Source organism: Narcine bancroftii, unplaced genomic scaffold, assembly GCF_036971445.1.
Source record: "Narcine bancroftii isolate sNarBan1 unplaced genomic scaffold, sNarBan1.hap1 Scaffold_258, whole genome shotgun sequence".
Taxonomy (NCBI): Eukaryota; Metazoa; Chordata; class Chondrichthyes; order Torpediniformes; family Narcinidae; genus Narcine; species Narcine bancroftii.
This window is the reverse complement of record NW_027211993.1, coordinates 177,828-466,185: the sequence shown is the minus strand read 5'-3', so window position 1 is coordinate 466,185 and position 288,358 is coordinate 177,828. Positions and strand designations below refer to the sequence as shown.

Sequence of the window (288,358 nt, the reverse complement as noted above, 5' to 3'; positions counted from 1 at the left end):
TATGTAGTATGTGTTGAGTGAGGACTGGCTGGCTTTCTTTGCTTTGGCAACATTTTATGGGGTAATAAACCCACTTGGGTTGTAGACATGTAAGTATTTTTCTTTGTATTAAATTAATTGAGCTATTAAATTTTTACTAGAAGAACACTGAGAATAATACATACATTTCTCTCTCTCGGTAATAATGGTTCAAATTAACAGAATTATGTATGGTTTGGAATTGCTGAATATATTTACATCAATAAAAATAGAGCTAAATGTAACATGTCCAGCAGGAAGATTGTTTGAGTGGAAAATGTTTGTTTTGAAGAGCTTGCTGTTGGCATCTTCTGCATCTGTCTGGCTTTGGTGTTGGAGGGAGGGAGTGGAAGGATGGGCGGTTGTTTTCTCGTGGTTGTTGTTGCTTTAGCTTTAATATGGTTTATATTTAATTCATTAATAGTTTCAAATTTTTGCCTCAAGGCTAACACCTAGTGTTTGGATATTAATTGTACTAATCAATTTACATTATTAATTTTTTAAATGGGTAATTGCATTAATTTGGTGAGTTGAAACATAAAAGGTTTGAAGCATATGGTAAAGAGAAGGAAAGTGTTTTCACATATTAAATCATTTAAAGCCACAATTATATTTTTGCAAGAAACGCATATTCATATTGTGATAATTCTTTCTTCGTGACAAGGTGGAGGGGGCAGGAATTTCATTCGGAAGATAAAGCCAGGAGGGTCTCAATTCTTATTGATCAAAATATTCCTTTGTTCATCAAAAATGATCATTATATTATTGTTTTAGAGAAATTGTATAATAAAATGATAGGATATAAATAAGGTAGAGAGGGTGCAAAGAAGGTTTTCAAAAATGTTGCCTGGATTGCAGTATCTTGAATACGGAGAAAGATTGAGTAGACTGGGAGCATAGAAGATTGAGAGGGGATTTGATTGAGGTATTTAAAATTATGAAGGGAATAGATAGAGTTTTTATTTTAAATTTTTTTAAATTTTTTATTTTTCACACCATAAATCACATTAACCATGATACACACTTTTTCCTTTTCACACATATACAGTGCCATTTTTCTCCCCCCCCTCCCTCCTCCCATCCCACCCTCCCTACCTCCCCCCCCCTCCCGTCCATTTAAGGTACAAAATCTAGGATACCTTAAACCAGTCAGACAATGTTGTCATTCAATAAAAATACACCAGAAATTCCACTGAGTCCATTCTTTTCATTTCCTTTTCCTTCCGTTGACTTAGGTAGTGATTGTCCCCGGTAGGTTTTCGCTATTGTGTTTCATGTAAGGCTCCCAAATTTGTTTGAATATTTCAATATTATTTCTTAAACTATATGTTATTTTTTTCTAATGGAATACATTTATTCATTTCTATATACCATTGTTGTATTTTCAAATTATCTTCCGATTTCCAGGTTGACATAATACATTTTTTTGCTACGGCTAGAGCTATCTTAACAAATCTTTTTTGTGCATCCTCCAAATCAATTCCAAATTCTTTGTTTTTTATGTTACTTAGGATTCTTTGGTATATTGTTTTCTGTTATTTTATTTAATATCTGATTTAGATCTTCCCAAAATTTTTCTACTTTCTCACATGTCCAGATTGCATGAATTGTTGTTCCCATTTCTTTTTTACATCGAAAACATCTATCAGATACTGTTGGGTCCCATTTATTTAACTTTTGAGGTGTAATGTATAGCCTGTGTATCCAGTTATTTTGTATCATACGTAATCTCGTATTTATTGTATTTCTCATCGTTCCAGAGCATAACTTCTCCCATGTTTCCTTTTTTATCTTTATATTTAGATCTTGTTCCCATTTTTGTTTAGTTTTACCATTTGTTTCCTCATTCTCCTTTTCTTGCAGTTTAATATACATATTTGTTATAAATCTTTTGATTATCATTGTATCTGTAATCACATATTCAAAGTTACTTCCCTCTGGCAAACTCAAACTGCTTCCTAATTTATCCTTCAAGTAGGATCTCAATTGGTAATATGCCAGCACTGTATCTTGAGTTATATTGTACTTATCTTTCATTTGTTCAAAGGATAATAATCTATTTCCTGAAAAACAATTTTCTATTCTTTTAATCCCTTTTTTCTCCCATTCTCTAAAGGAAAGGTTATCTGGGAATAGATAGAGTTGATGTGAATAGGCTCTTTCCCCTGAGGGTAGGGGAGATTGGAACAAAGGGTCATAAGTTAAGGGTTACAGACCAAAACTTTAGGAGTAATATAAGGGGAAGCTTCTTCACTCAGTGAGTGGTGGCTGAGTGGAATGATCTTTTGGAAGAGTTCGTTGGGGCAGGGTCAGTTCTGTCATTTAAGAGGAGGTTTCATCCCTAACGTCGAAGTACTCAAGATGGCAGAGGTCGACAGCATCGAGTCCACGCTGCTGAAGATCCAGCTGCGCTGGGTGGGTCACGTCTCCAGAATAGAGGACCATCGCCTTCCCAAGATCGTGTTATATGGTGAGCTCTCCACTGGCCACCGTGACAGAGGTGCACCAAAGAAAAGGTACAAGGACTGCCTAAAGAAAGCTCTTGGTGCCTGCCACATTGACCACCGCCAGTGGGCTGATATCGCCTCAAACCGTGCATCTTGGCGCCTCACAGTTCGGCGGGCAGCAACCTCCTTTGAAGAAGACCGCAGAGCCCACCTCACTGACAAAAGGCAAAGGAGGAAAAACCCAACACCCAACCCCAACCAACCAATTTTCTCCTGCAACCGCTGCAACCGTGTCTGCCTGTCCCGCATCGGACTTGTCAGCCACAAACGAGTCTGCAGCTGACGTGGACATTTACCCCCCTCCATAAATCTTCGTCCGCGAAGCCAAGCCAAAGAAGAAGAAGAAAAAGAGATGAGTACATGGATGTGAGGGGGTTGGAGGGTTATGGGCAAGGAAATGGGTAGGTGGAACTAGTAGAGTTTCACATAAATCAGTGTGGACTAGAAGGGCCGATATGGCCTGTTTCCATACTGTAAATTATTATATGGTTATATGGTTTTGCTAATGTTTATGCCCATAATGTAAATGATGTGGTGGGTTTTTTTGAACTTTTTTCCTTCCTTACCAGACTTGATTTTTCACTCTCTGGTGCTTGGTGGGGATTTTAATTGTTGGTTAGACTCTGCTTTGGATCGCTCATCTCTTAACCCTACCACAATGTGTACATCAGTCTCATTAATTCATTTTTAAAAATCAAATTATGACATTTCTGATGTCTGGCATTTTCTTTATCCAAACAGGAGAGTATTCTTTCTTTTCACATGTTCATCAAACTTTTTGTGAATTGATTATTTTCTTATTGATAATCATCTGATCCCACTGACCTTCTCTTGTGATTATCAGAGTATAATAATATCTGATAGTGCCCCTGTTGTATTATCTATGATCTTTTCTGGCCTCCCTCAAATAAAAAGACAATCAGATAATGACTTTGTGAAATTTATGGAGGAGCAGATATCTTTTTTCTTTAATACAAATATTTCATTACAAACTTCTAGTTTGATTGTTTGGGATGCTTTGAAATATTTTTTATCAGGGGGAAAATTATTCCTTAGACTGTGAAAATAAAAATGAAGACCAATAAAGAAAGATTAGAATTAGTTTATCAAATTAAACAAATAGATCAACAATACACCCAAATCAAAAATCCTGAATTATATAAAAAGTGAGTTGAATTTCAAACTAAATTTGATCTCCTTTCAACATATCCGATTGAATGCCAACTGTTGAAAGAGTAAGAGTCAGTTTTATATTCATGGTGATAAATCTGGTAAGCTTTTAGCTAATCAGTTGAGAGGTTTTGAAGCCAAGCGGCAAATTACAAAGATTTGAATGGATGATGGTAATATTATTACAGTTCATTTGGAGATAAATGATACATTCAGGAAATTTTATACCTGACTTTATACTTCTGAATTCACAAATCATAGCAGTTCGATGAAAACTTTCCTGGATTGCTTAAATATTCCCATGCTTCCTTTGGATAATCAGATGAGACTGGATGAACCTATATTTCAAGAGGAAATAGCTGCTGCTATTTCTTCATTGCATTCTGGAAGAGCTCCAAGACCAATGGGTTTCCTGTGGAGTTTTTCAAATCATTTTCTCAAATCCCCCAATTAAGTTCTATATTATCTGATTCACTTCGGAAAGGCAATGTCCCAGCAACATTTAATGAAGCATGTACATTTCTCTTAGTAAAGAAAGGTAAAGATCCAACTGAGTGCTCCTCCTACAGGCCAATTTCTTTTTTAAATGATGATGTTAAAATTTTGGCTAATGTTTCAGCCTGTAGATTGGAGAATATTTTACCACGTATCATTTCTGAAGATCAGACTGTTTTTATTAAAAACAGTTACCCTTATTTTAATATATATTGTTTATTGAATATTTTGTATGAATCTTCAAGTGCGGCCCCTGAATGTGTTCTTTCCCTTGATGCAGAGAAAGCATTTGATCGAGTTGAATGGATGTACTTACTTATGATCTTACTATTCTGAAATGTATTTTTGTGAATTAGGGCAAATCCATCCGTTAATCCAGCTGTTTGCCACCACGTCCCCATGTCTCTCTCATCCAGATATAATTTAATCTCATTTGGAACAGACCTTATAATTTCCTCAATTAATATCAATTCTCTCAATCTGTCAAAATCATTATTTATTCCTTTTGAGGTGCACCAATGGTGAAAACATACAGATTTTCCAAGAGCAAAATCCATATAAGTTTTTATCAAACTCCTAAATTTTTGTCTATATGCTTCTGGAACCAACTCTTAAACTTTCAATACTGCTTGTTTAACAGTATCATAATTTGCCACTTTGCAGTCAAACTAGAGTATGCAATTTATGCTTTTCCTTTAAATACACTTTGGACATAAGAGGCCATTTTTCTTTTGGCCACCTTGAGGTCTCAGAAACCTTTTCAAAAAGCTGAAAATATGTATCTATATCTCCCTCAACAAAAGGAGGAACTCGGTTTACCTCTCTACTAGCCAAAAACCTCTCCTCAGGAGTTACTGCCTCAATTCTCTTACTTCTCTCCATCTCAATTTTTAACTTGTCTAATTGGAACTGTCTGTCCTATTCAATCTTTTCCAAGTCAAATTTTATTTGTTTTTCATTTTCCTCTATCTCATATTTCCTCAATTTTTCAGCCTCTTCTCTTTGTTTTTCAGCCTCATGTTGTTGTCTCTGCAACTCAAAAATTCTGTTTCTCTTTCCTCTTCCACCCTCCATTTTTCTCTTTCTTTTTCCACCCTCAATTTCTCCAATTCCAACTCAAAAGATCTATCCTTTGGAAAATGATCTAAGTCATTCTCAACAAATTTTCCATCACCTATATAATATTTCACTATAATCCTCTGTATTTGTGTTTTCCTCATTCATTGCTTGACTTCAGTCAGCTTTAATGCCTTAGAAATAACCTCAGTTCCTCTTTTCTCTTGTTCTGCAGGCGAAGGTTGTGACAAAAATGTATCAACATCCATTGCTGCTGTTTTTCCACACACAAGTTTTAAATTAGCTTGAAAAAAAACTCAATTAAGTAATAAATCACAAAAACTCCAATTTTCAATCCAAAAGGACAACCCCCATAAAGTGTTACAAGCCCAGAGGACCCCAAAACCCAGCAGCAATAGATATTCACTGAGACAAATTGTTACTTAAACAGAAGTTGCTTTTAATTATCTTTAAATATGAAAACAGAATAACACTTTAACTTATCATTGTTGACATAACTAACCTAAATTAACCCCCTTCTAATTCTCAGCGCACATGTATGCAATGTGTTTGTCAGTTCAGAAAAATTCTTTGGTTCACACTCCAATCTCACTTCTCATTCCTCCAAGTTCACTGGTTGCAGGCAATTCTTTCTTTCTTTTTTTTCCAGTGTTGTGTTTTTACTTTGGTACAGCCGTGTTTTTTTTTGCTCTAGATTTGTGCATCAGCCGTCTATCGTGTGTCTAAAGTAGCACTTTGCTTGGTTTAAAAATGGGGGAAATGTACTTCACAAGTAGGAAGCTGTCACCACACCAGCACTGTTCACAGAGGGTTTCCAGTTTAAGTGGAAAGGCAGGAGGAATGCAACTTGATGTGAAAGAGTCAACCAGAATTGTGTTGGGGTTGGGGTGGTGGGGTCATCCCAGGTTTCTCCAATGTCATTTCCATTGGAGGTGATGGATGTTCTTTTCCACACAGGAGACTGAAGCATTCCTCTTCTGGCTACAGCGAGGTGTGGACGGGCTGCACCTGGGAGGGATTGAGCAAGTTCTCACTTCTGTAAGTACTCTTCCTGCTGGTTCAGAGGGTCAGCTCGGTGGTTGTTGCTGGATCTACTCCCCGAGGACGGCACCATTGCCCTCACTCCATCCACCAATGCCTCGGTTGCAGGCAATTCTTATGCTCTGCACAGAATTTAACATTTATCAAGTTCACCAGGCTTTAGTGCTTGAAAGGTAAAAATAGTTACCACTCAGAAAGGTTCTTGTCAGTTTTCAGAGAGAGATTTATTGTATGATGAACACCCAGCCACCTCAGTGTCTTGCCAAAAAAAACTTTCCCCCTCAAGGTTTTCCAGATGATAACCTCTTTCTTTCAGGTCACCACAGACTTTCTTCTTGTTTATCTTATTTCAAGTGAAATGTTAGACAGCCAGTCCTCTTCTCTTGCATGAACTACAAGGGCTTTGACCAGGCTGAACTAAGAACTCACAACCTGTCTTCCAAAAGGGGGTTTCCACAAGCTTACCAGCTTGTCCTGTTCCAGTCCCAGCTGCTGCTGCTGTACTGTAGAACTGATCTCGATCTCTCTCTCTCACACACACACACACACACACACAGAAAGCCTGTTTTACTCTCTCTGCTTGCAAAACCACATGACCCTCTTAGAACACAATGAATTCCAGACAGAATGCAGCCCCAACAAACTCTTTCATCTGTTCCCTTTTTGTAAACAATGATCCATTAGTGAAGTCTCTTGGGCACTCTCCAAATTTTTTGCAAAGGCTCTAAGGCCTCAACATGTCTAGCATGAGCAGAGATCCAATATCTTAAATAAGATCTGTTTTAAAATGTTTGTATGTGACCGACACTAAAACCCTTCCCCAATTTATCTCCCAAAAACATATCTATATTCTGTCACACGGCAAAGATAATATGACCAAAATTATTAATGTAAGATATAAGTTGGTACAACATTATTTCTTACATTAATTATATTTAACTCCTCAAAATTGAAAAGATTTAATTTCACATTGTCAGATTTATGTTTTAGATGTGGTTGAGAAATAAGTTTTTAAAAAAATATTTTATTTATAATTTTTCATCCAGGCTTGTAGTCATATACCACGACCTGCCAACGGTGGCAGTTCACAATTCCTTTTCTCTGACTATATATACAAGCCCGTGTCATTGCCCACACCCCTCCCCCCACCTATAAAACTAAACAATTCGTTCATGCTACAATGTCGATAACAATTACAAACACTAACATTAAGGAAATGAATAAGAATACAAATGACAAAAAGAAACTGGGACTATCACGGCTCCACGGACGGGTTCTGGGTCAGTGCTCATTCTTGACTTGCCTTGATCGGGATCAGTGCGGGAGAGAGGGAGCCACAGCAGGGGACGCTAGAACAATCACTTCCATGCACATATGTAGTGCATGTACGGCTGCCAAATCTTCCGAAAGGTGCTGTACTTGTTTCTCAGATTGTAAGTTATTTTCTCCAGGGGAACTCAACTTTGCATTTCCTTGTTCCATCGTTCGATACTAAGGATAGAGTCGGACTTCCAGGTCACCGCAATGGACTTCCTGGCCACTGCCAATACGATGAACACAAATTGGATTTAAAATTTGGACAGCTTCATTGTAAGCCTTACGTCCATTATATTCCCCAGCAGGAACACCTATGGGTTCTGAGGGAACTGTTTACCTATAATTTTTTTCCAGGACTTGGCCTAGATCCACCCAAAAGGGCCTCACCTTTGCACGCGACCAGGTTGCATGTACAAACGTCCTGAATGCAACACCACACCTGAAGCATTTGTCCAGGAGTTCTGGCTTTGATCTATGGATTTTCTGTGGCGTTATGTACAACTGGTGCAAAATGTTACACTGGACCAGCCTGTACCTTGCCTTAATGACCGTGGTCATACTTTCCTGGCGCAGGTTGGACCAGCACCTCTCATGAATTGTAATACCCAAGTCCGACTCCCATCTTTCTCTCGACGTATGAAGGCCTGGTTTGGGTCCCTCTGACTGGAACAGGTAATACATTGGTGAAATAAATTTCTTGCCAATCCCCCTTCGAGTTAGGGCCTCTATGCTACTGCAACGAGGTAGGACCATACCTGGACCTAATACGTCCCATAGAAAAGACCTTATTTGAAGATAGCAGTGGAATGTTTTATTTGGTCAATCATATTTGTTTTTAAGCTATTCAAACGACACTAATTGTCCTTGCTCATAACAGTCCTCTATACATCTGACTCCATTACGGAGCCAGCTGTCCAGAATTAATACCACTGTCAGTGGTATTAATTTATTTGGAGTCCAGGGTACTTTTGGTGACAGCCCCATCTTCATATCCAAATACTGGTTAATTTTTGCCCAGATACTAATCACTTGTTTTTAAATGGGGCTTCATTCACTTCTTCCCTCAATTTAAAGTCCTATTTATAAATAAAATCCTTTGCTATCTTCTCGCCCGTCAGGTGCAGATCAATTTGTGCCCAGGATGGTACATCTTCTCCCTGAAAAAGGGAGGCGATGTATCTCGACTGAGGCGCCCAATAATATTTTTTGAAGTCCGGCAGTCTCAATCTGCCTAGACTATTGTCCCATGTTAATTTTTCCATAGAGACCCTTGGTACCTTACCATTCCAAAGAAACCTCTTAACCATATGTGATAACTGTTTGAAGAAACCCTGGGGCAACGGCACAGGCAATGTTTGCAAAAGATGTTGGAATCTTGGCAACACATGCATTTTGATGCCATTGACCCTGCCCACCAGTGTGATAGGCAGGGGCATCCACCTCTTTAAGGTCTCCTCGACTCTTCCCAGCAAGGGGGCATAATTTAACATATAAATTATTCAAGTCACTATCAATATTAGGTATTTGATCTCCTTCTGTGGCCACTTTAAATTACTAATTCCTTTAAATTGATTATAATTACCCTCAGTGAGTAGCAACACCTCGCTCTTATCTCAACTGATCTTATATCCAGAAAGTTCTCCATAGTCCTCCAGTACCTCGTGCAGCCTAGGCAAGGAAGTTGCAGGGTCTGTCAAATATATCAGTACGTCGTCAGTGAACAAGTTAATTTTGTGTTCCTCCTGGCCCACTCTAAAACCTTTGATGGCTGGATCCTGCCGAATGGCTTCTGGCAATGGTTCAATTGCCAGTACAAAGAGAAATGGTGAGAGTGGGCATCCTTGCCTACTAGATCTGGTAAGTGGGAAGGCTGAAGAGACCTGTCCATTGGTTACAATTTTAGCCTTGGGTGCGTGGTATAGCGCCCTAATTCAGTTTTGAAAAATTAGTCCCAGCCCTGCCTCTCCAGCACCTTGAATAAAAATTCCCACTCCAGTCTATCGAAGGCCTTTTCTGCATCCAAGGAGATGGCCAGACCCTTCTCATTTCTAGATTGAGCCAGATGCATAACACTCAGCAATCTGCCAATATTATCTACTTCCTGCCTTCCCTGCACAAAGCCTGTCTGATCCTTATTTATCAATTTCGGCAAAAATGCCAATCTATTTGCCAGGGCTTTGGCTGAGATCTTATAATCGGTATTCAGCAGAGAAATTGGCCTATAGGAAGAGGGCATAAGCGGATCCTTACCCTTCTTCAAGATCGTCGTAACAATCGTTACTGCAAAATATTCCGGCATAAATATATATATATAATCCTTCTCTAATTGGGTAATGTCCTTTTCCAATTCCTCCACTTCCCTCATATAATTTTTCTTGGCCAATTATCTGACCCCTCAAGTACGCCTTGTTTCTTAGAAGAAATTTATCTGGAGTAGAGGGGCAGTTGTCCTCACAAAACTGAGTTATTTGAGTTCTTATAAAGCTACAAAACTCTGGCTTTTTCAATAGCAAAGTGTTAAGACGTCACCTATATGCCATGTCCTGCTTTTCTGGTATGTCTATAGTCAAGATCAGTGGGGAGAGAAGTCTCGATCTGTACTTGGCTTCCATGATCCTACCCTCTAAATGGGCTGAAGCCAATAAGAAATCTATTCTCGTGTAGGAATCATGTTGTTTTGAGTAGAATGAGTACATTCTACAGCACACATCTATTAAATTCAACTCCTTCAGACAGTCAATGGTGGCTTTCACCGCTCTAGTCCTAGTTATATGTTTTGTGGACTTGTCCAATACAGGATCCAGGCATAAGTCACCCCCTATCAAAATATTTTCACTTCCTTCTGCCAAACATAGGGAAATATCCTTTATAATTTTTCATCATCAAAATTAGGAGCGAACACATAGACTAGGGTCCAGGACTCTGAGTATATTTGACAGTGCACCATTACGAATTTTCTCAATTTGTCTGCAGTCACCCTCTGTGTGATAGTACAGACCTATCACCAATGTACATAGTGTATATAGTTACTGTATCTAGACTGTGCTTACAGCGATTGGCTGAGAGCTAAGCCACACCTACTGTCTGGGCCTTAAAGGGTTGTGTCCCTAGCCAGGTCGGATCATTCCGGACTGGTCGGCCACCTGTGAAGAGCTCCTGTCTTTTGCTAATAAAAGCCTTGGTTTGGATCAACAAGTCTTTGGTTCTTTCGACGAGCTCTACAATTTTATTAGCAAAAAGAATTTTTTAAAAAAGGGATGGAGCATCTGACTTGGCCAGAAAAACTTGACATCGACCCATAGTCAGCTACAGCCTTCAAAGCCTTTAAGTTCTGGCTGCTGAACTTTGAAAACTTCCTAAGGCTCATTGAGGTGGAGGAGGATTGTAGAGCTCGTTGAAAGAACCAAAGACTTGTTGATCCAAACCAAGACTTTTATTAGCAAAACACAGGAGCTCTTCACAGGTGGCCGACCAGTCCAGAATGATCCGACCTGGCTAGGGACACAACCCTTTAAGGCCCAGACAGTAGGCGTGGCTAAGCTCTCAGCCAATCGCTGTAAGCACACTCATTACACTCTAGATACTGTAACTATATACATTGGTGATAGGTCTGTACTATCACACTCTGCACCTGTACTGGAATACTTTTCCTGACTAAAAGTGCCACTCCCCTTGCTTTTGAGCCAAACAAGGAGGATATAACCTGGCCCACCTACTCTCTTTTTAATTTTTGATGTTCCCACTCAGTTAAGTGTGTCTCTTGAAGAAAGGCCAAATTCACTCCCATTTTTTTAATGTGTGCCAAAACCCTTTTCCGTTTCACTGGACTGTTTAAGCTATTAACATTAAAAGAGACTACTTTTATGTTCTTAGTCATTATCCCCAGGTTCTTCCCAAGGTACCCTCTCCTTCAGTACGACCCCCCCATGCACCCTCAATCTCTTACTGTCCGACCTTTGGTCCGTTCCATCCGAGCCACGAGAGTAAGGAAATAAAAAAACAAGGAGGAGACAAAGACAATAATTCAAATAACTAAGCAAAACAACATGAAACCAAATGCAAAAGACATTCACAGTCATACTTCTCCTTAATCCTCCCCCCCTCTATTCTGTTGATAACCTTCACTGATTACCAACAAACCCCTCGTACAACAGGTTCTGCCACCGGCACCCATCAACTCCTTTCCCCGACTCCTGAGCTCACCAGGTAATCTACTATTACAACTTTTCATTTGTTCGGTCTAACCTCTTTCTCAACTTCTGTATTTATACAATTTAGATAACATAACAAAACGCCATGTTAATATAGTCCAAGGCATGTTTATATCCCCCTACCGGTCAAATTTGTTACTCATTAAAACTACCGCAGGTGGTCTCTTGACCAGAATTTACATTCCCGTCGAGCTCCCCAACGAGGGTAAGCCTGCGGCATATTCCTGGGCTTTTTCTGGATCTGTAAAAAATTTCTTTTCTCCTTCTGGCAATTATATTTTCAGGGTGGCTGGGTACCTCAACACACATTCATATTTCTTCTGCTTGAGCAGTCTCTTAGCCAGTTCAAATGCCTTCCTGACCTTCAGGAGTGCCGAGCTAATATCTGGGTAGAAAAAGATTTTGATCCCCTCTAACTCTAGAGAGGATCCCCTTCTCTTTGCCCCGATCGCTGCCGCTCCTAATATTTTCTCCCTGTCCTGGTACCGCAACAGCCTCACCAGAACCAGGACCAGGTTTGGGGAAGAGGGACCTGTGTGCTCTCTCCACCTCTGTTCTTTCGCCCAGTATCTCCTGACCCAACACCTCAGGGATCCAGGTTTGAAAGAAGCGTACTGGGTTCTGACCTTCCACCCCCTCCCTTAGCCCCACTATTTTAATATTGTTCCTCCTGCTATAATTCTCGAGGGCATCCAGCTTCTTCCAGATGCTCTCCCTTTCATTTATTAACTTTTCCATTTTATTAGACATAATATGGATATCATCTTCATTCTTATTTATTCTTTCTTCTGCCTCGGTCACCTTGCCCATTAGCCCAGTTAGGGTGCTCTGAAGCCTGTCCAGCTTTCCCTCTATGTCCTGGGCACTTTTGTCTACAGCTAGGAAGAGCCTGCCCTCCATCTGCCCTAGCTTGTTAATTACATCCTGCAGCGAGGGCTCTGGGCCTCCCTGCTTACTTTTCCTTAACAGTCCTTTTCCCCTTGGTCTCCTAGCTTCACAGGGTCTCCCCTGGGCATTGGACTCTTCCTCCTCTGGACTGCTGGACCCCTCTTCACTGCTCCTGGTGCTTCCTGCCTCCTCTGATCCAGTGCTGGACTCACAGGCTGCTCTGCTTCCTCTAATGTCGCCTGCTGTTGGGACTCCCGCTGAGACTTGCAGTTTCCCTCCTGTCCCAGAGGTAAGTTTCACTCTCTCCCTTAGTGCCGGCAGCAACGCCGGTTTCTTGCAGCTTCCTCCTTTGTCAGGCAGGTCCGTTCCCCATGGGGGTTGCCGCTGCTGCCCTGCACCCAGTGCCAACGCCAACTTCACCTCGGGCCTTGCACTCACTGTGAGCGTGCCCGACTTTGTGATCCTACTATGGGAGGGGGACCCAGCCCTTTCCTTCTCTCCAGGGGCTTCCAGAGGGAATTCCCTCCTTACCTACCGGCATTGACGCTGGATTTGTCCAGGACCTCTTCTCCCCGTCTAGCGAGTTCCTCCTTGGAGCTGCAGTTCCCATTTCGGGCCCTGGGGCGGCCCCGCCATTTTCCTCACCACGAGGCATTCCAGGCTTGGCCTCTCCCCTCAGCGGTGATTCTTTTGCACTCTTGCTTGCAGACTTGCTTTTTTTTTGTCATGTTGCGTTAAAAAATTCTTCTCACGTCCTTTTTTGGCATTTTTGAGTGGTCAGTTGAGGTTTTGACCTTGTTTGTAATCAAAAATCACGGGAGCTCTCAGAATCCAGCTCCTCTTGCTCTCCCTGCATCACGTGACCTCTGAAAAATAAGTTGTTCATTCTACATGGCAAAGTAGTAAAGTGAAACCTTTTTGGATATGTTAATTGGATCCGATGTTATTTTTTTGAGGGAATATTAAAATGGTTAGTCTTAAATTAAGATTAACTATGTACCAAATTAAATTTCTTCGATCAGCTTTAGCTGTCTCTAGGAAGTGTGTAGCCATCACTTGGAAATAAGATGTGGATTTAGGAATCTCGTACTCCTATTGAAAAAAATAACATAGTTGAGGTGATAACTATCATTATTTTGAAAATCTGGCAGCTGAACGGAGTCGGTGGGCTTAGTTGTTTTGTTGAAACTTCCTGCCCTGTGTCTTATGAGGCTACGGGTAAGTCCTGCCCTCATGCCAGAAACAACGTCATAACATTATCCCACATACAAGTGGACCCCACTCGGCTGGCGGAAAAGATGACCACGGCAGCGCCATCTTGATGCAGCTGCTCTGCTGCCGCGACCGTAACATGCGGAGCCAGTTCGCCTGCCGTCAGGGATGTGTACCGCCATAAGCCCTTATCTTCCGTACGTTGGCTTAAAGATTTAATAATGCGACCTGGAAGTGATTTTTGGCTTCAGTTGTTGATTTGAAGTTGCGTAGTATTTTTGACAATCTCCTTTCTCTTTCCTTTCTTCCCTCTTAGGGGTTAGGGATAGCATGGGAGGGGGGAGGGTGGTGGGGAGGGAGGGGTTTAGGGTCATATACACCATGCATTGGTTTTATATATATATATATAATTCATTATTAACTGATAAATGTAATTGCGGTTTAAAAAACAGACTGGTGCAAAATGCTCGTAAGTTCCTCTGGCATCTCCTTGTCTCCCATCATTATTTCTCCAGTGTCATTTTCTAGTGGGTCTTAGATCTCCTTTCTCCTCTTCAAGGAGCTCTCTGAATCCTTGTTAATATATATCAGTTCATCTTATCACTCGTTATGAGTTTTTAGTCAACTTCCGTAAGTTTTAAAACATTTTTCAATCTTTCCACTCATTTTTGCTTTCTCGTTGGCTTTGACTCCATCATTAGCCGCAAGTTGTGACATTTTTCCATTTGAATACTTCCCCTTTTTTTTGGTATGTTTTATCCTGAACCTTCCTCATTTCTTGCGGAAACTCCATCCCTTTGCCGCCCTGCTGCCTCCCCTCCCAGTGCACCCCTTCGAATCTACATTGGCCAGTTCCTCTCTCATGGCACTCCAGTTCCCTTTACTCCACTAACCAGTCTAACCAGACCTGCAGACAGGTCTGACATACTGTTTTCTGCTCCTGTATCTACTGGTCAGACTCTTTGAGGGAAGCCTCACAGATTCCCTGTTAACCACATCAACGTTTTGGGCCACCCCAGAGAACCTACGGTCTGTTTTTAAAAAACTGTGATCGCTCATACAGGCCATTCAGCCCAACGTGTCCATGCTGACCATGTTGGCATTCTGGGTTTGTACCATTTGCCTGCATTTGGCCCATATCCTTTCCTCCTATCCGTACATCTGCTTAAACACCTTCTGAACATTGAAACTTTACTTATTTCTGGTTTAGTTCACCATGGGCACCACGATTGGTGTAGCAGTTAGTGCAACGCGGTTACAGTGCCAGCGATTGGCACTGGAATCTGAATCCCGCATCGCCTGAAGAAATTCTCCCCGTGTCTGTGTGGGTTTTCCCTGGGGGGGGGGGGCTACAGTTTCCTCTCACTGTTCGAAACAAACTAGCGGTGTAGGCTAATTGGGTGCAAATTGGGCAGTACGGGCATATGTGCCGAAATGGTCTATTACCGTGGTGTATGTCTAAATTTAAATAAAAAAATTTAAACACTATATCAGAGCCTGTGATCTGGGTTTGAATCTGGCACCATCTGCAAGGAGTTTGTACGCTCTCCTGTGTCTGTGTGGGTTTTCCCCTGGTGCTCCAGTTTCCTCCCACCAACAGGGTTGAAGGTCAATTTGGCTGTGATTGGCTGGCACCAGTGCTGGATTAACCATTAGGCTGAGTAGGCTTAAGCCTAAGGGCCTGGAAGGGAGGGGGCCTAGGCAGGAGTGGGGACGTGGGGCTCCCGGGCAGGATCAGGGACCTCGGTCTCCCAGCAGGAGTTGGGACCTCAGGATCCCGAAGAGGGGCAGGGACCTTGGGCTCCAGGCAGGAGCGAGGACCTCAGGCTCTACAATTCCTTTGACTCCAAAAGTTCCATTGATCCTCTGGCATTTTGTGACCCTTTGGATAGTCCCATTGACCCCCAGGGCTCAATATCAACCACTTTAGAGACCCTCTAATACAAGTTATTTAACATAACAATGTCACTTTATTCTATTCAATGAAGGATGGAGTGCGGGGTGGGGGAGGGCAAGGTCAGGGGGAGCCTGAATAAAGCTCAGTCGATGGTCCCAGGCAGTAGTGAATCTGCCACTGCAGAGTAAAACATGAATGTCTGCAGATACCATGACAGGATAAAAACACAATGCTGGACAAACTGAATAAATAAATATAAATAAAATTTAAAATGCTACAACTTCCTCTGGCAGCTCCTTCCCAGTCGATATTGATAACCCTCTGAGTGAAATATAACCATACAACCATATAACAATTACAGTATGGAAACAGGCCATCTCAGCCCCTCTACTTCACACCAATTTAAGTGAGCTCACTAGTCCCACCTACCTGCTCCCTGCCCATAACCCTCCAACCCCTTCACATCCATGTACTCATCCAACCTCCTCTTAAATGACAAAATTAACCCTGTTGCAACCACTTCTTCTAGGTCATTCCACAGCCACCACTCTCTGAGTGAAGAAGCTCCCTCTCATGTTACTTCTAAACTTTTGCCCCTTAACCCTTAACTTATGACCCCTCATTCCAATCTCTCCTACCCTCAAGGGGAAGAGCCTATTCACATCTACTCTGTCTATCCCCCTCATAATTTTAAATACCTCTATCAAATCACCCCTCAACCTTCTAAGCTCCAATGAATAAAGACCCAGTCTACTCAATCTTTCTCCATATTCTAGATACTCATCCGCCTCCTATGTACTCCTCAGATCTCTCCTCCTCTCACCTTAAACCTTTACCTTCTAATCATCTACGCTGGCAAAAAGTGAGCTTTCACCTTATCCAGGCCCCTCCCAATTTTACACATCTCTGTAGGTTCACCCCTCAGTCTCCCTCACTCCATGGAGAAAGGTCCCAGACTATCCTACCCCTGCTCCAGTCCCAGTCATGACCCCGTGAATCTCCCCTTCCAACTTATTGACAATCTTCTGATAGCTGGGTGGACAGAACTCCAAATATTTGAGATTTGCGGGCAGCAAGCACATGATCACAGCAGGATTAATGTGTTTTGTCATGTAGTTGAGGATCTGTGCAGGTTCTTTGAATTTCACCCTCCTTGTTCATCTGAGGGAGTAGGCAGCCTCAGTTTCAATGCCATACACGAAGGAAGGTATGTCCAACAGTGTTACAACAGTAAAACAGGAATATGCAGAAACACTTAGCAGGTCAGGCACCATCTGCACATAGATTTACGGTCAGAGTTCATACATGAGATCACATCCAACCCTGAGATTCTTTTCCCTGTGGGTTTTATCCGGAGGTTCATCCAACAAGTTAGACAGAAAGCTGCTCCGAACAAAGGAATTTCCATGAGGTTGCTCCTGGAGGGTCATCTGACCAGGCAGGCCTAAAGTTATTTCCCTATGTCAATCAAGGTTAGCCTGCCCACAGGTGAGGGCACACCTTTCAGTTGAACACCTTACCTGTTTTGGGCATACCTGAGGCAGCCCCTCCAGCTGGCTGCAGTTTAAAGCCTACCACGTGGACTAGCTCTCTCTCTTTCCCCTGAGATCAAACCCTAGCTCCAATCTAGGTTGCAAACCATGGGCGACACTGGAGAGTCAATTGTAAGGTGTACAGGGTGGGGAGGCCATTGTGGTGCACACTTAATGTAATGGAATATTTGGGAGATAATTTGGTAAAATTAGAGTAGGTTACATACATACACACATTTTAAAACAGATCTTATTTGAAATACTGAAGAATTCATATTCAGTGACTTTACAGAAACTATGGAGAATGCGATGCACATTTCACAAGTAGGTGCCAATTGAAATGATGTCATCAAATGAATTGACTGGAGACAGGTTGTCTGTGTTGAACATTTTTACAAGGCTTTCTGCAAAGTGCACAAAAAGGTCACTCCTGAGAAGTTTGTTTACCTAAGACAACAGATAGGAGGAAAAGACTAACTCCTATTGTTTGCTGGAGAAGGTGGGGGGGGGGGGGTTTAGAATAAGTGAAACAGAATGGAACTCTGTAGTAGCCTGAAAGAAAGAGGTTATCATCTGGAGAACCCTGATGGGCAGAGTTTCATCAGCGAGATATTGAGGTGATTAATGGTGATACCACAGTTGTGGAAATCCTGGAACAACAAATCTCTCTCTGCAAACCCTATGAGAACCTTCTTGAGTGGTAAACATTTACCTTTTGAGAACCAAATCCAAATGAACTTTATATATGTTAAATTCTGTGTACAGTATAAGAATTGCCTGCAACTCATGTGAACTTGGAAGAATCTGTGAACCAAAGAACTTTTCTTAAATTTACACACACATCATACACGTGCGCTTAGAATTAGAAGGGGGTTAATTTGGGTTAGTTAGCCTGAGGCTCCTCCCACTGACCCTGAATCAAGGTGAATGTGACACAGCACCCTCCTCAGTCCAGGACAGACGACCAGCATGGATGAACCTCCATTCTGTTGTGAATAAAAGCCTATTAGTTTCTCTACAACTTCTAGTCTTTGAAGTTATTGATAGTGCATCAATTGTATTCACTACAGTTTTTTGGATAATGGAGCAGTTTCTGAAGCCAGAAAAGCTGGACCTCGACCCACAATCAAACTCTGGCTGCGCTGCTTGGAGCGTTCCTGCCGGCCTCCTCCGATCAGAGGACGACAAGCTGTAGGTTCTGTATTTCCAGGTCAGGCCCCTGATGGACTCGATGATCAGGGACACCACGTAATGCCCAGCAGCATTCGGCATATTGAAAAGCCAGTATCGGAGGAAGGTAAACGAGGCCTACACTAGGCACCTCCTGGCTATCCGAAAACAGCAACCTATGGAATCGAGCGTCGTTCCTTCGGGCCCTTTGAGCTCTTAGATGGGCCTGTGACTGCAAGGCTGTGACTGCCGCGGTGAAAATGGAGCACCTGATTAGAGGCACCTGCATCACAGGCATCAGATCCATCTACAACCGGCAGAGACTGTTGGAGCAGGGTGAGCTCAATCTACAGGAGACAGTCGAGCTAGCGGACATCCCAGTGACCCGACCACAGCCACTGTACTCCGCGTGCACCCAAAGTGCTACTTCTGTGACCTGCTCAGACACCCGAGAAAATGCTGCTGGGCGAAAGATTCGGTTTGCACCAACTGTGGGAAGAAAGGACATTATGCTAAGGTGTGTAAATCCATGTTGCCCTTTAAACCCAGCAGTGCCAGGTGGGCCATGGGGCACAATCTTGGAACCAAACGCCCGAACACTCAATGTATCTACGGACCCCGACAGCAACTCAACACTGGCCTCCATCACACTAGATCAAGGAAGCCCTCACTGACTCGCCAGATCGATGATGGACATTGGGGTAAATGGTCATGTGAGGAGCTGCCTGAGTGGGTGCATGGAGATTTTCATCCACCCCAACACAGTGCAGTGCTACTCCCTTGCAATAAGGCCAGTGACCACAGAGTATCTTTGGCTTCAAAGTCCCAGACAGCAGATGTCCGTGGCTACTGTGGAGAATCTCTGACCATGCGGGGCACAGACTGCAAAGACTTTAAGCTCCTCGTGATGCCACAGCTTTGTGCTGCTGGGGCTGGACTTTCAATGCCACCTTAAGAGTGTGACAATGGAATACGATAGACCCCATCCTCCCCTCGCTGTCTGTAACCGTTTTTAAACCACCTGTTGCACTCCACTCACGGAACCCGCTGGCCTCTCCTCCCATAGTTTCCAGCTAACAACCCACAGGTTGCCCTCCGCGCACAACCTGCGGCCTTTCAACCCCCAAGATCATTTCTCCACTGCTGTTTGCTAACCTCACCCGACTGTAAACCCGTTTTCTCCAAAACCAGGCAATACAGTGCCAGGGTCAAGGTGGGGGCGGGGTACTGAACTTTAAGATCAGCCATGATCTCGTTGAATGGCGGAGCAGGCTCGAAGGGTCGAATGACCTACTCCTGCTCCTATCTTCTATGTTTCTATGTTTATTAGGTCAGAGGTGTGGCGGCTACTCAATGAGGGGATCATTGAAGCTAGAACCAGCCCCTGGAGAGCCCAAGTGGTGGTAGTAAAGAATGGGGCAAAATAAAAAATGGTCGTTGACTACAGTCAGACCATTAATAGGTAAATGCAGCTGGATGCTTACCCTCTTCCCTTCATATTTGGCATGGTATATCAAATCACTCACTATCGGGTATTCTCCACTATCGATTTAAAGTCGGCATACCAGCAGCTTCCTATTGCCCGGAGGACCGCTAATACAGTCTTTGAAGCAGATGGCCGCCTGAACCATTTCTGAGGGTTCCTTTTGGAGTCACTAACAGTGCCTCGGTGTTCCAGTGGGAGATGGACCACATGGTAGACCAGTACGAGCTGCAAGCCACATTCCTTTATCTGGACAACATCATTTGCGGCCATGACCTACAGGATCTTGATGCAAATCTCCAAAAATTTCTCCAGACCACCAAACTCCTTAAGGATTGGAGTGTGTTTCGCACAACTCGCCTCACTATCCTTGGCTGCATCATAGAGAATTGAGTAATTGGCCCTGATCCCAACCGCATGTGCCCTCAAGGCTCTGGAAAGGTTCCTGGGCTTTTTCTCCTACTCTGCCAAGTGGATCCCCAATTATGCAGACAAGGCCCGCCCCCTTGTCAAATCCACTTCTTTTCCCCTAACATCAGAGGCCCGTACAGCCTTCAGCCGCATCAAGGCAGACATTGCCAATGCCGTGATGCACCTGGTGGCCGAATCAGTGTGGGGGCCGACATGGAGCTGTGGGGAGAGCAGGGCAGTAGAATCAGTGTGGGGACTGATATAGAGCTGTGGGGAGAGCAGGGCAGTAGAATCAGTGTGGGGACTGAAAGAGGGCTGTGGGGAGAGTGAGGGGCAGTGGGATTAGTTGGGACTGATACAAAGTTGTGGGTAGACAGCAATGAGTCAGATCAGTTTCGGTCTACGGTTGACCACGGGTAACTGAAACCGTGGATATTGGGGGACCACTGTAGTAGCTTTGGAGACTGTCTGGTGAGATTCTCCAAACTAATTCCTGGGTCTGTCGCAGTTGCGTACGTACCTTTGTCGGGAGAAGAGTGAGAGTCAGGATTACCAGTGTGGTAGTGAGGCGATGAGGTTAGAGGAGTTTGGCTGGTGGTGTTTGGGGAGTTGAAGGAAGCAACATTGTGTCCATTGAATAATAAAGAATGTCGACTTCATGGTGGGCAGAAAAAAAACAAGAGAGTGTCTTTATTTGTTTGTAAGCTGTGGTAAATCAGTGCCGTTACAGGTCATTGCACGGAGACAGAGAGATGGGGCTGTATTTTTTAATGTTTAGAAAAATGAGGGGTATTCTTAGTAAAAGATACACAAGATGGGAGGGGGGTCGTGGGAGAGTTATGGTTACATGGTTACAAGATTAGATGTCTCTCTTCCCTCGGAGGCTGGTGATTGCCTGCGCAGAGGGTGGTGGAGGTCGGATCATTTGGGATTTTGAAAGTGGTGTTGAAGTGTGCTTGAAAGAGCTGAGGGTGGTGGGAATCAAGGATAGATCAGCTGAGAGCACGGTCAATGGCAGGGCAAGCTCGAAGGCTGTGGCCTTCTCCTGCTTCAATTTTCCTGCGTTATGTTTTATTTTTGAATTACAGAAAATCTCATAAAAAAGTGAGCTTAGCAAAGAAAAGGCAGACTGGACATTATTTTTTTATTTCAGAAATATACATTTGCACATTTCCACATATTTGCATATCTGTGCTGTGCAACTCTATGACTGGATGGTTTCAGACCTGATTACCTGGGAAGGTCCACCTTGGGTTCAGGAGACTGCAGTATCTGGAAGGGAAGGCTTTGCCTCCTCAAATCCCGAGCAAGGATACTCTGCAGCCTGACAACTTGCATTTGCTCATCCCTCCCCACGCACGCTCCAGATGGCGTGGCTGCCAAATATAAACACAAAGTTCTTTCATTTTAAAACTTGTCCCTGATGACTCCTGGGGTAGGTGCGAAGGTGATGAAACACTCTCGCAGGCAACATCTGCCCCCTCAACACTTCAGGTCCCCCTGACAGCGAACACCAATGGGTACATGCAACACTACATCCCATGATTTTATGTCGATCTATGGAATCCTATTCCCTCTATCACACTTATAACCCTTTATTTTCCTTACATTCACTGGCCTATCAGAGTCTTTTGAATGTCCCTATTGTTTCAGTCTCTACCAACACCCTTGGAAATGCATTCTAAGCACCCACCCCTCTGTGTAAAAACATACTGTATATCTGACATGTCTCCTAACCTTTCCTCTACGCACTTTGATCCGATGTCCACTGGTATCTGTTGTGTTTGCCCCAGGAAGATGATGCTGGCTCAGTTAAGTCAACCTCACATTGTCACTCCAAAGAGAAAACCCCTTGCCCTGTCAATCTTGCTTCATGAGCCATGTTCTCCAATCCAGGCAATATCCTGGTTAAAAACACACTAAAATGATAGAGGAACTCAGCTGGTTTTTTCAGCATCTAGAGGAGACAAAGATATACTCTCAACAACCTAATCCTCCCTCTCTCACACCCATACCCCTCTATTTCCTTACATCTCTGTACTTGTCAGTCTTTCGAATGTCCCTATTGAACCAGTCTCTACCACCACCCTCAGCAAGAGATGGTAGGCGCTGTTTATTTAACCCTGGTGTCACAATCAGTTATTGCGATTATCAGTGATTAACCTGCATCTGATGTGCATGAATTGGGTATCGTTTATTTACCTTTGTGTGCGTGTGATCCCTGTTGTGACTTCCCCCATGTTTAAATAAAGATACTTGTTATTGAACTGTGTTCAGACTCCTGAACTTGTGGTCCACATCACAGGGGCCAGGCAGAATATCAGTAGTGTGAACTGTATTCAAGAATAGATATGAATGTAAGAGAGAAATGTAAAGAAGGAGGAAGTGCAAACAAACTGGAACGCAGAATATTCAGTAATAAATAATGTGTAAAGTAAGAGACCTTAACTGAGTCTCTGTTTGAGTTTGTTGTTGAGGGGGTCTAATGGTGGAGGGGTAGCAGCTGTTCCTGAATCAGGTGGTGCACAGTTTTGCATCACTGATACCTCTTCCCTGACGGCAACAGTGAGAACAGATCGTGTGCTGAGTGCTGTGAATCCAACGGCAGCGTTTCATGTAGTTTTGTTTTTAGACATACAGCACGGTTACAGGCCTTTCAGCCCATGAGCCCATGCCGCCCAATTACACCCAATTGACCGACAACCCTGGTACATTTTGGAGGGTGGGTGGAAACCAGAGAACCTGGACAAAATCTATTCAGGCTCTGGGAGAACGTACAAACTCATTGCAGACAGGGCCAGATTTGAACCCTACTGCTGATGTAACATTGTTGCACTAACCGTTTCGCTGACCGTGCGGTTAAATTCTGTGCACAGTATAAGAATTGCCTGATACGGGTGAACTTGGAGGAATGAGAAGTGAGATTGGACTGTGAATCAAATAACTTTTCTGAACTTACACACACATTAAATACACGTGCACTTAGAATTAGAAGGGGGTTAAGTTAATCGTAATAAGTTAAAGTTTGATCCTGTTTTCATGTTTAAAGAAAATTAACCATATAAACCATATAACATTACAGCACAGAAATAGCCCTCTAGTCCGCACTGATCAAAGTACCCTCCTCTAATCCCACTTACCAGCACTCTGCCCATATCCCTCCATTCTCCTCCCATCAATCTACTCATCAACTCTTTCTTAAATGACAACATTGACCCTTCCTCCTCCACCTTTCCCGGAAGCCCATTCCACACAGTAACCACTCTTTGAGTAAAGAAGTTCCCCCTCATGTTACTCCTAAACCTTTGCCCGTCAACTCTCAACCTCTTGTATCTCTCTCTCCTACTCTCAATGGGAAAAATTAAAAATAACTTTGGTTTAAGTGACCATTTGTCTTGGTGAATTTCTATTACTGCTGGTTTTTGGGGTCCTCTGGGCCCGTCACAGTGTGTATTTACTGCAGTCACAGCGTCTGCAGATATTCGTGTTTCATTCAACATCCTGGTGAATCTCTTCTTAGCTCCCTCCAAAGCATCCATGCCCTTTTTGTAATGAGGCGTCCAGAACTGACTGCAATACTCAAAGTGTGGTCTAACCAGAGTTTTATAGAGCTGCAACATTACCTCACTGCTCTTGAACTCAATCCCCCTGACTGATGAAGGCCAATACACCCTACCCCTTAACCATCCTTTAAACTTGTATGGTAACCTTGAGGGAACTTCATTGATGATGCAATTGGTGATGGCAGTAGAAAAATAAATTCTGAGCTGTGTAGAAACATCGTATCTGTTCATATTTGAGAAAATGCTTCCAAACCCATTGGATGGTACTTCATTCTACATTCTGATCCTAAACACACTGCGAAAGCAATCAAGGAGTCTTTCCAACATTAAAAACTGGAAAATTCGTGAATGGCCAAGTCAATCACCTGAACTAAATCCAACTGAGCATGCCTTCTAATAAGGCGACAAGCCCCTGAAGCAGGAGCTGAAGATGGCCTGGGAGAGCATCAGCAGAGAGGATACTGAGCACCTGGTGATGTCTGCGATCACAGACTTCAAGCAGTCATTACATGCAAGGGATGTGTAACACAGTTAGAAACATGACTAAGTCCCACATATTAGGGCACCCTGAAATGAGGGGACTATGTATAAAAAGTGCTGTAATTTCTACATGGACAAACCAAAACGTATACAAATAACCTTGAATAAAAATCTGGAATGTGCCCTTTAATCACGTGAATTATTTGATTATAAATTTATAACTGTGGAGCACAAGGACAAATAAGTCTTTGTCCCAAACATGAGGGCACTGTATATTACCAACATTTCGTACCCGGCTTGTACGGAGAGCATTTCCTTGGGACGGGTCTCTGCCATATGACAGATTAATAATGGTCAGACAGAATGGGCCAGCGTTAGTCTTCCATGGTCAGACTGAACGGTGGGGCAGCGTTAATCTTCCATGGTCAGACTGAACGGTGGGGCAGCGTTAATCTTCCATGGTCAGACTGAGTGGTGGGGCAGCGTTAATCTTCCATGGTCAGACTGAGTGGTGGGGCAGCGTTAGTCTTCCATGGTCAGACTGAGTGGTGGGGCAGCGTTAGTCTTCCATGGTCAGACTGAGTGGTGGGGCAGCGTTAGTCTTCCATGGTCAGACTGAGTGGTGGGGCAGCGTTAGTCTTCCATGGTCAAACTGAGTGGTGGGGCAGCGTTAGTCTTCCATGGTCAGACTGAACGGTGGGGCAGCGTTAGTCTTCCATGGTCAGACTGAGTGGTGGGGCAGCGTTAATCTTCCATGGTCAGACTGAGTGGTGGGGCAGCGTTAATCTTCCATGGTCAGACTGAGTGGTGGGGCAGCGTTAATCTTCCATGGTCAGACTGAGTGGTGGGGCAGCGTTAATCTTCCATGGTCAGACTGAGTGGTGGGGCAGCGTTAATCTTCCATGGTCAGACTGAGTGGTGGGGCAGCGTTAATCTTCCATGGTCATACTGAGTGGTGGGGCAGCGTTAATCTTCCATGGTCAGACTGAATGGTGGGGCAGCGTTAATCTTCCATGGTCAGACTGAGTGGTGGGGCAGCGTTAGTCTTCCATGGTCAGACTGAGTGGTGGGGCAGCGTTAGTCTTCCATGGTCAGACTGAGTGGTGGGGCAGCGTTAGTCTTCCATGGTCAGACTGAGTGGTGGGGCAGCGTTAGTCTTCCATGGTCAGACTGAACGGTGGGGCAGCGTTAATCTTCCATGGTCAGACTGAGTGGTGGGGCAGCGTTAATCTTCCATGGTCAGACTGAGTGGTGGGGCAGCGTTAGTCTTCCATGGTCAGACTGAGTGGTGGGGCAGCGTAAATCTTCCATGGTCAGACTGAGTGGTGGGGCAGCGTTAACCTTCCATGGTCAGACTGAGTGGTGGGGCAGCGTTAATCTTCCATGGTCAGACTGAGTGGTGGGGCAGCGTTAATCTTCCATGGTCAGACTGAGTGGTGGGGCAGCGTTAATCTTCCATGGTCAGACTGAGTGGTGGGGCAGCGTTAATCTTCCATGGTCAGACTGAGTGGTGGGGCAGCGTTAATCTTCCATGGTCAGACTGAGTGGTGGGGCAGCGTTAATCTTCCATGGTCAGACTGAGTGGTGGGGCAGCGTTAATCTTCCATGGTCAGACTGAGTGGTGGGGCAGCGTTAATCTTCCATGGTCAGACTGAATGGTGGGGCAGCGTTAATCTTCCATGGTCAGAATGAGTGGTGGGGCAGCGTTAATCTTCCATGGTCAGACTGAGTGGTGGGGCAGCGTTAATCTTCCATGGTCAGACTGAGTGGTGGGGCAGCGTTAATCTTCCATGGTCAGACTGAGTGGTGGGGCAGAGTTAATCTTCCATGGTCAGACTGAGTGGTGGGGCAGCGTTAATCTTCCATGGTCAGACTGAGTGGTGGGGCAGCGTTAATCTTCCATGGTCAGACTGAGTGGTGGGGCAGCGTTAATCTTCCATGGTCAGACTGAGTGGTGGGGCAGCGTTAATCTTCCATGGTCAGACTGAACGGTGGGGCAGCGTTAGTCTTCCATGGTCAGACTGAGTGGTGGGGCAGCGTTAGTCTTCCATGGTCAGACTGAACGGTGGGGCAGCGTTAATCTTCCATGGTCAGACTGAGTGGTGGGGCAGCGTTAATCTTCCATGGTCAGACTGAGTGGTGGGGCAGCGTTAATCTTCCATGGTCAGACTGAGTGGTGGGGCAGCGTTAATCTTCCATGGTCAGACTGAGTGGTGGGGCAGCGTTAATCTTCCATGGTCAGACTGAGTGGTGGGGCTGCGTTAGTCTTCCATGGTCAGACTGAGTGGTGGGGCAGCGTTAGTCTTCCATGGTCAGACTGAACGGTGGGGCAGCGTTAGTCTTCCATGGTCAGACTGAGTAGTGGGGCAGCGTTAATCTTCCATGGTCAGACTGTGTGGTGGGGCAGCGTTAATCTTCCATGGTCAGACTGAGTGGTGTGGCAGCGTTAGTCTTCCATGGTCAGACTGAGTGGTGGGGCAGCGTTAGTCTTCCATGGTCAGACTGAGTGGTGGGGCAGCGTTAGTCTTCCATGGTCAGACTGAGTGGTGGGGCAGCGTTAATCTTCCATGGTCAGACTGAGTGGTGGGGCAGCGTTAATCTTCCATGGTCAGACTGAGTGGTGGGGCAGCGTTAGTCTTCCATGGTCAGACTGAGTGGTGGGGCAGCGTTAATCTTCCATGGTCAGACTGAGTGGTGGGGCAGCGTTAGTCTTCCATGGTCAGACTGAGTGGTGGGGCAGCGTTAATCTTCCATGGTCAGACTGAGTGGTGGGGCAGCGTTAGTCTTCCATGGTCAGACTGAGTGGTGGGGCAGCGTTTATCTTCCATGGTCAGACTGAGTGGTGGGGCAGCGTTAGTCTTCCATGGTCAGACTGAGTGGTGGGGCAGCGTTAATCTTCCATGGTCAGACTGAGTGGTGGGGCAGCGTTAATCTTCCATGGTCAGACTGAGTGGTGGGGCAGCGTTAATCTTCCATGGTCAGACTGAGTGGTGGGGCAGCGTTAATCTTCCATGGTCAGACTGAGTGGTGGGGCAGCGTTAGTCTTCCATGGTCAGACTGAGTGGTGGGGCAGCGTTAGTCTTCCATGGTCAGACTGAGTGGTGGGGCAGCATTAGTCTTCCATGGTCAGACTGAGTGGTGGGGCAGCGTTAATCTTCCATGGTCAGACTGAGTGGTGGGGCAGCGTTAATCTTCCATGGTCAGACTGAGTGGTGGGGCAGCGTTAATCTTCCATGGTCAGACTGAGTGGTGGGGCAGCGTTAATCTTCCATGGTCAGACTGAGTGGTGGGGCAGTGTTAATCTTCCATGGTCAGACTGAGTGGTGGGGCAGCGTTAGTCTTCCATGGTCAGACTGAGTGGTGGGGCAGCGTTAATCTTCCATGGTCAGACTGAGTGGTGGGGCAGCGTTAATCTTCCATGGTCAGACTGAGTGGTGGGGCAGCGTTAATCTTCCATGGTCAGACTGAGTGGTGGGGCAGTGTTAATCTTCCATGGTCAGACTGAGTGGTGGGGCAGCGTTAATCTTCCATGGTCAGACTGAGTGGTGGGGCAGCGTTAATCTTCCATGGTTAGACTGAGTGGTGGGGCAGCGTTAATCTTCCATGGTCAGACTGAGTGGTGGGGCAGCGTTAGTCTTCCATGGTCAGACTGAGTGGTGGGGCAGCGTTAATCTTCCATGGTCAGACTGAGTGGTGGGGCAGCGTTAATCTTCCATGGTCAGACTCTGTGGTGGGGAGGCGTTAGTCTTCCATGGTCAGACTGAGTGGTGGGGCAGCGTTAATCTTCCATGGTCAGACTGAGTGGTGGGGCAGCGTTAGTCTTCCATGGTCAGACTGAGTGGTGGGGCAGCGTTAGTCTTCCATGGTCAGACTGAGTGGTGGGGCAGCGTTAATCTTCCATGGTCAGACTGAGTGGTGGGGCAGCGTTAATCTTCCATGGTCAGACTGAGTGGTGGGGCAGCGTTAGTCTTCCATGGTCAGACTGAGTGGTGGGGCAGCGTTAATCTTCCATGGTCAGACTGAGTGGTGGGGCAGCGTTAATCTTCCATGGTCAGACTGAGTGGTCGGGCAGCGTTAATCTTCCATGGTCAGACTGAGTGGTGGGGCAGCGTTAGTCTTCCATGGTCAGACTGAGTGGTGGGGCAGCGTTAATCTTCCATGGTCAGACTGAGTGGTGGGGCAGCGTTAATCTTCCATGGTCAGACTGAGTGGTGGGGCAGCGTTAATCTTCCATGGTCAGACTGAGTGGTGGGGCAGCGTTAATCTTCCATGGTCAGACTGAGTGGTGGGGCAGCGTTAATCTTCCATGGTCAGACTGAGTGGTGGGGCTGCGTTAGTCTTCCATGGTCAGACTGAGTGGTGGGGCAGCGTTAGTCTTCCATGGTCAGACTGAACGGTGGGGCAGCGTTAGTCTTCCATGGTCAGACTGAGTGGTGGGGCAGCGTTAATCTTCCATGGTCAGACTGTGTGGTGGGGCAGTGTTAATCTTCCATGGTCAGACTGAGTGGTGTGGCAGCGTTAGTCTTCCATGGTCAGACTGAGTGGTGGGGCAGCGTTAGTCTTCCATGGTCAGACTGAGTGGTGGGGCAGCGTTAGTCTTCCATGGTCAGACTGAGTGGTGGGGCAGCGTTAATCTTCCATGGTCAGACTGAGTGGTGTGGCAGCGTTAATCTTCCATGGTCAGACTGAGTGGTGGGGCAGCGTTAGTCTTCCATGGTCAGACTGAGTGGTGGGGCAGCGTTAATCTTCCATGGTCAGACTGAGTGGTGGGGCAGCGTTAGTCTTCCATGGTCAGACTGAGTGGTGGGGCAGCGTTAATCTTCCATGGTCAGACTGAGTGGTGGGGCAGCGTTAGTCTTCCATGGTCAGACTGAGTGGTGGGGCAGCGTTTATCTTCCATGGTCAGACTGAGTGGTGGGGCAGCGTTAGTCTTCCATGGTCAGACTGAGTGGTGGGGCAGCGTTAATCTTCCATGGTCAGACTGAGTGGTGGGGCAGCGTTAATCTTCCATGGTCAGACTGAGTGGTGGGGCAGCGTTAATCTTCCATGGTCAGACTGAGTGGTGGGGCAGCGTTAATCTTCCATGGTCAGACTGAGTGGTGGGGCAGCGTTAGTCTTCCATGGTCAGACTGAGTGGTGGGGCAGCGTTAGTCTTCCATGGTCAGACTGAGTGGTGGGGCAGCATTAGTCTTCCATGGTCAGACTGAGTGGTGGGGCAGCGTTAATCTTCCATGGTCAGACTGAGTGGTGGGGCAGCGTTAATCTTCCATGGTCAGACTGAGTGGTGGGGCAGCGTTAATCTTCCATGGTCAGACTGAGTGGTGGGGCAGCGTTAATCTTCCATGGTCAGACTGAGTGGTGGGGCAGTGTTAATCTTCCATGGTCAGACTGAGTGGTGGGGCAGCGTTAGTCTTCCATGGTCAGACTGAGTGGTGGGGCAGCGTTAATCTTCCATGGTCAGACTGAGTGGTGGGGCAGCGTTAATCTTCCATGGTCAGACTGAGTGGTGGGGCAGCGTTAATCTTCCATGGTCAGACTGAGTGGTGGGGCAGTGTTAATCTTCCATGGTCAGACTGAGTGGTGGGGCAGCGTTAATCTTCCATGGTCAGACTGAGTGGTGGGGCAGCGTTAATCTTCCATGGTTAGACTGAGTGGTGGGGCAGCGTTAATCTTCCATGGTCAGACTGAGTGGTGGGGCAGCGTTAGTCTTCCATGGTCAGACTGAGTGGTGGGGCAGCGTTAATCTTCCATGGTCAGACTGAGTGGTGGGGCAGCGTTAGTCTTCCATGGTCAGACTGAGTGGTGGGGCAGCGTTAATCTTCCATGGTCAGACTCTGTGGTGGGGAGGCGTTAGTCTTCCATGGTCAGACTGAGTGGTGGGGCAGCGTTAATCTTCCATGGTCAGACTGAGTTGTGGGGCAGCGTTAGTCTTCCATGGTCAGACTGAGTGGTGGGGCAGCGTTAGTCTTCCATGGTCAGACTGAGTGGTGGGGCAGCGTTAATCTTCCATGGTCAGACTGAGTGGTGGGGCAGCGTTAATCTTCCATGGTCAGACTGAGTGGTGGGGCAGCGTTAGTCTTCCATGGTCAGACTGAGTGGTGGGGCAGCGTTAATCTTCCATGGTCAGACTGAGTGGTGGGGCAGCGTTAATCTTCCATGGTCAGACTGAGTGGTCGGGCAGCGTTAATCTTCCATGGTCAGACTGAGTGGTGGGGCAGCGTTAGTCTTCCATGGTCAGACTGAGTGGTGGGGCAGCGTTAATCTTCCATGGTCAGACTGAGTGGTGGGGCAGCGTTAATCTTCCATGGTCAGACTGAGTGGTGGGGCAGCGTTAATCTTCCATGGTCAGACTGAGTGGTGGGGCAGCGTTAATCTTCCATGGTCAGACTGAGTGGTGGGGCAGCGTTAATCTTCCATGGTCAGACTGAGTGGTGGGTCAGTGTTAATCTTCCATGGTCAGACTGAGTGGTGGGGCAGTGTTAATCTTCCATGGTCAGACTGAGTGGTGGGGCAGCGTTAGTCTTCCATGGTCAGACTGAGTGGTGGGGCAACGTTAATCTTCCATGGTCAGACTGAGTGGTGGGGCAGCGTTAATCTTCCATGGTCAGACTGAGTGGTGGGGCAGCGTTAATCTTCCATGGTCAGACTGAGTGGTGGGGCAGCGTTAATCTTCCATGGTCAGACTGAGTGGTGGGGCAGCGTTAATCTTCCATGGTCAGACTGAGTGGTGGGGCAGCGTTAGTCTTCCATGGTCAGACTGAGTGGTGGGGCAGCGTTAATCTTCCATGGTCAGACTGAGTGGTGGGGCAGCGTTAATCTTCCATGGTCAGACTGAATGGTGGGGCAGTGTTAATCTTCCATGGTCAGACTGAGTGGTGGGGCAGCGTTAGTCTTCCATGGTCAGACTGAGTGGTGGGGCAGCGTTAATCTTCCATGGTCAGACTGAGTGGTGGGGCAGCGTAAATCTTCCATGGTCAGACTGAGTGGTGGGGCAGCGTTAATCTTCCATGCTCAGACTGAGTGGTGGGGCAGCGTTAATCTTCCATGGTCAGACTGAGTGGTGGGGCAGCGTTAATCCTCCATGGTCAGACTGAGTGGTGGGGCAGCGTTAATCTTCCATGGTCAGACTGAGTGGTGGGGCAGCGTTAGTCTTCCATGGTCAGACTGAGTGGTGGGGCAGCGTTAATCTTCCATGGTCAGACTGAGTGGTGGGGCAGCGTTAGTCTTCCATGGTCAGACTGAGTGGTGGGGCAGCGTTAATCTTCCATGGTCAGACTGAGTGGTGGGGCAGCGTTAGTCTTCCATGGTCAGAATGAGTTGTGGGGCAGCGTTAATCTTCCATGGTCAGACTGAGTGGTGGGGCAGCGTTAGTCTTTCATGGTCAGACTGAGTGGTGGGGCAGCGTTAATCTTCCATGGTCAGACTGAGTGGTGGGGCAGCGTTAGTCTTCCATGGTCAGACTGAGTGGTGGGGCAGCGTTAGTCTTCCATGGTCAGACTGAGTGGTGGGGCAGCGTTAATCTTCCATGGTCAGACTGCATGGTGGGGCAGTGTTAATCTTCCATGGTCAGACTGAGTGGTGGGGCAGCGTTAGTTTCCATGGTCAGACTGAGTGGTGGGGCAGCGTTAATCTTCCATGGTCAGACTGAGTGGTGGGGCAGCGTTAATCTTCCATGGTCAGACTGAGTGGTGGGGCAGCGTTAATCTTCCATGGTCAGACTGAGTGGTGGGGCAGCGTTAATCTTCCATGGTCAGACTGAGTGGTGGGGCAGCGTTAGTCTTCCATGGTCAGACTGAGTGGTGGGGCAGCGTTAATCTTCCATGGTCAGACTGAGTGGTGGGGCAGCGTTAATCTTCCATGGTCAGACTGAGTGGTGGGGCAGCGTTAGTCTTCCATGGTCAGACTGAGTGGTGGGGCAGCGTTAATCTTCCATGGTCAGACTGAGTGGTGGGGCAGCGTTAATCTTCCATGGTCAGACTGAGTGGTGGGGCAGCGTTAATCTTCCATGGTCAGACTGAGTGGTGGGGCAGCGTTAGTCTTCCATGGTCAGACTGAGTGGTGGGGCAGCGTTAATCTTCCATGGTCAGACTGAGTGGTGGGGCAGCGTTAGTCTTCCATGGTCAGACTGAGTGGTGGGGCAGCGTTAATCTTCCATGGTCAGACTGAGTGGTGGGGCAGCGTTAGTCTTCCATGGTCAGACTGAGTGGTGGGGCAGCGTTAATCTTACATGGTCAGACTGAGTGGTGGGGCAGCGTTAATCTTCCATGGTCAGACTGAGTGGTGGGGCAGCGTTAGTCTTCCATGGTCAGACTGAGTGGTGGGGCAGCGTTAATCTTCCATGGTCAGACTGAGTGGTGGGGCAGCGTTAGTCTTCCATGGTCAGACTGAGTGGTGGGGCAGCGTTAATCTTCCATGGTCAGACTGAGTGGTGGGGCAGCGTTAGTCTTCCATGGTCAGACTGAGTGGTGGGGCAGCGTTAATCTTCCATGGTCAGACTCTGTGGTGGGGAGGCGTTAGTCTTCCATGGTCAGACTGAGTGGTGGGGCAGCGTTAATCTTCCATGGTCAGACTGAGTGGTGGGGCAGCGTTAGTCTTCCATGGTCAGACTGAGTGGTGGGGCAGCGTTAGTCTTCCATGGTCAGACTGAGTGGTGGGGCAGCGTTAATCTTCCATGGTCAGACTGAGTGGTGGGGCAGCGTTAATCTTCCATGGTCAGACTGAGTGGTGGGGCAGCGTTAGTCTTCCATGGTCAGACTGAGTGGTGGGGCAGCGTTAATCTTCCATGGTCAGACTGAGTGGTGGGGCAGCGTTAATCTTCCATGGTCAGACTGAGTGGTCGGGCAGCGTTAATCTTCCATGGTCAGACTGAGTGGTGGGGCAGCGTTAGTCTTCCATGGTCAGACTGAGTGGTGGGGCAGCGTTAATCTTCCATGGTCAGACTGAGTGGTGGGGCAGCGTTAATCTTCCATGGTCAGACTGAGTGGTGGGGCAGCGTTAATCCTCCATGGTCAGACTGAGTGGTGGGGCAGCGTTAATCTTCCATGGTCAGACTGAGTGGTGGGGCAGCGTTAGTCTTCCATGGTCAGACTGAGTGGTGGGGCAGCGTTAATCTTCCATGGTCAGACTGAGTGGTGGGGCAGCATTAATCTTCCATGGTCAGACTGAGTGGTGGGGCAGCGTTAGTCTTCCATGGTCAGACTGAGTGGTGGGGCAGCGTTAGTCTTCCATGGTCAGACTGAGTGGTGGGGCAGCGTTAGTCTTCCATGGTCAGACTGAGTGGTGGGGCAGCGTTAGTCTTCCATGGTCAGACTGAGTGGTGGGGCAGCGTTAGTCTTCCATGGTCAGACTGAACGGTGGGGCAGCGTTAGTCTTCCATGGTCAGACTGAGTGGTGGGGCAGCGTTAATCTTCCATGGTCAGACTGAGTGGTGGGGCAGCGTTAATCTTCCATGGTCAGACTGAGTGGTGGGGCAGCGTTAATCTTCCATGGTCAGACTGAGTGGTGGGGCAGCGTTAATCTTCCATGGTCAGACTGAGTGGTGGGGCAGCGTTAATCTTCGATGGTCAGACTGAGTGGTGGGGCAGCATTAATCTTCCATGGTCAGACTGAATGGTGGGGCAGCGTTAATCTTCCATGGTCAGACTGAGTGGTGGGGCAGCGTTAGTCTTCCATGGTCAGACTGAGTGGTGGGGCAGCGTTAGTCTTCCATGGTCAGACTGAGTGGTGGGGCAGCGTTAGTCTTCCATGGTCAGACTGAGTGGTGGGGCAGCGTTAGTCTTCCATGGTCAGACTGAACGGTGGGGCAGCGTTAATCTTCCATGGTCAGACTGAGTGGTGGGGCAGCGTTAATCTTCCATGGTCAGACTGAGTGGTGGGGCAGCGTTAGTCTTCCATGGTCAGACTGAGTGGTGGGGCAGCGTAAATCTTCCATGGTCAGACTGAGTGGTGGGGCAGCGTTAACCTTCCATGGTCAGACTGAGTGGTGGGGCAGCGTTAATCTTCCATGGTCAGACTGAGTGGTGGGGCAGCGTTAATCTTCCATGGTCAGACTGAGTGGTGGGGCAGCGTTAATCTTCCATGGTCAGACTGAGTGGTGGGGCAGCGTTAATCTTCCATGGTCAGACTGAGTGGTGGGGCAGCGTTAATCTTCCATGGTCAGACTGAGTGGTGGGGCAGCGTTAATCTTCCATGGTCAGACTGAGTGGTGGGGCAGCGTTAATCTTCCATGGTCAGACTGAGTGGTGGGGCAGCGTTAATCTTCCATGGTCAGACTGAATGGTGGGGCAGCGTTAATCTTCCATGGTCAGAATGAGTGGTGGGGCAGCGTTAATCTTCCATGGTCAGACTGAGTGGTGGGGCAGCGTTAATCTTCCATGGTCAGACTGAGTGGTGGGGCAGCGTTAATCTTCCATGGTCAGACTGAGTGGTGGGGCAGAGTTAATCTTCCATGGTCAGACTGAGTGGTGGGGCAGCGTTAATCTTCCATGGTCAGACTGAGTGGTGGGGCAGCGTTAATCTTCCATGGTCAGACTGAGTGGTGGGGCAGCGTTAATCTTCCATGGTCAGACTGAGTGGTGGGGCAGCGTTAATCTTCCATGGTCAGACTGAACGGTGGGGCAGCGTTAGTCTTCCATGGTCAGACTGAGTGGTGGGGCAGCGTTAGTCTTCCATGGTCAGACTGAACGGTGGGGCAGCGTTAATCTTCCATGGTCAGACTGAGTGGTGGGGCAGCGTTAATCTTCCATGGTCAGACTGAGTGGTGGGGCAGCGTTAATCTTCCATGGTCAGACTGAGTGGTGGGGCAGCGTTAATCTTCCATGGTCAGACTGAGTGGTGGGGCAGCGTTAATCTTCCATGGTCAGACTGAGTGGTGGGGCTGCGTTAGTCTTCCATGGTCAGACTGAGTGGTGGGGCAGCGTTAGTCTTCCATGGTCAGACTGAACGGTGGGGCAGCGTTAGTCTTCCATGGTCAGACTGAGTGGTGGGGCAGCGTTAATCTTCCATGGTCAGACTGTGTGGTGGGGCAGCGTTAATCTTCCATGGTCAGACTGAGTGGTGTGGCAGCGTTAGTCTTCCATGGTCAGACTGAGTGGTGGGGCAGCGTTAGTCTTCCATGGTCAGACTGAGTGGTGGGGCAGCGTTAGTCTTCCATGGTCAGACTGAGTGGTGGGGCAGCGTTAATCTTCCATGGTCAGACTGAGTGGTGGGGCAGCGTTAATCTTCCATGGTCAGACTGAGTGGTGGGGCAGCGTTAGTCTTCCATGGTCAGACTGAGTGGTGGGGCAGCGTTAATCTTCCATGGTCAGACTGAGTGGTGGGGCAGCGTTAGTCTTCCATGGTCAGACTGAGTGGTGGGGCAGCGTTAATCTTCCATGGTCAGACTGAGTGGTGGGGCAGCGTTAGTCTTCCATGGTCAGACTGAGTGGTGGGGCAGCGTTTATCTTCCATGGTCAGACTGAGTGGTGGGGCAGCGTTAGTCTTCCATGGTCAGACTGAGTGGTGGGGCAGCGTTAATCTTCCATGGTCAGACTGAGTGGTGGGGCAGCGTTAATCTTCCATGGTCAGACTGAGTGGTGGGGCAGCGTTAATCTTCCATGGTCAGACTGAGTGGTGGGGCAGCGTTAATCTTCCATGGTCAGACTGAGTGGTGGGGCAGCGTTAGTCTTCCATGGTCAGACTGAGTGGTGGGGCAGCGTTAGTCTTCCATGGTCAGACTGAGTGGTGGGGCAGCATTAGTCTTCCATGGTCAGACTGAGTGGTGGGGCAGCGTTAATCTTCCATGGTCAGACTGAGTGGTGGGGCAGCGTTAATCTTCCATGGTCAGACTGAGTGGTGGGGCAGCGTTAATCTTCCATGGTCAGACTGAGTGGTGGGGCAGCGTTAATCTTCCATGGTCAGACTGAGTGGTGGGGCAGTGTTAATCTTCCATGGTCAGACTGAGTGGTGGGGCAGCGTTAGTCTTCCATGGTCAGACTGAGTGGTGGGGCAGCGTTAATCTTCCATGGTCAGACTGAGTGGTGGGGCAGCGTTAATCTTCCATGGTCAGACTGAGTGGTGGGGCAGCGTTAATCTTCCATGGTCAGACTGAGTGGTGGGGCAGTGTTAATCTTCCATGGTCAGACTGAGTGGTGGGGCAGCGTTAATCTTCCATGGTCAGACTGAGTGGTGGGGCAGCGTTAATCTTCCATGGTTAGACTGAGTGGTGGGGCAGCGTTAATCTTCCATGGTCAGACTGAGTGGTGGGGCAGCGTTAGTCTTCCATGGTCAGACTGAGTGGTGGGGCAGCGTTAATCTTCCATGGTCAGACTGAGTGGTGGGGCAGCGTTAGTCTTTCATGGTCAGACTGAGTGGTGGGGCAGCGTTAATCTTCCATGGTCAGACTGAGTGGTGGGGCAGCGTTAGTCTTCCATGGTCAGACTGAGTGGTGGGGCAGCGTTAGTCTTCCATGGTCAGACTGAGTGGTGGGGCAGCGTTAATCTTCCATGGTCAGACTGCATGGTGGGGCAGTGTTAATCTTCCATGGTCAGACTGAGTGGTGGGGCAGCGTTAGTTTCCATGGTCAGACTGAGTGGTGGGGCAGCGTTAATCTTCCATGGTCAGACTGAGTGGTGGGGCAGCGTTAATCTTCCATGGTCAGACTGAGTGGTGGGACAGTGTTAATCTTCCATGGTCACACTGAGTGGTGGGGCAGCGTTATTCTTCCATGGTCAGACTGAATGGTGGGGCAGCGTTAATCTTCCATGGTCAGACTGAGTGGTGGGGCAGCGTTAATCTTCCATGGTCAGACTGAGTGGTGGGGCAGCGTTAATCTTCCATGGTCAGACTGAGTGGTGGGGCAGCGTTAGTCTTCCATGGTCAGACTGAGTGGTGGGGCAGCGTTAATCTTCCATGGTCAGACTGAGTGGTGGGGCAGCGTTAATCTTCCATGGTCAGACTGAGTGGTGGAGCAGCGTTAATCTTCCATGGTCAGACTGAGTGGTGGGGCAGCGTTAATCTTCCATGGTCAGACTGAGTGGTGGGGCAGCGTTAGTCTTCCATGGTCAGACTGAGTGGTGGGGCAGCGTTAATCTTCCATGGTCAGACTGAGTGGTGGGGCAGCGTTAGTCTTCCATGGTCAGACTGAGTGGTGGGGCAGCGTTAATCTTCCATGGTCAGACTGAGTGGTGGGGCAGCTTTAGTCTTCCATGGTCAGACTGAGTGGTGGGGCAGCGTTAATCTTCCATGGTCAGACTGAGTGGTGGGGCAGCGTTAAACTTCCATGTTCAGACTGAGTGGTGGGGCAGCGTTAATCTTCCATGGTCAGACTGAGTGGTGGGGCAGCGTTAATCTTCCATGGTCAGACTGAGTGGTGGGGCAGCGTTAATCTTCCATGGTCAGACTGAGTGGTGGGGCAGCGTTAGTCTTCCATGGTCAGACTGAGTGGTGGGGCAGCGTTAATCTTCCATGGTCAGACTGAGTGGTGGGGCAGCGTTAATCTTCCATGGTCAGACTGAGTGGTGGGGCAGCGTTAGTCTTCCATGGTCAGACTGAGTGGTGGGGCAGCGTTAATCTTCCATGGTCAGACTGAGTGGTGGGGCAGCGTTAGTCTTCCATGGTCAGACTGAGTGGTGGGGCAGCGTTAATCTTCCATGGTCAGACTGAGTGGTGGGGCAGCGTTAATCTTCCATGGTCAGACTGAGTGGTGGGGCAGCGTTAGTCTTCCATGGTCAGACTGAGTGGTGGGGCAGCGTTAATCTTCCATGGTCAGACTGAGTGGTGGGGCAGCGTTAGTCTTCCATGGTCAGACTGAGTGGTGGGGCAGCGTTAATCTTCCATGGTCAGACTGAGTGGTGGGGCAGCGTTAATCTTCCATGGTCAGACTGAGTGGTGGGGCAGCGTTAGTCTTCCATGGTCAGACTGAGTGGTGGGGCAGCGTTAATCTTCCATGGTCAGACTGAGTGGTGGGGCAGCGTTAATCTTCCATGGTCAGACTGAGTGGTGGGGCAGCGTTAATCTTCCATGGTCAGACTGAGTGGTGGGGCAGCGTTAGTCTTCCATGGTCAGACTGAGTGGTGGGGCAGCGTTAATCTTCCATGGTCAGACTGAGTGGTGGGGCAGCGTTAGTCTTCCATGGTCAGACTGAGTGGTGGGGCAGCGTTAATCTTCCATGGTCAGACTGAGTGGTGGGGCAGCGTTAATCTTCCATGGTCAGACTGAGTGGTGGGGCAGCGTTAGTCTTCCATGGTCAGACTGAGTGGTGGGGCAGCGTTAATCTTCCATGGTCAGACTGAGTGGTGGGGCAGCGTTAGTCTTCCATGGTCAGACTGAGTGGTGGGGCAGCGTTAGTCTTCCATGGTCAGACTGAGTGGTGGGGCAGCGTTAATCTTCCATGGTCAGACTGAGTGGTGGGGCAGCGTTAATCTTCCATGGTCAGACTGAGTGGTGGGGCAGCGTTAGTCTTCCATGGTCAGACTGAGTGGTGGGGCAGCGTTAGTCTTCCATGGTCAGACTGAGTGGTGGGGCAGCGTTAGTCTTCCATGGTCAGACTGAGTGGTGGGGCAGCGTTAGTCTTCCATGGTCAGACTGAGTGGTGGGGCAGCGTTAGTCTTCCATGGTCAGACTGAACGGTGGGGCAGCGTTAGTCTTCCATGGTCAGACTGAGTGGTGGGGCAGCGTTAATCTTCCATGGTCAGACTGAGTGGTGGGGCAGCGTTAATCTTCCATGGTCAGACTGAGTGGTGGGGCAGCGTTAATCTTCCATGGTCAGACTGAGTGGTGGGGCAGCGTTAATCTTCCATGGTCAGACTGAGTGGTGGGGCAGCGTTAATCTTCCATGGTCAGACTGAGTGGTGGGGCAGCGTTAATCTTCGATGGTCAGACTGAGTGGTGGGGCAGCATTAATCTTCCATGGTCAGACTGAATGGTGGGGCAGCGTTAATCTTCCATGGTCAGACTGAGTGGTGGGGCAGCGTTAGTCTTCCATGGTCAGACTGAGTGGTGGGGCAGCGTTAGTCTTCCATGGTCAGACTGAGTGGTGGGGCAGCGTTAGTCTTCCATGGTCAGACTGAGTGGTGGGGCAGCGTTAGTCTTCCATGGTCAGACTGAACGGTGGGGCAGCGTTAATCTTCCATGGTCAGACTGAGTGGTGGGGCAGCGTTAATCTTCCATGGTCAGACTGAGTGGTGGGGCAGCGTTAGTCTTCCATGGTCAGACTGAGTGGTGGGGCAGCGTAAATCTTCCATGGTCAGACTGAGTGGTGGGGCAGCGTTAACCTTCCATGGTCAGACTGAGTGGTGGGGCAGCGTTAATCTTCCATGGTCAGACTGAGTGGTGGGGCAGCGTTAATCTTCCATGGTCAGACTGAGTGGTGGGGCAGCGTTAATCTTCCATGGTCAGACTGAGTGGTGGGGCAGCGTTAATCTTCCATGGTCAGACTGAGTGGTGGGGCAGCGTTAATCTTCCATGGTCAGACTGAGTGGTGGGGCAGCGTTAATCTTCCATGGTCAGACTGAGTGGTGGGGCAGCGTTAATCTTCCATGGTCAGACTGAGTGGTGGGGCAGCGTTAATCTTCCATGGTCAGACTGAATGGTGGGGCAGCGTTAATCTTCCATGGTCAGAATGAGTGGTGGGGCAGCGTTAATCTTCCATGGTCAGACTGAGTGGTGGGGCAGCGTTAATCTTCCATGGTCAGACTGAGTGGTGGGGCAGCGTTAATCTTCCATGGTCAGACTGAGTGGTGGGGCAGAGTTAATCTTCCATGGTCAGACTGAGTGGTGGGGCAGCGTTAATCTTCCATGGTCAGACTGAGTGGTGGGGCAGCGTTAATCTTCCATGGTCAGACTGAGTGGTGGGGCAGCGTTAATCTTCCATGGTCAGACTGAGTGGTGGGGCAGCGTTAATCTTCCATGGTCAGACTGAACGGTGGGGCAGCGTTAGTCTTCCATGGTCAGACTGAGTGGTGGGGCAGCGTTAGTCTTCCATGGTCAGACTGAACGGTGGGGCAGCGTTAATCTTCCATGGTCAGACTGAGTGGTGGGGCAGCGTTAATCTTCCATGGTCAGACTGAGTGGTGGGGCAGCGTTAATCTTCCATGGTCAGACTGAGTGGTGGGGCAGCGTTAATCTTCCATGGTCAGACTGAGTGGTGGGGCAGCGTTAATCTTCCATGGTCAGACTGAGTGGTGGGGCTGCGTTAGTCTTCCATGGTCAGACTGAGTGGTGGGGCAGCGTTAGTCTTCCATGGTCAGACTGAACGGTGGGGCAGCGTTAGTCTTCCATGGTCAGACTGAGTGGTGGGGCAGCGTTAATCTTCCATGGTCAGACTGTGTGGTGGGGCAGCGTTAATCTTCCATGGTCAGACTGAGTGGTGTGGCAGCGTTAGTCTTCCATGGTCAGACTGAGTGGTGGGGCAGCGTTAGTCTTCCATGGTCAGACTGAGTGGTGGGGCAGCGTTAGTCTTCCATGGTCAGACTGAGTGGTGGGGCAGCGTTAATCTTCCATGGTCAGACTGAGTGGTGGGGCAGCGTTAATCTTCCATGGTCAGACTGAGTGGTGGGGCAGCGTTAGTCTTCCATGGTCAGACTGAGTGGTGGGGCAGCGTTAATCTTCCATGGTCAGACTGAGTGGTGGGGCAGCGTTAGTCTTCCATGGTCAGACTGAGTGGTGGGGCAGCGTTAATCTTCCATGGTCAGACTGAGTGGTGGGGCAGCGTTAGTCTTCCATGGTCAGACTGAGTGGTGGGGCAGCGTTTATCTTCCATGGTCAGACTGAGTGGTGGGGCAGCGTTAGTCTTCCATGGTCAGACTGAGTGGTGGGGCAGCGTTAATCTTCCATGGTCAGACTGAGTGGTGGGGCAGCGTTAATCTTCCATGGTCAGACTGAGTGGTGGGGCAGCGTTAATCTTCCATGGTCAGACTGAGTGGTGGGGCAGCGTTAATCTTCCATGGTCAGACTGAGTGGTGGGGCAGCGTTAGTCTTCCATGGTCAGACTGAGTGGTGGGGCAGCGTTAGTCTTCCATGGTCAGACTGAGTGGTGGGGCAGCATTAGTCTTCCATGGTCAGACTGAGTGGTGGGGCAGCGTTAATCTTCCATGGTCAGACTGAGTGGTGGGGCAGCGTTAATCTTCCATGGTCAGACTGAGTGGTGGGGCAGCGTTAATCTTCCATGGTCAGACTGAGTGGTGGGGCAGCGTTAATCTTCCATGGTCAGACTGAGTGGTGGGGCAGTGTTAATCTTCCATGGTCAGACTGAGTGGTGGGGCAGCGTTAGTCTTCCATGGTCAGACTGAGTGGTGGGGCAGCGTTAATCTTCCATGGTCAGACTGAGTGGTGGGGCAGCGTTAATCTTCCATGGTCAGACTGAGTGGTGGGGCAGCGTTAATCTTCCATGGTCAGACTGAGTGGTGGGGCAGTGTTAATCTTCCATGGTCAGACTGAGTGGTGGGGCAGCGTTAATCTTCCATGGTCAGACTGAGTGGTGGGGCAGCGTTAATCTTCCATGGTTAGACTGAGTGGTGGGGCAGCGTTAATCTTCCATGGTCAGACTGAGTGGTGGGGCAGCGTTAGTCTTCCATGGTCAGACTGAGTGGTGGGGCAGCGTTAATCTTCCATGGTCAGACTGAGTGGTGGGGCAGCGTTAGTCTTCCATGGTCAGACTGAGTGGTGGGGCAGCGTTAATCTTCCATGGTCAGACTCTGTGGTGGGGAGGCGTTAGTCTTCCATGGTCAGACTGAGTGGTGGGGCAGCGTTAATCTTCCATGGTCAGACTGAGTGGTGGGGCAGCGTTAGTCTTCCATGGTCAGACTGAGTGGTGGGGCAGCGTTAGTCTTCCATGGTCAGACTGAGTGGTGGGGCAGCGTTAATCTTCCATGGTCAGACTGAGTGGTGGGGCAGCGTTAATCTTCCATGGTCAGACTGAGTGGTGGGGCAGCGTTAGTCTTCCATGGTCAGACTGAGTGGTGGGGCAGCGTTAATCTTCCATGGTCAGACTGAGTGGTGGGGCAGCGTTAATCTTCCATGGTCAGACTGAGTGGTCGGGCAGCGTTAATCTTCCATGGTCAGACTGAGTGGTGGGGCAGCGTTAGTCTTCCATGGTCAGACTGAGTGGTGGGGCAGCGTTAATCTTCCATGGTCAGACTGAGTGGTGGGGCAGCGTTAATCTTCCATGGTCAGACTGAGTGGTGGGGCAGCGTTAATCTTCCATGGTCAGACTGAGTGGTGGGGCAGCGTTAATCTTCCATGGTCAGACTGAGTGGTGGGGCAGCGTTAATCTTCCATGGTCAGACTGAGTGGTGGGTCAGTGTTAATCTTCCATGGTCAGACTGAGTGGTGGGGCAGTGTTAATCTTCCATCGTCAGACTGAGTGGTGGGGCAGCGTTAGTCTTCCATGGTCAGACTGAGTGGTGGGGCAACGTTAATCTTCCATGGTCAGACTGAGTGGTGGGGCAGCGTTAATCTTCCATGGTCAGACTGAGTGGTGGGGCAGCGTTAATCTTCCATGGTCAGACTGAGTGGTGGGGCAGCGTTAATCTTCCATGGTCAGACTGAGTGGTGGGGCAGCGTTAATCTTCCATGGTCAGACTGAGTGGTGGGGCAGCGTTAGTCTTCCATGGTCAGACTGAGTGGTGGGGCAGCGTTAATCTTCCATGGTCAGACTGAGTGGTGGGGCAGCGTTAATCTTCCATGGTCAGACTGAATGGTGGGGCAGTGTTAATCTTCCATGGTCAGACTGAGTGGTGGGGCAGCGTTAGTCTTCCATGGTCAGACTGAGTGGTGGGGCAGCGTTAATCTTCCATGGTCAGACTGAGTGGTGGGGCAGCGTAAATCTTCCATGGTCAGACTGAGTGGTGGGGCAGCGTTAATCTTCCATGCTCAGACTGAGTGGTGGGGCAGCGTTAATCTTCCATGGTCAGACTGAGTGGTGGGGCAGCGTTAATCCTCCATGGTCAGACTGAGTGGTGGGGCAGCGTTAATCTTCCATGGTCAGACTGAGTGGTGGGGCAGCGTTAGTCTTCCATGGTCAGACTGAGTGGTGGGGCAGCGTTAATCTTCCATGGTCAGACTGAGTGGTGGGGCAGCGTTAGTCTTCCATGGTCAGACTGAGTGGTGGGGCAGCGTTAATCTTCCATGGTCAGACTGAGTGGTGGGGCAGCGTTAGTCTTCCATGGTCAGAATGAGTTGTGGGGCAGCGTTAATCTTCCATGGTCAGACTGAGTGGTGGGGCAGCGTTAGTCTTTCATGGTCAGACTGAGTGGTGGGGCAGCGTTAATCTTCCATGGTCAGACTGAGTGGTGGGGCAGCGTTAGTCTTCCATGGTCAGACTGAGTGGTGGGGCAGCGTTAGTCTTCCATGGTCAGACTGAGTGGTGGGGCAGCGTTAATCTTCCATGGTCAGACTGCATGGTGGGGCAGTGTTAATCTTCCATGGTCAGACTGAGTGGTGGGGCAGCGTTAGTTTCCATGGTCAGACTGAGTGGTGGGGCAGCGTTAATCTTCCATGGTCAGACTGAGTGGTGGGGCAGCGTTAATCTTCCATGGTCAGACTGAGTGGTGGGACAGTGTTAATCTTCCATGGTCAGACTGAGTGGTGGGGCAGCGTTATTCTTCCATGGTCAGACTGAATGGTGGGGCAGCGTTAATCTTCCATGGTCAGACTGAGTGGTGGGGCAGCGTTAATCTTCCATGGTCAGACTGAGTGGTGGGGCAGCGTTAATCTTCCATGGTCAGACTGAGTGGTGGGGCAGCGTTAGTCTTCCATGGTCAGACTGAGTGGTGGGGCAGCGTTAATCTTCCATGGTCAGACTGAGTGGTGGGGCAGCGTTAATCTTCCATGGTCAGACTGAGTGGTGGAGCAGCGTTAATCTTCCATGGTCAGACTGAGTGGTGGGGCAGCGTTAACTTCCATGGTCAGACTGAGTGGTGGGGCAGCGTTAGTCTTCCATGGTCAGACTGAGTGGTGGGGCAGCGTTAATCTTCCATGGTCAGACTGAGTGGTGGGGCAGCGTTAGTCTTCCATGGTCAGACTGAGTGGTGGGGCAGCGTTAATCTTCCATGGTCAGACTGAGTGGTGGGGCAGCTTTAGTCTTCCATGGTCAGACTGAGTGGTGGGGCAGCGTTAATCTTCCATGGTCAGACTGAGTGGTGGGGCAGCGTTAAACTTCCATGTTCAGACTGAGTGGTGGGGCAGCGTTAATCTTCCATGGTCAGACTGAGTGGTGGGGCAGCGTTAATCTTCCATGGTCAGACTGAGTGGTGGGGCAGCGTTAATCTTCCATGGTCAGACTGAGTGGTGGGGCAGCGTTAGTCTTCCATGGTCAGACTGAGTGGTGGGGCAGCGTTAATCTTCCATGGTCAGACTGAGTGGTGGGGCAGCGTTAATCTTCCATGGTCAGACTGAGTGGTGGGGCAGCGTTAGTCTTCCATGGTCAGACTGAGTGGTGGGGCAGCGTTAATCTTCCATGGTCAGACTGAGTGGTGGGGCAGCGTTAGTCTTCCATGGTCAGACTGAGTGGTGGGGCAGCGTTAATCTTCCATGGTCAGACTGAGTGGTGGGGCAGCGTTAATCTTCCATGGTCAGACTGAGTGGTGGGGCAGCGTTAGTCTTCCATGGTCAGACTGAGTGGTGGGGCAGCGTTAATCTTCCATGGTCAGACTGAGTGGTGGGGCAGCGTTAATCTTCCATGGTCAGACTGAGTGGTGGGGCAGCGTTCATCTTCCATGGTCAGACTGAGTGGTGGGGCAGCGTTAATCTTCCATGGTCAGACTGAGTGGTGGGGCAGCGTTAGTCTTCCATGGTCAGACTGAGTGGTGGGGCAGCGTTAATCTTCCATGGTCAGACTGAGTGGTGGGGCAGCGTTAATCTTCCATGGTCAGACTGAGTGGTGGGGCAGCGTTAATCTTCCATGGTCAGACTGAGTGGTGGGGCAGCGTTAGTCTTCCATGGTCAGACTGAGTGGTGGGGCAGCGTTAATCTTCCATGGTCAGACTGAGTGGTGGGGCAGCGTTAGTCTTCCATGGTCAGACTGAGTGGTGGGGCAGCGTTAATCTTACATGGTCAGACTGAGTGGTGGGGCAGCGTTAATCTTCCATGGTCAGACTGAGTGGTGGGGCAGCGTTAGTCTTCCATGGTCAGACTGAGTGGTGGGGCAGCGTTAATCTTCCATGGTCAGACTGAGTGGTGGGGCAGCGTTAGTCTTCCATGGTCAGACTGAGTGGTGGGGCAGCGTTAATCTTCCATGGTCAGACTGAGTGGTGGGGCAGCGTTAGTCTTCCATGGTCAGACTGAGTGGTGGGGCAGCGTTAATCTTCCATGGTCAGACTCTGTGGTGGGGAGGCGTTAGTCTTCCATGGTCAGACTGAGTGGTGGGGCAGCGTTAATCTTCCATGGTCAGACTGAGTGGTGGGGCAGCGTTAGTCTTCCATGGTCAGACTGAGTGGTGGGGCAGCGTTAGTCTTCCATGGTCAGACTGAGTGGTGGGGCAGCGTTAATCTTCCATGGTCAGAATGAGTGGTGGGGCAGCGTTAATCTTCCATGGTCAGACTGAGTGGTGGGGCAGCGTTAGTCTTCCATGGTCAGACTGAGTGGTGGGGCAGCGTTAATCTTCCATGGTCAGACTGAGTGGTGGGGCAGCGTTAATCTTCCATGGTCAGACTGAGTGGTCGGGGCAGCGTTAATCTTCCATGGTCAGACTGAGTGGTGGGGCAGCGTTAGTCTTCCATGGTCAGACTGAGTGGTGGGGCAGCGTTAATCTTCCATGGTCAGACTGAGTGGTGGGGCAGCGTTAATCTTCCATGGTCAGACTGAGTGGTGGGGCAGCGTTAATCTTCCATGGTCAGACTGAGTGGTGGGGCAGCGTTAATCTTCCATGGTCAGACTGAGTGGTGGGGCAGCGTTAATCTTCCATGGTCAGACTGAGTGGTGGGTCAGTGTTAATCTTCCATGGTCAGACTGAGTGGTGGGGCAGTGTTAATCTTCCATGGTCAGACTGAGTGGTGGGGCAGCGTTAGTCTTCCATGGTCAGACTGAGTGGTGGGGCAACGTTAATCTTCCATGGTCAGACTGAGTGGTGGGGCAGCGTTAATCTTCCATGGTCAGACTGAGTGGTGGGGCAGCGTTAATCTTCCATGGTCAGACTGAGTGGTGGGGCAGCGTTAATCTTCCATGGTCAGACTGAGTGGTGGGGCAGCGTTAATCTTCCATGGTCAGACTGAGTGGTGGGGCAGCGTTAGTCTTCCATGGTCAGACTGAGTGGTGGGGCAGCGTTAATCTTCCATGGTCAGACTGAGTGGTGGGGCAGCGTTAATCTTCCATGGTCAGACTGAATGGTGGGGCAGTGTTAATCTTCCATGGTCAGACTGAGTGGTGGGGCAGCGTTAGTCTTCCATGGTCAGACTGAGTGGTGGGGCAGCGTTAATCTTCCATGGTCAGACTGAGTGGTGGGGCAGCGTAAATCTTCCATGGTCAGACTGAGTGGTGGTGCAGCGTTAATCTTCCATGCTCAGACTGAGTGGTGGGGCAGCGTTAATCTTCCATGGTCAGACTGAGTGGTGGGGCAGCGTTAATCCTCCATGGTCAGACTGAGTGGTGGGGCAGCGTTAATCTTCCATGGTCAGACTGAGTGGTGGGGCAGCGTTAGTCTTCCATGGTCAGACTGAGTGGTGGGGCAGCGTTAATCTTCCATGGTCAGACTGAGTGGTGGGGCAGCGTTAGTCTTCCATGGTCAGACTGAGTGGTGGGGCAGCGTTAATCTTCCATGGTCAGACTGAGTGGTGGGGCAGCGTTAGTCTTCCATGGTCAGAATGAGTTGTGGGGCAGCGTTAATCTTCCATGGTCAGACTGAGTGGTGGGGCAGCGTTAGTCTTTCATGGTCAGACTGAGTGGTGGGGCAGCGTTAATCTTCCATGGTCAGACTGAGTGGTGGGGCAGCGTTAGTCTTCCATGGTCAGACTGAGTGGTGGGGCAGCGTTAGTCTTCCATGGTCAGACTGAGTGGTGGGGCAGCGTTAATCTTCCATGGTCAGACTGCATGGTGGGGCAGTGTTAATCTTCCATGGTCAGACTGAGTGGTGGGGCAGCGTTAGTCTTCCATGGTCAGACTGAGTGGTGGGGCAGCGTTAATCTTCCATGGTCAGACTGAGTGGTGGGGCAGCGTTAATCTTCCATGGTCAGACTGAGTGGTGGGACAGTGTTAATCTTCCATGGTCACACTGAGTGGTGGGGCAGCGTTATTCTTCCATGGTCAGACTGAATGGTGGGGCAGCGTTAATCTTCCATGGTCAGACTGAGTGGTGGGGCAGCGTTAATCTTCCATGGTCAGACTGAGTGGTGGGGCAGCGTTAATCTTCCATGGTCAGACTGAGTGGTGGGGCAGCGTTAGTCTTCCATGGTCAGACTGAGTGGTGGGGCAGCGTTAATCTTCCATGGTCAGACTGAGTGGTGGGGCAGCGTTAATCTTCCATGGTCAGACTGAGTGGTGGAGCAGCGTTAATCTTCCATGGTCAGACTGAGTGGTGGGGCAGCGTTAATCTTCCATGGTCAGACTGAGTGGTGGGGCAGCGTTAGTCTTCCATGGTCAGACTGAGTGGTGGGGCAGCGTTAATCTTCCATGGTCAGACTGAGTGGTGGGGCAGCGTTAGTCTTCCATGGTCAGACTGAGTGGTGGGGCAGCGTTAATCTTCCATGGTCAGACTGAGTGGTGGGGCAGCGTTAGTCTTCCATGGTCAGACTGAGTGGTGGGGCAGCGTTAATCTTCCATGGTCAGACTGAGTGGTGGGGCAGCGTTAAACTTCCATGTTCAGACTGAGTGGTGGGGCAGCGTTAATCTTCCATGGTCAGACTGAGTGGTGGGGCAGCGTTAATCTTCCATGGTCAGACTGAGTGGTGGGGCAGCGTTAATCTTCCATGGTCAGACTGAGTGGTGGGGCAGCGTTAGTCTTCCATGGTCAGACTGAGTGGTGGGGCAGCGTTAATCTTCCATGGTCAGACTGAGTGGTGGGGCAGCGTTAATCTTCCATGGTCAGACTGAGTGGTGGGGCAGCGTTAGTCTTCCATGGTCAGACTGAGTGGTGGGGCAGCGTTAATCTTCCATGGTCAGACTGAGTGGTGGGGCAGCGTTAGTCTTCCATGGTCAGACTGAGTGGTGGGGCAGCGTTAATCTTCCATGGTCAGACTGAGTGGTGGGGCAGCGTTAATCTTCCATGGTCAGACTGAGTGGTGGGGCAGCGTTAGTCTTCCATGGTCAGACTGAGTGGTGGGGCAGCGTTAATCTTCCATGGTCAGACTGAGTGGTGGGGCAGCGTTAGTCTTCCATGGTCAGACTGAGTGGTGGGGCAGCGTTAATCTTCCATGGTCAGACTGAGTGGTGGGGCAGCGTTAATCTTCCATGGTCAGACTGAGTGGTGGGGCAGCGTTAGTCTTCCATGGTCAGACTGAGTGGTGGGGCAGCGTTAATCTTCCATGGTCAGACTGAGTGGTGGGGCAGCGTTAATCTTCCATGGTCAGACTGAGTGGTGGGGCAGCGTTAATCTTCCATGGTCAGACTGAGTGGTGGGCAGCGTTAGTCTTCCATGGTCAGACTGAGTGGTGGGGCAGCGTTAATCTTCCATGGTCAGACTGAGTGGTGGGGCAGCGTTAGTCTTCCATGGTCAGACTGAGTGGTGGGGCAGCGTTAATCTTCCATGGTCAGACTGAGTGGTGGGGCAGCGTTAATCTTCCATGGTCAGACTGAGTGGTGGGGCAGCGTTAGTCTTCCATGGTCAGACTGAGTGGTGGGGCAGCGTTAATCTTCCATGGTCAGACTGAGTGGTGGGGCAGCGTTAGTCTTCCATGGTCAGACTGAGTGGTGGGGCAGCGTTAGTCTTCCATGGTCAGACTGAGTGGTGGGGCAGCGTTAATCTTCCATGGTCAGACTGAGTGGTGGGGCAGCGTTAATCTTCCATGGTCAGACTGAGTGGTGGGGCAGCGTTAATCCTCCATGGTCAGAACTGAGTGGTGGGGCAGCGTTAATCTTCCATGGTCAGACTGAGTGGTGGGGCAGCGTTAGTCTTCCATGGTCAGACTGAGTGGTGGGGCAGCGTTAATCTTCCATGGTCAGACTGAGTGGTGGGGCAGCGTTAATCTTCCATGGTCAGACTGAGTGGTGGGGCAGCGTTAGTCTTCCATGGTCAGACTGAGTGGTGGGGCAGCGTTAATCTTCCATGATCAGACTGAGTGGTGGGGCAGCGTTAATCTTCCATGGTCAGACTGAGTGGTGGGGCAGCGTTAATCTTCCATGGTCAGACTGAGTGGTGGGGCAGCGTTAATCTTCCATGGTCAGAATAACAATTCCAAACAAATATGTTGAGATCATTTCAAAATATACCGTTTAATTTTGTTTTTGAAATCTACCCTTTTAATAAACAGGGTTGAAGACAAAATGAAGGGAGACCAGGTAGAATTATGAAAATTTACTATCTTTTTCCCTTTAAACTGTGATGGAATAATGCAGTTAAGTACAGTATGTAAATGTAAAGGTTATTGCTTACATACAAAACTGCAGGTACAAATTAGAAGAGCCGCAGAGCTTAAATCATAACCTTTGCCCTAAAAAACTCCAGGAAAGTCAAAGCAGCTCCTTCATCTCTCTCCCCCCCCCCCCCCCCCCCCCCCCACTTCGCACTCACTGCAGTGTTAATACCAGGTTCTGCTTCATGGCAGACATGTAAAGGAATCAGTCACCAATAAATAGTTCCCAATTTGTGCAGGAAAAGGAGGACGAGAGCTGGAGGTCCATCCATCAGCTATACCTGCTGCTCTCGCTGTGGCTCCGATGGCGAGAGTAACTCCGGTCGCTTCTACTGTACGAGCGGTATGATCTGTAGCTTCTGTCCGAGCAAGAGCATCAACATTGGGAAGGGGATAAGAGAGAGGATATAGTTAACAGTCTTTTGGTACAACGGAGGAGGCAAGAATCTTTCTTGTGAAGGGTTTCTGGCATTAGATTGTCAGAAGCTGCATTACACAAAACGTGCTATAAAACTCAGCAGTTCACACAGCGTCCATTGGAGGCAAAAGGCAATTGACGTTTTGTCAGGAATGTAGAAAATCAGCCAGACACCGTAATAAAAGGGGGGGGGGGGGGGGGCAGGGCAGAGGAAGGAGGAAGATGAAGCCTTTGAGTGAATGGTCTCGTGACTGAACTGGACTGGGAGGAAGGAGGAGAAGATTAAGCCTTTGGTGTGAATGGTTTATGATCAAACTGGGTGATCTTATCCCACCATTTTCAATGGGTGCTTGTTAGCAAACTCGCTCACAGTGCTGAAGAATAAAAAGAATGGTCAAGGAAGTTCGGCTCAGAGTTGATGAGCTCGAGTTTGAGCTCTGAACACTGAACCACATCAAGGATGGTGACTTATCCAGATGCCACTTTTTAGGAGATTAATCACCGTTAAACTGATGAATGGTCAGGGAAAAGATAGATCCAGAGGAACATCTGCCCTTAGCCTCATATGTATGAGGTTCCTGTTCAGAATAGGGTCTGCAGGGTGGAAGCTGTCCAAGGCACAATGGGGGGGGTGGGGGGGGGGGGGTGATGAGAAGTGGGGAAGCAAAGAGGAACGTTGTCATATAAGAGAGCATGAAACTGTTCTCTGCAGCAAGGGCATAGATTCCCAAAGGCTCCCTGGTTAAGGACATCCCTTCTGGATTGGAGAAGAACTTGGGTTAGGAGGGTGAGGATCCAGTAAAGGTAAAAGCTCCATTATTGTCACCTAATACTACATTTAGAATTCTTCAACTTTTGTCTACCGTAAGGCAGTCAGAGAGTTGCCACTTTGTCCAGTGCCCCTAGCAGAAACCCACAGCACCTGGTGTTCCTGGGCGGTCTCCCCTCCAAGTACTCCGACAATCTCGGGTGTATTCAGGCTAAATAGGACTCTCAGAATAAATATGTCTCTAAATAGGAACTAATGCCATAGCTAAGACAAGGAGGGAGGATTACGAGTTCTGTGCAAAACCACAAGGGTGATGATATCTGGATCATTACCTGAGCCATGTGCAAAATTGGCAATAAGATGAGAGAGGTAGATAGGCAGCTCAAAGCTTGGTGTAGGAGAAATGGGTTATGATTCATGGGACACTGGCATCAGTACTGGGGAAGGAGAAAGCTGTTCCTGGCAGTTGCATAACCAGGGTTGTACATCGGGCGTTAAACTAAGACTTCAGGAACTTAAGGAGGAAATGGAAGAGTAGTCGCAAAGGATAGTGAGGAGCCCAGTCATAAGGTGCTTTCACACTGAGATCCCAGAAAATTGGCGTGTCAACAACCCATGTTTAAAGCTGGGTCAGGTTGGATCGGAGCATTCACAACGAACCAAGAAAAGCCAGTTCAGTGCGACCTTTATACAGGAGCCAATGCTTTTTACATTGGCTCCTGATACTACCTACCTTGGTGGGTAAGTACCCGGATGAAAATGACCCCCCATACCCTGTTGGTCGTGATCACACAGGTAAGTGAAATGGTAAAAAGGAAATTAAATACCGGCTTTCAGGGGTGCTGTGGAAGCCCCTATCTTTTGCAGAAGGTGAAAACGAAATATGCCGAGCAAAACCGAGGTCCATAGGTCTGAAATACCTTTCTCAAGTTCCTGCATCAACATGAAGACCTACCCCAACTATGAATACCTTGCTATCAGTTTGTGCTTATATGTGCCCTTGTGAAGTGTTTGGGATTATTTTAAAAAAACTGCTGCTGTGGTTGCATCTAGGAAACCCTTAACACCTCCTGGCAAGATTGGTGGTTGTGAGCAGGGGTGGAGTGACGTGGGGAGAACATAAACAGCGTGGCTCTCAGCTTCCAATGTTGGTGATGCAAACGCCATGACATTGGGTGAGAAGCTGATTGTACATCTCCCTGACACCGTTGACACTTGTACCTGAAGAGGTGGGTGAGGTGTCAGGCAATACTTGTCAGAGGTACACGGCACAGGTCTTTCGGCCCAACATCCATGCTGACCAAGTTGCCTGTTGGCCAATGCTTGTCTCATCGCTGTCTAAACCTGTCCTACCCATGTACCTGACAATGTCATTAAACCGATACAAATGTACCCGCCTTTACCATTTCCTCTGGCATCTCGTTCCACATACAAATCAATCGTGTCTAAAAGATGCTCTTCAAGTCCATTTCAAAGGCTCAATGCATTAAGGCACAATGAGTAGAGATGCTGTGTGAATTTTTTCTGCACATTTTCCAGCTTCATGATGACAGATAGAAGGCACATAACGTCTCATCAAAAAGGCGGAGTCTTTGGACTACCAGGAGAGCAGGAAGACCTCTTACCTGGACCGCCGAGACTTGTGGTAGCTCCGGCTCCGACTCCTGCTCCGACTTTCGTAACTATTGTACGAATCAGACCTAGAATTCAGAGAAAAATCACAGCAATATCCACAACGCGTTTATTGTCTTTAAAATGTACTGTGACAGCACTTTGTGCAAGAGAATTTCAGCTGATGCTCTTAACCACCTCAGGGGAGCGCTTGCACCCATCTCACCATCAACTATACCTGAGCACTGACAGTAGGAGTGGCCAAACCTTTTTAGTTGTGGGCCACATGCAGAAATATATCAGGAGTCACAGGCCAAACAATATTGAGGCTGCCAGTTTTCAACCGGTTACACAGCAAGAAAAAGTATTTTTAGACCAGGAAACCTCTGTGCCATCAAAAAATGATTTTCTATCAAAATAATTATACTGAGCAGTTTAACTGTTGACATTACGATAATTTATTGATGTGTTCACATATGTCACTAGGCATATCTATCTACTGTTCTGAAATTTAATTTAAATGAATACAATAAAACTCTTCAAACTCTCATTCAAAAAGCAGGGCAAAATAAAAATCTGGGTGCAAAATAAGAACAGCAGAAAAGATCAAGAAAAGGACAAGACAGTTTCCAACATTCCTCCACAACTCTCAAGTGTCCACCATGATTATAATGCAAAATGTAAATCTGTAGATAGGCTATTAAAGTTTACAGATTCCTTGCAAATCAAACAAACACCAGTGACTTCCGTGAAAAGGTACTAATTTTTCCACCAAATCTGAAATTTTCAACACTCCCTTCCTATGTTCCATCTTTTCGGTTCTGCCATGTTTAATCAACTGAGATAAACTTTTTTTTAATGGAGGTAAAAGTTTTCATTGATGAACAACATTGCAATGCTTGGACTCAAAATGGCAGTGACATCTAGTGTTGAAACTAAGAGGTACAGTGTACATAATGTATTGTTAGAGATGATATTCTAACGGGCATATTCCATTTTGTTTTTAAGATTCACCCAGGGTCACTTAAAAATGGGCAAAGAGCTGCAGTTTGGACACCCCTTCGTAATCTCTACTACACTGAATGCCACCGTGAATCAAATTGCAGTGTGATCTGCTGCGACAGTTTCATTGCAGCGAACACAAGAGGCTGCTCACATATGCAACCACAAGTGTGGGATAGAGTCAGTACACCAGACGGATTCTGACACTGGGAAAAAGAGTTTACTTTGGTCGAAAGTCCTTAATCACAACTAGAGTCACATGCAGCGAGATACAGTGAAAAGCTCTGTTTTGAGTGTTGTTCAGCCAAGTCAACCCAACCTTCAATACAATTGGTCGTACAAAATACGAATAGGTACAGAGTACGGAAAAATGCTCAATTAGATCAGTCCAGGGGCAGCATCGTTTTACTAAGGTAATTCAATAGTGGAGAAGAAACTGTCCTTGAATCTGGAGCCTTGTATTTTTAAACTCGTGTATGTTCCACCCAACAGGAGGAGGGAGAATAGAAACTTGTTCTTCAATATGTTGGCTGCTTTCCTGAGACAGCAGTAAGTACAGTCAGAGTTGATGGAGAGGAGGTCGGTTTTTGTGATGGCCTGAAGCATACACAGCTCGGCCATTTTTGGTGGCCTTGGGCTGAGCAGATCCCGGACCAAACTCTGAAGCATTTAGAGCAAGGTATCTTCCATGGGCTTGAAATATTGGAGCAGCATGGTTAGCGCAACACCTTTACAGTGTCAATGACTGGGACCAGGGTTCGAATCCCGTGCTGTCTGTAAGGAGTTTGTACGCTCTCCCCGTGTCTGCGTGGGTTTTCCCCAGGGAGCTCCGCTTTCATCCAGCCCTTCAAAATGTACTGGGGGTAGAGGTTAATTGGGTGGCACAGACTCATGGGCCGAAAAGGCCTGTTATGTTTACTGTGATGTAAATTTATAATGGAAGCATGCCCAAATATTTTAGGCTTCTAAGGAAGTAATTGGTTGGAAAACAGGCTAGTTTTAAGCTTGTTTGTTGGCTTTTCTCTCACTCATTAAGTGATTGACTAGTCTTTACCTCACCCTATTTGAGAGATTCCCTTTGACCTGCACTTGTTTTCTCACTTCTGATGAAGGATCTTCAACCTGACATGTTAACTCTACTCTCACCAATCTGCCTGAGCTGTTGGCTGTTTGCATTTTCTGGTTTTATTTCCGATTTCCATCACCTTTTTGAGATTTTTTTTCACATGGGTACTGTTTTCCAACCACAGAAAGAGCCAGCAAAGACCTTAGGAGGTCTTTGAAGACAAGAAGCTCCTGAACCAACAACACTCTCCAGCCCAGCTGAGACCTGCATGGTTGGCAGCCAGTTACCACTCATCTACCTCTTCAGATGGTGGGCTGGGTATTGCTGCCTCTCACTGTCCTGCACAGTTCCAGCAGGCCCCACACAGTCCACTCGCCCACCTGTCTCAAATTTCTATAACATACAGATGAAAATCTCTGGCAGACTGGGTAAGGCTGTGTGGGAGAGCTGCCCTGGACATCCCTGATCGACATTATGGTCAGTGTAGATACAGTGGGCCAAAAAGCCACTTTCCATGCTGTATGTTCTATGATCGACAGCCAAAAGGTAGTTTTAGTCACCTTTTCCACCTACCCCTACTCATTCCCCCTCCCTCTGGTTCCTTCCTCTTCCACCTACATTTTTTCAATTGGATTCTGCCCCCCCCCCCCCCCCCACCCACCCCCATTCAGTTCCATCTGGCCTCTCATTATTGGCACCTTCTCCTCATCAGATCCCAGTACTGGGAGCCTTTGTTCCACCCCAACCCTCACCCCTGTGCCTCCTCCCCCCATCCCAACTCCTGCACCTGCCAGTCACCTGCTTCTGCTCATCATCCCTCACCTTTCCCTGGTTCCTTGATCCCTCACTGGGCCCTGGTTTGACCCTGTCCTCATGACACCTCATGGCTTTCTCCTCCACACCTCTCAGTTTCAATCCAAAATGTTGACGGCGATTTTCCTCCCACTGTTGCGGACTTCCTCCAACAGATAGTGTGTGGCTCTGGAGTCCAACATCTGCAATGCTCTTATGTGCCCCCAGATGTCACTGCTGTTGCTCAGCCCATTACACTCCACAGGCTTTTCATTGCGAACCACCGCTGGCTGACCCAATAGTTAATGCAAGCAAGGTACTTGGCTCCATAAACTTCACCTCATTCTGGGGACATTTTGGCTTTAAGCATTAAATGACTCAGAAACGTATTCCAAGCAATGACATTGGAACCTAGGTGATTATTACAATGCTGTGGAACCCACTGATAATCAAAGCTTTTATTTTGGAGGGACACAAGAGGCTTCTTTACCGAGAAGGGGCCATGGAGCACCTGCTGCACTGTACCACCTGCAGAATTGATGGTCCTTGCTGTAAGGGCATACAATGGGGTCTCTGTAATCAGAGAATCACAGCCATTTCCAGTGGTGCAGCTACACTAAGGTGTGGATAAGGCAGGAATATTCAGTGTCTAGATTCAAGGTTCTTTTTATTGTCATGTAAAAATAATAGGAATGTACTATTACACCTTACTCTTCCAAAAAGTAGACAAGGATTCGCCATCAACAGAAATTGCCAGTCAAAGAAAGAGAAGCAAACGAGAGGACCCCCCACCCCACCCAGAATCCATGGATTCACTTTTAGCGCTCTTGCAGCCACACAGTCCAAACCACTCCCGAGCTCCAGTCCCAAGCCTCAGTGCCCTTAGCACATTCTTGCATCTCGGTTCCAATGCCTGGTATCCCTGCAGCCACTCTTGAACCCATCTCCAGTAGTCCGCAACCTGGTGCGAATGCCTTGACCGCGGTCTGCGTGGATTCTATGCTATGAGTTGACATGAGCCCGCCTCCTGTGCGTTCTTATGCCTCGGAGCCCCTTGCTGGTCCACTGCTGTGGTCATGGTCCTGTGGATCGTACCCCTCTGCTTCTCCTTCTCAAACAGGGGGTGCCCTCCCCGTTTTCTGGTGTCCTGCACTGCTTCTCCGGAGTCTGCAAAACTGCAAACCCTCGAGGTCTCTGCCGAATGTAGGCCAACCATCTCAGTTGCAGGATTTTAAAATAAACCTCCGTCGGCTCCTTTAACAGAGCATTTAAAGGCTGAATGGGAGCCATCAGCAGTTGGACTGGACGGTTGGACTTGGCAAGGAGGTGCTGTCTCTGCGCTCTGTGGGTCTGCACCAGCGGCAGCTCCGGAAATATAGTGTTGGAAATGTACGTCATGCTCTTTGGTAGAAAAAATAAATGAGCAGACTATTTTTAAAATGGGCAGAAATTCGAAAATATTCAGATGCAAAGATACTTGGGAGTCCTCGTTCAGGATGCCCTGAAGGTAATCAATGCAATGCCGGCATTCATTTCAATAGGATAGAATGTAAGAGAAGGGATGTGGTGAGGCCACTCAATAATACAGTAGTGCCGTCTTTTATTTTGCTTACAGGCACAGCTTACACTGAATATGTAGACTATTGCAGCACAGGACAGCCCCTGTGGTGCCAAACTCTGTAAACCAATCTCACTCTTCCTTATCTCACCCCCATTATCCTCCATTTTCCTTACATTCATGTGCCTGCCTGCCCAGGAGCCTTTTGAATGTCCCCACTGTCTCCATTCCCATCCCCACCAATGCATTCCAGGCTCTACTCTCTGTGTTTAAAAAAAAAACTTACCTCCGACATCTTCCCTAAACTTTCCTCCATCCCCACAAACAGGTGGTCTCTGGTATTTCCTGTTGTCATCCCAGGAAAAAGGTGCTGACTGTTCACCAGATCAAAGCCCTTCATAATCTCATAGACCTCTATTAAGTCACGTCTCATCCTTCGTCACTCCAAAGATTCCCAGCCATGTTTACCTTGCCCTCATCAGACTCATTTTGGTAAATTTCTTCTGCACCCTCTCCAAAGTATTAACATCCTTCCTGTAAATGAGGTGACCAGAAAGGAACGCAATCCTCCAAGTGTGGTCCATTCAGTTTTATAGAGCTGCAATATTGCCGTAAAGATCTTGAACTCACTCTCCCAAGATACATACCGAGATCTCCGGTGATGGCTGGAAGATGGGCTTCGGGAACGGCTGTGACTGTACATTCTGCTGTTGAAGAGACAGATATGCATGTGAGCTATTGTGCAAAATTTTACAATCACAAAACACTGTTTCCAACTTGTGCCCATTCATACTTGTATCCAAGCCTGGGCCCACAGAGACACTCTCTGCTTAGAGTTCAACAGACAATGGTATCTAGTGCAATGCACAAATGTGCTCGAGAAACTCTGCAGGTCATGCAGTATCTAGTGGGAATGAAGACCATGAGACATAGGAGCAGAAGTAGGCAATTCAGCCCATCAAATCTGCCCTGCCATTACATCATGAGCTGATCCATTTTCCCACTCAGCCCTACTCCCCGGCCTTCTCCCCCTAATCTTTGATGCCCTGGCTGATCAGGATCCAACCAATCTCTTAAATACACTCAATTGCCCGGACTCTACAACTGCCTGTGGCAACAAATTCCACAGATTTACCACCCTCTGGTTGAAGAAATTCCTCTGTTCTAAGCGGATGCCCTCTTGTCCTAGACTCTCCCACTGTGGGAAACAACATAATAACATGAACATAATAACATGACAATTACAGCACGGAAACAGGTCATTAGGCCCTTCTAGTCCGCACCGAACCAAACACCCCTTTCTAGTCCCACCTCCCTGCACAATGCCCATAACCCTCCATCTTCTTCTCATCCATATACCAGTCCAACCTTTTCTTAAATAATACAATTGACTCCGCCGCCACTATTTCTCCCGGAAGATCATTCCACACGGCTACCACTCTCTGAGTAAAGAAGTTCCCCCTCATGTTACCTCTAAACTTCTGCCCCTTAATTCTTAACTCATGTCCTCTTGTTTTAATCTTTCCTCCTCTTAACGGAAATAGTCTATCCACATCCATTCTGTCTATCCCTTTCATAATCTTAAATACTTCTATCAAATCCCCTCTCAACCTTCTACGCTCCAAAGAATAAAGACCCAATCTGTCCAATCTCTCCCCATACTCCAGATGCTTAAACCCAGGTAACATTCTGGTAAACCTCTGCACTCTCTCCACTCTGTTTATATCCTTCCTATAATTAGGCGACCAGAACTGCACACAGAACTCCAAATTAGGCCGCACCAACGTCTTATACAATCTCAACATCACCTCCCAACTCCTATATTCCATGCAATGATTGATAAAGGCCAGCATACTAAAAGCCTTCTTCACCACCCTATTCACGTGAGTTTCTACCTTCAGGGAACGATGTACCGTTACTCCTAAATCTTTCTGCTCTTCTGTATTCCTCAATGCTCTCCCATTTACCACATATGTCCTATTCTGATTCTTCTTACCAAAATGAAGCACCTCACACTTATCAGCATTAAATTCCATCTGCCATTTTTCAGCCCACTTTTCTAAGCAGCCCAAATCCCTCTGCAATCCTTGAAAACCTTCTTCATTATCCACTATTCCACCTATCTTAGTATCGTCTGCATATTTACTAATCCAATTCACCACCCCATCATCTAGATCATTAATGTATATAACAAACAACAATGGGCCCAATACAGATCCTTGAGGCACACCACTGGTCACCGGCCTCCAACCTGACAGACAATTATCCACTACCACTCTCTGGCCTCTCCCTTTCAGCCAATGTTCAATCCATTTGACTATCTTAAAATTTATACCTAAAGACTGCACCTTCCTAACTAACCTTCCATGTGGTACCTTATCGAAGGCCTTACTGAAGTCCATATAGACAACATCCATTGCGCTACCCTCATCCACATTCCTAGTCACCTCTTCAAAAAATTCAATCAGATTGGTCAAACATGACCTTCCTCCCACAAATCCATGTTGAGTGCTCCTGATCAGACCCTGTCTATCCAGATGTTTATAAGTACTATCTCTAAGAATTTTCTCCATTAATTTACCTACCACAGACGTCAAACTTACAGGCCGATAGTTGCCAGGCTTCCTCCTTGAACCCTTTTTAAATAACGGAACCACATGCGCAATGCGCCAATCCTCCGGCACTATTCCCATATCTAATGACATTTGGAAAATTACCACCAGAGCCTCTGCTATTTCCTCCCTCACTTCTCTCAATGTCCTGGGGAAGATCCCGCCTGGTCCCGGAGACTTATCCACCTTTATATTCTTCAAAAGCCTTAAAACTACACCTTTTGTAATCTCTATATTCCCCATATTTACCCAATTTGCTTTTTTTTATCTCACATCTCCCAATATCCTTCTCATTAGTGAATACCGAAGAAAAGAAACTGTTCAATATCTCCCCCATTTCTCTAGGCTCCACACACAGTTTTCCGCTCTGATTTTCTAAGGGACCAATTTTGTCTCTAGCTTTCCTCTTACCATTAACATATTTGTAGAACTCTTTTGGATTAGTTTTCACCCTGCTTGCCATAGTTTTCTCGTACCTTCTTTTAGCTTTCCTAATTCCTCTCTTAAGATTCCTCTTACATTCAATGTATCTTTCAAACATCTCCTTTCTACATCTTCTCTGTCCATGCCTTTCAACATTTGAAGTGTTTCAATGAGATCCCCTCTCATTCTCTTAAATTCCAACAAATACAGGCTAAGAGCTAACAAAGGCTTTTCATATGAGAACCCTTTCATTCCCACAATCATTCTTGTGAACATCCTCTGAACCCCGTCCAATGTCAGCTCAAAGCTTCTTAAATTAGATGTCTAAAACTGGTCACAATACTCCAAGTGAGGTTTCACCAGTGCTTTGGAAAGCCTCACCACATCCCTTCTCTTACATTCTTTCCTATTGAAATGAATGCCAGCATTGCATTGTTTACCTTCAGGGCATCCTGAACGAGGACTCCCAGGTATCTTTGCATCTGGGTATTTTCGAATTTCTGCCCATTTAACAAATAGTCTACTCATTTATTTTTTCTACCCAAGAGCATGACGCAGATTTCCAACACTATATTTCATTTGCTACTTCTCCGCCAATTCTCCTAATCTGTCCCTAAGTCCTTCTGCAGCCTCGCTGTTTCCTCAATACTACTTGCTCCTCCATCTATCTTTGTATCATCTGCAAACTTGGCCAAAGCCATTCATTTCATAATCTAAATCATTAATACCACAACATAAAAAGAAGCGACCCTGACTCCAACCCCTGTAAAGGGAGTGTTGTTTACCCTTTACTTTCTGTAGAAGCTGCATGACCTGCTGAGTTTCTCCAGCACATTTGGGTGTTGAACTCTGCATCAACCAGCTGGTAGCCCATCAGGTGTATAGACACATCCCAAAGTGATTTTCTATCGCACTTCAACAGAAGGTGCTGGAGAGGTGCCAGGTTGGCTTCTCGCAAATCCATTTGGTAGGTGGGAAGGTGTGGATAATGACTTGAGGAAGCTCCTTCTATCCAAAGACAACTGCTTGGAGCATTTTTAATGCCTGGCAATGATGATAGCTCCAAAGCAGAGCACTGTTTACTGGCGACAGCAGTCAACAATTCACCGGCTGCTATCACCTTTGTATTCAGAGCAACTGCGGGGGAACTGGCCTACAATCTTCAGTTGGGGCGTTTCTTCTGCTTAACATTTATGCTTAACAAATATATGTATTTATTTTTCAGTATCTACCGCAACATATGTTTTGGCACCAAATTCAGCTGCACCAACTCTCCCAGAGGTAGTAAGTACTACTGGCCATCATTTTAATGGGTACAGTAACATTCTGACATGGTTATTCGAATCGGGAGTGCATCACGACTACATCCGACCCTCTCTGCCAACTCCATAGATCAGGGGACAGTTCCCCTGGCCAGATCAGGGGACTCTGAAAAATTCCCGTCATCTTGCATGGAATCAACTGATTTGACAGCTTCACAGAGATGGGATTTTCTTGGATTCAGGGGTCGCTGAATGGCCTGCTCAGTCATCACGCCAAATGAAAAGTTGGCTCGATTGATAATATACTCATTGAAGATCTTAGTCAGTCCATAGGGAGGGGGCTGGGTTGGCCAACAACGTCACATAAAGAATGTCTTCTCAGTGATTGCCAAGGGTAGGACTGGTGTTGAAGGCTGTTCTCAGGCCTAAAGAGTGACCTTTTGAACAATGGCAAAAATATAAACAGACAAAAGGAGAAAAAGAAATCATAGAGGCCAAATTATGCTTTTATCTACTTTAGACATAAAATCAATGTCAAAACCTGAGCATTTGTGAAGTCATCACCTTGAAATAAAAAATGCAATGCTGGAGAAACTCAGCTGGTCAAACGGTGTACTTAATGTAGCAAAGATAAAGGTACGTAACCAATATTTTGGGCTTGAGACCTTCATCAAGGTACGACCAAAATGTAGGCAGACGCCTGAAAAAAATGGTTTTACTCCCTTGAAATGTTAAGTCTTTTCTTCTCCACAGATGCTGTTTGACCTGCTAAGTATTTCCAACATTTTGTTATAATTTCCAAATATGATTTATAATAATAAAAAAGAATGTTGTAATGCTTCTCCTGTGAGGGCTATTCTTTTAATGAGTACAATTCCTGCAGTTCCAGGGACCTGTTACTTGTGCCTGCTGATTCTGACCGAATCTGTCAGTAGCATCAAATTTGACTGGTAGCTCTTCGTGATCCAATAGTAAATCATTCCTCTGCAAGCTGGAGCTGAGCAGGTACAGAAAACATTCACTCGCATGTTGTCTGGATTAGAGTGTATTAGCTACAATGAAAGGCTGGACAGAGTTGGATTGGTATGTCTGGAGTGTCAGAGACACTCTGATCAGGGGTGGCCTGATCTTTGGCTTGGCTTCGCGGACGAAGATTTATGGAGGGGGTAAAAGTCCACGTCAGCTGCAGGCTCGTTTGTGGCTGACAAGTCCGATGCGGGACAGGCAGACACGGTTGCAGCGGCTGCAGGGGAAAATTGGTGGGTTGGGGTTGGGTGTTGGGTTTTTCCTCCTTTGCCTTTTGTCAGTGAGGTGGGCTCTGCGGTCTTCTTCAAAGGAGGTTGCTGCCCGCCAAACTGTGAGGCGCCAAGATGCGCGGTTTGAGGCGTTATCAGCCCACTGGCGGTGGTCAATGGGGCAGGCACCAAGAGATTTCTTTAGGCAGTCCTTGTACCTTTTCTTTGGTGCACCTCTGTCACGGTGGCCAGTGGAGAGCTCGCCATATAACACGATCTTGGGAAGGCGATGGTCCTCCATTCTGGAGACGTGACCCACCCAGCGCAGCTGGATCTTCAGCAGCGTGGACTCGATGCTGTCGACCTCTGCCATCTCGAGTACTTCGACGTTAGGGATGAAAGCGCTCCAATGGATGTTGAGGATGGAGCGGAGACAACGCTGGTGGAAGCGTTCTAGGAGCCGTAGGTGATGCCGGTAGAGGACCCATGATTCGGAGCCAAACAGTAGTTCATGAACAGTAGTTCATAAAATAATGATTTCTGGATGAAGTAGATAATAGCCTTTTTCCCAGCATGGAAATGTCTAGAGAGGATAGGTTTAACCCTGAAAGGGATAGATGCCTGGAACATGCTGCCAGGGGAGGCGGAGGAAGCAAATACAACAGCAATGTTGATAGGGTACTTTGACATATGAACAGGCAGGGGATGGAAGGATATAAAGCATATGCAAGTAGATGGAATTAGTTCAAGTTGGCATCATGTTCGCCACACCAAACCAGGTAGACTAAAGGTCCTGTCCGATATTCTAAATGCACCAATTTAAACTGACAAGGCCCTTATTGAAGGGAATTTCCCACTACGCCATAATGGTCAGGTCTCTAGAAGAGTCTGATCCTTTGGCTCAGAAGGGAAGTGGGGGAGAAGAGGAGAGCCATAGTGAGTGGGGATTCGATACTTAGGTGAACAGACAGGAGGTTCTGTCTGGTATGGAGGTGCCAATGCCCAGGTCAAGGAAAAAGCAAAAGTTGTGAACTCGGTCAGAGCCATCACAGGCATCAGCAAGGACATCTACAAAAAAGCAGACTCTATACTCAAGGACCCTCACCACTCAGACCATGCCCTCTTCACACTGGTAGCATCGGGAAGGAGGCACAGGAGCCTGAAGGCAAACATCCAGTAGCACAAGGATAGTTGCTATGGTTCTGCCATCAGATTTCTGAATGGACAATGAACCACAGACATGACCTTACTTTCTCTTAATTTTCAACTTATATTCTATTTTAAATGTAATTTATAGGAATATTTGCACCTGGAAATACTGCCACAAATAAATAAATTTCATGACATGTTCATGACAATAAATTCTGATGCTTCAGAAAAAAAACCCCAAGTTTGTCCAACCTCTTATATGTAATACACTCCAATCCAGACAACGTCCCAAAGAACAACTTCTTCACCCTTTCCAAAGCCTTTACATTGGGCGGCCCAGTTAGCACAACGCTGTTACAGCACCAGTAATCGTGAAGGGGATTCGAATCCCACGGTGCCTTTAAGGAGTTTGTACCTTCTCCCAGAGTCTGCGTGGGATTCCCTGGGGGCTCCAGTTTCCTCCCACCGTTCAAAACATACTGCGGGGTTTTAGGTTAGTTGGGTGTAATTGGGTGGCATGGGGTCATGGGCCAAAAGGGCCTGTTACCCTGCTGTATATCTAAATTTAAAATTTAAATTAAATTAAAAAAAATTCTTCTTGCAATGTGGTGATGAGAACTACACACGTTACTCCAAATGTGGCCGAAACAAGATTTTATACAACTGTGACTTTTATACTCAGAACCCAAACTGATGCAGCATGTCTTCTTTACTCCCTATCCACTTGTGCTTCTACTTTCAGGGAGCTATGGACATGCCACCCAAGATCCCTCTGTAATCCATTCCCAGTATGGATCATTATGAAGCTTTATCCTTAAAATATCCTTTATCCTGACAAAGGGTTTTTATGGATGTAGTCCATACTGCAGAGGTCTCCCAATCCTTTGATTGTTACTTTAAATAAGATCCTTGTTTTAAAAATCTGGTCAAGGTTTTACGTCTATTGCAATTAAAAATTCCTGCCATTTATAAATGCGGTTTGAAATGAGGTTACCTATGGCTTCTGTAGGAACTGCTATGACTTGAGTGATCTCTGCTGTACCTTCTTCGGCTTCTACTTCTGCAGTACCTCCGTGACCTAGAATTCATCATAACATTGAGTGCAGAGTTTGAAATTATTAGAGGGTATCATTTTAACCACTTTACACATATCTCAACTTCCCAGCAAAATCCCTTTATTTTAAACACAGAACATTACATTCAGCCCGCAATGTTGTGACGACCAACAGCAATCTTGTTCTTCTTTATCTCACACCCAAAAGCAACCATATGCCTACCTAAGAGCCTTTTGAATGTTCCACATTTAACCAGCCTCCTCCAGCACCCCCAGAAATATAGAACACTTACCTCTGATGTCCCCCTCAAATTTTCCTCCACTCACCTCAAACCAATGTCCCCTGGAATTTGTTAATGCTGTCCCAGGGAAAAGGTGCTGATGGTCCCTTATAATCTTGTATACCTCTTTTAAGTCACCTCCATTGCTCCAAGAGATAAGGAAGAGGAACTTAAAAGGGTCTGATGAAGGTCGAGGGAAAATGGAAGCAAGGCAGAGAAAGTACAAACTTACATGCCACTTCTCATATTCTCAGGATGCTCTAAGGCACTTTCCATGGGAGAATCATGAAGCTATACAGCATGGAACAGGCCCTTCAGCCCAGCTCACCCATGCCAACCAAGTTAGCATTCTGGGCTAGTCAAATGCCTGCATTTGGTTCATATTCTATCAAACCCTTCTTACTCCAAATTTGTTCTGAATGTCGAAATTATACTTGCTTCTACATTTTCATCTGGCAACTCATTCCAGATTTGGACTACCCTTGGAGTGAAAAAAAATTGCCCCTCAGGCCCTGTTAAATTTCTTCCCTCTCACCTTAAACCTATGCCCTTTTGTTCTAGAATAATCTACCCTGGGAAAGAGTGTGTGAGTATCACTTTATTTGGGAGTATTTACTGTATAGAGCAGGTGGCTATTTGACCTTCAAGTAAATCGCATTTCTATATCAAGGAGGCATGGTTAGATTAGCAGTTAGTGCAGCATTATTACAGCACCAGGAACCCAGGTTCGAATCTGGCGCTGTCTGTAAGGAGTTTATATCTTCTCCTTCTGTCTGCATGGGTTTCCGAAAGATAGAGGAGCAGAAATAGGCTATTCAGCCCATTGAGTCTGCCCCAACATGCAATCACGTAGCAGTAGAAATAAAGTAGATGATCTTTTTGTACAGCTGCAGATTAAAAAGATATGACTTTTTGGCCATCAATGAGACATGGCTTAATGATAGATGTGATTAGGAGCTGAATGTCCAAGGGTACACAGTGTATAGAAAAGATAGGCAGATAGGTAGATGGAGCGGCGTGGCCCTGATGGTAAGCAATGATATTAAATCACTAGAAAGAAGAGACATAGGGTCAGAAGTGGAAGAATCCTTATGGGTTGAGTTAAGAAAGGGCAAGGGTAAAAGGACCCTAATAGCAGTCATATACAGGCCTCCAAACAGCAGCAGGGAGATGGACTACAAGTTACAGCTGGAAATAGGTTGGTTCTGCAGTAAAGAAAGCGAATGCTATGTGGGCGTCCATTTCAAGAGGAATAGTGTATAAGAGCAAAGAGGTGTTGATGAGGCTCTATGGGGCATTAGTGAGTCCTCATTTGGAGAACTGTGTCCAATCGTGGGTCCCTTATCTTAGAAGGGATGTAATAATGTTGGAGAGAGTACAGAGAAGATTTACCAGGATGGTTCCTGGAATACAAAGGCTAACATATGAGGGACGCTTAGCGGCTCTTGTACTCTTCATTGAAGAAAGAGAGGGGATCTCATGGAAACATTTTGAATGCTGAAAGGATTGGACAGAGTAGATGTGAATAAGATGTTTCCCTTGGTGGGTGAATCCAGGACAAAAGGCACAGTTTTAGAATTAGAAGGTACCCATTTAAAGCAGAGATGATGAGAATTTTCTTTACCCAGAGGGTCGTGGATTTGTGGAATTCGTTGCCACATACAGCTGTAGAGGCCGGATCAGTGGGGGAGTTTAAGGAGGAGATTGATAGATATCTAATTAGTCAGGGTATCAAGGGATGTGGGAAAAAGGCCAGAAAATGGAGAGGTGGGGCAGACGTGATGGGCCAAATGGCTTTCTTCTGTTCCTTTATCTTGTGGTCTTGTAATGAGCAGATCAATTTTCCCACTCAGCTCCAATGCCCGGCCTTCTCATAACCTTTGATGTCCTGACTAATTAAGAACCTATCAATCTCATCCCATCAAGTTCCTCCCACTTTCAAAACATGCAGGGGTTGTATGCTAATTGGGGTTTTTCAACGGCATGGGCTGGAATAGCCTGTTACCAGAATGTATGTCCAAATCTTTGACCCACTACCATCAGGAAGGAAGTACAGGAGCATTAAAATCAGGACTACCAGGCTGCGAATAGCTTCTTCCCGCAGACTGTGAGATTGATGAACAGTATCCTGTAACCTTGCGTCTTTTGTGTTATGTAGGACTACATGTTAATATCCCTTATTGCACTCATGAGACTTGCTGCCTTGACTCTGTGGGGTGGCCAAGTGAGTGGTGGCTTCTTCTGGGTTATCAAGAGGGCTCCCTCCTTCCTCAGTCTTTTGCTGATAAACCCACGACACTTTCTGAGGGCTCAGTATTGAATCTCGGCGCCCTGGACTCACCCCTAGATATTCTTCACTCACTTAGGTGCCCAGTGGAATCCTTTCTCCTCATCTAGAGCCACTGACTACCCTTTCCAGCAGCTTTGGAGAGATCTTTAACAGCTTGTTGGTTTATCTTTCCTCGCACTCCCAACTCCTGGAGCAGGCTCAGGCATATGAGTGAGAGAGGAAAAAAGCTGATCATTTGCGTGAGGCGTACAGTAGGAGTCTAGTGGAGGGGGGGGGGGCACAGTGCTTCTTGTGGGGGGGGGAAGCACCCCCCATTTGGAAAATTTACACACAAAATTATCAGTTTCAAGCCTCTTTTATTGCATTTCAAAGTAAAAATGGACATTATAAAATAATGTGAATATGTCACCGAAAACTAATAATATATTATTTGACTTTGAACATGTGTATCCTTTCAGTGATTTGCCAATTTATTCTTTTCCTTCTCCATGCCTTTTTGTTAACTTCATGGTATGTTTTGCTACTTTATTCCACCTTGACCTTGACTTTCAAAACAATGCTGGATGCCACCAATCACTGACACCTCCCCACTGAGGCCATGCTCCTGTTGGGAGGTTGTGGTTCCCGCTGCCCAGGAGCCCGAGGTCCGCTGCACTCTGCTTGAGGGTAGCAGGGAGAAAATCGATGGGCCCAATCTGAGCTCCTGAATGCAGAAACCATTCAAAAACGCAGAAAATGGATTTAAAAAATGCGTGAATCTGTGGAACCGCGGAAAATGCCTGTTGCCTTGATGTCGATGTGGCTACAAATCCTCTGCAGCCTACTTCAACCAGTCGGACCCTTGCCTTCCAGCCATGTTGCTGCACATCAGTTTGTGCGCTCAATTATATAAACGAGATGAAGTGAGGTTGACCACAGCACGAGGTCTGGTCTGAAGGCAATTTTATTTGGGAAGGAGAGCCTCTGGCCTAAGCCTGCCACCATCTTCCAATCACGTGCCCCACTTAGCCGGTCAGAATCCAATCTTGATGTGGTGATTCTAGTTTGATCCTCACCTTCCTGGACAAATGTTGTTAACGGCCAGCAGGATGAAGGGGGAGTTAGACCGTTAATATTCGTCCACCAATTTTCCAGCATTGCTGGAAGACACCGTACCACCTGGTTGTGACGCTGGGTGTATTGGCCTTGAACAAGGCTGGTCTTGCAGCCCACCAGAATATTTTTTAGCATTGCTGAGAAACTGAAACTGAGAAAATATGTATTTATTTTATATTATTATTTTTATGTATGTATGCGATTATTAAGTGTTGTGTGAGAAATGTACTACGAGTGTATGCAAGTGTACTATGGTCTGGAGAACGTAATATAGAGACAGATGATAATAAACTTGAACTTATTGAGATTGGGTTTGCTGTGAAAGTTTAAGATAGGATCATGCATCTCATCATTAAACAAATTTTGGAGAAAAAGTATACAGGCGGCTGAGTTTGTTTGGAGGTGTTCCGCAGCCTCTCTCAGCTGACGGAGCCAAAGATTTTAGTGAAGCTGCAAAAGAATCGTTGGCGCCTCTCCATTTTATTTTTCCTTGATCATATTCTGTGCACCTCAAGTCTGACAGAATCCAATTGTGAGTTGGGGGGAGGCTCTTCAGCCAGTGAGATGAAGCAGTCAAGGGAGGACCTTCCCTGTGACCTTTCCTGTGGCACAGAGCTATTTTGATCATTACTGTGGCACAGAGTTATTTTGATCCTCACTGGTGGACCATAGAATTTCAGGAAGGAGGAGACTACAGGCTGCTGAGAATAACAAGTGACTGATTGAGCCTGGGAGGACTGATCCAGGCAAATAGTTATTAAAGAAAGCAACCCAAACACCAGGAATTAATTCTAAATGAACTACACCGAGAAGCAGTGAAATTACATGACCTAATCGTGGGATACAGTGAAGAGTTCTCACCTTCATGTTAAAAAAAGGAAATGGCAAAAGAGAAATAAAAACTGACAAGAATGATAGATCACAGATTTAAAGTGAAAGGGGACCAGAGGAGAAACCTTCACACAGAGATTGGTGGGTATGTGGAATGAGCTGCCAAAGGAAGTGGTAGAGGTGGGGAAAACTGTAGTGTTTGAAAGATACTGAGACAACTACATGGATAAGAATGGTTTGGAGCGATGTGGGCTCAACACAGGCACTAGCTTGGATGGCATGGACAAGTTCGGCTGAAGGGCTTGTTTCCATGTTGTCGAAATGTATGACTCTATGATGTTGGAACACAGAGCTTATATCGTATATACTCGTGCAATAGTCAACCCCCCCACCCCCACCCCTCCCAATTTTTGACCCAAAAATTGTATGTTTTGGGTATGACCCATGTAAAAGTCAATTCCCCTATTTTTGGACCTGGCCGGCCATCATCTGAGCTCTTGACACCCAGCCTGCGAATCCTTGTCTTGGCCGCCCGCCCATCCGAGCTCCTGAAGTCCAAATGTCTGCCCACCCGAGTTCCTGATGCTCCTGCTGTCTGCCCACTAGAGCTCCTGATGCACAACCGCAGATCCTCGCCCTGCCCGCCCGAGTTCCTGATGCCTCGACAGCAGATCCTCATCTTGGTCGATCGTCCACCAGAGTTCCCTACCACAGATGCTGCTCTGGCCGTCCAAGCACCAGAGATCCCAATGCCTCAGCCGCCCACCCATCCGAGCTCCTGATTCTCCTAACATGGACTTGCCGCCTGGTCCCAGCCATCCGAGCTCCTGATGCCTTGAATGACCAGGTACATACTGCGGTCAGAAGACCCCCGCCACTGGACCCAAAAAATTGGGCTAAAAAACTCAACTATTATGTGGTAATGATCGGCAACAGATAAGCGAACTGCAGCTGTTTTTCCCAACTTAGATAAACTGATAGATGCAATTAAAATCATGAAGTAGCTTTCCCGGGTTGAGAAATTTCCATTTGTAAAGAGTTCAGAACTCAAGTTCAGAAATAAATATTAGAACATTTGTCGGTGAATCATTAGAAATGTCTAAAGAAAAAGAATTGTTGTTGATAGGGTTAGATGGAGCATAACTTGGGTCAAATACCTGTTTCCTGTGCTGTTCATTTCTGGTATCCTGTGTACCTAGTTCTGTAATATACCCAAAGTGCAACTGGTTCTACATTATATACACATTGTATTAAGCCTTACGCATTGACAATTCAGCACCAACAATAGTTTAAAAAATTATAACTTAAGTGGAGAGAGAACATCTTGGAGGTCACTTAACAAGTGACCTATCTCCTCACTTGTCTGGAAGACAGAGCAACGTTGCACTTCCTGAGAAGACTGAAGCAAGGCAAGGCTACTGGCCACCAATATGTCAACCTTCTACAGGAGCTCCACTGAGAACATCCTAGCTGACTGCAACACAGGGTTGTGAAAGAGCATCAGATCAGAGGTCAATCTACAGGACCATAAGAGCGGTAGACAGGATCACTGGGGCCTCCATCGACATGATCTACCAGGATCGTTGTCTGAAGAAGGTTCACAAAATTATCGAGGACCCCTACCACCCTGCTTACTGCATCTTTCAGCTGCTCCCGTCAGGAAAAAGATACAGGAGGATCAGAGCCAGCACCACCAGGCTGAGAAACAGCTTCTTCCCACGGGCAATGAAAATGCTGAACGACTGAATGAAATGCTCATACTAACCCTCTGAGACTCAACTATTTATTAAACAATATTTATTTATGTTTATGCACCACATATGTATCACTTGTCTGCATGTGTGCTATGTCTGGTTGTGTGTTTGCGTGCTTTTACACTGAGGTCCTGAGAACACTGATTAGCCAAGTTGTATAAAGAAGGTGGTCAGCTCATTGGCTTGATAGCCTGAATACGCCTGAGATTGTCTGATCTCAGAAGCGAAGCAGGCTCAGGCCTGGTCAGTACTTGGAGGGGAGACTGCCCAGGAACACCAGGTGCTGTACGTTTCTGTGAAGTGTGCTGGACAAGTGGCGACTCTCTGACTGTCTTACATGAGACAAAATTTAAAGAATTTCATGTATGTTACATTCTAAAATGTAGTATTATTATTCCAAGAATGGAACCTTTACGTTTACTTGTACAATTGGATGAAAATAAACGTGAACTGAATTTGAATGCAGATGTTTTAACTCAATTGGGGATCTTACAAGTTTCCAATTCCTTGACCACTTAATAATGAAAAAGGGCAATGTACATTTGTGGAGGAGAAGTTGAGAGAGCTGAATCCAAGACAGCTGAAGAAGGGAAGAAGGGAACAAGGGAAAATATATCCTCATCCCATAACAACTCCAAAGATATTCCACCGTCTTAGAAATGCTGATGTAATTCTAACCTTTGCCTGTTCTCATAATTTATGGAGAAGATGGAGAGTCTGATGAAACTTTATGACGATACTCTTTTCAGTTTGTACATGAGATTAAGCTTCCCCTCAAATGATAAAGATCGGCAATCTACTGCCGCAGAACCATCTAGGTCTCCAAAATTGGAGTTATCATTAAGAGTGGGATGTTTAAACCTCCCTTCATTGAATTACGAGACTAAATATCTTTTGAATATCACAATTGACTCCCACCTTCCATTTCCTCTGGCAGACTATTATTGAAAATGAACTAAAGAATCCGTTTACTGAAAATTAAAAACATTTTTTAAAAGATTACAACGCACAAAGTGCTGGAGAAACTCAGCAGCTCAGGCTGAGTGATGGGTACTCAATGTTTCAGAGCTGAGCCCTTTGTCGTTATGAGCAAAATGCCTGAAAAATTCCAGAATGTCCTCCTTCATAAAACGTGCCATTCCCTCTACTGCCATCAACACAGTGTCTACCCGCATCTCCTCTATTTCCCTTGCATCTGTTCCTCCGCCACAAGACATAATAAGGACAGGAATCCCCTTCTCCTCATGTACCAGCCTCCATATTCAATATTTTAGCCTGTGCAATTTCTGCAACCTACAATGTGATCCCACTATCTGATATCTTCTCTTCTCCTTGCTATACTGCAAGGACAGATCCCTCCAGGACTCCCTCATCCACTAATCTTTTCCCACTAATCACCCCTCGAAACCTACCCTGTGACGACAAGAAATGCTACACCTGTGCCTACACCTCCTTCCCCATCACCATTTGGAGGCCCCAAACAGTCCTTCCAAGTGAAGCAACACTTCATGTGAATCTGCAGGGGCCATCATGGCATCAAGTACTCCTGATGTGGCCTCCTTTATATCGGAGACTGGATACAGACTGAGAGATTGCTTCGTTGAGCACCTTTGCTCTGTTTGCTGCAATAACAGGAACATCCCAGTGGCCAACCATTGTAATTCTACATACCATTGCCACACCGACATGTTTGTCCATGGCCTCGTGCGCTGCCAAACTGAGACTATCGGCAAATTGGAGGAACACCACCATGAGGGCACTCTCCAACCATATGGCATCAACTGACCACCAGTTTTCGTTAAACCCCCTCCCCCCCGACCCTCTCTTTCCCTATCTCTTTGTCTCCTCTCCTCCAGTGCCCTGTCCCCTCTCTTCATTCAGAGAGTGACCCCCTCCCCATCACCTCAGCTTTTTTCTCTTCTGCCCTCTTACCTGTATTCCTTCCCCAGCCCTTCTTCCCTTCCCTCTTTTATTCCGAAGCCTGCCTGCTTTTTGCTTGTATCTTGACGAAGGCTGAAATGTTGGTTACCCTTTACTTCCCATGGATGTTGCGTGACCTGCTGAGTTTTTCCAGCACTTTTCTGCATTGCACTACAATCCCAGCATCTGCAGACTCTCCTGTTTGACTTAAAAAGATTACAACTCAACATGGAAGTACAATCCAGAATCAAAATGCAATACACGTACCTGTAAGAAGAACTATAGCTTCTTGAGCGCCTCCTGGACCGACTGCTTGACCGAGATCTTGTTCGGGAATGTGTTCTGTCCCTCGAGCTGGATCTGTAGTGACCACGTGAAGTACTTCGACTATGAGACCTGCTGTTGCTGTCCCTCGACAGAGATTCATCCTCGCTTGAAGTTTCTTGGTTTCTCTGCCTCTGGTTCAATCGGGCTGTTCGCCGAACTTCATCAAAGAGAGAGCCTGGTTTAACTTTATTTTTACTTTTGATTTCTATTTTCAGTCCCTGTGGTTTATTGTCGGATTCAGTAGCCTCCACCTTAACCTCTGTGTTTACTGCGGGGCTAACAGTTGGTACATTTGGTAATACTTTTAATGGTTTCCATTTGTTACTGTCTGTTAATTCGTTTTCTGTTTTTAAACTGCTTTCTGTTGCATTCCCATTAACGTCAGGTGGCTGGGTGGATTCAGCACCATTCTTTTCGTTCTTATTTTGCTCCCCTTTCTCCACTGACGTTGATCGTTCAGATTTGACTCCAGTGCCCTTGGCTGCTCTGCAGTCACCAGCATTACTTGGGAGTGACGTTTCCTCAAAGCCTTTCTGTGCTACAGAGGTGGAGGTGCGCTTCTCTGGCGTGGTGGCCCTCACATTCGGATGTGGGGTCTTGGCTTTCTCTGCTGCTTCTCCTGGCAATTTTGCTCCTGCGGCTTCAGTCTTCGATGAATCGCCCTTCTGCTTTGGCTGTGATTCTGCTTCTCTCCTGTTGCCCGAGATAGCAGGGGCCGATTCGCGAGGTTCTGCACTCTCTTTGTCCGGGTGGCTGACCTTTAAAGAGGCAGAGCAACTTACAATGCTGGGTGCAGTGTGTTGGTCTTCCACTTTGGGCGGCGTATTCTTGACTTTAGATTTACCATCAAAAGAGCCAGGGCCATCAGTCTTTGTCTCCTCTTCTTCCTCTTCCCCAAACTCCAGAGGAGGTTGCCAGTGGAACTTTTCCTTCATTTTTTGCACCTTTTTGACCTTTTTCTTTTTGAACTTGGAACTTTTGGACTTTGACTTTTTCTTACTTTTCAGCTTGTGCTTCTCTTTCTTCTTTCGCCTCTTCTCGTTCTCGCTTGCAGATCTTGAGGAGCTGCTGGAAACAGAGGCCCTTCTGCCCTCCGCCTGTCTGCCTCCTACTTCGGAGCCAGATGACCCGGAAGACTTGACACTGCAAACCTCAGACCTCGGAACAACCCCTCTTCCGGATGGCTTCCCTTCAGTCTCCCCCACATCGGATTTCTGAACCACTTCTCCCTCTTCCGAAGCGGACCTGGACTGGACTTTACTGGCCCAACTCTGTTCTGTTTCGGATTCCGTTTCAGATTTCAGCTTGTGTACCCTTTTTGTACTTTTCTCAGCTTTACCGCGAGAGCCCGAGATGGATTTCCTCTCAGTGGATTTGCTCTGTCCCGATGTCCTCCTTGTCTTCTCGACTTGATCACTGGACAAGCTTCCCTTCACGTTTACATAGTCCTTGGCAGAACCTTTGCTGGAACAGTCATACTTCCCTTCGGAATTTTTTCTACTGTGACTTTTTGTGGGAAATTCTGCCTTTGAGTTCGACACGCTCCTACTCTTTGATTCAGATTTTACCCTTTTCCTCTTGTAACCATCTGAATCACTCTCACTGGAACAATGAGAGGAGGACCCACTGCATTCAATTCTTTCATGTTTCTTTCCAGACTTGTGCTCCTTCCTTGTGTTGCTGGCTACAGCACTTTCATGCTGCTCCTTGGCTGGCTTATCAGAGACAGAATTTTTCTTTCTCACTTTTTCATATTTCTCCTCACTGCTAGCCACACAACCTTCTTCAGACTCGTAGGAACGACTGGATGATTTGGAGTAAGAGGATTCGTGGTATGGGGATTTAGTTACAGAGCGTGACCTGGAACTAGACCCACTTCTGGACCCAGAAGATGACCGAGTCCTTGACCTCGAACTAAACCCTCTGCTCCTTGAACTGTGCTGATAGCCTGAGGTTGAACTTCCATTGCTTTCATGGTCGGAACTGTAATGCCTTCTGGTTTCCGAAGTCCAATGCTGTTTCTGTAAAGATGGCGATAGGTCGTCTTCTCTGGAACACTTAGAATCTCTGCTGCTCAACGTAGGCGTGGTTTCACTTAACTTTGCTTGAGCTTCCTGGATTCGGACATAAGATGGCTTCCAAGGCTTCTGCCCTGGACGCCACCGTGAAGGTGGTGGACTCTCACTTAATGGAACAGCAGGAACAGCTTCCACTGGAGCAGTATGTGTTACAATTTTTTCACTTTCTTTTAACCCTACTCTTGACGTATCAAGTTTCTTCTGGTTCAGGTTTTCAAAATGTGTCCTGGAACTTCTCTGATGGTGCTTGGATTTGGAACTTGATCTCGATGTGGATCTACTTCTCGAAGAAGCAGAGCTTGAACTGGATCTAGTCCTAGATCTGGTCCTGGTCCTAGATCTAGACCTTGATCTAGATCTGGACATTGATCGAGTCCTTGTTCTTGAATGAGACCGTGACCTTGATTTTGATCGCGAATAGGACCGAGATGCTGTACTGGCTGAAGAAGATAGACGAGTTGAGGATCCAGACCATACTCTTTCTGAAGAATGCCTTGAAGAAGTTGTCAATGGAGATTTCTTTTCATGCTCTAATGAAGACTTTGTCTTGAAACTTGATGAGCGAACAGATTCTGAAGGAGCAGAGATCTCCTTTGTTTTATGCTTGTGGCCTCTTTGCCGTCTGGAATGCTTCTGCTTCTTGGATTTTTTCTTAACTTTGATTTTCCGCCTCTCCTTTTTAGATCTCTTGTTGTGGCTGGACTTTCTCCTCCTGCGGTCATCTGAATAATATCCATCGTGTGACCAGGATCGGGACCACGGTGAAGCAGACCTGTCACTCCACTGTCGTGACTCTGACTTCAATCTATGGATCAGATAAGGCTCAATTTATGTCTGAAGAAGCAATCCAAAGTCAACAATGAATCCCCAAACTGTGAGACCTAGGTTCCTCCCTCGACAACTGGGTCCTTGACTTCCTCACCTCCTAACTGCAGTCAGTGAGGATTGGTGACAACCCCACCTCCATTGTAATACTTAAGACTAGTGCCCTGCAAAGACTTCAGGATCAGCCCTGACTAAATTCCCTTCATTCTCACGTGTCCATCTCTGTCTGCACATGACACCACCATTGTATACCAGATCTCAATGAGATGGAATATATGAAGGAGATAAGTCAAGTGACGTGGTGTGAGGCTACCAACCTCTACATTGGAGAGACCAGTCGAAGACTGGAAGATCGCTTCGCTGAGCACCTCTCTCCTCCTTTTGCAGCAACAACAATCTCCTAGTAGCCAATCGTTTCAATTCTGAGTCAAACTCCTGGACTCGCATGTCTGACCATGGCCCTTATGTACTATCCCACCCTGACCACCCGCAAAGTGGAGAAACAACCTTATTTTCCGTCTGGGCACTCTCCAGCAAGATGGCCTTAACAGTGACTTCTCTGCTTTCTGCTAAACTTGCTCGCCTTTTCTTTCCCCTCCCCTTTTCCTGTCTTTCCAGTTCTCCCCTCCCAGCCACCCCCCCCTCTAATTCCTGCTGTCCCCTCCATCTTTTCTCCACCTATCATCTCCTGCCTTTGCCACTCCCCTTCCCCCAACCTTTTTGTTTGGATGCCTGCTAGCATTCTCTCATACTTTGATGAGGGGCTCAAGTCCGAACTGTTGGTTATATATTTTTACCTTCGCTACATAAAGGACACTGTTTGACCTGCTAAGCTTCTCCATTATTTTGTGTTTTTAACCTCTTTCTCAATGTCAGCAAAACGAATGAGATGGTCATTGATTTCAGGAAACAGAGAGGAGTATCCCTCTGTAGATGTCAATGCTGCTTAGGGGAGGGTGTTGAAGGAGGGAGAGAATTAAATGAAACGCTTCGAATGTTGAAAGTCATGGACAGAGTGGATGTAGAAAGGTTGTTTCCCATGGTGGGAGAGTCTAGGACAAGTGGACACCACTTCAGGATTGAAGGGCATCTGCTTAAAACAGAGAGAAGAGGAATTTTTTCAGTCAGAGGATGGTGAATCTGTGAAATTTGTTGTCACAGATGATTGCGGAGGCCAAATCATTGACCAGGGCATCAACAGTTAAGGGGAGAAGGCCGGGCAGTGGGGTTGCGTGGGAAAATAGACAGCTTATGATTAAATGGCAGGGCAGATTTGATGGGCTGAATGGCCTATTTCTACTCCAATGTCTTATGGTCCTAAGTTAGGGATATAACAACTAAACGCCAATGGATCTACAATCTCCAATGGGTGGAGTTGTTCAAGTGAACCGGTACGGACTTGAAGGGCCGACATGGCCTGTTTCCGTGCTGTAAACGGTTATATGGTTAACTGTCTTACACTAAACGAGTTGATTTTATAATCCAGAAAGTGCCCACCTAAACTTTGCAGAAGCCTGAAGAACCCTGACATGTCCCCAAGGTCTCTAACCAGCTTTTACAGATACACCATAGGAAGTATTCTGGCTCGACGCATCACAGCTTGGTAGAGGAACTGCTCCACCCAAAATCCGCAAGAAACCGTAGAATTGTGAATGCTGCTCAGGCCATCACGCACACTCGTTCCTTCCACAGACTCCGTATATAGCTCTTGCTGTCTTGGGAAAGCTGCTAATATATCAAAGGAAACATCCTGTCCTGGTCAGACTCTCTTCTCCCCCTTGTGTAGGGTAGAACGTATATGCATCTGATAACACAAATCTCCAGATTCAAGGACAGTTTCTTTCCTTGAATCTGTCGTTCCTTGACTTTTAAATGGATTGCTCACTGACAATTATATTTTCTTTTAAACCGTACTTTTCTCAATAGACTACACTAAGACCGTAATATATAGGAACAGAAATAAGCCATTCAGCCCTTCGGTCTGCCCTGCCTTTTAATCATGAGCTGATCCATTTTCCCACCCAACCCCACTGCCCAGCAGTTGGCGAAACCAATATTTCAGGCCTTTTCCCTTCATCAGGAGTCAGGCTCAGGCCTGAAATGTTAGTTGCCTTTTACTTCCGATGGATGTTGGGTGACCTGCTGAATTTCTCCAGCACTTCTGCGTATTAGAATAATCCTAATTCACAAAAATGTTAAAAGTTCACACCATCATTTGATATTTTATGGTTTCCAGCTCTACTAAATTAGAATAACTCCAATTCAGGAACATAACTGGGATTAATAGAGGCAGGATGAAACACATGGGCCTCATGAGCCTGACGTGATGAGAGCTTACTGTCCTACTGTTATATACATGTGCATTGTTCAGATGAACAACTTGCTGGTACAGAATTTGTTAGTTCTCCCGGTGTCTGCGTGGGTTTTCTCCAGATGCTCTGCCTCCCACCCTCCAAAGTAAACGGGGGTATAGGGTAGATTGGGTGTAATTGGGCAGCACGATAATGGCAACTAAATGGCCAGAATCAGTTTCTACTGTGCTGTAAATAAAAGTTTAAACTGAAATTCTTGTCACTGCAGTCAAACAGATTAATAAAATACACTTTCAAACAAATGGTACAAATTCAATTACAAGCATAAAAGTAACTCCTTTTTCCCATCTTAACCCCAATTACTCCCTTTCGCTTACTTGGTATCTTTCCTGAATAGATTTAATGAAGTTAGATTACAGGTACAAAAGATTATATTGTAGCGGCACGGTTCTTTGGCGGGCGCGTGGAGCCATAAGACAGGCAGCTGGGCACTCACCCATTTAATGGACCGGACACGTGCGGTACTGTGTGCCGACGGCACGTTGGTTTGCAGAGTCTCTTGCCTGAAGCCGTGGGACTCCCTCAGGGCTTAATTTAAACCTGCCAGTCCAGTGGATCAGTAGCAAACTTATAATGATGTCCCACCCCGTCCCGTGGAGCCCGGGATGTGAAAGTATATAAAGGAAACCTGTAAAGTCTAAAGTCTTGTGTTGACTAACCTGGTGTGTGTGTATTGCTTTAATAGCTCTACCGAAGTAGCTGCTATAACGTGTCAGAAATATGAAGCAAAGCTGGAAACCATAAAATATCGGAAATTTCAACGTTATTTTGTGAATGTTAATCTTACTCACGTCCTTGGAAAATGAATGCATTCTACCTGCAAAAAAGGTTGGTTTTTTTCTTTGAAGCAACAAAAGATGAGAGGTGGCTTAACAGAGGTCCATAAAATTATAAGGTGCTTAGAGTGGGTGGACAGCCAGTACCTTTTTCCTGGTCGACAATATTAAATACCAGAGGACATCTGTTTAAGGTGAGTGAAGGAAAGTTTAGGGGAGAACAGTGGGTGTCTGGTATGCATTGCAAATGGTAGTGGAGGCTGGTATCATAAGACAGTTAGATAGGCACATGTATGCAAGAAAAATAGATGTTATGGATGTGAGGTGGGGAAAAACTAGATCATCGTGGAGTAGGTTTACATGGGTTGGGACAACGTTGTGGGCTGATGGGCCTACGCAGTGCTGTAATGTTTTACGTTCTAAAAACAGATGATGATAAAATACTGTAGATATTGGCAGATAGGGAAAAGAGTAATGTTTCTGTCACCACTTGACCTGGGTGTTTCTAAGACTACTGGCTTTCGAGTGCATGACACATTGGACAAGCCTGCTCGTTCTCAGCCCAATTTTGTAGAATTCCTACTTGTCTCCTTTCGTCCATTTTTCCAAGCTGGCAGCTCGGTACGTTCGAACCCGCTGCATTTCCTCTTTCCAGTGAGGTGGAGTTTCACTAGTTTCCTCATCCTGCTCAGACTCCGAACGTGATCTAGATTTGGAAGGAGTGCGATAGCGCTGACCCAGAAAGAGGAAAATAGGAACAACAAAAAGTTAGCGACTCAATCTTTTGTAGTGAATCACAAAAGTCTGCAAACACTTATAGTCAAAACACAGAAATGCTGAAGGAACTCCAGCACTGAGTTCCTCCCCATTGTCGAGTTCCTCCTCAGCATTTGTTTTCACCCCAATCGTTTATCATTTAGAAGGATAACTCCACACGTTATTGTTTGAAGGTCTCCCCTTTATTGGGTTCTTCTTTCTGTCATTCTGCAGCACTTATTCATTCGGAACTGTGGAAGACAGAAACACTAACGCAATGCGATTGTGACACCAGTGACCCAGGTACCTATACGGCACTGTCTGTAAGGAGTTTACATGCTCTCCCAGTCTCCGCGTGGGTTTCCTTTAGGTGCCCAGTTTCCTCCCACTTTTCAAGACGTACTGGGGTTGTAGATTAATTGGGTTATTTGCGTGGCATGAGCTCATGGGCTGGAACGACCTGTTTCTGGCTATATGTCTAAATTCTATTAACCATATAACCATATAGCATTTGCAGCACAGAAACAGGCCAGTTTGGCCCTTCTAGTCCGTGCCAAACACCTTCTCCCACTTAGTCTCATTGACCCACACCCAGCCCATAGCCCTCCACTCCTCTCTCATCCATACAACTATCCAACATTTCCTTAAATGTTAAAATCAAACCCACATCTACCACTTCGGTCAGAAGCTTATTCCACGCTCCCACCACCCTATGAGTGAAGAAATACCCCCTCATGTTTCCCCTAAACATTTCCCCCTTCAATCTCAATCCATGTCCTCTTGCTTGAATCTCCCCCATACACCTAACACCACCAACATAAGCTACCTTGGCTGTGAGACCCATTTACGTATAGACATTGTTGCTTTGCATAGATGTGGGAGAAATGGTTGATTTTGCTCTTTTCCAAAGTTCCTTCTCCACAGGGATAATATAAAATACAAGTTGGTGGATACTGAGAACCTTTTGTGGATTCATCCTGTACCTCAAGGTCTTCTCTACTGTTATCAAAATGGTCTATGAACAAAAGCCTAAAGATTGAAAGAGTGCAGGGAAGATTTACAAGGATGTTGCCAGGAGTTGAAGAACCGAATTACAGGGACGATTAGAATTTTATTCCCTGGAGCGTCAGAAAATGAGGGAAGATTTTCGCTCATTTTGTGAGAATTTTATTCCCTGGAGCGTCAGAAAATGAGGGAAGATTTTCGCTCATTTTGTGAAGCAGCCTTATGTCTGGCACCTCGTCAAAGGCCTTTTGAAAGTTCAAATGGAGGGTTATAGTTTAGTTTGTTGAGTGGGTTTACAGCATATAGGTCTGCACAACATCAAGGGCCGAAGGCTCTGTACTGGGCTGTAATGTTCTGTGTTCTCAGATAAAATGCTACCCATCTACATAGCATTAACTATCAGAGTTATCGGGTGCTAAAGGAGAAGCAGATGAATAGTGGGACAAATTCAGGGGGTTCCACCAAAAAGAGGTAATCCATCAGCAGCAAATACTTTGAGACCCCCCCCCCCCCCCCTTGAACTGCCCTGATTACTGGCCAAAAGGCTGAATTTTTTTCAAACTATTCGTAGGGCTCCAAACCGAGGTAAAGGCCTCAAGGTCCATCAGTTATCCATGAGTGGAACCCAAGGGTACAATAGAAATTACTAATGGCTCAGGTCCCACACAATTCATAGATATCAATCCTATCAACAGATTTTGAAAGCAATACAAAAGTTTCATTTTGGGATCCTATTAGTAAATTATTTTAGATATTAAAACATAATTTGGAGAACCTGATAAGGATTCCGGCCCACCGTTTTCTTTCTCCCACTGATGCTGCTCAGCCTACTGAGTTCGTCCAGGAGATTGTTACGGAATGCTTGAATTAGAGAGCAACAGTTCTCTCCAAGTTAATGATGAATTTATGGACTTTCATTTATAGAAATGTGGTGGAAGCAATGGCAGCATTTAAGAGGCTCCGAATCATGGGTCCTCTACCGGCATCACCTACGGCTCCTAGAACGCTTCCACCAGCGTTGTCTCCACTCCATCCTCAACATTCATTGGAGCGACTTCATCACCAACATCAAAGTACTCGAGATGGCAGAGGCCGACAGCATCGAATCCACGCTGCTGAAGATCCAACTGCACTGGGTAGGTCACGTCTCCAGAATGGAGGACCATCGCCTTCCCAAGATCGTGTTCTATGGCGAGCTCTCCACTGGCCACCGAGACAGAGGTGCACCAAAGAAGAGGTACAAGGACTGCCTAAAGAAATCTCTTGGTGCCTGCCACATTGACCATCGCCAGTGGGCTGATCTCGCCTCAAACCGTGCATCTTGGCGCCTCACAGTTTGGCGGGCAGCAACCTCCTTTGAAGAAGACCACAGAGCCCACCTCACTGACAAAAGGCAAAGGAGGAAAAACCCAACACCCAACCAACCAATTTTCCCCTGCAACCGCTGCAACCGTGTCTGCCTGTCCCGCATCGGACTTGTCAGCCACAAACGAGCCTGCAGCTGACGTGGACTTTTTACCCCCTCCATAAATCTTCGTCCGCGAAGCCAAGCCAAAGAGAAGAAGAGATAGACACATGAATATTTAAAAAATTAAATTTAGTTATTCAGCAGGGTATTAGGCCCTGCGGCTCACAATCCTGTGCTCCCCAATTAACCTACAACCTCCGACATGGGGAGAATGCACCAACTCCTTACAGAGAGCACCGGATTCAAAGCCGGGTCTCTGGTTTAGAGGTGGCTTGGGAGGAATTGCTAGAGTAGCTGGCACATACATATATTAAAACACAGAATATTTGCAAGACTTTTGCAGAATGCCTTTTGCAAAAAGAGCAACAAAAGTATCAGCATACAGCTTGCCTGGGAGAGCATGTGATTTTTGCAGGCAGGCAGCTGGGGGGGTAGTTTTGCTCTCAGAGAGGGAGGGTGTGAAACAGAGAGAGAGGGGACAGAAATCAGTTCCAGAAGGACAAAGCTTGCAAACTTTTGGAAGACTGCCTGGTCAAAGGAGAAGGCTGTCTGTCTGAAAGGTGACCTGAAAGAAAGAGGATCATCTGGAGAACCCTGAAGGGGACAAGTTTCGTCACCAAGACTAATTGAGAAGGAATCAGTTGTAGATGTCCTGGAAGAGGAATTTCTCTCTTTTTTAAAAAAAAACTTTACTTAAAACTTTAAAAAAATAATATAAAATCAATAGCAACAACAAAAAAAGTTATTATACAATATAATAAACCCCCCTCCCTCCCCCTTCAGCCAGCCCCCTCAAGGGGAGCCAAAAAAACCCATAAAACATATACAATATTTTAAGATATCTCCAAACCCATATATTCTAAATAAAATGACCACATTTTAACAAAAAGAGCAATTATCATATAAATTATACGTTATTTTCTCCATATAAATACAAGATCTCAATTCATTCACCAACGCGCTATATTAATCTCTACATTGTCTTTCCAAGTAATTGCTACATACTTTCATGCCACAGATAATGCCATACGTACAAATGCTATTTGAAACTTATCCAACCCCAAGCCAGTCAAAGAAACCCTATAACCCAACAAAAAAAATGTCTGGATCTAATGGTAATTCAATTTTAAATAATTTCTCCAAAACCAACCTAACTTTTTCCTTATCACAAGACCAAACTACATGCAAAAAAAGTTCCAGTACTTAACCCACATCTAAAACAATGATCCAAATTACTGAATCTGTACTTTTCAATTTCTCAGGAGTCAAGTATAACTGATGCAAAAAATTATAATTAACCAAACCATATCTTAGATTAGTCAATTTAGTTACCCCTTCATGACACATAACCTCCCAATCTTCTTGAGGTATAACATAAGTTAAATTGTTTTCCCATTTATTTCTAGATTTCTCCAAATTCGATTTATCCATAGTTTCCTGTAACAATCGATACATATCTGAAATAAAACCTCTCTTTGGTATAAAGGAAATCAAAGAGACAAATTTTGTTAACTTAGGTAAACTCATCTCTTTACCATAATTATTCCTTATCAAAGCTCTCAGCTGGTAATACACGAAGAGGAATCTCTCTCTGAAAACCAGCAAGAACCCTCCTGAGTCGTAATCATTTGCTTGTTAAGCACCAAAGACTGATGAACTTTGTTAATGCTAACTTCTGTGCACAGTACAGAATTGCCCTGCAACCACTGATTCAAAGAACTTTTCCAAACTTAAATACACGTTACACAGACCTGCACTTAGTATTAGAGAGGGGATTAAGTAGGTTAAGTAAGTTGATAAGTAATAAGTTAAAGTTTAATTCTGTTTTCTTGTTCAAATATAATTAAAAACTACTTTTATTTAAGTAACCCTGTGTTGAGGTGCTGGTTTTTGGGCTCCTCTGGACTCCGTAACACTGGAACTGTAACAGCATTGAGCTAACTGCTACGCTAACCATAGGGGATAGAGGGATATCTATCAGGTGCAAGCAGCAGTTTTAGTTTGATCTGGGCATCATGTTCGGCCAGATACACAGGCTAAAGATACAACTTCAGTTGGAAAATTCAATGCCATTTTCACATAACGCCATTATCATTCAAAAGCTAAGGAATAAACAAAACAGATACAAGGTTAAGCAGCAAGATCCATAAAGCTTCGAGGTTGGAGAAGATGAGAAAGATCGTTAATGAGGGAATAGGGCATAGTTTGACGTTTGCAAACTGCAAGGCTCTGGGGATCTGAGCAACGTCACTAACAGAGTTTAGGAAAGCACTGAGATGAATTTCAGAACTGTCCAGCCAAAAACACAACACACAATTACTTACCATTGTACCTCTGCCTTTAATTTTACGACCCGATTTTGACACCACGGGTTTCTGCTCACTAACTGTTGAAGGTGGTTCCTGAAGCTTCCTGTGATGGAGTAAAAATAGATTCTGAAATAATTGTAACTTAAAGAAAAATTTAAACACTGCACAATTGTATGTTCTTCACAAATACAAATGGAGAAACACATCTACATTTTTGCCTTATTTTCCCTGCTTCCATCTATCACTCTCCTTCCTCTGACTCCCCAACTCCATGCCTCCTGATTTTCTACCTGGCTGCAACTGTCCATCATACTTCACCCCTCCTTGGCAGGAGGCAGCCGTCAATGAGCTAGACCAACTGATATTAATCAAACTTGCAAATGTGTGCATTTATACCTCCCAGTTCCCGACAATGCTTGCGACTGCCGTGAAGGAAATGACATCAGTCCTTAGGACTGGAACAGCGGCTGGTATATTGGGGCTCTCTGCCCCCCGCAAGTTCTCACCTCCGTAACCCGGTTCACTTGCAGAGTGGCTCAGTCTGCCACAGGACCCCTCCCCGACCTCCCCCCAGTGATGATACATCTGACAGTCCAAAATTTGTATGTATAGGCAGGCGACCCTTCCGCTGCGGGCATTCTACTATCATCGACCGGTTGCTCGAAGTCAATGAGGCAGTCGACCATGAAGGTTTCTTGCCTGTTCCCAATGTCCAGGACATATGTCGTGCCGTTGTGTTGAAGCACCTGATATGGACCCATGTATGGGTGCGGAAGCGGAGTTCGGTGCACTTCTCTGCTCATGTAAATGTACTGGCACTCCTTGAGCTCTTTCGGGACATAGGAGACAGTTAGACTGTGTCATGAGGTTGGGACAGGGGCTAAGCTGCCAATATTTTCCCTTAGTCGTGACAGGAGTGCTGTGGACGAGTCTTCCTGTCGCTGAGTTGCTGGCACAAACTTGCCCAATAAACAAGCTCAGCAGAAGATGTGGCCAAATCCTCCTTCGGCAACATGCATTTACCTATTAGTGCCCAAGGCAACTCATCTACCCAATTCAGGCCTTTGAGGCACGTCATTAGGGGTGTCTTCAAATGGCGGTGGAATCTCTCCACTAAGCCATTAGACTGCGGGTGGCAGGCCGTGATATGATGTAACTGGGTGATGAGGAGCTGGGTTAACACCACCATAATGCTGACATGAACTGCGCTCCCCTATCTGAAGTTATGTCAGCCAGTAATCTGAAACAAGCTACCCAGTTTGCAGTGAGGACCCTGGCGCAGGATGTCCAAGAGAGGGACAGCCTTTGGCCATCTTGTGAATCTGTCAACCCTTGTGAACAGGTACTTGACGCCTCTCGAAGGTGGCAGAAGTCCAATGATGTCCACGCGAACATGGTCAAAACACCTGTGTGTCAGAGAAAAAGACTGGAGAGGGGCTTTCACATCTCTGTATCTCAGAGGCCTGACAGTGCACACAAGTTCTTGCCCACTATCTGACCTGTTTCCGCAGGCCATGTCACATCAACCTGTCTCCGATGAGCTGCATGGCTGCTCGGATGTATGGACACGCCAGGCCATGAATTGCGCTGAGCACACGGTGTCTCCAAGTGCGTTGAGGTTGACCCCTGGATACATTGCAAAGAAGCATAGCCCTGGAATGTCCGAACCACATGTCCTCCAACTTGAGCCCTGAATTGGTGGGACAATAGGCCAGTATCTCGCCATCCTGCTGCTGCAAGAGCCGTGCCGTCCAGCCCTGGAGACAAAGAACGAACAGGCATCCAAGGTAGTCCATCCACCACGAGACTGTTCTTGCCCACAAAATGTCAAATGGAAGCAGGGTACTCTGAGATATAGGAGAGATGCCTCTGTTGCCTTGCTTACCATGCGTCTGACACCTTGGCAAAGGCGAATGTGAGGGGATTGTGGTCTGTAAAGACAGTGAAATCTCTTCCTTCCAGGAAGTAGTGGAAATAGCAGGTGGCGACGTAAAGGGTCAGGAGCTCTCGGTCCAATGCATTGTAATTTTTTTCGGCTAAGTGACTGTTGAAAAAGGTGAGTGGTTCCCAATTTCCATCCACCAGCTGCTCTAGGACGCCACCGACGGCTGTGTTAAGACACATCGAACGTGAGGGCTGTTTTGGCACAATGACTCATGGATGCACCAGCATGGTCGCATTAGCCAATGCGTCTTTCGCTCTTTCAAAAGCTGCTGTCGACTCCTTGTCCCATTTTAGATCTTTGGGCTGTCCGGACTAATGTTTGAAAAAGGGTTGCGTAATTCTGGTAGCCACTGGTAAAAATCAACGGTAGAAATTCACCATGCCTACGAATTCCTGAAGACCCTTCACCCAGGCTGGCTTGGAGAGTTTGCATATGGCCTCCACTTTGAACAGGAGTGGCACTGCTCCGTGTCAGACAATCCGGTGCCCAAGGAAGTCAATAAATGCAAGGCCAAACTGGTATTTAGCTGGATTGCCAGCTAGGCCATCATCACTGAGCCACTGGTAGAGTTGACGTAGGTGTGTGCTGTGCTCCCGGTGAGAGCAGCTGGCAATGAAAATGTCATCCAGATAAATGAACTCGAAATCCAGGCTGTGGCCCACTGAATCCATAAGCCTCTGGAATGTTTATGCCACGTTCTTCAGTCCAAATGGCATGCGTAGAAATTCAAATAGCCTGAATGTGTGATGAGTCCCATCTTTTATAACATTGTTGGAGTGAAATGGAATCTGATGGTATCCCCTAACCATGTCGATCTTGGAAAAGATCTTAACGCTGTGAAGGTTAGCAGTGAAATCCTGTATATGAGGAACCAGTACCTGTCTGCAGTCGTTGAGCCAGCGTTAATCTCTGAATGGTCTCCATCCCCCCAGAAGCCTTTGGTACCATGTGTAGGGGGAATGCCCATGGACCGTCCAAGTGACGAACTATCCCATCTCTTCCATCTTCCAGAACTCCTCCTTGGCGAGCTGTAGCTTGTCAGGAGGCAGACTGCGTGCCAGGGTGTGTATCAGTGATGCTTCTGTGGGAATATGGTGCTGGACGTCGTGCTTGTGTACAGCTGCAATGCTGTACAGGTGACAATGCTTGTAAATTAGGCCAATAGTTTGGCCTACTCGTTCTGAGAAAAAGTCAACGAGTCCAGATGGGGTGCCGGCAGAGTGGCTTGGCATAAGGCAAGCGATTCAAAAGTCTTGGAATTGATCAACTGACGACCTTCAGGTCCACCAGGAGGCAGTGAACTCGGAGGAAGTCCACACCCAGTAAGGGTTGCGACATATCAGCCAACATAAAGGTCCACTTAAAGTGTCAGAAATCAAAGTCAAATGGGATGGTCTGCACACCATACGTTTCAATATTTCTGCTGTTGGCAGCTGTGAGAGGAGGTCAGACTTTCCACCACGGATGTCGCTGCTCATGGGAGGCAAAACGCTGACTTCTGCCCGTGTCGACGAGGAAACACCGACTGTAATCCCGATCCCACAAGTAGAGAATGCTGTCTCGGTGGCCAGCTGTTCTAGTTATTAGTGACAACCAGCCCAGGCATTTCCTGGGTCTGAGCAAGGCTGGTGGGCCATAGAACCCCATCTGTGGTGGTAGTCGCACCACCACTCCTTTTCCGGGCTTTTGACCCCTGTAGCTGTCACCGTCCTCTTCTCTTGGCACTGGGAATAATTGAGTGCCTTGGCGTGACACAGCAGCTTGGTCGATGGTCGCCCCGTCAGGTTGCTTGGCGTGCCATAGGACATCGGTGCCAGGGAGTTGCCAAAGTAGTCATCTGCCAGGAGCAGACGTATGTCCTCTGGCATTTGCTCCAGGAATATTTGTTCAAGCGGCAGGGTTTGTGGCCGTCCATAAGTGCCAGCATGTTGTTCATGAGGGCATATGGTGTTCAGTCACCTAAGCCATCCATGTGTAGCAGCTGCGCTGCCCGTTCATGGCAGGAAAGCCTGAAAGTACAGACAAAGAGCACTTTAATGGCCTGTCAACGGCAGAGGGTTGATGCAGGAATCAACAATTCTTCCAGCGGTCTCTTGGTTGAGTGAGCTGACCAAGTTGTAATACTTCATGGTGTCCGCGGTGATATGCCCGACATGGAACTGGACCATAGCCTGCTCAACCAGACAACAGGCTGTGAGATCCAAAAGGTAGGCAGTTTCAGTAAGGTCGCACTTTGTAAATTAGCCTTGTTCACTGTGGGGTCCAAAATTGCTGTTTGGGCCCGTCAGGATCACCACTGTGGCTGCGATGTGCAGCGAATAATCCATACTGGCAGCCAAGAGTGAGCTAGACCAACTGATCTTAATCAAACTTGTGTGAGCTTATATCTCCCAGTTCCCGTCGATGCAAACTACAAGAAAGATATCAATACGATTGAAAGAGTGCAGTGAAGATTTACTAGGATGTTGCTCAGACTTCAGGAACTGAGTTACAGGGAAATGTTACACTGGTAGGACTTTATTCCCTGGAGCATAGAAGAATGAGGGGAGATTTGATAGAGGTATTTAAAATTATGAGGGGTATAGACAAAATATAGATAGGTTTTTTCCATTCAGAGTAGGTCAGACCCAGAGGTCTGGGTTAAGAATGAAAGGGGAAAGTTTAGGGGGAATTTCTTCACATAGAGAATGGTGGGAGTGTTGAATGAGCTTCCAACTGAGGTCATGATTGCAGGCACAGTTTTAACATTCAAGAAGAATTTGGACAGGTACATGGATGGGAAAGGCATACAGGGCTATGGACTTGGTGCAGGTCAGTGGGACTAGGGAAAAAAAATAGCCCAGCATAGACTAGAAGGGATGATGGGGGCCTTTTTCTGTGCTGTAGTGTTCTGTGGTTCTATGAAATGTTAACTGCCACTGCTCTCCATTCATGCTGCCTGTCCGGCTGAAATTATCTTGATTTTGTTTGTTTATTCAGAGATATGGCATTTTGGCCCACGAGCTCTTGCCACCCAATTACATCCCCGTGACCAATTAACCTACCCACCCCAAATGTCTTTGAACCATGGGAGGAAACTAGAGCATCCTGAGGATGCTCATGTGGATACAGGCAGAACATACAAGCTTTCTTACAGACTGTGTCAGATACGAACCTGATTCACTAGCTCTTTAATAGCATTGTGCTAACTGAACAGGGTGCTGCAGGTTTTTTTTGTACAAATGCTTAATGTCTGATCAGTTGATGGTCTCTTTTCTCAGCCTTAGTTCCATGGTTTCCGAGTACATTACGTTTTGTTATTTAGGTTTGGAGAAATTGGCAAATAATTGGGAAAGATGTCCTTGTGTATTACTGAGCTATTTTGTCACAAGAAATCAACGGTGTACATTTTCCAGTTTTTGCAACCCTGCACAAACCTTTCCAATGATAAAGAACAATCCATCATTCATTTAGCATCTGTCATGCTTCCAGGGCACCTCAGCATCACAGATCTAAATTATTTATATTTTGAACTGGAGACATCATGATCAGAAAGGAAAATGTGGCAGTCAATCTACATGTAACCACCTTTCAAAAACACATTAGTGGATTGCCTGTCCCAAAGGCATCTGAAGATATAGTTTCCATGAGTGCTTTGTAGTTAATTACTTATTTAAATAAAATTGCCCAAATGATAAAGCTTCAGGTCATCTGGGAATTCCATCCATTATTCATGTTAGTATTTCAGTAATATTCAGCCAGAAATGTCACACCTTCACAAACGATCACGTAACATGTTCAAACTTTCCTAATTCTATCCCACATCTAAAACATATTTCTGATTTTGATTTATGTAATTTCTGTGGTGTGAGGTATAATTGGTGCAGAAAATTATATTGCACTAATCTGTATCATCTAACAATTACCGCATGGAAACAGGCCAATTTGGCCCTTCTAGTCTGCACTGACCCAAGTACCCTCCTCTAATTCCACTTACCAGTACTCTGCCCATATCCCTCCATCCCCCTCCCATCCATATACTTATCCAACTCTTTCTTAAATTACAAAATTGACCCTGCCTCCACCACCTTTTCCGGAAGCCCATTCTACACAGTAACCCCTCTCTGAATAAAGAAGTTCCCCCTCATGTAACTCCTAAACCTTTGCCCATCAACTCTCAACCCATGACCTCTTGCATCCATCTCTCCTACTCTCAATGGGAAAAGCCTTTCCACCTCAACTCTATCTATCCCTCTCATTATCTTAAACACCTCTATCAAATCCCCTCTCAGCCTTCTACATTCCAAGGAATAAAGACCTACTTTGCTCAATCTCTCCTTGTATTCCAGATGCTGAAACCCAGGCAACATTTTTGTAAATCTTCTCTGCACTCTCTCTATCTTGTTAATATCCTTCCTATAAATCGGTGACCAGAACTGCACACAGTACTCTAAATTTGGCCTCTCCAATGCCTTGTACAGTTTCATCATTACTTCCCAACTCCTATATTCTATGCACTGATTTATATAGGCAAGCATATTAAAGGCCTTCTTCACCACCCTGTCCACATGTGCTCCTACCTTCAGGGAACAATGCACCGTTATTTCTAGATGTTTCTGCTCCACTGCATTCTTCAATGCCTTCCCATTTACCACATATGTCCTGCTTTGATTATTCTTTCCAAAATGAAGCACCTCACACTTATCAGCATTAAGCTCCATCTGCTATCTTTCTGCCCACTCCTCTAAGAAGTTTAAATCCCTCTGCAATCTTTGAAAACCCTCTTCATCATCCACAATTCCCCCTATTTTAGTATCATCTGCGTATTTACTAATACATTTTACCACCCCCATCCACCAGATCATTAATATATATGACAAACAGCAACGGTCCAAATACCGAACCCTGAGGTACACCGCTTGTCACTGGCCTCCATCCTGACAAACAATTATCTACTACTACTCTCTGGCACCTTCCTTCCAGCCACTGTTGAATCCATTTGACTATCTCCAAATTAATACCCAAGGACTTAGCCTTCCTAACTAACCTCCCATGCAGAACCTTATTGAAGGCCTTACTGAAATCCATATAGACAACATCCACTGCTCTACCCTCATCAACATTCCTAGTCACCTCTTCAAAAAATTCAACAAGATTGGTCAAACATGACCTTCCATGCACAAATCTGTGTTGAGTGTTCCTGATCAGACCCTGTCCCTCCACATACCTATATATATTATCTCTAAGAACGCTTTCCATCAATTTACCTACCACAGACGTCAAACTTACAGGCCGATAATTGCTAGGCTTGCTCCTCAAACCCTTTTTAAACAAAGGAACCACATGCGCAACACGCCAATCCTCCGGCACGATACCCGTCTCTAATGACATTTGAAAAATTGCTGCCAGAGCCTCCGCTATTTCCTCACTAACTTCTCTCAAGGTCCTGGGTAAAATCCTGTCAGGACCTGGAGACTTATCCACCTTTATATGTTTCAAAAGCTCCAGTACTACCTCTTTCTTAAACACTATAGTCTCCATATATACCCCCTTTGCTTCCTTTACCCTGCACAGTTCAATACCCTCTAATTTTTCTAATATTGTTTGTAATGTTATCAGTGATTCAGTTGGGACAAACTTATATAATCGCACACCATCAGCAAATAAACTAATTTTTTGTTCTTAATGTCCAACTCTGAACCCCATAATATCCAGATCTCTTTATAATCTCTGCCAGAGGTTCGATAGCTAGAATAAACAATGCAGGTGATAGGGGACACCCTTCTCAACTCAATCTACTCAAGGGAAAAATAGAAGACATTTAGTTATTTGTTATAATTTTAGCTTGTGGCTTATAAAAAAACGTTTTATCCTATTTATGAATTTTCTGCCTACACCAAATTTTTCCAACCTTTTATATAAGAAAGACTATTCTAGTTGGTTGAATGCCTTTTCTGCATCTAAAGAAATAGTTATGTTTGGATTCAACCTTGACTTTGCCATGTGTATTATATTGACTAATCTACCTGGACTATTTGAAGAGTAACTTCCTTTAACAAATCCCACCTGATTTGGATATATTCATTTTGGTAAATACTCACCCAGTCTATTAGCTCATGTCTTTGCTATAATTTTATAGTCTACATTCAGAAGTGATATTAGTCTGCATGATGAAGTTTTGAGTAGGTCTTTACCTTTCTTCAATAGCTCTGTAATAAAAGCAGTTGAAAAAATTTCCGGGAGGGTTTGGGTCTCCACCGCCTGGTCCAACTCATCCATCAAAAGAGGCATCAACAAATCTTTAAATTGTCTATAGAACTCGGGAGGGATCCCATCTTCCCCTGGAGACTTATGAACTTGTAAAGTACCCAGAGCTTTCTCTATTTCTTCCCTTGTAAAATGTGCATCTAAGTAATTTAAAAAAAAATCTCTCTTCTAGTTTAGGAGGTTCAACATTTGTTGAAAATTCTTCCATCTTGTTTTCATCTCCTACTAATTCTGATTTATATAGTTTCATGTTGTATTGTATTTATTTTTTTGATTATATGTTATAACATTAGCTTCTGTTTCTATGGCATTTATCAGTCTGGATGACTCCTCTGCTTTTATCCTCCAAGTTCATATTTGTTTCGTTTTTAGTATTTTTTTCCCGTTCTATATGTTTGTAGTGTATTATATTGTAATTTTTTATTCTCTAATATTCTACATTTTTCTTGTGTTCCTGATATCTGATATTTTTTTCCTTCCAATTTATTTACATTCTTCTCTAAACCTTCTAATTCTTTCGCATATTCACTCAAGAATTTTAATATAAGAAATAATTTGTCCCCTCAAGTAAGCTTTAAGTGTATCCCATATCAGAAAACTATTGTCAATAGAAGGAAGATTGTTTTCACAAAATATTTGTGTCTCTTAATAAATTCACAAAAATCCTTCTTCTTTATTAATGCAGCATTAAGACGCTTTCGATACATACTTCCTTCCTTTTAATAGTTAACGTCTTGCCAAATACTCCTTTTTTTAATCACTCTATCTAACTGAACAGACATTAAAAATAGGTCAATCCTTGCAATGCGAATCATGTACCGTTGAATTGAATGAATAGTCTCTTTCTAAGGGGTTGAGCTGCCTCCATATAACTATTAAATTTAAAACATTCATAAATGATAATGCTGTTATTGCAGCTTTCGCCCTTGTTGTTCACATTGACATGTCTAACATTGGATCTAAACAAAAATTGAAATATCCACCAATCAACATATTTTGTCTTCCCCCTGTGGTTTTAAAAAAAGATATCCTTCATAAAGACTTCAACGCCATAGTATGGGGTGTAAATATTCATAAAACATTCACGATTCTGCATAAATTTTACAATGTGCCATTACAAATCTTCCAGTTTGATCAGTTAAAGTCTCTTCTATTATTATTGGTATATTTTTATTAATTAAAATCGCTACACCTCTTGCTTTTGATCCAAATGAAGATGATATTATTTGCCCGACCCATCCGGTTTTTAATTTTGCATGTTCCAAGTTGCTAAGGTGTTTCTTGCCTTTAATTTTTTTTTAGGTATGCCAAGACCCACTTTCTCTTCACCATCCCATTAATTACATTAATATTAAAACTAATAAATTTCAATGTTCTATTCATATTCCTCTTTAAAACACTATTTTTTTTCAACAATAAAATCTCTTTGATTCTTTAAATAGTAAAGTGATCCTTTCCCATTAAGAAAAACACACAGTGTCCCTGCCCCAAAGGTGATGTTTACGTAGAGCGCCAAAAGCTTGCAAAGAGGAACCCCTCTCTTCAGTTCCTTTTTTTTGTTACTCCTTTCTTGGCATCATTCTCCCCCTTAGACTGGAGTCTCCACCCTGCTACTACTTTTCCCAGATTTTTTCCCCCTTTTTACTGAGTTCTCCATGAAAACTTCTATATCTTTTACTTTTAAACAATATATACAAGACAGTTCAGTAAAAAAAAATAACAGCCGCTTTTAGGTGTTCTGATGAAGATTAGGTGCCTGCAGGCGCGGCTAAAGGAGTTCAGCTGGCTCGTTTAGGTGTCCATGGAATGGACGGTTTTCTGGCACCTAAACGTGTTAGCTGACTGCTAGCCGCCTAGCAGCGAAAGCCGGCTACTCGGGACAATTGCTAGTCCCACCCACACTGCCCTCACATCATAGAAGTGCGTCAAGGCATGCCTGACAAACAACTCAGGCATGACTTGACTTCCGCTGCCGGTCTCTCCCCCCCCCTCCCTCCCCACGATTCCCGCTCCATCCCCCACACTCGCCCGCCCGACTCCCGCTGCCGGCAAGCGCTCCCCCCGGTCAGAGCGAGCGGATATATGGGAGAGGGTGCGAAAAAAAATTTGAAGAAGTCTAACTTATTTTAGTTACTGGAACACCTGCCTGGTCAGAAAAATTGTGAACATTATGAAAGAACATTTAATGTATTATTTCAAATTCAGAATGTAACTTTGAACAGATACTATCAAAAACTCTCCAAAGCCACGAACACTGCAATATCTTAATATTTTCCCAAAGCAAATACAAAACCATACATGTTGCACTGTCGACATTTCCAAGTGTATCAAATAGTATACGAGTTTAATGTAATCTAACCAAGTGGATTTAACAGCCGAGTTAATTACACGCCAGGAATAATAAAAACCCAACATCGGGAACTCATCTCACAGCATACCTTGACATCTCTGGCTGACGACGTCACCGCGACGTTATCAGCCCACCCCCCCGGCAGCCCGGGCTGCTTTCAGCTGCAACAGGACGAGACTCGAAGCAGGATATTATTCCTCCTGGAGGAGGGTTAGGAAAGTAAACCTCCTGGCTGGCTGTTCCGGTTTCAGATGGCCACCCAACAGCCGCACAGGAGGATAATGTGTGGCTTTCCAGTCAGGTATTGTGGCCATCTGAAAGTGGCTAACTTTTATTACTTAGTTCCATTATAAATATTTTCATAATCTTCTCCCTCGGTAACCTCAATCTTTTTTACAAACTTCGCAGAAAATTTCCACCTCGTTCTTGTTCTTGAAAAATCGTCCGTTCCCTTCTGCTACTTCTCCCCTTAAAGTTGCGGGGTACTTCAAATTCTTTTCTTTGTTTAATTAAGGTCGGGCTAAAGTCTTGAAAAAAAGAGTACCTTTTTATGATCAACCTTGGACAGGCCATTATTCTTTTTAGAATAATGCTGCTCCCAGAATTAATCTCCCGTTTCCAGTAGCTTAAAAGCCTCATTAGAACTGGCCTTGGTCTCTGATCGCCAGCTCTTCTGGGTCTAAGTGTTCGGTGAACTCTCTTGATATGCAGGTTTTTTCAAAATTTGTCTTCACTTGTTGGATCCATTTTTGAAAAAAATTCACTGGGTCCCTTCCCTCGATTCCTTCCTTTAGTCCAATAATTCAGACATTCTTCCGTTGACTGAAGTTCTCCATTTGATCAATTTTATCAAGCAGTCCTTGTCTGTCCGCCTCCCATTCTTTGGCTCCCCCCCCCCCCCCCCCCCCCAAGGCCTCAAGTTTTTCATGCAATTTCGTCAATTCAACTTCTGCTCCACCCATTCTCTCCTACAATCTTTTATTTCAGTCATTTTTTCCATCACCATTTCAACATTTATGAATTGGTTACTCAAATTCTCCATTTTTTCCAGGATGATGCTCAGTAAAACCATACATTTTTTCCAGGATGATGACCCGACTCTTTGCACAGCTCCCTTCAGACTTTCACCAAAGGTTCCTGGTTAAGTAGAAGCTTCTTCAGTCTTTGTTCTCAATTCCCTTGGCTTCTTCGTGCTAGCTTTAACCATTTTTGATGAAGAAAATCTTGATTTTCAAATTTTAACCATTTATTTAGTACTCTTCATGGAGAGCTCAACCAAACCACATCTAACTCAGCCCTTTGCATGGCCAAGAACATCCTTGAACTTTGCTCTGCCTGCCACGCTTTCACACTCTTAAACCTTCTCTTCAAATTGGTGGTGGGGGGGGTTGGCTGTGAGGAAATGGAGAAGAGAGTGTGTCTGAAGTGTGATGGGTCCTTCAAAAAGTTGGTTGCCTTTCCCTCTGAACCTTTTCTTTCCATGTGCTTATTGAAATGTCTTTGAAATGTTACTCTTGTCTACGCCTCTACCACTTTGGCAGCTTGATCTGTGTACCCACCACCCTCTGTGTGAAGGTATCCCTCATGTCCCTTTGAAATTTTTCCTCCCTCACCTTACACCCTTGTCCTTCAGTTTTAGACTCCCCTACTCTGAGAAAGAATGTGGGACCACTCACTTTATCTGTGCTCCTGATTTTATAAACATCGAGAAGATCATCCTCAGCCTCTTATGACCTGTGACAGCCGTTCTAACTCTTTTCCGGCTATGGCCCCCTTAGGACTCAGCTCCAAGTTTATGCACCCCCTTTCAATGAAGCAGTCAAGTTTAGTTGGTTTCTTTCGAACTTCTCTCCTCCTAACTAAATTAAAAATATTTTATGATTTCAGTCTGTGAACCCCTTAAATGTGCTGTGGCCCCATTGAGAATGGCTGATCTTGGGAATAAAGTCCCAGCCCATGGAGAATGAGCTTCACAATACAGCATCACAAGCAGTGGGAATTTCATGCATTTAAAAATCACACCCCATCTTTATAACTGTTACTGACTGACTTAAAAAAAAGTAACATGGAAAACATAACAACTGCACATCACTCACGGTTCCGCCTCTGGTTTTGGCACATCCCGTCTGAGCAGAAACCTGTTCTCTGGTACCGGAGGGATCTCTTCGGGCCTTACAGATAGCTTTTGCCGCTTTGGATTTAAATCCTTGTCTTTTTCATCTTCCTCGCCCATGCCGTTATGGCTGCTGGAGGACAAAAAAGCAGACTGAAGCTCACTAAGCCCTGGATTTACCAAAGTCTGTGCATGGGTATGTTTAAACGGATCCTGAAACCATTGAAAACACAATTCACCATTATTAAAATGGTGCATCCTTGGAAGTGCAGTTCACGTGAGTGCTGAAGGAACTCAGCAGCTTGCACAGCATCCGTGGGAAGTAAAGGGTAACCAACATTTTGGGCCTGAGCCCTTCGTCAGATCTGGAAAAACAGGTGGAAGGAGGGGAGGGAAGAAGAGGGAGCAGAGGCTTACAGATAAGAGGGCAGAGGAGGATGCAGGTGGGAGGACAAAGCCGAAAAGTGATGGAGGCTGAAAGAAGGGAGGGTTGGGGGTAGGGAACTGGAAGAAAGGAGGCAAGGTTGGGGACAGAGAGACTGGGGCAGGGGATTGACAGAAATTGGAGAAGTTGATACTAATACCGTCTGGTTGGACAATGCCAACCCAGAATTGTACCTCCAATTGGAAGGTGATCTTGAGATGAGAGAATAGAGGCCATGGACAGAAGAGTCAGTGTAACAATGGAGTGTGAAATTGAAGTGGTTGGCCTCTGGGAAGTCCTTTGCTGTTTCAGTGCACAGAGCGAAGGTGCTCAACGAAGTGATCTCCCAGTCTGGATCCAATCTCCCTGGTGTAGAAGCCGCATTTCTTTTTACTTTACAATTTTACTCTGAACTTACGGTTTTCCATACCACAAAATCCATCAATCTCAAAATGTACCTTTCTTTAAGGAAATTAAATAGAAAAATTGACTGTGGAGAAGAAGATTCTTTTCTGTTAGGATTATGAAGCTTTGGAATGCAGAAGGGTACAGTTACTACAGGGATGAGACTCAGTACCATCTGAAGAACACCAAGAAAAAAATAGTCCCCTCAAGCCTGTCCTGTCGTGCATGACTGACCCATGCCAGTCTCAACTTTTGTGTATCACTCTTGTCACACTTTTTGAAATTTCTTCTTTTAGCCGACCACTTCTGGCACTTGCTCCAGCTGAAACCCTTTTGCCAGAAATATATATATAATAGTTGAAACAATCGGTGCTAAAGTTCAGTAGTTAATCGGAGCTATATGTTCAGATCCTGGTGTGATACAATTCACAAGATTCACTCCAAACAATTATAAAGATGCAACCACTGAAACCATCTGATAGGTTTGGGAGAGGAAAAACAAATTGTGGAACATGGTTTACCAGGATGTTGCCTGGATTGGAGAATGATGCAAGGATGACAGAGCTAGGACTTTTCCCTTTGGAGTGACGAAGGATAAGAGTGTTTCTAGGGACCCTTTATCAATACTCAGTTCTTGTGCTTCGGTCAAGGAATATTGTCTCACTTTTAAAATCATCAGTGCATTCCAGAAACGAATTGAAGAAAGAGGAGAGGTGACTTAACAGAGGTTTCAAATTTAATATGATGGAAAAATGTTGGAAAACTTAACAGGGATCTACAACATTATGAGAGGCATAGATAGCGTGGGGCCAGCACGTTTATCCTGGGATGATAATAGCTATGCCAGAGGACATCTGTTTAAGGTGTGTGGAGAAAAGTTTAGGGGAGATGTCAGAGGGAAGTTTTCTTTTTTAAAACTCAGAGAGAGGTGGGTTCCTGGAATTCATTTCCAGGGTTGGTGGTGGAGGCTGGCACAATAGTGACATTCAAAGGACTCTTCAGGCTCATGGATGCAAGAGAAATAGAGGGTTATGGGGAAAAATTAAATTGTTATGGTGTCAGGTTTTAAAAGTTGGCATAACATTGTGGGCCAAAGGGCCCGTACTGTGCTGTAATGCTCTGTGTAAGTTTTAAAAACTCACTCTCTCTCCTTCAAATCCATTTTCAAGTTTCACTCACAATTCTTTTTTCTCTCCTATTTTTGTGATCATATTTACTTGGGGAAGGGAGAGCATGTAAACAGTTGAACCTGAGACTGATAAATAGCAACTGAAGCCTGAAGCTTTGACCCCAAATACTCAATAATTTTTTTTTAAAATTTAGACATATGGCACAGTAACAGGCCTTACAGGCTCACAAGCCCATACTACCCACATTCCCCCAATTTTACCTATAACCCCCATACATTTTTGAAGGGTGGTAGGAGCACCCAGAGGAAACCCACGCAGACAAGGGGAGAACATGCAAACTCCTTACAGACAGCATCGGATTTAAACCCGTGTTGCATTAACCATGCTGCCCAATCACGATTTCATCTTTCTAAAATTAATCTTCTCACTGATACACATTGTTGAATCTCACCTTGGATTCTCAGAGCATAATCAGTTTATCACTATTTAGCACGTATCAACTGACATGAGATGTGTGAATGTTTGTGCATGTGTATGCATGGAGAGGGTGGTCGATTCTATTTTGATTGAACACTAAGTAGGACAATCACTCTGCACAATGTGGCAAGAATTTGGTAAGCAATTTGGAGAAAATAAATGAAAAATATTGGAAAGGAAACAAAAAAAAAAGCAGTTATTAAACATGAAGCTGGGATGAGATACAAATGAGACACAGTATAAAACAAAATTTATTTTTTTAATAAATGCAACGCAAGACAAAGGATGCAGTCCTGAAAGGAGTTAAAGAAGAAAGGCTGCAGATGTTGGGGTAGGATGCGATACACAAATGTGCTAGAGAAACTAAACAGGTCACACAGCATCTATAGGAAGTAAAGAGTAACCAATGTTCCAGGCCTGGGCCCTTTCCCAGGCCTGAAATATTAGTTGCCTTTTAGAGTCCAAAGAATCAGCAGGCGTAATGGGCTTATGTCGCCAAAATACACTCATGTGGCCTATGAGCTTCTCTTTGGAACATTGGAGAAAACTGGAGCACCTGGAGGAAACCCACATGGACACAGGAAGAACATCAAAATCCGTACAGATAGTGATGGATTTGAACCTGAGTTGCTGGTGTTGTAATAGCATTGCACTAAGCAGTACGCTAACTGAGCCACCCTCAATATTACTTTCTATGGATGCTGCATGACCTGCTGAGTTCTTCCAGCCCTTCTGTATTTAACTTTAATTTAATTTTTTTAAAACATTTCAATTTACACATATAGAATATAGTGTAACTTTAGACCTAATCAGAAAGGACTGCTTTCAGCCCTTTATGAACGATTTTTAAGATTTAGTGATAGTTCCTTCTATAACATTAAGAAAGTTTGGGAACTTGACTCTCAACAACTGCTTGCTGAAGATAATCCCTCGTGGTTGCTTCTGCTTCCCTGATTGCTAGACGGCTCATTTTACTGTGATAGAAAGATGTCCCTCCCACACATACACAATGGTTATCAGATTTGATGGCATCCCTTTCTCTCGAGAAAATTAGGTCCTCAATTACTAAAACGAGTATTAATTATTTTCAAAATTTATAGATCAATAATTTTATTTTTTTTAATTAAAACTTCTTTTTGTATTTTTCTTCATTTTTTTTAACTATTAGTATTGAAGTTAATAGTTGACACTTGGCTTTGATTGTAATCACTCAGGTCAGGGTTAAAAATTACATTATAGGTATTTTTTTCCTTTATTAAAAATCAACCTTGTTTACTATTTGTCATTTTGATTTACTTTACCTGAAATTTAATCATATGTATTTGATATTATTGTTTTCTCAAAAAACAGTAAAAAGATTGAAAAAGAATTTACACATACACATAGAGTTCAGTAACAGGCCTTTCAGGCCCACAAGCCTGTTCGGCCCAAAAACTTCAATTAACCGACAACCGCTAAGAACTTCATCCAGGCAGGCTCTGCACTTCATGTGTTGGAAAGGCTGAATGGTCAGTGCCTGATTACTGCCCAGCAACCTTGGTGAAGAATGAAAGACGAATGCCAGTCCAACCGCATACCCACTCACATACACCAGACAGACATTATGTCGGAAGGTTACTCCTAGTTCTGTGGAGTTAGCCCAAAGGCAATCATTAAATGAAAGTTGGATTGCTGGGAAATCGGTGGGTAGAAGTGTAGAAACATAACAAGAGCAGGATACAGTCAGTAATTAAGCCCATTCAAAATGGGCAGGAAGGAACAAGGTGGCGCTGCTGGAGCTACTATAATGGAAACCCTGCCACTAGTGTGGACCCAGGAGAGTGGGCAGCGGAAACACAGTGCTGCTCCGCAGGGTCCAACAGCCCGATCCAAATGCCGGTGGAGGCATACAGGTTTTAAATGGCCTGCTAATGGAGCTGATAGCATTTATAATTAAAATCCCACAACAGCGCGGCCTCTGCGCAAATCGGCAGCAACCATGCTTGAGAGTGGCCATGAGAGGTTGCAGACTGGGAGCAAGGAATCAGAAACGGGGAAAACACCACCCCCACCAAGAAGCAGAAACAAAGAGTATGATCCTATAGGCAGCAGACCAGCGACGGACTCACTGTTGAAGGACCCACAGAGGCTGCAGGCGGTCAGCGACTTGTAGTCGAAGGACCCACGCAGGCTGCATGGGAGCCAAGTATCGGAACCGGGATTTGTGAGGGTGCTGAGGGCTCCCAAAGGGCCTCGAGTACTGAAGATTCCTAATCATGTCGGAGGCTTAGATCTGGAGCTTTCGTTGCCAATGGGTCGAACCAGAGTCTGTGCAGTTGAGGAGGCTGCAGAGGCAAATCGGCTGATACTCAATGTCTCTGAAAGAATTTTCTTTTGGTTCTCTTTCTCTCTTATGTAAGGGGCACCAAGCACATAATTTAGACATACAACACGCTAACAGACAATTTTGGCCCACGAGCCTGTTTATACCCAATTAACCTATACCCTGGTATGTTTGGAATGGTGGGAGGAAACCAGAGCTCCCGGGGAAAATCCACACAGACACAGGGAGTATGTAGAATCTCCTTACAGTGTGGGATCCGAACCCTGGTCCCGATCGATGGCGCTGGAAAGGCGCTATGCTAACTGCGCCCCCCTAATACTAATTTGCGACTCTTTGACTTAAAGCAGGCCATAAGACATTTTGTGCCATTTTACATTTTCTGCATTATTACATGACAATAAAGGAATTTTGAAATGGTCCTCAAGACAGTTTCTCCCATACTACAACTAAAGAACTGAATTGCAATTTACACAGAGGAAGCAAGCTATGCAAGTGATGAACTGCCCTGTGATATTGATATGATACTGCAGTAGCTGTATGCACTCCCAAGTAATGGTATACATCATATTTAATTTCCCAGACTGATTCATTCCAATGTCGAACTACAGTAGAAATATCAGGAAGGATTCGGCTGCAGTGATAAAGCCCCTCCCGTCATCCCCACAAACACACTTGCAGAGAAACAATGAGATACTGCGCACCTCTTCTGGCTGGATGATGACTTTCTCTTTTTGCTCTTGGCTTCCCTCCGCCTTTTTGAGTGCTTGGTTTTCATCTTTCTCTTCCGTTTCCTTCTCCTTTCTCTCTCTTCTTCAGTTTCCGACTCCGAGTCAGAGGACTTGGAAGACGTTGAAGGATCTGAGCTGGTCGCAGATTCGTGCGAGGAGTAAGATATCATGACCTTTTTCTTGCGTTCAGTCACTGAAATGTACAGAAGACAAAGTGAAAGATCTGATGGAGACATATCACTATGAACATATATCCTGGAAATATTTAAGAAAAAAACTCTTTTTAGTCTTCAAGCTTGGGAGGTAAGGAGCTCGTGGACCTCTTTATCTTCCCAATTTGTTGGTTTTGCAAACAAGACTCTTGGAGGTTGCCAAGGTGGAATAACGGAAGAATTCAGCCACTGAAGTTGGAATTCGAGGGCCAAACCCATCGGGACCATTGTCTGAAGAGGGCGCACAAAATCAGCGGACGTGGCCTGTTTCCGCTCCGTAAATGGTTATATGGTTATAAGTGGATTTGAACTTGGATCGGAAACTTAGAGGCATCTGCCAATCCATGTTAGTTGTTGGCAGTGCTGGAGCATCAGGAGGAAACTCAGTGTCACAGGGAGAACCTGAAAACTCCACACAGACAGAAACCATTCAAGATTGCCCAGCAGGCCTGCTCGGTATATACATCACTGTGATGTTCTCTCCCAATTGTCTTCCCTGTTTTTCCCACCTTTTCAGCCAGTGAGAAAAAAATAGCTTGCTCATTATAATCCTGATCTCAGTTTGGCTACAGAGGATTTTTCCCCAGTTGGTTCAATAGCTTAGAATAAGGTGGGCGGGGTCTCCATTTCAGATGGGATTAAAGAGAAGGAATTTCTTCTCTTGGCAGCTCTTGATCGAAATTCCCTATTGCAGAGAGCTTGGAGATGTTCATTGACAGTGATTCCAAGCGGTACAAGGGTATGGGGAGTGAGTGAGAGAGTAGTGATGAGGCCAAGATTGGAACAGCCATGATCTTTCTGAAGAGTGAAATGGGAAACTGGCTGCGTCCTGCTCCTGTTATTTTCAAATGCCCTCAATTAAATGGATCATGATCAATGATTGTCAAGGGAAGAGTCCTTGGGCACCAGCAATCACCGAACGTTCAGGCACTAAAGCAGGTCAAGACTAGTGGGGTACTGCAGGGCTCTGTGCTAGGGCCACAGTTGTTTACAATATATATCAACAACTTAGATGTGGGAATAGATAGCAGTATCTCAAAATTTGCAGATGACACGAAGTTGGGTAGCGCAGTTGGCTGTGTTAAGGACACTAGGAGGATGTAGATTGATTTGGACAAGTTAGGTGAGTGGGCCAAGACGTGGCAGATGCCATATAATGTGGATAAATGCGAGGTTATCCACTTTGGAATGAAGAACAGGAAAATCTAAATGGTATAGGAAAAGGGGAGATGCAGAGAGACTTGGGTGTTGCAGTGCATCAGTCATTGAAAGTGGGTGTGCAGGTACAGCATGCTATGTTGGCATTCATAGCAAGAGGATTTGAGTACAGGAGTACTGTACTCAGCTGTACAGGGCCTTGGTGAGGCCACATCTGGAGTACTGCGTGCAGTTTTGGTCTCCTTATCTGAGGAAGGACATCCTCGCCATGGAGGGGGTGCAGAGAAGGTTCACTAGATTGATACCAGGGACGGAAGGACTTGGATATGAAGAAAGAATAGATAGACTAGGCTTGTATTCTCTGGAATTTAGAAGATTGAGGGGGGATCTTATAGAAATATATAAAATTCTTAAGGGATTAGACAGACTAGACACAGGTAGGTGGTTTCCAATGCTGGGAAAAACCAGAATCAAGGGTCACAGTTTAAGGATAAGGGGGAAGTTTTTTTAGGACTGAGATGAGGAAAAATTTCTTCTCTCAGAGAGTGATGAATCTGTGGAATTCTTTGCCACAGGAAGTAGTTGCACATTGGTTAATGTTTAGATTTGGTCCTTGTGGCTAAGGGGATCAAGGGGTATGGGAAGAAGGTAAGAACCGGGTACTGATCAGCCATGATCATATTGAATGGCGGTGTAGGCTTGAAGGACCAAATGGCCTGCTCCGGCATCTACTTTTCTACATTTCTATAGATCAAACAGCCCTAGTTGCTTACAAAGATTTTAAAACTGGATTACTGAGCAGTGGGAGTATGGGATGAACTGCCATCTGAAATGGCTAATGCGGGCTCGATTTTGACATTTAAGAAAAATTTGAATAGATGCATGGATGGTAGGGATATGGTTTTGATGCAGGTATGCTGAACTAGGCAGAATAATATTTTGGCAGGGACTAGATGGGTCAAAAGGTGATTCTGTGCTGTAGTGACTGTGAAAGAGTGACAGCTACTTTGGCCAGCACTCAGTAAGACCACAAATATTACCAAACACGCGCTTTTAGACACATCGAAAGAAATCACCATGACTTGCAGATTTCGGGACAAACTCTCCACAGTCAATGATTCGGACATCTGCGTATGGACGGCTGGCAGCATCTGTCTTCAGATTTTCTATTTCTTTTATCGCATCAAAACCAGTTATCACCTGTCCGAAGACGACATGAACACTAAAACAAAACAAAGTTTCGGAACATGGGTTATGATTCCTCCACAGCAGCAAGACATTTCTTTGACAATTAACATCAAGAGGCTGTATTAAATGAAATCAAGCTGCTTCCCTGGTATTTACGAATCGGCTCCTTGGTTGTGGGAAACATATTGAACACTCATTGCACAAACACCAATAAATCTCGAATTGAACACACTACAGTGGACCCTGTAAAGATAATACTTGGAGGCGCGAGTGGACATGGTTTATTTGCAAATGTGAATACATTACTTCAGAAGACGCAGCTCTGAAGGATAAAACTGAGTGGGATAGATGCTTCGTTTCTCTGTATTTGCAAACTGGCAGCTCTAATTCAGGCTGTTTGCTCCAGCCATCCCTTCTTTACTGCTAAAATTATCTCTTTTTCCAAAACAAAGTGTTCCTGCCCTGAAAATGGATGACTTTTAAAGATCCACTTGCTTTATTACAGAGCAAATATACACACCTATAAGAATTAAAAATTTAAAGCAGAAGCGTCTTTACTATAGATTTCCTTCTAAACCAAGCTTACTTCAAAGATCTTTCGACGACCACAACAAGTTGGTGAGACCTACCCATCCAGATGTGGCGCTGGCTTTGTAGTTCTGTTCCATTAATAGAGTCCATTGTTTGGAAAGATGATTTGAAAAAGAATAGGAAGGATGTCACGAATTCGGGCACAGAGTAGAGATCATTTTTATGTCAGTTTTGAAGAATATTTAAAAATATGGAAGGAAAAGAAAAAATAATTAGTTCAAAGAAGTGCATTTCAAAGGGTTGTTCAATTAACAAGCAAACAAACCACATCTCATGCTCTGGGTTGACGAGTATTTAATCCCACACTCAACTGTTGCATTTATTAAAATACATGTAGGTGCCCCCAGGTCTTGGGCATAGACACCTTCCTTGTGCCCCTGTTCTCATGAGCATTGGGTCTAAGAATTCGAACATTACTTCCATCCAGTACACTATATAAATGGAGCAAGAATTTGGATTTGAAGTCTTTAATAATATCACATAGTTCTGAAACAAACGTAATGACCATAAACAAAAGCTATGAATTATGGTGCCCCATTCTCTTAATCGCAAAATGTTTAGGAGAAGAATGTATTCAATAGGTTAATGATAGGTACTTATGGAAACATCTATCATTCCAAAAAGCCCCTCAAATTATTCTTCCTGATTGGTCTCTGAATTTTTTTTTTCCGTATGGATTTTGTGGAAGCACAATTTTAAATACTTCCAAGCGAGCGGATTTGATATTTTTAATGGCAGAATGTAAATATCCACATAAGTGAAGCCATGCTAATTTTACTACTGAACTTCAACTTTGCTAATTTTGATTGAACACTATTTTAAATTCAATTTTATAGGAAAGAAACAAATTTGAATGGCCCAGCCATTGACTGGAGATCCTAAAGTTGTAACTAAATTCGTGAATTAACCATGAGATTAGCTCCCTCCACCCAACTTTGAAATTTAGCCAGTGCTCGACTTTTTGTTGTCAGTAATTTACTGGAGGGGAAACTATGGCATCGTTTTCTATGAATTAGTTACTGTTAAGAATACCAAACTAGATAGTAATAAGTATCTTTTAGTAATTTAGTGTCAAGTGTCCTGCATCTTATGGACTGCTTCCTCCTCCACATTTGCGTCCTGCATCTGTCTGTCCCATTCACTGGACAAATTCAACAGTGCAACTCACAGAATACCTCTGCCTGCTGGATTAGCAAGGTAGACCACTTTGTTTGACAAAGCACCAAGGAGGCGAAAGTGAAGTAAAATTGGTGGACCTTGTGTCACCCTTGATTGATCACCAAGCTCAGTAAGAATTGCTACAATGCAGAATTTAATGCTGAAATAAAGGGGGAGTTTTGAATTAATTCCTATCGACAATCATGTCATTATCTCTAATTCTAAAGTCCACCATCTTCATTATCTAACCCTAACCCATGTGATAGTTTAAAAATATATTGCACAAATGAAATTGAAAGGAGATGCAACTTGATGGGGCTGCAAGACCAGAGCATTTAACAGAGTACAGCAATAACTCTGAAGAGAAGTGACATTAATTGATCCGTGGTCATGTGAACATCCAGACATATTTGAAAGAAATCAGGGAACTGAGAAACCTTCAGGAGGTTGCAGTTGCACAAGGCTTGAATGACATGATAAAAATTTGGAAACCATAAATAAGCAACAAAGCCTCAGAAGATTTTAGTCAAGCATGTCAAACACATTATACATAAAAGCAGAGCTTGCATTGCAACCAAGATTATGGGTGCATTTGGAAATATACCTTCAATAATACCTACTTTTTCATCTCACAAATCAGAACTTCTGCAGTGCACCTTTCTCAAAACTGTCCATCAGATTAAAATAGTCAGATTTTATTTTATTCCCAGTGTTTATCCGTGAAAGAGCATGGCTGTATTGTAGATTATTTAACTTGACACGAGTTATACCATTAAATTCCAAATTTGTGTTTATCACTTTCGAAAGCAGGTTACAGACACTCTAATCCAAAGCCAACCAAGAACATTCCAGATAAACTTACAATTTCCACAAGAATTTCCCCTAAGCAATGCATAAAAGACATGCTTGAAAGATGCTCTCTCTCCATCTTGTTCTCATAATCATAAATATTAATTTAAAGCATGTATGAATACATATTTATGATTACCACTGGTTAAGTTGCGATCACTAGTCCAGTGAAGCAACTTGAGGTAAATTTCCCACAGAGCCACAATTATAATGATTATAACCAAAAGCTGAAGTTCACAGAGTCAAAATTGGAGGTGTGGGACCAGATTCAATGTGAAGATCTTGTTTTTGTGCTCCAGTTCAAATTTTACAGTAGGGTTGTTTTAGGTTCATGAATGCAAGAGTTCAGAAGACTTGAGCTGCATTGTAGATGGATAACGAATTTTAAGAAAATTCTTGGATTGAAGTGTCTGTATCTACCTGAAGGTCACAAAGTAATATCTAAAAACATGAAAGTTTGATGAAACTAATCATAGGAACATGCAGACTCAAAGGAACATGGGTAGGCCATTTAGCCACTCTGGCGTGCTCACTCCATAGCTAATTTGCAACCAAATACGCCAATTCTGTAACGTAATAAATTTAACAAAAATCCTTCATTTATAGTTTGAGGTGAAGAGTTCCACATATCCACCATCTTTTTGGTGAAGAAGTATTTACTTACATTACCTGTACGTTCTGAAGCCTATACCCTATTGTGCTTCACCAGAAGAAACTATTTTGTGCCAGTTTCTTTACCAACTTGAGTAAGAACAACAAAGTGAGAATTTGGATTACTTTTTGAATTAAAAAAAATCTTTGAAAATTACATAAATTTCACCTTTATTTTTAAACATTGAATATGGTCACAGTGTAATAGACAATTGAGGAGTAGAGTAGAAGAAAAGGGTTTTAGGAATTCTGGTACACAATTCTCTGAAAGCTGAGTTACATGTAGAAAGGGTGGTGAAGAAAGCATTTGGTATGTTGGCTTTCATCAATCAGAGTATTGAGTACAGGAGTTGGGATGTCATGTGGAAGTTGTATAAGGCATTGGTGAATATATTTGGAATATTATGTGCAGTTTTGGTCACCAAATTATAAGAAGGACATAAAGAGAATAGAGAGAGTCCGGAGGAGATTTACAAGAATGTGGCCTGGGTTTCTGAGTTTCCCTGGAGCAAAGAAGATTGAGGGGTGATTTGATAGAGGTATTTAAAATTGTGAAGGGGACAGATAGAGTCAATGTAGACAAGCTTTTTCCATTGAGAGTGGTGGAGATTCAAACAAGAGGACATGGATTGAGATTGAAGGGGGAAAAGTTTAAGGGAATCATGAGGGGGAATTTCTTCATTCAGAGGGTGGTGGGAGTGTAGAAGGAGCTTCTGGCTGAAGTGGGAGATGCAGGTTCGATTTTAATACTTAAGGAAAAGTTGGATGGACGAGAGAGGTGTGGAGGGTTATGGGCCAGGTGCGAGTCAATGGACTAGGTGAGAAAAGATGTTCGGCATGGACTAGAAGGGATGAACTGGCCTGTTTCTGTATATAATTGTTATATGGTTATATATGAAAAAGTTAGACCATTCCCAGATTACAAGGCTCAAACAGCCATTCTCAACTGGGGGGTGGGGGGTGGGAATGGGGGCACAGACTGAAATCATAATTTTTTTAATGTAGCCAGAGCAACAACAGAAGTGACCAACTAAACTTGACAGCTTCACAGGGAAGGGGGATTCATAAACTTTGAGCAGGGTTCCAAGGGTGTCATAGCCAAAAAAAGGTTGAATATGGCTGCTCTAGAGAACAGGTCTCCGGTAAAGCCACTGCACATGTAATAGGCTTTTCAAAGCTAATAGGTGGCTTTATATAGTGCCACTCTTGCACTGGTGACTGGCAGCACCCAAGAACATGTAAATTTAATGGGTTCTGCTCAAGTCAAGGAAAACAGGGGGCCTCGGTTGAAAGAAGTGGTGAAAATGGAGAGGTTTTGTTTTAAGTTAGTAAGTGTGTTTCTCCTCTTCCACAATGGCAACTTAATGACAATCGTAAATGTATGAAACTGCACATTGAAAATAGAAATGGTTCAGGCACTTTGGGGGGGAAAAAAAAGGAAGATTGTGTTAATGTTTCAGATGACAGGTCATTACTTCTGACAAAAGTTTGCCCACCTGAAACCTTAAACCAATCTCCAGGCACATTGCAATATTTACTTTTAACCATTTTCTGTTTTACTTCATGTTTTCAGCATGTGAATTAGATAGCTTTGTGGATAATTGGATAGAAGTGGAAAAAAAAAGCACACCCAATTCTACTGGAAACCTCTTCCTATAAAATGAGATATACGATCGATCCCTCCCCTCCTCAATGATTTCATGACATTTTTTTGTTCAAAACAAATCAACATATTGAGTAAATAAGGACAGCCTTATAGTAATGGAACATTACCTTTGCAGCGGAGGATGTAACATTGATTCTGTAAATTTTACACAAAAAATGGCAAGAGAAAAATTGTAATACAGTCCAGACAAAAAAAATCCAATTTTTTAAAATACATATCAAAATCACATCAAAAGTCAACACAACACTGTAGGATAGTTTTCTTAATTAGTCACAAAACAGATGCAATGCACAAAAACAGATTGCATTAAATGTACTTGAAGCTTGTTGGCATAGGGCTCTAAAATTTTTCTTCGTTTTTATGTGTTACTTTATTCAACTTCGACACAAAGCTCACATTCATTTTATGTTTGCACTCATTTGCTTTTCAGTTAACAAGCTAATTTTCTGTCTATTGCTTCTCCCTTGCTGCCCCTCCACACACAACAGAACCACTGTAAATCTGCATTCAGCTTGGCAAGCAGAGTTAAGCCTTATTCTGCCAATGTTTCACAATGCTTCAGCTGGCACAAGTGCCAGAGGTCTTCCAGGAGCACCGAACCGCACGGTTACCAAACACTGTTGGCAGCCATGAAATCATAACTGCAGCTCTGCCCCCACACCTAGCACCAGTCACTGACCAGTCAGGAATGGAAAGAGGGGTTAATGGGTGAGGATGATGAAACATTCAGTCCACACCATGCAACAGAAACTTCTGATTACAACTGGTTCACACACGAAGAAAGGTTGGTAGCCCTGAAAATTGCTGAGAGGGTTCACCAGATGCAAGGCAGCTTTTTATTTTAAACGCAACAGAACGAGCAAAGCAAAAGCTCTCTCAATTCACCGTATTTTTAAGTTGATATTACATGCAGGCTTTATTTCAAACACACTCAATCTTCACACCTAATTTCAAACTTCATCAAAAAAGTTCAAATATGCTTGGTGATTGCGGTTGAGCTATTTGTGCAATGCTAGCAAAGACTGAGCAGTACCCACTGTAACTGTTTGCATTTATCATGATGGACGGGTTCCATAAATTGAACCATAACCGTAATTTGTGTCCAACCCCACAGGAACTTCAGCAGCCAGACAACACCATCCTCAGTGCAAAATGCTCAGCAAAAAGATTCTGAGGTTCAGCAGTGGATGAAGAAAATGAGGAACGAGAAGCCCTGAAATTGCGACATGCAGTTTCAGCTAACGCCAATGAGGTGAGAAGAGTGACAAAATCTTCCTATTCTTCTTTTACTTAGAATGAAAATGGCTGACAACTAGGATAGCACAGCAGACAAGTGGTTTAACCAACCCCTGTGGTGTGGTACAGGACTGTATTGTGTGGTCCTCAGATGTCTGACCTAAACATTGGTCCACAGTGAGAATTGATCTGCAGGAGTTCGTCGATACATGCCAATATTCAGGAAATGCCAGCCAAGTTAGAGGACTAGAAATGAGACAGAAAGAATCACAAACTAGGATATTCGATATTCAGGAAAGGCCAGCCAAGTTAGAGGACTAGAAATGAGACAGAAAGAATCACAAACTAGGATATTCAAAATTTACTCAAACCTCCAATCAGTTATCCTTTTTACATTGAAAGTGGGTAAAATCCACCTTTAATTCACCTCGCCAACCTGTATAAACATGACAATGGCGGATTGGGGGGGGGGGGGCGGCGGAGTCATTTCAGACCCATCCTTCATCCGCCAAGCGAGGTTGTATCAGAGACAAAGCAGGGCAAGCGTAAAAGGGCGAGCCACGTTGCCGGGTCCAAACGGGAAAGGAATGTGACGTCCTGTTTCCAGGAAGCCGGCTTGCTGTGTAAAAGGACTCACTGACCCAGCATTTCTTGTTTTCTGTGTGAACAAGCAAGAGTCCAGAGATGGGTCGTATATATGACAACAATGTGGGTTTTTGGTGTAAAAAGAGTAAGTGAGAACAAGAGGCATTGAAATGGACCGAATTTACCAACAGTCCTCTGTATAGGGTAAAATATGGATTTGATTCAGATGACTGTAAGAGGAGGAGCATGGCTTGTTAGGCAGATAAAAGCAAGGTATCACAGAGATCTTTTTCCTATAGAATGCCACATGACCTGCTAAGTTTATCCAGCACTTTTATGTATTCATCTTAAAATTAGCACCTGGCCAATCAGGAGTGAGATTAGAAAGTGCTGATATCCAAGGACTCTTGCTGGGCAAATACATCAATGAATAATGATCAAATAGCAATGAGTCACAGGTCACCCACATTCAACAGGAGTATAGGCATTCTGACAACTTCCAGGAGTGAGACAAGAAAGTCCGCAGATACTGCAATTGCAGTAAAAACCCCCAAATGCTGGAGAACTCAGCGTATCTCGCAGCGTCCACAGGAGGTAAAGATAGAACCATAGAACAATTATAGCACAAAAACAGGCCACTAGTCTGTGCTGAACCTTTGTTTTCCTAGTCCCATTGCCCATAGTCCTTCATACCCATCCCATCCATGTACCTGCCCAAATTCTTCTTAAATGTTAACATTGAGCCCGCATTTACCACTTCAGCTGGAAGCTCGTTCCACTTTGTTAACCATGCCACCCTAAGAGAAAGAAGGCTAAGAAATATGGCTCTCTGATAGAAGGGAAGGGAAGCAGGTGGGCAGCTGGAGGAAGGGAGAAAGAGGGATGATGGAAAGAGAAAGACCAGGGGAGGGGGGTTAATGGAAATCAGAGAACTCGGTTGTAGATGCTGTCTGGTTGGAGACTGCTAAGACGCAATACAAGTGCTGTTACTCCAATTTTTTTTTCCCTCTCTGAATTCCACCATCAAAGCAGAAATGAAAGACAATGCATTTGGTCCTGTTAAGAACAAACAGCCTCTGCTTTCATTATGACTCCAAACTGCAAATCACATCAAGATCTTAAGTCAAGAACAGCCATTCTCAACAGGGGCTACATGCTCACCACCAACACACCTTGGGGGGGGGGGGGGCGGAGGCACAGCAGATTTGGGGAGGGGGGTGCGGCTACGGATTGAAACCCATCAATTTTTTTTTTGCTTTTTATGCAGTCAGTAGAAGTACGAAGAAACCAAAACTTGACTGCTTCACAGGGAAGGGGACATGAACTTTGAACAGAGTCCTAAGGGGGACACAGACGAAAAAAAAAGCCCGAGAATGGCTGGTCAAAAAATCTTTGTGGTTTCTAAGCCGCATCACAAAATATGTTGTTTTGTGGCTGCAATATTTGTGCATTGCAGATGATATGGTTTATTTCATCAATTGAAAGCCATGTTTCAAACCAGTTAACATTACATCTTGCTTTGGATCACAATTTGAACCCTCCATTTTTCCTCAGTTTGGTCAAGTGTGCATCACCAGTGAGGATCTCCAGTCACCTTGTGTGAAATGCTGGCTTCAGCCTGCCTACCCTGAGAAAGCAGCTCATTATTGCTGCCGTCTAATTAGTTCTTTGGAATATTTTAATCCACTTAGAGAGGGTAGATTGGTTCAAGATAGGGAAAACACGAACCAATCTCCTTCGAGGGGTCAGCAGTGTAGAGTCAAAAACTTCAAATTCCTTCCTGGGGGCGGTTCCTTGTCGATGAAATCATGAAGAAGGATCGCCTGTGGCTATACTTTGTGAGAAGTTTGAGGAGATTTGGTATATTACTGAAAATTAAGGTGTATTGAGGAGAGCATTCTGTCTGGTCGCAGGTGCTAACGATCAGGACAGGAAAAAACTTTCCAGAGGATTGGTAACTCGACCTGCGACATCCAGGCACCAGGCTTCACTCTACCAAGGACATCTACAAGAGGTTGTGTCTGAGAAAGCAGCCTCTATCCTCAAGGACCCCCACCATCCAGGCTGTGCCCTCTTCATTCTACTACCATCTGGGAAGAGGTACAGGAGCCTGAAGACGCGCACTCAGCAGCACAAGGGCAGTTTCTTCCCCTCAGCCATCAGATTCCTGAGTGAACCATGGACCACAGGCATTGCCTTACTTTGCCTTTTCCTTGCACTATTTTTATTTATTTTGAAATATGGTTTATTGAAATGTTTGCATTGTGATGTTGCCACAAAACACAAATTTTGTGGCATGTTCTTGACGATAAATTCTGATGTTTCTGATTTCAAAAAAATAATTATTCAAAAGCACATTTCACACCTAAAGATGTTCCTGGAAAGTAAAATTTGACCATGATCTAAAAATGACATGATAATGACCTGTCAGCAGGTTACCACAAAGGAGGCTGCTTAACAAAAAAGGGACAGAGAGATTCAGAAATAGAATTTCAGAGTGGAACACTGAAATAAATACCAATCGAGAACAGGAGGAACACAGATTATTTTCCCCAAAAGGCTGTAGGGCTGAAAGAGGCCATAGGAATGAACCCAGGAAAAAAAATCAGAATCTGGTACATTAAATTTGAAACTTTGTGAAAATCAAAAGTAAGTAAAGGATTCATGGGCAAATGTGTATTTTATTGAAAAGGCAGAACAGTTATAGATGAACAAACATAAGTTTAAAGGTCAGAAAATCACTCACTTAGCCAGGTGGAACGTCAAACAGTTTGAAAACCGGAATTACTATACATTTCAGTGTACAAGTCGACTGGCGCATGTCAACCCCCATTTTTCAGCCTCATTTTAAGAGGTTTACAGTTATATCCAACGTACAAGTCAACACCTATTTTCAGGATGGCTGAGTTGGCCCAATGATTGGCAGACAAGTCAACCCCCAAAACTCTTGATGCTTGAGATGGGCTGTTGACCAGAATGTACGTCGACCCCCAAAGATCGCGTGGATTGATCTGCTGGGTGTTGGCTGGAGGTGATTGCTATCATGGAGGGTCCATCGACACAATGCAACGAAAATATGAAGTTTTAAGTTAAAAATGATTAAAATGGCCAAGAAAACCAACAACTTCACTGCTGCAAGAAAATTTGATGTATGTGAGAAGTTGGTTAGAGATTGAAGGAAGAAAAAAGAGACTTTAAGAAAAATACCAAAAAGCCAATGTTCTTTGAGAAAAGGAATCACTCGTTGGCCAGAGTTGGAAAATCACTTTGCAGAATGGGTACGTGATTGCGACATAGTCACCCGAAATAAAATAAGAACAATTGCAATGCAGAGGGCAAAGTCACACCCTGACCTCAGTAAAGATTTTGAGGCTGCAGTAGGCTGGTGTAATCGTTTCATGAACAAAAAAAATCTGGTATTACGAAAAAAAAATCAACAGAAACTACCAAAAGATCTTGATCATAAAGTTGTAAGTTTTCACCAGTTTTTATATGCAACTGACTAAAACACCAGTTTGCATTGGCAAATATCGGAAGCATGGACGAAACCCCCATGAATTTCGAGACGATTGTGGAAAAACTGTGCAAACCAGAAGTACAGGCCATGAAAGGACCAGGTTTACTGTGGTGTTATTGTGCATGGCTGACGGGATGAAGTTAAGACCCATGCTAATCTTCAAACGCTAAATTAAACTGAAAATAAAATTCCCCGCAGGTATTTTTGTACATTTTAATGAAAAAGGATGGATGGATGAAAGTGGTGTAAAACTATGGATAGACAATGTGTGGAACAGGTGGCCAGAGGGTTGACGTAAAGACTTAACTGAGAACACTAAAAGTTGATTAGCACTGAATAATACTTACATGAGTTATCCCAGGTGGATTGACATCGTAATTGCAACCTCTTGATGTCTGCTTGAACAAGCCATTCAAAGACCATGTGCTTGAGGAATGGAATACATGGATGACAAGTGCAGAAAGGTCACTTTTAAAAGGCGGGGCAATGCGTGCTGCATTACTTGATGTGCTGTATAACCATTCTCAAGGCATGGGACAAAGTTAAAGTAGAGACTGTGATAAAAATAGTTTAAAAAGGGCAGAATCTCTTGTGCAATTGATGACACAGAAGATGATTTATTGTGGGACACTGTCAAGGAAGCTGAAATAGCCTCATCAGATATAGACTGGGGCCCATATGATAACTGTCTAAACGATGAGGGTATTTGGGGAAGGAGTGCCACGTGATGACGTGAGGTTAGCCTGTAAATCCCTACTTTCCTCGAAAAAGCTGAAAAGAGTTAAGGTTGAAAAATAGAAGGACAATGTCCGCCCGAGGAGTCGTGCATGAGCAGAGCACAAAAAAAGGAAGCAATTTTAAAAAATAACCTTAGAGGCTTCCAGTTCCAGTGGACAAGAAGAAGAGAAGAAATATGTTTTGAACAAGGAACTATGGCTAAAAAGATGGGCAAAATGAAAGAGTCTAGTATAACTACAGCTGAGATGAAAAATTAATCGGAGAACTTCAGCAATCATTGATGTTATTAATAAAAGAAGTAAAATAAAATGTGGAGAGAGTATAGTTGAAAATAAAAAAATTATAAATAAGGTGGAAAAAATGATGCAGCAAGTCGACAAAAAATTTCAAGTTGTGGAAGAAAAAAAAATTAAAGGGAATGAATTTGAGATTCAAGGCCTTAAGGAACAAATGAAGAAAATGCAAGATGAAGCGGCTGCAACAAAAGATCAATTAATGCAAAAAATTGACACTTTAGAAATTTTAGTAGAAGGAATAACAAAGATTGTTGGACTTAAAGAAGGTAACGAAGGACAAGAAATTAAGATGTTTTTACAGCATTGGATCTTTGGGGGGGGGGGGGGGGGAATAACTGACTTTCAAGGAGACATCGAGACTGAGAGCTCATAGAGTATTACGGCCGAAGCCATAACCAGGTCGGAGACCTCGTCCAATACAGATTAAATTTCTTCATTATGAAATAAGAGAGATGTTGGAACTGGTGGTGAAACAAGCAAAAGAATGAGTCACTTTTGATTTATCATGGAAATAAGATTTTCTTTTACCCTGATATAAGCTTTGATTTGTTGAAAAAAAATTCAATGCAATTAAAAATGTATTATGGAAGAAAGGAAGGCAGTTTTGAAGGTCTTTGTTCCAGATGGGAAGAACAGGTATTTTACGGAACCTAATGAGTCAAAGGTGTTTTCAGATTCATTGCCTGAAAGAGGGAGACAAGCAGTGGGTGACACTTGAATGAAAAATATCACTGAATGGTTTCAGTTGTTTTTGCAGGAAATAAAAATCAAGAGAGTTTAAGGGGGAGGAGGGTTCTAATCTATAAGAACCATAAAAGCTGGCAAATTGGCAAGAAAACAGCTTGGGTTCAAATTGAAATGAATAAAATTTGAGAAACGACTCCAGAGCAATTTCTGTACAACTGGAATAGTGAATTACTAAAAGGGAAAATAGAAGTACTGATTTTAAAACATTTATTGAAGATATGGAATGGGATCCATGTGGAGGGAGGAATTAAAAATGATCAAATACCTAAAATGATGCTAAGTCAAAATCAACTTTTATTCCCTTTACTATAAATAATTCTTTATTTGATCATTGGTACAGTCAATAAAAATTTGCTATTTTTTAAAATTTTGAACAATTGATGGAGAAATATGACATACAAAATAATACATATTTTGCTTATCAACTTAAATCATATTTATAAAGGAAATTAAGTACAAATTATAGACTTCCAGAGCAAAGTCAATTTGAATATTTAATTACAGATACATTTATTGAGAAATGTATTACCAATATGGATATAAATTTGCAAGATATCATGGGGAAAAAGGATTTGTATAAATTTAAATAAAGATGGGAAAAAGATTTAAATATATAAATTCAAGAAGAAATATGGTCAAGATTGTGTTGCAAATATGATTAATGCTAGATATCAAATGGTTCAATATAATTTTTTACATCAATTACATTATACTCCATATAAATTAAATGGTCTTAGCCCAAATCACTCCTGATAAATGTTTGTGATGTAATAATGGGGACTTTTTTTTTACATTCGGTCTGGTCTTGTGTAAAAATGGAAAAACTCTGGAAGGATGTATTATTAGGACAAATTATGAAGATAAGAATACAAAGATCCAAGAATATTTGTGCTTGGTAAATATATATTTGAAGCAGATAGGAAATTGAAGTTGGATAAATAATTACAGCACGGAAACAGGCCAATTTAGCCCTTCTAGTCCGCACTGATCCAAGTACCCTCCTCTAATCCCACTTACCAGCACTCTACCCATATCCATCCATCCCCCTCCCATCCATCTACTCATCCAACTCTTTCTTAAATGACAAAATTGACTCTGCCTCCACTACCTTTCCCGGAAGCCCATTCCACACAGTAACCCCTCTCTGAGTAAAGAAGTTCCCCCTCATGTCACTCCTAAACCTTTGCCCGTCAACTCTCAACCCATGACCTCTTGTATCCATCTCTTCTACTCTCTATGAGAATCAAATAAAATTTTTTGAGTATAGCAATAGCAGCAGTGAAGAAATGTGTAGCAATAACGTGGAAAACGGAGAATTTTGTAACAATAGATAGAAAAAAAAACTTACAGTTTGAGGAATCAGATCTGGAGTTTTTGTAAGATTTTGGAACCGCACATGGATTTTGCGAATAAAGGTCCATCCATCTCCTCCACATCACCCACTCCTCTCAGTTAATAATTAATAGTAAGAAAATAAAATAACTATGGTAATAATATAAATGTATAGATTTAGGTGTTTTTCTTTCTTTCTTTTCTTGGGGGGGGTAGGAGGGAGGGGAGTGGGGGAGAAAATGAATTTTTTTGTATCATTTTGTATTATGTTGTTATATTATTTCTTGAGTTAATGTTGCATTGATTTAAATGATTAATAAAATTTTCCAAAAAAAGAGTGTGGATGTGCTTGCCGCCATCCTTGTTTCAAATGATGACAGTGAGGGGGATTTTCGAGGGTTCCAATTGTGCTGTTATTTTCAAAGAAAATTTGTCACAGTCAGGGGTTTTGTTTGGTGTTTCTCAATTGACATACACCAAATCGGCTTTTCATGGGTCGACTTATACATTGAATCGGTGCGGATTGGATCTTGAGCTGAATTTAAGTTCTCAAAAATATATCCGGCGTAGAAGTCAACCCCCATTTTTTGATAGATTTTTTTTGTTTCACAACTCGACTCGTATGCCAAAATATATGGTAAGTGATATCTTGTTATGTCACAGTACGACTTGTGTGTTCATAGAGCAGCATTAATTTCAACTGCTGCTCAAGACTTGACACATTTGTCAGTCACCTATCTCAGGGAATGCTGGTTTCTTGTTTGCACCTATAGGTGTTACGTGAATCATTCCATCACAAGCTCGTTACTCCCACGGTTGGTGTTTGCAGAGGTTCGTACCAAGTTTTCTCTTAAGTGAGGAACTATTGGGTTTTTTTTGGGGTAGCTTGAAGGATAAATTAAAATTCCCAGCTGAAAGTACATTTGCCCCTAGTCCTGGCATAATGTGTCGACACCAGAAACAAAGGCAAAATGATTTCGCCTGCCCCCTGAAATATATTCGATCCGAGAAAATGAAGGAAGCATACAACTTGCAGTGATAAGAATTCTCACACCCGAGAAGGAGAAATTAATCATAACTGTAAGTGATCCTTCAGCCAATCTGTCACAACTACATTTATGATTTCTTAACCGTTAACAAGCTGCAAGACAGTTTAGAATTATTCTCTTGTCCATGAGAAGCTGAACAACGCGATTTTTCCATTTATGCCTGTGATATCTCATCAGTGCAGGAAAATTAATGGGGAACACCACAGGGCACATCAGCTTTGATATGTTCTGTGTGATAAAACATTTAAATTATCTGTTTGATTGGTTGTAAAGTCACCAGCTGGCCAATGTAATCATAACTACAGGACATCTGGATTCTACCAAGCAAAACTGAAGGGTTTCATAGACAGAAGCCCAAGATGATACCAGTGCAGGAGGAATTCATTCAGCATTTGTGACTGCGCTGGCTTTTGAGTATTGCTATCCAATTAATCACTTTCCTCCTCTGGCAATGCAGTCTTGTCATGGTCCTGTACAGTAAATACCCTACTCTCTTTTGAATCTTCCAACTGAATCTCCTTCCATCATACTCAAGAAAATAATTGTCCCAGATTTATCTCCAAATTCATCAACCTGACCACAACGTCCTCTGGCTGCTACATTTGGGAAGAAGGTACAGAAGCCTGAAGACCAGGACTTCCAGGTTCAAGTGCTTTAAACGAAGCACTTGTTCAACTGCAGAAAGCGAGAATCTTGGTACACAATGTATATGACCATGAACTCATTATGATCTAGTTACTGATCACATCCCCATTAGAATAAAAATATCTTCACATTTCTTCTGGCAAAACGATTTCACTACTTCTGATCAGAATAAAAGGATGGCCCTTTAGAAAAGAGAAAGAATTTCTTCAGCAGAGGGTTGTGGATCCGTGGTATTCGTTGTCGCAGGGGGTTGTGGATCTGTGGTATTCGTTGTCACAGATGGCTGTGGAGACAAGTCACTGGGTATATTTAAAGTGGAGGTTGATAGGATCTTCATCAGTGAGTGTGTTAAAAGTTCTGGGAAGATGGCAGGAGAGTGGGGTGGAGCCCATCAGAACATTAAATTTGATTTGCTAGCTCATAGCGTTCTACTTGCAGGTCCACTTCATCTTGGTTGCTTTTTGCACCAGCAATAACATTAGATATCACAATTGGGTGCACATTTTACACCAAATTGGGAGGATTCTTGCTTGACTTTGATGCGAACCAGAAATTGATATGGAAATCAACTTGTCAAGAACATTGCCAGAGTGAAACACGAAAGTCTGCAGTAAAGACACAGAAATGCTGGAGGAACCCAGCAGGTCACACTGTGCCCATATATAACCAACATTTCAGGCCTGAGCCCTTCCTCATAGCTGCATGACCTGCTGAGCTCCTCCAGAATTTTTGTGTTATTACCAAGAAAATTACCAGAAAGTTGTCAGGGGAAAAAACTGCATCTCACGACACATTCTGGCACAAGATAGCATTGGCACAGATGATGAGGCCACTCTTGAAGGTATCAAATGAAATCAATTCAGATTGCAATCTGGCCATGTTCACTCATGGTAAGGATCTCATCTTTCTATTTTAAGTCTTACTGTTCAGGCTTGAATCAAACTTGAGTAAAGAACCAGGTATATGGAATCAAGTATCCCATGACAGAAAACTGAGTTAACCAAAGGGAAAATCCCATGACCCACCTGATGGGGTGGAATAAAAAAAAAACAAGTTAGCTGTGGTCCATCAACATTCCACAGCTTATTAATTTTCCTGGGTGCAATCCTTTGGAGTCTTGTGCAAAACAATTGCCTCTATTTTGAAATAATTAATTATTTGAAAATGTCAGCTCAGTCTAGCCAAGAAAAATAGAGGGATGACAACTGCATACAACTGTGACATTATATTTTAAAGGGAGCCTTGTAACTATTTAGAAAAATGCCTCAATGTGATTGAAATGTTCTCATCTCTAACCAGTCTGAAGTAATTAGCAAAGACTGTGAACTGGTTGGGATAAGCTCGACTCCTTCCAGGGATAGAGGAAAAGATACTTGAATTAACACATTGTAATTAACAGAGCAAATAAATGGTATTTTCAGATTCAGATGGTCAGACTCAGAATTACGTTTAAATATAGCTTCCAGATGCAAGCTGATGGATATTGACTCCAATTTGTTTTGTGATTAGCATTTATAGCAATTAAGGGTTACCTTAATGATAGGCCTTCCAAAAAAATCTACCTGTTTCACTAGTATGAATGGATGAAGGAACATTTTTAACAGAATATTTCATTTGATTTTTAAAAAATTTAGATTTAGACAAACAGCGTGGGGTATCAGGCTCTTCTGGTCCATGAGCCCATGCTGACCAAATACCATAATCCACCAACAATCCCTGTACGTTTTGAAGGGTAGGAGGAAACCCACGCACACGGGGATCACGCACAAACTCCTTATAGACAGCTCCGGATTCCAATCTGGGTTGCTGCTGCTGTAGTAGTATCGCACTAACCACTACCCCTACTGTTGAAGGACACCTTAAATGTGGTTAAACTGAGTGGATTTGGACTTTCCTGTGTTAATGGGACTAGCTTCTTAAATATTCTACTTCAGAACTATTGGAAAGTGTTACAAGCTCAAAAGGTACTGTTGACATCTATAGTCATCATCCCATGCCCTGCTTCATCCAATACATCTTTATATCCCCTTTGCTTTAACCATCCAGATGGAGTTTTTTTTAAGCTAAGGCCTTGCTGTAAATGCTGAAAAGGTTTTCATTGCTACTTCGAACCATTTCAGTGGATGGATTTCCTTAATTTTATAAAAATATTTTTGTATTTGATTTAATTTGTAATCCAATTTCAACATCACCCTTTTCATCCTTTCCCACATCCTGGATAGTTTCAGGCCAGGATCCTCACCCAGCCTTGCAACTAATCTACTTGTCCGTAACACAGTCTATCCAAGGGTTAATTTGAGCTCCCTACTGATTCTCAAAATGTCTGGGGTAATAAAAAGCATCTCCTTATTTTTAATATTTTATCTTATAAATAATGTTTTTCTAAAGGGGCTCTCGGTTCTTGTTCTCTCATTATTGGGGGTGCTGGGAAATGCTCATGGGGACTCTTAGAGTAGCTTAGTGTAGATTTACGGAACAGATTCGATGGGCCCAGTGGCCTGTTTCTGTTCCTTGTGATCTTGTGCCTCTTTGTTTGCCTTTACAGCAGGTAAAGATGAAGTAGATATTTTTAAAATTTAGACATGCAACATAGTAACAGGCCCTTCTAGCCCTAGAGCTGCCCAAACATCCCAATTAACCTACGCTTCAAAAGGTGGAAGGAAACCTGCGCAGACATGGGGGGAACATGGGTCGCTGGCAATAGGGTTGCACTAACCACGACACTAACCCGTGCTACCCCAAATATTGTGTAATTACATATTTTGTATTATTTCATGACAAACACAAGGAACCTTTGATGTTTTAAAAGCCAATCTTAAATCTTAAAATTAAGAACTTATTGTCTTAATTTTAAGATCTATTATCAGGCAGAATCTCTCAACAATGTTACACTCCCCAGTACTAATTGATTCCCCATCCAAATCTTAAACTGTTTTGGAAAAATGCAATAAAAAATTTACAGTCTTGACCTAAATGCACACCACTACAAACAGGTACAGGTCAATGTTCTAGGATGTAACTCAAAATGCCAAACACCTTTTAACGAGACTACAAGCAGTGGAAAGCTGATAAAAGGAGTTGCCCCATCAATGGACATTCAAACATCCCTTTTGAATAAATTCAGCTGTCAAAGGACCAGGTGGCTAAGACATTAATCTTCTACCCAAGCAGGTCACACACGCACACATACACATTTCTTACATTCTCAGCAGTATCTTTTCCAGGAACTCCCTTCCTGCCAATAGTAAATCTTTGGGCAAGTCAATTTAACCTGTAACCTTTTAACACACATTACTCTGATCTACAGCAAGCAAATTCATGGGGCAAAACAATTTTTAACATTTCAAACTTTTAAATTAATAAAGGAAAGGTAAACTTTGATAAGTTTTGTGAACAGAAATCCATACTAATTCATTCGGGACAAAATCTGTACCAAATGAGTTGTACAAAAAGGACAACACAATGTACTCACTTGTGACCAAATGATTTAAGTACCTACATCATTTTTTGAATTCCTAAAAAGAATGGTGGTTCATACTCCATTCTCCCCCTCCCCCAAAAATGATATATTTAATTCTTAGATTTAAGTAACGCATTGCAATAAATTGGTAACTTTTCTCTTCGTTTTCTACTTTTTTGCAAAACGTACGCCTTTGAAGTACATCACTACCATTATTAACTAAAAGCAGTTCCCAATCAATTACAGGCAACAGGACATGGAAATTTTAGAGCCCTTAGAGGTTAGCTTTCGCTTTCTTTTAAATCTGAAAAATTAAATTTGTTTACCTTTATGAAAATTAATCAATTAATAAATACCCGGGCATACATAATTTCTATAACAAGTCAAATAAGGAGAATGTAAATGATTTCAGATGTACATGTTAAAAAATAACCTACCTCAGCAGGACAGATGTGATATAAAATATAGTGGGGTGCCATTCATCTTATTTCAACAAGAAATATGGTAAAAGAGATGTTGCCCAAACCCAGACAATGGATGTAGCTGAAGATTAAAGAATAGAGATGGCAGGCATGCATCAAACTCCTTAACCCGGTGGAGAAAAAAAAATCTTCCCATTTTCACGAACATCATTTCCACTGGGAAACTGCAAATGACTGAGGATATTTGTGTGACATGAGGCACATCAAAGCAAATCTATCTGGGTGGTGTTTCTATTTCAGGGACAGCTAGAGATGTGCACTATGTAGAAAAATGCAAAGCATAATTTTTAAGGGATGAGGGAGGCTTAAAGAACAGTCGCTGATACAGACTAATTAGCAATAGTTTCGATGGTGTAAATTCTATGCAATAACGAACCAATTTCCCTTCCTCCTCTGCTCAAAAGGGAAATGGACCATTTTATACTTCCACAGTTGTTCTATTCCAATTTATTTATTTATTTTTTAAAAAAGAATCACTGATAACCAATTCAGTAAAGGTTTCGGTAAAGCCATGGTGGCATGTTTAGCATTAACACTTAGCACAATGCTATTAGTTCGAATCCAGCGCTGTCTGTAAGGAACATAACATAACAATTACAGCACGGAAACAGGCCATTAGGCCCTTCTAGTCCGCACTGAACCATGTGTTTCCTCTGCGTGCTCTGATTCCCTCCTACCCTTCAAAAACGTAAGGTTGTTAGGTTAATTGGTCACAATTGTATTTTGTCGACACAGGCTCGTGGGCTGGATGGGCCTGTTACCGCTCTATATTAAAATGAAGAAAAGAGGGTTTGTTGAGGGACCCAAAGGACAATGTTTGTACAAGAATGGGAATTATATTTACCTCCACAAAACTCAAGGCCCTGCATGAAAAAGAATGTTGCAGGTGAACACAGGTAGGTCAGAGGTAGGAAGAGTCAGACAGCAAATGGACACAGGTAGGTAGGGTCAGACAGCAGGTGGCCAGAGGTAGGAAGGGTCTGACAGCAGGTGGACAGAGGTAGGAAGGGTCTGACAGCAGGTGGACAGAGGTAGGAAGGGTCGGACAGCAGGTGGACAAAGGTAGGTAGCGTTGGACAGCAGGTGGACACAGGGAGGATGGGTTGGACAGCAAGTGGACACAGGGATGGGAAATGTTATAGCCTGTTTGGTTGTACTGAAATAGGTGACGTTTCTACCTTTTTTAACATTCCAGACATTCTGATGAAGAATCCACATTGTGCTGCAGGATGGAAATGCCAGTGGTTTGCTCTATTGAGGATGATGCACCAGTTGGAGTGGAATCTGTGACTGGTGCATCCTGGTCATGTGTTTGGGAAATGGTGTCGAAGGAGGTGAACACAAATGCGTGGAGTCAGCAAACGGTATTCATTGCAGTTATGCTGGGAATAATTTTTTTCAGGTACCATAGAGTGTGCAAATCAAATGCAATGCTCTGCACCCATCCAATCACCACTCCAAAATCTTGCATCTTGCAGGTGGCGGCAAGGCATTGGGAGTGAGAAGCTCAGTCATTTGCTACCAGATGGTTAGTCTCTGATCTGCTCTCACAGCTACTGTAGTTCCATGGCTTGTCCAATTACAGACAATGCTGATGCTGGGACACGCATTAATTTTAAGAAAAATTACACCTACAGCACGGTAACTCTTTTGGCCCATGAGCCCATGCTGCCAAATTACACCCAATTGACCTACAGCCTGGTATTTATTTTTGAAGAGTGGGAGGAAACCGTAGCTCCCAGGAGAAACCCACACAGACACAGGGAAAACATGCAAACTCCTTACAGACAGCGTGGGGTTCAAGCCCTGGTCCCAATTGCTGGTGCTGTTAACAGTGTTGTACTAACTGTAATCCCTACTTGTGACAGTAATTTCATTAATTGAAACCTACAAGTTCCCGAGGCGCCTTCACAGGATTTCACAAGAGAGCACAATTTCTGGATTGAAGGCTGCCCATTTAAAACAGACGCGTGAAGGAATTTCTTTAGCTACAGAGTGGTGAACCTCTGGAGTTTGCTACCAAGGAGGCCAGGCACTGAGTGTATTTAAGGCAGAGAATAATAGGTATCTGAATATCGAGCGTAACAAAGGTTATGGGGAGAAGGCTGGGGAGTGTGCCTGTGGGAGAATGGATCAGCTCACAATGGAATGGACTTTGATGGGCCAAATAGCCTATTTCTGCTCCTTTATCTTATGGTGTTATGGTTTCCTCATTTGGAAGAATCTAAATGGAAAGGTTATAGTTAAGGGCAGATTGAGGAGAAATCTTTTTCTCTCAGAGTTATGAATCATTGGAAATCACTTCCTCAAAGGGCAATGGAGGCCACATTCCTTGACTCGTAATAAGGCAAATGTTGAAGACTCTTAATAGAGAAGGGGGGGGGGGGGTGAATGGTCTGCATGGGTCGGCAGGAATACAGAGTTAAGCTTACAATCAGATTGGCCACGATCTTGTTAAATGTTGGAGCAGGTAAATTTTTTAATTTACTCATACAGCATGGTAACGGGCCCTTGCGGACCACGAGCCTGACACACCCAATTAACCTTCAACCCCTGTACAGTTTGAAGGGTGGGAGGAAACTGGAGCACCCGTAGATATAGGGAGAGCATGCAAACTCCTTACAGACAGCACTGGATGTACTAAGATGCCTTCTGTTCCTGACTTGTACAATTGTAATGCACGCTCTCTTGTTGGAGATGGTTAAAGGTGGGGTGAATTTTATTTGTCACACGCTGCTTCACGTTCTGAGAAGTTGCAAATGACATTTGTCGTTGAGTAATCCACAGTGAGCATCCCTGATTCTGACCTTATAGTGGAAGGAAGGCATTGACGTAAGTGTTGAAGAACGTAGACCAAGTTCTTTTCCCTGACAAAATCCTTCAGTAAGATCTGAGAATGAGGCACTCCAACAATCACCACCATCTTACTTTGTGCAAAGTTTTGCCCCCTAACGGGTTCACCCCTCAGTTCTCATTGATGAATCACCTTTAGTTACATCTGATAACCTGAAAACTTCCTGGATTATTTTTACCCTGATGGGTTTTTTTCCTTCTTTTGCCTCCATGCAGATTAGCTAACTGAGGATGAGTACTAGCCCAGTCAAAATTGGAGAATAAACTTGAGGGACTAGTTGCTTTAATCTTTTAATTAGAGCTAAAGCACAGTAACAGACCCTTCTGGCCCACGAGCCCATGCCCCCCAAATACACCTTTGTGACCCCCTATATCTTTGGAATGATATGAAAGAAAACAGATAAGCCCATATTAAAACGTGTTATCCAGACATGGCAAAAAATAATCAATGTATCAGAATAAGGTTGGGGATATCTCCTAAAGCACCTATGACCCAGAACAAATGAATCCCCATGACTCTGGATAATAAGATCCTGGACACCTGGTGCCGAAGGGGATCAGGTGAGTGAGGATTGTTATGAGCAAGGGCAGCTTATGTCATTCAAACAGCTAAGGAATAAATGATTTGTCTAATAAAACTTTCTTCTGCTATCTTTAGCTAAGATATTTCTTAAGGGATCATTTGGGACCATCTATGGCCCTGCCCGTGTGTAGTGATATGGAGATTCTAATTTGAAAGGGGAATATGTGTAAATTTATCTTTATGATTTATCTCCTATTCCAAAGAGGAGGGCCCGAAGCCGGGCTTACACAAGTCGAGGGAAAGGTGGGAGACAGAATTGGGCACAATAATCTATGAGCAGTGCTGGTCAGACTTGTATCAGCAGTTATTATTGCCAGGGACAGATTGATGCATCAACTATAGCTCACACCACAAAAATTACATAAATATAATCAGAAATTTTGGAAATATACTTTAGGTGTGGTGAAGAGATTGGAACCTTTATCCATTCAACCTGGCTGTGTACTCTGGGAGAATCTGGGGGACATCCAGAAAAAAATTACAAAAGTGGATTTTCCACAGGATCTGGAATTGTACCTTCTGGACATGAGATTTAAATTGTCCATCTACCAAATTCAGTTCGTGAAGGTCGTCTTAGCAGTAGCCAGGAAGTGTATGGTGGTCATGTGGAAGTCCGAATCCCAACTAAATGGAATTCGGAAAGGCGGAGTTGTATTCCCCTGGAGAAAGTCACGTACAATTTAAGGAGGAAATATGACATATTTGTTAGGGTGTGGCAACCCTACCTGCAACACAGTGGTACGCAGATAGAGTTACACCCCTTCTGAATAAAGGAGATGCAACAATCCGTACCAGGAGTGAAATGATTGCGATTAATGTGGTGGCGCAGATGATGTGCTCTTGTATTTTGTTCCTTATCTTTTTTATTTTAGGTTTCTTTGGGTTTTTCTTAAGTTCCCTGAAGGGTTTGTGACTTGACCAATATTTGGTTCTTTGTAGTTGTTTAGTTTATATGATGTTTTCTTTGTTGTATTAAGGTATGAGAGGGAGGGGAAAGGGATAGGGAAAATAGATTCTGTATGTTATATACTATTGTTGAAAGAAGATTGGCTTTTTGTTTGGATTTTTTGGTCTTTGAATATTAAAAGTAAAATATTCAAAAAAGAACGGTTTATTTCCAACAGCAGAAAAAAGTTAACAGAGAACACCCTGCAGTGCTTCAGATGCAGCCTCACCTGAACCCTCCACAGATGCAGCAGAACATTCCTGGTCTTAAATTCAATCCCTCCAGCAATGAAGGCCAACATCCCATTTGCCTTCGTGATTCCCTGTTGCTCCCTGTAAACCATCCTTTTGCGATTCATTGAACATTACTTTGTCACTGAATGAGATGTATCAGATTTACTTGCAGGACACAGTTTTGAATTCAAAGAACGAGCAACCCATGACTCTCTTTGCAACTCTCAAAATTAAAAAAAAATCTCTTAATTTCACTCCTAAAATCATGCAAAAACACCAAAAGCTAATTTCCTGTACATTACGTTATTTTCAGATAAATGAACAAGAATGACAACAAATCCAAACAAGGGATGGCAGGGGGCTCACCTGAGATTAACATGCGACTTTTGACCTGAAGCTACACAAACATTAAATATTAAACTTAGGATCTGACACAATACTATATCACACCATGCAATGCAATTCCATTGAAACCAACGTTATACTAACTTGAATCAACTGATGGACACATATCCCCTTGGCTTCATCGTTTTAAATTCTCATCACCTTTTACATATCCTATCATTGCCCTCTCTCTGGAGTTGTACAACGCCATCAAGAAGCCCATGTTCCTCTGGTCTCCCGTGTATCTCTGTCTTCCACTGTTTAATCATGGGTACTCAATACCACCATGCTTTTAATTTCCAGAATTCCATCCCTCTGCCTTTTTTCTTTCAAGAGGCTCCAGTAAGATCTACATTGTTATCACCTAGTGGCTCTGTGTAAAACTTTCAATTATAGTTATCTTGTGAAGCACCTTGGGGTGTTTTAAACATTAAATGTATAATAATTGACCATTATTAATCTTGGATAATATTGACAAAATAAATTGTGAACCCGCCAAGAAGCAATAAGCCTAAATTCAAAGTACAGGATTGGGAGTGAAATTGTAGCATTAAGTAATATGTGGATAAGCAAAAAACATCCCACTCAAAAACATGCTTGTGATCAACTGGTGAGCAGAAAGAAGACCATTCCAAGGAATATTTGGAACACAATCACTGCAAAGTGATCATATTCTCATAGGTCATTGGAAAACTTGAAAGTGCTGGACTATGGTATTTCAGAAGTACTTCAGAAGTAAATGATGCATTCAGTAAAGAGAACTGAAATGCCACGGGAGAATAAAATAATGAAACAGGATTATAGAGCTTTTAATTTCTTGAGAATTGCTTTTTATTAATCTTGAGTAGTTCTGTAGTCACAGGACATTGTTACTAATGGGATTGTTTCAGACGGCCAAATGCTGTCCAGCAACTTTTAAATACCAAACTAAGTGTTAAATTTTTGCCTGGATTAATTGTCACAAACCTAGTTTTGCTCTTCAGTGTGATTCATAGCTGGTGAACCTCTCAGCAAGAGTTCCGCTCTCACCATTCAAAAATGGTTACCACTTGTCAGGGGAAAGTGGTTGACTGGACAATTCTTAAAGATCTGGGGTGGGTAAGGAGAAGAAAACTGATGTTTGGCATCTTTATGCTTTGGAGAAATGCAGAGATTTGCAGTTGGACAAGAAGAGAAGAAAGGTCATGGCTAATGAATGGTAGGCTTTACTTTGTCTAAATAAAAGATTTAGATGCAATAAAAATGCAAACCGCTCAACATCTGCAGGCCTTGATATTTGTTGAAACTTAACTTTCTGATGAATGGCACTTCACTACATGAAACAGTTAAGATAACCAAGAGTCATACTCACATGAAGAACTGGGAGCCATTGGTATCTCTTCCTCTGTTTGCCATTGACAACAGGAACTCCCTGTCATGTTTGAGCACAAAATTCTCATCTGTTCAAGAAAGGAGGAGTTGGTCATCTTTGAGACATTACAGAGCGACTGGACTATTTTCCAACTGCACTAACAACAGCCTTGCTTTAGGTCTCACCAGAGTTTTATACGAAAGTAACGTGTCAAGGAGGAACACAAAGTTCAAATTGTTTTACATTACCAGGACTGAAGCTAAAGCACTAAACGCTCTGAGTGTGTGTGTGTGTGTGTGTGTATGTGTTGGAATGTCTGTGTGTGTGTTGGAGTGTCTGTGTGTGTGTGTTGGAGTGTCTGTGTCTCTTTTTAAATTCTGCAAGCAATAAAGAAATTTGGATCATATATTCCACCAATTCTCTGCCAATAATGGAACTTGCTGGGGAGGGTGTAAGGAAGTGTGTTTCAATTGTGTTACTTAGCTTTTTTTTCTTACCTTCTCATTTTGCAAAAGATCACATTCTCTATAAATAAAAGAATATGTTGAAAGTTTTAGGCAGGATGATAGGTTTTCTCATGAATAAATTGCCTAACCTCCATGCTGCAAGTTGCGAGCTTACTGCATAAAAATTTACCTTTTAATTCACTTTTTTTTTGTCGATAACAGTGAACACACTAAGAAACAATTAGCCCAAATTCATGCTTTATTTGTGCATGCAACATTTCAAGCACTAGCTACATGCAACAGGTGAGAGAATTAAAAGCAATGCTATTCACGTATTGTTAGAGGGACACTTCTATTTAGTAAATAGAGAGATTAATTTGGATTTTGAAATGAAATTTAAAAATATGCCCCTACCTTCAAAGTATCCGCCATAAATAGATTCTCCTCCTCGTCCATTACCTAAGAACACAGATGCATAAGCATCAAATTTTTCCATATCATTAAGAAAACATATGAAGATTTCACCAGACCAATATCTTTTTGTATCTGATTTAACGTTCAACAGTTGACTGACATTAATTCATAAGTTGACTGCCTTCAGTTTCAGGATTTTACATTCACTCTTTTGTGACTTAGATGTATGAAAGACTCAAGATGTCTTCTTCCCCAACTCTAGCAGGACAGAAAGAAAGTTAAGTGAGCATCAAACAAAACTATAGGCTTGCTTTGCTGAAGGACTGTAATTAGAATCTATCATTTCTATCACCAGTAGAAAATAGAGCACAGAAAATAGATTGAAATTTAGAGAAACCCATGAACCAAAAGAACCATGTTTACAAAGTTCGTTCCATTGCCAAGGTACCACGCTAGTGGAAAAGTATACCATATTCAACAATGTTGTTGTTGACTCTGACAAGATCTAAATTCTTGTTAACCAAGAGCAAAATTAAACTATAATGCTTGATGAAATAGAACGACAAGCAAAACAAAAAGCTGATAATAAGATTAGTACTTGTGGTGAATGTCTGCCAAACTGCCTGTCTCCCCTCCGGTGAGCCTTATATCTACTGTTAAGGACACTCCCCTTGGGTATAACTGTATATGCATCTATTGTCTTTCATTATTGTACCATGAGTTTCTGCTAATAAAAGCCATGATTATTGTTTGACCACATCGTCTTTGTCTACTTCATCAATTGGCACTTCAATTTTATGAGCAGAAATGGATGTAGCCCTCAAGCCAGAGCGGCTGATAATCAACCAGTCTGCCCCGAGGGCCAGAGAAATTTTCTTGTTTCGATTACTACAGGGCTCAAAACAACGAGGTCGATGAGGTGATACAGTGGGGCCACCTGAACTCTTTGCTGGGTGAGGTCCCTTTCGCCGTAACGCAAGGAGCTACCACTCTGGCTATAGCCCGGGAACGTCTGACAGCTTACTATGCAGCGCCACAGAATGTGGTGCTTGCTCGAGACCAGTTGCTGACTGGACGCCAGAAACCTGGGGAAAGTGATGCTACCTATGTACTGGCCCTCGACTCACTGGTGAACGAATGTGATGTCAGGGCAGTCAATGTGCAACTACACTGCAATGCCTTGAAGCTGGATGCTTTTGTCAACGGGATTGACTCCAGTTACATCCGACAGAGGCTGCTGGAGACGAGCCCTTAACCTACGACCAGGCAGTCACTCTAGCCAAAACACTGAGAAGTGCCATGAGGTCCAGTGAAATGCTAGAAACCGAAAAGGAAACATCCAGGAGAGCTGGAACCCTGAAGGAAAGAAAAGGGGGAACTCCTGAAAAATGCTACTTCTGTGATAAGAGCTGGCACCCCAGACAGAAGTGCCTGGCTCGATTTGCTACCTGCAGCTATTGTGGGAAACTCGGCCTCTTCACTAAAGCATTTAAGGCGAAAAGTACTCCCACTGATAAGAAGAAGAAAAGCACCAAGAAAATGCATCCTGGACCTGCAGGAATGGAAGACAACAATGTAAAGGGGGAATCTTCAGACGAGCAGGCTGAATTGACTTCAAGTGAAAGTGAGGTGAGATCCTCTGTGATAGCTCAATTGACTCCAAAGCTTGGGGGATGTTACAGAGTGGAACTGTCGACTATGAAGGGGGAGGTGAATGGTGAGACTCTTGATTGTCTAATAGACTCGGGGAGTACTGACAGCTATATCATGAGAAATTTGCCAGAGCCTTAAATTTGCGGAGATATCTAGCGAACCGAAAGATATCGATGGCTTGTAGTGAACTTACAAAAACTGTACGGGACAAGAGTTAAGTTACTATAAATTTGCAGGGACATTGCCTGGCTGATGTGTGGCTCTTTATTATGCCAGAGCTCTGCACCCCTGTGGTACTGAGGTTAGATATTCAATCTCAGATGAACAGTGTAGTGTTAAATTTCGGTGGGCCACTACCCACACTTACCATTCCCCGTTTTAGTTACTGCAGTCTGTCCGCATTAAAGATCTAAGCTCCTTCCCTTTTCAGTGATTTATCCCCTGAATGTCAGCCGATTGCCACTAAGAGCCATTCTTATAGCAAAGAGGATCGTGAATTTATCAAAGCGGAGACCCAGAGACTGCTTAAAGAGGGAATAATTGAACCTAGTAAGAGTCTGCGGCGGGCCCAAGTGGTAGTCATGAAAAATCACACTAAGAGATGACTGACTATTGACTACAGCCAGACAATCAACCGTTACATGAACCTGGATGCCTACCCCCTGCCACGCATCAATGAAATGATTAATCAGATAGCGCAATACAAAGTGTACTCCACTATCGACCTCAAAGCAGCTTATCACCAAATCCCCATTAAGAAAAGGGAACGGCCCTATACGGCTTTTGAGGCTGAAGGGGTGGGGGGGGTTATACCAGTTTAAAAGGGTACCTTTTGGGGTCACTAATGGTGTGTCCATGTTTCAGAGGGAAATGGGTAAGATTGTTAGGACATATGAGTTACAGGGTACATTTCCCTATCTGGATAATGTCACCATCTGTGCGAAAACACAGGCTGAGCACGACAACAACTTAAAGAAATTTTTAGCAACAGCTAAAGAACTCAACCTTACATTTAACGAGGGCAAATGTGTGTTCAATGCAACAGAGCTACCCATTCTGGGCTACATTGTCCGCAAGGGCGAAATCCACCCCAACCGGGAAAGAATGGCCCTCCTTAAGAAGTTACCACCCCCAAACTCAGCAAAAGCCCTTAAAAGGTGTATGGGATTTTTTTCCAACTACTGCAAATGGGTTCAGGACTATGCCACAAAGGCATGCCCTCTGTTCGACACTAAATCTTTTCCTCTCTCTCCAATGGCCTTGAAGGCTTTTGAGAGAATTAAAGCTAATATTGCCAAAGCTGCACTCTCGTCCATTGACGAGGATGTCCCATTCCAAGTGGAAACTGATGCCTCAGATTGTGCCTTGGCAGGAACCCTTAATCAAAAGGGCAGACCTGTGGCATTCTTCTCCCGTGCGTTACGCGGACCTGAAATTAAACATCCTGCCATTGAAAAAGAAGCCCAGGCTATTATTGAAGTTGTTCGCTACTGGAGACACTTTCTAGTCAGCAGAAAATTTACTCTTGTCACTGATCAGAAATCTGTAGCCTACATGTTCAGTACTAAACACAAAAGTCAAATCAAGAACAATAAGATGGCACGCTGGCAAATAGAACTCTCAACTTATAATTATGAGATCCAGTACAGACCGGGCAGGTTAAATGATCCCTCTGACACATTGTCACGATCTGCAGTTGGTGCTCAGCTGGAGGGGCTAAAAGAGATCCGTAGCAGACTGTGCCAGCCAGGAGTCATGAGATTCTTCCACTACATAAGGGCTAACAACCTTCCTTACTCTCTGGAAGAAGTCAGGAAACTGACTAAAAGCTGTCCTGTTTGCGCAGAATGCAAACCGCAATACTTCAAAGCTCAAGAGGCCACTCTCATCAAGGCAACCCGACCTTTTGAGAGGATTAGCCTAGATTTTAAAGGGTCGTTACCTTCCAACAACAAAAATGTATATCTCCTTACTGTAATTGACGAATATTCCAGGTTTCCCTTTGCAATACCCTGCCCTGACGTCTCGTCAGCATCTGTCATTAAGTCACTTGACAGAATTTTCAGCATTTTTGGTTTTCCCAATTACATTCGTACCGATAGAGGCTCAGCATTCATGAGCGCTGAACTGCGGCGAGCCCTGCTACAGAAGGGGATTGCTGTACCACGAGCTACAACCCGCAGGGCAATGGGCAGCTCGAAAGGGCTAATGCTACAGTCTGGAAGACTGTTAATCTTGCTTTAAAAGCACATCGTTACCCTGTTACCCGGTGGCAGGAGGTGCTGCCTGAGGCACTACATTCTATTTGGTCTTTATTGTGTACTGCAACAAATCAAACACCTCATGATCGTATGTTTGCCTTTCCTAGGAAATCAAGAACTGTGATGGACTGGCCAGTCTGTTTATCTGAGCCTGGAACAGTGCTGCTGAAGAGCCACGCTCGGGCACGTAAAACAGACCCCCTAGTCCAACCAGTTCAGCTAATGCATATTAACCCCAACTACGCTCATGTTAGATTCCCAGACGGGAGTACTGACACTGTACCCCTAAGAGATCTGGCCTTGCCTGGTTTGCCCCTTCCTCGCACCCCTTCTCAGAGTGAGCCCGAGGTTGGAATGAAATGATAAAATTAAAAGGTTTTTTCACAATGTATCTGGGTTCCCTAGCCCCAATAAAGCATATGGAAACACAAAATAAGTATGTTATGCTAAATCTTTAGTAATCAGATGAGGCTTCAGCCATGTATACAGGTACACAATCTTTTATCTGGAACCCTTGGGGGACAGTGTGTCCCGAATTTTGGATTTTTCTGGATTTGGGAAAGCCAGATTTAAACCCACACAAATTGTGCTGCCGTATCCATGCCCACCCCCTTCCGGTCGCACTGCCGTCTCCCCTCCCTCCCTCCCGACTCGCACCACTGATCTCATCTGTCCCGAATTTTGGATTTTTCTGGATTTGGGAAAGCCAGATTTAAACCCACCCAAATTGTGCTACCGTATCCATATCCACCCCCTTCCAGTCGCACTGCCATCTCCCCTCCCTCCCTCCCTCCCGACTCGCACCACTGATCTCATCCCCCCTCGGCCGCCCAACTCGTGTTGCCGGTCTCTTCCCCTCGCCCGCCAGACTCGCGCTGCTGGTTTCTCTCCCCTCTTGCCGGATTTTGGAGCTTTCCAGATTTTAGATGTCCGGATAAAGGATTTTATACTGTACTATAAAAAGCAATATTATGGCTTGGAGGTAGTGAAATGAAAATCTTAAAGAATTATACCATAATGAACTGTGTGGAGATACAAAATAAGATGAAATTCTCCTCCTTAGAATTCAGGTTAATAGGTGACTGAACTTTAATGTTCAAAATTGCGAGGGGTTAAGAGCAGATTGGGAGAAACTGCCCACAAGGATATAAATGCCAAAAGGATAACATAGGGACGATTTTGTGTTTCACTGCCTGAATCTACTTCAACCATTTGAATTTAATAATTTTCAAAGGAAAATTGGATAAATTATTAAAAAGAAAAAACAGTCAAGATTATCGTAGAAGAGGGAGCATAATTAATCATATACATTTTTCAAAGGACTGATACAGGCATAATGTGTCAAGAGGTTGCTATTTGGTTTAATGTGCTCTTGGTTAAATCCCACAGGGAATTCTTTGTTGATACATTAATTTTGTCATCCTTGGCCTTGAGAGTGGTATGTGGCACCAAGACCACTGAGTGTAAAGCCCTGCAAAAAGTAGTTGACACAGCCCAGGACATCACAGGCAAAGCCCTCCCCATCATCGAGAACATAGACAGGGAACGCTGCCATCAGAGAGCAGCAGCGATCATCATGGATCTACACCACCCAGCACACGCTCTGTTCTCGCTGTTACCATCAGGAAAGAGGTATTGGTGCCATGAGACTCACCCGACTAGGTTCAGGAACAGCTGCTCCCCCTCCACCATCAAACTCCTCAACGACAAACTCAACTCTCATTTAAGGATTCTTACTTATGTGCTTTACTGATCTTTTTTCTCTATCCCTGTATTGCACAGTTTGTTTACATTTGTTTTTTTTTGATTACATGAGTCTTTTTTTGCACGACCAATTAGTGGTGATTCTGCCTTGCTTGCAGGAAAAAGGAATCTCAGGGTTGTATGTGATATCATGTATGTACTCTGACAATAAAGCTGATTTATACCTTCCTAATTCCTTGATGGAAGAATATTATTTATAAACTGAATTTTACTAAAGGACCTACTTAGAAAATACACTATCCAAGTCAGAATGGACCAAGATATCAGAACAGATGGGTCCAGGTACAATGCCCAGATTCATGGACATCTTGGCCAGGATGATAGCTGGTAATGTTTAATAAGCCTGTGGTGAAGGGTGAAGGAAAGGGAAATTATAAAATACTGTGATCTGCAATTCCACACAGTTTACTGAAAAGTGAATATATGCAGACAATGTGATACATCCTCAAATATATGCATGTTGTGCATTCTTTTTTATTACCCCATATTACTTTGCTCCCACTAGGAATATTCAGTGCGCGAACAGAATAGTTCACAAATTGAACTCAAGATCAAGTGGCAGTTAAAACAAGGTTACAGGAACACCATCTTCCACTTTAGATTTTAACCATATAACTGCCAAATAAATTAGGTGGCTGCCATAACTATCACCACTTATTAATCTCAACTGTGCACATCAGTGAATTTAAAGCTCAACATAATTTGCTGGAGGAACGCAGAGGGTCGAGTAGCATTAGTGGGAGAAAAGCAATGGTCGCTGCTCCGTGCTGAAACCCTTCAACAAGTCATCTGCTGATACTGCTTGACTCGCTGAGTTCCTCCAGGAGATTGTGTGGAGCTTCAAATTCCAGCATCTGTAGTCTCCTCTGTGGGTACATCAGGGCACCACATTAGCTCGACTAATATTCAGGTATATTAAAAATTCTGCTTTTCCCACCTTCACTGAAGTCACCACCTTGGATCATAAATTCTTTTACAATACGATGGAAAGTGGAGCCCTTATAACAAAGTTGCTTTCGAGTTTTTTTTCCTAATCCTTTTTCACCTGCAAGAGGAAAAAGAATCTTAGTATAAACCAAATAGGAACACACAAACATAATAGAGCGAAGTTCATGATCACACTAGTTTTCCAAACTTTTTTTTGGATTGGTGGAATGCCTAAAAATGTAAACACCGAGGACTTCCTGCAAATACTGCTGCTCTGCTATGACTCTCTTGCACGTACGATCATATTCCCAGAGTTCTCTTGAACTACTGGGGCACTTACCTGCAAGGACTGACATAATCAGGGAATCCCTTGACTCAGCTTCCAGGAGATACTGTTGACTACACAATGGAAGAACGTGCGATACGATAGCATGAACTTTTTTTTTTAGAAATTACTTTATTGCACATTTTACACAGCAGAAATAATATGTTAATAAATGAAAAATTGAGTTCTTGGGTCAAGATAGACAGAACTCTGACGACCTCATCCAACAGACATCCAGAGTGCGGGGATCCCAGTTTGAAAACCAGTGACTTATAGTGGCTGGGAAAGGAGAAGAAGAAAACAGTTGCTCTTCAATGGAAGCATTTATCAATTAACTTTAATAAAACTAACAAAGAAATAAGCAACACCAAAACTTAGCATTACTAATACCCACTGCCTCATTTTTGCTCATCTATACCAGCCATATGATTTTTTTTCAAAACCCTTTATTTCTAAATTTTTCCTAACACCGTAACCTTCTCCAAATATTCTCTCCTTCAAACCTTTCTCCTACCCCCTGCTTCCAAGGTTTCAGCCACGATGGTCAATTTGCATGGTACTCTTCCCGTTTGTCCCTCACCTCAGACTTCACTCCTTCAGGATTTAGTCCTTAACAATGATCTGTAAAGCGCATTAAAATGCCATGCATAAGAATGCAACTTAAGAATATATTAAATGCCACTAGCTCCTCAAGTCTGCCCTGCAATTCAAATGCTCATGGCTTAGCTTCCCCAGGGCTCACCTTCTCCATGGTGCCTGTTTCCCAAAGTCCTTAATTCACTCATCTTTCAAAATATGCATCAATTTCTTCTTTAAATACTTCGACAACCCCCCAGGGTAGAATATTGTAGATTCACTATTCTCGGCAATATTATGGTGGTCAAGGGAGACAGGGGAGTGCATGATCACGTACTCTGGTATAAGGAATAAAGTAGTAATTATTTTCTAAATGGGGAGAGAATTCAGAAAACGGAGATCTAAAAGAACTTGGGATTCATAGTGCAGGATTCCCAATAGAATATAAAAGCAAGGATGTAGTGCTGAGGCTTTATGATGTTGGTCAGACCACATTTGGAGTATTGGAGCAGTTTGGGGTCCCATATCCAAGGAAAGATGTGCTGGCATTGGAGAGGGTCTAGAGGAGGTTTACAACAATGATCCTAGGATGAGAAGGTTAACGTATGAGGAACATTTGATGGTTCTAGGCCTCTACTTGATGGAGTTTAGAAATATGAGGGGGGAATTTCATTGTAACCTACTAAATATTGAAAGAGCTGGATAGAACAGGCATGGAAAAGATGTTTCCAGCCTCGGAATGAAAAGGACTGTGGCGGCGCACTCTCTCATGGCGAACCGGCCCTGCGTGTAACGCCACGTGGCAGGACAGCCACGGGAAGATGGCGCTGTCAGGGCTTCTCCCTGCCTCAAGTCTCCTGCCCAGCGCGCGCCTGGGGAAGCGATTATGACGTCACCATGCACGAGGTGACTGAGCTCATGTTGCCCTTAAAGGGGCGCACGCTGAATTTGAATAAAAACAGTCGTTAATGTGGTGGCTGAGTCTTTCTTGGTTGTGTCCAGTTCTACAGGATGTCCCTTTAGAACATGTATGGAGAAATTTCTTCTGCCAGAGGATGGTGAACCTGTGGAACTGGTTTCCACTGACAGCTGTCAAGGCCAGGCTATTGAATAGATTTAAAGTGGAGATTGATAGATTCTTGATTAGCAAGACGTCAAAGGTTATGGGGAGAAGGAAAGAAAATGGGGTTGAGAGGAAAATACATCAGTCATGATTTAAAAGGCAGAGTAAAGTTGGTGTCTCAGGATAGGAATGGTGTTTTGCTGTTCACATTTGACCACTCTTAACTGAGCCAATGCACACGTTCACACTTGCAAGGAGCCATCCCTGGGGTTAGGATTGTTCTATCTTCTACATCATTACGCATCGAGCGATGGTAGGCCTGCCCTAAATCCTGATCAATGTATTATGATCTTATATTTTAGCAAAATTAATCATGCCTAATTATAACATAATTAACCTTTATGTACAGCACAGTGAGCCCTTCAGCCCCTGTTGCTGTGTCGACTTATATAAACCTTTATAAGGGACTGTGGGCAAGTGCTCGCAATAACGGACAATTTTTAAACAGTGTGGGAAAGTTGGTAGCACAATTTATAAAGACCGTAGGAAAAAGCGGACCTGCTCTTCAGAATTCCGTGCAGAAAAGAAAGCTGTATGCACAGGTGCATGCACAGAGCACTCATGGAGGAGTTTCTCTGCTGCATGGCATTCTGGGAAGTCAGGTCCACCATCGCTTTTTCCCCTCAGTCTTTATAAATTGTGCACTATAGGGCTACCAACTTTCCCACACTATTTAAAAATTGTCCGCTATTGTTATTTATTTCCTCTTTCTCTCTCTCTTGCTGTGACTTTCACCTCAGCAAAGTTTATACCTTCATTTTAATCTTTTCTTCCTTCACGTTCATGCTCTCATGTAAAAACTTGGGTAATTTCTATCCCAGAATGCAATTGCCCATTCTACAATTGCCTGATTGCAACGTCAGCGTCCGCAGACGCCAGGGATTGTACTGGGGTCGAGGCCGTCTATCTCTGGCGAGATGATGTCATCTCATGCCAGCGATGAGAAGATTTTGCTTTCACACTGGACCCTTTTTAGGTCGATTGGCCGTTAATTCCTGTGTGTCTGTTACCCTGCTGGAGATTTTCCCTATCAGTGGAAATGGCTTGACATCTACTTTGACATGGCTCCTATATATGTTTATTGAGATAAAATGATCCCCTCATGTTTCTAAACCCCAAAGAAGCTACTCACACAGAAAGCATGTTAAAATAAGGTAAAGTATGTGCCAATGCAAAGGGCTGAAACTGCGCACCACAGAGAACATTTTGTGCAATGTTCAAATGACAAATTAAAATGCAGAAAACCACAGGGGTTTTTTAAAAAAAAATAGAAAATGCTGAAAATGGAAAATAAAGAGAGCTTCAGGTTGAAGTTGTTCCGTTCCCTTTCGGGTTTATTCACAGGTTCTGGGTTCTTTTGTTTCTCTTTTTAAAGACCCGTTGAATGTTTACTTTTCTTCTTAAACTGCAAGTTGGTCCATGTGAAATCCAGGGCCAAAGCACTTCATGGCTTTTCTTTAAGTGGCAGGAGGTCCAAGTACGAGTTAACTACGGTTGGACTAAATATTTCTATGCAATTCTTGCAGGTTAATACAATATATAAATACCCTTAAGCAAATGAAGAATGGGAACACATAGTAGGCAACACGAATGCTCCTGAGCATAAAGTCCTGCAAAAGGTAGTGGACACAGCCCAGGACATCACCATCGAGATCATCAACAGGGAACACGACCGTCGGAGAGTAGCAGCATTCATCAAGGATCCACATCATTCAGCATACGCTCTGTTCTCATTGCTGCCATCAGGAAAGAGGTGTAGGTGCCACAAGACTCGCACCACCAGCTGCTCCCCCTCCACCATCAGACTCCTCAACGACAAATCAATAAGGACTCTTACTTTTCCACTTCATTGAATTTTTTTTCACTTTGTATTGTACCTTTTTTTTACATTTCTTTATTTGTTTACAAGTGTACAATGATTACACTATCAGTAAGAGGTAATTTTGCCTTGCCCACAGGAAAAAGAATCTCAGGGTTATATGTGATGCCATGTATGTACTCTGACCATAAATATGAAATCAGAATTTCTGGGACCACTACCAGCCATATAACTGTTCCTACGCTACTACGAAAACCTGCTGTGCATAACGTGAGAACCAAATGCAGGTAAATGGGACAACCCAGATTGCCAACTTGGTTGGTATGAATGAGTTGGGCTGAAGGGCCTGTTTTATGCGGTACAACTCAAACAAATTCACATAACTTCTAAATCTGCAAAAACAGGAAGGTTTCCAGCGCAGTATCCAACAAAATGAAAACTCCCTGGACAAATTAAATTTGAAACTTGAATATCTGGAACATAAACAACTCAGGACAGAAAGTTTGCTCACCTGAAAAATAGCAAATGATCCTGTAGAATGCTCAACAAATACAAGAAAATGTTGCTAAAATACATTGCTTCAATGTACCCAAATTAAATATTAGAACTGAAATGGCATGCAAATGTTTTCTTCCCAACAGCTTCACAAAAGATGAAGAATGAACTATTAGATCAGTTGAATACCCTCAGCAATATAGTTTCCTAAGAGATAATCTGTACTAGGACAGATGGTACTGAGTGGAAGAAAAAGAAGAATGGTAGCAGAGACACTAAATCCCACTCAGCTAAGCTACCAAGCAACAGTGTTTCCCAACGATGTTGGCAGGGGGGGCCCACAGAAAATTACAGCAGTCATCTCCTGGCTAAAATCGACTTGGAAAAACGGTAGTATTGTGTAACGCTTCAAACTAGCATCAACAGAAGATGCAATTCAAAAGGGTTAATTTTAACTCTAAATTTATTAATGACTATTAACAATATAACATCTTAACCCAATTAACTCCACTAGAAGTAACTCTAACAAATATCCTATCTTCATAAACAATGTGCATGTAAAAAATAACCCAGACCATTAGTCTGTGCCCAATATTTAGAAAAATCCCCAAAAAAACCCCAGATCAGTCAGTGAAGTAAGTCAGTCTGAAAACAGTCCACTGAATTCTATTTCAAAGATCAATGCCCAAATTCAATTTCCCCAACTTAATAACAAAAGGACGTCATATTGAACGACGGAGATAGAAATGACTAATGTTGAGCTACTGTAAGCTTAGATATCCTTTTTCAAGGCCTCCTTAGATGACTTCCCTCAGTTCTCAAATTTTTTTGTAAACCCTTCATTATCTTATGAAGCATGTGCCTTTCATACAGCTCTCCTGGTTGGTCTCCGCCGCTCCAACTACTGTAGTTCTGCTGCTCCAACTGCCGTTCTGAATGTTTTATTCTCTCTATCCGCACAGCTCGACCCAGCTGCACCATGTTACACAGAATTCCCAAAAGAATTCCATCTTTATGATGACAGTCCACAGTCCAAAAAACCTCCACCCACAAAGAAAATTTTGGTCTGCAAGAACATTTTAGTAATTAATTAAGATATCACAACCATAATATAGAGCAAGACACTATGTTTATACACACACACACACAATTTCATTTACAAAGTTTAGCATCAAAAAAGACAATCAGCAATCACATTATTCTTTCCCTTAATGTGTGTTATCATCAAATCATAATCTTGTAAAATCAAACTCCAATTTAACAAGCATCTATTCTTATTCTTCATTTTACATAAAAAAATGGATTATGATCAGTGTACAGCATAAGCAGTTTTTGAGCTGTACAAATGTAAACATCAAAATGTTGTAGAGCCAATATAGGAGCTAACAACTCTTTCTCGATGGTGGAATAATTCTTCTGAAGATCATTAAACTTCTTCGAGAAGTAGGATACAGGATGGTCAATATATTCATCATTTTTCTTCTGGAATAGCACCGCACCCACAGCTTCATCACTGGCATCCACGGCTAAAAAAAAATGGCTTCTCTAAGTTGAGTGACTTAAGCCCAGGTTGGTGGCATAAAATGGCCTTCAATTTTACAAATGCTTCTTGGCAACATTTCAACCCAATTTTTCTTCCTTCTTAAGCAGTTTTGTTAGAGGTAGTGTAATATCTGCAAAATTTTTACAAAACTTGAGATAGTAGTCAATAATTTCCAGGAAGCTTTGAAGAGTTTTCTTACTAATTGGAACAGGGAACTTGGAGATAGTCAAAACCTTTGCCTCAACTGGCACCAAGTGCCCCTGTCCTAATGACATAACCCAGATAAGGAACCATCGCATTAACAAATTCACTTTTACTTAAATTAACTGTGAGACTTGCTTTTGAATCTCGATTAAACAATTCTTCTAAATCAAGGACATGCTCTTCCCGCGTGTCCCTACTTATAACTAAATCATCAATGTAAGTACATAGAAGATAGGAGCAGGAGTAGGTCATTCAGCCCTTCGAGCCTGTTCCGCCATTCAACAAGATCATGGCTGATCTTAAAGTTCAGTACCCCGTCCCCGCCTTCTCTCCGTAACCCCTAATTCCCTTATACTGAAGAAATAGATCTAATTCCCTCTTAAATATATTCAATGAACCTGCCTCTACTGCCCTCTGTGGCAATGAATTCCACAGATTCACCACCCTCTGGGTCAAGAAATTCCTCCTCATCTCGGTCTAAATGGTTTGCCTATTATCCTCAAACCATGGCCCCGGGTTCTGGATTTTCCCATCCTTGGAAACATCCCATCTGCATCCATTCTGTCCAGTCCTGCCAGAATTTTATAGGTCTCTATGAGATCCCCTCTCAATCTTCTAAACTCCAGCGAGTACAATCCCAATTTGCGCAATCTGTGCGCTCCAACCCCAGAATACAGAATTGATCATTCTTTGAAATGTCTCTGGAACATTCTTCATTCCAAGGGTCATGACATTGTACTCATACAGCCCAGAAGGTGTAACAAATGCAGAAATCCCTTTACCCCTATCGGTTAAAGGAAAACATCAGTAACCTTCCAACAAGTCCATTTTAATAAGAAATTTTGCCTTCCCCACCTCCATTACCTCGAATCAAATTTATTCTGCTGGTGTCAGTTTCTTCACCAAATTCCAAAACACTGTCGAACACAAATGACTGAGCGGCCCCAGTACCTCTGCAAGATTTTCACAGGCATTTGTTTTAACTCTTCTCTAACTGAAACCAAACCCCCAGTCACAAAAGGTTTGGACATCCCTAATTTTATCAGTAAATTTGGATTCTTCTTGCTTTTTAAACCTCTTCTCACTTTGAATGCAAGCATTTGGTATTGCCTCCTTTTCGCTCTTCATTTTTTTAAGGCTGTCGGTCGCACGACCAGCCTGTTTTTTACAGTAGTGACAAAGGGAATCCAAAGGTTTTTCCTTTACCAACTTCCACTCATTTTACCCCATTACTGCTTCCTAGTTTACTCTCCACCTTACTTGGATTATCCACAGTGCACTTTTGAAAAATTTTGCAGGACGTTCACAGGTTTATGTGTTAAAGCACATCCATCTGCTAATTTAGTGGACTCCAGTCAAGTTTTCACCTCCTTCTCATCCAATTATGTTTTAATATCATCAGGAACATATCTTTTAATCTCAATTATTATCAATTCTCTCAATCAATTAGAAGCATCGTTTACAGTCTTCAATGTGCATCACCGGTCAAAACACACAACCTTTTCATAAGCAAAATCTGGTTGTTAATTTTTTTTTAAATTCCTGTAAGCCTCTGGAACTAATTTGTATGCCTGAAGTATAACATCTTCCACAGTTTCATAACTGGCAGCTTTACTCTGTGGTCGGGGGCAGAATAAGCTTGTTGAGCTTTTCCTTTAATTGCACTTTGCAACATAAGAGACCATTTGTTTTGTGGCCAATTTAAATTCACAGCTAGTTTCTAAAAGTGCTGAAAATATTTATCTATCTCAGCTTCCTCAAATGGAAGAACTAACCTAACTTCTCTACTGGCCATAAACCTCTCACCATGATGAAGAATTTGATCTTGGGTCTCTTCTCCTGTCATTTTCCAGCTCATGTAGCCTAATTTTCTCCCTCTGGTTCTCATATCTTCAGTTCCATTTCCAATCTCTTTTGTCTCTCGGTTTCCTCCAGTTGTAATCTCTTTAATTCCAACCGTATTTGTTCAGAGGTTTTACTCTTGGGAAACTGCTCTAACACTTCTTTGTCAAACCTTGCTTCTTCTATGTAGCATTTTGCAATTTTCCTCCCATCTCCACCTTTTTCGTTCGTGGTTTTGCTGAAACAATGGCCTTTTTCAAATTCTCAAGTGAGGGCAATGCCAAAAATCCCTCGATATCCGTGGGTGCTGGTTTGTTACTGTTGATTTCACACACATACACTAACTTTTAATTAACTTTACCAAAGGAATTTTCTCAATCACCAAGTTCCAGCTTGATTCAGACTCGGATGATTGATCACTAATCAATTGACCTCTAAGCTCCCAAATTTGTTTGGATCCTTGGTCGAGCTCCCATTTTGTTAACAGAAGACGCAATTCAAATGGGTTAAATTTTAACTTTATATTCATTAGTGACTATTAAAAATATAACATCTTAACCCAATTTACTCCACTAGAAGTAACTATAACAAATATCATATATTCATAAACAGTGCGTATGTAAAAAAAAACCATTACATGCTCCAACCAATATTCAAAAAGCGAGAAATCCCCCCCACCCCCCAAAAAAACCCAGGTCAGTCTGAAAACACAGTCCACTGAATTCTATTCCAAAGATCAATGCCCAAATTCAATTTCCCCAACTGAATAACAAAAGGACGTCGTATTGAACGATGGAGATAGAAATGACTAATGTTGAGCTACTGTAAGCTTAGATATCCTTTTTCAAGGCCTCCTTAGATGACTTCCCTCGGTTCTCAAATTGTGGGTTTTTTAAAAAAAAATAACCTTTCATTATCTTATGAGGCATGTGGCATTCACACAGCTCTCCTGGTTGGTCTCCGCCACTCCAGCTGCTGCAGTTCTGCTGCTCCAACTGCCGTTCTGAGCGTTCCTTTCTCTCTCTCTGTCTGCACAGCTTGACCCAGCTGCACCTCAAGTCACACAGAGATCCCAGCAGATTTCCATCTTTTGCAATGACAGCCCACAGTCCAACAGGTCAGTCCATGGTCCAGAACAATTGCTTCTCTTTCTCCAACCTCATCCTCTCCATAAAAGTTAAACACAATCTTAAGTGAGAAATAAAACGCTGATAACATTCGATAATTTTATCAAAACTTCCAACAGCAATTTTATCCTTGATGTTTTTGAAGTTTGTGGGCTTCACTTCTGAACAACTCACTTTCAGGACCGACAGTTTTTGAATACCAATTGCTATCTAAATGTAACTTCAAAACATACCTGTGCAGAGAAAGTGGAAATTCTTACAGGTCTTGGGGCAGACGTCTGAAAATAATTCAAAGACAATACGGCCCACTGAAACGAGAGAGGGAAAAAAAATGCAATTGTCAACTCATAGGCTTTGGAGAAAAAACAGAATAATTCTGCACCAACTGTGAATAGTTATCATTTAATGATACTTAATTTGTGTTAGCGTGTTTTACGTAACTGGGCACTGCAGCAAATATGATGCTCCTTGCCTCTATAGTCCATACCTATGTTTTTTAACATTAAACTCTCACCTTTTTTCATAAACATATACATCTGGAGCTGGGATAAGCAAGACCATAGATAACCTATTACCCAATGAGAAACCAGGCAGATAGATTGCTTTGTTAACTCAGCACAATTACAGCTTTCCTTCCAAAGGACACCATTTTCACAGATGACAGGAAGGTTGGAGATGTTGTGGATAGTGTAGAAGGTTGTCGTAGGTTACAAAAGAATACAGACAGGATAAAGAATTGGGTGGAAAAGTGGCAGGTGGAAGTGTGAAGTGATGCATTTTTGAAAGGTCAAACTTGAAGGTAGAGTTTAATGGCAGGATTCTTAACATAGAACAACAGAGGGGCCTTGGGGTACAAATCCATAGATATCTCAAGGTTGACAGAGGAATTGATGGGGTAGTTAAAAAGACCTATGGGTCATTAGTGGTGTGAATGAGTTCAAGAGTCAAGAGGTCATGTTGCAGCTCCTTAGACCCTCTGGCTAGACCACACTTTAAATATTGTGTTCAATTCTGGTCGCCTCATTACAGGAAGGATATGGATGTAGAGAGGGTGCTGAGGAGATTCACCAGGATGTTGCCTGGTTTGGAGAATGTGAGGGATGGTTAGCAGAGCTTGGGCTTTTTTTCTTTGGAGCGAAGAAAAATGAGAGGTGACTTCATGGAAGTCGACAAGATTATGATTATGAGAGGCATAGACAGGATGGACAGCCAGATCCTTTTCCCTGGGGCAGGAGTAGTAAACCTCAGAGGACATCTGTACAAAGTGAGGGAAGGAAAGTTTAGGGAAGACGTCAGGGTCATGCTATTTTTTAAAAAAAAGATTTTTGCCAGAGGTGGTGGTGTAGGCTGGCACAGTTGGCGTAGTGAAAAGACAGTCACATGGATGAAAGAAAAATAAAGGGTTATGAGATAGGGAAGGTTTACATTTTTGAGTAGGCTTATATTCATTGGTACAACATCATGGGCCGATGAGGTTGTACTGTGCTTCATGTTCTATGTTATCTGACACCATCTTCACAACTTTATTGCAATAGAAACCTGCCATTTCCTTTGCATCTTGTCTATTAATGCCACAGGATACATAAATAATGTAAAAACAATAAAGCTTGCATTTAAAATAAAAATTTGGATGGTAGAGTGCAATAGTTGTGCACGTTGACTGCTTCAACTATTCAGTGGTGAAATGTTGAGAACTGGGTCTTTGATCTTTAGCATAAAGGAATGAATTGATGATGAACTGAACAGGTTCAGAAGAAGCAGGAAGCTGGAGCATAAGGCAGAGGTTTAAATATTTCAGCTGATGCGCTTGACTCTCAGACCTAATCTCTAAAAATACAATCTTGTGCTTTTGCACTGCAGCTAAATTGGAAGCCACCTGCAGAATTGTATCAGAAGAACTAAATCAGGATAGAAGTGTCCAGTCATCCAATTTCCAAGGTGAGATAAATTGATTCTTCACTATTTTGCTCATTAAAATATTTAATTGCATATTCAATGTGATTATTTGGCAGAAATGCACAAAAGTTCATTATCGGAGATTAGAGTCTGCAGTAAATGGCAACCTCCTTTGAAGAAGACCGCAGAGCCCACCTCACTGACAAAAGGCAAAGGAGGAAAAACCCAACACCCACCCAACCCACCAATTTTCCCCTGCAGCCGCTGCAACCGTGTCTGCCTGTCCCGCATCGGACTTGTCAGCCACCAACGAGCCTGCAGCTGACGTGGACTTTTACCCCCTCCATAAATCTTCGTCCGCGAAGCCAAGCCAAAGAAATGGCAACTTACAAATCCAAGTATTGCTATACGTGTGTGTGTTTATGCCCATTGGTATTACATAAAAAGAACTGCATTAATAATGTGCTGTATATAGCTACCAATAAACATCTATTGGTTAGTAATTTTTTTGCACATTTGTACACTTGCAAGGATCATCACACAATTCAATTTTTTTTTTTGCAAACTGATGACCGTGTATCAATGCACAAAGCATCTTGGATGAACAAAAGTCACAGGCCTGAAGAACAAGGGGGGGAACATGGTCCTTCTTCACAGTTGTTACATCAGTACCATTCACTGGGTGGTTACAATTCTTAAAAAATTCACCACCATTACCACTGATGAAGCTCAAAAATTTAATTTACTCTGTTATGGGCCCAGAGGCCTTAAAAATAACCACGAGTTCCTCTTTTCTCTTGCTCTGGAGCTCCGCAGGCGATGGTTGTGACAAAAATGTACTAACATCCATTGCTGCTGTTTTCCACACACAAGCTTTAAATTAGCTTGAAAAAACCAATGAACTAATAAATTACAAAAACTCCAAAGTTTAAGATCCCAAAACTCCAATTTTCAATCCAAAAAGATGAGACCCAAAATGTTACGAGCCCAGTGGACCCCAAAACCCAGAAGCAATAGAAATTCACCAAGATAAATAGTTACTTAAACAAAAGTTGCTTTTAATTATCTTTAAACATGAAATTAGGATCAAACTCTCTTATTACTATTAACATAACCTATCTTAACCCTCTTCTAATTCTAAGCGCACGTGTGTTTAAGTTCAGAAAAGTTCTTTGATTCACAGTCCAATCTCACTTCTCACTCCTCCAAGTTCACTGGTTGCAGGCAATTCTTATACTGTGCACAGAATTTAACATTTATGAATTTCACCAGGTTTTGGTGCTTGAAAGGTAAATGGTTACTGCTCAGGAAGATTCTTGTCGGTTTTCAGAAAGAGATTTGTTGTTCGTTAGATACAAACTGATTCCTTCCAATCAGCCACTTCAGCGTCTTGCCAAAGAAACTTGCCCCATCAGGGTTTTCCTTTCTTTCAGGTTACTTTTTTGTTTCCCTTATTTCAAGGGAAACATTATACAGCCAGCCATTTCCTCTTGTATGGACCACGAGGGCTTTGACCAGGCTGAACTAAGAACTCACAACCGCCTTCAAAATGGGGTTTTTCCACAAGCTTGCCAGCTTGTCCTGTTCCAGTCCCAGTTGCTGCTGCTGAACTGTAGAACTGAATTCTCTCTCTCGCAGAGAAAAGCACATGACCTTCCTAGAACAGCAAACTGCATTCAGAAAGACTGGGGCACTGGACCTAATCTTCCGAATTTGTTCATCTGTTGCTTTCCAAAACAATAATCCATTACTCCACAGCATGTCCAATTAACACCAACGTGTCAAAAGGCATTCTTAAAATTTTTTGTAAAGGCACTCGGAGCCTAGACAGTCTGGCTTGAGCAGAGCTCTGGCATTTTAAATGAGATCTGTTTTGAAGTGTTTGTATGTGGCCAACACAAAAAAAAACTGCCACAATTTATCTCCTTTAAAACATATCTAAATACAATTTAAATATAAGAATCTGTCACAACTCTGTCTGTGTTATTCCATAATCATTAATTTCCAATAAAAATATTTTTTTTAAAAACAGGATGAAAAAAAAAGACTTTTTAAATTGATGAAAGAGCAAGGATGTTGTCTAAATAGAGGGCTGTAATTACAATTGGCTTCATTCTCACTGAAACAGAGGAGTAACTTTATAAAGGTTTACAAAACTAAGTGGGGCACAGATAAGATGGCTAGAAGAACATGTTCAAAGAGCGGGAGGTTCAAGAACTAGAAAACACAGGCTGAAGATGAGAAGGGAGAAGTTTAATGTTACAATGTTCGAAAGGAATTTGTCAGGGTCCTGGAGAAGAAAGGGGTAGCGGGATTATAGGCTTAATGCAGGCAACTGGGATTTAGTGCATCATGGCCAAAAGGACCCGTTTCTGTGCTGTGCAATTAATTCTGTGATGAAATAATTAAGACACAAGAGACTTAAAACACGAGAATATGCAGGAAAAAAACAAATTGCTGAAGGAACTTGTCTGGGGATAGCCAGACCAAATAGAGGTGATGGATACAAGGCAGACGGAACCAGGTGGAGAAAGATGAGGAGTGGAGTTGGGAGATGGATGCAGGCAGTTGGACTGGCAGCTCCATGTTCTGGGGTTCCATTGTTTTAAATAGGATGGACATGGAGGGATGAAAGGGGATAGGGTGCTGTGGCTAATCAGGGAAAATGTTATGGCCGTGACAGAATGGACAAGAGGGCTCATCTCCTGAAGCAACAAGAGTGGAACCGAGTAATGAGAGATGAATGATCATGTTAATGAGATTATATTATAGACGTCCCAATTGTCAGCTGGAATTGGAGCTGAAAGAAACATATGTGATAGTAGGGGATTTTAATTTCCACATATTGACTGGGGTTCCCATACAGTTAAAGGGCTGGATGGGTTAGTTTATCAAATGTTTTCAGTTAAGTTTTCTTAATCAATATATAGAAGACTCAATTATAAAGGGTACAATATTAGATCAATAAAGGAACAAGACAGGACAGGTGACAGAAGTGTGTGTGTAAGGTATCATTTTGGATCAAGTAATCACAATGCCATGAGTTTCAAGATTATGGAAAAGGCTAGGTTTGCTCCTTGGGTTGACATCCAAAATTGGTGAAAGGCCAATTTTGATGGTCTCAGAAAGAATCTGGAAAACGTGGATTAGGACAGGTTGCTCTCTTGCAAATGTGTGCTTGGAAATTGGGAGGCTTTCAAAAATGCGATTTTGAGAGTACAGAATGTGTATGTTCCTGTCAGAATTAAAGCCAAGAAAAAGACAAAAGGTACCTTGCTTTTCAAGAGCTATTCAGGCTCTGGTTAAAAAGGAGATGGTGCATAGTACAACAAGGAACAGATGAGGGACTTGAGGAGTTTAAGAAATGCAAGAAAACACTTAAGAAGGGCTAAAAGAAGGCTTGAGGTGGCTCTGGTAGACAAGGTGAAGGAAAATCCCAAGGGCTTCTGGTGATTTTATTAGGAACAAAAGGATAGCAAGGGACAAAATCTGTCCTCTTTAAGATCAGAGCAGTCATCTATTCATGGAGCCAAACCAGATGGAGGGAGAGGAAAATGGATTTTTTACATCTGTATTTAATTGGGAGGTGGACACAAGCTCTCAAGAAGGTCAGCAAAACAATAGTCATATCATGGACCCGATTCAGATTATGGAGGTGTTTGCCGTCTTGTGCTAAGAAAAGCAGATAAATCCCAAGGGTCCCATAAGATATTCCCTCGGATCTTGAGGGAGGCTCATGCAGAAATTGCAGGAGCCCTAGCGGGTGAGGTGATGGAGGACTGTTTAGGTTGTACCACTGTTTAAGAGAGGCCCTAAGAATCCAGGAAATACAGGCTGGTGAGCCTGACATCAAAATTGCGTAAATTGGAGGAGTCACGTGATGAGAATACCAGCCCTCTCCAGAAAAGAAGAAAAAAAGCAAAGAAAAAGCAAAGCCCCAGATACACAAAACACAATAAATAAAAGATAAAGGTGTGGAGAAAATGGCACCTAAGAAAGAAAAACCAAAAACAACGGGGAAAAAAAGGAAAGATGCCAGAAGAGAAAAATGAAGACCTTACCCGCACGAAAAAGCAGGGACCCGCCGTGGAAAGAGGAGCCCGCTCCCCGAGGTTAGTGGAGACCCCAAAGGGTTGTGACCCACTGACCGCGGGACTGCAAAAATGGCTCACTGAGGCAAACAGAGGTGTGTAACTGTGCATGACAAGGAGAACACCAACGGGAGGGGGGGGGGGAACCAGCTGTGGAGTGTAACTACACAGCACGAACAGCTGAGAGATGCCCGACAGCAGGGCTCCCAGCTAGAAGATAAAGAAAGCAATGGGAAAGGGAGGGGTGAGAAAGAAAAACAGAAGCAGGAGACACAACAGATAACCAGCCCCGAAGAAGAGGACCAACATCAAGAAACCATGAAAAAAAAACCCAACAAACTGAGACAAGCAGCTCAACAAGAAAATCAGAAGAGACACAGAAACAAGGAAGAGAAATAGAAGACAAAAACCCAAGAGCAGACACAGAAGAAGAAGAAGGAGAACACTAAGCTCTGCACAGAGGAATAGGAGGTAAAATGAATGGACAGTACATAGATTTAAAAAATTTTCAAGAACAAATGAAAGCATTAAAAGAATAGTTGACACTAGAATTTAGTGAAATGAAAAGAAAAATGAAAAGTACAGAAGAAAATGTGAGTAGAATAGATGGTCATAACAGATGTAGGGAAAGGATTAGAAAATGTGGAAGAACGTGTAATGGCGGTAGAAATGGAAGTGAACGACTTAAAAAGAAAATTGGAAGAAAGTGACAAAAAAGTTAAAGAAACACAGTTGTTAGCTCAGAAGATGGGTATAATGGAAAACTATAGTAGGCGAAACAATATAAAGATAGTGGGCCTAAAGGAAGATGAACAGGGCAAAGATGTGAAAGATTTTATAAAAGAATGGATCCCAAAAGTCATGGGAATGCCAGAAATGCAGGAAGGAATGGAAATAGAAAGGGCACACAGAACATTAGCCCCGAAACCACAGTCCAACAAAAACCAAGATCCGTTTTAGTAAAATTTCTGAGATACACAAGAGAAAATATATTGGAGAAGGCAATGAATAAAATTAGAGAAGACAAAAAACCACTGGAGTACAAAGGTCAAAAAAAATTTTTCTACCCAGACATAAGTTTTGAACTCCTAACAAAGAGGAAGGAGTTTAACGCAGCAAAATTGATCCTATGGAGAAAAGGCAATAAATTTATGTTAAGATATCCAGCGGTGCTTAAAATAATTATCCCGGGGGAGCAAAACAGACTGTTCTCGGATCCGGAGAAAGCACGAGAATTTGCAGAATGCCTGCAAGACAGAAAGAGAGATGAAGAGATGTAACAAGAACAAAGAATGACGACAAACTACATATAAAGATGTAAAACTAATGTATAAGTAAGAACTAAACTAAAGGAGGAAAGAAAAGGGAAGTAAGGGAGAAGGGGGGATAAAACAAAAAAAAGAGAGGTTAAAAAAGAAAAAGAGAAGAAAAGGGGGAGCTTTGTTGTAATGTGAAGATAAAAGTCTTTTCTAGAGAGGGTTGGGTGGGAGAGAATAACAGTCACTGCGAAATCAGTTGACACTTGCGAACGGTGTTCATAGTCCATATGGAGAGGGGAGTTGTGGTTGCCCGGCCAAAGACAAGGGGCGACTCGGGGGGGGGGGGGGGGGGGGGGGGGAAACGACACTTGGGGATAAGGGAATTTTAGATGTGGGAATGGTTGAAGTATTTTATGTTTTAGAAGTGTTGTGCGGAAATGAGATGTAAACAGAGTATGAGATGGCCATGTTGAATTATATGACTATAAATATTAACGGAATACATAACCAAATCAAAAGGAAGAGGCTATTAAATTTACTGAAAAAAGAAAAAATTGATATAGCATTCGTGCAGGAAACGCATCTGACTGAAGTGGAACACAAGAAATTAAGGAGAGACTGGGTAGGGCACGTAATGGCAGCATTATATAACTCAAAAAGCCAGAGGTGTAGCTATATTAATCAATAAAAATGTACCAATCAAAATAGAGGAGGAAATAACAGATCCAGCAGGGAGATATATAATGATAAAGTGTCAGATATATTCAGAATTTTGGAGTTTGCTCAATATATATGCACCTAATGAAGAGGATCAAAAGTTTATGCAAGTATTTTTTTGAAGATTGTAGATACGCAGGGGAATATATTGATAGGAGGGGACTTTAACCTTAATTTGGATTCAAAGATGGATAAAACTGGACAAAAGACAAGCAGAAAGAACAAGTAGCCAAATTTATGGTTAAATCAATGCAGGAAATGCAACTTTTGGATATATGGAGGAGGCAACACCCAAAGGAGAAGGAATACTCATATTATTCGAGTAGACATAAAACATACTCAAGGATTGGCCTGTTCCTGTTGTCAGCCCATATCCAAGGGAGCGTTAGGAAAACCGAATATAAAGAGGTCACCATCAGTCCCTGACAAACAACATCCATTTCTTATTTCTTTCTCCCTTGGAGGTAGGCACTGCCCTCCTCCACGCTAACTCTCACTTCAATCAAGTCAACAATTTATAGAAACATACAACTTAGAAGCAAGAATAGGAAAATTATTCCTTCAACGTTGTGATGATGGGTCTGTTAGGTCTGCTTTGTTCATGAATGAGTGAGACAAACACCAGACTGAGTCGAAATCAGGGTTCTTTGTTCTTTATTACCGGATTGTAACACTTGCAACTAACCATGTTAGTCGGAGAATGCATTCTGCCGTTATCAGCAAAATGGTGATTTTTTATACCCTTGGATACGTGCTTAGAACATCATCATATCATTACTTGTCCAATGACTAAAACTGTTGCTATCCTTTCCCTGCTAGCTTCCTGCCTCTCAATCCATCAATGTCTCTCTTATCTTGTAAGTACAAGGATGCATTCACATCTTGTTACAGCCCTGTACAGGGTAACTCCTTACACATTCCCATCTCATGATGTTTTACCTTACAGGTCTCGACCCAAAAGGTTTCAGTCCAGCAAAGCCTTTTCTGCAGTGCTTCCAATGAAAAGCATCTTTCATTAAAAAAGGAGAGCCATACTGAACTTGATCTGTAAATTCACCAATGCCTTCTGATATGGGATGAGGTCAGAATGAACAAAATATTCAAGGCTGTACTCAAAATATCATGGAAAAAATGCAATATTCCCATTAAATCCTTGGAATCTCTGGCCTGTGACCATTTAAAGTGGAGAATGAGCATCCTGTCTGGTATTGAGAGCCTCGTCCCTGCACCAGCAACATATGGAAGCCTTGTTTTAAGTGGTAGCATGAGATGAACATCCCAGAAGCCATTCATCCTTCTGTGCTGCCTGGCACCACAATTAAAGCAAGTCATCCTTGTTCCTGAGAAGAAGATGCAACTGACACACAACTTGCCTATGTTTGTATTTTCTAATCCCTTTGCAATAAATAATACCATCCTGTCAGCTTTTTGTGATTACAAAGCACCCTTTAGATAACATAACATAACATAACAATTACAGCACGGAAACAGGCCATTAGGCCCTTCTAGTCCGCACCGAAAGCTAGATGTTATCTGATCACTCACCCTGTTATTAGCAATAGAACTGGAGGACATCCCACCAAAAACATATAGATGGAGGTTAAACTCCATGCTACTTAAAAGACAGGAATTTAGAGAATTTATTAAGCAACAAATTAAAATGTACTTTGAAATAAATATGGAATCAGTGAAAGACAAATTTATATTATGGGATGCAATGAAAGCCTTCATCAGAGGGCAGATAATAAGTTATGTAACTAAGATAAAAAAGGACTACAATCGGGAAATAGAACAGCTGGAAAGGGAAATAGTAAATACAGAAAAAGAACTAGCAACAAGGGAAGATACAACAAAAAGATAATTGGCGGACAAAAAAAAAATACGAGACACTACAAACGTATAAGGTGGAGAAGAAGATAATGAAAATGACCTAGGAGAAAAAATGCACAAAATACTAGCTTGGCAGCTTAAAACAGAACAAGCTAAAAGAAAGATACTGGCATCAAGGAAAAAGGACAAACAAATTACATATAACCCAACAGAGATCAATGAAAACTTTAAGGAATTCTACGAGCAATTATACCGAACTGAGAACGAAGGAAAACAAAATAGATGAGTTTCTAACTAAAATTGAACTAACGAAATTGCAAGAAGAGGAGCAAAACAAATTTTTAAAACCATTTGAAATAGAGGAAATACAAGATATATTAAAAAAAGCTACTGAACATTAAATCGCCTGGGGAGGACAGACTCCCAATAGAATTCTATAAAACATTTAAAGAGTTACTAATTCCTCCTCTCTTGGAAGTAATGAACCAGACAGAATAAACACAAAACTTGCCAGATTCATGTAAAACAGCAATAATTACAGTAATACCAAAGACGGGGAAAGATCCACTAACACCAGCATCGTATAGACCAATATCTCTACTTAATTCAGATTATAAGATAATAGCAAAACTATTAGCAAACAGATTGGCTGACTGTGTACCGAAAATAGTAAAACTAGATCAAACTGGATTTATTAAAAGACGAACAACGGATAATGTCTGTAAGTTCATTAACTTAATCCATGCTTCTTTCTTTGGCTTGGCTTCGTGGACGAAGATTTATGGAGGGGTAATGTCCATGTCAGCTGCAGGCTCGTTTGTGGCTGACAAGTTCGATGCGGGACAGGCAGACACGGTTGCAAGGGAAAATTGGTTGGTTGAGGTTGGGTGTTGGGTTTTTCCTCCTTTGTCTTTTGTCAGTGAGGTGGGCTCTGCGGTCTTCTTCAAAGGAGGTTGCTGCCCACTGAACTGTGAGGTGATATCAGCCCACTGGCGATGGTCAATGTGGCGGGCACCAAGAGATTTCTTTAGGCAGTCCTTGTACCTCTTCTTTGGTGCACCTCTGTCACGGTGGCCAGTGGAGAGCTCGCCATAGAACACGATCTTGGGAAGGCGATGGTCCTCCATTCTGGTGACGTGACCCACCCAGCGCAGTTGGATCTTCAGCAGCGTGGATTCAATGCTGTCGGCCTCTGCCATCTCGAGTACATCGATGTTGGAAATGAAGTCGCTCCAATGAATGTTGAGGATGGAGCGGAGACAATGCTGGTGGAAGCGTTCTAGGAGCCGTAGGTGATGCCGGTAGAGGACCCATGATTCGGAGCCGAACAGGAGTGTGGGTATGACAACGGCTCTGTATACACTAATCTTTGAGGTTTTTCAGTTGTTTGTTTTTCCAGACTCTTTTGTGTAGTCTTCCAAAGGCGCTATTTGCCTTGGTGAGACTGTTGTCTATCCCGTTGTCGATCCTTGCATCCGATGAAATGGTGCAGCCATCGGAATCCATGCAGTTTAAGGAAATAAGACGCCAACAGTGGCCATTGCTTTAGACACAGAGAAAGACTTTGACAGGGTAGAATGGAATTATTTATTCAAAGTATTACAGAGGTTCAACCTACCAGAGAAATATATTAATTGGATTAAAGCATTATTTAAGGGTCCAATGGCGAAGGTGACAGTAAATGGATATATATCGAACCAATTTAAATTAAGCAGATCAACTAGGCAGAGATGTCCACTATCTCCCTCACTGTTCGCGTTAGATATTAGAACCCTTGGCAGAACTGATAAGAACAGAAAATAAAATAAAAGGGATAAAAATAAAAGAGAAAGAATATAAAATCAGTCTATTTGCAGATGACATCATAGTGTACTTAACAGAACCAGAATTACCAATAAAAGAATTACATAAGAAATTGAAGGAATATGGAGAAGTATTCATTCCAAAAAAATTCAGAGATCTTTCTTCTCAGTAATATAAGAACTAAAGAATTAGGCCTCAAACTGGATAAAGCGCAAAAAAGATTTATTAGCTGTAGCAAAAAAATGTATAATGTCAACTTGGAAATCAGAAGAGAGCCTGAGAGTACAGCAATGGAACATGGAAATGAATAATATAATTTAAAAAATAAAGTCACATTATTTGAACAAATTTGGGAACCATACATGGAACACAACAGAGAGGGCCTTCCGCGGACCTCCACCCCCTAAAATTATAGAATGAGAAGATGAAATGAACTGACCCAGTGTGTAAAAATATATGACACAATTTTCTTGTTTATTTTCATTGTTTGATGACATTGTTTAATGGGTTTATTGTATTGTATTTGTTGAACGTTTAATGGGTTTGGAGGGGGGTGAGAAGGAGGGAAGGAAGGGAGGGGGGAAAAAGGGGAGAAAATGACACTGTGTATATTCAAGAGGGGAATGTTTGTGTGCATTTTGATTAATATGGTTCATAGTGTGAAAAATTAAAAATCTTTTTAAAAAGTGGGTAAATTAATGGAAGTTATTCGAAGAGACGAGATATACAAGCACTTGGAAAGACAGGGACAGATTAGGGATAGTCAACGTGGCTTTATTCATGGTAAGTCATGCTTGACCAATTTTGTAGAAATTTTTGAGGAGGTTACCAGGAAAGTAAACGATAGAAGGGCAGTTGTTTGTCAGGAATTTACTATGGTCTTTGACAAGGTCCCACATGGAGGGTGGTCAAGAAGGTTCAGTCTCTCAGGGTTCAGGATGATGTAGTCAATTGAATTAGACATTGATTTAGTGGAAGAAACCAGGGAGTGGTAGTGGATGATTGCTTCTCAGACTGGAGGCCTGTGACTGGTGGTGTATCTCAGGAATCATTGATAGGTCCATTGTTGTTTATAATGGAACATAAAACTCTACAGCACAGTACAGGCCCTTCAGCCCTGTACAAACCCATATATTCCTTAAAAAAAATACTAAACCCTCCCCATCTCATCACCCTCTATTTTTCTTTCATCCATGTGCCTGTCTTGGAGTCTCTTAAATGCCCTAATGCTTCAGCCTTCACCACCATCTCTGGCAAGGCATTCCACACACCTCCAACTCTCTGCATAAAAACCTTACAACTGATGTCTCCCCTAAACTTCTCTCCCTTCACTTTGTACACATGTTCTCTCATGTTTGCTATTCCTTCCCTGGAATCTATGCCTCTCATCATCATTTGGACCTCTATTAAGTCTCCTTTCATACTTTCATCCTTCTACACTCCCAGCTCTGCTAACCTTTCCACATAAGACTCATTTTCCAATCCAGGTACCCTCTCCATAGCTTCTACATCCTTCCTGTAATGAGGAGACCAGACTGAACATAATACTCTAAGTGTGGTCTCATCAGAGATTTTTAGAGTTGGAACATAACCTCTCCACTCTTGAACTCAACCCCATATTAATGGAATCCCAGCATCCCATAGGCCATCTTAACTCTCCTATCAATCTGTGTGGCAACCTTGAGGGATGTATGGATTTGGACCCCAAAGTCCCTCTGTTCATCCACACACTTAAGTAACCGACCATTAACCCTGTACTCAGCCTTCTGGTTTGTCCTTCCAAAATGCATCACCTCACACTTATCCGGATTGAACTCCATCTGCCACTTTTCCGCCCAACTCTGCATCCTGTCCTTATCTTCTTGTAACCTTCAACAACCTTCAGGTCCACCCACAACTCCTCAAACCTTCGTATCATCTGCAAACTGACCGTTCTGACTTTTCATCCAAGTCATTTACAAAAATCATAAAGAGCAGGTGTCCCAGAACAGATCCCTGCGGCACTCCACTAGTCACTGACCTCCAGGCAGAATACTTTCCTTCCACTACTGCTCTCTACCTGCAAGCCAATTTTTTAGCCGCACAGCCAAATTACATGGATCCCGCGCCTTGTGACTTTCTGCATGAGCCTTGTCAAATGCCTTACCTAAATCCATGTAGACCACATCTATCGCCTTAACCTCATCAATTTCTTTGTTAATAAGGCGCGTGAGGCTCGACCTTCCCTTCAAAAAGCCACACTGACTATCCTTGAGTAGACTGTACTTCTCCAAATGCTCATAGTTCCTATCCTTAAGAAACTTCTCCGTTAGTTTGTGCACCACTGACTCAAGACTCACAGGTCTATAATTCCCAGGATTCTCCCTATTAACTTTTTCAAACAAGGGGACTACATTTGCCATTCTCCAATTCTCTGACACCTCCCCTACGGCCAAAGAGGACTCAAAGATCATAGCTACTTCCCTTGCTTCCCACAGCAACCTGGGGAATATTGTGTCCGGCCCCAGGGATTTATCTTAATCTATATCAATGATCTGGATGATAATGTAAATTGGATCAGCAAGTTTGCAAATGACACTAAGATTGTGGGGTAGAGGACAGTGAGGAAGGTTTTCAAAGTTTGCAGAGGGATCTGGACCAGCTGGAAAAATGGGCTCAAAAATGACAGATGGATTTTAATGCGGACATGTGTGAGGTGCTGCACTTTGAGAGGACGAACTAGAATAAGACAGATGTTAAATGGCAGGCCACTGAGGAGTAAGGTAGAAGAGAGGGATCTGGGAATACAGTTACAAAATTCCTTATAAGTGCCATCACACAGAAATAAAATTGGAAAGAGAGCTTTTGCCGTCACACAGAGATAAAATTGGAAAGAGAGCTTTTGCTGTCACACAGAGATAAAATTGGAAAGAGAGCTTTTGATTCAATGACCATATATCAAAGTTTTGAGTATCGGAGTCAGTATGTTATGTTGAAGTTGTGCAAGATATGTGAGGCCAAATTTGGAGTATTGTGTCAGCTTTGGTCACAAGTTTACAAGAAAGATATCAATAAGATCAAAAGACCGCAGAGAAAATGTACAAGGATGTGGCCGAGACTTGGGGAGCTGAGTTGTATTGGTTTGGACTTCATTCCCAGGAGCATCGGAGAATGAGGGGAAATTTGATAGAGGTATAAAAATTATGAGGGGTATGGATCGGATAAATGCAAGCAAGCTTTTTCCACTGAGCTTGGGTGGGACAAGAAGAGAGGACATAGGTTAGAGGTGAAATGTTTCAGGGGAATATTAGGGTGAACCACTCAGAAGGTAGTGAGAGTTTAAATGGTCCAATGGAAAATGCTTTTCCTCGTTACCCTCAAGTATAATTCTCTCTGTGATTAAACCTGATGCACTTGTTCCAATCTCTGTAACAATTTTCCAGTCAAATAACCACAAAACTGCTGCATCAATTCTGGCTTCTTCATCTACAATACTCTGCCCTGTTATTAAAGTTCTTATAGCTGGCCTATTAAGTTTAACAATGGAGCTCAGACTTCATTGAACTCCTTGTTGAAATGGTGACTTCAAAATTGGAATTTGGGACCCAGATGAAGTCTTTTAAGTGTTTTAATTTTTTTTTTAGACATACACCACGGTACCAGGCAATTTCGGCCCTCGAGTCTATGCCACCTAATTCGCACCCAATTAACCTACAACCCCCAGTACGTTTCAAACAGTGGGTGGAAACCAGAACCCCCCCGGGGAAAACCCACACAAACATGGGGAGAATGTACAAACTCCTTACAGACAGCGTGGGATTTAAACCCCAGTCCCGATCGCTGGCACTCTAAAGACATTGCGCCAACTGTTACCTAACTGTGCCGCCCAAGGAGGCCTAATATCCACAGTATATCATTGACTTAGAAATGAGAACGACAAAATTTTTAATGTTTTAAGAAATTTGCTTTAATCAATTTGACGTCAATGAGAACACTAATGTTTTAAACTAATGCGTGATTTCCATTCAAGTTAATTGTTCCCTTTAGATGTGAATAATTGAAAAGTAAAAATTCAACTTATTAACAATTAAAAAGCATAAGACCATTTATAATAACCATTTATTTTGATGACAAAGAAATAAGAACCCCCTTGTGATTTTCGTACCCCATACATCTTGTTTCCATTCCCATAAGCAGCAAGTATAATTAAACAGTGTATATGGACCACCTAGAGTGTATGTACAAACTCCAAATTACATTCCTCCAACTGGAACTATTCCAGTTCCTCCATCACAAAGGCTAACAGTGCAAACAGCATGGTTATGATTGCAATTGTTATATCTTACAAGCAGATAAAATGTAAAACAATCTTGTCGAGGTTGCAAAAACATTGTTTGGGAGCTATGCCATTTATACACCACCTTTAAATTTGAACTTAAGGAGCTGGTTGACGTTGTGGTTTAGGTCCTCACACCTTGGCAAGGTCCCAGACAGCAAATGGTACAGAGCAGGAATCAGCATCTCACACAAATTATAGTTTTATCTCACTTACTGTATCCCATTCAGGGACGAGTGAGCGAGAGGGTCATTCAAGCTACCTTCCTACACAAACTGCTGAAAGAGAGGCCATCTGTGGGCATATTTCTGGTTTCTTTCTTGCCTGAAGGAAGATAGATGGCAAAAGGAAATAGAAATAAAAGAGAAATAAATACTCCATATTCCAAGGTTATAAAAGCCCAAAAGTGCTCCAATGTATTGGAAAAACTTTCATGCTTCCATACCCATCAGAGTCATTGAGTGTCTGTGGATTTGCCTTCAGCACTCCCGTAGCCTCTGCAGCTATGCAATCCAAATCCATTGGCAACCTGAGCCCCAGATGCAAACATCTAATATGATTAGAAGGCATTCAGTGCCCGAGGTCCCGCAGGAGCCCCTCCCAACCTCAGGACTCTCGGGTTCTGATACCTCGTACCTCTTCTGCCAGCCTCGAACCAGTCTACTGCAGTTCACAGCCTGGTGTGAATTTTGACCGCAGTCGCCAGCAACACGCAACCTGGTGTGAATATTCTGGCCGCAGTTGCCAGCAGCCCGCGCGAGTTCCTCGCCTTGAGTTACCAACAATCCGTCGCTTGTGTGTCTTCAGCTGCAGGGCCCTTCACTGGTGTGCTGTTGTGGTCACCATCCTGTAGGGTCAACTGGTCTGCTTCTCCATTTTAAGTGGGGATTGTCTCTCTCTGGTTTCTGGTGCCCCGTGCCAGTCCTCTGCTTCCCCAGAGTCTGTAACTCCTTGAGATCCCTGCCAAGTCAGGAGCCGCCATCTTGGGCCCATACTACGTAGGCACAGAATTTTAAAATTTCCATTTGCTCCTTTATAAGGCCATTTAAAGTCTGTATCGAGCCATTGGCAGTTAGTCTGGGTGTTAGGATCCCGCAGGGGAGCACTGCGTCTCCGCTTTCCACAGGTCTGCACTTTCAGCTGGGCAGCCATTACAAGGATGTTGCCGGAACTTAAGGAGCAGAGTTACAGGAAAGGTTAAAATAAGTTTGGGCTTTATTCCCTGGAGCAATGGAGAATGAGGGGAAATTTGATTGAGATCTATAAAATTATGAATATAAACAGGGCAAATACTAGAAGGCTTTTTACACAGAGGTTGGGTGAGACAAGAACTAGAGGTCATGGGTTAAAGGTGAAAGGTGAAACGCTTATAGAAAATGTTGGGGGGGGGGGGGCATTAAGGGAATGGTTGGAAGGTATGCGGGACCAGGCAAGGGTTGGGAGGAGGGTCAATAGGGTGGAGGGTGTCAAGGAGGGGAAGGGAGAATGGGATGATCAGGAGCTGGAGGGGAGGAAGGATTCAAGAAAAGGAGGGGAGGAAGGATTCAAGAAAAGGAGGGGAAGGCTGGGTGCCAGAGGGTGGAGGGAGAGGGGCCAGAGAGAGAGAGTATGTGATGGAAGCTTGGTCATGTGGGGCACTGGGGCCAGGGTGAGAGTTTGCTTCGGAGACTTGATCCTGTTAGCCAGGGTGGGAATGTGCAACAGATGCTCGGTCCTGTGGGTCACCGGGGGTCAAGGTAGAAACTTGCGTGGGAGGCTTGGTCTTGTAGGCCACTGGGGTTGAGGTGGCACCCCCATTGGAGGCTCATTCGTGTAGGCCTCCAGGACCAGGATGGAGTTCGTGACAGAGGGTCAGTCCTGTAGGTCACAGGGACCATGGTGGAGGCATGGGCCCAAAGATCAATTCTGTGGGTCATCAGATTCAGGGTGAGAGTTCATGTCAGAGGCTTGGTCCGATGGTTTTTGGGGCCAAGATGGGAGATTGCAACAGAGGCTCAGTCCTGCAAGTCACCAGGGACAAGGTGGAGACTAAATTGGGACTAGTTTTCTAGTATCATATAAAATGTGAATATTCTTCAATTTACAAACATTCCAATTACAAGTTTTTGCTGTAGAGTACAATTTCTTGACTTATGAATTTATTTTTTGATGAGATACATGACAATCATTCTCCACCAAAGTGAATACATTATACCAAAAAGCCCAGAATTAGTTGCCCAGCATTTCATTTACCACTATATTTCCCAGAAACATAACCCTTTCTCAACAATGATGAAAGATGGTTTATTCTGGCCAAGGTCAAGGGTTCTATAAATTTTCCCACCACCCATATCAAGTCAGCATGTAGCTAATATTTTTTTTAAAAAAGCAAGGGCTTCGTTTTGTGCTACTTCAGGATGCACAGGGATGGAAAGTTAATTGGAGGGACTGAAAAATGATGTTACAGAGAAGGCAGACATTGATTTGTGTAAAATCAATATTTCATGGAGCTTGAAAACAGCAGTGGTGAGTGACGGAGAGTTTTTAGGCTAGATGTAATGAAAACATGTCTTTGAGGAGATAGATGATAATGATCAAATTCAAGGAGACAAAACTGTTTACGATGTGGCTGGTCCACAGAACAGGAAATAGAACTGGTCAGCAATTTAATGGCAATTCAATCAATGGAATTGATCAGTCCTGCGGAGAAGATGCTGGTTAAGCCTTCAGATTTGGTTGAGTAAATAAAAGACAGAGATTTATGAATAGGTGGAATTATCTTCCCAATGAATCAGCAGAGGAGGCTTAGTTAAATGTACTTTAGACACAGATAGATATTTTTGAACAGTGGAAGAATTTGGGGGACAATCTGAGGCACCTGCAAGCTCACACCAAGTCACAAGAGAAACTTGTCCGTGAACTACTCTTTGCAGACGATGCCGCTTTAGTTGCCCATTCAGAGCCAGCTCTTCAGCGCTTGACGTCCTGCTTTGCGGAAACTGCCAAAATGTTTGGCCTGGAAGTCAGCCTGAAGAAAACTGAGGTCCTCCATCAGCCAGCTCCCCACCATGACTACCAGCCCCCCCACATCTCCATCGGGCACACAAAACTCAAAACGGTCAACCAGTTTACCTATCTTGGCTGCACCATTTCATCAGATGCAAGGATCGACAATGAGATAGACAACAGACTCGCCAAGGCAAATAGCGCCTTTAGAAGACTACACAAAAGAGTCTGGAAAAACAACCAACTGAAAAACTTCACAAAGATAAGCGTATACAGAGCCGTTGTCATACCCACACTCCTGTTCGGCTCCGAATCATGGGTCCTCTACCGGCATCACCTATGGCTCCTAGAACGCTTCCACCAGCATTGTCTCCGCTCAATCCTCAACATTCATTGGAGCGCTTTCATCCCTAACGTCAAAGTACTCGAGATGGCAGAGGTCGACAGCATTGAGTCCACGCTGCTGAAGATCCAGCTGCGCTGGGTGGGTCACGTCTCCAATGGAGGACCATCGCCTTCCCAAGATCGTGTTATATGGCGAGCTCTCCACTGGCCACCGTGACAGAGGTGCACCAAAGGTACAAGGACTGCCTAAAGAAATCTCTTGGTGCCTGCCACATTGACCACCACCAGTGGGCTGATATCGCCTCAAACCGTGCATCTTGGCGCCTCACAGTTCGGCGGGCAGCAACCTCCTTTGAAGAAGACCGCAGAGCCCACCTCACTGACAAAAGGCAAAGGAGGAAAAACCCAACACCCACCCAACCCACCAATTTTCCCCTGCAACCGCTGCAACCGTGTCTGCCTGTCCCGTATCGGACTTGTCAGCCACCAACGAGCCTGCAGCTGACGTGGACATTTACCCCCTCCATAAATCTTCGTCCGCGAAGCCAAGCCAAAGAAAAGACACAGATAGATATTTTTGAACAGTGGAAGAATTTGGGGGACAGATGGGTAGGTGGAGCTGAGTCCACAGCCATGGTCTTGTCTTATTGGGCCAGATGACCGACTCTTGCTCCTGTTTCTTCTGTTCTTAAAATCACTGGAGTACAAACATTTTAATCATTTCACAACTCCATCCATCTTTTTTTAATCCCCCTTTCATCACATATATTGGACACGGACAAGATATCATTAGAAAATCCATTAAGTGTAATTTATGAACAAGATTCTTAGCTGCTTGATCTTAACGCCAATTCTGTTCACTTCACTTTACATGTGCCAGCTGCAATGGGAAAAAGTCAACGAAAGCACACTCTGATGTTAGGAATTTGATAACATTTTCCATGCAAGGCTCAGCCAAAAGGAGGTCTGGAATCTAAGGAGACCTTGGTTTGTGGACACAGAATTAGCTGGCTCCATAGTAGGGAAAGGAGGACCAGGAATGACCACCCTCCACTATACATCAATATCTCTGTTGTGGAGAGCACCAAGTTTCTTGGATTACGACCAATTGTGGACACAAAATCCCCTCATTTGTCAGGAAGGATGGTGCAACAATGACTGGATTTCCTGAGAAGAGTGAAGAAGGCAAGGCGACTGGCCACCATCATGTCAACCTTCTACAGGAGCTCTATCAAGAGCGTCTGGGCCGTCTGATTCTCAGTGGGGTAGGGTAGCTGCGGAGAAATGGATCAGAGGTCAATCCACAGGACCATAGAGACCATGGATCATGGAGTCTCTCACCCCCCCCCCCCCCCCCCCATCAACATGATCAGGAGCCATAGAACATTACAGAACAGAAACAGGCACCTTCGGCCTTTCTAGACTATGCCGAACCATTTTTTTTTGCCTAGTCCCACTGACCTGCACCAAGTCCGTAGCCCTCCATACCATCCATGGACCTGTTCAAATTCACTTAAATGTTAAAATTGAGCCCATATTCACTACTTCATCTTGCAGTTTGTTCCACACTCCCACCACCCACTGTGAAAAAAATCCCCCTAAACTTTTTCCCTTTCATTCTTAACCCATGTCCTCTGGTTTATATCTCAACTACCCTCAGTGGAAAAAACCTATCTGTCCCCCTGATAATTTTAAAATACCTCTATCAAATCTCCCCTCATTCTTCTACATTCCAGGAAATAAAGTCCTAACCTGCTTAACCAGTTATGTCTCTGTGCTACTTGGGAGGCTTCTTAAATAACTTGAGGTGCAAGATTCAAATAACAGAAGAGATTTTACTTACTGATGTCTTCCACCATCTCAGGAAACTGTTCACACACACTCTATACATATACATACATCCCACAGTGGAACATTACAGTTACTACAGTGACAGAGTATTTAGAGGTGGTTTGGGAGGAATTATTAGAGCAGCTTGCACACACACATTTTAAAACACAGAATATTTGCAGGATTTTTGCAGAATGCTTTTTGCAGGAGGCAACAAAGTATCGACAGCAGCTTGCCTGGGAGAGCATGTGATCTTTGCAGGCAGAGGAGAAGAATTTTTCTCTCAGAGAGGGAGGGAGTGAGTGAAACAGAGAGGAGAGAGACAGAAATCATTTCCAGAAGGACAAAGCTGGCAAACTTTGGAAGGCTGTCTGGTTAAAGGAGAAGACTGGTGGTGTGAAAGGTGACCTGAAAGAAAGAGGATCATCTGGAGAACCCTGAAGGGGGCAAGTTTCGTCAGTAAAGCTGATTGAGAAGGGATCAGTAGCAGATGTCCTGGGAAAGGAATCTCTCTCTGAAAACTAGCAAGAACCCTCCTGAGTGGTAACCATTTGCCTGTTAAGCACCAAAGACTGGTGAACTTTGTTAATGCTCACATCTGTGCACAGTACAAGAATTGCCTGCAACCAGTGAGATTGGACTGTGAACCAAAGAACTTTTCTAATCTTAAATATACATTACACACACGCGCTTAGTATTAGGGTTAAGTAGTTAGGTAGGTTAAGTAATAAGTTAAAGTTTAATTCTGTTTCCTTGTTCAATCATAATTAAAAACTACTTTTGTTTAAGTAACCCTGTGTTGTGGTGCATATCTAATGCTGCTGGTTTTTGGGATCCTCTGGAAGGCTGTATTCTTACGCGGTTACAAAATAGTTCACATTATCCTGACTATATAACATCCCTCCTTCTCAAGATAAAGAAAAATTTAGAGTTCTTTATCACTTTCTTTCCAGTGCAACTTAAATAACTGAACTTGTACTCTGGTTTATTTACACGACTATTTTTAAATAGTTCTTATCGATATCACACTGGTGGCAACATGTTGCTTCCCCATCTTGTGGATTTGGCTGCGACTGTTGGGCTCTGTGCTGCTGGTACACGTGTAGGTGATTAGCTTGTTGTGTTGATGTTTCGGTATTAGTGGTCGTGGTCTCTTCACTTGATACCTCACTTGATATTGGAGTTGGAGACTGCTGGTATTAAAGTTTTCTACTTCATCACATCTTGTGTCAGCCAGATATGAATTCTGTTCCTCCTCAGCCAACTGCATCAATCTGTCTCGACAATGTATGATCTTGGTGTCTCAGTTTCTCTGGTGACCTTTGCTGAGGTCCATGTTTTCAACATAGGTTCTTGAATATGCACATAGTGCCCTCTGAAGAGCTCTGGCAATGTTTGTATAATGCTGGCATCCTTCTTCTTCTTATCAGCCAGTCTTCTTTTGGTTTCCTCCTGGTCTTCTGGAGGGTGTATTCTGCTTGATAGAGTTGTTTTATATCTCCTGCCATTTAGAAGTTCTGCTGGGAACTTCATGTCAGCCCTTAAAGGTGTTGCTCATAATGATAGATGTGCTGGGTCTGGGTCTCCTTTTGTTTCGTGACACTTAACTAGTGTGTGTTTCAGTTTGTACTTGTCTTTCAATGAACCTATGATCTTTGGGGTAGTATGGGGATGATTTAGTGATAACAAACGCATACTCTACAGCCAGCTTCCTGAATTCTTGTGACGTGAACTGTGTTCCAACCCAAGAAAACTTCAGAGTTCCTTTTTATCCTTTGGGTGCTCCATCACGGCAATGGCTTTAACCTTCTTTGGGCTTTACCCCATCAGGAGTGTACACCATTCCGAAGAATTGGCATTCCTTCTCCTTTATAATTCATTTGTCTGCATTAAGTTTAATTCTTGCTCCTCTTGTTCTCTCCATGGCCTCAAGTAGATGAAGATCATGAGCTTTTCCATCTCTGCTAAAACCTAGATGTCTTCTGCAAAGCCAACAGCACCTTTACACCCTTTGTAGGTCTCATTGATCTTCTGTTCCAAACAAGTTCAGTGTTATGAAATACCATACTGTTCAAAGCATTATTACAATGTAATACTTTCCAATCCTATAATTATTTATTCTTTTACCTAGAACTCTTATGGAAACATGTGAACAAAATATTTAAAAGGGATATATAAAACTGAAAAATTACAAAGATCAAAGATCTTTATTGGCAATAAGTGAACATTGTTTATTTTTTAAAAATATTTGTCTAATGTAGTTAGCACTGCTTTACTTCCAGCTCCCCCTGCCTGCTCAGGACAGTGAGTGCCCACCTGGGATAAGAACCTCCCGGGGATGACCGTCCAGGACAGGAATTTGCACATTTTCCTTGAAAATAAGTAAATCATTGAACATAATGACATTTTGAATTGACTGTAAGTTACATGCAAACCAACTTGAAATCATACCAAAATAAGCACAAGATCAATCATGTCACTAATTTTACAAGATGCAAAGATAAATAAAAATTTGGCTATTCATTAACTGTATCTTCAACCTGGTGAAAAAGTGCAGAAATTATATTTTTTTCTGATCAAAGATAGAATGAAAGTGCATGGACCGAACGATCAAGACGGGGACCGACTGTGTTATGTCAAAATCCACATTGTTCAAAACCATGTTATACAGGGTATGCCTGTACTCAACACTTCGATTTATGAAGGCCAAAAATTCTCTTTACAACCCGATCCACCTGTGACACCACTTTCAGGGAATTATGTATTTGAATTCCCAGATCCTCCTGTTCTGCTGCACTCCTCAGTGTCCTACTATTTACCGTGTACATTCTTTCTTGGTTTGTTCTTTCAAAATGCAACACCTCACAATTGTCTTCATTAATTTCCATCTGTCATTTTGCAGCCCATTTTTCCAGCTGGTCCAGATCCCTCTGCAAGCTTTGAACACCTTCACTATCCACAACACCCCCAATCTTAGTGTTATCCGTAAACTTGCTGATCCAATTTACCATATTATCATCCAGATCATTGATACAGATGACAAACAACAATCGTTCCAGCACCGATCCCGAGGCACACCACAGTCTGAGAAGCAATCATCTGCCATTGCTCTCTGGCTTCTCCCATCCAGCCATTGTCAAATCCAGTTCACTACTTCACCATTGCATTTGAACCTTCCTGACTAACCTCACATATGGGACCTTGTTAAAGTTCATATAGGGACATCCACAGCCTTTCCTTAATCAATTTTTCTGGTAACCTCCTCGAAAATTTCTTATAAGATTGGTTAAACATGACCTAACACGCACAAAGCCATGTTGACTATCCCTAATCAGTCCCGGACAAACCAAATAATTGTATATCTGATCTCTTAGAACACTTTTCAATAATTTACCTACTACTGATGTTAGACTCACCAGCCTAAAATTTCCAGGGTTAATTTTGGAGCCTTTTTAAAAAAATGGAACGACATGAGTTGCCCTTCCATCCTCCAGCACCTCACCCATGGTTAAGGACATTTTAAATATTTCTGCCAGAGACCCTGCAATTTATGCACTAGCCTCCCTCAAGGCCCGATGGACTATCTTGTCAGGCCCTGTGGATTTATCCACCCTTATTTGATTTAAGACAGCAAGCACTTCCTCCTCTTTAATCTGTATAGATTCCATGACCTCACTGCTTGATTTCCTGACTTCCCACAACTCTGTGCCTGTTTCCTGAGTGAATACTGTTGGAAAGAAACATTCAAGATCTATCCCATCTCATTTGTCTCCATACAAAGCCAACCACTCTGATTTTCAAGAGAACCAATTTTGGTTCTTATTATCCTTTTGCTCGTAATATACCTGTAGAAACCCACATTGTCGGCCAAGGCAACCTCATCTCTTCGTTTATCCGTCCTGATTTCTTTACATTACAGCAGGGGTGTCAAACTCAAATTCACGGAGGGCCAAAATTAAAAACTTGGACTAAGTCGAGGGCCGAACTAAATATTTATTGAAAATTTTCAACAACATCTGCGTGTTTTCTCTTCTTTCAACATATGTAATGTTAAACTTTTTCTTATTAAAATAAATGTTTAATAATAGTTTTGGATAAACTCTTTCCAGAAGCATTAACAAATGAGAAATAAAATATTCAATAAATAATCTTTCTCTATAGAGGATTTGTCAAATGTTGCTAGTGTGCTGTCGAGTAGTAAATTCTGAGGGCTGTTGAGAATGTGGGAGAATAACATGATTCCTGAAACAATCAAATGGGTGACTGATTGTGGGCATGAACTCTAGCAGGGTTATTTGCCATGCCCTTTTTCCATTGGTACAGATATCCTTTGATTTACACACTTTTCAAGTTTTATGCCTAATGAGCTCGTATCCAGGTGCAGGACCATTTTTAACCAGGAATATATTTATCACTGTGACATGAAACTATTGGAAGATCGTTTTATCCTGAGATTAAAGTTCATAATCCTTCCTCAGGCCTTTGTGCGGGAGGGCGGGGTTTGCGGGAGATCGGGTTGGATGACGACAGTGCGGGGGCATCGGCTCTCGCTGCAGGGCGGCATCTCGGCGGATCAGCTTCACTGTGAGTCGCGGGTCGGCCTGTGGCAGGGAGGGGGAGTGGGCAACGGTCCTGGCGAGGTCAGGCCCGAGGCCTCCGGTTCCGGGCGCTGGGAAGCGGCCTTGGCTTCCCCTGACACCGGCCAGGCCCCAAAACCAGAGTCCACGGTGAGACCCTGCAACGTAAACAGAGGAGGTGGGGGCGATTAGCGGGCTGACGCCAATGCATTCTGGGATTTGTTGTATTAATGTGCATGTGCTATACTGGCGCGGCGGCCAGCGGGCCACCTCTAATAAATATATTTTTGAAATGATCTTGCGGGCCAAATATAATTATATCGCAGGCCAAATTTGGCCCGCGGGCCAGAGTTTGACGTGCATTACAGCATAGGAAACAGGCCCTTTGGCCTGTCAAGTCCATGCCAAACTATTATGACAATTTTTCTCAAGCAAACTTTTTAAGTAATGTTTGGGTCTTGAGCAGTGATTCTCAACCTTTCCTTCTCTTTCTTCTCACCTTTCCCCTTGCTACCCCCACCCCACTCCACCCCCACCCCACTCCACCCCCACCCCCTTACCTTTTTGTTCACATTCCCATCAAACTGGTTAGGCCCAAAATGTTGATTGCCCTTTACTGCATGATCTCTGCCCAAATTTCAAGGTTTTTTTTGATTAGAGGTCTATAAATTCATGAGGAGCACGTGAAATGCTCAGTCCAATTCCCAGGGCAGATGATTCTCAAACTGAAGGGCATAGTTTTAGGTAAGCAGGAAGAGATTTTTTTATTTATTCTTTAAAACTTTATTTATTCGTTCAAAAAACAAATAATATATGACATATGCAGCAGTTAAACATGAACATGAATTTTGAAAAAAAAAGAACCCCCCCTTCAGCCAACTCTCCTAAGGAGAGCCATAAAAAAAAAGAAATATTAGAGAAAAAGTTAAATATACATATTAAAATCTAATCAATATAATTTGAAATGTAAATATTCCTAGTATAACAGCCACTTATTAATAAAAAAATTATAATTATCATGCGAAACATACGTAATTTTTTCCATTATTAAACACTTCTTGAGGATTTTCTTTCAGTTTTATACTCCTCAAGTACCTCATTTGCTCCATGTTGCTTTTACACATCTCTCTTCTTCCGAACCAGATTCCCAAAATCCCTAAAAAACTAAGACCCCTTATGTCTGCTACCCTTGCCTTTAATCCTGTCATAAACATAAACACTGTACTCTTAAAATTTCACCTTGGAAGGTCCTCCACTTACCTTGCACATCCTTGACCGAAAACAATTTATCCCAATCCACGCATTCTAAATACTCATTTCCTCAAAATTAGCCTTTCTCCAATTCAAGATCTCAACCCAAGGCCCAGACCTATCCTTCTCCCTTATTGACTTGAAATTATTGGCATTATGATCACTGGACCCAAAATGTTCCCCTACACATACTTCGGTCACCCGTCCTCTCTAGTTCCCTAATAGGAGATCCAGTATTGCACTCTCTTTAGTTGGTAGCTCTACGATTTGATTTATAAAATTTTCCTGAATAAATTTGACAATCTCCAAGCCCTCCAGCCCTTACAATCTGGGAGTCCTGGTCAAAATGTGTAAAATTAAAATCTCCGTTCGTAACATTGTGCTTTGTGTAGCTATCTGCTATGTCTCTACAGATTTGTTCCTCCAATTCTTGTTGACTATTGAGCCGCCTATAATACAACCTCATGAGTGTTGTTATATCTTTCCCATTCCTCAGCTCCACCCAAAGAGCCTCAGTTGATGAGCCCTCTGGTCTGTCCTGTCTGAGCACAGCTGTGATATTTTCCCTGATGAGCAATGCCCCTCCGCCCCCTTTCATCACCCCCTCCCCGGTTCTATCACGTCTAAAGCAACAGAAGCCCAGAACATTGAGCTGCCAGTCCTGCCCCTTCTGCAACCAAGTTTCACTAATGGCCACAATGACATAATTCTATGTGCCAATCCAAGCTCTGAACTTGTCTGCCTTTCCTACAATACTTCTTGCATTGAAATAGATGCACTTGAGAAAATTTCCACCATGTACAACCTGTTAACAGTCCTTTCCCTCTGCAAATATATCGAGCAACACTAGCAAACCTTCTCGTAAGGATATTAGTCTGCCTCCAGTTCAGATTCAAACTGTCCTGTTGGAACAGGTCCCACCTTCTCTGGAAGAGAGCCCGATGATCCAGAAACCTGAAGCCCTCCCTTCTGCATAGTTTTAAGCCATGTGTTAAGCTGCATTACCTTCATATTTCTAATCTCACCAGCACATGGCATGATTTGCAATCCTGAGATCACAACCCTGGAGGTCTTGTCCTTCCAACTAGCGCCTAACTCCCTGAACTCTGTTTGCAGGACCTCCTCACCCTTCCTACCTATGTCAATGGTCCCTATATGGAGTACAACATCTGGCTGCTTACCCTCCCTCCTGAGAATGCCTTGAACTTGATCAGAGATATCTTGGATCCTTGCAATAGGGAGACAACATACCATCCAAGAAACTCTATCTCTTCCACAGAACTTATCTTCCCCCAACTATGAAATGCCCTATTACTACAGCTTGCATCTTCTCCCTTCTCTTCTTAGCCACAGGACCACTTAGCTGAATGGGGAACCAACACCAACCCTTGCACTCAACATCACCAAAACTAAGGAGCTGATTGTTGACTTCAGGAAAAGAAAACCAGAGTTATACAATCCAGTGATCACTGTGGTATTAGCAGTGGAGAGGGTGAGAAAATTTAAGTTTTTGGGAGTCACTATCTCAGAGCCACAATGGTAACACTCCAAAGGAATCATGAAGAATGCAAGACAGCGCCTCTACTTCCTCAGGAGTTTGTGGAGATTTGGTATGATACCAGAAACCCTAGCAAATTTCTATAGCAGTATGGTGGAAAGAGTGCTGACCGACTGCATCACAGTCTGGTATGGGAACACCAATACCCCTGAGCGTAAAGCCCTCCAAAAGGTCGTGGATGCAGCCCAGGACCTTTCAGTCAAAACCCTCCCTACTATTGAGTTCATCTGCAGGGAACGTTGACGTCAGAGAACAGCAGAATCATCAAAGACCCACACCATGCAGCACATGCTCTGTTCTCGCTGCTGCCATCAGAAAAGAGGTGTAGGTGCCATAAGACTCGCACCACCAGGTTCAAGAAAAGCTACTACCCAGCCACCATCAGACTATTCAGAGACTAATTTAAAGACTCTTACTTATGCAATTTATTGATTTTCTTTTTGTTCTCTCTGTATTGCACAATTTGTTTATATTTGTTATCTGTTTGCAGTTTTTTGTTTGTTTATATATGTACGTTGTGCACCGTTTACTTTTTGCACTACCAATTAGTGGTAATTCTGCCTCACCCGCAAGAAAAAGGAATCTCAGGGTTGTATGTGATGTCGTGTATGTACTCTGACAATAAATCTGAAATCAAATAAAGTCCTGTTTAACTTTCCCCAATAATAGTTCCTGAAGTAAAGTTTCTCTAGTCTTTCAATTTTATTGCTATCTGGTTACTAAAACTGCAAAGAATATTCCAAATTTGGCCTCACCAATGTTTTATACAATATCAATACGACATCCCAACTCCTGCACTCAAATGTACCAAGAATCAGCTAAAGAGGTTATTTTGCAAGCGGACCAGTAGATATCTCCTACATTGCACAACATGTAAAACATGTACAGAAGTGCAGAGTTAGAGAGAAAGAGAGATTTGTTGGTGTGAAGCAAAGACAACATAAGTTTACTAATTTTGGGTTCATTCACAAGTCTGATAATGGCAGGAAAGAAAGTGAACTTGAATCTGGTGGTGCCTGCTCTCATAATGGTGAATGTTCTTACTGGTCGGGGATGTGGGGTGATGAGTGTGGCCCAGGTGGAATGAGGGAATGAGCATTTTAATATGTTGGCTGCTTTTCCGAAACAGAGGTTATAGATGGAGTTGATGGGGGGGGGGGGCATGATGACCTGAACCACAATCACAACCATCTGCAGTTTCTTGCGGTGTTTGGCGGATCAGTTCCCTTACCAGACAGTGCTGTACCCTGACTGATAGTGTTTCCCAAGAAATTAAATTGTTAGGAAATGTGACCGAAGGCACACATTGGAAGACTATTTTTAAAAAAAAGTATATCTTTGGCTTGGCTTCACGGACGAAGATTTATGGAGGGGGTAAATGTCCACGTCAGCTGCAGGCTCGTTTGTGGCTGACAAGTCCGATGCGGGACAGGCAGACACGGTTGCAGCGGTTGCAGGGGAAAATTGGTTGGTTGGGGTTGGGTGTTGGGTTTTTCCTCCTTTGCCTTTTGTCAGTGAGGTGGGCTCTGCGGTCTTCTTCAAAGGAGGTTGCTGCCCGCCGAACTGTGAGGCGCCAAGATGCACAGTTTGAGGCGATATCAGCCCACTGGCGGTGGTCAATGTGGCAGGCACCAAGAGATTTCTTTAGGCAGTCCTTGTACAACTCTCAATATCTCCTGTTTTACCATTAAACACCTTTACTGCAGAGAAAACAGCAATTAAAGCACCTGAGGATGATCTATTTTCCTAGATTTTCAGAGACTTGAGACATGAAAGACAGAAACAGACCCTTTGGCCCATCACATCCATGCTGACCTTTTTGCCATTCCACATCAACTCCATTTACCCACATCAGGTGCATTTTTGAGCAGAGCAGGAACATTGGCTCAGATGTCTGGGCCAAACATGATGTGCAAAGCCCTACATCTGTTGCATATCTGTCTATCTAGAAGCTTCTTAAACGTTACTATTGTATGTGCTTTCACTATGACTCCCAGCAGCTTGTTCCAGGAATCCATCATTCTCTCTGAAAAATAATTGCCCCGCACTCCTCCCTTAAAACATCCTCCCCATCACCTTAAACACATATCCTCTGGTGAGTGATGCTTTTGCCCTGTGGGAATAAAAAATCCTGACTCTCCACCCAATCAATACTTCTCATAATTTTATATTCCTCTATCAGACCACCCTTTAGTCTCTGATGCTTCAACTCTAGCTTCATCAACCTCTCCTCATATCTCAACCTCTAAATCAGGCAACATTTTGGTTAACCTCTTCTGTACCTTTTTCAAAGCCTTCACATCCTTTCTATAATGAGGTGACCAGAATTGTAGACAGTATTCTATGTGCAGCCTATCCAAAGTCTACATGACCTCCTTACTTTAACACACAATGTCCCACCCAATGAAGCCAAGCATACTATACACCTTCTTTACACCCTATCTACCTGCTATGGATGTGGACCCCCAGATTCCTCTGCACAGCAGTACTTTTAAGAGCCTTACCATCATCTACCAAATACATTTCTCGTACATTTGACTTCCCAAAGTGCAATACCTCACACCTATCCAATTAAAATGCCATTTCTCTGCCCATGTCTAGAAATGACCTACATCCTGTTGTATTCTTCGATAACCCTCTACGCCAGTGATTCTCAACCATTTTTTCCCCCACTCACATATCACCTTAAGTAATTCCTTACTATCCACAGAGCACCTATTGCATCCTACTGGTTGTATGCATCCAAAAAGGAAATCACAATTCACCTCCTCCTCCTCCTCCTCCTCAAACCACTCCTCCAGCTGCTCACTGGACCATATACGTTACTTATTTAACTTTCTGTTGAACTATCTTTTTGATGTCTGATTGCATCAAACTCCATCAACTCCTCCAGCTACACACATCAACCACCATCTTGTTCCTGATACCCCTGTCATGAGAGAAAAATTCTGACCAATGTACTTTATTTATGCCTCTTTTAATATTTTGATCACCTCTCTCAGGCCAGAATAAACCAAATTTGAAATCTAAAAGGATAAATTTCCATTGAATGATATCTACCTTTTAATGGGAAAATCCCACAAGAAAACTAATCCAGAATGAATTGAATTATTACCAAGATAACAGCTGACAGCTAAAAGCATTGCTGCGCTGGATTTATTTTGAGTCTTTTTTTCATTTCAGGTTTGTCAGCTTGGTAATTTTGGAAGCTAAACCTATGGAAAAAATGAGTGACCTGAAAGGAAGCGTATATTCTCTGGAGTAATTTAAATTACTGGCTGTAAATACACTGTAGGTGGAATTCCACTTTGTTAAGATATGCTAAGCAGTCTTGTCCTTCCTGTTCAAAATAAGCCACCCAATATTCAGACAAATACAGACATAGAAGTGATAAGTCCACGAACACAGCCTTGAATATAACAAGGTGAAACATGAAAGTCTGCAGGCACTGTGATTATAGTAAAAACACAAAAATACTGGAGAAACTCAGCAAGTCACGCAGCAACCACAGGAGGTAAAGATATATTGTGTAACCAACGTTCCAGGCCTGCACCCTTCTTCAAGAAATGAAAGGTCAAGAAAGCACTTGTTATGCTTGTCTTCATTGGTGAAGTGTAAAAAATATTGGACAGACTGAAGCAAATACCAATCTACTGGAGGAACTCAACAGGTCGAGTCGAGTTGGAAAAAAGAATTGTTGACATTTTGATTCAAAGTCTTCTTCAAGACAGAGTTTAACAGAGATGGCCTGTATAACCAAATACATTATGCAGGCTAACTGTTCTCAATATCCTGGCCATCCACCCCCCATCGCACTGTCTTGACGATGTGTTCCGATTCACAATGTCGACACTTGTTTTTCTCCCACAGATGCTGATCGATCTACTGAGCTCCTCCACAGATTGCTTTATTGCTCCAGATTCCAGCATGTGCAGTCTCCTCTGTCTCCATTGGTCAGACTGCGCTTGTACTATTGAAAAAAAATTCTGATTGTAGTTCTGGTTACTGCACTTAAAAAAAAAAGGATATGCCAGCAACAAAGAACACACACAGTGAATAAAAGATTCCTGGGACAGAGAACTGAGAAACCTTAAAGTATAAACAAAGTTCCCCGGAGAGTGATGACACAGGTAGGCAAGGTGGTGAAGGCAGGGTAGGGAATACTTCATCCGATGGGGCATTGAGTACAAGGTCTGGGACATTGTGTTTTCGCTATATAAGACTATGGCAAGTCCACACGTGAAATACTATGGGCAACTGGACAATCACTATCTTTTTCTCAAGGTAGGGGAGTTTAAGACTAGAGGGTGTAGGTTAAGGTGAGGGGGAGAAAGGCAAGTTTTTCCATACAGAGGATGGTAATCAAATTGAATGAGTTACCAGAGAAAAATGATAGAAGTAACATTTACAACATTAAAAGACATTTGGACATCGTCAGGATGTTACCTGGAATGGATGACTGTAGTTACAAGGAGATTAGATTGCCTGGGTTTATTTTTACTGGAATGAAGGAGGGTGAGAAGTTGATTAAAAATAAAATGAAGGGCACAGATTAGATCTTTTTCAGGGGAGTTAGAACTAGAGGGGACAAGTTTAAGGTGAGAAGGAAGAAACTTAGTGGGGTAGGTTTTTCCACATCGAGGCTGGTGAATATCTGGAAAAACTGGCAGCTGTGGTATTGGAGGCAGGCTTAAAGGCAGCATTTAAGAGCAGTTGAACAAATACTTGGAGAGAAAAGCTTCAAGGGATATGGACCTAATGCAGGCAAATATACAGATATGTAATGATTGCCATTCTGGGCCAAAAGGGGCTGTTTGTATGCTTCACATTTCTGTGATTCTACAAGCAAACAGCTCAACCCTGCAATAATGCCCCAGCCCATATTATTTTATTTCTTAACCATTTCCCGGCAAGCTCTTTACTGATGCAAGGAATATTTTTGCCAAAAACTAAATGGCCTCATGCCATGCAAGCAAGTTTAATTTTTAAAACACTACAGCTACTTCTTGCAGAACTCCTTCATACATTTTGAATGGTTTTCACCTCTCATCCATACTACACCTGGCAAAATTAAAAGCTATTCATTTCAATGAAAGAACCATATTTGCATTAATTATGACTCACTTGATCTTAGCTTTCCATAAGTTACACTGAACTGAATTTTAAAAAATTAACACTTCAAATAAAATGAACATTGGAATTATCCAGCAGAATCTGAAGAGAAAAACAGAACTAGGCTTTTAGGTTGATGACCCTTCATAAAGATCAGAGGGGATAAAGCAAGAGAGGATTTAAAATTCAAAAGGATTAATTAAATCCTATGGTGGACTTCAAGGACATAAATATCACTGTCTACAATTTATTTTCCCAGTTCCGTAAGAATTTTGATTTATTATAGGTCATTTGCTCTGAGTAAAATTCTCACACTATTTTGACAATGTTGTTTCATTACACAAGTGGGGAGAGTCTGAAAAACCATACAGTTGATTTGAGTCCCACATAATAGACAGATTTTCCAGCGTCTTATTACCTCTTTTCCAAGTACCCAGTTTTTCTGAATTAATTATATATATTTTAAAATTTACAGCACGGTAGAAGCAAATTCCAGCCACTTTCACCTGTGCCGCTCAATTACACCCAAATTTATTGGTTTTTGATTTGCAGTCCATGCCAATAGATAAAAATAGAAATTAGATAAACTACAAAAACAAATTGTAAAGCATTACCTATGCAAAAGAACTGCCCATTTCTGCAGACCCCTCCACTCCAGCCAAGCTGCAAGGGTTGTTGATACATCAGTGATGGGAAGCAATTACCGAATCTGGCAGCACAAGGGAGCTGAACATACTGCCTTGAATATTGCTAAATTATATTCATTCACCTCTTTCATTGTCTTTAATGAATTCCCTTATTTATCCCGTTATTTACAATACCCTTTTAAAGGGAGCATGGAGATCAACTGAATTCTTTGGAATGATAATTTATAACATGGAATAATGAAGGAGGCTTTACTACTTTTAGTGGTAGCTCTGGATTTGCCTGCTTTATATTGCTCAGCATTTCCAATTACTATGTACTGAGAAAATTTTAGTGCTTTTTAGAAAATCCATCAATTTTATGACCCGAAAAGTAATGAATTAGGATTCGATGCAGCAACAGATTAAATGAGGACACGGTTTAAGATTGAAGGGGGAAAATTATAAGGGGAACATGAGGGGAAATTTCTTTACGCAGAGGGTGGTGGGGATGTGGAATGAGCTTCCGGCAGACGTGGTCGAGGCGGGATCATTGGTTACATTTAAGGAAAGACTGGATGGTTACATGGAGAGGAGAGGACTGGAGGGGTATGGACCGGGTGCTGGTCAGTGGGACTAGGAGGGTGGGGATTTGCTATGGCATGGACTAGTAGGGCCGAACTGGCCTGTTCTGTGCTGTAAGTGGTTATATGGTTAAGAGACAACAGGGGAGGACACACGCAACAGATCCTTGAAAGCAGAGTCTAGGCTGTGGGCTGTACTTCTAAGGCTGTAGGCAGGTAGCTCCCATGAGGTCTGGAAGCATAAGAGTTGGGCCAGTCATAGCATCATTGCTTCCTCTAAGGCATTTGTGAGATGTTTCCATGGTGAGCATACGTGGAGTAACAGTGCAAGGCATCATGAGAGGAATAGATTAGGCAAAATCAGTCTTAAGGCCGGAATAGAGGAATCTGTAATCAGAAGATGTAGGTTTACGGTGAATGGGGGGAGAGAGATTTAACAGAAACCTGAGAGGTGACTTTTTAAAATGATTATTTTTTTTTTACACAAAGAGATTGGTGGGTGTTGGAACAGGCTGCCATCAGGAAGTGATTGAGGCAGGTACTATTGCAAAGTTTAAGAAGAATTTTGACAGATGTATGGATTGGATGGGTTTTGAGGGATATGGGCAAAAGCAGGCAGGAAGGTGTAGAGCGAATGGGATAGTAAAAACACAATACTGGAGAAACTCAGCTGGTCAAACAGTATACTAACAAAGATAAAGATCAAGCCCAAAACATTGGACATGCATCTTTATATTTGCTACATTAAGTAGACGGTTTTGACCTGCTGAGTTTCTCCATCATTGTGTTTTTCTTCAACCACGGTGTCTTCAGACTTCTGTGTTTTACCTCTTGTGAATGGGATATTTTGGGTAATGTTGTCAAGTTAGGCTAAGGGTGTATTTTCACTCTCGATGATGCTATCACTTCACTGCACATCCTCCAAGGTTGAATAAACTCACACTTTCCAAAGCTTCTAAAGAGTAGCAAGCTTATGGTTTCTTTACATGAAAGGAACAGACAACAGAAATAACCGATTGACATGAAACAAGAAACTTCACTTGAAGTCAATTATCCTCATTAATTATGAGGATTAAACCAATTCAGCATATCAATTGAAACTGACTGAGGCAAGCACACAATACTATGGCTTTGAGAACCGATATTCATCTGGGACCAAACTTGGACAGCAGGGTTAGCGCAATGCTATTACAGTGCCAGTGACCTGGGTTCAAATCCAGCACTGCCTGTAAGGAGTTTGTACAATCTCCCGGTATCTGCATGGGTTTCCTCCGGGCACTCCGGTTTCCTCCCATCCTTCTCAAACATATGGGGTTGTCTGTTAATTGGGTAGCAAGGGCTCATGGGCCTGAAGGGCTTGTTACTGTGCTGTATGCCTAAATTTAAAGTTTACAAGAAAAATTTCTAATTGCCAAGCATGTAAAAAGGTACACTTGTCAAAAATTTCCTGGATCAACTTCTAATCTCAGTTAGCTGGTATTAGCCAAGCTGCTACAAACTGACGTGATCTGAAAGGAACTGTGAGAAAGGGCAGTCGATGCGAGAGTGAACTGAAGCTTTTGAAAGAGTGATGCCAAAATTGTGCTAAGGAAAAATAGCTTTGAGGCCATGGGGAAAGGCAGATTACCTCAGTAGCTGACCATCTCTTTTGAAGAGCTGGCACAGGCATGATGGGCTGTTCAATTCCATGGCCAAGCATCAATGTTGTGGCCAGGGATGTGAAGCAGCAAGACCTCCATTAAGGGTAGAATTTCAGCTGACTGCACAATGGCTCCTACCTGAAAATAGGTGCATGCGTTGGTGAGACCAGCTTGCATATCCCCATGGCTGTTTAAGCTCACTCACTAAAAAAATGCTCTTGAAAAATGAAGTACCTTGATTTAAGGAGGGTGCAGGTGGCAAAAATTGTAATAACACCAGTAGAAACATAATCAAGCAGAATTGCAAGCATCATTACTTCCTTGTGTGAACATATAAAGTTAGGATTTATTCGTCTTTTCATGCTCAAAAAGTAACTGGCTACAGATATGGGGAAAAAAAAGTCTTGTATTTGTCACACGCCAAAACTGTATTTTGGACTTATTTTTACCAATCTAAATCCATCTTTTCCCCATGGCTATTCACCTAAAGTTACCAATTTGTGCAAGGTCCCATCAGTTAAAGGCTTCAGAACTTAGGGCGACTGGTCATCTCATTTAAACTGGGAACCAGATCCTACACAACAACTCCAGACCATTGAACAATAATTGGTTCTCCCATGCAGAATACAAGTAGTTAAAATCACTGGGCACTAGACCTGTCAAAGTTAATACCTAGTTTGATCTATTCTTCGTTTTTTGAGGGTTACAACACTTGAAAATACCCTCAGGCAGCATAAATGCAGTTTTCAATTCATGTGCTCTGCCTAAGTAACAGCACTTCATGTTTATGAAGCAGTTTAAAACACAGCTGAATCGCAACAAGATTATTTCTAATTAGTTTTAAATAAGCAACTTACAAAAATGACCACGTTCATCAAGATGAAAATACTTGCTGGGAATAATGTGGAAAACAAAAGATCTCACCTGGAGCCCTGTTTATTTCTACGTCGAAGTAGCATTGCGGGCGGTTCTTCAACCCCATCACGGTATACACTCTGTGCACACCTAGATCAGAACAAAGAGCATGCTGTTAGCAAGATTGCTATATTGATCCCAGCTGAAACTCGAAGCTGCTTTGCAATAGAAAAAAGCTTCTTCCTGAAGTCCTGCGATTGCATATTCTTTCCGCTCTCCCCCACCCCCACCCCCCCCACCCCACCTTACTTTCCTCACCCCCTGCTTTTCACTGCACCAATTCTGATGCAAGCATACACATCACATCCTTGTGCTCATGCCTGGCAGCACGTGAATGAACTACAAGGAGGGTGAAGATACAACTCTGAGAGTGTGAAAGGGATTTAAATTTACATATGCAAACTCATCTGTTTCGAATAGCGCCTCTGCAATAAAGCAGACTACAGTATCGAATTGAGCTCAAAGACATTAATTGAAGGAAATCTAAGATACACAGTTAGTTACCACATCAATTTTTAGATGCATGAAATAAAAATTTCTGGCTATGAAACCAGAAAACCTGCATACACAAGTAAAATGACGTTGCTATGATGAAATTAAAGTCAAAAGGATGGACAGTAAAGAAAATGCTGAAAGCATTTGTTTTACAAATGTATACCAATACTTCTAATGGGTCTATTATATAAATGCTTTCACAACCCTCAAATTTTTGCACTTTGAAACTGCATTGATTTTTTTCTGATCTAAGGATATGGCAGCAAATTTGTGCACATGCAAACAGCAATCTGATAAGGACGAAATCAACTTTCTTCAAGATGATTGAGGGGAGGGAGGGGGGGGGGGGAGAAAAAATCACTGTAAATGTGTGGAAAAGAAAAAGTGTATATCATGGCTATTGTGATTTATGGTGTGAAAAATAAAAAATTTAATAAAAAAAAAGATGCAGATTGAGGGATAAATATTGACCCAATCACAGGGGATAATTCCAATGCACTTCACAATAATGTCAGGGCATTCAAGACAAAACTGTAAATGCTGGAATCTGCAGCAAAAAAAAAAGCCACAGGATATGGGAGAAACTCAGTGGGTCGAGCAGCGTCAAGGGAGGGGAAAAAAGTGTAAAGGATTTTGTACAATTGTCCTGGGAGATCGGCCATCATGACCACCATTTAAAAAACATGGTTTAAATCTTCCATTACAACACTGACCTGAGAAAAGACAGGTATATAAAGTATATCGGCCTATTGTAAGACAAACTTGAAAGTCAGTATGATTTCTGGACACACGATGCCCACAGAGTGCCATGTAGCACAAACATTGTGGATCAATTGAGGCAGGACGTTCATTTCTGTACTGCTCACCAGGAAATTGATGGACATGCCAAAGAATGTGGCAGGTGGAGGCAAGTTCTCAGATATGCATTCAAGAGCATACATCTCACACAAAAGATGCCAATATTGTTGAACCGTCTGAAAATGGCGAGGGGACTCAAATGGTCTTTTGGTTGGAACTCTTCAATAAGTTTCTGATTTGTCCAAAGTCATCCAAGATGACTTTTCCTCTACTTCCAGGCCAACCCTGACACCCACATATCTCCCAGCTACTTCTAATCGTCTCTCATCACTTGAGCACCAAGACATTTAAGAAACAGAAAATGAGCTATGTCATAACTGAGGACTTTCTCTCTCTCAGGCTTGCCGGTTACCCGATCATGCCTCTAATAAAATAACCAAGAGCTTGATCAATGTAATAAAACTTCGAGAGATGGAGAGTATGGACACTTAAGAAGCAAATTTCAAAGTTTGGGGCCGAGTCAATCTGTGGCACTGCAAGGTGGAACCTTGAATTCCCAGCAGGTTTCAGGGCTGCAGAAGCTACAACATTATGAAAGCATAGTGAGAAGTATAGAAACCAACCATACCAACCATGAAGCTAACCCCATTTCCTCGCACGAAGCCGTTTGCTCTGTACCTTTCCTACCCAAGTAGCCGTCCAAATACCTTTTAAACATTATAATTGTACATGCCTCCAACATCGCTTCTGGCAGCTCTGAAAATCATACCCCTCAGATCTCCTTTAAAAAAATATATATATATACAGCACAGTAACAGGCGCTTTCAGCCCTCAAGCCCATGCTGCCCAACTACACCCCGGAGGAAACCCACGCAGATGCGGGGAGAATGTACAAACTCTTTCACAGACACTGTTGGATTCAAATCCTGGTGGTTGGCACTGTAACAGGTTTGCACTAAACTCTATGCCGTTCCTTTCTCCCTCGCACCTTAAACGTGTACCCTTGAGTTAGACTACGCTGTTCTGGGGAAAAGATTCTGGTCCTATCTATACCCCTCATAATTTTATAAATCTTTACAAGGTCACTCATTAGCTTTCTAAGTTTGAGCTCATCCAATCTCTCCTCATAACTACACCCCTATATTCTAATATCATGGCAATTCTCATCTGTCCTCTATTGCTACCATGTCTTTCCTGTAGTATGGCGACTAGAACTATACACATAATACACTAAGTACAGTCCAGCTGATGCTTTGTATAACTTCTACATGACATCCCAATTCTTACACTTGTTTTGACATAGACCAGCAGCAATAGAAATTCACTAAGACAATGGTATCTTCAAAACAATCATTTTTGTTAATATAAAATCTTGCTCAACTCGAAACTTAACGTGTGTGTGTGTGTGTGTGTGTGTGTGTGTGTGTTTGTTCTGAAGAGATATTTTAAAGTTCAGTCTTACAAATCATTTGTGTTGAAGCTCAGAGTTTTTAAACTGCTGTTCAAAAGTTTTCAAACTCACAAATTCTTGTAGATTTGCTTTCAGAGAAATACTTCTTCATACAAATGACTTTTTTCCACCCCAATTCCCCTCTCTTGCATGGAGGTTGTGGAACTTATATTTCACAAACCCAGACAAGGGTTAAACGAAGTAACCATTAAAAATTATTACAGTGGCATTGCTCTCTCTTGACCAGTCAAATAGCCATCTTTTCCCAAAGCCACGTTGATTGTGTCTCTTCCCTGTCAAAGGGAGAATGCTCAACAGTACCTCCCTCAATCAAAGTTACTGCATCTCTGACTTCAAATGAAACATGGCTCAATATTAAAGATGCCTTCCTCGTGTTTTTAATTACATGACTGCTTTGATCAAACACTGCTTTAGCTTAATTTCTCCAAAAGCATGAATCAAGGCAGATGGCCTCCAGCTTGTTTATTCAGATTATACAGGTGTCTCTCTGAGTGTTTGAAGTTCCAACTTCTCCCAAAAGTTAACAAGAAAATGCTTCTGGGCTGTCTGCTCAGACCAATTAATTGGCATTGTAAAAACAACAAATGCAAACACTATAATACATAAAATATAGTAACCTATGACCATGTCCTCCTTTGGAATGGCCACCCTAATTGTTTCTGGACTTTCAATAGCAAACTTCACAATTCATACTGCTGAAAGACTTTTCTGATCTACTAACATGAATGTGCGATCTATCTTTGTGTAAGTGTTCCTGAATCCAAACTACAAAGTCCCTTTACTTAAAATAATATATTTTATAACTTAAAGATTACTAATAACATAATTCTGTAACATACTAAATGCTTTGACCTGCGAAGGTAAGCATACCAGATGCTTTTTTCACCTTCTAATCCACACCTGTATCACCACTTTCAGGTAGCTCTGGACTGGAAACCCAAGGTCTTTCTGTACATCAAAATTCCTAAGATCCCAACCAGAATTTGACCTTTCACATACTTTTCTGGATTAAATTCCATCTTCCACTCAACCTTCCAACTGGATTGTGTCCTGCTGTACCCTTGGACAATCTTCTTCACCATCTACAACTCCACCAATTCATATCAATCATATCAATCATTTATATATATTACAAAAGTCCCAGCAGCCATCAGTGTAGTAATTATGACAAAATCCAGATCATACAAAGTCATCCATTACAGCCTTCTGCCTCCCAATTTTGAATCCTGCTTGGCAACACATCTGAGATATAATGCCTTGAGATAAAGGGGCAAACATTTTAAAAATAAAGGTGCTGCTTGACCATAGAACACCACAGTACAGAAGCAGGCCCTTCAGCTCATCTAGTCCATGCTGAACTATCATTCTGCCTTGTTTCATCCATCCACTTACCAATCAAAATTGTTCTTAAATGTCAAAATCAAGCTTGCATTCACCACTTCAGCTGGCAGCTCATTCTACACTCTCACCTCTCTGAGTGAAGTTCTCCTTAATGATGCACCTTAGCATCTCACTTCCACCCATTTTAAAAAATATTTTATTTTTGATTTTTTCCCCAAAAATATATATATAATAAAAACTTCAATAACACAATATATTAAACTTTTCTTACAATCAACAACAAAAACAAAACAGCCCCTCCTTCCTCCCTCCCCCCCCCCCCCCCCCTCTCTATACATACAGATAGATCCACACACCATAACTTTTAAATATATAGAATACAATTGGGGAAATCACTTTTGGTTATGTATAATATCAGCATTCATATTCCTTTCTGTTGTTATATTTTGGCCCTTATGTAGTCCAGGTATGGCTTCCAGATCTTTACAAAAGTGTCATATTTATTCTTTCAATTACGTGATTTTTTTTTCCATAGGTACACAGCTGTTCATTTCCGCAGTCCATTGTGCTGTGCTGTAGGTAGAGGAGAGTCGGACTCCAAGCGATTGTAATACATTTTTTTTCCTACGACCAGAGCTACCTTTATAAATGAGATTTGATATTTGGTCAATTTGTTGCTTATTTCAATAAAATTAACTAATAGATGTAGCTCTGGGTCGTCCGTGAAGGTCACTCCTGTTATCCTGGTTCATTTTTCTGCGCTATCTTGCAAAAATGGCCTCACCTTTACACACGACCACGTAGCATGTGGAAAAGTTCCTATCTCAATCCCACATCTGAAATACATCTCTGAAATTTCTACTTTTGATCCATGTAACTTCTGTGAAGCAAGATGTAATTGGTGCAATTTATACTGAACTAGTTACCTTCACCCTAAGCCATGTCCTCCAGCTCTTGTCTCATCTCATTTCAATGGAAAAAGCCTGCTTAAATTTACTCCTATACACCTCATAATGTTAAATACCTCAATCAAATCTTCCTTCATTCTTTCAAGCTTCAGGGAACAAAGTCCTAACCTGTTTTACCTTTCCCTGTAACTCAGTTCCTCAAACCCTGGCAACATCCTTGTAATTCCTCTCTGCTCTTTTTTAGTCCTGTAGTTAGGTGACCAAAACTGCATACAACACTCCAAATTTAGCCTCACCAATGTCCTTAACAACTTGAGCAAAACACCCCAACTCTGATAGTCAATACTTTTATTTATGAAGGCCAACATGCCAAAAGCTTTCTTTACGACAGCTTTGACCTCTGACCCCTCTTTCAGGGAATTATGTATCTTTATACCCAGATCCCTCTGATTGACTACACTCCTCAATGCCTGACCATTTACCATGTCCTACCAAGGTCTGTTTTGATCCAAACTGAGTAGTGCCCATCACTGACCTATATCTGACACAATAAAGAGATTAATAAATATGAAAATATTTAAAAAAAATAAAAATATACAGACCAGAAGCCTCTCTGGAGAGCCCAAAACAATGCACAATACACAAAGCGCAAACATATTGTGATCCACAGGAAGACATTTTTACTTCCATATTCAAATTGGTTCGTAATATACCCAAATACATATGAATAAAGATGCACAGGTAACTCAGAAAATTAAGTGTCCTATTATCATTTTAAAATCTTCACTTTTCTGTTACATACAGTGAAATGGATATGTTCATATGCTTCCACATTATACCCCATCCACCATTCAGTTTATCCTCCTTTCTCCAAATCCCACTAATTTAGTGTCATCAGTAAACCTAAAAATATGATTTTTGATCCCCCAGACAAATTTCTGATGGTTTTTGATAATTGCTTAAAATACGTGCCTCCCAGGTTGAATACAACGAGTTTATTCCCACTCTGTTTTTTGTATAATCCTTGCCAATATATTACCCACAATCTCATGTGCTTTAACCTTGTTAACCAACTTCCTGTGAGGGACCTCATCCGTAACCTTCTGAAAATCTAAAGACACAACATCTATTAGTTCCTCTTTATGTATTCCATCAGGTACATCTTCAAAGACTTCCAGCAGATTAATCCAACCAAAATTTCTACTGACTGTCCTACTTTTTAAATTGCTCTGTATTAGATTCCAGCATTTTGTAAATGATATTACCCCAATGGGTCAGGAGCTCCATTGCCCCCCCCACCCCCCTCACCATTTCTTGAATATTAGATCTCACTCAATAGTCATCAGGTCACTGTCTCCCATACCACTTGCCACTTCAGGAGATCTCCCCTCCAATCTACCCTGACCCAAGATGCACAAGCAGGATTGCCCTGGTAAGTTCATCGAAAGAAATAATAATCAGAAGAGCTCACAAGCGAGTGAAAATCTGCAGCTGCAAATTATTAACCTCTGTAACACCCCCTCCGAATATTAAACAAAGGTCCTAGATGACATATTCTGACCATTCCCTGCACTTTATACTTCGATCAATACTATGCTCAGTCCCAAATTGGGGGGGGGGTGAATTCACACAAGACAAGATGGTTCCAATTCGTGCTGTAAATAATGCAAATTATTGGAGTTAATCAGATCAATATTTACTCCCATGCAATGACCTTTTGCACAGTAAAATCATCTTACACATTTTGATGTAAAATACATCATCCTCTTGATTTGCATGCTTAGAACTGAGGTCGCAATGTGGAGCAAGAACAAGCTCTGTGGCACATGACAGCTGAGCTGAATATGACCCCCAAATTACACTAAACTTTGCTGGCTGGACATGATCCATATTGCTCGACTCCGTATTCTTGTCTTTCTCAAAGCCTCTTAAAAGTTGGATCTGCTTCCTTCACTACTCCACATGTTCATTAATAACAACAAAAAGAGAGCTTTGTCGTATATGACCAATGGAAGATTCTCAGAAGTATGAATTTGGACAATCTGAACAACGAGTTACAATGACAGACGCACATGTCAGTGCGCAGGTAAAACACCCATCTTGTATGCAACTAACAGAAAGTACTGCTTCTGGAACTCTCTGGTGAGAATCCCACCAGAACATAAATTTTCTGTGAATGATTTCATGTGCTCATTCTTAACAAGTGCAAAATCAATTTAAAAAGACTAATCCTTTTTAAAAATTAAAAGTTTTTCCTTACATCCAAAATACATTCTCTAACATCCCACTAAAATGAGTACCATTTTAAAGTAAAGAGAATAAAGAGAAGTTAGAAGTTCTAACCTGTTCACCCAAATCCTCCATTTAAAAAAAAACTTACCTATTTCAAAATAAAGGCAGTGAGCCCTTTACAAGCAAACGACCAACAGTCGAGATGGTACCATTTAATTGGACATCATCAGCTTTTTTTGCCTTACAAACTTGTACACTTGATTTGGACAACACAGTGGGCTCTTTATTATCAATCTTCATCTGCCCACAGCCTTTGGTGGCCTCTGACTTCAACCTTTATCTTCGTTTTGGACTTTGGTGCCTGCTGTGGAACTGGGTTTATTCACGTTGCACTCCCAGTGCAATGACAGAGTGAATAGTTTCAGTGCAAGTTGGAGTATTTATAAAACTTTGTAACTGGCAGGTAACCAGTCACAGACCAAGTTGAAAATCCTCCCCCTTGTAATTATTTCCCAAATACATTGGGCACTCAAGCAATAATACGACATTTGTTTGATTCATGGAATTGGTTGTAATTAACAGAGAGCTTTATATATATATCTCTCTCTTTATCTTGAGCACATTTAAAAATGATAGTGTTATTTTTAAATAAACGGTTACATTACAAGCTAAATGGAAAGATGGTTAACATTTTACCATTCCTGACCTTCAGGAGGAACAACAGCTAGTGAAAACTGTTGCTGTACACAAGTGCTGTCCCACTAGTACTAATCCTCAAGTTTAAACAGTTCCGCAGGCAGCAAAAAGATGCCGTTTCCTTAGAGCTTCACCAGCCCAGGTTTGAGCCCGACCTCATGTGCTCGCTGTGTGAATTTGTGATCTTTATCTACACCTTTGAAGCCACCATACTTCAGGACCCATCCCATCCAGATTTTGCTTCTCCCTCCTCCTGTCAGGGAGAAGGAACAAGAGTGTGAAATCACACAGTAACAGGTTCAAAGACCTGTTTCTTCCATGCAGCCATCATTCAAGAACGATCCTCACAATAAAGACCTTATAGAGCCGTTGCTATGTAATAGAATCGTGATCTTTAATTTGTATGGCAGTATGAAATGTGAGAGTTGACTTGCTTATGAAAACAAACCCATCTCATTGTCTCAGGTGTATGTGACAATTTGCATTAACTTGAGGCTTTCTCCAGGTGATTTAGTAACCAAAAATTAATTGGCTACTTTAAAATGATCAGTATTGTAGATTGGTAGTTGGACAGGTGAGAGAGTAGGTAATAGGAAAATAAATGGGGGAAATCAAGTTTATTGTCATCTGATTGCACAAGTCATCATGGTTTGAGTTTGCAAACGAAGATTTAGGAAGGGGGCTATCCACGTCTGCTGCAGGCTCGATGGTGGCTGACGAGGCCAATGAACAGAAATGCCCATCCGCAGCGGCTGCAAAAGAAATTCTGCTCTGGGTTTGGTGCTGCTGTATCACGGTTCTTCCTCAGTCTCCTTTTGTCCTCAAGCACAGGCCTGCTTGCGTTCCTGAAGGAAGAAACAGACTGGTGAATGATGTGTCACCAGACCACGTGATCGGAGACTAGAGCAGACCTCTGGCGATGGTCCATGTGACAGGCAGCAAGGGATTTCTTCAGAGATTTTGTACCTCTTTTTAGGAGCCCCTCTGTCATGATGGCTATATAGAGTCATACAGCACAATCTTGGGCAGGTGATGATCCTCCAACCTAGAGACGTGCCCTGTCCAGTGTAGCTGTGTCTTCATCAGCATGGTCTCAATGCTGGTAACCTCTGTTTGTCTGTGCACTTCAATGTTAGTGACGAAGTCACTCCAGTGGATGTTGAGGATGGTGTGGAGGCAGCGTTGGTGGAAGACCTCAAGGAGTTATAAGTGGTGACGATAGGTGCCCCACGCCTTGGAGCCAAATAGGAGGGCGGTCAGTACAACAGCTCCATTCACACTGAAGTTTGTGCCTTTCTTCAGATGCTTGTTGTTCCAGACTCTTTTGTAACACTGTTCCCCTTTGCCAGGCTGCTATCAGGCTCTTTATCGATCTTGGCATCTGACGAGATGGTGCACCCCAGGTAGCTGAACTGCTGGAACTGTATTCAGCTCAGTCTCGCTGATGGTAATGCGGGGAGGGTGGTACTCTTCCTGAGGTGCGGGCTGACGGAGAACTTTGTCTTCTTCAAGCTGATTTCCCGTCCCAAGATCTCAGCAGCCTTCGCAAAGCAGGATGTTCTATGCTGCAAGGCTGTTCTGTATGGGCAACAAGGGTAGCATCATTGGTGAAGAGTAGCTCTCAAATGAGTTGCTCCAATGTCTTGGTGTAGGACTGTAGTCGCCTCAGGTTGAACAGGCTGCCATCGGTGCGGTATTGGACGCAAACACCATCTTCATCATCAAGGTCTTCTGTGGCCCTTTGGAGTATCGTGCTGAAGATGATGGTGAAGAGAGTCAACGTGAGGATGCAGTCTTGGTTTACACCGTTGCCTATTGAGAAGGGCTCAGAGGTCGTTGTCGTGTTGGACTTGGCCTCGCTGATCTTCATGTAGCTGGATGATCACGTTGAGGAACTTTGGGAGGCATCCCAGTCGTTCCACGATTTGCCACAAACCTTTCCTGTGCAGAGTGTCAAATGCTTTAACGTCATGTACAGTCCCTTGTTCTGTTCCCTACACTTTTCTTGGAGCTGCCTGAGAACAAATACCATGTTGATGATATTGTTAACTCTGACACAGGTTAATCTTGATGTCAACTGTCCACAAGACCATTTTTTTTCCAGAATTCTGAAGGTTCTTTTAAATACTTCTAGGCAAACTGCCATCTGGCCTTCCTTTCTGTGGACAACTAGTGGTTTGCATCTTGCAGTGCAGCCTATGTATTTCTGTTTATGAAGTCTAGTGTTTTTGATCTCTCAGACATACGTTTGGGGATTTTTCTTCATCGTGATAAAAATTCTTCTGTCATCAGCAATGGAGATCTTCCTACGAATACCAATCCCTTTGCGGTTACTGAGCTCATCAGTATGCCCTTTCTTCTTAATGATCTTCCAGACTATTGATTTTGGTAAACCTAAGGTTTGGGCGACGTCTCTTACAGTTTTAGTCTTTTTTTTTTAAGCCTCAAAATGGCGTCTTTGACACAACTCCAACACATGTTGGAAAATGGCAACTGCAGACTCTAAAGGCGATCAAAAGCTTGGAAGCAAGCCTAGTCCTCTTATACGTGCACCAGGTTGGGTCACCTGAGTATGCACAAACACCTGTGTAGGCAAATGTCCCAAACACTGTGGTGCCTAAATGAGGGAAAAATGTATATAGATCTGTATTACCTTGAATAAAATCTTGAATGTGCACTTTAATCACATATGAATTGTTTGATGACAAATTTAAAACTGTGAAGCACAGGGGCAAATAACGGGAAAAAGTGTCTTTGTCCCAAACATTATGGAGGGCGTATAAACCAGCTTTAACCCACTGATTATTAGATACAAACCACAGCAAATGGCTGATTAAAAACCAAAAAATCCATTTAGAAGTACAAGAGTCAATATAGAAATACTCCTGAAGGGTTTGGCACCTGCAACATTAATTATTCTCTTTTCACGTGCCCCAACCCAGAGTATTTTCAGCATTCTGTGTTATTTCTGATGTCCAGCATCTGCATTTTTAAACATTTTCAGAAATACTCCTCTCTTCAAAGAATGTGCAAGAACACAGTCATAACAACATAAAATACAGTCATAGTTGGTACAGGCCTGTCATATCCATTACCTTAATCTATTCTTCTGGCTCACTAAATTTATTTCCTTTCAGTGCCTATCCAATTTCCATGGAAACCATTGACATTCTCTTCTTCCAGCAATTTTACAAACAGTACATTCCAAATGATAACCACTGACAACATAAAATAATTCAGCCCCTCATCCCCCTTTTGCCTGGTCTTAAATGTTACCAACTCCTTGCAAAATCACTGATGAAAATAAGATGTCTGAATAGAAATGTATTGTCTTTAGATAGGTGGTATTCAGAGATGAAGTTTTGTTTGGTTATGGAAAGAATATCTTTTTCTACACAAGATAAGATGTCTTTTTATGAATTAAAGTGGACCCCATTCATTGATTATATACAATTTAAATAAGTTTGAATTAATCATTTTTTCTTTAAAAAAAACTTTTTTTATTATATATTTTTTCTATATATACGTTTTCTTTTTTTTCTTTCTTTTTTTTAAAGTTTTTTTTATTATTAGTTGGTTTTTTTTCGTTTAAGTTCTTTTTGTTTTTGTTTTTTCATATATATTCTTATATAATAAAAATTTTTTGATTAATAATTAATATTTAATTTTTTTTGTTTTTTTATATAACATAACATAACAATTACAGCACGGAAACAGGCCATTAGGCCCTTCTAGTCCGCACCGAACCAAACACCCCTTTCTAATCCCACCTCCCTGCACAATGCCCATAACCCTCCATCTTCTTCTCATCCATATACCTGTCCAACCTTTTCTTGAATAATATAATTGACTCCGCCGCCACTATTTCTCCCGGAAGATCATTCCACACAGCTACCACTCTCTGAGTAAAGAAGTTCCCCCTCATGTTACCTCTAAACCTCTGCCCCTTAATTCTTAACTCATGTCCTCTTGTTTTAAACTTTCCTCCTCTTAACGGAAATAGTCTATCCACATCCATTCTGTCTATCCCTTTCATAATCTTAAATACTTCTATCAAATCCCCTCTCAACCTTCTACGCTCCAAAGAATAAAGACCCAATCTGTCCAATTTCTCCCCATACTCCAGATGCTTAAACCCAGGCAACATTCTGGTAAACCTTCTCTGCACTCTCTCCACTCTGTTTATATCCTTCCTGTAATTAGGCGACCAGAACTGCACACAGAACTCCAAATTAGGCCGCACCAACGTCTTATACAATCTCAACATCACCTCCCAACTCCTATATTCCATGCAATGATTGATAAAGGCCAGCATACTAAAAGCCTTCTTCACCACCCTATTTACGTGAGTTTCTACCTTCAGGGAACGATGTACCGTCACTCCTAAATCTTTCTGCTCTTCTGTATTCCTCAATGCTCTCCCATTTACCACATATGTCCTATTCTGATTCTTCTTACCAAAATGAAGCACCTCACACTTATCAGCATTAAATTCCATCTGCCATTTTTCAGCCCACTTTTCTAAGCAGCCCAAATCCCTCTGCAATCCTTGAAAACCTTCTTCATTATCCACTATTCCACCTATCTTAGTATCGTCTGCATATTTACTAATCCAATTCACCACCCCATCATCTAGATCATTAATGTATATAACAAACAACAATGGGCCCAATACAGATCCTTGAGGCACACCACTGGTCACCGGCCTCCAACCTGACAGACAATTATCCACTACCACTCTCTGGCCTCTCCCTTTCAGCCAATGTTCAATCCATTTGACTATCTCAAAATTTATACCTAAAGACTGCACCTTCCTAACTAACCTTCCATGTGGTACCTTATCGAAGGCCTTACTGAAGTCCATATAGACAACATCCACTGCGCTATCCTCATCCACATTCCTAGTCACCTCTTCAAAAAATTCAATCAGATTGGTCAAACATGACCTTCCTCCCACAAATCCATGTTGAGTGCTCCTGATCAGACCCTGTCTATCCAGATGTTTATAAGTACTATCTCTAAGAATTTTCTCCATTAATTTACCTACCACAGACGTCAAACTTACAGGCCGATAGTTGTCAGGCTTCCTCCTTGAACCCTTTTTAAATAACGGAACCACATGCGCAATGCGCCAATCCTCCGGCACTATCCCCATATCTAATGACATTTGAAAAATTACCGCCAGAGCCTCTGCTATTTCCTCCTTCACTTCTCTCAATGTCCTGGGGAAGATCCCGTCTGGTCCCGGAGACTTATCCACCTTTATATTCTTCAAAAGCCTTAAAACTACACCTTTTGTAATCTCTATATTCCCCATATTTACCCAATTTGCTTTTTTTATCCCACATCTCCCAATATCCTTCTCCTTAGTGAATACCGAAGAAAAAAAACTGTTCAATATCTCCCCCATTTCTCTAGGTTCCACACACAGTTTTCCACTCTGATTTTCTAAGGGACCAATTTTGTCTCTAGCTTTCCTCTTACCATTAACATATTTGTAGAACTCTTTTGGATTAGTTTTCACCCTGCTTGCCATAGTTTTCTCGTACCTTCTTTTAGCTTTCCTAATTCCTCTCTTAAGATTCCTCTTACATTCAATGTATCTTTCAAACATCTCCTTAACTTCATGCTTCTTATATCTAATGTACGCCTCCCTTTTTCTTCGAACCAAGTTTCCAATATTCCTTGAAAACCACGGCTCTCTCAAACCTTTTGCCCCTCCTTTTAACCTAACAGGAACATAAAGCTTTTGCACTCTCAAAATCTGATCTTTAAAAGACTTCCATCTCTCTACTACATCCTGCCCATAAAACAAATTGTCCCAATGCACACCGTGCAAGTCCTTTCGCATCTCCTCAAATCTAGCTTTGCCCCAATCAAAATCTTCAATCCTTGGCCCTGATTTCTCTCTTTCCATAATGACATTGAAGCTGATGGCATTATGATCACTGGACCCGAAGTGCTCGCCAACACTAACCTCCGTCACTTGACCCATCCCATTTGCCAACAGTAGATCTAACACTGCTCCTTCTCTGGTCGGCACCTCTACATATTGTTGTAAAAAACTATCTTGCACACATTTCACAAACTCTAACCCATCCATTCCTTTCACAGAATGTGTTTCCCAATCTATATGTGGAAAATTAAAATCTCCCATAATTACAACCCTGTGCTTATCACAAATATCTACTATCTCCCTACAGATTTGCTCCTCTAGGTCTCGGTCCCCTCCGGGTGGTCTATAATACACCCCTACAAGTGTAACCTCTCCTTTCCTACTCCTCAGTTCCACCCAAATAGCCTCCGTGGATGTGCCCTCTAATCTATCCTTCCTAGGCACCGCTGTAATATTTTCCCTGACAAGCAATGCAACCCCACCTCCTCTTGCCCCTCCGACTCTATCACACCTAAAACAACGAAACCCAGGGATATTCAGTTGCCAATCACATCCCTCCTGCAACCATGTCTCACTAATCGCTACCACATCATACTTCCAAGTATCAATCCACACCTTCAGCTCATCCACCTTTTTTACAATACTCCTGGCATTAAAATATATGAATTTCAGGGATTTCCCATTTTTTAATCCCTGTTTTCCCTCATCTTTAAGAACAACATTATTTACTTTTCCTGCCAATTGCCCTTCATCTTCTTCCAGAGCATTTCCCTTCTCTATCACCTGCCCATCCATATTCAAATACTTACTACAAACTTTCTTTGTTTGCATTCTAACCTTCTCCTTACTGCTCTGTACTATTTTGTTCCCTCCCCCCAACCATTCTAGTTTAAAGGATCCTGAGTAGCCCTAGCAAATACCTCTGCCAGGATTCTGGTCCCCCTGGGATTTAAGTGTAACCCGTCCTTACTGTACAGGTCACATCTCCCCCAAAAAAGGTCCCAGTTATCCAGAAACTTAAAACCCTGCCCCTTACTGCACCCCTTCAGCCACGTGTTAATCCTCCACCTCATTCTATTTCTATTCACACTGTCACGTGGCACAGGGAGTAATCCAGAGATTACCCCCTTTGCGGTCCTTCTTTTTAACTCCCTACCTAACTGCCTGTACTCACTTTTTAGGACCTCTTCTCTAATTCGATCTTTTTTTTAAAGATATATATTTTTTATTTTTTTTATTATACTAATAGTATTAATTCTTCACTCTTTATCGTGGGGGTGGGGAGGGGGGGGTTTAGGGGTTAAAAATAGTTTTTTTTTTAGTCTTAGTTTTTAGTTGTTAGGGGGAGATGCCGAGATTGGTATTGTATTAACTATGTTACTTTGTACTTGTATTACTTTATTTTGTATTTTTTCTGTACGTGAATTACTTACTTTCTTCATATGTTAAAATTAATAAATAAAGTTTTGAAAAAAAAAGTAAATAAGATGTCTGCACATTATTGTGCCCAGAAAGGAAGAGAACCTCCAATGATCTTTTCCGCTGACTTCACTATCCTCTGCAGGGTCTAGTGGTCGGAGGACGTACAGCTACCAAACCAGGCAATGATGCAGAGGCACAGGATGCTCTCGATACATCCTCAGTAGAATGTAGCGAAGATAAAGGGTGGGAGATGGACTTTCCTCAGCCTTCGCAGGAAATAGAGGCACTGCTGGCCTTTCTTGGCTATGGAGCTGGTGTTAAGGGATCACATGAGGTTCTCTGCCAAGTGCATTCCAAGGAACGTGATACTCTTGACGACCTCAACGGTCGAGCCGACAATGGTCATCCACTGACGCCCGCTTGAAGTCAACACAACCATCTCTCTTTTTTTGAGGTTCAGATACAGGTTGTTAGCTGTGCACCAGCCCGTTAGCGAGTGCACTTCATCTCTGTACGCTGACTCATTATTCTTACTGATCAGGCCCACCACGGTTTGGTTGTTAACAAACTTGATGATGTGGTTTGAGCTGTGTTTAGCTGTACAGTCGTGGGTCAGCAGAGTGAACAGTAGTGGAGGTTAAGTTAAATTTTTCTTAATACAGGCCTTTGACAACCTTCCTTCTCCACCAGTGGAAAGAAACAGAAAAATAGAAATAAAAATAGCTGAACAAAAAGAACACAAGAAACTTGGGGGGGGGGGGGGGGAAACATTCAGTCTTTTATGTCCACACTGCTAGTATGATCATTACTGATCTTTTACCTGTTTCACTTTCAGCATAAATAATATATCCTTAATATTTAAAAAAATATCTACCTCATACCCTTGACATTCCTGTGGGCTCCCTGTAATGCATCAAATAAATCCAACTTCTCGTTGACAAGGAGAGGAGAATTTAGAGGACTACTTTTTGTTGGAAAGGCTATTAACTGTTTGATGGCTAATTAATTCTTGTAGATCATCACCTTACTATGCGATCCAAGAGATGGGAAAAATCTCCACACAACTTCTGGATATACCAATAAAGATTGATAGGACAGATGGCCAGGCAAGTGGGCTGCATTTTCCCTTCCAACTTTTCAAGTGGCTGTAGAAGATCCTCCATGGAGTGAAATTTAAATAAATGTGCAAGCAAGTTTGGTCTCCTTTCCTCCAGGTCTGCATTCACAGAGCCAGCCCCTTCCCCTGATCAATTCTCACCTTTCCTCTCCTGTTCTTCTGTCCATGTCCAATGATCACCTCTTGCCTGTTGGCCAATGCTCCTCCCCTGCCCTTTCTTCCCTTCTCCTCCAGCTTTCTCCTTCCTACTTTTTGCTCATACCCTGAAGAGGGCATCATGAGGATGGCTGCAGCAGAAAACCTCTTGAGTGGGCAAAGAATCCAGAACACCATCATCATGGCAGTGAAGGAACTGAGCCAAGATCCCCCATTTTTCCAGGGCCCCTTTGTCCACAAAGTTTTGATAGAATGCTGCAAATTTGAGGTGAAGGATATCTTCTCCCTCCAGTATGTTATGGATAACAGTCACTTCAATGTGACATTCAAAACCCCGGCAGGATGGCAGAGGATGCTCCAGGTCTTGCAGAAGGAGAACATGGCTCCACTCTTGCTACTTAAGGTGCAGCCACTCTTTACCTTCCCAAACCAGAAGGAACTAGTGATAACGGTGCACATATGCCAGTCATGCCAATGCCCACCTTCGTGGGCCATTTTGTTCAAGGAAATGTTTGAAATTTGGTCCAGCAAATGGCAACTGAAGGTGAAGCTGAGAGAGGACAACAAAGGACCCATCATTCACCCACCAAGGACTGTGTAGAGATCAAGTGCTCCAACAGCCCTTGAAAGCAAGCCCAAAACATGTAGCTAGCTACGCAGAGGCAGTACTGGAAAGGGGAAATGACTAAAATCACCTCCCCCAGTGAAGTCAAGACCCCCTCAACCTCAACTGAGACAGAGACCACCAGCTTTGCCAAAAATGACCCCACTAGGATGATCACCCCCTGCTCCTGAGCCCGAAATCAGTGCTGCAGTTCACCAAATAGGTGAGCATGCGGGCTCAGGATGATTGACACTGGGCTGCAAAATTTGTGAACTGGAGACTCCAATAAACAATGGAGATTAAAATAGCAACTCTCAAAGTGGCAAGAGTCAAACACACTAGGCGAAATGCCTGCAATACTTTGCTTAAATTAAGTGAGATGTAACTTTCATACAGGAGTGTGGGCTGCCACAGCTCAGGAACTATCTGAGGTGGTCGCAATAGGTTGTCCGTGCAGTCAGGGGTGTGCGAAATTATTGCCGTGCATTCTGTCTGGGTATCTTGCTGCAGGGAGGAAACTTTGTAATAGTGAGGTTAAGGAGGCGGTTGGGGAGCGTCTCTCCTCGTGAATTTAAAGCACCGCGACACTCCAGTCTGGCTGAAGAATGTGTATGTCTCGTCTGTGCGGGACGAGAGGCTGGCTCCTTGTTCCAGCCAGTTGCTTCGACTGCATCATTGGATCTGTTGCAGTGCAATGACCCAGTCAGCTGGACTTTGCCACATTACCTATCCTTCGTGTAAAAGATTTTCCAAACACCATTTTTCAAAATATTTTATTTACATTCGATACAGGTATTAATGGATTGTTTTTCATTCAAGTCTAAACAATAATACATAGTATTTTATTCTGCCCCAACCCCTACCACACCCTCCCTCCCAAATAACCCATGAAAAATAAAACAAAGAAAGGAATATAGAAAAGAAAGAAAAAAAAACAAAATGGAAAAGTATAAGAAAAAAGAAAAATATATCTGGTTACTAAAATTACAATCAATTTAATCAAATTTTGCCTTTACAATCTTTGGCTTGTCTTCGCGGACGAAGATTTATGGAGGGGTAATGTCCACGTCAGCTGCAGGCTCGTTTGTGGCTAACAAGTCCGATGCGGGACAGGCAGACACGGTTGCAAGGGAAAATTGGTGGGTTGGGATTGGGTGTTGGGTTTTTCCTCCTTTGTCTTTTGTCCGTGAGGTGGGCTCTGCGGTCTTCTTCCAAGGAGGTTGCTGCCCGCCGAACTGTGAGGCGCCAAGATGCACGGTTTGAGGCGAGATCAGCCCACTGGCGGTGGTCAATGTGGCAGGCACCAAGAGATTTCTTTAGGCAGTCCTTGTACCTCTTTGGTGCACCTTTGTCTCGGTGGCCAGTGGAGAGCTCGCCATAGAACACGATCTTGGGAAGGCGATGGTCCTCCATTCTGGAGACGTGACCTACCCAGCGCAGTTGGATCTTCAGCAGCGTGGATTCGATGCTGTCGGCCTCTGCCATCTTGAGTACTTCGATGTTGGTGATGAAGTCGCTCCAATGAATGTTGAGGATGGAGCGGAGACAACGCTGATGGAAGCGTTCTAGAAGCCGTAGGTGATGGCGGTAGAGGACCCATGATTCGGAGCCGAACAGGAGTGTGGGTACGACAACAGCTCTGTATATGCTTATTTTTGTGAGGTTCTTCAATTGGTTGTTTTGCCAGACTCTTTTGTGTAGTCTTCCAAAGGCGCTATTTGCCTTGGCGAGTCTGTTGTCTCTCTCGTTGTTGATCCTTGCATCCGATGAAATGGTGCAGCCGAGATAGGTAAACTGGTTGACCGTTTTGAGTTTTGTGTGCCCGATGGAGATGTGGGGGGGCTGGTAGTCATGGTGGGGAGCTGGCTGATGGAGAACCTCCGTTTTCTTCAGGCTGACTTCCAGGCCAAACATTTCGGCAGTTTCCGCAAAACAGGACGTCAAGCACTGAAGAGCTGGCTCTGAATACCAAGGAGATAAGGTTTTGAGGTTAAGGGGATAATTTCATGTGATGCCTAGAGTATGAAGATATGGGCATCAAATTTTGAAGAAATTATATTTATACCTTAAATTATATGCACTTTTTGTTCCAAGAGGTGTACATCTACCCATTCTCAAAATTGAATGACACTGCTATTCCTTTTCTTGCATCTGCCAGTGCAATTTTCACAGATTCCTTTTGAAACAAGTTACATCTTAATTTTGGTCTAATCCTAGATATATTACCTAATAGGAAAAGCAATGGATCTTGATGAAATATAACCAGTTCTAAAAATACTGCTAAATCTATCCAAAAAGGTCTCAATTTTGGACATGATCAAGTCGAATGTTCAAACACCTTTGAGCATAAATCTATCAGGCAGTGGTTAGCACAGAATTGCCTGCATACTGAGAGACGAAGACAGAGTGGGGCGATTCCTGATCGTCTGACGGACTCAATGCCAGTGCTCACTAACACCCACCAGCATTTGGCCTGGCTGGTTTTGAGAGGAGTCCACCCAGTCATATCCTTCCTGTACAACCGGGACATCACCCACAATGCATGCTGTCCCCAAGATGACTGTGGAGGAGTGGAGACAGTTGCCCACCTCTCTGCAAAATGCAGATTCACTAAGTGTGTGTGGAGAATGATGGAAAGGTCCTTTGCATGGTTTATCCCCAACAGCAGTGCAACAGATTCCCGTGGACACACAGAGTCAGATAGCGAAAACTGCTGGAAGACCATCAAAAGATGCACTTTGATTTGCCTGATGTCAAGTGTGGGAATGCTGCACATTCCAGGCTGCAGGAGTATGTGCTGAGAGACGCACAGCCAACGTGAAGGTGCTGTGGGGAAGGACCACAGGCTGGAGTCCTTCCATTATGGGGTATTGAGGGGCTGAGTCAGTGGGGAAGCCCCTCAAACAACAGTATAGTAACAAGAAGGAGCAATAATGGTGGCAATTATATAAATAGAAATTAATGTAACAATGTACTGTGATGGAAATGTATGGTTACAAAACTAAGAGTGTGAAGAGATTTCAACTTTTTTTTTGTAAATAATTTATTTTGAATAAAGTCTATTTTTGATTTTTTTTTTAATTGGTTTGGACGCTGCAAGACCTCCAGCATTTTTGTGTTTTTATTCAAAATTCTCCATCTCATCATCTAATGCATTTTTGCTATTTTCAGAAATCACTCCTACGTAAAATTCTACACCTGCTGGTATGACATTAAAAATATTGGGTTCACTGACTGGCATGTATAATTTTTGTTTGAGCCGAGCCAGTCTGTGCAATTTCTGCTCTGTTCCATGAAGGCAAAAACATCCTGAACCCAGGGAAAAAAATCATTACGTTCATTTTAAAGAAAACTGATAAATTAATTCAACCAATGCAAAGAATTTGAAATCTGTATCAGAAGGAAAGAATGTATCGAACAGCTCAAAGTTGAATTCAAGGTGAGCTGGCTGATTTCCTATTAAAGCAGGCCAAAGGTCAGCAACATGTAGATTGATGAAAAGGAAAGGATTCCATTTTTTTGACCACAAACTTGACGTGAAAGTTAAGAAACATCACAAAGCATTTACTTTTCATTAAAAAGAGCACCATCAAAATGCAGCAGGATGCAATTCATTGGGAAACGTTGCCCGTCTTTTATTCCAGTGAAAGTGACCCAAAAAAGCCACATTCTTGAACATAGGACAAGATCCTCTTGAAGCACTAATGGAATTTATCATCTACTGCAGCAGTAAGCACAATGAAACAGCTGCAGTAAACCTAGCTTTTATTTCTCACACATTGGCTAGAACTCCATATCCCACATGGGAGTTCAAGCGCAAGAAGATCATGTGACATCTTCCAGCAAAAATAGTTGATAGTATTAGGCAAAAAAGTTAAAGCAGACATAACCATTCATCATTATGAAAGAAATACAGAAAGGCTATTCAAAAAGATCCTGATCTCATCCCACAAACTTGACTAACAAGAAAATCCCAAGCAACGTTTTTACAGCAATTATGATTGAGTCATACAGCTCAGAAACAGGCCCTTTGATCCAGACATCCTCATGAACACCAAGAACTCATCTACCTTAATCCCATTTACCAGGGTATGGTTGGGAGGCTCATTGGATACTTCCCAAACATTGTGAGTATCTGCCTCAGCCATCTTTCAGAGGCTCTGGGTTCAAGATGACAACCAATTTCTGGGTTACTCCATTGATCTCTAACCCTCTCATTCATCACATTATACCTACGCCCTCATATTCAACACTTGTGCCACGGGAAAAAGTTTCAGAAGAAATAGGAACAGGAGTAGGCCATCAAGAAGATCATAGCTGATCTGGCCATGGACTCAGCTCCATCTACTCCCTGTTCTTCATAACTCCTAATTTCATTATTATTCAAAACTCTATTGAACTGCGTCTTAAATACATTTCACCCCCAACCCCCCTCCCCATGGCTTCATAAGATACAGAACACTATTCAGCCCATCAGGTCAAACACTCATAGCACTCCCACTCTGCCATTAATTTTCTACATATCATATGAGAAATGATTTCTGAGAAAGGAGAAAAGATGCATGTTTTCCCAGGTCTCGGCTCAGACTGTGTATTAAAGATGGAAACAGGCCCTTCCGGCCCTTAAGCCCGTGCCACCCAAATTCCCCAATTAACCTACAATCCCCATACATTTTGGAGGGAGAAAGTAAACTGGAGCACCTGGCAGAAACCCACACAGATACAGGGAGAATGTACAAACTCCTTCGAATTTGGGTCGTTGGCAATGTAATAGCATCGTGTTAAAGGCTACACTAACCGTGCCACCCAAATATCTTTCCTATCTATGCCTCTCATAATTTGTATACTTCTGTCAAGGATTGCTTTATTGATACCAAGAATATTAGAAATGGTAAAAGATTAATGAAGTTCACAGGGATAATCCAGTTATCCCTGAAAGCTGGCAGTAAATAAGTACAATACTGTATTACTTTAAATATAATCTTGCAACCTATTCAATTTGAAGCTTGAAGATCGCAGTCAGTCTGAAAAAAGTTCCTTACTCCCTCCAGTCCTTTCCCAAGATCTATTCCAAATGGCAATGCCGAATTTTAAATTAAATAGAACACACAAAACCTCTATCATTCAATAAGATCACAGATGATCCAGTCAAGTACGAACACCATTTTCTTGTGCTCTCACCATTCCCATTGTCATAAAAATAACAGCCACATTGAATATCCTCAAAAGCTACCATTAATCTCTGGGATTGAGAATTCCAAAAAGTCACAGCCCACGTCTTAAATGGTCAGCGCTTATTTTTATCCTACTGAATGAATGGAGGCCAAAACTGTGCAAAAGAAAAGGGACATCTTTGGTCTGGGCCTGAAAGTCAACATGTCCGTTTTGTTCAGAGGTACTGACTGATCTCAGATCATTTATTTTTTTTATGTTTTTTCATTTTCTAATTTCCAGCATAGAATCAAAGCACATGAATCGGTTATTTAAATGGTTTTTTTAAATTTAGACATGTAGCACGGTAACAGGCCATTTCGGCCCATGAGTCCGTACCGCCCAATTTACGTTTTGAATGGTGGGAGGAAACCAGAGCCCCTGGGAGAAAAGCCATGCAGACACGGGGAGAATGTACAAACTCCTTACAGGCAGCACAGGATTCAAAACCTGGTCCAGTCCCGATCACTGGCTCTGTAAAGGTGTTGCTCTAACTGCTACGTCAAATGTGCTATTTTATCTGTGATTTGCAGAAGGCTCTTTCCAAATAAAACCTCCATCTTCCACCCTTTCAACAAAGTCATGCAAATACAGACTTTAAGTATTTTTGATAATTCCTTTAGCATGCAAGAGTGTGACTATTGTTCCAACAAGCAATGCAGAGAAGGTCTGGAAAAAAAAATGACAGTAGTGGACACTGTCCTGGTATTTTAAAATCCAAGAGTCATTTTGTCAACCTCATGATGACCCCATGTCTATGAAAATTAAAAGCAGTGCTATTTCTTTGCAATGCAATGATCCAAGTGTAGTTTCTGGGATCAAAAATAAAGCTAACCAAGAAGACGGAATATGCTGGAAGCTGGTGCAAACTACAATCTGCTGGAGAAACTCAGATAAGTTGAGCAACTTCAGCAGTGGGAGTAGGGAGGGAAATGTATTGTCAACACTGGATTAAATCATTTCATCAAGATTGCCCCTGTAAGGAGAAGGGGGGCTGGGTGTGGCAATTCAGAAGCCAGTTGAGGATTGGAGAACCAGCGAGGAGTGAAGAATGACGGATGGTGGGTGAAGGGTGGAGCTGGGAGGCAGGTAATCGACAGCCACCAGACAAAGAGAGAAAAGAGAGGGGTGCAGCTGAAACTCCCATGTTGAGTGGCACGATTAGCATTAGTAGTTAGCACAATGCTATCTATTACAGCGCCAGCAATCAGGACCTGGTTTCGAATCCCGCACTGTCTATAAGGAGTTTATACATTCTCCCTGTGTCCGCGAAGGTTTTCCTGGGGTCTCCGGTTTCTTCCCACCCTCCAGAACATGCCAGGGATTGTCGGCCAATTGGATGTTATTGACGGCACAGGCTTATGGGCCGAAAGGGCCTGTTACCGCGCTGTATGTCTTCTAATACTGACCATCTCCCCACTCCAAATCAGTCTTTATGACGGATTTCGACCCAAAACATCAACAAAACCTCCCCCTCCCCAAATGATGCTGCTCAACCTGCTGAGTTTCTCAAGCAGATTGAATTTTCACTAACCAAACTTTAACTGAATAACACCTCCATTCAAAACACTGGTTAGGAAGCAATTAGAATAATACATCCAGTTCTGGTCACCACACTTCAGCAAGGGGTAATAAATCCCTATGTGAAGATGCAGAGGTTTACTAAATACCATTGTATATACCATTGTATCACATTGTATCACATTGTATCACCATTGTATCACCATTGTATCACATTGTAAATACCATTGTATCACCATTGTATCACATTGTAAATACCATTGTATCACCATTGTATCACATTGTATCGCCATTGTATCACATTGTATCGCCATTGTATCGCCATTGTATCACATTGTATCACCATTGTATCACATTGTAAATACCATTGTATCACCATTCGCATGGCGGTGAGCACCACATTATTGCAGCACCAGTGACCCGGGTTCGAATCTGTTACTTTCGCAAGGAATTTGTATGTTCTTCCTATCCACACGTAGGATTCCTCCCTTGAACATTAATTAGGATACATGGGTTTATTTGGCCAGTGTGGGTGTGTGCAGGGAGGACCTGTTACACCACTAAAATTAACCCTGCACCATCTTTGGATAAGATTGCAATGTTTCGATGAAGAAATTAGATGCTGTCCCCATAAATAGATGGTTCACATAAAAAGGGGCAACATTTAAAATTTCATCAAAAAGAATCAAGGGGTTTGCAAATAACTTTTTTCATTTCATTTATGTTCTGGAATTCATTGCCAACGAGTGTGATCGATTGTGATTTTCAAAGGTGGATCAGTAATTAGTGGAAAATACTTTCCAGGGCTTTGGAAGAGTGCACGGGAATGAACTGATGAGATTACTCTCAAGTTGAGCTGAATGACATGTACATTTATGATCCTATGATTCCAATTTAGCAACTTTTGAACTGAGGTGGATTGGTTTCATACCATGATATTTTCAATTTTTAAAAAAATAACCAAATAATTGTGGTATATATAAAATATTGTGCCTTCCATACTGAACTGCAAAAACAATTTCTCTCTTAACATTAATAAATAAGACAAAGGAAATGATCAATAACTTCAAGAGTCCACATTCCCGTCTCCATTAATGGTGCGAAAAATGAGGAGATAGTTTCAATTTTGTAAGGGGGAATCAATGATGACCTGACCTGGGACAAGCACATTGAAAGTGCACCGATGCCTCTACTTTTTAAAAAAAAGACTAAGGAAGTTCCGCATGTTCCCCTTGTCCCTCATCAACTTCCACAGGGACACCAGCGAGAGCAGACTTGCTGGATCAGCTCGTTGAGTGGCGTCACGCGAACAACCTTACGCTCAATGTTAGCAAAACCAAGGAGATGATTGAGGACTTCAGGAGGAAGTGAGGAGAACACGATCCAGTCCTCGAGTGCTCATTCATGGAGAGGGTCAAGAACTTAAAATTCCTGGGTGTTAACATCTCCGAAGTTCTGTCCTGGAGCCTCCATGTCGATGCAATCATGAAGAAAGCTCTCCAGCGCCTATACTTTGTGCGGTGTCTGAGGAGACTCGGTATGTCACCGAAGACTCTTGAAAAGCATTCTGGCTGGAATGGAGATGCCAATGCTCAGGACAAGAAAAAACTCCAGATGGTGTCAACTTGGCCTTGAACATCATGGGCACCAGCCTTCACTCCATCGAGGACTCCTACAAGAGGTGGTGTCTTAACGCAGCCTCTATCCTCAAGGACTCCCACCTCCCAGGCCATGCCCTCTTTATTTTACTACCATCGGGAAAAAGGTATAGGAGCCTAAAGACGAGAACTCAGAAGCACTATCTTCAACATTGGAAAAAGCTACAAAAGATTGGTGAATGCAGCTTAGAACATCACACAAACTACCCTCCCCACCATGGACTCCATCTATATCTCATGCTGCCTTGGAAAGGCAGCCAACATACTAAAGGATCCAGCGTAGGCAGACCCTCTCTATCCTCCCTCCTCCCATTAGGGAAACAGCTTAAAAGTGTGACGGTATGAACCAACAAGTTTAAAGACAGTTTCTTTCTCGCAGCCACCAGGCTCCTAAATCTTATCATGCAGTCCTTGTTTGGAGCTAAATTGATCTTCCTTTCATTGCAACCTTAAACTCTGTAAATTGTGCTCTTTACATGGCTGTATGAACATTACAGATAACCTGCAGAAAAACCTGTCTCACTGGACTGGGTATTTAATAACAAATAAACTTAAAGCTTAAACTTGACCAAGTTTTTCTCATAGGAATCTAGCCAGAAAAATATTCTAACATGATGAACATGTTCCCCTTTGGGCTGCATGGAGTACTGTTATTTATGTTGATTAAGGTCAGAATGACCTTCAGTCATGTACCTTCAATCCTGCACAATGGTCATTACTGGCTCAAACTCAGTATCAGTTTTCCACAACAAACTAAACGTCCTATTAGCTCATTTTCAATGAAAGGTCTCCATTATTTTGCTGAGTTTTCACAGAAAACGGAGGGCAACTATACCACAAGGAAATCCAAACTCTTGCAAATGTACAATGCCTTTCAAGGTCTGGGAACATCTTAAGGAATTGCCTTCCCCCAAGACCTGGTTGTAAATCTTATTTATCAATTGCCAGCAAGCCTCATCACCACACCCTCCTCCACTAAGAACAAATAAGCATTCGAATGGCAAACACAGGCACCAAGTTTCAAAAACCAGGTTGTTTTCATTTGGTACAAAATACAACCCTTTGCATGCATAAACAATACTGACATGAATATCCTGTTAAGAACAGGATATGCAGTCACATTCCCTGACATGCATAGCTCATTGGAAATGTCACAGTCAAAGTTATCGTGAGGAACACTTTGGCAAATGGAAGATGTGAACAGTACAGCACTGCACTAAAGAGGCACCGCAGTAGCATCAAAGGGATTAAATCAGAAAATCCGAAGAATGCAAACCCAAAATATGGTGTTAGATTTAAATCTAATACAGATCAATGGATTAAAATGTCATCAATCACACACACCACACTCTGACCCAAAATCTTTGTTCAATAGTCGCCAGAATATTCCAACTCAATTGCAAACCACAGAATATGAACTTTCTTTGGCCAAGAAGGCTTTAAATTTTAATAAAAAAACACAGGGCGGCACAGTTGGTGTAGCGGTTAGTACAAAGCCTTTAAAGCGTCAGTGATCAGGACTGAAGCTGGGTTCAAATCCTACGCGGGCTGTAACAAGTTTGTACATTCTTCTTGTCTCGCATGGGTTTTCTCCGGGGGCTCTGGATTCCTCCCACCCTTCAGAAATATACCGGGGTGTAGGCTAATGGGGTGTAAATTGGGCAGCACTGACTCATAGGGTCGAATTGGCTTGTTACCGTGCAGTATGCCCAAATTAAAAATAAAATCTCCAGAATAAAGTAGCTAAATTAGACTGAATCTAGCTCAAATTTTTTAAAAAGAAAATATCAAGTATTAACAATTGATATTTCTTATTAACGATTTTCATATCGACAGAAAAACCATTAGGCACAATCAAGATGAGACATTCCATCTCAGATCATCCAACATGGCTTTCCCTCTACCACCATCAACTCAGCCCTTACTCATCGCACATCTGCCCCAGCCTCCTCTGCCCCTGGGTGCATGAAAAACTGGATTCTCCTTACCCTAACCTATGACCCCCACCAGCCTCTGCATCCAACACATTATCCTGCCCTCTCCTCTTCACCCTCCATAGGAGCCACTCCCTCTATGACTCCCTCATGTACACATCCTTTCCCACTAACTGCCCCCTTGGCACCTTCCCCTGTGTCCTTCCAAGTGAAAACACCTCACATCTTCACATGTGAATCTGCAGGAGTCATCCAGTGCTGCCGCTTTGGCCTTCTCTACATCGGAGAGATTGCTTCACTGAGCACCTTTGCTCTGTCCACATCAATGACACAGATCTTCCAGTGGGCAACCATTTCAATTCTGTGTCCCACTCCCGTGCTGACATGTCCGTCCACGGCCTCATAATGAAACCAGGGCCTTGCGTAAAGTGGAGGTGTAACACAATATTCTGTCTGGGCACTCTCCAACCACATGGCATTAACATTGTCTTCTCTGGTTTCTGTTAGACCACTCCCTGTTCTCCCTATCTTATCTATCTGTCTCCTGCAGCTCTCCACCCTCTTTCTTCTCCATTCACAAGAGAAACTTGGGTATTTTTCTTTAAATTGAGTAAAAGATTCAGATTTGGGAGGCATTCAGAGAAGTTGAGTCCACATTGAAGGGACTCAACCAGAAACATCGACTGCCCCTTTCTCTCCATATGCCATCTGACGGAGTGAGGTCTCTTGGCAGTTTGTTTCGATTTAGAGAAATATCCTGCCTGATTTGTTGACTACTCCCAGCATTCGTTCAAAATTCACAGCACTGAATGCTATATGAAAGGGAAAAATCTGTGCACCTTCTTCAATATCACTAAGAAAGAATACTTCCAGTAGCAGAATTGCTTCAAGTTAGATGTAATAATTGTTTTGGAATAAGTTAATACAATTATGGAATTAAATATAATTAAGGGGTAAGGTTACATTGTGGGGGTTTAGGTATTAGTTTAGATATACTTCACAAACAGACATCTCCATAACAGTTCAAAACACATCTAATTTTAAATGCAAGAGTTAAGCCTAAGCAGAGACTTCATGTCTGCCAGTGTTTTTACAGAAACCATGAAGAGTGCTCATGATGACTTCACAAATAGGTGTTATTGGGACTGATGTTGTAGAATTGAAATGGACATTGACTTTAAAGAACAGATGTCCAGGCTCACAAACTGTTAAATCTCTTGCTATTAAAATTGGTACCAGCTTGAAATTTGCAGTTCTAAGAGGGGTCATGTGGTTTTGCAAAGAGAGAGCAAGAGCATGAAAGGGAGAGAGAGATTGCTTCGCTGAAACAAGAACCTTCCTGAGCCGTAACAATTTAAATTAAAGCACCAGAGCCTGGTTAAGATCATAAATGTTAAATTCTGTGCACAGTATGAAAACTGCCTGATCCCAGTGAACTTGGAGAAGTGAAAAGTGAATGATTGGACAGCGATACAAAGAAATTTCCTGAATATACCTGTTTGCTTAGAATTAGAAGGGGGTTAAGTTAATAGCAATGTTAAATATTGATCTTATTATTATGTATGAAGAAAATTAAAAATATTTTTGTTTCAGTAACCATTGTCTTGGTGAATTTCTATTGTTGCTGGTTTTAGGATTCCTCTGGGCTCATAACATAATTGACAAAAGAATCAGTTAGAAAATAATATTACAAACTATGATATGCAAATACAACACCTGAAATAAGGTGGAAGGGGATTCAATAACTTCCCAAGATAAATAAATAAACAGAAAACATTGTTAGGCTTTTTTTTTTGGGGGGGGGGAGAGCAGACAAGCAAATTGCATTACCAGCTAAATAAAATTGGGATGAAAACTGGCATCAGTAATGGAGATCATCTTTCAGGAAAGTTTCAGAATAACTAACTGGATCATTACCAAAAATAAATCCCACCAAATGCTAAGATAAACTTGCAGCAATGATATGGACTTCTTTCCAAATTGGCTTGGTGTGCCACTCAAACTGCCAAAACACAAAACTAGACATTAAAACCCAGATAACATGTTAATATGCACTTGTATTTGTGCAATAGCACAGCAACAGGCTCTTCTGCCCATGTTTATAGTAGACATGACACCAAATTAATCTCTTCTGCCTCCACAAGATTCATATCCATTCCCTGTCTAGTTATTTGTCCAACAGTCTCTTTTCCACCGGTTTTATGAGCACGCTGGCATCAGCCAAGTTGGGATCGAGGTGGTTAAACTCTGGCATGAAATGGCATCATTTATGCCGGCATGCTGACCATTCTTTTTTCCACTGGCCCCTGTCCCAGTTAATTCCTGTGGAAAAAAGGCTATTGAATCTGCTACCACCATCCCTGGCAGCCCATTCCAGGCACTTGCTTCTCTGCAAAAATGAACTTGCTTTTACACTTGCCCCCGACATGCATGCCCTGTATCAAAAATCTCTGCAGATCTAATTATCACAAAGCAGTAATGAGCTTCCCCCACCACCATCTGGAAAGATGCACCTCCAGGTTGTTTAAAGCCAACTGCAGAAGAATCACATTCTCTCGTGATTACATTACTCTGCCAGACTGACTGTTAAACATCAGCAACAGGCCTGCTCTGCTCAAGTTACTGAGGTGGCCGGACAGTCCAGCTTCGGAGCCCTCTGTCCTCCGTTTGGCGCCGCCTCAAGCCAGATGTTAATTTCTCCTCCATTTTTGGGGTATACATCCCCAAATGGAAGACAAATTAAGGGGCAAAAAGGGCACTTTTAATTTTGGCATGCATGGCGAGTTTCTTCTCTTGTGCATGGACGAAGGGGGGGGGGGGGGTGGAAGTGTGACAGCAGTGCATGAGGAGGCGACTGGCGCAGGCGCAATGAGGGAGAAGAGTGATGGCGGTGCATGAAAGATCATGGCAGGTAAGCCCCTCCCCCACCCCTCGCTGAAAGAGTTTCTGTCCTCTGTTTTATTAAGTTGGAAATGGCCACCTTATTCCAGGTGGTATTCCACTTGCTTGACAATAGGAATAAAAATATTCTAATAATTTCTGATCAGCTCAAGTTCAAATGCAGATTTAATGGGGACAGAGCAAAGGGAATGTAATTTTATGATTGTAAAGATGAAGATACATGAAATGCTGGAGGAGCATCCATGGAAGGCAATAGATAATCGGTATTTTAGGCCAAAACCCTTTCTTCAGGGAATATTCCAATCAACATCTGTATTGTGGAATTGCTACCTCAGAGTTCTGGTGGTGTCAGTGTGATTACACATTCTTCCCACAACATATCCACCATATCCCAAAGATATGTACGACAGAGACATGCATGGATGGAAACCTGTCCTTCAGCCCAACTCATTCATGCTGACCAAATTGCTAGTTCCATTTGGTCCTCATCTCTCTAAACTTTTCTCACCCATGTACCTGCCTCTGCCATTTCCTCTGGCAGCTTGTTCTACACACCGACTATCCTTCATGTGAAAAGGATGCCCCAAAGAGCAGCTTTTGAAATCTTTTCCCTCTCACCTCAAACCTGTACACTCTAGTTTTAGACTTCCCTACCCTGGAGAAAAGACGGTGTTGGTGGGTTAATTGTGATGAGAATATAAAGTAAATAAAAATCAGATCAGTGTAAATCAGCCATTCACTTTATTGATTTTCTTCTGTTCTCTGTATTGCACAGTTCAATTACATTCGTTATCTGTTAATTTTTTGTTTACATTTTTACACTGTGTACAGTTTATTTTTGCACATCCAATTAGTGGTAATTCTGCTGCTTCCGCAGGAAAAATAATCTTGTGTATTTATTCTGACAATAAATCTGAAATATCCATTTCAATTTCCACCCATTACCCATGTGTCCCCCAACTCCATCCTTTCCCCATCTCTCCATCAATCTTCATTCCCTCTTGAACCACCTATCACCTTCCTACCCCAGTTTCATCCTCCCCCTTTTCTTTCGAATGGACATCTCCTTCCACACTTTCAGACACTTTCAATAATATTTTTTATTTGCTCCAGATTCACTTTGTTTTTATTTTCTAAATTTAACTGTTTTCACTGCAGAGAAAAGTTGAGCATGCTAAAATATTTCTCTTTGGAGCAACAGATGAAGAGAGGCGACTGAACAGAGGTGCATAATTATGAGAGGCAGAGACAGAGCAGTCCACCACTGGCTTTGTCCCAGGACGGTAACAACCAATGTCAGAAGACATCTGTGTAAGGTGAGTGGAGGAAAATTTGGGCGAGATTTAATTTGGGCGAGATGTCAGAGGTCACTTTTTTTTTAAAAAACAGAGCGGTGGGAACCTGAAACATATTACCGGAGGTGACAGTGGAGGCTGAAACAATTAGGACATTTAAGACTCAGGAAGGCACATGGATGCAAGAAAAATAGAGGGTTATGGAGTACGAGTAAGGGAAGGGTAAGACTGGCCTTGGAGTAGGTTTATATAGGTTTGTACAATTTCATGGGCTAAGACCCCATACTGTTCGATGTTCATGGACTATACAAGATAATGGTCTGGAGGACTGTGTGCAGTTCTGGTCGCCTTACTTGAGGAAGGATGCACAGGCTTTGGAGGCGATGCAAAGGAGATTCACCAGGTTGATTCCAGAGATGAACGAGTTGGCCTATGAACAGAGACCGAGTCGTCTGGGATTGCAATCACTGGAATTTAGAAGAATGAGAGGGGATCTTTAAGAATTGTATAAAATTATGAAAGGCATAGATTGAAGTCGGAAAGTTGCTTCCATTGGTAAGGGTGACCAGAACTAGGGGACATAGCCTTAAAATTCCACATTACAGTACAGAAACTGGTCTCTTTGGCCCTCCTAGTTCATGCTGAACCACTTTATTTTGCCTAGTCCCACTGCCCTTCATCTCTCCCATCCATGTACCTATCCAAATTCTTCTTAAATGTTAAAATTGAGCTGCATTCACAACTTCAGCTAGAAGCTTGTTCCACACTCCCACCACTCTCTGTGTGAAGAAGCACCACCCAAGACCTTTCATTTCCCCTTTCACTCTTAACCCATGTCCTCTGGTTTGTATCTCAATCACCCTCAGTGGAAAAAGCCTATTTACATTTACTCTGACTGTCCTCCTTATAATTTTAAATAATTTCTATCAAATCTCCCCTCATTTTTCTACGCTTAACCTTTCTCTGGAACTCAGTTGCTGAAATCCGGGTAAATCTTCTCTGCCCTCTTTCTATCTTAATGATATCTTTCCTGTAGTTACGTGACCAAACCTGCACACAATACTCCAAATTTGGCTTCACCAATGCAATTTTACACAACATCCCAACACCTGTACTCAATGCTTTGATTTATGAAGGCCAATATGTCAACCCTACCCACTTGTGTCACCACTTTCAGGGAATTATGTATCTATTCCCAGATCCCTCTGTTCTACCACACTCCTGTGTCCTACCATTTACGGCGCATGTCCTTTCTTGGTTTGTCCTTCCAAAACCCAACTCCTCACTCTTGTCTGCATTAAATTCCAACTGCCATTTTTCCAGCTGGTCCAGATCCCTCTGCAAGCTTTGAAGACCTTCGCTGTCCACAACACCTCCAATTTTAGTGTCATCTGCAAACTTGCTGATCCAACTTACCACATTATCATCGAGATCAATGATATAGATGACAAACAATAGTCCCAGCACCAATCCCTAGGCTCCCCACTAGTCATAGGCCTCCAGTCTGAGAAGCAATCATCCACCACTGCTCTCTGGCTTCTCCCATCCAGCCATGGTCAAATCCAGTTCACTACTTCACCATGAATACCTAGCAACTGAATCTTCCTGACTAACCTCCCACGTGGGACCTTGTCAAAGGCCTAACTAAAATCAATAAGATCTACAGCTTTTCCGTTGCCTACTTTCCTGGTAATCTCCTCGAAAAACTATCTATTCAGGATAGTAGATTGAGGACAGAGATGAGGATGAACCGCTTTTCCCAGAGGGTGGTGAATCTATGGAATGCGACCTCAGTAAATATACTTGAGACACGGTTGGATAGATTTCTACATAGTAAATGAAATAAGGGAGAATGGGAAAAAGGCAAGGAGGTGGAGATGAGTTCATCATCAGGTCAGACATGATCACATTAAATGGCGGAGCCAGATGCTCTACTCCTGCTCCCATTTTCTCCAGTTTTTAATGCTGAATCCAAACTAGATTAAACCCCCAAATTTTTCAAACCAGCTACACAAACTGGGTGTCTTACTGAGACATTCTTGGGAAAGAACTCAGAAATATTTCATGTATTTCTCATTTGGGTAAAGAGATCACCATGGTTTAGTGTCTAATTTTTCTTCGACCTTCTTTTCTTTGCCATTATTGAAATGGAATTTTGCAACTCACAAGGTTGTCAGAGCCAAATTCAAACTTGATAAGCTGCATACTTTTCCATGAAATGCCAACGGATGTGATATCCTGGTTGCCTGTTTGATTAACATGTTGTAACATCTGACATTTTTTCCGCTGATCCAATACCATTTTGTGATGAAATGGCACAAAGTTTTCAAATTGCCACCTTATCAGCCATTGATGAGATTACGAATGATGTCAAAAAAGGAGTTTCCTGGGATTTGCAAATTTAAAAGATAGGAACGGACTTCTATTCAAAATTCAGCTAATTTTGAGCAACAGTATCAAAAGTTTCTAGAAACTTGCAAATTCTTCCAGTAATGATATTTAAAAAAATAACGTGGAAAACAAATTGGCAACATAATGCCAAGTGTGGGAAGGGAATGCTAGAGAAGGATAAACAGTGATTTCATTTTAAAGACCTTGTAAATTGCTTCCTTGCATTGATGATGAGAGTTATTTCCTTATATTAGTGTTGATGTACCAAAATTCTTCCTTCTTGCAGCTAAACTGTAGATACATCAACTACAATAGTATAAATACAAGTGTAGTTATCAGAACTGAACATTAGAGCTCAGTACAGGCCCTTTGGCCCATGTTGTTGTGCTAACACACAGCTGCAGGCTATTTATTGGTGACTCAAGGAGAGGAACCCATGCAGGATGCGGATTGCTGGCAACTATGGTCAAAGGTCTCACACCAGGCTGCGGACTGCTGGACATTGGCTTGAGACTGGCTGGAGGGGTTCCAGATATTGGAACCAGGATGCGAGAGGGTGCCGAGGGCGCTGAAGACTTCCTGATCATGTTGGAGGATTGGATCTGGAGCTCAGGTTGCCGATGGTTTGGATTGATGGTTGCAGATGCTGCGGGAGCGCTGGAGACGAATCCATGGTCAGTCAGTGTCTCTGGGGAGACTTTCTTTTGCTTTTCTTACTCTGACAGTAAAGGGCGCCAGGATATTTCTGCTGATGGCAAATCTTCGTCTGCTTACGGCAAACTAAAGTTAATTTCATGTAATACTACACCAGTTTTATTACTTAACAATAAAGGTATATTGACCTTTATCAACAGGCAGCAGGCTGTTGGTGACTTGAGGTGAGAAACCCACGCAGGCTGCAGAAAACTTATGGAAAATTCCAGTGTTAGTTCACCCATCAATTCCTTAAACTACACATCAGGATGCAGACAAGTGGTTCTGGGCCTCAGCCCAGAAGGTATTATGTCCTTTGTTTTCTTTTTGTCACCCTAAAAAAAGATAGTGCCAAAGAGTAAAAACACCTCCCACTCTATGAAGCAGAGTGATCTTCCTTTATGTTTTTAGACTGCAATGTTGGGAAAATCGTGGGAAAAATTAACATAATTACTGCCCATGCAATCACACTGGGCGCCTTTTTAGATTGCAAATTCCTGAGTGGTTGGATGTGCAGTGGAGTGAATGACTGTCAATAAATTTTTAAGGTAAGATTTACACTGCAGGCTTCCTCCAAAATGTTGTAGGGGTCCTACAGGATAAAGTGCACTGCAAGAATTGGAAATTCCTGCCCATTCCTTTTGCGACTGCCTGTGTAGTGGCAAAGTTCCTTGATTGTGCTGTTACATGCCTGCAGTCTAAAAAGCATACTTGACAGTTCCTAATCCCTTGGGTTTTCAAAACTATTTTCAACTTGAAATGGACTTCCAAGACATGTGGTCCTGGCAGTGAAGAATGAGGTTAGAACCCCAAGAGCTGAAGGCAGATAGTAGTTTCATAAGAATTTTCTGAAGGGAATTATTAAACAAAAATATGATGAAATAGAAAAGACAAAAATAAAATTAAACATTTTAGACAATTGTTTCAAGCAGAAAAAAAAACCCCAAAAAGAGCAGATGCTGGAGGGACTCAGTAGGTTGGGCAGCATCCACAGGCAGACACGTTCTGTCAATAGTAAATATCGAAAATCTGTAGACACCGTGGTTGAAATAAAAACACAAAATACTGGAGAAACTCAGCTAGATCCCCCTTCATCCTCACCTACCACCCCACCAACCTCCGCATCCAACATGGTATCTGCTAGAATTTCCGGTACTTACTATAGGATCCTACCACCAGACACATTTTTCCTTCTCCTACCCTCTGCCTTCCATAGGGACCACTCCCTCCATGATTCCCTTGTGCACTCATCCTTCCCCACCTACCTATCATACCCCCACCGGCACGTTCCCCTGTGGTCATAGGAGGTGCCACACTGGCGCCCACACCTCCTCCCTTACCACACCTCAGGGCCCCAAACAGGCCATTTAAGTGAAGCACTTGTATATCCACAGGACTGATTTACTGCATTCAGGACTCCTTTTGTGACCTTCACTACATCGGAGAGACTGGGCACAGCCTGGGAGATGGCTTCGCTGAGCACCTTCACTTCATCTGCACCAATGACAGGGACCTCCCAATAGCCAACCATTTCAATTCTGAGTCACACTCCCACACTCACATGTATAGATAATTCAGTAAAAACCCCTGGTATCTGGCACCTATGCGGATTGGTAGATGCTGGATGAGAGTATTTACCAGTTGCTAACGGAAAGGCGTGCCAATTTTAAACTTGCCTATTTTAAAAAAAAATCTATTTAGTCTCCACAATTTTTCTTGCCAGTTGCTTGAGGCTACCATTTGCTTGAATTCTGGATAACATGAGTTTACAGTATCACTCCTTTTTCCTCAACAGCAAGACAATATTTCACCACAATAAACCAAATTTCAAATGTGCTTTTAACTGTGATAAATTTGGCAACAAGTTGATGACACCAAGATAGGAGGCGTATGGACAGCAAGGAGGAATTTCAAACCTTGCAGAGACATCTGGACCACCTAGGAGAATGGGCCAAAAATGAAATTTAATGCAGACCAATATGAAGTGATGCATTTTGGAAGGGAAAACCAAAGTAGGACATACATAGTAAATGATAGAGCACTGAGGAAGGAGCAAAGAGATCTGGAAATACAAATACATCATTCCCTGAAGGTGACGTCGCAGGTGGACAGGGATGTAAAGAAAGCTTTCGCCGTTTTAGCATTTATAAATCAAAGTTTTGAGAATAGGAGTTGGGATGTTATGTTGGAAGATTTTTAAGACATTGGCGAGGCCAAATTTGGAGTATTGTATGGAGTTCTGGTCGCCAAACTACAGAAGTATATCAATAAGATTGAAAGAGTGCAGGGAAGATATACTAGAATGTTGCTGGGTCTTCAGGAATTGAGTTACAAGATTAAACAAGTTAGGACTTTACTTCTTGGAGCAAAGAAGAATGAGAGGAGATTTGATTGAGGTTTACAAAATTATGAGAGGTGTAGACAGAGTAGATGCGAGTAGGCTTTTTCCACTTGGAATGGGGAAGATAAAGACGAGGGATTATAATTGTAAGCTGAAAGGGGAAGGGTTTAGGGGGAAAATTAGGGGAAAGTTCTTCATTCAGAGGGTGATGAGAGTGTGGAATGGGGATGTCATCTGATGTGGTGAACACAGGCTGGATAGATTGGATAGATACATGGATGGGAGAGGTCTGGAGGGTTATGGAGTGGGAGCAGGTCAGTGGACTAGTGAAATAATAGTTGGTACAGACTAGAAGGGCCAAATGGCCTATTTTCTGTTCTGTCACATTCTATGGATCTATGCTGTTTTTTTTTAAATTTAGTACCTTGAATGCAGAACAATTTGTTGCCGAACATGGTCTGCATCTACAACAGTACATCTGTATTCAGCACTGTTAAACTTCATATGGATAAATAAACCCAAGAGAGGATAAGTAGGGAATGCCCAAACGCTTGGTCAAATAAAGGGCTTCATTAAGATTCTCAGAAGGCAGAGGGAAACATAGAAGTAGTTTGGCACATGTCCTGGGAAGCCACGTCAACAGTACAATTGGAACAGGATGCCCAAAGGCATTGAAAGGGAGGGACTGTTTTTGAGGATGGAGGGCAGAAGCAGGCAACAAGAAAGTGCTGTAGGAAGATTCTAAAACAAGTGCAATAAAAAGCAATAGGTGAGGAGGGGGAGTAAATAACCTGCATTGATGACAAGAGTTGTTTACAAATAGTAAACGATGCAGAATGGAAAGTGTAAGAGAATAGAAGGCCAGCCTGAAAGACGAGAGGATATTTTCCAAGGCTGTTTGCATGAGTAATTGAAAATGCAGCAGGATTTCCACAGAATCAGCTGTTTTATATGCATTCAAATGTTGTTTATCGAGAGTAGCCTTTCTCATCGGAGGCCACAGTACATTTAAGGGGAAGTGTGGGTGGGGGCTGTGGACTGAAATCATAAAAAAAATTTTGTAGTTGGTAGAACACTAACCCTAATTAAATGACTACTTCACAGGGAAGGGCCCCCTAAACTTGGAGCTGAGTCCAAAGAGTGCAATGGCCAAACAATGGTTGAGCATGGCTGATCTGGAGTGTAGAATATCACAATATATTACAGGCTCTTCAGCTCATGATATTGGGCCAACCATGGTACACCACAGCAATCTAATTCTTCCCGACCTCACAGGCATAACTCTCTATTTTTCTTACATTCATGTGCCCATCTAAGAGTCTTTATATGTCCCTATTGTACCAGGCTCCACCACCACTTCCAGCAAAGCTTTCCAGGTACCTACCATTCTCTGAATAAAATACTTACCTCTGTTATCTCCCCTAAACCTTCCTCCACTCATCTTAAACAGGTATCCTCTGGTATTTGCTATTATCGCCCTGGGAAAAAGGTGCTGGCTGTCGCTTTGTCTATGGTGCTCATAATCTTACCTCTATTAAGTCACCTCTCATTGTTCTTTGCTCCAAAGGTAAAAGCCCAAGCTCCTTCGTATGTGGCTGCATCATCTGGCTGCTTGTGGAACCAAAATATGAAGGCACCAAGTGTCGCTATGATGTTGTACCTGTCCCAGGTGTTGCAAAAGATGGGCCTGGCCCGTTGACACTCAATGTCCCTGCCAGCTGGACATTGCCATGCACCTATCCTTCGTGGAAGTTTTTCCAAACACCTTTGACCACAAGCTCATCGGGCAGTGGTCAGCATGGAATGTTCTGATATTACCAAAACTAAGGAGCTGATTGTTGACTTCAGGAAAGGAAAATCAGAGGTATACAACCAAGTAATCTTTGGGAGATCAGAGGTGGAGAGAATGAGCAAATTTAAGTTCTTGGGAGTCACTATCTCAGAGGATCTTTTCTGGACCAACACACTAATGGCATCATAAAGAAAGCACGTCAGTGTCTCTACTTCCTTACAAGCTTGTGGAGGTTTGGTATGAGGCCAGAAACCTTGCAAATTTCTACAGAGGCGAGGTGGAACGTGCGCTGACCGGCTACATCATGGTCTGGTATGGGGACACCAATACCCCTGTGCGTAAAGCCCTCCAAAAGGTAGTGGACACAGCCCAGGACATCACAGGCAAAATCCTCCTCATTATCGAGAACATCTACAAGGGAACACTACCATCAGAGAGAAGCAAACATCATCGAGGATCCACAACACCCAACACATGATGGTCTGTTCTCGCTGCTACCTCAAGAAAGAGGTACAAGTACCACAAGACTCGCCCCACCAGGTTCAGGAAGTTGCTCCCCCTCCACCATCAGACTCCTCAACAACAAACTCAATCAGGGACTCTTAGTTGTGCACTTTAGTGATTTTTTTTATTCTCTCTGTATTGCACAGTTTGTTTACATTTGTTATCTCTTTACAGTTCTTTATTTGTTTACATGTATACACATGTAGAGTTTTTTGCATGACCAACAACTGATAATTCTGCTTCCCCCACAGGACAAGGAATTTCAGGGTTGTATGTGACATCATGTATGTACTCCAACTATAAATCTGAAATCGGAGTCATGGGCTCTTTCGGCCCACAAGCCTGCCAATCCAATTAAACCCAAATGACCAATGTCCCCTGTGCGTTTTGAACCGAGGAAGGAATCCGGAGGAAACCAATGCGGACAGGGAGAACATACAAACTCCTTAGAGACAGCGTGGGATTTGAATCCCAGTCCCAGTCGCTCCAACAGGTGATACTATCCCTAATTAGCAATGCCATTTCAACCCCCACCCCCCTGTCTTTTACCTCTCACCCTATTATTTCTGAAACAGCTAAATCCTGGAACATGCCTTCAGCCAATCCTGTCTACTGGCCAGCCATGTCTCTGTAACGGCAACATTTCAAATCATGCTAAAAATTAATTGCCTGTGAGCTTAATATTTCTTGCATTAAACAGATTTTAAACCATCCAATTACACTCCATCGACTGTCTGTCCTTCCTCAGTCTCACTGCACATCACATCTACCTTTCCATTAAATGCTCCATCAGCTGACCCAACTCCTCGGTTCCCCATGTCATCTATCCAATATCTTCATTTCAAAATAGTCCTTTTCCACAAATATTTTAATTTGTGAAGCAGGTACGCTGAAGATCCCCAATTTACTCGGCACACTGCCATTGAAATTGGACTCAGAGGTTCCCAACATCAGCAAGCTAGAGGGGGACGTATCAGTCAGAATTCTTATACCTTCAATTTTTTTTTAAATCAGGTACAAAGTGAACACAGCAGGCAGTACAAGACCAGTTTTATCCTGGATCAAGGACAGGAAAATATCAAGAATTCATGTGGCCTTTTTTTTTAATTTAATTTTTTTTAAACCATAGAAAGAATTAACATTCAATGCCTTGCAGCAAAGTATTGTACACTGAGCTACTCTAGACGTCGGTGTACACATTGTCAAGTTGACTCGAAAGGCCAACATGGCCTGTTTCCGCTCCGTTAATGGTTATATGATGTATACACTGGGAAGACAATATGGAGTCTAGTACAGGACTGACCAAAAATTCATGTGCCCTTGAGGAAAAGTGCAAGATTGCTTCTCAAGAATCAAAAGTAAAAGTTTGGTTTTGTTTGGTTTATCACACTCTATCTGATACAGTGAGAAAGATTCTTCTGAAATCAGTCGAACATTCATAGTCATACGTTCTTGAACAAGAGCATAATTACAGAGCAACGTCAACTTAAGAACAGTGGTGTGAGGAGGTTTATTCAGTAGCCTGCTGGCGGCAGAGAGGAAACGGTCTTTAAACCCGTTGATGTGCGAGTTTATGTTTGAGCCTTTGCCCTGGGTGGGAGGGTGCAAAAGAAAGCATGTCTGGAGTGTGCTGATCCTTCAGTATGTTGGGTGCCTTTACCAGGCAGCAGGAGATAATCCATGGAGGGGAGGGAAGTTTATGCGATGTTTTGAGCTGTATTCACTCCCTTCTGTTGATAGCTCCATGTGATGCATCCAGCAAGTATGCATTTTCTCAATGGTGCACATGTAGAAGCTGTTGATGCCGAACTTCTTTAGTTTCAGCGGAGGCATTGGTGTGCTTTGTTGACCACCATTTGAACATGGTTGGGCCAGGTCAGATCACTGCAACTCCTAAAAACTTGAAGCCACTTTTTTTTTTAAAACCTCAGTGCCATTAAGATGGTCGCTCAGATTCTGCCTAAATATATTGAACTTTCCAAATTCAGGTCACCTACATCCTGATGCTCTCCTCTAACACACTTGCTTGTCTATCTAGTTTTCATCTCCTTTTTCTCATCCATTTATCTCCCCCAGCTGGTTCTATCTGTCCATTATCCACCCCCCCCCCCCCCCCGCCTTATCTGGCTTTACCCATCAGCTTCCAGCCTCAGTCCCAGGCCTGGTAATATCAGTCCATTACCCCTTCACCATCTGGTTCAACAAATCACCTACCACCTTCCTTCTCACACTCCCATGGACTGCAACATACCAACAAATCTTCTTTAGTCCACCTCCAAAGTCTTGGCCTAATTTACAGCTCTCACCTCCATGGAGGCTGTTCGAGTCTGTTCTAGATTCTAGTATGTGCAATCACTTGTGTATTTTTTCTCTCTAGACTTTGGTTTGCTTAGCACAAAAGCACGTGTTTACTTAGGAAGTAGAAGAGTAAGACGAAGACAAACACAAAGAAGTAGAAGTTGAAGACAAAGATGAAGACGAAGAAGAAGAAGAAGAAGAATGTTAAATCACATTTGGGTTCATGGCTGCTATGAGGACAATCAGTTTAAAAATGGTGAGGAAGGTAGGTCTGTTGCTAGATTTGACATGATGAGACTGCAGACTCCAGATATACACACATGGAATTACAACTGGTCTGTGATCACAAACATGGTGGAGTGAAAAGGCAAGACTAGTGTTATGGAGCAGATAGACTTGGGGGTGCAATACATTGCTCTTGAAAGATGGCAGCACAGGTAGACAATAGAGAAGAATATGTTTGAGGTACTTGTCTTCATCATTCACAGCATTGAATGTAAGTGAGGGACATCATATTGAAGTTATACAATATGTTGGTGAGGCCACATTTGGAATAGTTATGCAGTTTGGTTGCTTTCCAAAAGGGTACCATTAAGATGGAAAAGATACAGAAGTGGTTGACAAGATTGTTGCCAAGATCAGGGAAGTAGGGTTACTGAAGTTGAGACTGGAAAGGTCTGCTTTGCTTTGGATGTAGAAGGTTCGTAGGGGATATCATTGAGGTCTATAAAATCAATGAGCAACACAAATAAGGCGAATAGGATAAGAGAATCTAAGGTAATATGCCATAAGGTGAGAGGGGTGGAATCCAGAAGGGTTGCAGGGGACAATTCTTTATTCGGAGGATGGTGGGCATATGGAACCAGCTGCCTGACAAAATAGTGCTGATATGTTTGCTTCCTTTGAGAAACACTTGGACATGCATTGGAGGATATTAAAAGGGCATGGGCCTAATGTGGGCAACTGGGGGGAAAAAAGCAGCAGGGCATGTTGCCTTATAGGCTGATTTCCATGATGCAAAACCATGACTGAAGAGGCCATTTCTCTGCTGTTGGTTGAGAATAGTGACCCTTATCAGCTAGGAGAAACATCATTCCTGCTTGAATTAATGTTCCAATGAGATTGTTTTTCTTTCGAGAGAAGGTAGTATGCCCAGTTTAATCTCTCCACATACAGCAAATCCACATCATTCCAGTTGATTAAGTTCCATGGTTGTCATTGTCTCCGAGTTTATCAACCAGTAACTTAATCATGTGCCCCCATTATATCCATTTAGGCTGGATTAATTAAAATAACAGACATCTTCCAGAAATAATAATTAACCAGATAGGTTTTTAAATGAGAATCAGTAATGTTGGTATCAATTTCTAATTACACAAATCTCCAGTTCTGTGCTGAGATTCAAATTCATCTCGCCTGTTCAGTACCGGAGTCTGCAGATGCTGTAATTTGGTTTAGTAAAAACACATCAAAATGCTGGAGGAATTCAGCTGGTCTATTCAGCATCCATAAAAAGCAAAGATTTACTATATTGCTGATGTTTCGGGCCTGAGCCCTTCTTCAAGGAAGAAGCAAAATGAGCCAGAAGCAGTAAATCTCAGAATTCAGATAATTCTGAGTGAGGGAGGGAGGAATCCAGACTGACAAAAGGTCAAACTGAACAACATGCTGTGCCATAGATGAGCTACATTGGAGTAAGTGGTACGATCCACAGCCAACATCTCTGAAGGGGTTCTCTTGAGCTTCACTAATTTTATTTATTAATTGCACCAGATTACTTGTGGATGCAGTTTGTCTTTGCAGGGCAAGCAAAGGAAAACTTTTCAGTTTATTTTGTGAGATGCCAGTGCTACCCACAAACAGAAATGAGCTGAGCACAGGTCTGTCTTCTTCTTTGGCTTGGCTTCGCGGACGAAGATTTATGGAGGGGGTAAATGTCCACGTCAGCTGCAGGCTCGTTTGTGGCTGACAAGTCCGACGCGGGACAGGCAGACACGGTTGCAGCGGCTGCAGGGGAAAATTGGTTGGTTGGGGTTGGGTGTTGGGTTTTTCCTCCTTTGCCTTTTGTCAGTGAGGTGGGCTCTGCAGTCTTCTTCAAAGGAGGTTGCTGCCCGCCGAACTGTGAGGCGCCAAGATCCACGGTTTGAGGCGATATCAGCCCACTGGCGGTGGTCAAAGTGGCAGGTCTGTAGATCAGCATTAAATGGCGTTTCTATGATGTAGCGTCTCTTCTCGACTTTTTTTAAAAACCCAGCAAATAAATGAACTCTTCATTGGGAGAACACAGCTTTTTGAGATTTTTCATATCAAAAACTCTAGCTGAAGAGTGGAAAACAGAATTGGTTCCACTCCAGGTTGGTGAATTCTGAGCTAACTGGTGAGGCCAACATTGGACCTGTTAACGTTCCTCACAGACAGGAATGGATGGTAAAACATGGCGGCCAACTGCGAGCGGTCCAGCAAGCAACTCTAACATGCATAGTCATGCAAAGTAGGAGAAAGCCAAATTCCTACTCCTGTAAGACAATTGGAAGTCCATTAAATCTTCTCTCGGTGTTTCCTGCCCAAAAGTATAGCTCAACCCATGATCCATTTAGTGAATCTTTCCTACACTCCCTCTGGGTCCTTTACTTCTTCTGTATAATCGTCACAACTCTAATATCCTCCAACATGAAGCTGAGCAAAGTTTAACTTTCAGACAAGCTTCGATTTAAAATTTTAAATGTTGTGAACTACCATCTTTAACCAATTTTGTCAAGCTTCAGAGAAATCCATTTGAATTATTTCACTTACGCCATTCAGATGCTTAATATTCTCTTTCCAAAATGCATCAGACAGGCATAAACTACATGTGTATCCATCTGCACATTCAACTGACTATGCCCTGTTAATATCCTGTTTCATCGCTTGCTTGGGACTTACTCAGTTCAAGGTGCTGGACAGGGTTCACTTTTCTAAACCCAAATTGTCAGCCGTTTATCCAGAAGTGGAGGACAAATGCAATAGGCATAAATGGCTCTCGTTGCCACCCATGTCACATGTTTTATCAATGTCCCAAAATACAATGGTTCTGGAGCAGCGTCTTCGGCGCACTATCCAAAATATTTAAAGTCAATTGGCAACCCTGCCCATTGACTTCAATATTTGGAATCTCTGATAATTCCCTAAATTCCCTGCAGAAAGATGAGATAGCATTCATATCCCTATTAGCCAAGCTTGTTACACAGGAAGTCTGATAGGGGTCCTTCTTTTACACAATGGATTTTAGAAATCAGTTTCTTTATTAAACTTGAGTAAATCAAATACACATTAAGAGGGTCCACCAGAAAATTTGTCTATAAATGACAACCCTTTATGCATTATTTCTCTGAATGACAAGTGTTTTTGGAGTAAATGATTAACTGTTAGACGGTTCTACCAGTACAATTGGCAATATATCGATGATATTGTCAACAAAGGTGCCGAGGTGGTCAGGGGGTGAGGGGCCCAGGTGACTATCTGAAGGTGTGAGTGAACATGTTTTTTCTGTTAAAAAAGAAAAGAGCACAATATACATCTGTATAACTTCTAAGAAGTTGTTTTTGAAGTTTAAAAAAATTGTTTCATAACCAGCTTTTTTCCTTTTTAAATTCAACAGGTTTGTATTTTGATTGTATGGATCAAATGCAAGATTGATTTGGCAGGAGTTGTAAAATGAAACTATTTCTATTATCCTGTCCCAAGATGGGTGGTGCAAGACCAAATAATATGTGATTTTCAAGTCGAGAATTATACAACAGCAGAGGAGTACAAAAGCAGGTAAGTTATGGTACAAAAAACTGTTTCATTACAGGGAATGTTCTACATTGCACTGGAGTGGCGAGTCACTGAGAAGAATTTAATCAACTGTGAGGAGAGACCCGATTTGTTGTCTGAGGTGTAGGAAATGAGCATAGAATAGATAATCAGAGGATATAGATCTTGAGAAAGCGATTGAAGGAAAATTTCTTTCACCCAGAGGGTGGCTGAAACCAGGAATACACTGCCTGAGTGAGCAATGGAGACAGGAATTAAAAGAGGAATTAGAAAAGCGTGCAATAAGGGAACAGCTGTCATCATGGGAGACTTTAATTTGCATATAGATTGGACTAGTCAAATTGGTAAAAATACTGAGGAGGAGGAATTCCTTGAATGTTTATGGGACGGTTATCTAGACCAATATGTCGAGGAACCAACTCGGGAGCAGGCCACTTTAGATTGGGTATTATGCAATGATAAGGGGCTAATCAACAATCTTGTTGTACGAGGCCCTTTGGGTAGAAGCAATCACAATATGATCGAATTCTCACTCGACATGGAGAGTGACGAAATTAAAACCGAGACTAAGGTCCTGAATTTAAATAAAGGGAATTATGATGGTATGAGACGGGAGTTGAGTAAGATTGATTGGGTGGTGTTTATGGGGGAGTTGACGGTCGATAGACAATGGAAAGCATTCACAGATCTAATGGAGAAACTGCAAAAATCGTTTCTACTGGTTTGGCATAAAAATAAACCAAAAAAGGTGACTCAACCGTGGATAACAAGGGAAATTAGAGACAGCATTACCAAAGACTGGGAGCAGTTCAAGATGCACCAAAGGAGGACAAAGGGATTAATCAAGAGAGCAAAAATAAATTACGAAAGTAAGCTTGCGGCAAATATAAAAACCGACTGCAAAAACTTTTATAAATATGTCAAGAGGAAAAGATTGGTGAAATCCAGGGTAGGTCCTTTGCAGTCGGAATCAGGGGAATATATAATGGGAAATAAGGAAATGGCAGACCAATTAAATTCTTACTTTAGTTCTGTTTTTACAAGAGAGGATACAAATAACCTCCCAAGGATGTTGGGAAACATAGTGACTAATGCAAGGGAGGAACTGAAAGAAATCAATATCTCTAAGGACCTGGTCTTGGGGAAATTGATGGGATTGAAGGCAGATAAATCCCAAGGGCCTGATAATCTACATCCTAGAGTACTTAAGGAAGTGGCCATTCAGATAGCAGATGCTTTAAGAATTATTTTCCAGAACTCAATAGACTCAGGATCAGTACCCATGGATTGGAGGGTAGCTAATGTTACCCCACTATTTAAAAAGGGGGGTAGAGAAAAAGCGGGGAATTATAGGCCGGTGAGCCTTACATCAGTAGTGGACAAAATGATGGAATCCATTATTAAGGATGTAATAGCGGAGCATATGACTGGCAGAGAAGGGATCGGACTGAGTCAACATGGATTTACAAAAGGTAAATCGTGCTTGACAAATCTATTGGAATTCTTTGAGATGGTGACAGCTAAAATAGATGGGGGAGAGCCAGTGGAGGTGGTGTATCTGGACTTCCAAAAGGCCTTCGATAAGGTCCCACATAAACGACTGGCTTCCAAAATCAAGGCTCATGGGATTGGGGCAAGGTATTGATGTGGATTGAGAACTGGCTGGCAGGTAGAAGACAAAGAGTTGGGATAAATGGCTCGTTTTCTGAGTGGCAGGCGGTGAACAGTGGGGTGCCACAGGGATCTGTACTGGGACCCCAGCTGTTCACAATTTACATTAATGATCTGGATGAGGGGATTGGATGTAATATCTCCAAATTTGCAGATGACACTAAGCTAGGAGGGGTTGTGTGCACAGAAGAGGGGGTCAGGAAGCTCCAGTGTGATTTGGATAAATTGAGGGACTGGGCAGATCCATGGCAAATGCACTACAATGTGGATAAATGTGAGGTTATCCACTTTGGTCATACAAACCAGAGGGCAGATTACTATTTGAATGGCAATAGATTAAGAGATGGAGAAGTGCAGAGAGACCTAGGGGGTACTTGTACACCAGTCTCTGAAGGCGAGCATGCAGGTACAGCAGGCGGTTAAAAAGGCAAATGGTATGTTGGCCTTCTTATCAAGAGGGTTTGAGTATAGGAACAAGGATACCTTACTGCAGCTGTACAGAGCCTTGGTGAGACCCCACCTGGAGTATTGTGTGCAGTTTTGATCACCTGATCTAAGGAAGGATGTTCTTGCAATGGAGGGAGTGCAGAGGCGATTCACGAGGCTGAGACCTGGAATGGCAGGAATGACTGATGAGGAAAGATTGCGCAAATTGGGATTGTACTCGCTGGAGTTTAGGAGATTGAGAGGGGATCTCATAGAGACCTATAAAATTCTGGCAGGACTGGACAGAATGGATGAAGATGGGATGTTTCCAAGGATGGGAAAATCCAGAACCCGGGACCATGGTTTGAGGATAATAGGCGAACCATTTAGGACCGAGATGAGGAGGAATTTCTTGACCCAGAGGGTGGTGAATCTGTGGAATTCATTGCCACAGAGGGCAGTAGAGGCAGGTTCATTAAATATATTTAAGAGGGAATTAGATACATTTCTTCAGTATAAGGGTATTAAAGGTTACGGAGAGAAGGCGGGGACGGGGTACTGAACTTTAAGATCAGCCATGATCTCGTTGAAAGGCGGAGCAGGCTCGAAGGGTCGAATGACCTACTCCTGCTCCTATCTTCTACGTTTCTATGAACTCTCACAACACTAGTGTTTAGATGACCACTTGAACTTGATGGAAAATGAGTCTAGTATAGATTGCATTTGCTAGACAACATTGGCAGGATGGGCCCAACTGTCTGTTTCTGTGTTGTATTTATCACCCACAGACCATTAAGATGATCATTATTGGCTGAATTTGGGTTAACAATTCATCAAAATTGGTAGCAGTAGGCACAATACACTGTTACCGCACCAGCAAATGCGGCACTCTCTGTAAAATGTTTCACCATTCTTCCTGAGTCTGCACAAGTTTCCGCCAAGCACTCCGGTTTCCTACCACCATTAAAAACGTACTGAGATTATAGGTCAATTGGGTGTAATTCGGCAGCATGAAGTCCTGGGCTCAAAGGGCCACGTTTAAATTTAAATTAATCAAAATTAAATCAGGTAACATACAATTAATTGCTTGATTTGTTATAATTGGGAGACTATGAGCAGACTATCACCCCCCCCCCCAAAGAAAATGAATCTAAAGATCGAACAACCTCATTTATATCAAGATGCATTTTAAAATTTTTAGCTGAAAGGAAACAGTATGTGATTAAGGAACCCAGCCTTATAAATCAATACCCACTTTTTTTTTTAAAGGAAATTGACGCAGAGAGAAGTGCTCAGTGTTTCGATTGCAAATTGGGAAGGTAACCTTTCTTCATCCTATCTTTTCTTTGGCTTGGCTTCGCGGACGAAGATTTATGGAGGGGGTAAAAAGTCCACATCAGCTGCAGGCTCGTTTGTGGCTGACAAGTCCGATGCGGGACAGGCAGACACGGTTGCAGCGGTTGCAGGGGAAAATTGGTGGGTTGGGGTTGGGTTTTTCCTCCTTTGCCTTTTGTCAGTGAGGTGGGTTCTGCGGTCTTCTTCAAAGGACGTTGCTGTCCGCCAAACTGTGAGGCGCCAAGATGCACGGTTTGAGGCGTTATCAGCCCACTGGCGGTGGTCAATGTGGCAGGCACCAAGAGATTTCTTTAGGCAGTCCTTGTACCTTTTCTTTGGTGCACCTCTGTCACGGTGGCCAGTGGAGAGCTCGCCATATAACACAATCTTGGGAAGGCGATGGTCCTCCATTCTGGAGACGTGACCCATCCAGCGCAGCTGGATCTTCAGCAGCGTGGACTCGATGCTGTCGACCTCTGCCATCTCGAGTACTTCGACGTTAGGGATGTAAGCGCTCCAATGGATGTTGAGGATGGAGCGGAGACAACGCTGGTGGAAGCGTTCTAGGAGCCGTAGGTGGTGCCGGTAAAGGACCCATGATTCGGAGCCGAACAGGAGTGTGGGTATGACAACGGCTCTGTATACGATTATCTTTGTGAGGTTTTTCAGCGCTTGACGTCCTGCTTTGCGGAAACTGCCAAAATGTCGTCCTGCTTTGCGGAAACTGCCAAAATGTTTGGCCTGGAAGTCAGCCTGAAGAAAACTGAGGTCCTCCATCAGCCAGCTCCCCACCATGACTACCAGCCCCCCCACATCTCCATCGGGCACACAAAACTCAAAACGGTCAACCAGTTTACCTATCTCGGCTGTACCATTTCATCAGATGCAAGGATCGACAATGAGATAGACAACAGACTCGCCAAGGCAAATAGCGCCTTTGGAAGACTACACAAAAGAGTCTGGAAAAACAACCAACTGAAAAACCTCTTCATCCTATATTAGCTAATAAACTAGCCATTTTAGAAAGACTGTCTAATTACACTAGTATCATTTCAATTTTCTTTGGCTGTGGGCAGCGGATAGGTCTGAAGGATCAAGATAGACTTGAATTCCAATGGCAATAACATAGGCCAAAACATGCCTCTTCCACCCATTTAAATATGTGGCTTGCCCCAATTCAAATAGTGAAAATGGTAGGATCATCCATAGGAGAATGAATCAAAAATAAAATCCATATCCAAATGGTGACTGCTTTTTTTCTCTCTAAAAACATAGAACATTACAGCACAGTACAGGCCCTTCAGCCCTCAATGTTATGCCAACCCAGATATTCCTGAAAATATATTACTAAACCCTCCCTACCTCATCATTCCCAATTTTGCTTTCATCCATGTGCCTGTCTAGGAGTCTCTTAAATGCCTTAATGTTTCAGCCTCCACCACCATCCCTGGCAAGGCATTCCAGACCCCCACAACTCTCTGAGGGAAAAAAAACTTCCCTCCCTTCAGTTTGTACTTGTGTCATCTGGTGTTTGCTATTCCTGCCCTGGGAAACATGCCTCTCATAATCTTGCAGACCTCTATTAAATCTCCTCTCATCCTTCTACACTCCAAAGAAAAAAAGTCCCAACTCTGGTAACCTTTCCTTATAAGACTTATTTTCTAATCCAAGTAACATCCCAGTAAATCTCTTTTGAACCCTCTCCATAGCTTCCACATCATTTCTGTAATGAGGTGACCAGAACTCAACACAATACTCCAAGTGCAGACTCACCAGAAATTTGTAGTTCCAACATGACCTCTCGACTCTTGAACTCAATCCCCCTATTAATGAAGGTCTTCTTAACCATTCTATCAACCTGTGTGGTGACCTTGAGGATGCATGGATTTGGATCCCAAATTCCTCTGTTCATCCACACTCTCAAGTAACCGAACATTAACCCTGTACTCAGCCTTCTAGTTTGTCCTTCCAAAATGCATCACCTCACACTTATCCGGATCGAACTCTATCTGCCATTCTTCTGCCCAACTCTGCATCTTGTCTATATCTTCTTGTAACCTTGGACAAATCTCAACTCTATGCACAGCTCCTCAAACATTCGTATCATTCACAAATTTACTGACCCGGCCTTCTGCCTCTTCATCCAGGTCATTTATTTTTTTAAAATCACAATGAGCAGGGGTCCTAGAACAGATCCTTGCGGTATTCCACTAATCACCGACCTCCAGGAAAAGTACTTTCTGTCCTCTACTACTCTCTGCCTTTTACCTGCAAGCTAATTTTTAAAATCCACACAGCCAAGGTTCCATGCCTCAAGAATAGATTTTTTTCTTAATTTACAAGGAAGGATGGAGTATGTACAATATAAACCTAGAATTGTATCAGACCATTCACCATTATTGATCTCATGTTTAAATTCTGATAGAATTAACTCAATTTATAGATGGAGATTTAATTCTCATTATTAAACAAAAAGTAGAGTTTTGTGATTTTATGAGAAGTCAAATACAGATGTATTTAGAAACAAATGTTAATTCAATTGATAATCAATTTATTTTATGGGATGCATTAAAAGCTTATTTAACAGGTCAAATAATAACATTCAACTAAAATTAAGAAAAATTATCTTAACGATGTAGATAAATTAGAGAAGGAAATTGTAATTTTGGAAATAACTTTACAAAAAGCATCAGAAAAATAAAGGTTAGAATTGATAAATAAAAAATTATTATAATTCAATTCATACTTATAAGATTGAGAAATTAATTGATAGAACTAAACAAAAATATTATGAATTAAAACAAGCATGCAAGGTTTTAGCTTGGCAATTGGAAACAGAGCAATCATCAAGGATTGTTAATGCTGTCAAGAAAAATCCAAAAATTACTTATAAATTACAGGATATAAATGATTTTTTTTAAAGAGAGTATTATACTAAGTTATATTCATCTCAATCATTGAATAATGAAGAAGAAATTAATGATTTTTTACAGAAGCTTCAACTTCCATCTTTGAATTGCCAAGCTCAGAAGGATTTAGATCCCCCATTTACATTGAAATAAGTTATTAAGGCTTTAAATTCTATGCAAAATGGTAAATCTCCTGGGGAAGATGGGTTTGCATCTGAATTTTATTTAAAAATTAAAGATTTATTGATGTCTTTATTAATAGAAGTATTAAAACAAGTGACTATAACTTGCTCATTACCATAATCTTTTTCAAATGCTATAATAACAGTAATACCTAAGAAAGATAAAGATTTACTAAAACCTTTACTAGGCCAATATCGTTATTAAATGTTGATTGTAAAATTGTTGCTGAAGTTCTGGCTAATAAAGTAAATAAATATTTACCTGAATTGGTTCATTTAGATCAATCTGGATTTATCAAAAGATATTCTGCTGATAATATAGCTAAATTAATTACTTTAATTCATAGTTCTCAGAGACAATCAGATTTAGCATTAGTTTTATCATTTGATGCTGAAAAGGCTTTTAACAGATTAGAATGGAATTCTTTATTTATTTGTTTTTACAAAAATTTCAATTTGGGCCAATATTTATGAATTGGATTAAAGCTTTATATAGAAACCCTTTGGCTTGTGTAGTTACTAATAGACAACTTTCTTCTTTTTCATTTTCAAGATTGGCTAGACAATCCCCTGCATTGTTTGTTTTCACAACTGAAGCGTTGGTACAATCAATAATGCAAAATGTTAGCATTAAAAGAATTAAAGTGAATAAGGAGGAGTATAAAATTAGTTTGTTTGCAGATGATGTATTGATTTATATATCAGATCCTGAAAATGTGTAGTTCAATTTAAGTGACATATAATCTGATTAAATATTAGGTATTGGAATTGATAGAAACTTAGATAATCTGTACAAGTTAAATTAGGTTCCATTATTTAATTAAATATGATTTAAACAGATGGAATGACTTTAATAGGCAGCATGAAATGTATTAAAATGAACATTTTTCCAAGGATCAAATATCTTTTTCAATCTATTCCTTGTTTAGTACCCCCAATTTTTTTTTTTTTTAAAAAGATCTTAACTTAATTGTAAGGTTATTTTTATGGAAGGGGAAAATTAATCAGGTATCTTTGGAGAAAACAACTTGGAAATTTGAATTAGGTGGTTTACAACTTCCACATTTTCAGAATTATTATAAAACGGCACAACTGAAATTTATAAATGCAATGCTTGATTTAAAATAGCATTGTATTTGAGCGAGTTAGATAAAATTGAAGAAGTCTATGTCAGAATTTATTTATAAATGGAATTCAAAATTGTTAATTGGTAAGGATCCACCAATTCTGAAATATTTAATTGAAATATGGAATAAAATTGATTGAGATAGGTGGAAAGAAAGATTTCAGCGAAAATGCCTTTATATCAAAATAAACATTTTTCCTTTAACTGTAAATAATCAGTTTTTAAAGAAATGGAATTAATTGGGGATTTAAAAAGTTAAAAGATTAAAAATTTCAAAACAATCTTCAACTGAAGTGTCAAGTTCCTAGTAATACTTTTTTTTTATTACAGGTACACACAATCCTTTATCCAGACATCTAAAATCCGGAAAGCTCCAAAATCCGGTAAGTGGGGATCGGCGGTCGGGCGGCCAGGAACTGGCAGTCCGGGGCAGAGACAGCATCACAATTTGGGTGGGCTTACTGAAATCCGGAAAAATCCAAAACACACTGTCCCCCAAGGGCTCCACATAAAGGATAGTGTACCTGATACAGGATAGAACTTTATTTATTGGGAAAATTAGGTCATAGTTTAAAATTACCTCGGCAATCTGCTGTGGAACTATTTTTTACTAAGGGAGAAACAAATAAGTTTTTTTCTGAGATGTACAAGTTATTACAAAATAAAATGCCCAAGTTGAATGTTCATAACTCAAATATGAAATGGGAACTTGATTTAAATAGAAAGATAGATAAAAACTTGTGTAAGAATAGTATGACTAAGGTTATAAATGTAAGATATAGATTAGTAGAATATAATTATTTACATCAATTGTATTTAACCCCTCAGAAATTTTTTAAAAATTGATCCATGAAGTTGATTGCTTTAGGATTGAGATTGACTATACATCAAATTGAATTTTTACGTTTGGCTTTGGCCATTTCTAAAAAGTGTTTGGCTATTATTTGGAAATCTGATTTAGTATTAGGAATGCAAAGATGGCATACTGAAATGAAATCCTGTATTCCTTTAGAAAGGATAATGTATAATTTGAGGGATAAATATCAATTTTTTTTTAAAAGTATGGAGCCCCAGTCTATATTTAAAAACTCTTGGTATGAAGATTTAATCTCTTGGTCCGCTCTGGTGGATGTCTCGGTCTCCGCACCTAGAAAGTTGATTATTGTTGTCTTTAACTGATGATCTCCTTTCTTCCTTCTTTGTAGAGAGAAGGGGGGGGTATAAGTGGGGTGGATGAGGGAGGTTGAGGGGGGTTTTAATCAATTATATAATATTTGTATGAATATAATTTTAAATCATAACATTAATTATAACATAAATAAATATTTTTTTTAAAAACAGGCCCTTTCAGGTGGACCCTCCGCCTCAAGGGCGGCGACAGGAGCAGATCTTAACTTGCAGACTCACCTTTCAGGTGGCTGCCCTAAAAGGCTGCTAGATTTGATGGAGGCGGGACGACTGGTGCCGCAGCACCACCCATCATAAATATGCGGCATAGCAATGGCCGTCTTCTCTATCCATAATCCCCCACGCAGTTGAAACCGCTCTGTGTTTCCCACAACAATTCCAGCTGCATGGGGAATTATGGGTAGGGATTTCACCATTGCTATGCCGCGTTTTGAACCAGAGAGTGGCCCCGGTGCAGGAGTGGCCAGTCGGGCTGTGACAGCCCACTTTGGCCACCCCTGCCCCAATAGCCCCTGCCAGCTGCCCCTGCCCAGTGGAGTGGGGGTACTCTCAGCCAGCGGGGTGGGCTCTCAGCCAACGGGGAGTTGGGTCGTAGACTGATGGACTCATCATCCTGCCCCCAGACAACCACTTACAGCAACTGCACATTCAGGTGTGTCGGCAGAGCGCTGCACCCCGCTGATTATCCCTCCCAGAGGAGGGTTGGCATCGGCAACTTTCAGGTGAATATGTCCTTAGCCATAAGGGGAGAGATTATGCAGCTTTACACTGGAGTCTTCAGGCCACCTGAAAGGGCTTCATCTTAATGTTTTTAAGAAGGTCCAACACTTCCTCTTTTTTAATCTCAACAATGTCCAGCACACAAGCCTATTCTATTCCGACCTCACCCTGATCAAGGTCCTAAGTATTTGCTCACCTGTTCCAAATAAACAAAAATGTTCTGCATCACATCCGCCAGTCCTTTAATCAGTGTTTTTAAAGCACCCAATGTAGAATTTAATTTAAAAAAATCAAGTAAGCCATGAATAAAACATGATCACTATATTACTTCCATGTCTTTAGAGCTTCAAAGTTGTATTTTATTTTCCACTAGGATGGCTAGGAAACTTTTTAATGAATACTTCCAAAACAGTTCCAATTTTAAGGGGTTTGCAGTGTTTCTAAGTTTTGGGTATTCACAGGACATCTTTAAATATTTGGTTTCTTACATTCAGGCAATGCTCCTTCAATGCTTTAAGTAGATGCAGTCATAAAAGCATTGAGCTGAAAATCTGCCATAACAGCAGCTCTTTTCCACAAATAGCACACGAGTAGAACTGGCAGAGTGTACTCTGCCAGTTAAACATTAAAAATGAGAACAATGGAGAACGACTCCAAATCTCCAACACAGGCATCTCTTCACTTCCACCAAGTACAGTGTCGCTGACAGTTTACTTCATATGGTGGAGTATAAAGTAATGCCATGGGCATTCACATTCAGTAATGCATGTGATGCAATGCAGATTTTTTTCCCCCAAGGGGATCAAGATGATAAAATAAATGAAGAAAGCAGTTTCCCCAAATACGAATACATCCACCCACTCACCCCGGCCAATACAAAGCAACCAGAGGAATAAATAGAACAAAAATATCAACACTCAATTCCTTTCACAAAGCAGTGGAAGAAAACAATTAAACACTTCTATTCAAGAAAAAGGAACAAGATTTCAGTTTCCGATGATCTTTTCAACTCATACCAACATAAATGATCAGATTTTGTTCAGATCCAGGAAACAGGAAACAAACCTCTCAACAAGTCAGGGCACCATTTATGAAGATACTGTCTACTTTTCACACCTATGTAAATGAGTCAGTGGAAAGAGCAGGAAAAGAATTGCGCACCAAAGGTGAAGATGCAAATAATCAGATCAGCTGATAAATGGATCCTACCAAGTTACAGATTTCATCGGAATACATTTCTGATAAATGTTGATAACACTGCCAGTTCGAGGCCAGAGGAACAGTCTCCAACCAGGTGGCATCAATATCGACCTCCAATTCCTAGTAGCCCCGCTGTCTTCCCTCATCTTGCTTGTCTCATTCCTCCTTCTATGCTCTCCCCTACCCTCTCTACCTCCCTGTGATTCACACCTTCCTTTCTCCAACCCATCCTTGCCTGACCCCCTACCTTTCCTTCCTTGTATCAGAGGATGTCTTTTCTCAGCCCTCTGCCCCTTCCCCTACTGATCTCTTCTTCACCCCAACCCGCATTCATCTATCACCTGCCAGTCTGTACTCTTCCACCTCCCTCAGCAGTATACTGCATCTGCCATGCATTTGTACATTTGCCTAGTTCTTGACATTCTTGATGAGTTTTCAGCCTGAAATATCAACCATCTACTGCTTTCCACAGATGCTACATGACCCGCAGAGTTTCTCCAGCACTTGGTGCTGAAACCAGTTTGCCAAGTTTTGACATGCTTTAGCCCATTTCTCAAAGAGATGGCATCAAAATATCCTTTGATAGAATTGAGACTAGAAAAAGCAAAGGTTCTCTTAGCCCACTGTTTTCATCTGTGACCAGCGAAGTTGTAACTGACATCTATGATAACACTGGACAATTTTTTCCCCCCCTAAAAGGTTTGTTTCCTGAAAAAAAAAATCAGGGATTATGATAGACAAATTCAGGCTGAACACAAAGATCATTTCAGATTTGCTGTATCATGTAGGAAGTTGGAGAAACATCAACTTTTATCGAATTTATCATGTTTAATCACATAATGATGCTGACATGTTGCATTAGGTTGACTGCACATGTTGCACAACAAATGTGAAGAGCCAAAGGTTTGTCCTGGTCACCAATTTTATGACTAAAATGGAGATCATAGGCTTTTTTAATAAATCCACTCATGCTGTATTTTTAAGCCTTAAGCATATACTTGCCACAAATGTAACAGAATATAGTGAGACATTTCTGCTGGATTGAATCTTACTAAAGACAATAAATGCTATCGTTAAGTACTATCACTAGGCTAATGCCTGAAGAACATGTGCATCAACAGGTGTTCAATCTAAATCAATGTAATACACAACATTTGTATATGTGAACTGCTTTTTTTTTAGTCTGACTGCATCTATCCTTACTAAGCATACCCAGGCCTAGACAACATTTGCGTAACACCTGCACTGAGTACATGACAAGGTGTGCTTGGACTGACCCAAATAGCTTGCTCTGTGGGTAATATACTAGTAGACTTAAAATATGACAGGAAATCACAAAATGGGTTGTATTTTTTTTTAAAAAAAGGTATATGATAGGACAATTTTGTGATTTTTGTGAATGGCAGCCCAAAATCCTTAAAAGTGTTCAGAAAGCAAATTCTTTGTTGTCCAGTATAATCAAGAGTTCATCATTTCAGTACAAATCATCACCTTCAATAAAAAAAAGCAGCAAAAAATCCTGGAACATGCAAATTAGGCAACATCTCTTTGTCAGGCAACAGATAACATTTCACCTCAAAGACCTTCTATCAGAAATAGGAAGGAGAGAAAATAAGCTAGGTCTGAAATGGTAACCACAGATGTTGCCTGACTTGGTGTGTTTTCAGGATTTAATTTTATTTCTACATTTCTAGTATCTGCGATTTTGATTTCTATCATTTTCAAGAGATGATGCAAGTTGCCACAGAGACAAGACTGCAATCTGGAAACATTTTTCACCAGTGCGCCTTCTATTTCAATCAACTATAAATTTAAGCTTTGCCAAGCAGGAAAGCAACATCAAGAAAATATAAACTTAGAGGTTTCAACAACATAGCAATTCAAGTCTTAGCAGAAGCCTTGGCAAAGTTTCAGAAACAGGTTGCTTCCCACTCTGAAATACACAGGTTAAGATCAGGCATATGTAAATATTGAAGTAATATACCAGGGATAGAAAAAAAATAAAGTTGATGCCAAAAACCGGTTTTGCTGCATATTTATGACAGATGGAGCTCAATACAAATGCAATGCAGAAGCAGCCTTTTAGGTCTGCTCTATGAAAGGCAAGTTTTAAGTTTTCCCTTCGTGCTTGTAGTCGGCCTCCAGGCAGAGGCCTGGCATGAAATGGCCTATTATTTATTGCATTCATCTGAATCTTACATTTATTGTGTGCCATACCATATCAGACCAGTTTTGTTCACCAATTCTTTTATTGAAGTCTGATTCCCACCTCTGTCTATTCCTATGAATCCCCTGCTTTGGGGTTCCCGTTTGAAGTAAGAGATAAATTGCTGAAGTAAATTTCTTTGTATTTCCCTTTCGAATCAGTCTCCACATCTCTGCCCTTTGGCAGAATCATTGTTGGGCCAAATTTGTCTCTTAAATAAGCTCTTAACTGAAAAATAGCAAAATATTGTATTATTAACGATACCATACTTAGTTTTTAATTGATCAAATGTCCTAAATTTCCCCTGCTCCTAACAGTTCTTGATATACCTGAACCCTTTCTGGGACCAGGTATCCAAAATCTTATTACACATTGTTAAAAGTATGAACCTATTCTAAGTCAGGGGTGTTTTTGGAGAGAATCCTTTCCCCTACCACCCCCCATTTTAGTCCTGATCTGATCTTATCATTTATTTTATACAAAATGTTAATTATATGTTTTCACAAGGGGGTTTCTTTCTCACCAGATATTAATTTTGAGTCCCATTTATATATATGAAATCGTCTGCTATCCTCTCTCCCACTTTATGCAGTTCTATTTTCACCAATGAAGGCTTGCTCCTCCCTCATAGAGGGAGCTGAAAAATTTCATCTAGGCTGCCCAAGAATAATTTGTATGGTTGGGAGTTGTAAACCTTCCAGCTCATATTTCCATGTTAATTTTTTCCATGGAGATTCTAGTCATCTTACCTTTTCAAAGAGATTTTCTGACATATTAAATATTTAAGTCCTGAAAAAACCTCTGAGGCAATGGTATAGAAGTGTCTGAAAGAGATATTGCATTCTTGGAAATATGTTCACTTTTACACAATTGATTCTACCAACTAGTATATTGTCAGAGGCATCCATCTATTCAAATCCTGTTCAACCTTTTTAAGGGGTGATCACTTAAATTATATAAATTCTGTAAATTATTATCTATTCTAACTCCTAGACATTTTATCCCATTTACCGACCACTTAAATTGAGTCTTTCTTTGACATTGACTATAATCCTCACCTGTAAAGGGCATAATTTTGCTTTTATCTCGATTTATTATATAGCCCGAGACTTTCCCATAATCTTCCAGTTTTGAGTACAATTTTTGTAATGAACTTGCTTGTTCTGAGAAATATATCAGTAAATCATCTACAAATAAATTAATCATGTATTCCTCCTGGTTGACCCTGAATCCCTTAATCTCTGGATCTCACCGAATTGCTTCGGCTAACAGTTCTATAGCCAAAATAAAGAGAGCCTTGAAGAATTTGTCCATTGGCTTTAGGTTCATAGCATAATGCCCTAATCCAATTTATAAAAATTTGCCCTAGTCCAAATCTTTCCAGCACTTTAAATTTAAAAAAAATCCTCTCCAATCTATCCAATGCTTTTTCTGCATCCAGGGCCACAGCTACACTCAGATCACCTCTCAAATGAGAGATGGATTATGCCAAGCAGCCTGCTTAAATTATCAGTAGACTGTCTCTGTTGCACAAAGCCTGTTTGATCCATATTTATTAATGTCAGCAAAAAGTTCACCAATCTATTTGCCAAGGGTTTGGCAATAATCTTATAATCTGATTTCAATAATTAAATAGGTCTATAAGATGATGGTTTCAATGTGTCTTTTTTTAGGTATCACAGTAATTATTGCCATTGAGAATGATTCTGGGAGAGTGTATTTCAGCTGCCTGATCCAAGACCTCCATAAAGAGAGGGGTCGAAAGATCCTTAAATTCTTAACATTTAGGGAAAAACCCATCCTCCCCCAGAGACATGATGACCTGCAATGAACCCAATGCCTCCATTATCTTTATTTGAGTAAAGGGGGCAATGAGTTCCTCATGTTCTTCTAAATCTAAATTTGGGAGTTCCAATTGTGACAGGAATTTTATTGATATCTCCTTATAATTCAGATCGATATAATTTAGAATAAAATGGTCTAAAGGCCTCATTAATTTCCTGCGGTTTATGTCAAATTTGTATCATCCAGATCATTGATATAGACGATAAACAACAATGGTCCCAGCACCAATCTCTGAGGCACATCACTAATCACAGGCCTCCAGACTAAGAAGCAGTCATCCACTACCACTCTCCGTCTTTTCCCATTCAGTCAGTTTTGAATCCAGTTTACAATCTCTCAATGAATAACTAGTGCCTGAACCTTCAGAACTACCCTCCTGTGTGGGACCTTGTCAAAGGCCTTACTAACTTCCATGAAAACAACATCCACTCCCTTTCCTTCATCTACTTTCTTGGTAAAAGATTTGTTAAACACAACCTACCACGCATAAAACCATCCTGACTCTCAATCAGGCCTTGGTTCTCCAAATACTTGCATACCTGATCTCAGAATACCTTCCAACAATTTACCTACTACTGACAACAAGCTCATGGCCTTTAATTCCTGGTTTACTTTTGGAGCCTTTTTTAAGCAATGGAACAACATGAGCTCCCCTCCAATCCTCCTGCACTGCACCTGTGGATAAGGATGTTATAAATATTTCTGCCAAGACCCTGCAATTTCTGCACTCATCTCCTTCAAGGTCTGAGGGAATATCATGTCAGGCCCAGGGGATTTATCTACCTTTATTTACTGTAAGACAGCAAGTACCTCCTCCTCTTTAATCTCTAAATATTCCATGCCACTACTGCTTGTTTCCCTTCCTTCCTCCCAGTTTTCTGAGTAAATACTGATGCAAAGAAACTGTTTAAGATCGCCCCCATCTTATGAGGCTCCACACATAAGAGCAGAGTGCCCCCATCTTATGAGGCTCCACACATAAGAGCAGAGTGGTCTTCTATCTCGGAGTGTCTTTCCTGAACGCAACACTAATGACATAGTGAAGAAATCACGTCAATGCCTTTACTTCCTCAGGAGTTTGCGGAGGTTTGGTATGACATCAGAAAACCCAGACAAATCTCTTCAGATGCATGGTGGAAAGTGTGCTGACCAGCTACATCAAAGTCTGGTATGGGGAAACCAATACCCCTGAGTGCAAAGCCCTGCAAAAGGTAGTGGACCCAATTCAAGACATGTCAGTTAAAACCTTCCCTACCATCAAGAACATCGACAGAGAATGCTGCCTTCAGAGAGCAGAAGTAATCATCAGGGATCTACACCACCCAGCATATGCTCTGTTCTCCCTGCTACCATCAAGAAAGTGGTCTAGGTGCCACAAGACTCGCACTATCAGGTTCAGCAACAGCTGCTATCCCTCCACCATCAGATTCCTCAACGACAAACACAATCAGAGACTAATTTAAAGACTCTTGCACTTTATTTATTTGTTTTTCTTTCTCTCTATATTGCAGTTTGTTTAAATTTCTTAATTTGTTTACATGCATATGTATCTTCTGGTGTCCAATTTTTCTGACTACCAATAAGTGGTAATTCTGCCACACCCACAAGAAAAAAGGATCTCAGGATAGTATGTGATGTCATATATGTACTCTGACAATAAATCTGAACTTTGAGAAGGCCTTGGCAAGCAAGATTAAGGAAAACCCCAAAGTCCTCTATCTTATGGGCAGAACAGAAGGATGTCACAAGTGAAGGTAGGGCCAATTAAGGTAGTAGGCGGAGAAGGTTGGCGAAGTCCTGAATACTTTGCTTCAGTGTTCACCAGAGAAGAGGACCTTGGTCAAGGGGAGGACAGAATAGAACAAGCTTATGTGCTAGATCATGTTGAGATTAAGAAAGAGGAAGTGCTGGATCTTCTAATGAACATTAGTATTGATAAGACCCTGGAACCTGACGAGCTATACCCCAGGTTGCATTTAAGACTCTTAGATGGGCACGTGGATGAAAAATAGGGGTTTATGAGGTTTAAAAAGATATATGTATATGGGAAGGGGGGGGGGGGGGAAAGAGATTGCTGGGGCTCTGTTAATGATCTTTCCGTCTTCCTGGTCTATAGGGGAGGGGTCTATAGGGGAGGTGCCAAAGGATTGGAGAATAGCAAATGTGGCCCCTTTGTTTAAAAAAGGTAACAGGGAAAATCCTGGGAATTGTAGACCAGTGAGTCTTGTATCAGTACAAACTATTGGAGAAGATTCTCAAGGACAGGATTTATGGGCATTTAGAGAAGTATAGTCTTCTCAGGAATAGTCAACATGGCTTTGCGAAGGAAGGTCATGCCTCACAAACCCAAATGAATTTTTTGAGGTAAAAAAAAAATTGAAGGTAGGGCAGTAGATGTGTGGTATATGGATTATTCCAAGGCATTTGACAAAAATCGCCCATTAGAGACTCGATCAGAAAGTCATGAGCTCATGGACCCTTGACCGTGTGAATTCAGAATTGACTTGCCTGGAGAAAGCAGAGAGTAGTTCTGCCTGGAGGCCTGTGGAGTTCAGCAGGGATCTGTTTGGGACTGCAGAGTTGGGCAGAAAAGCGGCAGATAAGAGTTCAATCTAGATAGATGTACGGTGATGCATTTTGGAAAGTCAAACATGAAGGCGGAATACATGGTTAACGGTAGGACACTTAACACTGTGGAAGAACCTTAAGGGCCAAATCAATGTATCTCTCATGGTTGCCACACAGGTTGATAGGATAGTTAAGAAGGCCTATGGTACGCTGGGCTTTGTTAGTCAGGGGATTGAGTGCAGGAGTCATGAGATGATGTTGCGGCTCTATAAATGTCTGGTGAGACCACGCTTATGTGTTCAGTTCTGGTTACCTCATTACAGGAAGGATGTGGAAATTATAGAGACTGTGCAGAGGAGAATTACCAAGATGTCGCCTGGATTGGAAAATATGAGAGCTAGGGCTTTCTTTTTGGAGCAAAGAAGGATGAGATTTAAGAGTAATAAATAAGGTGGACAACCAGCACCTTTTTTTCCCCCATAGCAGGAGGAGCAAACACCAGAGGACATCTGTACACAGTGAAGGGAGGAAGGTTTGTGGCTTTTTAAAAAAAAGAGTTGTGGGTACCGGGAATGCCTCGTCGGGGTGGTGGAGGATGCTGAAACATTAGGGGCATTTAAGACTTTTAGATGGGCATGTGGATGAAAAATAGGGGGTTATGAGGTTGGGAGGGTTTGGGTTTTTTTAAAAAAAGATATAGGTATATTTATTATTTATCTCTCTATAGGTCAGCAGAACATCGTGGGCCGAAGGGCCTGTACTGTGCTGAAATGTTCTATAACTGTACACAATACTCAAGGTGTGGACTCAAGAAGGCCCAATCAACTTCAGTAAGATTTCCCTCCTACATTCAAAACCTCATGCAATAAAGACCACATGCCATCTGCTTTCTTCATTGTCCATCATTTCTGCAATGACTGGTGTATCATTAACACCAAGGGCTCATTGGACCTCCATTTTTTCACTATTCAGATCATCTGCTTCCCTATTATTGGCCAAGTGGATAACCTCACATTTACCTACATTATACTGCATCTGCCATGCATTTACCTACTCTCTTATTCAGTCCAAGTCACCCTGCAGCCTCTTGGTTCCTCATTGCTTACACTGCCACCCAGCTCAGTGTCATCTGCAAACTTGGAGAGTTTACATTCAATTCCTTCATCTACATCATTAATACATATTGTAAATTGCTAGCAATTCTTCAATGAGCCTTGTGGAACTCCATTAGTAACTGCCTGACAATCTGAATAGTTCAATAATCAGTCACCACATGGAATTTTAACCTTTCGTTAAAGAGAACCCACATATTTGATTGGCAACCTCATGTTAATATTGAGATACACAGGAAACCAGCACCTTCAATGTGATGGAGGAACTCAATGGGAGAAAATGAATCATTAAGCCATTTCTAGCAGAAAGTTCATCACATCCATTCTTTTTCTCCCACTGTTGTGTTCATCCAGTAGAAGGATGCTAGTATTTGAGTTTGCACAAAGCTTCATTATTTGTCATTGTCAAAACATTTACAAAACTCATTAAAAAACATTGTAATCTCCATTATTATTATTATTGGGAAATAGTGAAATTTGAGATCTGTTAGGTCTCACTCATTCATGAACAAAGCAGTCTTGTAAGTACAAGGATGCATTCACATCTTGTTACAGCCCTGTCCATCTCCCAAACACTCCCTGTAACTCCTTACACATTCCCATCTCATGATGTTTTACCTTACAGATCTTAAGCCTCAACTTCAAAATGAATTCTATAATTTTTACTATATAAAAATTATTTTGCATCTATAAGGGGAAGGTCACTTCTCATAAGCCTGACTAAATTCTTTAAGATGAAATAAAGAATAATCCAAGGAGCTGAATAGCATGATGTCCGCACTTGAGTGGGAGGAAGGAGAGAGGGACCGCCATCGTGCAGAGGTGACTCTGGAGCAGGAGAGAGCGCTGCTCAGGGAGCTGAAGAAGGAATTCGTCCATCGTTATTGAATGAAGATCTACCGGGACCAATGCCTGAAGAGGGCGCAAAAAATCAGTGAACCGGTGCAGACTCGAAAGGCCAACATGGCCTGTTTCTGCTCCGTAAACAGTTATATGGTTATATATGTATGGATTTCAGTAAGGCATTTGATGAAGTTCCCCATGCAAGGCTCATTAAGAAAATCAGAAGGTATCGAATCCAAGGAGGCCTTGCTTTATGGATACAGAATTGGCTTGCCCAGAGAAGGCAGAGGGTGGTTATAGATGGTTCGTATTCTGCATGGAGGTTGGTGACTAGTGATGTCACTGGCGGGATCTGTTTTGGGACCTCCTCTTTTGACTTTTAGAAGTAAACTGGATGAAGAAATGGAAAGGTGGGTTAGTAAATTTACTGCAGTAGGTGGTGTTGTGGATAGTCTGGCGGTTTACAAAGGGACATTGATAGAGTGCAGAGCTGGAGTTTAACCCAGACATGTGTGAACTAATGCATATTGGAAGGTGAAATTTGAAGGCAGAATACAATGGAAGAAATCTTGGGTGCATGTCCATAGGACACTCAGAACTGCTGCACAGGTTGATGGTGTATGGTTTGTGGCCTTGATAAACTGTGGGATCAAGTTCAAGAACCATGAGGTAATGTTACAGCCATATTAGACCCTGGTTCGATCCCACTTGGAATGTTGTGTTCAGTCCTGGTCACCTCATTACAGGAGAGATATGGGTGCTACTGAGGATGCAGAGGAGATTTACAATGATGTTGCCTGGATTGGAGAACATGCCTTGTGAGGACAAGTTGAGTGAACTTGGTCTTTTTACCTTGGAGCGACAGAGGATGAGGGGTGGCTTGATAGAGGTGTACATGATGATGAGAGACATTGATAATTTTGATGGCTAGGGCTGAAATGGCTAACTCCAAGGGGCATTGATTTAAAGTGCTTGGGAGTAAGTATGGGGAGGGGATGAAATAGGCAAGCTCTTCACACAGAGCATGGAATGCGCTACCAGCAATGGTGGAGAAGGCAGGTACAATAGGATTTTTTTTAAAGAGACGATTACATAGGTACATAGAACATTAAAAAATGGAGAGTTATGCAGTATGGACATTCTGGACAGTTTTTAAGAATAGGATATCATAACAGCACAACACTGTGGGGCAAAGAGCCTGTATTGTGCTGTAGATTTCTATGTTCTCTAATTCAATGGCCACAGTTTATAGCACTCTTTAGAGCAATATAAAAGACGAGCCTCGTCTCTAGTGGAAGAGCATTCATTGTCAACATTTATGCAACTGCTTCAATCATAACCTTGTTATGAAGAAAAATTAGCTCAGAACTACAACCATTCCAAGTTCACCAACAGACAGGAATTTGTTTAACTCAATAATTCATCATCTTCAGAAGCACTTTCAACTCCCAGGGGCTACCTACTCTAGATTCTTGAGCTATGCAATGTCACTAGTTTCTACGGCAATGACCCATTCAAGTATCAGGTCAGCTGCTGTAACTCTGAGCAACACAAGATGACTTAAAAGGAAAAATGTCAAAGTAAAACTGCCCCAATATCACAAACCAATGAATGAGGATTCAATATCAATCCTAGAATGAGGAAAAAAATTAAAATCTCTAAATGTGATAAGTAGCAATCCAATGTGCCCATTCGATCACTTGCAATCCATCCTGTTTCTCAAAGAAAAAGCCTCCAATTCCCTTAGCCTTCTTATTCTCCTATTGTACTGCAAAATAGATTTAAATTATTTGGATAAAAACATCTGGGATAATGCAAGCCATGTTTGAAGAAACTATGCTGTCTCCAGTTTTACTTTGGCACACTTACACTCCTTTGAAAGACTGGAAATGAGTAGAAGCATTGGTCTACCAGCTTCCCCTTGACGATGGAGATGCTTCTTCATCCAAACTTGCTCGATGTTCTCTTGAAGCTTCCTCAACAGGCATACAAGCCTTGGTCGTGGTCAGTTTTGTGAGATCAGCCATATATGCTCTGATAGGTGGCAGCATCAAGCTGGGTTTTATGCACTGCCCTCCAGCCACCCATTGAGATGCTCTAATGATCATGGTGAAAGCTAGCGGGGAGATAGTACAACCAGCCATGTTACCCACCTCCAGATGTTGTCACGCTGTGGTGTAATCTGCTGTTGCCAAACATAGTTGCACGTCCTGGAAGTAGGCCTTAACAAGGCTTGTGAGGCCACTGAGACCCTGAAGTTGAAAGCAGTCCAGACGAGGTTATGAGGGACTGAACCAAAGGTCCTGGAACGCCACATAAAGATCTGTTCTCTTCTTCTTGGCAACCTAGATCTGATGCCAGATAGTGCAAACATGTTTCAGACAGCCAGAGAAGCCCAAGATCCCTGCTTTCTGGATTGATGTATCAATCAGATGGTTTCTTTGCAGATATCTTGACAGCCCATGAGCCACGACACTAAAGAAAAAAATTTTTCCTCAATGTTCAGGAGACTGATCTGGCAGAGTTGGCTTATTTCTGATGAACTCTTCCTTTGGGATCAGGATTCCTCTGGCTCTCTGCCAGAATGTTGGTATCTCCTAGTTATGTCATGAGCCTCCAGAGGAGGACCTGGGGCTGATGAAGCCCTTGCTCCATGGACAATTTTCTTCACCTCACTCCTGCTAATATCAGGTTGGTTTTCCAGTGGATGGATTGGTGACATATCAGGTGGGATGGCAATCTCTTTGTGGCTTTGGCTTGAAGGGATCTGAGAAGAAGCTTGTTCTTGTCTGCTCCCTCTTCCTGCACTTCCTTACCAGGTTCTCAGCTCTCCAGAGTGTGGCAGGTCTGCTCCTGATGTCTGCCTTCCTTCTCCTCTCTGGCTTTTCTCCATTGTTCCTGCAGCTGCCTCCTCTCTCTGACCAGACGATCTATCTCCTGGACTTTAGTGGGCTCATCAGTGTAGTCTTCTTCCTCTCTTGCACTCCAAAATGTTCCACCCCATAGCTATAGATTCATTCTTCCATTCTTTCCAACTTCTTCATGGGGTTGCCTCTGAGTGTCTCTAAGATGTTTCAGAGGTCAGCATTGACCTCCCACCACATTGCAGGGTTTTGGCCACTTGATCAATGGCTTTCACCCCATCGTCGGTCGAAATGGGCTGGGTTTGATTTGTTCTCCTGTGCCTTGCCCTTCCTCTGCTGGGACAGGGGTACTGATGCCATGCAGACTTTTGGGTTTTGTTCAGCTGCTGAACTTCAGTTGATTGACTTGACCTGCTTCTCAAAACATAGCTGTTGATGCGAGGTCCCTGTTGCCCCTTCTTCAGGCATCTTTTCCTGCCCTGGTGTATTTTCAGGCTTTTAGTGGAAGTAACCTTTAACCAGCTACTTATGCAACTCTGGAGCCTCAGGTATGCTGATCATCCAAACCATTGCCTGTTCCATTCCTGTGTCAGTTACTGGGTTTTATCTTCCAATGAGTCATCTTCTCACTCTCACTGACTCAGGGTGTACCTTCTTCTTACAAGTTTTTCGTAGCCAAGAGTGGGCACCTTGCGTGTTGGAAGTAAAGGGCAACCAACATTTCAGGCCTGGTCCATTCGTGTCAGGTCTGAAACTTTGGTTACCTTTAACTTCCTCTGGAATTCCTGATGAAGAGTTCAACCCCAAAATGGCTACTTCCCATGATCTGCTTAGTTTTTCAAGCATGTTTGTGAATTGAACCACAGATTTTCTCATTTAACACCTACAGATACATAGCCTCCTGCACTTTGAAATAAAACTTGGTGCTTTTCAATTTGTATTTTAATTTTCTGCGAGTCATGTATTGAATCTTTCACTTTTAAATCATTACTTTTTTTTACTGCCATTACCTCAAAACAGTTTCCCAATCTACTATCATCAAGAGAGGGACAGATAGGTGGATAGTTAGCACCTTTTCCCCAGGGCATGAATAGCAAAAGCCAGAAAACATCTGTACGAGGTGAGGGGAGAAAAGTCTAGGGGAGACTCCAGGGACAAGTTTTATTCTTTTTACACAGAGTGATGGGTGCCTGGAATAATTGCCAGGGGTGGTGGTGGAGGCTGGTATAATAGGGACATTTAAAACACTCTCGAACAAATAGATGCAATAAAAAAGACAGTTGTGGGTGTGAGGGAGGGAAGGTTAAGTTTGTTGAGTAGGTTTAAAGGGCCTGGACTGTGCTATCGCTTTTTGACTCGTATAAAACATTAAAGGAACAGCAGCACTAAATTTTGGGGTTTTTTTTGTTTTCGTAGAAGATTCAGATTATAGTATGTATTAGTTCACTTGAGAGACAAACCTGCAGAATGCTGGATTCTGGAGCAAACAAATGGTGACTATCCCCAAAAAGATGTTCTCCAAAGGCTCACTTATCTTCTCCAATGGTTTGCTCACCACTGATGCAAGACTTGCTGGTCTAGAATTCCTAGGATTCTTCCTGTTACCTTTCTTCTGAAAGCATTTAAAAATATTTAAGTCCCATCCTTGATTATAACAGCTGTATCATATCCCATTTATTTCTATTTGCACCATCAACACAGTTGCAACTCCATTTAGCCTTTAATATTGCACCTTTTCCAAACTGTAGTTATCTTATCTTTGGCTGCTCTATCAGTCCTTAACTTTATCTCCTGATCCTTCCTTTTAACTTTCTCATCAGAATCATCAAATGAAATTCTGCAGATGCTGTGATTGCAGTTAAAAACACAGAAATGCTGCAGGAACTCAGCCAGTCTCACAGCATCCATAGAAGGTAAAGATATATTACCGACATTTAAGGCCTCAGTACCTCAGCTCTGTCCACCGCAATAGCGAGGATCTCCCGGTGCCCACCCAATTTAATTCTGCCCCATTCCTTTGCTGACATGTCTGTCCATGATCTCATGCACTGCCAAACTGAGACCACCCACAAATTGGAGGAATACCACCTCATCCTCCACCTGGGTACCTGCCCAACCAGATGACATTAACACAGACCTCCCCAATTTCCATTAAAACACCTCCCGCCCCCATCTCCTTTTCTTTTGTTCTGTCTCTCTCTCTCTCTCCACTCTGTCTCCTTTCACAGCCTTTTTTCCATTGGTCTAAACTCTTGCTCCCATTCTTCCCCCTTTCTCGCCCCAATCTTTAATTCAGATGGCTGCCTGCTCTTTGCTTATACCTTGAAGAAGAGCTCAGGCCCAAAATGTCAGTAATATATCTTTACCTCCTATGAACACTACGAGACTAGCTGAGATCCTCCAGAATTTCCATATAAGAATCACCACCCACCCACTTATTTGATTCACGAAGTCATTCAAGCTGAGCAGAACAGCTTGATGATAGTAGATTGGGAAAATGTTTTGAGGTAATGGCAATAAAAAAAAATGTTATGATTTAAAAGTGAAAGATTCAATACATGACTCACAGAAAATTAAAATACAAATTGAAAAGCACCAATGAAACAACTTTCTTTCCCCCACAAATAGCTATTTCTCTTGCCTCATTTTTGGTTGGCATGCATTTGTAACAGACTATCAGTAGACATTTGTTTGTTATGGGTTACATTGTATTATATCTAAATATATCTTTAAAATAGATTGTGGGGGCTCAGTGTAGGTCACTTCACATCTCATTTAAAAAGCAAGAGTTTTGCTGAAGCCAGACATTCAGGCACTTGTGATTTTTGCAAAGACAATGGAATTGCTTTGGAAATGAAAAGTCTGGGCTCAAGGGCTGATAAAGATCTTTCAAGGATTGGGTTTGGAGCCTTGGGAGGAGATTTGGTGTTTACAAAGGGAAGGGGGGGGAAAAAGAGGAGAGGGGGAGAGAGAGAGAGAGAGAGGGAGGGAGGGAGGGAGGGAGGGAGGGAGGGAGAGAGAGAGAGAGAAGGAGAGAGAGAAGCTTTTGAGGCTGCAACATGGCGAGCTTGTTGAAAACCCTATTTTGAAGATGGGTTGTGAGTTTTGAGTTCAGCCTGTTTTGAAGAAGGGGGAGAAATTTGCGTGGACGAAAGTGTGTCAGAGAGCTTTGGAAAATTTAAAGGAGATGCTATGCCATTACCCTGTTATAAAATTTCCTGAGTTTGACAGACCATTTTCTTTAGCAGTGGATGCCAGTGAGGGAGCAGCAGGTGCAGTTTTTTTTACAAAAACAAGATGAAATTGACCATCCAGTTGCCTTCTTTTCAAAAAAATTCAATGTTCGTCAAAGGAACTATTCCACTATTGAGAAGGAACTGTTGTTCATAATACTTGCTCTGCAGAATTTAGTTGTGTATCTGGGTACCACTCATGAACCAGTTGTGATATTTACTGACCACAATCCTCTGGTGTTTTTCAATAAAATGAAGAATAAAAACAGAAGATTCTTAAAATGGAGTTTAACATTACAAGAATATAATCTGCAAATTAATCATATCAAAGGTACAAATAATATAATAGCGGATTGTTTGCCAAGATGTTCTAAATGAACATGTAAAGAAATATAAACTCTCAGTATTGGGATACATTGTTATAACATTATATATTTTGCATTCTTATCAATGTATTGATTGTAACGTCATTTTAACTCTATCAGAATTTTAACTCGAGCGTTAAAAATCCTTTTTAGGGGGAGTGTTAAGGGTTAAATTATATTTTATATTATATATAAATGTCTTTTAAAGAGACAGATTGTGGGGCTCAGGGTAGGTCACTTCACAAACAGAGTAACACTTCACATCTCATTTAAAGAGCAAGAGTTTTGGTGAAGTCAGACATTCAGGCACCAGTGATTTTTGCAAAGACAATGGAACTGCTTTGGAAAAAATTTGAAAATTAGATGCAAATGAAAAGTGCTGATAAAGATATTTCGAGGATTGGGTTTGGAGGTTTGGGTTTTACAAGGAGGGGGGAGAGAGAGAGAGAAGTAGCTTTTGAGGCTGCAACATGGCAAGCAGGCAGGCTTATTGAAAACCCCATTTCGAAGACAGATTGTGAGTTCAGCCTGTAGAAAACCCTTGTAGTCCTTAAAAGAGGAAATGGCTGACTAGAGTATTTCTACTGAAATAGGGGAAACAAGAGGAAATCTGTGGTGACCTGGAAGAGGTTATCATTTGGAAAACCCATGATGGGGCAAGTTTTTCAGTCAGACTCTGAAGTGACTGATCAGAGGAGGAAATCAATTTGTGTGTCCAACGAGCAACAAATATCTCTCTGAAACCAAAAAGAACCTTCCTGAGCAGTAATCATTTAACTTTAAGCACCAGAGCCTGGTGAAAATTCATAAATGTCAAATTCTATGTTCAGTACAAGGAATTGCCTGATCATGTTGAACCTGGAGAAGTGAATAATTAGACTATTGAACCAAAGAACTCCCTTGAACATGTACACATTACATACATATGTGGTTAGAATTAGAAGGGGGTAAGTGGACTTAATAGTAATAAGTTAGAGTTTGATCCTGTTTTCATGTTTAAAGATAACTAAAAGCAACTTTTGTTTAAGTAACCATTTGTCTTGGTGAATTTCTATTGCTGCTGGGTTTTGGGTCCTCTGGGCTTGTAACAGTTAAGTAAAAAAAAAATCCTTAAAACAACCTCAACTCCACAGTTGTCTGTGGCAACAAGTTTCACAGACTCACAACCCTCTGACTAAAGAAATTTTTCCACATCTGTTTAAAATTGATGGGTTTTTAACCTGAAGTTATGCCTTTTTGTCCTAAAATCCTCTTCCATGGAAAATATTCTTGCCACATCTATTCTGTTCAGGCCTTTCAGCATTTGAAACATCTCTAGGAGGTCCCTTCCTCATCCTTCTGTACTCTTAAAAGCCAACAAATGTTCCTCCTATGCAACTCTCATTCCTGGTATCATTCCCATAAATCTTGTCTGAACCATTTCCAACACCAGCACGCCTTTTCTCATACAAGGCACCCAAAACTGTACACAGTACTCCAAGCGAGGTCTCATGAGTGCTTCACAGAGCCTCAACATCACATCCCTGCTCTTGTACGATATCCCTGTAGAAATGAATGCCAACATTGCATTCACCTTCTTCATCACTGACTCAACCTGGAGATTAACTTTGAGGGTATCTTGCACGAGGACCCCCACACCCATTTGCACATCATAATTTTGAATTTTCTCCCGATCTAAATACTGTAATAGTCTGTCCATCTATTTCTTCTACCAAAGTGCCCAACCATGCAGTTTCTAACATTGTATTTCATCTGCCACTTAATCTATCCAAGTCTCTCTGCAGCCTTTCAGTATCCACAGCACCACCTGTCCTACCACCTATTTTGGTATCATCTGCATATTTAGCCACAAAGCCATCTAATTTGTAATCCAAATCATTTCTATATCACATAAAAAGAAACTGCCTCAACACTGACATTTGCAGAACACTACTAGTAACTGGTAGCCAACCAGAATAGGATCCCTTTATTTCTACTGTTCCCACTGACCCATTCTATTATCCTTCCTGTAATTCCATGGGCTCTCACCTTGTTTCATAGCCTTGTCAAAATCCAAATACACAACATCTCTCCTGTCTATCCTATTTGAAATCTTTTCTAAAAGCATTGCAATAGGATTGTCAGGCATGATTTCCTGTAAAAATCTTTAAGATAAATAAAATCCTATCACACAATCAATTGCTATATTTTTTTCCAAAATATAGTGCACCAGATGAAGTCATTTCTAATATTTCATTGTAAATTCTAATCACACACCAAATTTAAAGTTTGGAGGAAAAAAAAGAAGCAAAATTAGACTAAAAATGTTGACCATTCACTGTTTAGAATTTAAATGCAGAAAGCAGAATTACTAAATCCAAACTAAAACAGTCTGACAGTAAAACATCTTGTTTGAATATTCTGTAACTTGTTTTAAGTGTAAAAGTTTAGGGGCATTGGAGGGGAAGAGGGTTGTGGTAGAGTAAGACATGGCAAGAATGGGTATAGGGGTTGGTGGAGAAAGGGAGGGCAAAGGGGAGGGGGAGGGATGTGAGGGGAGAACGGGGAGGGTTTGAGGGGGGTGGTGGTGGAGGGGCAGGGGGGGTGGGGGAGAGGGGGTGGGGGAGAGGGGGTGGGGGAGAGGGGGTGGGGGAGAGGGGGTGGGGGAGAGGGGGTGGGGGAGAGGGGGTGGGGGAGAGGGGGTGGGGGAGAGGGGGAGGGGAGGGGGGGAGGGGAGGGGGGGAGGGGAGGGGGGAGGGGAGGGGGGAGGGGAGGGGGGGAGGGGAGGGGGGAGGGGGGAGAGGGGAGGGGGAGGGGAGGGGGGAGGGGGGAGAGGGGAGGGGGAGGGGAGGGGGGAGAGGGGAGGGGAGGGGAGGGGGGAGAGGGGGAGGGGAGGGGGGAGAGGGAGGGGGGAGAGGGGAGGGGGGAGGGGGGAGGGGGGAGGGGGAGAGGGGAGGGGGGGAGAGGGGAGGGGGGAGAGGGGAGAGGGGAGGGGGGAGAGGGGAGGGGGGAGAGGGGAGGGGGGAGAGGGGAGGGGGGAGAGGGGAGGGGGGAGAGGGGAGGGGGGAGAGGGGAGGGGGGAGAGGGGAGGGGAGGGGGAGAGGGGAGGGGGGAGAGGGGAGGGGAGGGGGGAGAGGGGAGGGGGGGAGAGGGGAGGGGGAGGGGGGAGGGGGAGGGGAGAGGGGAGGGGAGGGGGTAGAGGGGAGGGGGGAGAGGGGAGGGGGGAGAGGGGAGGGGGGAGAGGGGAGGGGGAGGGGAGGGGGGAGGGGAGGGGAGGGGGGAGGGGGGGAGGGAGGGAGGGGAGGGGGGGAGGGGAGGGGGGGAGGGAGGGGGGGAGGGGAGGGGAGGGGGGAGAGGGGAGGGGGGGAGGGGAGGGGAGGGGGGAGGGGAGGGGGAGGGGGGAGAGGGGAGGGGGGAGAGGGGAGGGGGGAGAGGGGAGGGGGGAGAGGGGAGGGGGAGAGGGGAGGGGGGAGAGGGGAGGGGGGAGAGGGGAGGGGGGAGAGGGGAGGGGGGAGAGGGGAGGGGGGAGAGGGGAGGGGGAGAGAGGGGAGGGGGAGAGGGAGGGGGGAGAGGGGAGGGGGGAGAGGGGAGGGGGGAGAGGGGAGGGGAGGGAGGGGGGAGAGGGGAGGGGGGAGAGGGGAGGGGGGAGAGGGGAGGGGGGAGAGGGGAGGGGAGGGGGAGGGGGGAGGGGAGGGGAGGGGAGGGGAGGGGGGGAGGGGAGGGGGGGAGAGGGGAGGGGGAGGGAGGGGAGGGGGGGGAGGGGGGAGAGGGGAGGGGAGGGGGGAGAGGGGAGGGGAGGGGGGAGAGGGGAGGGGAGGGGGGAGAGGGGAGGGGAGGGGGGAGAGGGGAGGGGGAGGGGGGAGAGGGGAGGGGAGGGGGGAGAGGGTAGGGGAGGGGGGAGAGGGGAGGGGAGGGGAGAGGGGAGGGGAGGGGGAGAGGGGAGGGGAGGGGGAGAGGGGAGGGGAGGGGGAGAGGGGAGGGGAGGGGGGAGAGGGGAGGGGGGGAGGGGAGGGGGGAGAGGGAGAGGGGAGGGGGGGAGAGGGGAGGGGGGGAGAGGGGAGGGGAGGGGGGAGAGGGGAGGGGAGGGGGGGAGAGGGAGGGGAGGGGGGGAGAGGGGGAGAGGGGAGGGGAGGGGGGGAGAGGGGAGGGGAGGGGGAGAGGGGAGGGGAGGGGGGAGGGGAGGGGGGGAGAGGGGAGGGGAGGGGGGGGAGAGGGGAGGGGAGGGGGGGGAGAGGGGAGGGGAGGGGGAGAGGGGAGGGGAGGGGGGAGAGGGGAGGGGAGGGGGGAGAGGGGAGGGGAGGGGGAGAGGGGAGGGGAGGGGGAGAGGGGAGGGGAGGGGGAGAGGGGAGAGGGGGGAGAGGGGAGGGGGGAGAGGGGAGGGGAGGGGGGAGAGGGGAGGGGGGGAGGGGAGAGGGAGAGGGGAGGGGGGGGAGAGGGGGGGGAGAGGGGAGGGGAGGGGGGGGAGAGGGGAGGGGGGAGAGGGGAGGGGATGGTGGGGGAGAGAGGGTGGGGGAGGAGGGTGGGGAGGGGCCGAGTGTCGGGGTTTCAGGCGCTGGGCTCCGCGCCTCCCGAGGCGGCGAAGTCCGTCTCCAGCGACCTCTTGACGTCTGAGCGGCCTTTCAGTTCGCCGGCTCCGGCCTTCGGTCGTTGTAACCGGGCTCCGCCGGGGAGTGGGGGGGGGGGGTAAAGTTGAAGACGCCGCTCACCTCGGAGCCCCGCAAATGGCGCTGTCACCCTCCGCCGCGCCGGGCATCCTGGGATCGGCCTGAAAGGCGCGTCAAGCCCCGCCCCCTTCCCCCCCCCCCCCCCATCTCCATGGGAGCCGGAGCGGGGCGGCCTCAGAGTGAGGCTCGGGACAGGGGAAAATGTTCAGGGGAGGGGGGGAGGGGGGGAGGAGGGGAGGGGGGGAGGAGGGGAGGGGGGGAGGAGGGGAGGGGGGGAGGAGGGGAGGGGGGGAGGAGGGGAGGGGGGGAGGAGGGGAGGGGGGGAGGAGGGGAGGGGGGGAGGAGGGGAGGGGGGGAGGAGGGGAGGGGGGGAGGAGGGGAGGGGGGGAGGAGGGGAGGGGGGGAGGAGGGGAGGGGGGGAGGAGGGGAGGGGGGGAGGAGGGGAGGGGGGGAGGAGGGGAGGGGGGGAGGAGGGGAGGGGGGGAGGAGGGGAGGGGGGGAGGAGGGGAGGGGGGGAGGAGGGGAGGGGGGGGGAGGGGGGGAGGGGGGGAGGGGGGGAGGAGGGGAGGGGGGGAGGAGGGGAGGGGGGGAGGGGGGGAGGGGGGATGGGGGGAGAGAGGGAGGGATAGGGGGAGAGGGGGGAGAGAGGGAGGGATAGGGGGAGAGGGGGGTGTCAGAAGTACAAATTCTCACACATGAGTCTCTTTAAAATTGATGACACGACAAGCTTTATTTACAAGTCTGCAGAGTTGGACTCAACTGGCTTTCTCACCAGTTAAGCCCCGATACATACAGTGCATTGATTTTTATACCTTTTTTGCTTGTCCTTCCCCTTCTATTTAACACTGTTTTAATTGGTTAGTTTTTGTAAAATCATCCTCAGTACACTTGCATTTGTAATTATCATGTTTGTTACGTACACTACGAACTCTACACACACTAAATTCTGTTTCTCATTCTTTTTATCAATCTTTGGCTCCTACATGTCTCTCTGTGACCATGAAAATCTCTGTTTGTTATAACATTGTCTAGCTGAACTTTTATGGTAAGCTCCCTGTCTATTCTGGCTTCCCCTTTTATGATTAATCATCACATTTTAACTTAAGCCCTTTTTAACCTAAATTCTCTATCTATAACAATCCACCCCTTTCTTTCTTTAAAATGTGTGTATTATTTCTGAATGGGGACCTTAACCCAGGGAAGAGAACCATCTTCTGATAAATCAATTTCGTGCTGAAGTAAAATTCTAACTGGGTCTCCCAGGCCCCCTGGTTGCATGGTCTGCTGGACCATCGAAATCACTAGGCTGCGCAGACAGGGAATAAGACAGGGCAAAACAAGCAGGAGGAAAAAAAAACACCCCCGATGACCCACATTACTTCCCTCTTTCTCCATACAAGGGGTATATGGATGTTGGGTGGTATTTTCTGCCCGGCATTTCTTAGGAACTGAGGTATGGGAAATGAAATTACCCTCCTTTCTTTCCCAAGTGCGGTCCTGAAAAAGGACTACTGTGTCTCTGCACTTCTTACACTTCAGACCTGACAAAGACATAGGCAAACCAAGAAAAACCAAAGCATATAACAATAACATTGTCAATCAAGTCTTCCTGCGAAATCGCAAAGTAAGAGGTTTGTCTCCAGGAACACAAGTCCAATCTGAGTCCGTATCAGGGTCCTGAGGCGCCTCTACAGGTCCCTTAAATCTGGATGCGTGCGTCCACCCCTTCTCTCTTGTTCGTGCTGCAGCCTCTGTAGTCAAGAGAACTTGGAATGGACCTTCCCATTGTGGCTGGAGTTTTTCAGTTTTCCAGGTCTTGATGAGAATCCAGTCTCCCGGTTCCACCTTGTGTAAAGAAAAGTCTAGAGGCGGTGTTTGTGCCAATAGTCCCCTCTTTCGTAAATCTGTAAGAGAGCGTGACAGTGCCTGTAAATAGTTCCTAACAAAAATATCCCCTTCCCCCAAGGTGGGACACCCTTCAACTGTACTCCAGAAGGGAAGCCCAAACATCATCTCATAAGGGGACAACCCCACATCCCTGTGTGGGGCAGTACGAATTCTCAATAAGGCCAGGGGCAGACACTTTATCCAAGGCATTTTAGTCTCCACCATTAATTTTGTCAATTGTGTCTTTAGGGTTCCATTCATACGTTCAACCCTCCCTGAGCTTTGTGGATGCCAAGGGGTATGCAATTTCCAAGAGATCTGCAATGCATCACAAATCAATTGCTGGACTTTGGAGCAAAAATGTGGACCCCTGTCTGAGTCTATAGAATCCATTATACCATATCTGGGGATCACCTGCTCTAGGAGGAGGCGAGCTACTGTAGAGGCTGTAGCATTTACTGTTGGGAAGGCTTCCACCCATCGGGTAAAGTGATCTATCACCACCAACAGATACTTCCATCTTTGGACTTGAGGTAACTCTGTGAAGTCAATCTGGATTCTTTGGAAGGGGCGTATGGCCAACGGTTGACCTCCCATGGTACTCGTCCTCATTACCTTCTTATTAATTCTTGTGCAGATGTGGCAGTTCTGCACCTCCTGTTGGGCCAAGGTGTAGATCCCCTTACACACATATTCTCAAAGCACTGTGTCGCACAAGGCCTGGGTGCCCCAGTGGCTCTGATGATGCAGGTGTTTTAAAATATTGCGAGTTATTTCCTTATTTAGAACCATTCTTCCATCCGGTGTCTTCCATGTTCCATCAGGCACTGGCTTGCGCCCAGCTGAGCCATGTCCTTTTCTTCCTTAGCAGTGAAAATGGGAGCCTTTTTTATACCTTGTCTTATTGGGATTAAGGTCAGCAAACGGACTTCTTGATGCATGGCTGCCCTTTTGGCCTCTTCATCAGCCAGTCTGTTCCCAATTGTGGTCGGGGTATCTCCCCTCTGATGGCCTGGTATGTAGACCACTGCTATTTCCCGGGGTAATGTCAGGGCTTCCAAAGTCAGAGTAATCATCTGTTCGTGTGCCAATTCCTTTCCTCTTGATGTAATCAGACCACGTTCCTTCCAGATCTTACCAAAGGTATGCACTACCCCGTATGCGTATTTGGAGTCAGTGTAAATTGTTCCAGTTTTCTCTGCCAGTACTCTGAGGGCTCTCTGCAAGGCATATAGTTCACAGGACTGTGCCGACCAGCTTCTGGGTAGCCTCGCGGATTCTACCACTTTCCAAGCATTTCCTTCTATTATGGCATACCCGCTTCTCCTCATTCCGTCAACACATCTGGCGGAGCCGTCAATGTAGAATTCATATCCCTCTCCCAGAGGAGTATCACAAAGGTCCTCTCGGGTCTTGGTCTGAAGATCCGTCAACTCGACACAGTCGTGCTCCACTTCTTCCCCTGTTTCACTGCCGTATAAAAACTGAGCTGGGTTGCAACTATTATTCTTAGCAAACTGTAGATCTTCTCCGACCATTAAAATGGTCTCGTACTTTAATATGCGGGAATCAGTCAGCCATCGATGGGCGGTTTGTGTTAATAGAACACTCACAGAATGGGAGGTGTACACAGTCATCCTTCCTCCAAAAGTAAGTTTACGTGCCTCCTCCACCAACAGAGCAGCAGCCGCTACTCCCTGGATACACGTCGGCCATCCGCGAGACACTGGGTCCATCATTTTGGATAGGAAAGCCACTGGGTGTCGCTGACCGCCTTTTTCCTGCGTTAAAACTCCCACAGCTGTTCCTTGGTTATGAGTGACAAATAGCTGGAAGGGTTGTTTTAAAGAGGGCAGAGTGAGTACCGGGGCTCGCGTCAGGCGATGCTTCAAGTCCTCAAACCATCCCTTCTCCTCCTGGGTCCATTTCAATGGATATTCATCTTCATTTGTCAGCTTTTCATACATAAACTTCACCAACGCTGAGTAGTCCTCTATCCATAACCTACAGTAACTTAAGAGTCCCAGGAATTGTCTTATTTCCTTCTTATTACGGGGTAACGGCATTCTAGTGATTCCCGCAATCCGTTCAGGGGTAATCCGTCTCTGTCCTTTACTTATCTGGTGTCCCAGATATACCACAGTCCTCTCAACGAACTGTAACTTGTTCCTGGACACTCGCAGACCCTTTTTCCCCAGATAATTCAAGAGTCTAATTGTATCTCCCCTCATTTCCTGTTCTTTGGGTCCTGATAACAGTAAATCGTCCACATACTGCATCAGTTGGGAATCATCGGATCGTGGATAGTCCGCCAGGATTTGTTCTAGCATTTGTCCAAACAGGTTCGGAGATTCAGTGAACCCTTGGGGCAATACAGTCCACCGAAGCTGCCTCCGTCTACCTGTCCATGGATTCTCCCATTCAAACGCGAACATATCTCTACTTCCCTCTTCTAGTGGACACGTCCAGAAGGCGTCCTTCAGGTCGATAACACTAAACCACTCATGGTCTGGGGGAATCCGACTCATAATAGTATAGGGATTAGGCACCACTGGGTGGCGGGTCTGAACAATAGCATTCAAACTTCTTAGATCCTGAACTAGACGATAGGATCCATCTGACTTTTTCACTGGGAGTATAGGGGTGTTATAGGGTGACATGCATTCCTCCAATAGTCCGTCTCGTATTAGGGTCTCAATTACCGGCTGTAGCCCCTTCCTCCCTTCCAAAGAAATAGGATACTGATGTTTCCTTACCGGCTGATGACCTGGTATTAATGTGACATGTAAAGGTGGGATGTCCAGACCTCCTCGATTTCCCTTCTTATACCAGACTCTCTCGTCAATCTGCCGTTCATCCTCCTCCTTCAGAGCACAGAGGTGGACTCGCACTTCTCCGTCCACGGGGAGAGCACCCAAACCTAGGAGAGCCTGTAAATCTCTTCCTAGGAGGTTAAATCCGGCCGACGGTAACAGGTCCTGTACCCCTTCTCTCCCTTCCAGCTTCACTGTCACTTGGGGAATTATCGATACCATTCTGGGAGCCCCTTCTATCCCAGAAATTTTCAAATTGCTTTTTACAGGCTCGGTCCCGATCGGCACAGTTATTACACTACTTCGTTCCGCTCCCGTGTCCACCATAAACACCACCTCTTCTCCCTGGGGACCAATTTTTAGTTTTACCAAGGGTTCCCTCTTATACCTGGTCCCCAACATTCGGAACCCCTGACCCCCCTAATCTTCTTCCATGAGTTCGAGGGTACGCACTTCCCTCTTATATTGGGGGCATTCCCTCTTGAAGTGTCCTTCCTCATTGCAGTAATAGCACTTAACGGGTCTCCGGGATCTCCCCTCTCTTGGATATCTTGGGTTGTTTAGAGGAAGGTTTTGTTTCCTTTCCCCTCTGGACTCGGCATTTATCTGTCGGATAGTCTGTACCATAATCTTCGCTGCCCTCTTTTGACCTTCCTCTTCCCTCTGCACATATACTCTTTGCGCCTTTTTCAACAGGTCGCTCAGGGGTTTTTCATTCCAGCCCTCCTCCTTTTCTAGTTTCTTTCTAATGTCCTGCCACGATTTGGAAACAAATTCAATTCGAATAAGCTGTTCACCCATTGGTGTACTAGGGTCCACACCCGCATACTGTTGGACATTCTTTCTCACCCTCTCCAAGAAATCAGTAGGGGACTCATCTTTCCCCTGGTGGTTCCCAAATGCCTTGGTGAAAGTGTGACCCTTTGGCACAGCCTCCCGTATCCCTTTAATCGTCCACTCTCTATATTGTCTCATACTTGCCAATCCCTCGGGTGTTCGTTTGTCCCACCTGGGTTCATTCAAGGGATATTTTTGTTCATGGGGTCTGGGGTCCCCAGGTTGTTCACGTTCCCACATGAGGAGGGCAGCCTGTCGAATCATCTGCCTCTCCTGGGGTGAGAATAATGTTCCCATTATTGCGTGCATCTCTTCCCAGGTATATGTGTTTGGTCCCAGGAACTGGTCGAACTGTTCGGCCAGTCCCATGGGATCTTCCAATAGATTTTTCATTTCCTTCTTAAATCCACGCACCTCCGTACTAGTTAAGGGAACGTTTACATATCCCGTTCCCCCTCCCGGTCCTCCCATTGGAACTTCCCTCAGGGGATTTAGGCTTACTGAAGACTTCGATGGTCCTGGACCAGTCTGGGATCTGGTCCAGGGTCGGTTTACTGGTGGAAGTTTAGGGTCCGACTCCCTTAATTGATCCCTTTGTTCCCGGCCCCTTCCGGGGCAATCAGATTCATCACCTTTCCCCTTCAGCAGCGAGCTTCCCTCGGGCGCAGTGGGCACCGGGGGAACATAAGGAGGGGGGAGGTTGTCCTGAGGTTCCCACTTCTTTTCTCCCGCTACCCTCAATTTAAAACATTTTGTTAAGGATCCTGGCCAGGGAACCCAACAAAATGCATACGCTGACTCTTCTTGATTCACCTTTGGTCTCGAGTTTACATATATGTTTAATGCTTGTCTAACCCAATCCTCGTCAGATCCAAATTTCGGCCACCAGACCGAGGAACCTTTGATAGGCTGTTTCAACCAAAGAAGACAATATTGAACCATCTTTTTCTTGTTTTTGTCTCGATATCATTTACTATCCCAATTTTCAAACATTCTCCCCAAAGGGCTGTCAAGGGGAACTCCCGGGAAATGTCCTGATCTTTCAGACGAGCCCTTAGATTTTGATCCTCCCATTTTTCCCACCTAGATCCGTTTATCGTTGCTGAGGACCCTCCCGTTCGGGACCCTACTCCCTTTCTTCTCGGACGCCTTGTCAGAGGTACTATCCCTCCGCCGGTTCCCGCCGAGGTTTCCCTGGGGTCTATCCTAGGGTCCCACGACAGGGTCCTCACGCCACGACAAAGGCTCTACACCTGATTTATCGTTTTATAGTTTTTTATCCCGTCATGACCGTTACCTGGGTGGTCTCATCCGTCAATCCCCACACCACAATCGTAAGTCGTCACTTACCGGTGTCTTTCTGGGGATTGAACCGTCACCCCTCTCCTTTTCGTCTTGTCGTGTCACCTTGTCCGGATACCACTCGCTCAAGCCGCCCGAGGCGACGAGCAAGGGACTAGGAGCCGCTGAACTCAGCGGGGTGCACCACCTCCGATGTCCCTCTTTCTCGCCTCCTCCCACGGCTGGAGTGTAGATCCCGGACGAGCCCCCAATTGTCAGAAGTACAAATTCTCATACATGAGTCTCTTTAAAATTGATGACACGACAAGCTTTATTTACAAGTCTGCAGAGTTGGACTCAACTGGCTTTCTCGCCAAGTCAAGCCCCGATACATACAGTGCATTGATTTTTATACCTTTTTTGTTTGTCCTTCCCCTTCTTTTTAACACTGTTTTAATTGGTTAGTTTTTGTAAAATCATCCTAAGTACACTTGCATTTGTAATTATCATGTTTGTTACGTACACTACGAACTCTACACACACTAAATTCTGTTTCTCACTCTTTTTTATCAATCTTTGGCTCCTACATATCTCTCTGTGACCATGAAAATCTCTGTTTGTTATAACATTGTCTAGCTGAACTTTTATGGTAAGCTCCCTGTCTATTCTGGCTTCCCCTTTTATGATTAATCATCACATTTTAACTTGAGCCCTTTTTAACCTAAATTCTCTATCTATAACAGGGGGGGGGATGGGGGGAGAGAGGGGGGGATGGGGGGAGAGAGGGGGGATGGGGGGGAGAGAGGGGGGATGGGGGGGAGAGAGGGGGGGATGGGGGGGAGAGAGGGGGGATGGGGGGAGAGAGGGGGATGGGGGGAGAGAGGGGGGATGGGGGAGAGAGGGGGGGATGGGGAGAGAGGGGGGATGGGGGGGAGAGAGGGGGGATGGGGGGGAGAGAGGGGGGATGGGGGAGAGAGTGGGGGGGGATGGGGAGAGAAGGGGGAAGGGGATGGAAGGAAGGAAGGAGTGAAAGAGAGAGGAGAAAATCTAGAAGCAAGTTACTCAGGGAAGGAAAGAAAGTGGATAAAAGGCAAGAGGGAAAAGAGGCAAAAATGAAGGAGGGGGAGAAAGGAGCTGGAAGACTGAGTGGGGTGGGGTGGGGTGGGGGAGAGAAGTATGGTTGGATTCCTAAAAGTATTGATATGCAGAGGGATTTGAAGATCCAGTTCCATCATTCAATGAAAGTGGCCCCATAAGTTTATTAGCTGGGTGACTTGGCTTCACAGAGCTGAGTATCAAGTGCAAAAGTTGGGAGGTTATGTTGCAGCGATATTAACAGAAGAGGTGTTCCAGCATGTTTCCCAATTTAGTGGGTATAAGTGATGGGAAGAGGTTGGACGGTCTGGGAGTGTTTTCTCTGGAGCATAGGAGGAGAGACTTTATAGAGGTTTATAAAATTATGTTGGATATCCAGAATCTTGTCCTCAGGGCAGAAGCATCACTCACTAGAGGACATGTCTTTAGGGTTTGCGTTGAGGGGGATAAAGTTGAAGGGAGATGTGTGCAGCTGTGGCGGATCACCGCTAGGCAGGTGAACCGACCCTGCTTGTAAGCCACGTGGCGGGGCAGCAGGCCAAAATGGCGGGGTTTCCCTTCCTTCCAGCTCGGGGCTCAGAAACCCACACTGGGGGACCACGTGACATCCGGGTGACGTCAGCACCCTCCAGCACGGTTCTCAGCCAGGTCTGGGCTGGGAGAATGACTACAGCCCAGCAGCTTACAATAAACTAGTCTACTCACTGAGCTCAACCCATCTGGTTGCGTGTGTTATTGCAGGAACAGTATAACCACTGCTACAGGGCAAATATTTTACACAGAAAGTAGTAGGTGCCTGGAATGGGCTTCTAATGTCGTGGAAGCAGCTACAGTGGTTGAGTTAAAGTGATAGGCAGTACAGTTAAGGTCAGGGGTGAGCCCAATACTGTTACAGTACTAATGACATGGGTTTTCTCTGGGTGCTCCAGTTTCCTCCCACCCTCCAAAAAATATTTGAGGTTGCTAGGTTAATTGTGTGTAATGTAGCAGCATGGATTTCATGGACCAGAAGGGTCCATGATGTTCAGCATGAACACATGGGCCAAATGGCGTGATCCTGTGCTGAACTGTTTCACATTCCATGTTAACTCTGCACTCTTTCCACATCCAGGTTCTCCAAACGTGTCATTGCTGAGGTTTTGTATGGCTGCAACACGAGATCCCAACTTTTATATTCAATGCACTGACCAATAAAGGCACTGCCCCCTCCCTGATCAGAGAACATGCCAGCTTCCAATCAAGGTTTGGTTCCACCCCACCTATTTAGTGCACACCTTGCAATTAGGTCCATGTAAATTTCCTGGACTGGACTCTCCAGCCTACCTGTACTTGGCCTTAGGCCATTGGATGTTGTAATTGGATTAACCCTCCTAGCACAGAGCCATTGGTCCCTGCTAATGTTCTGGGCTGTACCCTCCAGCACTATAAAGGTGCCATGTGCTCTCTGCTCTCTCTCTTTTGCCACTTTCAAGAGACCACCCTGCTTCACTAGAACAGAAAACTGCATTCAGACAGACTGCGGCTCAAGACCCAATCTTCTGAATTCGTTCATCTGTTGCTTTCCAAAACAATAATCCATTCCTCCACAGCATGTCCAATTAACACCTACTTGTCAAATCTCTATAGGCATTCTTCAAAGCTTTTGCAAAGCCACTCGGAGCCTGCACTGTCTGGCTTGAGCAGAACTCTGGCTTTTTAAATGAGATCTGTGTTGTGAAGTGTCTGCATCTTGCTGAGACCCAACTAAAAAAAACCCACAATTTATCTCCCTCAAAACACAGCCATATAAAATCTAACAATCTGTCACAGTATCTTTGATCCTCTTCCATCAGGAAGGAGGTACAAGATGACCGCTGAGTGGGCTTCATCCAACAGGCTTTGAGATTGATCAACAGTATCCTCGAACTCAACTCTTCTTAATGGGAGCCATACTGCCCCCAAGGTCCACAGCACATTTAATGGGGGCGATGAACTGAAAGCATAAAATATTTTTTATGCATCTGGTGGGAGAGAAGTACAGACGAAACCATCAATACATGTCCGCTTCATGGGGAAGGGAGCCCATAAATTTTGAGCAGAGTTCTAAGGAAGCCATTGCCAAAAAAAAGTTGGGATTGGCTGTTTTCACTGAGTAAATCATCCCAGAATATTTATATATCAGACATTACAGCGCAGTATATAAATGATCTTCAGTCCATGGTGTTTTGCTGACCTATGGAAAACTACTTAACAATTTAAACCAGGGGTGTCAAACTCAAATTCACGGAGGGCCAAAATTAAAAACTTGGACTAAGTCGAGGGCCGAACTAAATATTTATTGAAAATTTTCAACAACATCTGCGTGTTTTCTCTTCTTTCAACATATGTAATGTTAAACTTTAGGATATAACTTTAGGAGGATAATGTTACAGGTCAGGAGTAGGTAGCTCAAGTTCACCCTTTGCTTGACCCTGTGAAGATGTAGTCAGCATTCACAGGCTGTGTCCATTTTGGCCTGCATCAGGACTCAGCATTTCCTGCTCACTCCTCAGGCTCTAGGCCTCTATTCACCCTCGACCCACCATCCCTCTATCTGACCAGTCCTTTGCCCAACCTCTACTCACCCTTCACTCCACTCGCTCTGCCTCTACCCATCCCATCCTATACACGCCCCTCTGCTGCCTCTCCCCTCAACCTGTTCCTCCCTCTACCCGTCTCTCACCCTCTAATCACCCCTCCCCTACTCACCCTGCCCCTCCCCTTTTACCTCTTCCCTATCCACCCCTCCTTCTACTCATCCCTCCCTCTAACTGCCCCTCGCACCACCCTAACTTCCCCTGCCCATTACTCCTCACCTACACCCTCTGCCCACCCCTGCTTACCCACCCACTCAGGCCCAGCGCGCTGCTGATCAGCCTTTGCGGACAGCCACCATCTCTCCACGTGCAGGGCCGAACCAGCCGTCCCTGGGGTCCGCGCGGGTGCAAGCGCTGAAGGCTGTGGCGACCGGGAGAAGTGCGCTCGCGCTGTGGAAGGGCCGTCCGGTGCCAGTCGCGTGGGGCTCGCGCTGCCCGGGGGCCGTGCGCAGCCTGCCATGTCCGTCGCGCCGACAGGCAATCACAGGCGCTCGCCCATCCGCCGCACCACTCGACAGGTGGGAGAAGTGACTGGTTGTGTGGGGAGCCTTCCAACTGGCTTGCCGGCTGATGACATGGACAGACTTCTCGTGTTACAATGGGGAAGGATGTGCAATGAAGGGGGAGGATGGTGGGGGTGACATTACCAAAAAACAGCATCGGCTCTCGCTGCAGGGCGGTCCACCTCTAATACATTTTTGAAATGATCTTGCGGGCCAAATGGGCCAGAGTTTGACATGTGTGATTTAAACCTTTCTACCTCACCCCCCAAACCCTCTATTTTCTTATATCCATGTGACTGTCTTAAGTATTTTAAATTTCCCTATTGCACCAGGCTTCACCACCACCCCAAAGCAATGCATTCCAGACACCCACTACTCTCTGAAAAAAATGTGTCTCCCCTAAACTTCCCTCCCCTCCCCTTAAATCAGTGGCTTTCAAACTTTCTTTCCATTCACATGCCACTTTAAGTATTCCCTATGCCATAGGTGCTCTGTGATTAGTGAGGGATTGCCTAAGGTGGATGTGGGTGAAAAGAAAAATTCTGAAAACCACTGTTTTAATCGTACCTAATTGACTCGTTATGTGCACGGTTTCAGAACTCCAAAGGAAATGGGCCAATGACAATTTTTCTCAAGCAAATTATTTCAGTAACAATTTGGTCTAGAGCAGTGTTCTCAAACTTTTTTCCCCACTCACATCCCACTTTACACAATCCCTTACTAATCACAGAGCACCTGTGGCATAGGGATTACTTAAGGTGGTATTTGAGTGGAAAGGAAAAAATTGAAAACCACTGCCTTAAATGGATGTCCTCTGCAATTTACTATTGTTACCCCGGGGATAAAAATGCTGGCTGTCCACCTTATCTATGTCTCATGATTTTGTAATCCTCGATTGAGTCACCACCTTTGCTCCAAAGAGAAAACCACTAGCTCTGTTCACCTTGCCTCAGAAGACACATTCTCCAATCCAATTAACAACCGGGTAAATCTCCTCTGCCCCCTCTGCAAAGCTTCCACATCCTTCTTGTAATGAGGTGACCAGAACTGAACACAATATTCCAAGTGTGAATATTTAAAATGATATCTTTATGTATATATGTAATTATTATGAGCTGCATATTGTGTGTGCACTGTGGTCTGGGGAAACACCATTTCATCTGGTTGTATATGTCCACGCTGCTGAAGATCCAGCTGCGCTGGATGGGTCACGTCTCCAGAATGGAGGACCATTGCCTTCCCAAGATCGTGTTATATGGCGAGCTCTCCACTGGCCACCGTGACAGAGGTGCACCAAAGAAAAGGTACAAGGACTGCCTAAAGAAATCTCTTGGTGCCTGCCACATTGACCACCGCCAGTGGGCTGATAACGCCTCAAACCGTGCATCTTGGCGCCTCACAGTTTGGCGGGCAGCAACCTCCTTTGAAGAAGACCGCAGAGCCCACCTCACTGACAAAAGGCAAAGGAGGAAAAACCCAACACCCAACCCCAACCAACCAATTTTCCCCTGCAGCCGCTGCAACCGTGTCTGCCTGTCCCGCATCGGACTTGTCAGCCACAAACGAGCCTGCAGCTGACGTGGACTTTTTACCCCCTCCATAAATCTTTGTCCGCGAAGCCAAGCCAAAGAAAGATATGTACTGTCAGATGATAATAAACTTACTCAATTTGACCAACTGCTCCGTGTACATTGCCACAAACATTTCAGTCTGGAGCTGGTTTGCCTGTCTGGAAGTGAGGTGCAGCAAGTTTGCTCACCATCAATAAGCCTTTATTTTGTTTCATTAATTATCCTTGTGCTTGTTGTGTCAGCAACTTCCTTACATTATTTTAGGGAGATTTACTGAGATGTGGTGTCAGAAATGCTGGTTAATGAAACAGAAATTTAGGCCTGAACAGGAATACTGAACAACAAAAAAATGCTGGAGAAGCTCCAGCAGGTCAAAAAGTGCTCTTTATAGAGCAACGATAAAGATACTGTACATACCAATGTTTCGGGCTCGAGCCCTTCATCAAGGTATGAGCAAAATGTAGGCAGGTGCAGAATGTAGGAGATAGCAGAACATCGAGCACGGTCACACTGAGCATTGGTGCACCTCAGGGCTGTGGGCTCAGCCCGCTCCTGTTCACGCTACTGATCCACGACTGCATTTGCCTGATCCAGCTCCAACAGGGCCATCACTTTTGTAGATGACACAGCAGGAGTCGGCCTCCTTGGCGGCAATGATGAGTTGCACCGCAGAGAAGAGGTGGAAAATCCTGTGATATGGTGCCAGAATAACAACCTGAGTTTCAACGTGGACAAGACGAATGAGATGATCAGGAGGACCAGGAATGGCCACCCTCCTCTACACATCAATAACTCTGTGCTGGAGAGAGTGGAGAGCATCAAGTACCTTGGAATTCACTTAACTAGTGATCTTTTGTGGACACTTAACATGTCCTCACTTGTCTGGAAGGCACAACAGTGACTGCAATTCCAGAAAACACCGAAGCGGGTAGGTTTACTGGCCACCATCTAGTGAGAGTATCCTGGCCGGCTCCATCACAGTGTGTTACGGTTGCTGAAGAGAAATGGATTGGAAGTCAATCTACAGGACCATAAGAGTAGCAGAGAAATAGACAGATAGATATATAGACGGAGATAGATAGATAAATAGACAGATAGATATATAGACAGAGATAGATAGATAAATAGACAGATAGATATATAGACAGAGATAGATAGATAAATAGACAGATAGATATATAGACGGAGATAAATAGATATATAGACGGAGATAGATAGATAAATAGACAGATAGATATATAGACGGAGATAGATAGATAAATAGACAGATAGATATATAGACAGAGATAGATAGATAAATAGACAGATAGATATATAGACAGAGATAGATAGATAAATAGACAGATAGATATATAGACGGAGATAAATAGATATATAAACGGAGATAGATAGATAAATAGACAGATAGATATATAGACGGAGATAGATAGATAAATAGACAGATAGATATATAGACAGAGATAGATAGATAAATAGACAGATAGATATATAGACGGAGATAGATAGATAAATAGACAGATAGATATATAGACAGAGATAGATAGATAAATAGACAGATAGATATATAGACGGAGATAAATAGATATATAGACGGAGATAGATAGATAAATAGGATGACCATGTATTCTTACAATAGTCAAATAGTGCAGGGTATTGAAAAAATACAGTTAAAAGTACAGTGCAAATCTTTTGCCAATGTAAGGTCCATTTTTAGAGCCTGATAAAAGCAGGAAAGAAACTGGAAAGAGTTCTGTATTTTGTAGCTCATGCATCTTCTGCCTGATGGTGGGGGGGGGGGGGGGGGTGGGGGTGGGGGGGAGATGAGAATGTGAGTGGGAGTGGGGTGGGATGGGTCCTGCACTCTGTTGAGAGAGTGGTTTACATGCTGGCCTGAGCTGCGTTGATGATCCTCTGTAGTTTCTTGTGGTCATTGGCAGAGCAGTTTCTGTACCAAGCTGTGATGTATCCAGACAGGAAATGTGCTATGATGCATCTGTAGAAGGTGATAAGAGATCGCAGTGACATGCTGAATTTTCCCAGCTTTCTACAAAAGTAGTGCATTTTCTTGGTTGTTACGTCAGCGAGGTGGGACGAGGAGGGGTTGTTGATGATGTAACATAACATAACATAACAATTACAGCACGGAAACAGGCCATTAGGCCCTTCTAGTCCACACCGAACCAAACACTCCTCTCTAGTCCCACCTACCTGCACAATGACCATAACCCTCCACCTTCTTCTCATCCATATACTCCCAAGAACTCCACCAACGTACATTCTGTTAATAACTTAGACCTAATCAGCCCAGTCAAACATACAAAGTTTTCCTTGGCATATTAGGTAGCATATTTGACTCAAAATAGTCAGTGTACAATCTGACAAAATTATAGCACATCATAGAATTGTACAGTACTATAACAAGACCTTTCAGGCCACCTTGACCATGTCAACCATGAAGCCCATCCACACTCATCACATCTGTCGGTATTGGATCCATATCCCTCAATGCTTTCCCAAGTTCAGGTTTTGAGGAATATTGTCATGTTATACCTGGTTTAGTGGGAAGCGACCTTCTGTGACCAATCCAACAGGTCAACTCTAACATTCATCCAGCCATGTAAAATAGAAGGGTAAGAGCGCAGTTACAGAATGTTGAGTTACCATGATAAAGATCAATTAATCCAAGCAAGTTTGCAGATGACACTAAGATTGGAGGCGTTGTGGACAGCGAAGAAGGTTTTCAAAGCTTGCAGAGGGATCTGGACCAGCTGGAAAAATGGCTGACCAGTGTGAGGTGTTTATTGCATTTTGGAAGGACAAACCAAGAAAGGACGTCCATGGTGAATGGTCGGGGACTGAGGAGTGGAGTAGAACAGAGGGATCTGGGAATACAGATACATAATTCCCTGAAAGTGGTGTCACAGGTGGATAGGGTTGTAAAAGGAGCTTTTGGCATATTGGCCTTCATAAATCAAAGTATTGAGTTCAGTAGTTGGTAAGTTATGTTAAAGTTGTATAAGACATTGATGAGGCCACATTTGGAGTATTATATGCAGATTTGGTCACTTAACTGCAGGAAAGATATCAATAAGATAGAAAGAGTGCAAAGAAGATTTACTAGGATGTCACCTGGACGTCAGGAACAGAGTTACAGGGAAAGGTTAAACAGGTTTGGATTTTATTACCTGGAGGGTAGAAGAATGAGGGGAGATTTGATAGAGGTATTTAAAATTATGGGGGGATGGACAGAGTAAATGTAAATAAGCTTTTTCCACTGAGATTGGGTGAGATACAAACCAGAGGACATGGGTTAAGAGTGAAAGGGGAAAAGTTTAGGGGGATCATGAGGGGGAACTTCTTCACACAGGGAGTGGTGGGGGTGTGGAATGAGCTGCCAGCTGAAGTGGTGAATGTGGGCTCAATTTTAATATTTAAGAGGAATTTGACAAGCATATGGATGGGAGAGGTATGGAGGGCTATGGGCTGGGTACAGGCTGGTGGGACTGGACAAAAAAAAATCATTTGGCACAGACTAGAAGGGCCAAAGAGGCCTGTTTCTGTGCTGTAATGTTCTATGGTTCTAACACCAGAGCTGTGATGGAGAGTAGGCCTCTCACTAGACCACTGACACTGAATGGGATCAAAAGCCAGGGTAGGCCTCTTGCTAAGCTGCAGGGTCAGATGGGGGCAGGACTAGAGGGTGAGTGAAGTGCGATGGAGAGTGGGCTTCTTGTCAGGCCGCAGGAAGTGAGGGGAATGTGGGAGGTGCGACGGAGAGTAGGTTGCTGGATACGGTCACTCCACGTTTCCCAGAGACTTTCTTCTTCCTTTTCTCTCCTTTTTAATCTGTAAAAAAGGAACCAGAGTGTGATGACTCTGTCTGACACACAATGAAAGCTTTTCATTGTATCTCAGGGAATCTTCTGGGATTATTCTCCTGGAAATACAGAAAAACGAGAAGGGAATCTTGCAAGAAAAATAGAGGAGGGATGAGATTGTTGTGAAGTAGGTTTACATGGTACAACATTTACATGGTACAACAAGAAATCTCTTGGTGCCTGCCACATTGACCACCGCCAGTGGGCTGATATCGCCTCAAACCGTGCATCTTGGCGCCTCACAGTTTGGCGGGCAGCAACCTCCTTTGAAGAAGACCGCAGAGCCCACCTCACTGACAAAAGGCAAAGGAGGAAAAACCCAACACCCAACCCCAACCAACCAATTTTCCCTTGCAACCGCTGCAATCATGTCTGCCTGTCCCGCATCGGACTTGTCAGCCACAAACGAGCCTGCAGCTGACGTGGACTTTTTATCCCCTCCATAAATCTTCGTCCGCGAAGCCAAGCCAAAGAAGAAGGATTGTGGGCCTGTACTGTGCTGTAATGTTATAATCTAGAATCACACACACCTCTGAAGGGATAGATGAAATAGAGACAGGTAAGTTGTTTCCACTGGCTGGAATACTGGAACTAGGGAACACAGCCTGAAGATTTGGGGGAAGTAGATTTAGGACGGAGATGAAGAACTACTTTTCCCAGAGAGTAGTAAATCTGCAGAATTCTCTGCCCAAGGAAACAGTGGAGGCTACCTCAATAAATTTACAGTATATAAGAGAGTTAGATACATTTTTACAAAGTATGGGAATTAAGTGTTATGTGGAAGAAGCAGGTAGGTGGAGCTGAACCCATGGCCAGATCAGCTGTAATATTAGGTTGCATGGCAGAGCAGGCTTGACGAGCCTGATGGCTGACTCCTGTCCTATTTCTCATGAGCCACATTTGATACCTGGATCCCTGAAGTCAGTGCTAAAACACAATGCTGGAGAAACTCAAAAGGTGTACTTTAGATAGCAAAGATAAAGATACATATCCTATGATTTGGAACTGAGCCTGAAATGTTGGTTATGTATCTTTATCTCTGCTCTATAAAGTATAAAGCCCACCTCACTGACAAAAGGCAAAGGAGGAAAAACCCAACACCCAACCCCAACCAACCAATTTTCCCCTGCAGCCGTTGCAACCGTGTCTGCCTGTCCTGCATCGGACTTGCCAGCCACAAACGAGCCTGCAGATGACGTGGACTTTTTACCCCCTCCATAAATATTCGTCCGCGAAGCCAAGCCAAAGAAGAAAGAAGTATTAAAGAATACACAGGGAAGGCCAAAGTATGGGGCTGGGAGAAAAAAAAAATACATCACTCATGATGTGAATGGTGGAATAGACTCAATGGGCCGACAGCCTAATTCTTATAGTCTTATTGTCCATGTACCTGTCTAAATGTGTTTTAAATGTTGCTTGGAGTGCCCACTACCATTTCCTATGACAGCTCGTTGCATATACCTGTAAGTCGACAGCATCGAGTCCACGCTGCTGAAGATCCAGCTGCGCTGGGTGGGTCACGTCTCCAGAATGGAGGACCATCACCTTCCCAAGATCGTGTTATATGGCGAGCTCTCCACTGGCCACCGTGACAGAGGTGCACCAAAGAAGAGGTACAAGGACTGCCTAAAGAAATCTCTTGGTGCCTGCCACATTGACCACCGCCAGTGGGCTGATATCGCCTCCAACCGTGCATCTTGGCGCCTCACAGTTCAGTGGGCAGCAACCTCCTTTGAAGAAGACCGCAGAGCCCACCTCACTGACAAAAGGCAAAGGAGGAAAAACCCAACACCCAACCCCAACCAACCAATTTTCCCCTGCAGCCGCTGCAACCGTGTCTGCCTGTCCTGCATCGGACTTGTCAGCCACAATCGAGCCTGCAGCTGACGTGGACTTTTACCCCCTCCATAAATCTTCGTCCGCGAAGCCAAGCCAAAGAAAGAAGATAAAGTAAGTGTTTGATCTGCTGAGTTTCTCCAGCTTTGTGTTTTTACTTCAATCCCAGTGCCTGCAGATTTTCGTGTTTTACCCCTGAAGTCAGTGTGGTGGCCAATGACCCAGGGAGCCATTGGGCGGTCACACTGTGGGATGTCCCTCACTCGTCGGATGTGCATTCTGTGCGTTGCCCCAGTGACTTGTGAAAAGCCACCCGGACACTGCAGGACCTCTGTGTCTGGCTTCACTTCTGAAACCGAGACATTACTCAGGCCTCGCATAATTCAACTGCGGGCAAGTAGTTTGCAGGTAGCACCAGGTTTAAGTATTGTTTATTTATCACAGAATACCTGTCAGAGGGAGAAGGGTTCTTCTGTGAACAGACTAACTGTTTTGCTCTAATGTTCATACAGCATCTAAAGGGCACAATTTACAGTCTTGGGTTACAATGAAAAGGAAGATCAATTTAGCACCAATGAGAGCACTACTGTGGGGTTCATTCTGGAGCCCGATTGGAGCGGGAAGAAGCTGTCTATAACCCTGTGGCTGAGCACTTTCACGGTCTTCAGCCTTCTCCCCAATGAGAGTATGTCCAGGGTGCGATGGGTCCTGGAGGATGTATGTGGGCTTTCTTTACTAGGCAGTGGGAGAGGAAGGTAGGTAGAGACTGTGAAGGGGAAGGAAGTTTGCGCGATGCTCTGAGCTGCTCTCGCCAACTGCTGCAGCTTCTTCCGATCTTGAGCAGAGCAGCTCCTGCCCCCGCGCTCTGATGTGTGGGATGGGAAGCTGTTCCGCTATTCATTGAAAGTCGATTCTTTTGTGCCTTGACAGAACACACAGGAGAAAGATTTTTGTGCATTGATTCAATTTATTGTCAGAATGATGACATCACATACAACCCAAAGATGTCCCCATAACCAGACCACACATTCCACTGCACATCTGGAGAAGTTTGCCAAGGTTTCTGGTGTCATACCAAACCTCTGCAAACTCCTGAGAGGCTCTGACATGTTTTCTTTATGATGACATTCATGTGTTGGGTTCAGGAAAGATGTTCTGAGGTAGTGACTCCCAAGTAGCTCACCCCCTCCACCTCTGATCATATACCCTTGGTTTTCCCTTCCTGGAGTCAACAATCAGCTCCTTGGTTTGGTGACACTGAGGAGAAGGTTGTCGTCGGTGCACCATTCTGCTAAGTTGTCATTCTCCCTCCTATGTGCGGACTCATCGCCCCTTTTCATACAACCCACTACCATGGTATTGTCAGCGAATATGTAGATGGTGTTATGGTCGTACTGAGCCACGGTCATCGGTGTATAGCGAGTAGAGCGGGGGCTAAGAAGGCACCCCAGTGGTCCACTGGTACTGATGGAGATTATGGAGGAGATGTTCTTACCAATCCAATGGATTGTGTTCAGGAGGGGAGGAAATTATACAGTGGGGTGTTGAGTCCCAGATCTTGGAGTTTGCTGATCAATTTTGAGGGGTTGATGGTGTTAAATGCGGAACTGTTGTCAATAAAGAGCATCCTGATGTCTGCATCTTTGCTGGCTAGGGGGCAACAAGGGAAGTAGACCATTGCGATCCACCATAGACTGTTGCTGCAATAGGCGAATTAGAATGGATCCACGTCACCACTCAGATAGGAGCTGATCTGCTTCAACACCAGCCTCTCAAAACACTTCATCACTGCTGATGTACGTGCTACTGGTTGATAGTCATTCAGGCAGGTGACACACTCTTCTCGGGCACTGGTATGATTTTTTAAAAATTTTTTTATGTTTCACACTATAACCATATTGACCAAGATACATACAGACATTTTTCTTCTTAAATATATACAGTGTCGTTTTTTTTCCCCCTTTTTGGGCACTGGTATGATTGACGTCATTTGAAACAGGTGGGCACCACACTCTGCCATAGTGAGATGTTGAAGATGAAATACTCGGCCGGGTACTCCACCTGGGCCAGATACTCTCCTCAGATTCACTCTGGTCAAAATGGTCAGAGGTTCACACAGCAGAAGTAACATCTTGTATGAAAATGAGATCGGATTTTGCGCATATCGTATTTTATTGCAATCTTATCAAGCGGACCAATTGGCATAACGAAGAAAGCAGTGTCTCTACTTCCTCAGGAATTTACGGTGATTTGACATGACAGTGTGGCATAGTTGCTGTAGATAATTAGATCAGTGGTTAATCCACAGGACCACATGAGTGGAAGCGAGGATTACTGGGGTCTCCCTCCCTTCCATCGATGTGATTTACAGGATGATTGTGTGAAGAGGACGCACATAATCATTGAGGACCTCTTCCACCCTGAACACAGCATCTTTCACCTGCTCCTGTCAGGGAAGAGATCCAGGAGGATCAGAGCCAGCGCCACCAGGCTGAGGAGCAGCTTCTTCCCACGGGAAGTAAGAATGGGGAATGGCCAATGGAACTGCTCGCACTAACCCTCCAAGACTAATATTTACTAAACAATATTAATTCGTTTATTTTTAGATATGTATATATGTCCTGCATATGTATTGTTTGTCTGTATGTGTGTTTTGTCTGGTTGTGTATCTGCGTGCTTTGCACCAAGGACCGGAGAACGCTGTTTCTTCGGGTTGTACTTGTGCAATCGGATAATAAATTTGTTAATAAATCAACACTGTCATCAAATTTTATACTGTCTGTAACAATAGACAGAAACCTGGAGGAAAGATTTCAGGTTACAGCCCCAAGTCTTTTTTTTTAAATAATTTTTTATTTTTCACACTATGAACCATATCAACCAAAATATGTACAAACATTTCTCATTAAATTTACACAGTGGCCTTTTCTCCCCTTTCCCTCCCTCCCCTCTACCCACCCCCCTCCAAAACCCATAAATATTCAACATATACAATACAATAAAACCATAAAACAATATTTTCTCACAAAAGAAAATAAACAAGAAAAATGCGTCATCTATTTATTACACACTGAATCTAGTCGTTTTGTCTTCTTATCATTTTCATTCTCATTTTAGGAGATGGAGGTCATAGGCAAGCTCTCTCTGATATGTTCCATGTATGGTCCCAAATTTGCTCAAACATTGTGACTTTATTTTTTAAATTATATGTTATTTTTTCCAATGGAATACATTTATTCATTTTCATTTCCTGCATTGATTTAACCATAAATTTGGCTACTTTATTCTTTTTACTTGTCGTTTGTCCAGTTTTACCCAACATTGGGTCCAAATTAAGGTTAAAATCCCCTCCTATCAATATATTTCCTTGTGTGTCTGCAATCTTAAAAAAATAAATCCTTCATTAACTTTAAATCCTCCTCGTTAGGTGCGTATATATTGAGCAAATTTCAAAATTCTGAGTATATCTGACACTTTATAATTACAGACCTCCCTGCTGGATCTATTATTTCCTCCTCTATTTTGATTGGTACATTTTTGTTAACTAGTATGTCAACACCTCTAGCTTTTGAATTATAGGATGCTGCCTTTACGTGTCCTATCCAGTTTCTCTTTAGTTTGTTATGTTCCACTTCAGTTAGATGTGTTTCCTGCACAAATGCTATATCTATTATTTCCTTCTTCAATAAATTTAGTAGCCTCTTCCTTTTAATTGGGTTATGTATTCCATTAATGTTTATAGTCATATAGTTCAACATGTCCATTTTCTATCTTTCATACATCTCTTTTCCACCTCTTCGCCACCTCCATCCCCCTTATCCCCATTTTCATCTCTTAGTTTTCTCTTATTACACTTAATGTACAACAACACATTTAAGACATAAAGTACCCCCACAGACCCATATCCACTAATACCTTAACCCCAAAATATCCCCCCCTCTCTGAGTTGCCCCATATCCATTGCCGGGCAACCACAACTCCTCTTTTCATTTGGATTGCGATCTTGTTCACAGCGTCAACTGATTTTGCAGTGACGGTTATTCCCCCTCTACCCAGCCCTCTCCAGAAAACACTTTTTTTAAACACATAGAGAAACATAGAAGATAGGAGCAGGAGTAGGTCATTCGGCCCTTCGAGCCTGTTCCGCCATTCAATGAGATCACAGCTGATCTTAAAGTTCAGTACCCCGTTCCCGCCTTCTCTCCGTAACCCCTAATCCCCTTATACTGAAGAAATATATCTAATTCCCTCTTAAATATATTCAATGAACCTGCCTCTACTGCCCTCTGTGGTAATGAATTCCACAGATTCACCACCCTCTGGGTAAAGAAATTCCTCCTCATCTCGGTCCTAAATGCCTATTATCCTCGAACCATTGGAATCATCCCTTCCGCATCCATTCTGTCCAGTCCTGCCAGAATTTTATATGTCTCTATGAGATCCCCTCTCAATCTTCTAAACTTCAGTGAGTACAATCCCAAATTGCGCAATCGTTCTTCATAAGTTATTTCTGCCATTCCAAGGATCAGTCTGGTGAATCGCCTTTGCACTCCCTCCATTGCAAGAATATCCTTCCTGAGATAAAGTGACCAAAACTGCACACAATACTCCAGGTGTGCTCTCACCAAGGCTCTGTACAGTAAGGTATCCTTATTCCTACACTCAAACTCTCTTGATATGACATCCAACATACCATTTGCCTTTTTAACCGCTTGCTGTACCTGCATGCTCGCCTTCAGTGACTGGTGCACAAGAACTCCTAGGTCTCTCTGCACTTCCCCATCTCCCAATCTATTGCCATTCAAATAGTAATCTGCCCTCCGGTTTGTATTACCAAAGTGGATAACCTCACATTTATCCACATTGTAGTGTATTTGCCATGTATCTGCCCAGTCCCCCAATTTATCCAAATCATACTGGAGCTTCCTGACCCCCTCTTCCCCTCCTGGCTTAGTGTCATCTGCAAATTTGGAGATATTTCATCCAATCCCCTCATCTAGATCATTAATGTAAATTGTGAACAGCTGGGGTCCCAGTACAGATCCCTGTGGCACCCCACTGGTCACCGCCTGCCACTCAGAAAACAAGCCGTTTATCCCAACTCTCTGTTTTCTATCTGCCAGCTAGTTCTCAATCCACATCAATACCTTGCCCCAATTCCTTGAGCCTTGATTTTGCATGCCAGTTGTTTATGTGGGACCTTATTGAAGGCCTTTTGGAAGTCCAGGAACACCACATCCACTGGCTCTTCCCCATCTATTTTAGCTGTCACCATCTCAAAGAATTCCAATAGATTTGTCAAGCACAATTTACCTTTTGTAAATCCATGTTGACTCCGTCCGATCCCTTCTCTGCTAGTCATATGCTCCGCTATTACATCCTTAATAATGGATTCCATCATTTTGCCCACTACTGATGTAAGGCTCACTGGCCTATAATTCCCCGCTTTTTCTCTACCCCGCTTTTTAAATAGTGGGGTAACATTAGCTATCCTCCAATCCATGGGTACTGATCCTGAGTCTATCAAGTTCTGTAAAATAATTCTTAAAGCATATGCCATCTGAATGGCCACTTCCTTAAGTACCCTAGGATGTAGATTATCAGGCCCTTGGGATTTATCTGCCTTCAATCCCTTCAATTTCCCCAAGATCATGTCCTTAGAGATACTGATTTCTTTCAGTTCCTCCCTTGCATAAGTCACTATGTTTCCCAACATCCTTGGGAGGTTATTTGTATCCTCTCTTGTAAAAACAGAACTAAAGTAAGAATTTAATTGGTCTGCCATTTCCTTATTCCCCATTATATATTCCCCTGATTCCGACTGCAAAGGACCTACCCTGGATTTCACCAATCTTTTCCTCTTGACATATTTATAAAAGCTTTTGCCGCAAGCTTACTTTCGTAATTTATTTTTGCTCTCTTGATTAATCCCTTTGTCCTCCTTTGGTGCATCTTGAACTGCTCCCAGTCTTCGGTTGCGGTACTTTTTTTGGCCAATTGATATGCTCTCTCTTTGGACCCAATGCTGTCTCTAATTTCCCTTATCCACAGTTGAGTCACCTTTTTTGGTTTATTTTTATGCCAAACCGGTATAAACAATTTTTGCAATTTCTCCATTAGATCTGTGAATGCTTTCCAATGTCTATCCACAGTCAACTCCCCCATAAACACCACCCAATCAATCTTACTCAACTCCCGTCTCATACCATCATAATTCCCTTTATTTAAATTCAGGACCTTAGTCTCGGTTTTAATTTCTTCACTCTCAATGTCGAGTGAGAATTCGATCATATTGTGATCACTCCTACCCAAAGGGCCTCGCACAACAAAATTGTTGATTAGCCCCTTATCATTGCATAATACCCAATCTAAAATGGCCTGCTCCCGAGTTGGTTCCTCGACATATTGGTCTAGATAACCGTCCCGTAAACATTCAAGGAATTCCTCCTCCTCAGTATTTTTACCAATTTGACTAGTCCAATCTATATGCAAATTAAAGTCTCCCATGATGACAGCTGTTCCCTTATTGCACGCTTCTCTAATTTCTCTTTTAATGCCTTCCCTCACCCCTACACTACTATTTGGAGGCTATATACCACTCCCACTAACGTTTTCCGCCCCTTTCTATTCCTCAGTTCTAACCATATAGATTCCACATCTTCCGAGTTAATATCCTTCCAGTCAATCGTGTCGGTCCCTTCTCTCACCATCAATACTCTCCCACCCCCTTTTCTTTCTTGCCGATCCCTCCTAAATATCGTATACCCCGGGTTGTTAAGTTCCCAGGCTTGCCCACCCTGCAGCCATGTTTCTGTAATCCCAATCAAAACATATTTGTTTATCTCAATTTCCACAGCTAATTCATCTACCTGTTCTGAATGCTTCTTGCATTAAGATATAAAGCCTTCAGATTTGCTTTTTTCACCCTCCTTGCTCTGTCTGATTTTATACTTTCGCTGCCTAACCTAACTTTTCCTGTTTTATCTTTTTTGTCCTTTGCCCTATCATACAGGTTCCCATCCCCCTGCCAAATTAGTTTAAACTGCATCCGACGGCTGTACCAAACCGAGCTGCCAATATATTGACCCCATTTGGGTTTAGGTGTAACCCATCCTTCTTGTAAAGGTTATGCCTTCCCCAAAAGAGATTCCAATGGTCCAAGAAGCCAAAACCCTGTCTTTTACACCAGCCCCTCAGCCACACATTCATTTGTCTTAACCTTCCATTTTTGTCCTCAGTTGCACTTGGCACTGGTAGCAAACCAGAGATCACCACCCTGGCAGTCCCGTTTCTTAGTTTCCGTCCTAGCTCGCTGTAATCTTTTTTCAGTACCTCCTCCCTCTTTTTATCTATGTCATTGGTACCCGCTTTCCCCTTTTAGAATACCCTGGACCCGATTTGAGATATCCCATACCCTTACACCAGGGAGGCATGGTGATGTGGGCATACCTATCTGGCTCACAGAATCTCTTGTTTGTACCTCTGACAATGGAGTCCCCAATGACCACTTGCATTCCTCCTTACCTTTTGGTCCACCGTGCCAGGCTCAGTGCTAGCAACCTAGTCACTGCAGCCAGCTTCTGTCAGGTCATCTCCCTCAACAGCATCCAACAAAATATACCTGTTACTGAGAGGGATATTCACAGGTGTGCTCTCCATTTTCCAGGCATTTTTCTTCCTTCCCCTGACAGTTACCCACTTACCTGACACATCTCGTCTCGGGGTATCTATCTCCCTGAAAGTTGAATCTATTAACTCCTCACTCTCCCTTACCAGCCGCAGGTCCTCAAGCTGCAGCTCCAGATCCCCAACTTGGTCCTTAAGGAACTGCATCTCGGTGCACCTGACGCAGATGTGGCTATTTGGGAGGGTGGAACTCACCCATGGTTCCCACATCTGACACCCAGTACAAAGCACTAACCCCATAGACATGACTGAGTTAAAATAATGCCGCTTACCTTTCTCCTCGCCTGCTTTCGCCTAAGCCTGTTGAGCCAAAGCCTGGAAGTCCCACTCCTTCGCCGCGTTGCTTGCTCGCCGGGCCGCTCACCTCCGCTCGCCCGACCTCTGAAGTTGTGCGCCTCTCGGTAGTGATTATTCAATGTTGTATACCCGCGTTTTCAAGCAAAAATTCTATTAGAAAACACTTTTTGGTCGGCTCTCTCTCTTTTTTTTCCCTCCTTACTCCCTGTAGAGCTCGTCGAAAGAGTCAAAGACTTGTTGATCCAAACCAAGGCTTTTATTAGCAAAAGACAGGAGCTCTTCACAGGTGGCCGACCAGTCCGGAATGATCCGACCTGGCTAGGGACACAACCCTTTAAGGCCCAGACAGTAGGCGTGGCTAAGCTCTCAGCCAATCGCTGTAAGCACAGTCTAGATACTTTAACTATATACACTATATACATTGGTGATAGATCTGTACTATCACACTCCCTTCCTTCCCTTTAGTTCTTTTTAGTTCTCTTTAGTTCTTTACATATACATTGTTTTTACATCTTTATATATACTTTATCGCCATTCTTCATTCTTGTTACATCTCTTCATCTCTGCTCCTGTCCTGCAAACGTTCTGTGAATTCTTGCGCTTTCTCTGGATCTGAGAACAGTCTGTTTTGCTCCCCGGGGATAAATATTTTAAGCACAGCTGGATGTCTTAATATGAATTTGTAACCTTTTTTCCATAAAGTTGATTTCGCTGTATTAAACTCATTCTTCCTCTTTAAGAGTTCAAAACTAATGTCTGGGTAAAAAAATATTTTTTGACCCTTGTATTCCAGTGGCTTATTATCTTCTCTAACTTTATTCCTTGCCCGCTCCAGTATATGTTCTCGTCGTATATCTCAAAAATTTTACTAAGTGGATCTTGGTTTTTGATGTGCCTGTGGTTTCAGAGCCCTTTCTATTTCCATTCCTTCTTGCATTTCTTTTGTTCCCAGGACCTTCGGGATCCATCCTTTTATAAATTCCTTCTTACCTGTGCCTTCTTCACCCTCCTTCAGGCCCTTTATGTTGTTTCGCCTACTATAATTTTCCAACATATCAATTTTCTGAGATAACAACTCTTGTGTCTCTTTAATTTTTTGTCACTTTCTTCCAATTTTTCTCTTAAGTCATTTACTTCCATTTCTACAGCCGTTTCCTGCTCTTCCACATTCTCTACTCTTTTCCCTATTTCTGTCATGACTAGTTCTAACCTTTGCATTTTATCTTCTGTTCTTTTCATTTTCCTTTTAATTGCATTAAACTCT

The 288,358-nt window shown here is 43.5% G+C and overlaps 1 protein-coding gene and 2 long non-coding RNA genes across 12 annotated transcripts; 1 reads left to right on the top strand and 2 right to left on the bottom strand.

Annotated features, from left to right (window-relative positions):
* Positions 1 to 50,133: 50,133 nt before the first annotated feature.
* Positions 50,134 to 260,997, bottom strand: nktr (natural killer cell triggering receptor). 10 transcript variants are annotated; one of them, XM_069912892.1, is made up of 17 exons: positions 260,838 to 260,997; positions 184,899 to 184,979; positions 147,792 to 147,866; positions 138,515 to 138,622; positions 131,900 to 131,944; positions 131,040 to 131,127; positions 106,317 to 106,346; positions 105,576 to 105,721; positions 103,103 to 103,322; positions 97,626 to 97,775; positions 85,004 to 85,091; positions 80,034 to 80,182; positions 73,340 to 76,282; positions 64,842 to 64,925; positions 57,814 to 57,873; positions 52,763 to 52,837; positions 50,134 to 50,309 (listed from the first exon to the last, which is right to left on the bottom strand). In XM_069912892.1, the coding sequence occupies exons 2-17, from the start codon at positions 184,954 to 184,956 to the stop codon at positions 50,222 to 50,224; spliced, it is 4,407 nt and encodes a 1,468-aa protein (XP_069768993.1). In that variant the 5' UTR covers positions 184,957 to 184,979; positions 260,838 to 260,997; the 3' UTR covers positions 50,134 to 50,221. The 10 variants fall into 10 exon arrangements, with proteins under 10 accessions (XP_069768993.1, XP_069769000.1, XP_069768999.1 ...); XM_069912899.1 differs by having other exon boundaries at positions 57,814 to 57,870; XM_069912898.1 differs by having other exon boundaries at positions 97,626 to 97,772; positions 260,838 to 260,942.
* LOC138750769 (uncharacterized) lies at positions 119,760 to 130,504 on the top strand. The gene is made up of 3 exons (XR_011349497.1): positions 119,760 to 119,884; positions 125,885 to 126,053; positions 129,250 to 130,504. It is a non-coding gene; the product is annotated as an uncharacterized lncRNA (long non-coding RNA).
* Positions 260,998 to 261,499: 502 nt separating the features above from the next.
* LOC138750767 (uncharacterized) lies at positions 261,500 to 268,252 on the bottom strand. The gene is made up of 2 exons (XR_011349496.1): positions 267,683 to 268,252; positions 261,500 to 262,699 (listed from the first exon to the last, which is right to left on the bottom strand). It is a non-coding gene; the product is annotated as an uncharacterized lncRNA (long non-coding RNA).
* Positions 268,253 to 288,358: the final 20,106 nt, after the last annotated feature.

Excerpts from the sequence above, each read along its gene's own strand:
- nktr (XM_069912892.1), bottom strand. The coding sequence starts at position 184,956 with ATGGGGTTGAAGAACCGCCCGCAATGCTACTTCGACGTAGAAATAAAC. Across the intron at positions 80,183-85,003 it reads TTAAAGGCAGAGGTACAATG|CGCTATCGCACTCCTTCCAA; the intron begins GTAAGTAATTGT and ends TTTCTGGGTCAG. Across the intron at positions 52,838-57,813 it reads AGCCATCACCGGAGATCTCG|GTCTGATTCGTACAATAGTT; the intron begins GTATGTATCTTG and ends TCTGAATTCTAG.